Below are 274,839 nucleotides of genomic sequence, written 5' to 3'. Positions count from 1 at the left end.
CTTGGTGCATGACAAGCAGTGGTGGCAAATGTTTGTTGGTCATGCAGGTTATTTTAGAGCACACCTCAGCCGAACTGGGGAAAGGAGGCCTAATAATATGCAAGGTGTTAAACCATCTGAGGCTGTTTATGAATATTACCAAAAATACTCATGGATTACAATTCAATTTGATGCATGTTGCTAGAATACAGCTCGTAAAAAGGTACCAGTTCAGGACCTAATTATGAAAATCCTTGCAGCCTGCACATGTTTGCAGGATGGGAATTGGAAATCGGACCGGTTTTCAGCAAATCTTGTCTCCATGTCAAAACAACTCCCAGATGAGCAGCTCAACAAGTGTGCTAAATGAAAAGTCATGTATTACCCAGTGACGCCATACACTGAACCCTAAACGTGCTGATTCTTGGGACCCCCACCTGCATCTCTTTGTGTCCATGTGGCACGGAGTGGACATCTGTTCAGTCAGATATCTGGCTGAGACAGAAGCCACTTCACATCAACATGAAAACCATGCAGTTTCTTTTCCACTCTTTTATTTATGCATTTTATTAATGCACATTTTATTGTATTTTCCTGGAGAGTCTGTAACCTCACCTTTTGTTCTGAGAGTGGAAAAAAAAATCAAAGCTACATAATTTCCTGAAAAAGAGCCATTCCCATTCAGCTCTGTGTCTCACCCATCTTCTATCCTCCACCTTCCCACTGCGAGGCCCGGTAACACCTAGGCAGTATTCCTAGATTCCTCAGTGGCAATGATGCTCATACATGTAATGTGCTGATGTAGTTTTCATGTATGTACCTAACGCATACGGTCAGTGGTGCTATCTCGTTTGATATGAACCTTCTCGGCATGACAGGACTGTCCAGGCCATGATATTTATTGCGCTGCCTTTTACAGGGGAGGTGTTTAGGGACTTCATTTTACACGTGAGTAAAGTTTATAAACGAAATCCCTCGCTGTGTGGTTTTTTGTTTTTTTTTTCCACCAAAAGGCAGTTAGGGGGCAAACATTACTGCAGTAATATTGCTACTCATAATCATTGTTTCTCTTTCGAGCCTTGCCAAGGAGGGTGGTTGAGCTGTGCAGTGTGTCAGGCCATTTCCTAGGAACGAGCTCTCGAGAGTCAGAAGAGGCATGTCACCCGCCTCTCGATTAGCTGCTATTTTAGACGTTGCTGGTACAAAATTGCTTTGCTTGCTTTCCTCTTCAGAGCTCTCACTTCAGCCTGCCTCCAACCAAGCTGTATTTCTGAACTCCTGCAAACAGGTGGGTGGATGTGCCTGCCCCCAGGTGTGCGCTGCATGCCCCTAGTTTCTGCTTTTGGGCACTCACAGCTGGAGCAGGAGGCACTTCGCTTGCTTTAAGCAATCTCAGTACTTCGTGGGCATCTGCTTTAAAAAAAAAGAAAACACAAAACACACAAAATACGAGCAAATTCAAGGGGTTTGAGGAGAGCTCTTCCCTTGTTGAGGTTCCTGTTGCAAAGCACGAGGAGCAGCAGGGCTGCTGGTCCCAGGCAGAGCTGCTTCTCCCACCCACCCTCGCACGGACCCGCTGTCACAGCCTCTTCTCCCACGCTGACAAATGCCTCCCTCCCCTGCCAGCCTTCGCTGAGCTTCCAGAGATGCCCATGGGAACGCTTCCACTGCTCTGAGCCCACTTTCTTGCTCGAGGAGCACGGCGGCCTTTGCAGCGCTAGCAGCTCGGCTCAGCATGATTAATGCAGCCAGGCACCCTTGAGACTGGCATGTAAAGCATCACTCTGGGCTGTTATTGCCCTTAAATTGATTGCCGGATTTCTATAGGTTGTCAGCAGTCCTCAAGAGTCACACATCTTTCTTTCTGAGGGGAAGGATGGCTGCTAAGTGGGACATTATTAGCAAAAATAGCAATAATCAGCAAAAGAATAAGAAAATGGACGATGAACTTTAGGGACGAACAATTCCCTTGTGGGGTTAGCAGCAGGGGTATAAACAAATCCCCTGGTGCTTTTAGCACTGTTTCTGCAAGGCAAGATGGATGTGACAGCATGGGAGCGTGGCTTTGGAGAGGCAGAGGCTGGAAAGAAGGGCCAGAACTCCAGCAACACATCTCCCTTCCCTTCCCTTCCCTTCCCTTCCCTTCCCTTCCCTTCCCTTCCCTTCCCTTCCCTTCCCTTCCCTTCCCTTCCCTTCCCTTCCCTTCCCTTCCCTTCCCTTCCCTTCCCTTCCCTTCCCTTCCCTCAAGGAAGATCCATCCCTACACAGATTTTGTCTCTGCTTTCCACCTACCCACCCCTCTGAGCTGGTGTCAGAGGATTGCTCTGCTGGCTCATGCTGCTTCCCCATCAACAGGCTTGGGGTTGCTAGGGAAATAGTTCATTACAGGCACTTTGGGGTAAAAATCCAGGGAAACGTCAGGTCAGCAAGAGCCTCTCCCCCCTTCCAAGCGTTTCTGCGTGTAAAGCCTTAACACGACAGCTCCGGAGCAGGTCCCACGCACTGCTGCTCCCCTGCCACTGGTAACTGAGCTGGCTGGAGCCGTGCGGATTTTGCTTCTCACACCAAGAAATGCAGCCCTAAATTTGCACCCTTCCACCTGAGAAAGCAGGCGAGGCTGCGCGCACGTTGCCTCTTGCGATAGTCACACGCTGCCTTCTAATCCGTGGTCCCTTCATGGACAATTGGAAACCCATTCCCTTGGAAATGGCAAATTCTGCTCGAGAAAGAGCCGCTTTCATTCGCTGCCACGAGTTAAATATTGTGGAAACATGTCTGCTAACAATTTGCTTTGTGTAATTTGTACGAATGCTAATAAGCAACAGCTGCGACGCTTCCTGCTGTAAATTCTTTTGTGGCTGCAGTGGTATTATCACATATGTACTTCGCAAGTACGACGGGCTCTAGCGCAGCTCGCGCCTTCTGGCACCGGCTCCGGCAAATCCCCTCGCCTCGGGATTACAGCTCGGGGGACGGGAATTTACGGCCTCGCCTCCCGTTGTTCCCCGAGCCCCAGCTCCCTGCCAGGTGCCTGAATCCGAAGGGACAGGGTGAGCATGGGGCGGTCTGAGGGATTGATGTCCCCCCCAGCAGCCAGATTTAACAGGGTTTGGGCATAGAGGTGCTGGTCAGAGGCTAAGTGTGGAAGAAATAAAGATTTGCTTAAGGAAGAGAAAGAAGTGATGGTGTGCGATGCCCTGCCGCCACAAGGCTCCAGCTGAAACGTAAGAATCTTTCAACTTAAGCTCGAGAAAAAATGTTTCCCTCATTCACAATGCTAAATAAAGCACGTTAGGCCAAATCCAGGTCCCACCGAGGTCCACGCAAGTTTTCCTCTTGGATTCCTAAGGGCTTGGCTCACAAAGCAAGTCAAGCAATCCTTGTCCTGCTCCCGGGAGCTCTGCGAGCTTCCTGGTGGAGAGCTCTTCCAGCTGCACGCCGACCTGATCCCGACACTTTCTCCTGTTCGTTTTGGGTTGGAGCTGCAGGTTTCGCCGCGCGTGGTTTGGGTTTCCCGCCCAGCAGCAGAGCAAAGCGCCGAGGATCGCAGCCGTGCTGCTCGGCAGAAACTCGGCCCGGCCGGAGCATGACTTCACTGAGCGATTTCCACAAGTTCTCGAGGCGAAGCCCTCGGTGGGATTTAAAAACGAAACTTTTCGAAATCAACCCTGCTGACCTACGATTATTTGGCTCCTTTAGCATCTGCGGCACTTCATCATGCTTCAAACAGCTGAGTCTCCTGGTGGTGCCACAGCCCAGCGGGGCCGGCTGACGGGACTGCGGGAAGGTCTCCATCTCTGGCTGCACAGCCTTGCTCCTCCTGCCAAAAAGCAGCGTTTGAGGCTGGCCGGGGGGGTATCTGTGTGTCTGTGCGTGTGGCTGTGTGGCTGTGCACGTTGCCTGCCCGGCTGCATGGGCAGGCCGTGGAGAGAGTGAAGGAAAAGCAGAGTGGAGCAGCCAGGAAGGACGGGCTTCAGAAATGGGCAAGTCCCAGGCTTCAGCGGTGTTCCCCTGTGTTTTGTGCCCTTTTCCAGGGCACGTATAGAAAGAGGAAACCTTTTCCTGAGTAGAGAAGTATGTCTTTATTAGCCATGGTTCTCCCTCGGTGATATAAAGGACTGGGACCGTGCTGTCCTCTTCTTTCTGAGCACGCAATGCAGGCAACCAACGTCCTGTCTAGATCTCTAAAAGGATGGGGAATAGGAAAAAAAAATGCACCCCAATAAATACAGAGATGAGGACATTTCCAAATGGAGCCGTTTCACAGCTTTCAGTGTCTTTCAGGTGAAACATGGGAGAAGGGGTGGGGAAAGGGCTTTTGAGCTGCAGTGAATCCAAGCCAGTGAAAGGCTAGTGATTAATTTTATTCCTCACTTTGATGGTTTCCTGATCTGTAATGTGTTTTATGGCCCTGAGCATTTGCTGTAGTGGCAGTATTGTGAATTGATCCATGTGTCCAGGTTCCACTGAAACCAAATGACTGTTTCTAAAACCTATCCATCTTCCTCATGGCACTGCTAATATGTTCTAGCATCCAGAAGGCTTCTGACCAGCTTGGCATGAGACAGTATTAAAAGAAAAAGATCTTTTTTTGATTTCCTTTGTGGCACAAAGGCTTCAGAAAGCAGCTATAGTCATGGCTGTTTAGCAGGTTAATATTTACCAGCTTTTCCTTTTATGCCCCTTAGAAATCTTGTAGTAAAAGAAAGCCTCTTGTTTATACAGTCTGTGTGCCTACAGGAAGGCAATCTAAATTCCAGTCTTCCACTGACACTGTTGTAAATTCAGCAGACTTGTTCCACATCTTTACCAGTGTCAATGAGGTCTGTGTCCGACACTAAAACACCTCAACTATAGGCACGTTAGGCTGCTGTTCTCAGAAGTTACTACGGGTATTTGTGTTACAAAGGTGTGTAGAGATCGTGCCTCGTGCTGTGCAGATGGATTAGGAGGGACTCAGCCTGCCACTGAGGGACAAAAGGGACAACCTAAGGGGAAGGGTCTCCTAGAGGCAGTTTTCCTTCCCTTTTGCAGATAAAAGCAGATAGAAGTCAATGGCATGAATTACCTCTCAGACACACATGGTAAAAATAGAGGAAAAATGGTAAAAATAGAGGAAAATGAAGCAAAACTTCCCATGAAGGGGAACCTTATTGCCTCCTTCCCAACACTGTTAATCACCTTTGGTGAAGCCAGAAGTCTGATCCCAGACCTTCTGGTCTGAATCTAGTGCCTTAAACACAAGACCATCCACTCTCACCACATCCCAGCCTTCCTCTCTGTGCTGTCCACATCTGACTTGCTCCTCACATAGCCCTTGCCTACAGCTTCTTTATGTACCTACATGGGCTTTTAAAGGTCAGATAGTCCCTCATTCTTCTCCCTCTTAATCATCCTCTGCCCTCTAGTCCTTTCCCCTGAAACTTCTCAGCCCTTTCCCTTCCCATTCCACCACTGCAGTTACATTCAGGTTTTTTTTCTCCTCAGTTCCTCTCTGGCAAGATCTCTTCTTCTCTCCCTTCCTTTCCATCTTTCAGGGACCACAAATGTGTCTCCTTCACCCCTTTTGCACCACCTTATGGCTCTTCTCTGCTCTTCCATTCTCAGATTTGTTTCCCCTCTCTTTCTCCGTAGTTTTCTGCAACCCTTGCTTTCCTTTCAACCAAGTGCCCTTTACTAGTACCAGTTTTTTAATCTTTGAATTAGGTTGTCTGTATTTTTTTTTTAACCCCGTCTTTATTTTGCACAAAAAGCTTTCCACTGCTTTCCTTCACCAGCACGAAAGGCACTTTTCGGGGATGGTTTTTAACCAGTCGGCTGATTCCTATTTGCAATAAATACCTCATTAAAGGCTCAGCACTTTTACACAGGGTGGGTGCAGTTCTCCCCTCTTCCTTCCATCTTTCCCTTGATGTCCAAGCAGCTAAAATGCTCATAGGTTGGAAGGGACCTGGCTGCACTGTTCGGTGGGATGAATCCTCAGCTCCTGCCCCGTTGCTGATGCATGTGGAAGCCAAGCCTGGCCCCACGCATGGCACACCATTAGGCAGGTGCAGGCAACCAGCGTGCCAAGCTCAGAGCCACCAGCATCATTCCCGTGGTCTGGAGAGGGGCCAGCTTGCCATCCGCCTGGATTGGAGAGTTGCTTGGAAAGAAGAGGTGCCCACTGCCAACCATAAGGACAGCAGGAGGTGGGAAAGAGCCACCCAGCTGGAAGAAGAAGGGGAGCGGTGTTGGCCAGCTGGGAGGCGGAGGTGGGACAGATGAAATCAGCAGTGAGGGAAGGCCGTGCTCGTAAGCCGACATCAAGCAGGCACTGCAATGTGTGCAGCATCATCCTTCATCCCGAAATACGTGCAGTAACGCAGGGCCGATTCACACGTGGATGCACAAGTGCGAGTCTAGAGTAATGGCTGTAGCTTCTGTGGGGCTACCGCATACTTCTACCAGTGGGAATGAGATCAGGTTTTGGCTCTAGGGCTCTGTTTCCAAACAGTGTGAAGGATGAGAGCATAACAGCTCTCTTCCAGCTGGAAAGGGGCAGCCTTAAGTCAGGCCACAGAGCAGCGCAAGTCCCGCTCACACTTCTTTTTTAATGGTGCTCCGAGCTCCCTTCCAGTTCCTCAGCTTTAGCTTCCAAGGCTAGTGAAGCATGCAGAGGTTTTTTTTTAATGTATGCACAGCTATCAGTTTTTCTATTGCTAATTGGGCTCAAAGTGTGTTAGCTTTGATTTTTAATATGATCTGTAATTTGCTAGATAAGCCTCGGTTTCTGCAGCAGCTGGATAAGCAGGGCTGCTTTCATGGCATCTTGCAGGTATTTTTACAATCTTGGACTTTTTAACCTATCTGCTCTATACTAATCTTGTCCCCCTCGAATGGTGAATGACATCTCTTTCATGGGACTGTACAACCTTCAGAAAAGGGCATTGCACATCAAGCAAATACATAAAGCTGTTTTATTTTCTTCATGCCAGGGAGAAAAAAAAAATAATCTGAATATACAAACAATTTATTTATAATCAAGGGTTCAAACACACACTGCCTTGCACTCAGCCACCCCCAAACTTATTACAGTCCATACCGCTTAATACTGACACAGACAACGTCTCCACACCTCACATCATTCGAAAAATGCGTTTGTGACTGCTCTCATCCAAACCCCACAGGAGCTAGCAGGAGCCCGTCCAGCATGCGGCACAGGCTTCTCCTCCGTGACTGCTCTCCAAGCAGAGAAATCAGCTGGCATGCACTCGCTCACCAGGCTTCCTTCCTCTGCCAGTGTGTATATGAGAAGAGAATGTAAATAGCGAGATTTCCTCTTTAATAAAAATGTGCTGTAGTGATAAGATTACGGGCTTGAATGCTGTTGACTGCGGTCTTAGTCCCGTGGCTCAGTGTCAGGTCTGTATAAGGCAGATTTATTTTGGAAGTCCGTGGCTGGGATTCTTCCGCGTGGTTTCATCATGCTGCCTGGTTTTGCTCCACACCAGTGCCACCAGGCTCCAGCTCTTCCCGACGGCAAAAGGCAGCTGGGTTTATCCCACCAGCAGCGGCACTGTGCTAATGTATGACATGAGTGATGCTGTCTGGGACTCCAGTGGAAAGAAAAGTCTGTGTCCACAGCCCGCTGGTGGTGCCTCCTGCCCCATCTGCAAAGCACAGCACCATCCACCTTCTCAGGGCGTTTTGCTCCTGTCCTGCTGTGTAAACCTGCCCAGGCTGCTGCTTCTCTCACGCGAATATAAATCCAGCCAATCCCTACCAGAGTCAGTCAGGATTTCTCTATTTTACACACTTTTGCCTTAGTACTGATTTGGTTTGCTTTCTTTCAATCAGAGAGAAACAAAAAAAGCGTCTTATCAGATGAATGCTTTGGGGTCCCAGTCCAGCCGTGCAGCTCAGTGACATTTAATGCCAAGCACACACCTGCACATCACTGACCTCAGTGTGTCTTGAGCTTTGCTCCAAGTTGGCCACTTGACGTGCTTTTCTGAGCCTAAGTAATTTCTGATTCTGTGAAGCCTTTGTAATTCTTTCACTTAATGCTCGTTCTGCTACCCATTCATTTTACTTAGCACAATATTCTAGCATTCATTTATTTTGCCGTTATTGTCAGGAGGAGCTAAATAATTGGGGATTACAGAAACAGCTTATATGCCTGTGACTTTTCCTAATGCGAGTCTTCTCCATTTTCAATCAAGAACAGTTACTAAAGATGATACACAAGATATATGGTTGATTATGCCAGGGTTACCATATGATGCTAACAATAATCAGGGAAAAGACATCTGCCCCTTAGTTCTACTTACTTAAAAAACAAAGCAAGCCCTTTAATACTTTGCTATTTATCAGCTATTAAAACCTCCCCTAATAAATAATCTCCAACAGTGAACATTATATTATACTGAATAGCTCTCTATTCACTTTGCAAATATGCAAACAATGGAGAGCTGAGGTGAAATGAATGTGGAGTTTATGGATAAGAAAAACACAAGAATAAAATGTGTGGAGCCCTAGAGCAGCACGCTTTTGACAAGCAGCATATTAGTATTACTCTCAGCCCACTTTAAAGGGTTTTATTGAAGTGATTTGTCTTCAGCAGTGGAGGTGTGTGCCTTTCTATGTGTATGTACATGCAGGTCTGATGTACGTGCACAGATAATGCACCTGCCCACCGTGTGTACATGTCATACACATTCACACATCTAAACAAAATGGTAACTGTCGAGTTAGCATGTTCTGTATCGGTGGGTCCAATTTATCCATTCTTAACACACTCAGTGTCTAAGTACATACACAACCATTTTGCAAGCATAGTGTCAAACTGTGATTCTTCTATTATTTCTACAGGCATTTTTTTTTTTAATTATTTGTAACTTACTCCTTCCAGTGGATTCTCCATCACTATATAGAGGCATGTTTTAATGTATAGCTGTAAATTGACAGTTCTGTGTGCTGTATGCTACTGTTTGCATCGTAATTAAACTGAGTATTACTGGACTTAACATACTTAATTTTGTACAACAGACTTTTGCTTGGGTTTCACAATTTGATGCAGTATGTTTAAGAATGTAGAATAGAGGGGGACCGGCTATGATAAAGCAAGGATGTCCCATACTTTCAGACTTATGTTTCATAGAAAAAGCCAGTACTTTCTTTTAGTATTGCAAAATTATTTCTGTATTTTTAATAAAGATTTGGATTTACTTGGTTCTATGTATGCTTTATCTAATAAACTGTATTTTTTAAATAAGTGCCTGGTCTCAGTCTTTACACATGTATTATGCTTATGGACACACAAAGCATTTTTACCTACCAAATTCCCTGTGGCTGAGTCTGCAGCTCTGCTAATGCCAGAATTACCTCCTACCCTGGCCAGTGCAGAGCTAATCTCACATCTTTTATTCACATTTCTCTGCTATGCAAATAAGAGATGGCTACTGAGGTGTCAGCTTGTTGATAAATCTCCACTGTGATACATTAGCATCAGTGCTCATTTGCAGGGCAAGCAGTTCCTTTGGTTCTCTGCTGAATTAAGGGTAGGGTGTCAATTTGAAGCAAGGGTGCAGCACGCAGGCAGATGCCTAGTCCCACAGGCTGCATCTACATGGGCAGACCCTGCTCTCATTTATGCTGATATAAAACTGAAGTGGCTCAGCTGAAGTCATTACTGTTATTCTGGATTTGCACTGGGGAGAAAACAAGAACAAAATTTGTCCCAAGACCGTAATATTTCAAGGTTGATCTGCCCACTTTACACACTGGCAGCTAGTGGAATACTCTAGCAATGTCTCAATAAAAAGCCTGAAAAAGAGCCAAAAAAATCTCAGCTCAACTACTATTAAAAAACTTCCCCTAGAAAATAAGAAATGTTTTCCCTGTTATGTAGAGTCAGCTCTAGCTATCCAAGAAATACATTGCAGTGAATGATTCCCCTCTTTTTTGCCCTTTAATTACACTTTCCTCTATGATGCTATCAACACTACAGCATGATGAAGTTTCCCTTGAAGTCAATTTGCCATCCATGTCACTGAAAGCGAGAACAGGCCACTGGATAATAATCTTTGGGCCCTATCTTCTTATTACTCTCCGTAATCGGGTAGAAATCAGCTGCAAAAAGTGGCATTATTGAAAGGGTAGCTGCACGTATCCAAGAAATGATAGCAAAGAAAAGTGGGTTCAGGTCATCCCTTGATTTCTGGCCCCTCTTTATGAACCCTGAATATAAGGTAAACTCCAAAAAATGTTTTGAAGTTGTCTTTCCTTTCACCATTCCTTTCTGTGCTGAGACCAAAGATGAAGCCTTGTGAGGTAGGTGCTGCTGCTCATCCCCAGCTGGGGCTTCTCGCTTGTGCCTCCACTCAGGGCACAAGAGAAAGAGCAGGAAAGAACATGTCCCAGTGATGAGCAGCAAAAGGCCTCAAAGATGTCAGCACAAAGTCCTGGGCCAGCTCCTGCCCATGGCCACAGTGTCCCCTCCCCTGCCATGATGCCACATGGACGGGCAGCGGATTGCTGCGCTAGGCCCCAGCTGGTACATCAGGCCTGGCCTCAGTCACACACCTCCCTCGTGGCCCTAAACAACACTTGGGCTCTTCTGGCTATGAGAAATTTGCCTTTTTTTTCACCAGACTGCTCTTTTATCTCCAGACTTTAAAGCCAGAAGGAAGGTTTCCTTCAGACTGGATATAAGCAGGAGCTGTCTGAAGTCACTCAGAGCCTGGCTTCTAAGGTGAAGCGATTCAACTTCAGAGTTGGTTTATGTGCCTGCAAAGTGCTCGGTCCTCTTGGTTCGCAGCTCAGGCACCGTCTGTAATAAATATTGGAGGGAAAAAGCTTCTTCCTTTGATTGTAAGAAGCCTATGGAGTAGACTGGACTTCGGGAAGATCACTGAGGAAGATGGGCCGTGCAGCAGTTTCCTTTGCTCTTCTCTCTGAAGCTCCCAGCCAGGGCTCACATCCCAGCTCCATTAAAAATCACACAGGGAAATAAGACATCAGTATTCCTGCCCTGCCCAGCTCACAGGATAGGAGTTACCCTTCAGGCAATGGATGAAAAAATACATATCTACATGTATATATTAAAACATACACATACGTGCATATACATATACACATATATATAAACACCATGTGCCTGTGCTTGTAGTCCAAAGGAAACAAAAGATCTGTAAGCACTTTATTATTGCTATGTATAGCAGGCTCTTTTCTCTCTCAAATCACTCGGTGTGATGCCAGCAGTAGCCTGACTGTCCTTCCCCATATGAGAGGATGCTCCGCACAGGATCAGTCAGTCATTTGCTCATGTAGCTGCCCACCTCTCCCACCTCTGTCAGGAACCTACTCTCCAAAAAACCAGATATGGGAGGTGATCAGGTTTTATGTAGCCCCCATGGGACAAAATTGAGCTGCTCTGTACCAGGGGCATCTCAGCCTGTTCAGGTCTCTGCAAGGAAAGCCTGCCCACCTCTCCGGTCATCACGTACACTGAACGTGTCCAGGAAGGCTCTTCATTTGCCTGTGTGTTGAGGAAAACTTCTGGTCAGAAATATGTCCAGGCAAGGTGAGTGATTAAGCTGGAAAAAGCTGTTGAGAGACAGGAGTGGCTTCCCATGCCCTTGACTCACTCTGCACATCCATGAGAAGAATCAGAGAGATTTAGCGGGGATTTACTTTGGAGGCAGCGATACACACTTTCCCAACCCCATAAATGATTCCAAGATCCATCTGTGTGAGAGCTGTTGAGGGAAGAAAAAAGCACCCCCCATTCATGCCCTGGCAATGAGACTGGTCCTAATGAACACATCTATCTGACAATGCCATCTTGATGGCACACATGCCACCGACGGCTGAGCAGGACTTTCCTTACCAGCTGTTTATACACCACAGTGACATCTGGCACAGAAGCTCGGAGGAAGAACAGACATATCCCTCGTGCACTCGCTCAATGCCCTGTTAGTGCCGAAAGAGCGTGAAGGAGAAAGAGGCATCCTCAGCAGGGATGGAGAGCTGGGTCTGAGGGACGGGGTGGGTGGGAGGCAGGGACAAAACCCCAGAGATAAATCAGAAGCTGGGAAATGCTGCAGGGCACGAAGCCCTGCCAGGCTGCAGACAAACACGCGCCCCCATGCCGCCGTGCCGGCGACAGCCTCCCCAAGCGGGGCTGGGGGCCAGGAGTGCAGATAACCCCCGGCACCTTGGTGCCACTCCAGCACACCCTGCTCCTCAGCAGACCCTCTCCTGGCTTTCCATGGGCCCCACACCTTTCTTTCCCATTTCTCAACCTCTCTCCTGCGTTCATTTTTATCCCTGTCTCCTCCAACAGACTGGAGCTCTTTGTTCGAAAATAAACCACCTTTTGAAATACCGTTACTTCTCTCCTTGAACTTTTCCCTGTGAATGACTTGACATTAAGCTGATAGTTGCTCTTAACTAATTGTTAACCTATTAGTTGAGACCATAAAAATTATTGAAAGGCCAAGGCTAAAGCTGTTTAAATGAGAAATATTTCTACAGAACTCCCCCGAGATGAAATAAAAAAGCTCCTGCCGACAGAGCGGCTGCCAGTTTCAGACTAACGGGCTTGAAGATGATGTTTTGCTAACAGCAGTTAATCAGTAAATTCCCATTACTAATAAGGCCATCACTCTTGGCTGAAGCCACAAATTACATGTTATGTTTCTCAGTGCTGAAGATAAAGAGTTCTTTAAATTTTGCATCTGCAAATGTAATGTTTAGCACAAAACGCTATCAGGAAAAACAAGAGGAAAATTGAAAAAGTGTCATATACATTCAGCATCAATTTACTTCTCTGTCACTGAAATTACATATCTTTTTTATTCCAGTATTTATTGCCATCTTGCAATTTATATTTAGGAGGGGAATGGAAACCTAGAGGGCTGAGCTTGATCTCAGGCACACTGCTGCTGCATGACAGCCATCAGATAAAAAAGTGAGAGCAGAACATGGACCAGCCGCTTAGGACAAAATTAAAAAGGAAACAACCCCAAAGTTTCATTATAATGTTGCATCTTGATTGTCTGCCAGATCTTTCACTCGCTTACACTGCTGCAAGCCTGGCTTCCTTCCACTGATGCAATAGACATTCCAGATTTCAACTCTCTGACTAGAGAGCTGAATTTTTGCTGTAAGTGTCCAAAGAAGAGTAAAAGAATGTGCTTTATTATGGTTAGAAAGCTGCAGGGACTCCTTGATTACCAGTCCCTTTGGAATTGCTTTCCTCATCCCAGACACAGCTGAATTCAGAGTCCAGCCAGGTGCTCAGAAATGGAAGTTGAAAAGTGCCAATAGCAAACTAGACAGTTGTTGTTTTTTTCCCAGTATGAAGTGCTCTTTATCTGCATTCCTAGAGACATCTATACAAAAGTCAGCTGCTGCAGGCAAAGCTCCTCCCTCCCGTGCCACACGGTCTTTGTGGGGACCCAGCAGCCTCATCTCACCTCTCCATATGAAAGCCTGCTGCCTTTGCACCCTGGTACCCTGCTACTACCTTCAGCAGCATCCCCAGACTTATTTGTCTGTCAGAGAGAGCAGAATTTTGCCCTGCTGTCTTAGACCTGCATAGAAATGAGTGCACACATACAGGCAGACACACGCCAGCAGCAGCAACCACGGATGAACACAATGTCCGTGCATGTTGGCCTGGCTGTGGAGCAAATAGTTCAGCCTCCACGCTGAGCAGGGGTGGGCGCAATCCTGCAGCCCCTGGCATTGGTGCTGATGGTTGGTTCCCTTCTTGGTGCTACCAAGGTTGTGCTCAGGACCTGATAGCCCGTTTGCCTCCAAGGCTGGGGGGCAGACCCTTTCTGGAGCACAGACAGAGCCACGGTCCCCCAGGGAAGGAGAGATGGTGTAATGGCGTGCAGGCAGCAGACAGGAAACACCGTGCTTCAGTCCAAGGGAAGCTTATTCCCTCACTGGGAAAAAGCTGAAAGACAGCAGTTATTTTGATGGAGAAGCTTATGTGGCCCAGGAGAATACCGAACACGTTGCATGTGCCGCCATGCCCTTGCCAGCAAGCGGCGTCCGTCAGAAGTTGAGAAGGGCTCAGCACCAGGGGGCCAGAGCCTGCTACCACAGCGCCTTCTGAATTCCCGGTGCTGAGTTTTCTTGGCACTGAAGAGCTTGCCTGTGAATTTCTCAGTCAAGATGATGCCGGCTGGTGATGTCTGGTGTTTTCTTCTCCACTTTCTTTTCTGTTAACACATCTTCTGCTTTCTCTAGTACGTCTTAGAGCTATGTACAGTTTCCTTTTGGGTGGAACTGTGTGTTTTTTGGCCGTGCTCTACTTTCTACATTTTCTGCACATATTTTCCCTCTTTTGCTAGCACCTCTGTATCCTTCCTTCACTTAGCCATTAACATTGTTGAAATCACGACTTTCCTCTCCCTCACTCCCCCTAGCTAGATAAACAGCTTGGTTCTTCTCTTACACCTTTGTATTTTCCACCAGAAAATCCCTTCAAAGTGGATCTTTCTCTCACAATCCGTGTCTAGGAAACAGGATCTCAGCTGAGAGACTTCTCCCTCAAACCGGGACATGCTGACAGGCATGAAGGTCAAGTTCCAGGTCTAGAAAGCTGAGAACTCCTTTTCTGCTGCAGCTGTACAGCATGAAAGGGTACGTGTAGCCTCAGGGCAGGCCAGTGACCTCCACTGCAACTGGTCCCTGAGAAGTGGGGCTACCTGCTTATCCTAAGAGATGAACAGATGCTGAGATCCTTCCAGTTTTACCTACAGAGTCCTCATACTGACACAACCCCCCCTCTGTGAGGGATTCAGCCTTGCCCTTGTCATGACTGATGTCTCCATTGCCATGAACAGCTACTACTGCATTAGGGACACAGGTCCCGAACTGTGATCCTCAGAACTTTCTCCACAAAATAAGCATCCTTCTGGCCTCTCTTGTCTGCAGGGCCTGGTCTGGCAGGGATTTTTTAAACTTTCTCTTGGCAGACGTAGATTTGAATCACGGGGGCTAAGATTTATTCTGGTTCATTCCACACTTCAGCTAGTGATCTAGCCACCAACCTGCCAAATAAAAGACCCGCCACCATGGCACCAGGTTGTCTTTTGAAAGGACTGAGCTCCTCTGAGGTTTTGAACAGGCAGGCTTTAGCCCTTGGTTCGAGAGGCTTAGGGCTGTGAATCTTAATTCAAATAGAGCACCTCCTTCAGCTTATAGAGCTCATCCACCCTGGAGGGGCATAACATTTAAGACGAGCCCATAACATTTCCTATCAGCAAGCTCCAGGTGATCTCTTCCTTCGTAGACCCACAAATTAAGGGGCTCTGGGGCCTTGTGCAGTGACCAGGAACATAAAGTCGGATCTTAAAATTTTCAGTGCTGTTATGAAATGGGTCGTTTACAAATCTCCTCCTAAGTAGTTAACATAGTCAGCTAAGCCTGGTGTGAGCTGGGAGAAAGTCCTCATCTGAAAACAACAAAACCGCAGTGGATTGGGGGTGTGGGGGAGGCAGGAAGGGGATAGTTTTGCTGTAGTCTTTTTCTTTTCTAAATTTCCATATCCCAATTTTCCGTTTCCACATGTGAAGCCGTCTATCTCCTGTGTTTTAATTATCCAATTTGAAGCATTTTGACTCGGTCTTGATTTTATTGACTTAGGTGTTTTTGTTGGCTCCACCACCAATCATCAGCGGGGACTGGGAATGGATCCTTCACAGCCAAAACCATATCCCGTTACTGCCCGAGTGCAAGAAGCATCACCAATAGCTACGAGCAGCAGGGGTCTTCTATCTCCTCCAAAGAAAAACGACCCGAAACAGGACGCAAACATCCAAGCCAATGTGTTATATAAGAAAAAAAAAAATCCATTAGAGTGAATGGATTACTCCGGGTTTCCTTTAGCGGTTACTGGAAATGTTAATGAGATCACTGGCTGTTTCTTTTGCAGAGAACTGTGAAGTGTGGGATTTCAAATCTGAGCTGGTTTATGGTAAGCCAACTGTATCGCTCCATATAACTGCATGGACGTAGAACTGAGACCCTTGTTTAGCTCAGAGCAACCTCAGATGAACAATCCGGGGAACAGACTCCCCAGTTTAAGAAGTAAACTGAATTAAAAAGCGTGATGAATTGCTACAGATTATTTAGCGTCAGACTTCTCTGCTTTGCACACTTATCAGAATAATCAAAGCACCTACACTTGGTGCTAATAAAAACTCTATTAACGTTAATTGATTTTTAGATTGTAAATTTATTACCTAGAGTTTCGTGCTACATGGCCATGCAACATAATAAATAATATCCTACTGTCTGTGAACCATGTACAGTTCTGAATAGATGCTGGCACAAGGAGGATACTGCAATTTCTAACCCCATCCCCACAGGGCCCATAACAGTAGAGGTCCCTGAAACCTCATGGGATCGATGCTCAGGTGACAAAAATGGTCACTAGGCTGAACGCAGAGGTGCTGGTCACAGGAACCACTAAGCCTGCTGTGTGTCTGTGAGGAGTTTCAGGTCACAGAGCCAGTGCCAAGCCTGAAGCCATGGAGAAGGAGCTGAGGGAGTTGGCAGAGGAAGCCACAGGCAGGCAGCACTGGCCGAATATGCCTGGAGCTGAAGGAAAGGACACAGCAAAAAAGACCAAGTGAAAGTCAGCTGGACCTGTTCAAATAAAGAATAAAAAATAAAATACTGCATATTCATCCAAATTGTAAATTGTCACTCATTTCTGAGGTTGCAATAGTTCTGTTTGCTTTTATTAAATTTTGCTTTCTTAAATTATCACCTCTGCCTGTATGCTGCCATTTCAAAAAGAGCTGAATCCTTTTTTTTTTTCTTCTTCTCCCTCATTTTTTTTTGCTCCAACCTTCCAAAAACAACCCTTCACCTTTGGGTAGAGAGGCGGCCTGGAAAATTTCAGCCTGCTAGGTGAAACTTTTGGATGGCCAGGAGCGAGTGAAAACAGGGAGATATAACATAATGGAAACACTTTGGCAGCCTCAGCTGTGGCTGTCACTAACACTCCAGCCCTAATGAAAACTTTCCTGAAGCAAGGCTGGGGTGGACGCATTAACCCAATGAGGGCCTTTCTCATCCTCCCCACTATTTAATGGAGGACTGAGCCCCCCAGGACTGCACATGGGGCACACTGGTGACCCTCCTATACCTGTGTCAGCCTCCAGCTCCATCACTGGTGGCTCCAGGCTGGTGGGAGGCAGCGTCCACCTCCTTACAGCCACCCAGCTGCTTCGTGGACACAGCGTTAATCTGCCTGGGTTGAGCTTTCTCCTACATGCACCACGTTGGATGGGGCCTACACGTGTAAATCAGAAGGTTATTTCTCCCCAGAGCTTAGCCTAAGAGGTGAAGCGGCCTGGCTGTGAAGATTTGCCCAAGACAAGAGCTCTCCGCGTTCCTGGTTTGCAGAGGACCTGGCCTGGTGTTCCCTGAGCACCAGCAGCGCCGCTCTGGACAGCTTCCCTGGACCCGCTGCCCCGTCACCCGCCAAGTTTCCATGGAAAGGACACTCAGCCTCGCCTGGCAGGAGACACAGAAGCCGTGCGCTAAGCTGTTGGACTCCCGGCAGGGCCAGAAGCCCAGACAAATAACCCCGTCCCACTCTGTCACCCTGTCGGGTTGTCCTCCCTCACAGGGCAGCACCAGCAGGGTCAAGAGCATGAACCCAAACGCAGGTCCCCAGCCAAGCGGGGAAGGCCCCAGGAAGGCCTGTCATGGCTCTGCCACAGACACAGCCACCCCGGCCGAGGAGACAGAGCCTCTTGGTGCACCCTTGGCCCCCAAGAGCTCTGTGTTTGCTTGACATGACCAACAGCCCTTTCTGGAAAGGGTTCATCTGCAGGGTCGGCTGGTTTGCAACATGAAGAGCCAAAATCTGCTTTGATTTTGAAATCTTCTTTCTTATAATGTATCTAATTATCTCATAATGCGCATATTTCATGAGAGACCTCAGGGTTGTGGTTCTGAAGAGAATTATCAGGCTTCCCTGCTCATAAGGTGCTGGAGAGGTGAAAGACTGTTGCCAGCACTCAAGGGATGGGTTTAGGCAGCTGCCCCATGAACATGCTGACCATCCTTCCCTCTTGTGGGATCTCTCCTCTACCTACACATTGCACAGGGCCCCATTACCAATCTTCGGAGACCACTGCAGGAAAACCATGGTTTTCCTGTAGTGAGTAGGCATGTCAGTGCTGTCCCAGCTAAAGTGGATGCCCTGTGTCTACCCCAAGCCCTATTTTCCAAAAGTATCTGGCCATGCTCTGGGCCTGTACCACCACAAAACATGGAGCAGCAAAGGTGATTTTGCTCTGCCTGCATCCAGAGCCAGCCAAAAGCCAGGCAGCCATAGAGCAGGGCATATAATTTCAAGGCCAGTGCTGGACTACATGGCCTCGTGGGTTTGGGTTAGTTTAGTGACAGGATGATGCTCACATACTGCTGCCCATAGGGTGTCCCACACTGCACTGCCCTCCTGTAGAGCTCAGTCATGAGCTTGGACTTCCTAGCACTAAGAGTAATAAGCCTTAAGATGCCTGAGGGGTAAAACAAAGCTGGGGTAGGTATGCACGGCCCTGAGCTGAATGAGGGCTGAGCAGCTGTGACCCCATAGTTCTGGTCTCAGCACCTTCAGAACATCAAACTTTGTGCCAGCTTTGTGGGCCAAAAGGGCTGCAGGGCAGGCAAAGAAAAATCTGCACAAACACCACAGCCTTGGGGCAACCACCGAGGGCAAAGAAAAAGCAGGTCTGGTAGCTATCAAAATGCCCTCTTGTCACTGGCCTGGAAGCGATGCACGCAGTCCCAAACCCTGTCAATGAGAGGCAGAGCAGGAGGAAAAACTGTCCTTTTGCCCATGGGCAACAGTGAGGCCTGAGCTTGCTTGGCATCTCATATTTTCATGTCTGCATGTACAGTATGTACAGCTGTATAACTCTTGCATCTCCATAAACGGATGAGTATGGATCTATATCTACATACATAGATTTTTTTTGGTAACTATCCATCAGGATTGAGTCAGATTGAGTCAGATTTTCAGTTGTTAATTTTGCTCTGGAAATGCAATTGTTCATTGATTTGGGAAAGAACAATAAAAAATGATCATTTTTGAGTTTCTCCTCCTCTCCTCTCAAACGCAGGTTTCTGGCCCCACACCTGGAGTCAACACAAGCAGTTGACTTTGCATCCAGCGTGACTGAGGCATGGGAAAGAATCTGTAAAGGATCTTCTAACAGCAAATCTGCCACCAGTGGAGAAAGTTTCTATTGTGTCAGAAGCTGCCTGACACAAGGCTTCTGCCTTGTCCCCTTCCCTTAGCATTTCAGCCTCCCTCCTACAAATTCCTGACTCTCCCAGGATGAACCAAATAGCAAGAGCAACCTTTGCAGAGCTACTCCCGTTCATGGCTAGAAGCTTCCAGGAGGGGTTAGGAACAAGCAACTGCAGCTGCTGGCAGAGATTAGAGGGAAATTTAAAACGATAATAAAAGTTATCATTCATGAAATTATAACTGGTTAGTGTTTAGCAAACCTACCCATGATTTGGATGACACTAATATTGAAAACAGGTATATCAGTGGTGGCATGTCCCTGGGAAAACACTACATCTGAGCACAAAGGCCCTTAGAGGTTCAGTTCACAACATCTCCCTGACACACAGGTATCAGGCCACTCACAGGCCTAGATATATGAAGCAATTGAAAGGACACATACTGTAATTACTGCGATATACAGATATGCACATTTCAACCTTCGCTTCAGAGCAATAAATCTTTGTTAGGTAGATAAATCTCTGGCTGGTAAAAGAAGACTCTTGCAGCTGCTTTCTGTAAAGCAAATGTGCTCTCACATTAACGAGCCTTAACAGTGAATAGTTCCATTAATTTTGTTGGGGTCCCTTGCAAAAGAAAAGATGCTAAGGTTTCTCCTTTGGAAGAAATCTGACCAGGACACATTTTGCCAATGTATTTCGGGTATATTGTCAGTAAAATTACTAAATTCTCCAAACTGAGGGTCCATGACTCTCACAGAAATGCCAAAAAATGAGTGTAAGTACCTTCAGGGCTTAATACCACATAGGTACAGGATTGAATTGCTCTGGTTTTGTCTCATGCAAGTGGTTGTCCTACCCACAAAGAATTGCCTAGAACCTCCAAGCCCATTTCAAACCATAACACCTTTCTGACTGTCACTCACTGGGAGCATCAGAAGGCGCAAAGACCACGAATATATCCAGATGTTTTGCCAGTCACAACCAGCTAACAGCTGGCTAGTGCTCTGGAAAACATAACTCTGAATGTTCTTCCCGGTGGAGACACGTGTCACCCTTTTAAAAATTCCTCTGGCACCAAAGTCCTGTGGCAATAGATTTTTCAGGTTTAGATGCAAGGCTAAAAAACCCCTTGTACTGATTTTTAATTTCTTTCTGCCATTGTTTCATGCTTCTTTGTAGTTACACCCCTTCACGTCTCCCTTTGCATGGAAGCCTGCTCATGCTTCCAATCATTTTTGTTACTCATTTTGTTATCCACTTATTTCTCCCACGTTTATGGTCAGGTGAGCAGCTCTAGCTCAAAAACAGCACAGTCATACTTTTTTCTAGTATTCCTTTGCCAGTTCACATGTAGTGGATGACATTTATCTTACACTGTGCCAACGAGCTCTTTGGAGCTAGAATTGCCTTTCCTTACTGTTTGGACAGTCTGTGACCAACCCTGAGGGGCTTTGTCATCTGTAGAGGTTATTTAGGCAAAATAAGTAATTAACCATTAATAAGCCAAATAAGTCTTACCAAACTCAGCAGTGCTTAAGTTAAACTTAGCAAGGTTCAGGAAGATCAGTGGCTTGTAGGATTGACTTCTTTTGCTCTGAAGCACTTTCCCCAATTAAGCCACAGTTCAAAAGAGGCTGTGGGATTTGGATCATTATACGTGACACTTCTTGGGAGTTCTGAGGAAAGGGCCAGAGGGAATAGTCCCCTTCTCTCACTTGAGCAATGAGGTGACTCCCCTGGAAACCACTCCTTTTAGTGCCCTATTAGTATTCTGACATATCGTTCATCCTATTAAAAATTACCTTGTCACCCGTGCCTTTACTAACTGTCATCAGCACAGATGGGGCATTAGCAGGCAATTCGTTAGCTTGGCCCTGTCTGAAGCTATTTCACAGCTGCTGAGGAAGGGTGTGTTCGATATAGGACAGAGCCTGCCCTAGAAATATAAAGATGCACAGACCTTTGCCTGTGTGACCATGCAAATGGTCATGATGCTATTTTCCTTATGGTTGTGCCCAGAGCAAGATCAGATGGGTTTCTCCCCTTAGCCAGAAGAAAGTTTCCTACACTCAATTTAGGTTAATTCTGATCCTAAAATGAAGTTTATTCTATTTGTTTAAGTTAGTGGTGTTTTGTACATCCTGTCTGACACGGGACATGCTACAAGAAGGCATATTTATACATCTTTTTTTGTTATTAATTATTTGGTTTCTACGGTGTATATATTCTGCAGGAAATCTACATGTAGCTCTTTATTTGGGACAAGGAAACTTCATTAGTGAGGCCTTCTTTAAGCACAAATACCTCAGAGAACAGAGTAAAAAGCATGGACACAGAAGTCTGACCCAGAGTCAAATGAATGGGAATGAATGGAAAGTCCTGGAAACCTTACTGTTAACTGCAATGTGGCCTCCTCTGCCAAAAGCATCATCTCTGCTCTCTAGGTGTCACAGGCCATACACAGGGGAAGCAGCTATTATCCTCTTGTCTGCAAGCTTAAGACGAAAGGAGAACCATGGAGAAATCATCTCGAAATTATGTGGGACTAACAGATATAATAATAATAATAATAAAAAAAACCTTCATCATATGCAAAGGATTCTTTGGATTTGGTAATATTGCTCAGATTGGAACTGCTTCCTTGGAAATGTACTGTTTTCCAGGGCTGACGTTTCCCAATGCAGACAAAGCATTTTCTGAGGCACTGCTCAGCCGGTCGTAATCCTGCAAAGGGGCAGCCATGGGTTTACTCACAGCAGAGCTGCAAGTCAATCTGAAACGAACCCTAGAGTTCATAAAGAACAGCTAAGAAATCTGTTTCCTGCTCCTTACCTAGGGAACAAGGAACACTACTTTGGGACCTGGCTCCTCTCTAGACATCATAAATAACTACACATAGCAGGGGGAAAAAAATTTCCATGAGTTAGGCACATACTTTAGGAATAAGTAAATCATTCTGTTGTTTCCTGTCTTCTACCAATAAAAGGGGACTTATTTTAAGTATTATGCATGCTGTTCTACAACAGAGCCGCTACATTTTTACAAAATACCGGGGTAGTTTTAGCGAAGTCCACCAGCACGCTGGTTCCAGGCTTGCTGGAGCTGCCAGATCCTGTGTGCTGGCTTCCCAGCAGGGAGTCACAGCCTGGAGAACAGAAGACTAGAGGATTGCCCACGGGAATGAGAGGGATCAGATGGCTGGGCCCTCGGTGTGAGATCATTTATTTGGAGATCGTGTGTGCTGTTTGAGCAGCCCAGCAAGAAATTCACCTGCTCACCGCGGGTGGAAAGCTCTGCAGCCCCGCAGTGGTGGTGGGGCTTCACTGAAGGGGGCCACCTGACACAGTGCGATTTCAGAACAACGTGGCAGCACTGGTCTTAGCGGTTTGTAGTGGCATTTCTGCTCCTAAATTGTACAGATCCAGCGTCCCACCCGCTGGCCCCCCGGAGCCGGCCTGGCCGAGGCCTCGCACCCCGGGGAGGCGCCGCCCGGCTCGGCCCGCGGCTGACATCTTGTGGCTGCCGGGCTGCATGTGGCGGCGGCTGCCCCGGGAGTGGGATACGATTTTACCAAAAAATTTATAAAAAGAGATCTCGGTGGGGCCAGATCTACAGCTTCAGGCTTTCTCCCTTCTTTTTGTGCAGACCGCAGGAGCGAGCAGCAGAGCCTGGCGGAGCAGGCTGGCAGCGGAGGGGACGCGATGAAGCCGGGTGGCTGCCAGGCTGCGGGGTGAAGCTGTGGAGGGGCCTCATCAGATTTTGCTCATGCAGCGTTTCATTAAAGGACTTTGCACACATCAAAATGATGGAGCATAGGCCAGCGCGTTGGCTCCGCAGGCTAATTAGTCTCTCAGACCTTCTGCTCCTCTGGAAGTCCCAGCCCTGCTGGGCAGGATGGGGCTTTGTGCTGCTCGTGTCGAGTGGCCAGGTTCCACATCTGTGGTGCTGGTATTTCGCCGGTCTGCAGGGCTCTCGCTTGGCCTATAAACCGCAAACATCTGCTGGGGTTATGGTCGGCTTGTTGGCGGGTTTCAGCAGGGGTGGTGACCTGCTGTACGGAGTCGATCAGTTCTGGAAGAGCAAACTGGATGCGATGTGGAGGAGTTTGGGAGAGCAGGGAAAGCTCTCAGCCAGTCCAAAATAAAAACTAGGTGAAAAAAAAAAAAAAGAAGAAGAAAAAAGAGCCGTAGAAATAGTAAAATGCTGCGGCTTGATATTGCAATGTCCTTGGTGTTTCCCATGCACACTCTCCCTTGACAGCTAGATATTATTTTTAAATGTGTGTTGACAATTGAGCAGGGTACTTTATCAACCCAATAAGATAAACAAAAATCTAGAGTCACTTAAGAGGAAGTAAATTATGAGAAGAAAATGTGCCTCATGCCTGCACTGATAAAGTACCCTTAATTTGATTTAGTCAGGGAATAGTTTATTTTAAAGTGATATAATAGCAATTAATTCACCATAATAGCCTTGATCACAGTGACGTCTTCTGCTATTAATGCAGATGTCATGTGCATCTCGGAGAAATGTCACCCTAGTTCGGCAGGCTGAGGAAGGAAATGTGTAAAAGAAAAGACTGTTCTCCATCGCAGAACAATCCCACTAACCTTTCCCTCTCGTAGCTGTGGATTGACACAGAGGTAAATGAAGGCAGGACTGGGCTGTCAAACACTCAGTGTTCACCTTTGTTCCTTTAAGAGTAAAGTCCCTGACACCGCTCTGATTCACCTCCCTCCCATACCAGATCAGACTCTTTCCAAAAATGTCGACGGATTTGTGCTAGCTGAGAGGAGATCTGGCCTTTCTTCGGTGAAACATGCACAGTTCTTGCCATATAAATTCAGTTTAGATGCAGTCGTTTGGGTGAACTGTAGAAGATACTTATCCCTCCAGTTATTCTATAGTCTCACTGAGCATTTATTTCCAGGGCAAGTAGGGCAGTACATGCCGAGAAGGAGTGATGGAGCACAACTCAGTGAAAATAATACGCTGGGCCTGATCTGGACCCATTTCTGCTGGCAAAACAGACTCTTTGTTCAGGAACTTCGTCCAGTTGGGATTATTCGACAAATGGAAGTGTTTTGTAGTGCAACCTTGTAAACTACTCAGGGATTTCAAAAATAAACAAATACAAGAAAAGGGCCTGTGGCTGATCCTCAGCGCCTGGTATTTTCTCGAGTGAGTGGACGGCAGAAGACAGATCTCTTTTCTCGTGGTTATGAACCCTGCCATTTCAGGGATGTCACTCACTGGACCGCATTGTAAAAAAACATTTAGTGAAGTCTCCCCTTGGGCTTGCATTCCTGAAGAAAGCCGCAGCAGCCCGGAGCACAACTCACATCGACCAAACAGCTTTCTGAGCCCCTGCCCATCCTGCTGGGAGAGCTCCTCAAGGGCACCCATGCAGCCAGCCTTCCCCAGACCCCTGCTCTCCCTGGGACCCCCAAAGATCCCGGCCAGCATACCCGCTGGTGTGTGTCCCTCTCAGAAACACTCAGGGGGGGCTGGACAGCAGCAAGGTGAGGAGACTTCTGTAAAAAAACAGCCTGCCAGCCCATGAACTTGATGGAGGGTGGAAATCATGTGTTGTTATTATTTTTTTTAATCAACCGTTGTGAGTCTTAGAGTGAGAATAAAATTTTCTATTAAGTTGGGTATGATGGAAAGGTTATCACTTTCTATCAAATTCTCCTGGATTTTCCTGTGAGAGCAAATGTGCCTGACTGATAGTGCAGGCTATCAGACACGAGGAAAATTATCTAATTTATAGCCAGTATCGAGAAAGCCACCAACAGCAGAATAAAATAGTTCTCCATATGGTATCGTAAAGCTTCCAAAAACTATAGTTAAAGAAAACAACAATGCTGGTAGACAAATTCCTCTTTTGTGTATAAAGTAAAGGGTTACAGCAACAAAGCAGGTAAAGGCTGAGAAGAAGGAACAACATCTTTGTTGTCCTCTATGAATTTATGGCTTTTGCGCACAGGATTACAAGTATTAGATGCATCTTTGTGCTAACAGGGCTCATGTTTTGAAGTACAAGAAAACTCTACAGTTACATTCTGTGGAGGCTTCGGGACACAGTTTGCCAAATGGAAAAACATTTGGAGGTTTGGAAAAATCTTGCACATAAATTACTAAAGGCACGAAGCGCCTGAAAGATGGATGAAATCAGAAGCCAAGGAAAAGCAGCGTGTGTGCCAAGGAACAAAAAAAAACATGTAATGATTTCTTTTAATGACTCTCCTGCAAAATGGAGAGCAAGCTTCCAGGGCATGTCATATTCTCATAAAAGCAGCTTGCCTGGGTGATGAGAAATACCCTGTAAGTGGTCAGACCAAGACCCAATTTTTCATCCTTTCTGCACGTAGCTCTCCATTGATTATGTTAAGTGCTACCCACTGGTTAAAAACACAGAAAGCTCATTGTCTCTGCCTGTGGCAAAGGGCAGCTACACACTTGTTAATTTCCTGATTTATGACACCCTATAGAAGAAATTGAAAGTGGGCACATGGCAGGGGGAGGCAAGGGGGGAGCGCTATTAAAACAGAAGGAGATCAGGAAGTTTGTGATAAAGGAAAGGCAGGCTCTCGCCTGACATGTAATCTCTCTTTTGGCTTGGAGTAAACCTGCTCCTTCAAGGCTATGCCATCAGCAGGGTCCGGCTCAAGTTTCACCACTAAATCTGAGTCAACAATCTCTAATCTGGACACTGGGCTCGGGATCCAGGCTCAAGTTGCACTTGGAAGCAGACAACAGGGACATGGGAAGGTGGGGGCCGGGGGGAGTGGGCAGGGGAGGAAAAAGACAATCTTTGTTTCTCATTTGATTGTCCACACAAGGCTGAACTGAGGTCATGTGTCTTTTTTTTATTATTTTCCTTTTTTTTTCTTTTTCTTTTTGTGTCATCTACCAGATAAAACTTCGCACCTCTCTGGCCTGGAAATTGCCTTCCTGACACTTATATTAAGTACAGAAGATATATGCCCGAGAATGGGGGCCGTAAGTTTGTGGAGCAGCTCAGATTTGGAGTTCTTTTCATCTTCCTGACATGTGACACCGCCACACGAGCTGCCTGCAGTGGGGTTGCTATGCAGATATACAATTTCTGAAAAGTTACACCAGGAAAACTAAAACCTACCGATGGATTTAGCATTTCACAAAGAAGCAGGGTAAAATGTGTAGCAGTTAGACTAAAAAAAAAAAAAAAAAAAAAAAAAAAAAAAAAAAAAAAAAAGGTGAACTTTGAGGAAAACAATCTCTATGAAAGGATCAATAAGTGTAAAAGGATCGTGTTGCATTCCCAGCCTTTTGGGTTAATCCAGCTACTGTATATGATAAAGGAGACACTGTGCAACAATGGCAGGAACAGAAAGAAGGGGGAAATACTCGGGTACGATTCCCCTAATTCCATCCTCTTCCCTCCTCTTTGTCGCTGCCTTGCGATGGTTTTATTTTGAAAAATAAAGACTAGAATAAAAAATATGTTGTCTGAGGCTTCGAGCCAAAAATGTGCCAGCACTTTCCCTTCCCACCCCACTCCCCCCCCAAACTCCTTAGGCCAAAAGCCTTAACAAAAGCTGTTTTCTGTTTGGAAGATCTCTGGGTCCTTCACTCTCTTTCCTAACCCCTAACACAGGAAATGATTTTCTAATTCACGTTATTAAGGAATTCGACTCACGCTCCCCCTTCTCTCCCTGGATGCCGCCCGACGAGCAGCCTGCGGCCTGGCACCCGGCCTCGCCGACCCTTTTGTGTCAGCTCCTCTACCTGACCCTGCCGTAAATCATCCCCTCGGAGCTTTCCAGCAGGCACGCAGCCGCCAGCAATCCCCAGCATCCAGGGCTTATGCTCGTTCCTACAGAGATACCCATAAACTAGGCAGAAGGATGCTCCCGACTGCCCCCAAAACGCTACATCCCATGTCCCGGTGGGCAGGCTGGGAGAGATTATAGCTCATCAGTCCTGGCCTGGGACATGGGGATGGGTGAGGGACTCTCTCAACGCCTTTCTTGGAAAACTGTTTCAGGAGAGCAGCAGGTGAAGTGGCTGGGACACTCACCTGCTCCAGCTGGTAGGGAGAGACACCAGGGAACAGCTTCAGGAAAAGAGAAAGTCAGCGGCCTAAGGTACTTTTTTGCCTGGTGGCTCGGCCAGTTTCTCACAGGATCACTGAAGTTGAAGTCCTGACAGGCCTTGACTTGGCCAAAAAAAGGCTGAGGAGCAGCCCTGTGTTGGAGACCCCCATCTCAGAGGTGCAAACATCAAGCTCGAGACGTCTGAGCAGTCAGTATGGAGCAGATTCAGCTCCACTTCTGATTCCTTCATGACTCTCGGCATGTGGAGGCTGCCCCAGTTCCTCATTCCTGGCCTCCCAGATCCCAAACAGAGCCAGGTTGGGGTGGGAGGGGAAAGCAGAGCAGCCCAAGGGCTGCCTCTTTGCTGAATCCAACCTCTAAATCCAGAGCTGCTCCAGGGGAAGCAACCTGCGCCGACCGGCACGGGCGAATCTGCTCCGAGTTCGAGCACCGCGTGTTTGTCATAGTTGTTATTAAATGATGCCTTTACATATTCCAGGCCTATTTTTAAAACAAAGGCAATGAAGTTAGGGCATCCAGTTCTATATATGGACACTCCAAATGGCACTGAAATGCCTCGTGCATGTGTTTGGCTGAGTGTTGATTTGGGTGTCCAAATAAGGGCCTCAGAATGGGATATCGGACTTGGATAAGCATCCTCGTGAATTTGGCATGGGGTGCCTATTTGAACAAAGCAAATTTATTTCCATCATTTAGCACGGAAAAAGCATTAAATCCTTTCATTTTTATGGGACCTTCTTATTCACAGAATTGGGCTAACCACATACTGAAGTGTGTAGCAGCTCGGGAAAAAAAAAATAAAAAAAAAATGAAGCCCTCAAACCCATCTAAGACAACACCAGGGGTAATTAATGCAGTGTTTGCAGCATGCAGACCCCCTCTTATCGCAAGGGCAAGACTCCCACTGACAGCAAGAATTCAGTGCCAGCAGAAGGACCGGGGCGGCTTGCTTGCAGCACGCTCCCCCTCTGCCCAGCAGCAGGAGGGGAGGCACACAAGGCTGGCTGCTGGGGACCTGAGGCAAAGCTGCCTCCTCTGCTCACGAGCACGGCCTCTGCGCCTGCAAACTGCACGTGTGCAATAGCTGGAGCCGTTTCTGCTGCAGGCAGGAACCTTCCCGTGTATCTCCCCGTGCACTGGGATTTTCTTTGGCTCCTTGGTGGTGAGTTCTCCAGGAAAAGGCTTGGCTCGATCTTTACGTCTTAGTCCACAATAAATAATGTCAGCAGCGAGCGAGCAGCGTTCTGCATCCCTTTGCTGGGCTCCTGTTAATTGCAAGGGACCTTCTCACATCCTTTGTGTAATTCCACTCGTTTTGTTGGCATTATGCAAGGGACGGATTTGGCCTACAAAATAAAGCAGGTTTCTTTTGCATAATGTATCATACCATTTGGTCCGCATTTCGCTGAAGGTTTATGTGTACTTGGAGATTTCTCCACAGATACGCAGCTGTAGATATTTTTAAAATAGCAAACAATGAACTGATTCAACGGAGTCAGGCGTTCAGATTCTGGGTTCTGGGGAAAGTCGTTCGAAAAGCACAATGCAGGCAAATTTTCAGGGAAGCTCAGGTAAGTTTGCGATCAGATGAAACGCACGCAGCCAGCTTCAGCCTAGGTTGCTTTCTCTACCTCTTTATGGTTTTTGACAAGCTGATTCCATTTCTGGAAAAAGCGGCTCACGAGAGAGAAAGATTTCTCTAAAGAGTCTGTTGTTTTTCAGAGGAGTGAAAATGTGTGCTAACAATTCTGGACCACTGACAAAAGCAAAATCAATACACACGGCCTTCATTTTACAGCCAAGTTCAGATGAATAAATAGAGATGTAGCAAGCTGTTTACTAGGAAGACAAGCTCTGCTCTGCACGCCCTTCCAAGCAGGCGTGCTTATGCTGTTGTTGTTTTCCTTACATGAGTGGGTAATGAAATCAGTCAGAAAGTTACGCAGCTCACCGGACATCTCAACCTCCTCCATCAGCAGCGCCGGCCAAGAGCTGGGAAGCAAACAGCCTTCTGCAAGGCAGCTCGGGGCCTGCAAATACGTTGCTGTTGCAGAGTTTGGGGGCATTTGGGAGGAGTTCGGCGCTTGGAAGAGCCTAGGCTTGATTTCAGGGGGAGCTGATGCATTAAAAACCCCTCTCTCCTTACAAAAGGCACATGGAGCACACTCCATACACCGGCCCCATATGCATGGGTGTCAGCAAATTTGCACAAATCCCCTTGAAATGAGCAGAGATGCAGCCAGAGCACCCATATGGGGCTCTTCTGTAAGATCAGGGCCTACCCCTGCACTGCTAAGTGCATTGGTGTTTGTTTTTTTTTTGTTTGTTTGTTTGTTTTCCCTACACCTGGAACATTGCAGAAGCTGAGAGATGATGAGAGAGGAGCAAAAGTGGAAGGGACATAGACACAGACCCCAGGAACACTTCCACATATGTTTCTGAGACTTCAGAGTGAATTTTGCTTGATCTGGGACCGGGCAGGTAGAGGAGTGAATAACTGCATGCACCAAAAAAAAAGAAAAAAAAAAAAAAAAAAAGAAAATAATAATAATAAAACAACAGCACATTTAAGTGCATTTTTTTTTTCTTGGAGATTTATTTTGTTTTAATAAATCTGACACCAGTCAGGGAGAGAGAAAATTGTTGCAAGCCCAAAAGGAAAGCAGAGCACACTGAGGGTGCTTCAGTTTCTTGCTCTCTTGAAGATGTTTCATCAGTACCTCTTTGAACTCTCTCCCTAGACTCAGGAGCTGTTGGATTCCCCCCCTGCCCCCCTTTTTTTTTTTTTTTTTTTTTTTTTTTTTTTTTTTTTTTTTTAAAAAGCGAGCTTGCTCGCCCGGTGTGTTTTCCAAGCTTTCACAGCTCTAATAAATAAGGAGCACCTGTAAAACAGTAGCTTGACTTAAGTGAATCTGTACAAAGGAAAATATAGAAATACAGTATATACATAGTGCTCATAGTGCACCATCGCTACAAGGCTCTGGTTCGACTGACTCGGATCCCCTGCTCCCAGCACCGCTGAAACCATCAGAGACACTGCTCCTGCAAATTGCTCCTCACTTCCCCGCAGCAGCCTTATAGAAAAGGTGTGCTCTGAACACTCGAGAGTGAACAATTGCTTTATTCGAGTTAGTAAACAGTTACACTGAATCACAAGGTGATCTGATTTTTTTTTTTGATTTTTTTTTTAGTTTTTTATTTTTTTGTACTTTTTTGTGTGGATTTTTTTATTTTTTTTGTTGCTTTTTTGTTTTGTTTTGTTTCTTTTTTGTTTTGTTTTGTTTTTGTTTTTGTTTTTTTTGTATTTGTCAGAATGGGATACTCCACGACTCTCTTACCAATTCAGTGCCAGTATAACATGCTCTAGTGTACTTTTGGACTCTTGGCTACAACTGTACAAGTGCACACAAGTAAATTCTACCCTGTTATCCTCCACCCACTGATTGAGGATCGAATTGCACATTTCTCTTAACCATGACAGGAGAAAGCAAACAGTGAAACAGAATCATGGGGGATCTTTCTCACTTTACCCTTGTTTTCATTGGTTTGTCCATACCATTCTAATTATCATGAAAGGGCTATGCATATGGAGAGATTGTCTCACTGCCTTCCTGGATCACTGAAAACCATCAGGGTTGAAATTTCATCCAAGTCTTTCGTGACGCCCAGCAAATATTCCCCTCAGATTATTTTACACCTTGAGGGAATTTTGGTCTTTAGTTCAACACTCTTGCTCTGTTCCCAAATGGGGCGCTATTTAGGGGAATTTAAAGAGAAAGCTGAGAAGAATAAACATTTACTGAGTTCTCTTGGCATTCAGTCTCTGAAAAACCACAGTATAAACTATTCATGCTGCTTCTTACATCTGTCAAATCAAAAATTAAAAGCCATAAAAGTGTAACACTGAAAATATGGCATTAGAAAGGATAAAGGTGGCCTTTGTAAAAATAACAAGGAAAGTATATTAGCCAATAAAATATTCTAACTCTTCATTTAAAAGTGCATCATGGGTAGGACAGAGATGACTCTGAAGCGTTGCTACTCCAGTATTACCCCTTTCCCCCATCAAAACTTGAATAGGTCCAAAACCATACAATGCAAATCACGATTCTTAGTGTAGCAGCAAAACCACAGCAGTTTTTCAAAAAAAAAAAAAAAAAATCCATATCACTGTCCAGTCTCAAATATCTGAACTTTGAAGTCAGGGAGGGAAAAAGTACCTATGTTGGTCCATGTGGTTTTTGAAACCAGGGTGAAAAATCCCCGCAGCAAGAAACCAAGAGGAGAAAGCGTTCCTTGGAGGAGAAGAGGGGGTGGTCGCAGGAATGCTGAGCACACTGTGTGGGTCCATGATGTGCTGTCTTCTGGGTCAAAGGCACCCGTGGGACTGAGGCTTCCTCAGAGGGACTTCGTGATGGGAAGCTGCTTTATTTGCTTGACTTTTAGCCAGAGGGGATGGTGAGCGGACCAGCTGGTGTCATTCAGTGGAGTGACGTGGTTTGCTCTGCTCCCTTTCTCCATGCAAGGTACCCTGTCGGTGAGCATTCCTGCAAAGCAGAAAAGGAGAGAGGGTCAGTGCCAGTGGGATGGGATTCATCACAGGCAGGGGGGGCATTGCCTGAGCTCACACAGCCCCACCGCTTCCACCTTTGCTCTGCCTCTCGCTGCAAGGGCCATCGGTATGTGATGCCGCCCTCGCAGTGAGGTGGCTGGAAGGGAGGATGCAGAAATCCCTGCGATAAAAAGCTGTAAATTGATATAATAATAGTCCATTCTCTGGGTTTTGTAGAGCTCGTTTCATCCTACAAGACCACGGGTGAATAATAATACCTCACGGTTATGTAGTAGATCTCACTGTGCTTTACAGAACCTGGAGGTATCACTGTCTGCTCTGCACAGGTAGGGAAGTGGACTTGGAGGAGGAAAACACATTTGGACCAGGGATGGCGATGGGACGGGGAACAGAGCCTGCCTTGCAGCTCACTTGTTTTGCCATTAGACCTGAGTGGCTCCCAGAAATCCAGATTTCCCCCAATGCTTTCAAGGCAGATGAAAACAGCACTTCAAAAATTAAAACTGCAGCTTATTCCAATTCTTCCCGTGCTTTTAAAGCTGTCTGTAGTGCAGTCCAAGTGGCAGGGAGCTGGGCTGATATTTCACCTAGGGCCCCCCAAATAACAAGTGGGGTTTCCCTTCTGCCTTCTTGGTGTGCTCAGCCCTGCGCAGAGCAGGCCGAGGGGAGGCCTCATGGCGGCCTGCAGCTCCCTCACGAGGGGAGCGGAGGGGCAGGCGCTGAGCTCTGCTCCTTGGGGACAGCGACAGGACCTGAGGGAATGGCATGGAGCTGGGTCAGGGAAGGGTCAGGCTGGGGGTTAGGGAAAGGGTCTGCACCCAGAAGGTGCTCGGGCACTGGGACAGGCTCCCCAGGGCAGTGGTCATGACACTGAGGAGGATTCAGTGGTCCTTGTGGATCCCTTCCAACCCAGGATGTTCTGTGCTTCTCATGCAAATACCCATCTCCCAGTAAGAGAGCTAATTCCTCACAGGTACTGTCCATGCTACTCATTCTAAACAAAGATGTCCCTCTTGGCCTTTCCCCTACTCATACAGCTGAAAGCCGTATGCTCAAGACAGCAAAACCCAGCTGGGGTGAGGGAGGTCGGTCTGAAGCCCCCATGATCTCCTTGGTCCTCATTTATTTAGGACACGAAGGGGACACATCCCCCAGCAGTTATTCAGACAGCCCCTTGTGAAGCCAGCTGGCGCTTTGACTGGGTGAACAACAGTGGAGCCAACACTACTTCACGGACTTGAGCCCTTCAGAAAGCTGCCTGATAGCTCCCCTAAAATAATGTAAGCATTGCCAGTGGTGAAGGCCAAGACCATGAAAATCTTTGGAATAATGTTTTAAAAAAATCATCTTCTCATCAGTCTAACGGAGCTAAAACACCGTGGTTTTAAATTCCTCATGGCTTGGTTTATCTAGGGGCTACTGGGTAACATGCCATGGCCTCTTCTCCTGCTTCCCTCGTCACTTGGCCACGCAGACTGTTTGCAGCAACTGTCTTCTCTCTCTACAAAGGTTGCTTTGGTCTCTGTCACCTTGGATGGGATCCGCTGTTCCCTAAAGCCTCAGACTGAAACTCAAGTACTATCAGCCTTAATGTTGGTGCTGGGTCACATTTTCCTTCTCAGTCTGCTCCCTGATCTCCCTTGCACACTGACTCCTCTCATCACTGTGCCTGTATTCCCCTGCCAAATCTCCTCCCTTCTCAAAGCAGAGGCTGGAAGGCACTTTGACTGTGTTGACCAGCATAAACGCCCAGAGCATGGAGACCACTCTATCTAGGTTAAGGAATAACACTTGGGCTTTAGGGCACTGTGCCCAGAGGGATGTGCAGCTCTGTGCACAGAGAGTGCTAAGGGGAAGAACTAGACTGAGCATTGGGATGTATCCACTTCCTGAGTACTCCCCATAAAGCACATTACTGCTTTCTGTCACTTTTTGGCTTGAAATCGTGCTCGGAGATTAACTAAAAAGGGAAGCAGAGAACACAAAATTTGCAGCCTCTCTATGAACCCTCACTCTGCACTTCAGGTATTTTGCCTGTTCCTTTCTTAACATGCATCAGTGAAAACGGATTTCCATCCCGCACTAATCAGTCTCAAATGGCAAGGCATAGTGCAGGATGATAAGCGGTTTGGGAAGGAGGGCATGAAGATGTTCCCGAGTTCTCGATGCTTTCTGCTTGGAGCAGTCAGCTGGCTTTTTAAGGCCTGTCTGCCTTCCTCTCCTGCAGATAGAGTGCAGCTTGGAGCAGCATCTTCCCTATTGATTGGTTCACGTGACAGTCATTGTGTTCGATGAATGCATCTTCATAGCAATCAAGTGACAGAACAAAAATCCATATCAGGCATCGCATGCAGAGTTTTATAAAGAAACGAGAACATACTAGTCATCACCACTTCACAGTCAGATGCTTTACACCTCGTGCCAACACCAGAGTGCATGACCAGCACAATAAAATCAGCTATTTATATCTCTCCCCCCCCCCAAACAAATTACTTTTTAGGAGAAAAACATATGCTCTTCACCCCAGTTGAACTTGCACCCAACACACAGCAGAGAGTGCTGATCAGATAGAAAGATTGTGTCAGCTACAAAAGACAATTTTTTGGTAATTATAAAGGCATGAAGTCGATCTTATGTGAGTTGCCCTGAGGTGGACACACTGGGTTTTGCACACTAAGCAGGATGGTGTTGACCTGGGGATGGAAAACCACCCAGAAGTCAGAGGTGTAGTCCTAACCCCACAAGGCCTTATGGAAAAGAGGACAGAAGGAGAACAAGCAGGAAGGCCACGCCGGCAGCACGCTCCTTCAGGCAGCGACAGCAGCCAGAGAGCTGCTTCCATCATGTCCCACCTCCTCAGAGGGCCATGCCACTGACACGGCTTTGCACACACACACACGTACACTCACTGAGTCTTTTTCCATTTGTGCTCCCCCCCTCATTCTGCGCTCCATTGAACATTTCTGTCTCCGGACCCGCATCATATTGTTCAGGAAAGAAATAGACGCTGGGTGGGGAGGGGTGAGGCAGCCGTTGATGTGGGCTGGCGTGGCAGAGTTTCCGTCATTTAGCACAGCAGTTAATTCACCCGGACAATGAATGTTGATGTGCTAGAAGAGGCCTAGTTCATCTGGGACATGCATGGCCTTGGAGAAAAGGCACTGCAATTATTTTCTCAGGGAAACTGCTCTGGAAATAAACCACAAGAGTGCAGCTAAAGTCAGCATGGGAGCAAGCTCAGCCCTGGAAACACTCTGGAGTCATCTGTTACTTGTAATAGTTCTATAATTTATTCTTTTTCTTTTTTTATTCTTTTTTTTTTTTTTTTTTTTTTTTTAGCAATTCTTAAAGCAGTTCAAGCTTCTTCATTAAAGCCTTCCCCTTTGAATACTTGATGATTTATCTTTCCATGAACTAACTGAAGGGATGCCACATTGCAAAAGTCAGGGAAGTCCGGGGAGGCCTCTAGCACAAATGGAAGAACAGCTCGACTCCTTAGACACCATCCCTCAATTTTGGGGGTAGCAGAAGGCCTGCTATGTACCGGCTTCTGCTTTCCTGCACCTACTCCTTGAAAAGCCTCCAGGGAAATTTCACTGGCTCATGTCTACGTTTGGCCCTTGCTGGCACATCGAGTATCTTCTCTCACCGAACTCATTCGAAGAATGTTAAACTGAACCCTCAAACTAGCCTGTGACATTAGGAACAGGGATGGATGTCACCATGCCCTCGTGAAGTAGCAAGGAAATGTAGGAAATCCAGTTCCAGGGACTTTTTTATGCTACTGCACAGCCTAGATGAAACACACATCTTAAAAAGAGGAAGCAAAGGAATCATCACTGTGGAGAGACCCTGAGAGTGACCAAGCAGATGTCGGCTCCACTCTCCTGAATTCACGAGGCAGCTGGTGGCACTGAGGAGAGATGAGACAGAAATCCAGCCCTCTGCCACGTTGGTAACAATCATTCCAAACCTTCCCCAAAACGGGAGTACAATCTTGGTCTGGGCAAGCACACAGCTCTTTTTCATAGCCACTGGAATTAGGATTCCTTAAACTTAGCAGGTTAAAATGGCACATCCTCTCCCCATCAGGTCTGTGTATTCCTAGGTAAAACAGAGCTCACCAGGAGCTCCTCCTCCGGCATCTTCACCTTCTGTTTCCACATCACTGGTGTCCTTGTCCTCCTTCCCAAACCCAGAGGTGCTCCAGAGCAGGTGCTACCTTAGATGCTCCAAACCATACCTGGGGAGAGCCTCTCTATCCACCAGCCAAGGTGGGTAGAGGGAGATACCAGTCTTGGTGGGCTAAACTGAACATTTGGGTTCGATTCCCCATGTTTCAGCATCAGTGCTGCCGTCAGGTTTCCTTGCCATCGTCATCCTTCCATACCAGTCACCTACACCACTTTCTACTGCTCATAGCAGCAATTTCCCCAGAACCTCTGTAAATATTTTCTTCATATAAAGTTTAAAAAAAAAAAAACTATTAAAAAAAAAAAGAAGGAAAACCAAATCCAGACACTTTCTCCTCTCCTTTCCTGAAAACAAGCAACCACAGTGATGTGATAACCCTTCTTTAAGTCTCTGAGTTTGCCCAACTCAGAATAGAAACTTAAACTTGAATTTCAGCAGCCTCCCGTGCGTGGGTCCAAACCACCAGGCTTTTGGCTATTCTAAGGTGCTTCTCAATTTTCTTCAAGCATCATTTTAGTGAAATGTGTTGGCCTCCCCTACCGGGAAGCGAGCAGTGTTTCCCAGGAATGACCCCTCTGACCATCCCTACCCAAGACATGGATGTCTGTGGGGCCAGGGGCTGCAGCCCTCATGCTGCCACGCTGGAGCAGGACCAGGGAGGTGGTGATGGGAGAGAAAGCAAGAAGGGCTCAGCGCCAACCAGCAGCAGGACCTGGGTGCAGGAACATCAGCCTGTCCTGGGGGTGGCAGAGCTGCTGGGCATAGGAGAGGCCGGGTGGGGAGCTGTATCACGCAGCAAGGATGCTGCAGTTTCCCCCTGATATTCATGGCCCCATCCTGACTCTTTTCAGCCTAAGCAAGAGCAGGTGCAGACTCACCCAAGGGCAAGAGGGGAGTGCTGAGGTATCCAAAACACCAGGCAGATTATACTGTGGAGGAAGGAAGGGGAAAAACTCGCACAGAACACAGCAGGAGCAAGTGGGAGAGAGCTGGCATCCACCCCAGTGCAGTGCCAGGCACCCCAGGGCATCTCCTGTCCCCAGCACTGCTGGCCACCCAACAAACTGCATCAGACCCAACAGGTGTTTCAGATTTTTACCTGTTCCCCACCTCCTCCTCAACCCCAGGGAAACAGAAACATTTCCGCCACCGAGGTAACTCGTCCAGCAATAATTGGTAAGCTGCTTCAAATAAAACAGAAGTGACATTTTAATTGTACTTTGAAAGTTAGGGTCAGAATTCAAATCTGCAGTGACCTCATCTTTTCTTTTACACGAGCCTTCCAGCATCTCTCAATTGGAGAATTCCTGTGGAAAAGTGTATTTTTTAAATTTTTTTCTCCCCCTTTGAATAAGAAACTTAGAAGTGGCAGCGCAAGTGGTTCACGAAAGCTTATAAATATTTGGAGCATAAGCAGGCAGCGGATCATAATGACACCAAGTCCTGCATTTTACCACGTGGCCTCCAAATAAATCGCTAAAAATTGCTCTAACCATAGGTTTAAATATCAATCGGCCGATGATGGGATGCAGATCTTTCCAGAGAGGTCGCAACTTGATAGTTGTTTTATTCTGCACTACCCAATCCCTATTTTTTTAAATTTTTTATTTTTTGGGGGGGGCAGAGGGGAGGAGGTGGAGAGAAGTGGAGGGAAGACACTTTACATTACACAGCCTGAAGTCCAAACCCAGGGCTGGAAGAGGGAGTGCAGCAGAGGCTGGGGGTGTCCTCTCCGCGAGCGCAGCTCAGCCTCTTTGCCTCTAGATAATTTGTTGTTGGAGGCTGGCTCAAATTGAAGACAGTAATGCTTCAGAAACACTTGGAAAAGCAAGCCAGCTGCAGGGAGGATATCGTTACAAATTGAGACACATGTTGTACAGGAATCCCATTCTTTTCAAATACCAGAATCGTGTCTGGGGAAGTAAAGCCATGCAAATGAGTCAGAGACAGAACCTCATTCTGTAGCGTGCTGAGAGCCTTCAGCTTTCATTAGGGGCACCAAGAGCTGAGTGCACCAAATACTTCACAGGATCAAGCCCAGGCATTTAATTAGCTGTTAATTTCACGGCAGAAGCAAATGCTGAGTATGTGAGGGTTTTGTAAAATGCTGGAGTTTGCTTTGATTCACATCTCTCATGAGATGATCGCACACACTTCCAAACACAACCTCTGGTCCCCGGAGTGAAATGCAGCTCCTTATCAAGACAGTGTAAACATGTTAAGGTCACAGCTCAGGTAAGGCTCAGCTGTGAGGCCTCAATTGATGGAGACACCCAGCAATGTGCTGAACTCCCCTGTTTTGCCATAGGAGACCTAAAAAATAGACAAGGAGGGACTCAGCAAGTAATCTGAAAATAAATAATAATTAAGAAAATCTTGCTTGGCATGATCTTGATTTCCTCCTGATTTCTTGCTCAAGCAGCTGTGCTTCTGCTTTTCTTGATTCTCCCATAGCTTTTTGAACAGGAATTCATATTTTTTCTTAAACTCTACTGCTCACTGCTTGATTACGTCCAGCTCTTTCACAACCACCGTCCTCAAAAGTGTTTTGCTCCATTCTAATCCACTTTCAGGTATTGCTCATGATACTGAGAAACAGTTTGCAAGCTCTTCACGGTTCTTCAGCTCTGAAGCTGGCCATTGTTGTCTTAAGGTTGAGCTTCTCAAAGGCAGTGGGGTGCTTAGCTCCTCACCAGATTTCAATGGCAATCAGACACATGCTGTCCAGGATCTTGTTCTCTTAATGTAAAGGCAATCTTATTATATTTTTACAAGGGTGTCGTCTGTTTTACTGTGATCTTTGTTGTTATATACTCTATATTCAACCACGAATTGTACTTTTTTTCCTCATAAACTTTCCATACACCACTGACTTTGATAGCTAACGGCACAAGAACACACTGATGGCGAGCCTGAGCCTCCCCCTACACCCATTTTACACCTCACACTTTTGAATCCCGCCAAGTTTGCTTTGCGTTGACTTAAATGAGAGGAACATTAGCCCTTAGAAAAGATCTGATGGTTCTGGTCAGTGGGACTTGAACATGAGCCAGCAGAGTGCCCTAGAAGCCAGGAGGGCCACCCGTACCCTGGTACAGCACTGCTACCTGGTCGAGGGAGGGGATGGTCTTGCTCTGCTCTGTGCTGGTGCGGGCTCACCTCAAGTGTGTGTGCTGTTTTGGGCACTACAGTATAAGAAGGACATAAAACTCTCTGAGAGTGTCCAAAGGAGGGCTACAAAGTGGTGAAGAACCTGGAGGGGAAGACCTATGAAGAGTGGCTGAGGTGCCTTGGTGTGCGCAGCCCCATGCAGAGCAGGCTGAGGGGAGGCCTCATGGCGGCCTGCAGCTCCCTCACGAGGGGAGGGGAGCAGAGGGGCAGGCGCTGAGCTCTGCTCTCTGGGGACAGCGACAGGACCCAAGGGGACGGCATGGAGCTGGGACAGGGGAGGGTCAGGATGGGGGTTAGGGAAAGGGTCTGCGCCCAGAAGGTGCTCGGGCACTGGGACAGGCTCCCCAGGGCAGTTTGGACAGCGCTCTCCGACACATGGGCTGGTTTTTGGGTGGTCCTGTGTGGAGCCAGGAGTTGGACTCAGTGATCCTTGTGGGTCCCTTCCAACTGGGAATATTCTGTGATTCTGTTCTATGCTTATATGTATTAAAGAGCCTGGGCAGTCTTTAAAGCCTGACAGACAATTATGAGTGTCTCCTTGTTTCAATAGTAATGTTTACCAACTTAGAGAATGACATGGATGAGTTGCTTAATTCAGTTCAAACAGCTGTCATGTCACAAGACAATGCTAATAAGCAAGCACTGCAGTGACCTCTGAAGTCAATGGCCCCAGAGCCTGGCAGCTACCAGGTCGGCTGCAGCCTCCAGGAGCCCTCTACACTCCTGCGGGTCTGTTAATTGAGCTATGGCATTTCTCTGCTGGCTGAAGATCTGGCCCCGTGTTTTATTTGCCAAGAGCCCTGAACGTTCACCGCCTTGTGAATCAGACCAGGTGTGGCTATTTTCTAAACCGGGATCAAGAATCGGATTTCACATTTAAAATATTCACCCTGGGAGGTTTGATGGAAAAGCAGGAGAAACCCATCAGAAATCAGCACTTGTTCCTTTGATTTCAAGGCATGCACAGCGATCCACAGCACCGTACCACAAGCCTGCTATTTACTGCCACTGAGACGGAAGTCAGCGCTCCCACACCCCGTCAGCAAGATGGGGGAGCTGAGAGCTGCTCTGCAAGCATGTCATTTTATACTTCAACATTTTGAGAAGCCTTTTTTCCTTTTTTTTTTTTTTTCTTTTTCTTTTTTTTTTTTTTTCTGGGAAACCCTTTTCTGATTTAATATATCTGAGAAGCTACCCAGGCAATTTTGAAACCTAAGCTCACCCTGCTAGAGCCAGGCAGCTCTCAAGGGCAAAGCTGCAGTTCCAAGCAAATGTGTTTAAGGCTTTGTGGTATTAACAGTCTCTCCTTTCCCCTGTAGAATAAATGGAAAAATTCTGTAGGCTTCTAAGATGCCAGGTGAAGGAAAACTTCTGAACCAGAAGAGTAGGTGTTAAGCGTATGAGTCCGATTACTCTGTTGATTTTAATTAGTTTAGCATCAGCGGAACTACATCCAGTTAAAATTAGCTAAGGCTCTGGCCCATAGTGGTGTGTCAACAAAGATGACTGGCACAAAAATGTGTGTAAATATATAAAATCTGTTTTCAAGCATACCTTTAGGGTCAAATTCTGTTCTGGTCAGCAACGAGGGCAGGGTGTGATGCTGGTAGATAGATGCTACAGTGACTGGGGAGCTATAAAAACTCTTAAGGCAGAAAGGGAGGTTAATAGCTATGGCCCTTGCCTCAGGAATCCTGACCAGAGCAGGAAATCTTGTGCTGGACCATTATGGGCAGGGGAGTTCACAGTGGGATATATATTACTTCTGCCCTAAACTGGAGCATTCTGCTCGTTGTACATTTTTACGACTACAATGTATGGACTAGACAGCTGGAAGTTTGGGCCTATAACTCAGCAGATGCTGACCCCAGGACATATGGGTTGGCTCGGTAGGTGGCCATGCTCCTACTATTTCTATTACTTTTGGGAGAAATTGTGCTTACACAAGCAGGAAAATTCCTTCTTTTCCTTACCCCTCTGCCCCCAACACAGGACTAGTCAATACACACACACACACACAGAAGCTAGTTTTGAGTTTAGCCTGTGCCATTTAATTTTCCATTTTACCATAACTATTATGTTAAAGCCGAGCAGTCCTTAGCATTTTCAGCTATTTGCTTAAGAAACCTTGCCCTACCCCAAAACTATGGGGTTAAAACTGATCCAGCCTGGACACAGAGCACACGGGTAGGTGACACGAACACTAATTTGAGAAACCCTTGGTGCTCAAATTTGAAAAAACTGCACCCAACAGATCAGCCTTCCTTGCTTCATTGCTTTATCATAGTAGGACTTTGGCACCGGGACATCTTTTGCTGGTTCTTTGAATTGCATCAAACTACAACAGCTTGACAGTCCACATCCTGATGGAGAGACTAAACTTTAACATCGAGGATTATGTTGCTGATTAGCACTTCCAATAATCAAGTAATTGGTACATTAAATAATCTGGAGTTTGGCGACTCGCCCAAAAGGGTCATGCTTGCATTGATTCCTTTTTAGAGAGTCCATGTTGCCATTACACGAATTCAATCTGTCTGTCCAGAACTCTAGCGTAAAAATATTTGGCTAATTTCCTTCATTTCATACAATTTGACAGGAAATAAAATCCAGGAAAAGCTGCGCGTTATGGCAATGTGTTCAGACTTTCCAGCTGGGGGATGGGGAGCGGGAGAGAAGAAAACTCTCCGGACATTTTCTTCTCCCGGCTCAGCACGGCCAGTACAAAGCACAACTCCAGGGCCCCGAGTCAGCACAATGAGTAGCGCAGAGCCTACCCTCTGTGTGTTTTATTAGCATTTCTGTCAGGTTGGGGGCCTGGTGAGGGATGTTGCCCGCAGCTGTATCGCTGACAGACACCTAGGCTGGGCCTTGGCTCTCTCAGCTTCCAGCGTCTATGGGGGCATGGAGGTCTGTGCCAGCAGCCCTCGGTTTCCTTCACAGCAGAGAGGAACAGGCGCTCCTAGGGCACAATTCATCTCGGCTGTCTCCGTTGTCGACTCAGGATGAGCTCAGCTGTCTCTGAAGCGCCTGCTTCTCTAGGCTGGTTTTAAAGGGGGTTCAGACAATTAGCTCAGCTGTGCCTTCCTCACCGATGTCTGTATGGGGTCAGATGAGTCTTGCCTGGCAAACTGAGGAGTCTCCTGTAAGACGATCCTTACACCGAGACAAAGGAATATGTAAAAGTCAGTGAATGGGAAAATGGTTATTCCTGAGGATAACCAAAGTGGCAGTTATTGACATTTAGAGACTACAGCGAGCCGAGGACAATAACCTCGGTGATAAAGCATCCCTCTTGTCTTTTCATTGCAGTCTGCTCCGTTTACCCACTCTCTCTGTCAAACGCCATCCCCGATGTCATGTATAATTGTGTCAACAGGCAAAAAAACACAACTCGGTGAAGCCAGAGCTCGCTCTCGGTTTAAAGACTGGCTCTGGATGACGATAAAGCCCTCCCGGGACCAGGACCTCAGCGAGGTGGCATTACTGCAGCCTGGGTGGTCCAGGCAAGCGGCGGGCACATGGCAGGCAGTGCGCGCTAAGAAGCAGCCGGCCTCAACTACAGAGGCAGCACGCAAATGTGCAGGTCTGTTAGCACTGGCTTGAAACAAAACACAGCTACGGGGAGCCCGAGCAAGGGAAAGGACGTGTTAACCATGGCTGTCCTAAAATTAAATAAAAGGGATGCAGGCAAGCAGTGGGCTTCTCACCAGATCAAATCACTACCCCGAGGTAAAAGCGCACGTACGTTTACGCAGAGACAATTTTTGAAGCACCAAAGGTGGCACGCTGGGGTTTGCAAAAAAGGTCTTGCTGCTGAAATAGCCAAATACTAGAATAGACGGGCATATAGTCCGTCTGTACCTGGAGGGGCTTAGGAAAATCCCTACCATCAGCACCTAAGCGAGTGTAACGGCCTTAAATATTCATTCGACGTCTGAGTTATTGTATATGTTGGTTATTAGTCCAAGAAAGTTACAGACATCCTCTGTTCTTACAAATGTGTCTTTTAAATGTGTCAGCACATGCCTGCAGCAAAGAATAATGGTTCTGTTCCACCGAAGAAAGTAAATAAATGCTGCGCCTGATCAAAGGGGCAACGTTTCCGGCACTGCAGCCAGCACAGGGAACGCGACGGTAACAAATAAAAAGGGAGCCCCGGCCACACTGCAGTACCTTTGATGCTGCAATTAGTCTGCGCCGATGGAGCGGGGAGATACTGCAGCATCCCGGCTCCCACCGCACGCACAGCCCACGGCTGGAGACGCCACGCTGCTCACGGCAGCATTCACATTGCACTGCTGCAGCCGCTGTTTGTGCTACCAGGGACAGGGCTCGGCTGGAGGCTGCAGGATATTGCAGGGATTGTAATGAAACCTGGCGCCTCACCAAGCCACATCCGGCCCAACGTCAGTATTTTGCTGCCGAACAGATTTCTTGCAACACCCACCATTTTCCCTTTCCCTGGAAGAAGCTCTCCGTGCTCGTGAATCGAAACAAACGCAGCCACGTTTGTTTCTCGCTCACAGGTCTGAAGGAACAGACACGTGCTGAACTCACAGGTTTACAAAGGCGCTGGTGTAGCGGGGGGACTCAGCGGGCTGGAAATGAGGAATGAAGGAGGGGGGAGGAAGGGGTCTGCCTCTGGGGCATCGCCCTTGGCCAAGCCACACTTGTTGGTGGACTTGTCCCCCTCCAAGGGGCTGAGGGAAACCTCAACTGCTTTTCTAAAGGGGCAGGCTTGCCGAAGACAAGCACCTCGGGTAAGGGAGCAGAGCCACATAGGGCAGGTCGGGCAGCAGGCAGCCCTGAAGCTCTGACACCGAAAGCAGGGAAGCTCAGGGAAGGGAACTCACCCCGGAGAGAGAACAGCCCGGCTGGAAGCCAGGGCATGGTCTGGAGGCAGACCAAAGCGAGATGGTTGGCGATGACCATTTGGTAAGTCAACTGGATCCGAGCTAGCGCTAAGCAGCTGGGGTGTCCTGCTCTACGCTGCGCCGCAGGGCAATTTCAATCATCATCATGAAGGCTTGAGCTGCTGCGCAACTCAGCTGGAATAAGTCAGCAGATTAATGGCCCGGACCTAAGCCATAGCCTAGGCAGAAAACCACCGCCTTTGACGTACGCCACACACAGCCAGCAGCGCCACAAAACGTCCTGTGAGCAGCAACGCCAGGAGGCTGCTGATGGACGGAGCACTAAGGAGTACAAATGCACAAAGAACAGGATCAAAGCATAAATACCAAGGGTTTTCTGAGAGTGCTGATAAACCTGCATCTTTCACAAAGGCCACATCCGCACGGGCTCGGCCTCCAACCTGGAAACACCCATTGTACTCACACAGCAGGCGGCAGCGGGTCACACAAACCTTTACTTATTCTGATTTCGAATTCGGAGGCACCTCCTTTTCAGCGGTGGCTCCAGCTCCTCTGGCCCTGTGCTGAGAAGTGGCGCGGACATAATGCACGGCGCGATGGCAGTCTTTTCTGCTGGTTTTGGCACAGGCTGGATCACGCAGCCTGCCTTGGGCAGCATCCGCAAAGCGTACGCGTGGTCCTCGTCCGCCGGGTTGTTGAGGTTGGGGTCCTGCTTGTCTCCCCCGGCCAGGGGCTCCTCCCCGCTCTTCTTGCCGGCGTCCCCATCGAGGTGGCAGTTCGAGGCGCAGTTGTTCTCCTTCACCGACTCCAGCTCGCTCACCGCCAGCTCCTCCGGGGGCTGGGTTTTTTTGGGCTCCGGGGGCGGCTCCGTGTTCTTGGAGCCCTCGCTGCTCTTGGTGCCGTTGACGATGACGTTGCACACCGCCGCTCCGGCTTCCAGGCCCGGCGTGCCGGAGGCCAAGGGGCCGGGGCAGCAGTGAGCCGCCTCGCCGCACGGCAGCGGCTTGGAGTCCACCGGGCTGCAGTTGTCCCTGCAGTCGCTGCAGTTCCTTTTGTCCGAGCCCCCGAAAGCCAGGTTGACGACGCTGCTGGGCTCGCGCTCGGCTTTCACCTGGGCGTGCAAGGCCCGGTGGATCACGTTGTGCAGCCGCGAGCGGTGGCCGACCGTCAGGTCTATCACACCGTCCTGCGGGCCCTGCAGCACGCTGGGGAAACCGAATTTACTGTTCACGGGGCTGCTCGGTCTGACCGTCAAGTCAACGACTTCGTTTTTACCGTGCTCCTGCAGCACTTGGGCTTGGTTTAGGGACTGGCCCGAGCAGCTCGGCGAGGAGTCGGAGGATTTGGACGATCCTTGCTTCGACTCGCGGGGGGACGAGGAGCTGTTGGCCGGCTTCGCCCCCGGCGTCTCGCTGGAGGTGCTGGGGATGAAGCTCTCGCCGTTGCTGGAGAAGCCATTGGGGGGTTTGGAGTCGTTGATGTGAGGGATGGGGATGGGGATGGGGATGGGGACGGGCAACGGGACGATGACGGGGTATGGCACTAGTAGAGTCGGGGGTGGCACCAGCGGGGCGAGGGATGGCAGCCCGAAGTTCATCATCTGCGGCATGGGCATGGGACCATTTGGCATCATGCTGACGGGGGGAAAGGGGAGGCTGGGCAGGGGGGCTCCAGGAGGAGGGGGCGGCAGCAAGCCCGGCGGGTTCCCGGGCATGGTGGGGGTTGTAGGGGGGTGGATGTGAGGGGAGAGCATCGGCCTGTGCATGGGGCTGGAGGTGGGGCCCATATTTCGGGGCCCGCCCGGCGGCGGACCGATGCCCGGGATCATGGGATTCGACAGGGGGCTGTTGGGATTTGAGGCGTGGTGAGGCGGCCCGCGGATGAAGGGCGGCCGGATTTGCTGCATGATCTGCTGCTCCATGAATATGGGCAGAGGGACCGGCCCACGGTTTGTCATCACCATGGGAGGGCTGCGAGGCGGGACGCCGATGGGAGGCACAATGCTAGCAGGGGGCTGGACAGAGACCGGGGGAAGGTTTGGGTTCTCACTGATGGGAATAGGTTTGGGAACTGGCGTGGGGATTTTAGTGACAGAGCAGTTGGCAGTGTCAGACGGAGAGGCAGTGGTAGACGCTGATGGTCCAGGACCTTGAATTTGGCCAGCTGCAGACGCCGGGGATGGGGCTTTTCTCCGAGCATCTGCTAGCGGTATATTCCAAGAATCTGGAGTCAGCAGCTGTACCCCAGTGCCTTCTGCTTTATTTTCGACTGGAGGATGTAATGTACTGCACAGTCCAGCTGGAAGGTTGGCCTGTGTCTCTTTGTAGAAAATGTCCATTTTGTACTGATTGAGACATTTTGCACTGCAGAACTGAAGCCTTCTTTCCCCGTCCCCAAAATCCAGATACTCTTTTGTGTGTCTTATGTGCTTACACCAGTCACATACCTACAACACAGTAATAAAATCAGATCAGGCAAGAAAAGCAATCTTCTCTTCATAGTGTTATTTTTAAAGTCATTTTTTCAGTTGTTTTCTAACGACATTGTTTTTCTAGCAGAAAAATAATAGTTACATTTCCGAAAACTATTTTTTTTCCCAAAAAAAATATTGGGGAATTGAATGCTACCATGGTCTCAATCCTACCATATACAGTTCATTATATATATTATAGCTATACCACAGAGGAGACGCCTCAGCTGGCATAAACTGTTATAGCATACATATGTACGTACACAAAATCCATCTGAATATGTCTGTGATTGCTCCTCGGGGGTAATCTAAGCACACCTTTACCTGCTCTGATGCAATATTACACGGTGAGTGCGATAACTGGGAAAGGGCTCTGAAAGTTGCTGGAAATGAAAGCAAATCATCTCCGCACACTCTTATATTTTGTATTGTGTTGTACTGTATTAACAGAATTAAACAGCGACTTGGAAAAGGTGCAGAGTTTTAAAATGGCATCACTAAGCAGAAGTATCAGTCACCCGTTCATTTCTTGCCCATTATTCCAAGAGTAACTTGGAAACAGGCAGGAAATTTGTGTAAGGTTCAAATAACCCCAATTTGTGATGTTTCGGCAAGCTGGAATTATTTTCGGAGCTGTTTGCCCACTTTTGTATACCAGGCACTTTGAGTAAAACTTGCTGGCAAGCAAGGGCCTATTTAGCAACTTTTCAAATACTACAGCAAAAAGTTTGCATTGCAGGCTTTATTTTTTATTTTTTTTATGTTTCTCTCCTCTCCATTTAATCCTTTTCTGTATCACTATTGGTGTGGTAAAGGCACAGCCAATATTTTATTTTATTTTATTTTATTTTATTTTATTTTATTTTATTTTATTTTATTTTATTTTATTTTATTTTATTTTTTAAAGTAAGGCTGCAGAACTAATTAAGCCGTGAAAGGTTTTCCCAGTTGTAAACCACTAGACACCAAAGTTCAAAAAATAGTCATTCTAGGCTTCAGAATCCATTACTTCAGAGAAATTATTGTGATTTCATTAACACATTAATTTTGCAACACCAACAGCTCTCACAGATGGTGAAGACATGATCTACAATTCAAATATGACTCTTGTTTGCACAAATGCCTTTCCTTCATATGGCATTTTAAACAAGAATTAATATGAGTAATCTTGCCATAGCTATAAACAGATAAACAGATGTCAGATTTTTCAGTGCCTTACTTTTTTGACAGAATTTTACGCACACACACAGAAAACCATTTTTGTCATTTACATTAGCTCTCAAAATACTCCACTGACAGAGATTTGTGGTGCTCTCTATCAGCACACTGAGCCCATGACCATGTCAGAATACATCACGGTATTGTTTGCTCTGCCTTTTCCAAACAGCCAAGATTAGCTTGTGTTGAAATGACTATCTTTTGTAGGAAAAAAAAAAAAAAAAAAAAAAAAAAAAAAAAAAAAAAAAAAGGAATACGATTGTGAAAAGACTGCATTAAAAGGATAATTAATTTTAATAATGATCGGCCATATAAACAATTCAAAACAACATATGTCGGGCATCTGATTACCCATCTCATTTAACTCTCAGCTTTCCTTTAATATAAACAGTGGTGACATTTTTGAGTTTTCAGCAATATATCTTTAATATATATGTACGCACGCACGCACGCACACCCCCCGACAGGCTATTAGACCGCTGATTTTGACTGCGCAACCTTTGGGTTACCCGGTGTGGTGGCTGCTCCATACAACGTAGCCTGCTAAAAGTCTGCCCAGGTTTTATGGGGGTTTTGCGAGGCGCCAGCTCTCCCTCGGCTCCCGCAGCAGGGATCAGCGCTGGCGCAGCTAGCACGGGGGCTTTGCAACCCCTCACCGCAAAGACGTGGCCGTGGGCACTGAACCATCCCGGGTATTTGGCAGGGCGATGGATTTTGCCACCCGCCCGGCAAATCAACACCGCCCCATCCCTGGATGAGCTGATGGAAACACCTTATAATTGACCTCCTGAAATTTTCTGGCTTGCCACAGCCTTCCCAAGCAGACAAAAGGGGAATTTGTGAGTCTATGCCGTGAATTAATAAGGTGCCATTCATCTCAGTAACGCTGCTTCATTTACCTTAAAGAAATTTTTGCTCCAAAGCTCACTACTGCAGCAACAAAACGCTATCTACTTTGCACGTACAGTATTGGGATGTAAACCACTGCACTGCTTTTGCAGGGCAGGCTCTTACTGCACGGGATGAGTAAAAAAGCAGGGGGTCTCCATGGGCAGGCTGTGGCAGGATGGAGCCCAGCCCAGCCCAGCGCCCATCAGAGCAGTGCCTGTTTGCAGGGGAGACACCAAGAGAGCGGTCCCGGGATGGCGAGGCCAAGGCTTGCCCTTCCATACAGGCAAAGGAAGCAAACCAGCTCTGAACTTGTATGCCTGGTGCTAAAGAAGCACCAATAAATAGGAAAGAGTAGAAACAGCCCCCATATCTTTCTAGGAAGAGCCCCTTGGTGACTTTAATTAAGCAGCCTGAAAGAAAAAAATAAAACAAGAGGAAAAGCAAAAAAAAATATATCACTTGTGGATTCTTTTCTAATCATTTAATTTTATTAGTTATCAGCTGAAAAATTCACAGAAATACTTTCATGTTTTATTGCTGTATTGATTTGTTTATCTCAAGTGGGCTCCTATGTCACTGGAAGCTAAACAAATATTTTCTCTTCCTGGGTAAAATATTTCGAAATCCTGCTTAGAAATTCTCTACTGATTTCTCCTGTTTTCAATAATTCACTGCAGTACAAGAAGCCCTGAAGTCTGCCTGCCTCCCTCACGTATTGATCACAGACCTTTCTGTATATTTTATCACTAGATAAAATTAATTAAAGCCACAGAAATTAAAGGCAGTAATTCTGATCCTCTGCACATCCTGGCTGGGCCAAATATCTCATCATTATCTCATTGATTTTATGCAACATCCCAAAGTGTTGGGGTTAACATTGGTGAGAAATGTCTATCTGCTGCATCTATGTGTTTCGTTACTTTTGTGTCTAGTTATGTGAGCCATCAGTCTATGCAGATTACTTAAGATACGAGTATAAAATGTGCATGTCTCATGCAGGCATTAGGACACCTTAGGATACCACACTAAAACACAGAAAAACAGTCCCTGCCACGAGGAGGAAATTACTGGAGGAGAAAAAATATCACTTAAGAATTAATGAATCAAGTCTGTCTTACAGGATTGATCATTTAAGATGAGGTCAATGAATTTATGATACAAATGGCTATATCACTAGAGGTAATAAAATGGAGTAATATCATTCATTTTACATCTAACTAATGACGTGCTCAGAGTAATTACAGGCTGCTTCTAAAAGCCTACACTGATTAGTTCAGATGTGATAGGTGAAACATATATATCCTTCAGTTCAATACAATAACATTTTATCTATAAAATACGCGGCAAATGTCTTATTTTTTAAGTACTTGCATTCCGTACAGAGCATCATTACTCTTCATAAGCAGCTCAAAGCCCCTCTGTTCATCTATTCCTTTTGCTTCCTTTTTCCTGCCTTACCTTTCCCCTTCACTGTGCAATAAGAGGGGAGCTGAGCTGGTGCAGAGGGGCTGCAAATGCCACATAGGATTTGGCTCTGCTTCCACCCAGCTCCCCCGGATGCCATACGTTGGCCAGGAGAGTTGGTGCTGTGGGATCATGGCCATCAGGTCTGCCCCAGCACCCATGAAAGCGATGACCAGACCCCTCGTTATCGCAGTCACCCAGCTTCGAGCTTAACGCTGGATCCTGCTCACACTACGGCCAGCTAGAGCTTGGCCACCGGCCTCTGTGGGAGCAGGCACGAGGCTGGGGCATTTCCAAAGGGACTGAGAGAATACGTGCTGCAATGACAAGTTTCAGCCATTTCCTAACAAAGGCAACGATTTTGTACGTTTCTACCCCAAAGGAGGTGTGACCCTTAGCGCTGTGACTGACAAGGGACATAGGGCCATGAAGCTGTCAGAGACGAAGTCTCCGGCCTTGCAAGGCAGTGCCAGACCCCCACAGCACCTCCATCTCCCTTGGAAAATACTCACAGCACTGCTCTGGGGCAAGCCCACAGCTCACCACAAGCGCCAAAGCACAAAAACTGAGTGACAGGAAGATCGGTAACGAGATAAGTGCCTATCTCACTCAGCCGTAACACAACAACCCTCAGGAAGATTGAATTCACCACACTGGGGCATGTCCAGCGCTAAACAACAGAATGAACATTTCCTTCAGTACGTTTAATGTATTTATATTTTGGTGGCGGCTTGCCAGTGCGCTACTTATAAGCTCAATGACTTGATACCATTCATCCGCTTGCCTGCGAAACGCCCGGCAAACCTACACCGCGGGGCTGCTCGGAAGACACCGCATCAGCAGAAACCCGACTCGCGCCCGATACGGGAACACCGAGGGATCCTGTGACGCTCACACTGCTCCAGCACAAAGAGGGGATGAAAGCCGTTCCCGTTGGCATCCGTATCTTTATTTTGTCAGAGACTTGGCCGTGGGGCGACCCCGCGGGCACAACATGGACGCCCTGTGGCGCTGCACGGGGCTGGGCCTAGGCCTTCAGGCGCGGGGTAATTAATGCTGTAACCAGCTGTCAAATGCGGGTGCAAAGTTCATCCATTAGTGCCATCCACCAACAGCCTCTGAATGATAATCTCGTATCCAATGCTATTTCATTAAGAAATACGCGTGCTAAAAGATATTTGCAGCAAAGGCTGTCAGGTTTTTGACGCCTGCCAAAGGCTGGATGTGGCAGCAGTCTAGATAGTAGGAAATGGCTTGAAATGCTCAGAGAGGTTTCCAGCAAATATCCACTTGGGTCACACCAGCACTCTCACACACAACTCAGCCTCACTCCCCTGTGCCCGGATCACCCAGGCTGTGGCACAGACACCACAGTGCCTTGCCACCCAGTCTCAGCAGGGCAAGGCGGCAAAGCACCACCAGCAAGACACCAGGGAAAATCTCAGTGTGTTTAAAGGAAAGAAAGCAGACCTGCATGTCCTGAAGCACCAAGTGCCTAGCTGTCTTTAAAGGGTGAAGGAGTATAAAAGCTTGTTGGGCAGCATGGCTTCCTGCTGCCTTGCTCCCTTTCTCCACCATCAAAGCTTCTCTTCAGAGCAAGCCACCCAAAAGGCAATAGTCATCTCTAAGCAAATCCCCTCACAGATCCCACCCGGGGTGCTAAATCCTGTGCAGAGCTCCATCTCCTCAGCCTGTTGCATGACCAAGCACGGAGAAGAAGCTTTGGGCCAAGAGCCTTATCTTGAGCACTGATGCATTCAACACCTGTGAGCAAGGAGAAACTCTGGGTTGGACCAACTCCAGCAAGCAGCAGCAGCCACCCAGAGGTCTGTCCCAACACTTCATCCCCAGCCCATTCACCTCCTGGGGGCTGCCCCATGGAGATATTCCCTCAGAGGGAGGGCAGGAGGGCACCCTCAGCTGTGTTTGCCTCAGCTCCAAGGCGCCTGAGCTCCCTTTTAGCATTTTCTGACTCAGAAAGAAGATGAATATTAAGAAGCCGAAGCTAGGCACCCTGCTGTGCCGTCTGGGAAACCGAGCACGTGGAGACCTCCAGCAGGACACGGCCACGCTCTGCTCAGATGTGCAGGGTCAGAGTGAGGAGGAGGAGGTGGGTGTGCTCCACCCAGAGACAACAGCAAAAGACAAACTCCTTTGACAGGTTAGCAATACTCAGCACAGTGGAATTCATAACTGAAAGGCTTTTTTTATTTTCTTTACAAAATGCTGTTGTGCTTTTTTTTTTTTCTTCACAGGGCTTCCTCAGGAGGGCTTCCTCCTGAGAAAAACATAGTGTCTGGGGAGGGGACGCAGAGCTCAGCATGTCCAGCACCATGTGCTGGCCCACAGGGAGGGACGCAGACTGCACCAAGAGGCAGGAGCAGCTCACAGCATCTACTTTCAAGACAGCTGTAACCAAAATTCATGCCTCAGCCACCATTACTGAGAATTAATGCTCTTTCACCACCAGCTCTCAAATAATAGGTGGCATCCAGCACGGTGGCTCTAAGCAGTTATCCAGGCTGGATCACCATTTGCAGCGTGCTTATTGCACAGCATTCGGCGTGTTTATTGTGTCGGGGTTTTGCTGCCCAAGATGCCTCATGATAATTTTTCATTACGATTGTTCCACTTGAATGGAATGATTATTATAAAAAAATAAAGAAATAAATAAAAGTCATTCCAGCTGAAACCTGCTGCGAAGGAACCCTGAGGCAGGCTCTAACTGTGAATGTGGTTATAATACAGCTCGTAGCAATGCTAGGTGTGAATGGAAACAGATTTTTACAATGTTTGTAGCTTTGTGCAAACACAGTTTACAAAACAGAACACTGCAGTCGCCTGCAACTTAAAACCGTCCTGCAACAAATTTCAAGTTTTTTCAGCCTTTTCTGCTCGCTTGCTTTTCCTTTTGGTGATGTAACCCCCCTCAACTTTTCTACCTGAAATCCTTTACTGCAGCTTTTTGAAGAGCGAATACTGAATTTCTGTCATTTAAATGCAAGACCTACCCTGTCTCCATTTTTCACTCTAATTATGCAAAACTCTAAGCTACGTGAAGCATAAGGAGAAAATAGAGCTATTTGGCAATTAATGGCTAATGATAAACTGATTTCATCTTTGAATCATTGCGGTTGTCACCTGTGTTATTTAAAACACAGTCTTTTCACTTGTGCTCCTTTGTTTTGAAGGGCTTTTTAGTGCTTCGGGCCAAAAGCAATGAGTCTAAGTTATGCTAATGCCCGGTGGAAATCCAGGTTGGTTCTCGTTTCATCAGAGTGGCTACATATTTGATTTTGCATATAAACAGCTGAGCTCTGTGTTTCCAGCTTCAGTCTGAGGCTTTGAAACCGCAGGAAGAACTCTGGATCTGAAAGCAGTGGTGAAGCCCACAGCCTGGTGGGCAAAACTTCAGGGAAAATGGATGTAGTGTGAAGGGGGATTTGCCAAGAGGGAAGTTCTTCTCCCCAGAAGCCTTCCTGTCTGAAATAAGACAGAATGGGACAAGAATAGCGTTTAAAGCTTAAAATCTGTAATGTGGGGTTTTTACACACATGCTACAGAGGAGCTGATTGCAGGGCACATCCACACTGCTGTTTCACTACTGATGGCTATGGCCATCATGCCAGCAGTGCCATAAGCCCTGAATACAATTAACAGGCTGCAGAAGATGAAAGAAGGGAAAGAAGGTGATTTTCCTTTTCTGTGATCCTTGAGCTGCTCATGCCACGGCGAGAGCTTTGCTTCTTCCTAAAGGTGACAGGAAAGCGCCTCCTCAAACTGCTGCCGCTACAGCCCTGCAAAGCAGGAGCAGTGAGAAGTGCTGTGAACACCTTGAGAAGAGGACAAGGACTGTCGGCGCTGAATGCTCAGGAAACCAAAAGAAAGAAAACAAAGCCAGCGGCTGGAAAAAACACTTTAGGGGCCTGTAAGTGCTCCTTCACAGCGTCTCATGCCTGCCACCTCTTTGGGGCAGCAGGGGAAGGTTGCAGTAGGACATCCCCATCTCACTTTCTCTCAGAGAGTGGAAATGCCTTTCCTCTCCAGCCCTGGAGCCCCACGCTCCCAGCCAGGGGCTGCAGGACACAGCCGAACACCACTGCAGGTTTTTTCTGCAGGGCAGATGTCAGCCAGCAGAAGAGGAGGAAATAATGGAGCCTGCACGCTTTCCAGCACTCCCCGCAAGAAGCCCCAGCAACCACAGAAAGGAAGGGCAACTGCGAGCCATGAACACTGCAAATGCTTCCAGCAAATTGCTTTGAGAACCACAGGTGCTGTTAAGCACAGGAAACTTGAAGGCAAAAGAGGAGAGGAGCACTTTGCTAACCTTGACTAGTGTCTCCCTTAGAAAATGACCAAAATCTTCACTTTTAACAACCTCACGCTACTGCGTCTGCAGACATCTTCAGAAGCCAGATGAAGATTTATATTCTCTAATTAATTCACTTTCTTATTCAGTGCCCAAATAAACATGTTCACCCTATTTTTCTGAACAAAACTTTATTCTGGTCATATAGCAAAGTAACATTGTGAGACGGAAAATAACCCATGTGGCTCATCTGTCTAGAATTTATATCTAGTAATATCTTATATGTATTTTTTCTCCAATATATTTTCCTTTTAATATTCAAGAGAATATAAAAATAACAATAAAACCCCCTCCATTATGTTTCCAGTGGCTCATAAGATGGTTGACAGGACTATAAATGTAATAATGAGGAGGTTTGAGGGGCAGGTTAATGTTTTTTGCTAACACATGATGCTTTCGCCTAAGGCTTTGCTGGAGGCCAGTACCACTTCACCTGGACTGAAATCACCACTGAACGCCCATTAAATCACTCAGACTTAAATGTAACACCACTGGGTCCAGAAAATATTACTGTAATCCAGATTTGAAATATCATTAGTCTGAGGAATAGCAAGTAGGAATGCAATCTGAAACCTCGAGAAGTCTTTATTTACCTGCAATGAAGAGTTTTAGGTCTAATTCTTCCTCTCACCTCTGCCATTTCAGTGTGCTGTAACCCTCACAGTGTTGTTTCTTCTGATTTATGCCTGGACAAGCAAGAGGCTTACAGAATAGAAGTCTCTGGGTGCTTTGCACTACATATATACCTTCAAATATATGTATGTGGAGTATACATATATATATTTTCCACCTGTCTATCTAGGTCAGGGATCTTCAGACTTTATTATTACATGGTAATCTTTGTCATGCAATAACATCTAGAGGCCAGGACCACTTGCTATAAAATTTACATTACCACAGCGTGGGCTGCAGCAGAACTCTCGCCACCTACCTGGGGCAGGCCCCCTGCACACTTTTCCCCACCTTTCCCAACCATATAAAATCCTTGAGGGACTACATCAGCTGCCAACTTGGAAAAATAGCGTTAGGGAAATATTGACTTGATTAGGGAAAGATTGACTTGAGCGTTAGTAAAAATGGATGAGAAAAAAAAAAGATCAAAACTTTCCAAGAGGAGCTTTGCCGGGTTTCGGTCTACGAGTCTTTGAAGGGAGTCAAAACTGTTCCAGATTTGACTGCTTGTGATTCACACGTGGGGAATTACTGGTTGGTGATGGTACGCACCAGCCCGCACCCCAGCTTGAAGAGCAGCCTCCTCTCTGGAAACCACATCTGATTAGAGCAACCCTGGGCCAGATCCAAAACGCGCCTGGATCAAGGGAAAGTTTCTCACATCGGCTTCAGAGCGGGGCCGGGACGTGTCCCATCCGTGCAGATTGGGCATGGAGAGTGGAACTCATTTTCCTGCTTCCCCTGGGGTCAGGGTCTGGAGAAGATGAAGCCAAGCACATGCAATCACTCTGCCTCGCACACAGATTCTGCATCCCTCCAGCTCCTCCTGCTCCAAAGCTCGGATCCTGGCTGAAACCCAGAGCCCACTGGTGCGGTCCCGGCTCCCCTTCCCCTTCTCTGAGCACGAAGTCACAGGCTCAGAGAGGCTCCCACTGAGAGACTGCTAGACTTGCTCTACGCACTGCCACGTGGAGCAGGTATGGCTGAAATTAGGGGCAGGGAAAAGAAAAGGTGGGGAAAGCAACAGCATGCATGTCCTCCAGATTGGGAGAGAGAGGAGAGGAGAGGAGAGGAGAGGAGAGGAGAGGAGAGGAGAGGAGAGGAGAGGAGAGGAGAGGAGAGGAGAGGAGAGGAGAGGAGAGGAGAGGAGAGGAGAGGAGAGGAGAGGAGAGGAGAGGAGAGGAGAGGAGAAAAACAAGAAAAAAAAAAAAAACAGAAAAGAAGGGGAAAAAAAGCAAAAGAAAAGGGCAAAAAAGCAAAAGAAAAAGCAAAAGAGAAAGAAAAAAAAAGAAAGAAAAAAGAGAAAGAAGAAGCAGAAAAAGAAGAAAAAGAAGAAAAAGAAGAAGAAGAAAGATGAAAAGGGAAAGGGAAAGGGAAATAAAACAAAAAGAAAAAGAAAAAGAAAAAGAAAAAGAAAAAGAAAAAGAAAAAGGAAAAGGAAAAGGAAAAGAAAAAGAAAAAGAAAAAGAAAAAGAAAAAGAAAAAGAAAAAGAAAAAGAAAAAGAAAAAGAAAAAGAAAAAAAGAAAAAGGATAAAGAAATAAAATGTTTACTCTGTTGCTGGTAGGAGGGTTTTACCATGACTATTACGGCCACTAACTATCTTAAACCACTGTTTTCCAGGATTTTAGTCTTAAAACTAACAAACGAGGAGTTACACAGGCCTGAAACTGCAGCCTAGAGCCGAACACACGGTGAAGTACTGTGTGTGAAAGCTTCCCAGCCCTCTTCCACTGCTGCCCCTCGTGTTTCACCAAGGCCATTCCTGCCGTGCAGCCGGGCCTGCTGTCACAGCAAGTGCTGGCCGTGTCGAGGGGCAGCCCCTCCGACAGAAAACAGAAAATCCCTGAGTAACTTTGCACAGGGAGAAGGGTAGGGGGTGAAATCATCTGGATGGCCCAATTTTAGGCATTGCTTTTGGTCACCCAGCTCCGGGGCAGGCTGTAGGCATCTCTGGAGGGTGGATCAAGGCAGCCACGTAACGAGGAGCCTCTGAATTGGTGCCAGCAGGCTCTTTCTCTCCACTGATTACAGAAGGAGCAAGTTAACAGGCTCGTATGCTCTTTACCTTCACTCTGTATCTTTAATGCTCCTCTTAAAATGGGGAGAAGGCTTCCCCTTACCCGGCTCGCCTACTCGGAGCATGAGGTGTTTGAAACAGGGATCAGGTTTTCCTGCAAGTGTTTAGGGCATCGCAGGGTGGCCCTCAAACCACCACTATCACATGAACAAAGTGCAATCACGAGGGGCTTTGCCCAAGCCCAGACTTTAGGATTTGGTCCTCTGCAGTGCGTGTGCACACCCGCACCCTCGTATACCCCTTGCTATATGTGAAATGCTCGTTGCAGGACGCCAGAGAGTAATTGGGGAAAGGAAGACAGAGTTTAGTGCAGCGTATTTACCAGTCGACGTGACTGGTAATATCGGCTGCTGTTCACATTCACCCTGCACATTTATCACCCTGCCATATAGGAAGGGAGACGGCTGGGAGGTGGGGACATGCCAGTTAACCTCAGGCACTTGTCCAAGCACAATGAGAGAGCCGAGGTATGCACGAGGGCTGAAATTCCATTATAGGTTTTAAATAATTAAGCACGACATGTTTGGGAGCTCATTCCTTCCTATTCCTTGTTAAATAATTAATCTGTATTTACATCTATTGAACTTCATGAAGCTGTACACATAACAAATTTGCGTCAAGTTGCAGAAGGAAGATTTGCTTGTCTGACAGCACCACAAATGTTTCCTCTTCTATACAGTAGCTGCGGATACGTGGGATCAGTCATAATCCAATTCGGCTCGATGCTGCACATCGCAGACACGCGTGCAAGGGGCTTTCTAGCAGTTATTCACAAGTAATCACAACACCAAGAGAAGCTGCAAATCCCCAGAGGACAAAATGTGCTTCTAACAAACGCCTTAGAATAGCAAGAAGTGATTTGAGTTAGAAAAGAGTAAAAAAAATATATATAATGTGTTGTTCCTATTGAACATATGCATGACATTCAGCCTAATGGGACGTAATGTACAAACCTTTACCTAGAGTGCTTCTCTTCCTATGTTATTTCCCTCTGTTTACCTCAGGCTCGAGCTGAAGAAGGTGTCACACACCCTGCAGGTCCCACCTAGCTGGAGCTGCACGCGATGCACCCAGCCAGCTCTGCTCAGACCTTTGGCACAACGAGGTGCCGCAAACGGGCTCCCGAAACCCCAGCTCTGCCCTGGGAGATGGCTCTGCAGCAACGGCATCAGGCTTACACGCTTATCGCGCACGTGATTTCCAGCTCGTGTTGGCTCCTATTTATAAGTAAGCAGATAGATGTGCATTCACTTAGGCAATTCTAGCTGGCATTCCTGCAGACTCGGTCCAAAAGCACAACGGAGTTATTTCCGTCTCAAACAGAATTACGCCTAATAGAAATGCTGCTGGCCAAACAGTTCCTTCAATTATAATAAATGGAGCAAAGCTGCCTTCAAACTGAGATCTCAGTTACACCTGCACAGTTATTCTGGAAGTTAATTAGATTGCACAGGGGTAAATATGGACTTAATGTGCTCTTCAGAGGCCTCGTAATGGCAGAAGACGTATTAGGGATAGAGTAAAGAAACCGGCTTCGCTTTCAAATCCCTGGCGGTCTTTGCAACGAAGGGAGAAAAACCATCTGCACCTGGAGGTGAAGCAGCCCGGTGCTGGAAATCATCGAAGGAAAGCCAGTCGCCATTCTGCTCCATGGCAATCCCACACCGGCACCTCGCAGGGTGCACTAAAACACTTCTCCCAGTGCTCTTATTTTGTAATTGTCTAAAAAAACCACACACAATAATGCATAAATCAAGGACAGCCACCAGGTCCCAGAATGACAACTCTCCCATTTGCTCCCGAGCTCCATTGTGGACAATTATATGGGAGCCTCATTGCAGTAGGTAGACAGGGTTCTGGGACTTCTATCAGAGGTGTTGGTTTAGAGATCGGTGCTTCTTAAAAATGCCTCTCTCCCCGCCCCCAGAATTCATGTTTTCACATAAATCCTGATTTTGGCATCCTCCTTTATTGTGGAGACATCTTCTGTGTGCTTGCTGGCTTATGCAAATCAACCAAATGTCCTATAAATTAGCCTGGAAATGCCGGGGATAATGAGCAGCGCGGTGTTAGAGGAAGGGCCCTGCCCAGGCGGGGAGAGCAGGAGGGCGCCGAGCCGCACAGCAAGGCAGGACATGGTGCCTCCCATCCCAAAAAGCAAGGCTGACTGACCAGGATTGAGAAAAGGAGATACCTACAGATCAAAATCCGTGGTAATTACGTGGGGGGAAGACAACGTGCCCCTAGCTGCTGAAACGCAAGCCCGCAGATCTCGGCTGTCTGGGCCAACACGTGCCACACCTTGCCCGTCTCCCCTCCCTGGGATGGAGGCAATACCTGGAGCCTCCTCCCCGCTGGATTTTAAGAAGAAATGTTTCTGTGGGTTGCACACACACAAAGGGCTGGTTTCTCTGCCCCCGGCTCGGGCAGTGCGGGCGGAGGGGCGTGAGGCGACCCATAATAAATCAGCCGCCGGCTCACAAGCGCGCCGCTCGCTCTCGGTGCGCACCTCGTTGGCACCGCGCACAGAATAATTACAGCTAGATTGAATTGGTGTGTGGGCACCTCAATTTGCAACATTACAATAATTAAATGACGCCGGTGTTCGGAAGGAGGGTATCTGAGAAATAAAGTGCTATTAGCACGGCTCGGCAGGGACGGCGCTCTCACAGGTCCTGTACCCCGTGTCCTGCTCTGGCTGTGTCCTGCAGCCATCCGGCCCCGGCCGGCAGCAGCGTGGGCAAAAGGGGTGAGATGAGGGCAAACGAAGCAGGAGAAATTTATCATCATGATTCCATATCAGCCTCAGAAGGGCAAATATCTCCCTCGTACGAGCACGGGGCAGAGACAAAGAGAGCTGAGGGGACTTGGCTGGAGAAACGGGCCGAGATGCTGGCAGCGGGGCAGGTGAGAGGCAGCAGCCATGCTCAGCGGTGCTGGCAGCAGCTGCTTCAATAACGTTTGAAACCCTCCTGCCCTCCTTTCCAGAGCTTCCACATGTAGATTCAAATCCCTGGACGTTCACAGGCAATTATTTTCTAATGATGCTAGAAGCGAAGCTTCCAGGCCGACGGCTTCAAAAAGGCTGCTGCCCAGCCGCGTTCTGCCGCTGACCTTTTCAAGACCTCGATAGCTACGAGACACCTAGGTAAGATAATTGGCCAAATTCAATGCTGGTGTAAGGCAGAGGTGACACAAGGCCCCGGCAAGCAGGAGAGAAGCTGCAGGAGCTAAGGAGCAAAGCTGATGGCTTCCGCACAGGCAAGCGAGCAGAGAGACAGCGCTTGCTCGTTTCGATCTGCAAAGCCGACTTGTTTAAATACAAATTTTAGTGACAGCAGCCCCGTGGCATCTATCACTGCTTGCACTTTGGCTAAAAATAGTTGTGCTGGCTGGGGAGCTTTTTGGATGCCACATCTGCAGGAGGTGTTTGCTCCCCTCCCCTCCCTCCCCGTTGGGTTTTCCTCCCCCTCCTGGGGACGCTGCACTCGGAGAGACATCCAGCACCCACATGGCGTCACAGCAACCTGAAGTCACTTCCCTGTCCTCACCACAAGCCCATGCCCTTTTTTCCCCTCTTTCCCTGGGTTTCTCTTGTCTCTCTCTTCGTTTCGGCTAGGTCCCAGGGAAGGATTTTGGTAACAAAGGCAGAGAAATGTCTCCCTTTATGTGGGGGCCGTGCGGCCAGCCAGGCCCTCCGGTTATCTCCCTTCTCTGATGATCTGGGGCGACCTTTGGGCAGCGGGCACTCACCCAGGCCTCAGCTTTCAGCCCCGGTTTGTGGCTGGAGGAAAAAAATTTAAAAAAGAGACCAAAAGCTGGGCTGCTGGCCTGTGCAAACACATCAGCGACGTATCCCTCATTAAATGAGCTGGGCATGGTGGCTGAGGAGGATGACAGCGCAGCGCCCGGTGGCAATGCACCACGCAAACCCTCTGGGGAGAAAAAACATTTGCGCAGCTCAGCCTCCTGCAGTCGCTTGGAGAAGAACCGAAATGTGCACACGAGGACGCTGGGGACGTTTTCCAGAGCCTGCACAAAGCCTGTCCCTGCGACAGCGGGCGGGCAGAGCCATCCAGCTGTGCGTGCACATCTGGGGCGCTGCCTGCCTGCTGCCTCCCAAATACCTGCTGACTGAGCTGAGGTTTATTAACAGCAAGTGGAGAAGAGCCGACGAGAGAAGCGTTTACCTTTCCTCTGTCCTTAGCCCGTTAGCTCTCTAATATCTCAGCTTCAAGCAGCCCTCACCCTTTATGACTTGGTGGGATGGCAAGGCTTGGATGGAAAGGCATCCCAGGCTCAAACCAGAACCTGGCCCCCCTATTTAATGCATTTAACAAGGGAAGCTGCTGCTGGAACGGGCACAAAGAGGGGCAGTGAGTCCCCTGGGGGTTGGGAATCTACCCTGGTACAACGTAGACATGTGCGAGATCCATAGTGGAAAGAAAAAAACCAGAAACCTCTCAGGAAACGACAGTTTCCCCGTCTTGACATGAATTTCAGTGGCATGTGCAGCAACGCTCCTTCAGGACTGGGCACAGGTGGTCAATTATTTTTCTGCCTGTCTCGGAGAAGCGTGTTTATTCCTCATAATAAAAAGTATTAGTACAATGCAGAGTTTATTGCTCAATTAGGAACGTGACGTGCAGAGTTACAGCCTCTTGCAGGGAATACAAACAGCAAGGAATTTGTGCTGCTGAATGAAATACCACCCTCCTCCCCAGCAGACGCACAACCTCAACAACCTAAGAGCCAATTGACAGCTTTTTTAGGACCCACATTTAACTACCCCGTGCAACAGGATATTGTACTGTGTATTAAAGCTCTGTAACATCATTGGGTTCCCTTCCCTGTTTAAAACATTTTTAATTGATTGTTCATGCACAGATCAAAAAAAAAAAAAGAAAGAAAAATCAACCCAAGCACAGAATTTAATTTGGGTCCCGAGTATAAACAAAGCTGTGCATCGAGCAGAATTTGAGAACATTGTACGCACGCACGGTTTGATCACTTTGTGGGATCTACGCTGCCTGCTTCAGCTCCTGTGCGCTGCCTGCGCCGCCAAATCGTTTTCAGACACCTCGAGGTAAAGCGGGGAGCCTGCTTTGCACCGTGATGTCGGGTAACAGCCCGTAATAAATGATCCTGTCCGCAAACAGCGAGGGTGCTGCTGCTAGCTGCTCGGAGTACCACACAGCTTTAAATAATAGATAGCGCTTTGCACTTCTAACGTTTTAATCTCCAGCTCCAATTGCACGTACGAGTAATTAAATAACAGCAGCCTCGTTCCAGAGCTGGAGACACCTCAACCTAAAGTTAGCGGGCACCTAACCTGAGAGTCCTCTGCTTGAACTGCATGGCTCTGTGCGCGAGCTCGGAGTGGTACAGATGCAGAAATACCCAGCTCAACTGGTGATTACAGCTGCTGAAAATGTCGGCATCACGTGGAAAGTATTTATCTGGGTAATGGGCAGATGCAGGCACCTCCAGAGGTGCTGTAACCAATCCTAGATCCGTGACTGATTGCTCGGAGTAAATCACGCTCCGGAGGTGTTTGCCTTCTTCCATCTACTGACAGCGGGACCTGAGCAGAGAGCTCGGCCCCGCTGTCAAACCCTGAGATGCTGCTACAGGTAGGGACGTGAAGCACAGCGTGTCCTAAGCCAGAGGGTGCTGCGGGACTGGGAAGACACGGCTCACGGGTGGGAACCAGAGTGAAACACCCCCTGCCTCAGCTATCAGTGCACCTGGGAGCCACGTCTGACCACCTGAATACCAGTGACACCCTGTGGGACACCTACAGCAAGGCCACCATCCTAAAAAGGGATGCGGCCTCCAGCACGATGAAGGTTTCACCGCAGTCGCTGATACCAGTGTGGTGCCAGGCGTGCAGCAACGAAATGATCTGAATTCAGATCGCTACCAGCAAAACGGACCCCGTGTGCCAGGAACAGCTGTGCTCGAGGTACTGCCGTGTGTTAATCTGCATCTACACCCACCTGAAAGATCCCCAGCTCGCAATGAAAGCAGGAACAAGAACGCTTCGTGCAGGGAAGCAGACACCGCCTCTCGGAGCGAGCCACAGCAGCGCAGCGAAATCACGCTGTGCGAGACAACATGGATAAAAACACTGACAGATATCACCCCCCGGTTTGACTTATGGAGCCATCACAGGCTCGCTTCCACGGCGTGTTTTTGGGCCCTTCAGCTGACTCCACCGCCAATTGAGAATCTGTCAGGCTTCATTATGCAGATGCGGAGCCTCTCCTGCCTTTCATTTGTTATGCATTAATAAGGGAGCGGCGGCGAGCGCAGCCCCTCGCCCGGGCGCAGCCTTTGTGCCACTACATAGTCAATTTTGTTCTTTCGAGCGCTCGCAAAAAAACCCCGGGCACAACAGCAACACGGCTTAGTTGCTAGGCTCGGGCTTGGAGCCTCTGCATAGGGATCAGCTCCGGAGTCTGCCCCGAGCCCGAGCACGCCGGGTGAATTATTCCTGGATGTGAGCAGACGCATTTTGCCTCTTCCTCCCACCCACGGCACCCCCGCCCAGCACCAAGAGGCAGATTTATTACGAATGCTGGTAGGGCTCTTTTATTTTTTTTTTCTCTCTCTCATTGACTAGATGTGACTCAAAAAGTTAATGGTAATTGCTCTCATCTTCATTTAGCGATGAGAGAGAGAGAGAGAGAGAGAAATGGGAGCAATTTGCAGATCTGAGAACAGGTCATTACAGGTGTGTTATATTAGTGTATTCATGAGCCCCCTGGGACAGCCATGCTGAGATATCCAATAACTTTCTTAATGTGTAATTACACACCATTGGACTATAATTGATTAATTGAAAAGAGAATGTAGGCAGATGCTAGGCCAAGGCTTCTGCTGCTCATTAAATGAGTGTGTCCTTGCTTCTTTTTAATAAGTTAAGTGAACTACTCAAAAGCAATTAAGTGCGAACTGAAATTCATTAAATTTTAAGTAATTATTGGTATTAACTTCTGTAATAAAATGCAGGATTTATATTTGGGGATTTTTTTTTCCCCCATCCTGAAAGCGACACAGTGAAGACATGTCACTTGCGCACCACAACACGTCACAGATGTAAAAATGACAGGAGGGACACTCCTGGCGGACAGGCTCTCCTCGGAGTGCTCAGCCACGGGCTGGGCCTTAATTCTGAGAGCTAAAAAGTGTTGGCTCCTGATTGTCAAAACCCCGCTGTCTCACGTTTGCTCCCTTCACTTGAAGGCTGGCGAAGTGGTGACACTTCAAACTCTTGTCCTTTTTAACGTGGAGGGCAACGTAGCCAGCAACACGAGGCAGAAGCCAACTGCAGCCTGACAGGCGCTCCCCCAACCCATATGGTGTCTTCTCGGACCTTACAAACCCCATTCTCACTGAACCCCTGTGACTGAGGCAGCAAGGCCCAGGACCAGGAGCTGGTTTTGGGGTCTGACCCTGGTGCTCCAGGAGTGCAGGGCTCCCAGGCTGCCCCCTGGCATCTCCTCTGCGGAGCCGTCTGCCCCTTCCGCACACACCCCAAAAGGAAAATAATCCAGCTCCGGGGGGCGACTGTGGGAACTTTATGTCCAGTTTAGGTGGAAGGAAATGCGATGAATTTTATTTCACCGCACTTCCCTTCCTTTTGGAACAAGGCAAATCTTTATTCTTTAGCGTTCTATAAAAACTGTCTGAATTTTATTTAAATCGGCTCTGAATGCCAGTTTCATAAAGCAAGGCTCCGATTCACAGCTCGTTTTCTTTCCAAGAGATACAAACCCATGTTTTTTTTTTTTTTTCCAGTTTTATAGAGGTTTGGGTGGGGGGAGAGCTAACTTTTTTTTTTTCAAGCATTTTTACCTTAAAATTTATTGCAATCATTATTAAAAAAAATAGCCTACTAAAATGCATTTTCAGCTAACAGTTTCTTAACTTCTTAATTGTCCAAATTCCCAGCCAATAAGAAGATTGGTGTTCCTTTAAAATCATTTTTGAGAAAGCAGTTTTTCAATGAGAACATGCTTAATATGAAAATTATAATTTCAGTGAACACAGCAAATGAGGAAAGCAAGGAGTAAAGCGAAAAATAAAAACAGAGCAATAAAACACAGCGTTGCAGCGAGGAGAAATTAAGGGTGGAGAAATGATTCCGAGGTCACCAATAATTGCACATTTATTAGTAAAATATCTAGTGCTGGTTCTGGGAAGGAAGATGACAGAACTGGAGCAGTAATGGGGTTTTAATTATTTGCCTTTTTAACAAATGCGTGTTTCTTCTTTGTTTTTTGCAACAATAATAATGCTAATGTCAAAAACTAGCAGGCTGCCTCCTGCTGAGGACAGCCAAGCTCGTGCTCACCCAGCGCTAAGTGTCACATCCTCGTGTGACGACGCCACCTGGCTGGAAAATGTCCCAAGTGGGGACGTGCCTTGAAGGCTGGAGGTGTCCCCAGGGCCCTGTGAGCCGTGGGGCTGCGGGCAGAAAGCCCCGGTGTCCCAGCCTTGGATGAGGCTGAGGAGTTGAGGCCGAGGAGGTGCTCTCCCTCTCCCTCTGCTGGCTTGAACCTGAAAGCAGAAGGGAGAGCTACCCCAGGTGGGCTCTGCTTTTGCTCCTCTCTCCGCTAGGGCAACAGAAAGGGGGGAAGGGGAAGCGAGGGGATAAGCGTGTGTCATTTTGTGTCTTTTACAGAACAGCCTCCAAACACCAGGACTCTCTCCTAGCTCATCGCGCACTGGAGTCCCAAATTTATCCTCCCCGAGCAGAACTGCTAGGAGCACACTTTGATTTCAGAGAGAAAAAGGCCACGCTTTTACTGCAGCAAAACCACGGCTCGCGGCTGGGTGTGGGCCTGGAAATGATATTTTTTTCTTTTTTTTTTCAGGGTGTTTATATTTTGTTTTGTTGTTTGCTTGCTTTACATCTAATCCCAGAGTGGTGGGTGGTGCTCGGCTCATCTCCATAAACAAATGATCTGGAAAGCAACCTGGCGTTTCATTTCCTTAACCCATCAGGCCCTCCTGCGCTCACCCAGCAGCGCGCCGCTCCGAAACCTTGACTCCATATTCTGGGCAGCCAGGAGGGGGGAAGGACGAGCCGCTGGTTGTTTTTTTTTTTTTTCTTTCCCACTTTTGTTAAAAGGCACCCAAGCATGGCTCTTCCTGCCCTGACTAACCTGGGTAGGTGCCAGATGGATTTTCCCTTTCTCTAGGCAATGGCTGAGGAATTTCAGCTGGCTGGGGCTGGGGCTGCGGTCTTTTCAGCGGCCTTTTCATCCCAGCCTGCCCTTTCTCAGCAGCTAATCCCATCTCTCTGCCCACATCCACTGTGCGCTGGCCTGCACTGCTCTTTTACAATCAGCTTCCAGAGGACGATATTCTGCCTCTGCCGCGTGGAAGCGAAGAGATGGGCCTAAAAGGAAAGCTTCCAGCCTAACAGGAAAGCTTCCAGCCACTCGTGGAATAAGAAATTAAAATCCTGAAGGAGTGCCTACGGCAGTAGGGTGGCTAGCTGGCCAGAACAGCACGCTGGCCCGGCTCTTTAAAAAGAAATTTTGTATTATGCAGTTCCCAGTATTTATCACGGGTAGCTAACCTTAAGAAAACGGGATCCTCAAAGCCGCTGAAAAGCTCACAGGGGAAATTTTATGTCCTCAATGACTGGAGCATCTCATCCGCTTTTGCCTTCCGTGCTCTACAACACCCAGCGTGACACAGGACAAATCTGGATTTAACACGGGGCGTGAATACCCTCGCCTAATCCCATAACTGCACAATGGCTTTCTGTGCCAACCAAAACCTTGAATTGTCTCTGCTTCTCCTCACGCGCACAACCACCGTAAGCACTCAGGGGGTTATTTTGCCCAAACTGTAACTCGTTCTTCTTCCCATTTCATCTCTCTCTGTTTCAAAACAAAGCACATGGCTGAGCAGCACCTCTCTGCCCAAAGCACCTCCTCCTCCGAGGTACGAGCAAGGAAGAGAGCACACAGCCTGCAATACCGCGGGCTGCTGCGCTTTCAAATCCCTCCAAGTCGTGAGGAGTTAAAGCTCTCGCTGCTGCCCGTGACCCAGGCTATTAGCATGCAGCCCGTGTAGCTCGGCTCCTGGCGTGCAGAGCCAGCAGCGCCCGGCCCCTGCATCCCTCCTGGCAGCGCCCCCGGAGCACGAGCATCTCCCCAGCCCGCGCTCGCTGGAGCAAGCCCTGCTGGAAAATGGCAGCTCAACCCTAAAGCAAAGAAAGCACTTCTGAGCCTCGGCTTCCCAGCTCACCTGACAGGCTATCACTGCACTTGCTCTTGGCTGCGCTAAGAAAACTCCAAGGATTTCCCGGTTCTCCAAAGCACAAACGAGTTTCAGTTTCTCTTTCCTTCCAAAATCTCAGCTATCCGCTCCTCCAACAGCAAGAAGTCAGCATCTGCCTTGCACTGGTAGAGCCTGGGTAAGGTATTAGCACTGGAGAAATGTTTTCTAGAGGAAGCAGCTGTCCCCACTCCTTTCCCTCGTATTTTTTCCCTCTCCCCACCCGAGGAGATAGCTGCTAGTGAAAACACAGGAATACCAACTAGCCTTCAGGAGAAAGACACCGTCTTACTGACCAGTTCCCGTGCAATTCATTTGACTCTCAAGCACATGTTAACATAGCATTGTTTCCAAAAAAGTGCAAATACAGAAGACAAACCACTACCTCGCTGCGAAACATGGAGCATCTTCAACAAATAATAACACCAGACCCCCCCCACCAAAGCCACATCACAGCCCAGCATTGGATATTCACTGAAAACTCCTAAAATACACCTTTAAAGACAGCAGAGGTATATACTCATCATTTGTCTATTTTTTTTTCCCCCCCCGCATGCGAATTGAGCACAGGTTCCATCCCTGCCAATTTTGTTTCCAATCGCATAGGAAAAATAGAGCTATGACAAATTGCTTTTATTACTTCCTTAAACAAGAACTGAAACTTGTCCAAAAAAGCACATGAAAGACTAACTTGGATGATTTGAGCTTTTGCCAGGCACAGAAGCGCTATAACAATGCAGCAACTTACATGCATACTGATGGAGGAATAATTAACTGGGCACCGAAAGAATGCTTGATTTTAACAGTACAAGGGGGGTTAATTGGTTCTTTGATAGCTTGCACTAAAGATAAAGCAGATTTTCAGTCAAAATAACACATTTCTTATTTTGTATACATGCCGTTGTGTTGTCTCACGACCCTAGCCCTGAACTCCTGCAGCACTGAGAGCCCTGCTGTCCTCAGGGGCACGTGGTGGGCTGCGATGGTTCCTCAGACCTGGCCTGAGCTGGGGCACAGTAATTAAGCCTGGCCTTGAAGAAACCGCTCCACTTGCTTGGCACAGTAATTGTGACTACAGCGGGGAATCCCTTTTTGTGTTTGCCTCGTGTCCTCGCCTTAGGACGCAACCCTGTTGCCCCTGAAACCAACAGGAACTTCGCAAAGGATTCAAGAGGAAGCAAGATTGGGTCGTAAGGCTCAAATCCCTTTTGGTCTGGGGAACTACACGGGGAACCTCTTGACCCTTCCGAGTGACACATCTGGCTCTAAATACTCTGTCATAACCCAGTGGGGGATGGCTCAGCACTAGGGATGCTCTGGGGGGTACATCAGCCTATGGTCCCCCAGTACAAGTGCCAAGCCTGTCTCAAAGGGACAGCAGAGTCTGGACATCCCTCACAAAGTTCAGTAATCTCGGAGCTGCTTCCTATGCTGGGTCACGCCAGCTCAGGGGCTCAGCTCCTCTGGACATCCCCCCTGGGCCAAGGCTGTCGTTTAGTCCCATGTTTGCTGCAGGGGAGGCGGACGCGGGTTTCGGTGCGGTGGGAGTGCAGCTTGCTCTGCCACCACCACCCCCCTCCCGAGCATTAAAATTAGAAAAAAGGCGCTGTGGGTTGTTCCAAAATCTAACCCAGCGTTACAGTTCTCTGCAAATGTTTCCAGTTAGCCAAGTGACACATTTTACTTAGGTACGGCCAAGAAGAAAGGCGAGTGTGAGGGAGAGACCTACCGCTTCATCTAAGACTCCATTTTCAAGCGCAGTGCGTGAATCTCTTTTAAATATATTGCAATTCAGTCTCTGTTTACTTTAGGTAAACAGAAAAACTCATCGTGGAGCACTCATTTTCGCAAGCTAATCAAGAACATTAGGTCCCAACAGATTCATTTAATAGAAATATAATAGGCATTCCTGCTTGCTTTTAATCTTGCCTAGCTGCAAATGCTAAAATGAACAGCGAATTAACCCTGCCTTGGAACAGAGATCCTTTCGCAGCTGATATCGGCTCTCCTTCGGCTCGTAAACACTCCAGGCTCCCTGTCAGTGCTTTCCTGGCTTTCGCTCTTTCCCCGCAGCAGAGGAGAGGCGAGGAGAGGGCTGGGAGGTGGAGGAAGAGCTGAGCCCTACGGGAGCGCTGCCTGCCAGCCCTGCACAGCCACAGGCGCCCGAGGCGATGCAGAGCCGGGAGGTGGATGGGGGCGAGGGGGCTGGAGGGTCTGAGGGATCTCGGAGGGTTTCCAGGGGTCTGGGGGTCCTCGGAGGCTCTCCCAGCCACCCCCGACCCAGCTCACCCCCATGCACCGTGCCCAGCCAGGCAGGGCCACAAGGCCGCTCACGTTCTGTCATCAAACACACGAGATTTTCAAGCAATTTGAGATCTTAAAATTATTGTTCACGGATACCAGAACTAGCATGACAATGCTAAACAGGAAAAAAAAAAAAAAAAAGAAAAAAAAGAAAAAAAAAGAAAAAAAAACTGTAATATTTCATAATGTATGTCATAATGAACAAAAGCCTTTCAGAAAAAAATAAAACGGTTTTCACTGTGCTAAAGTAACAATCTAGACTTGTTGTAAGTATGTTATTCTTACAAGTAGTTCGCAGTTATTCTTGAAGGCAAGTCTTGGAGTTTCCTTAGCATAGTGCTGCTGGGGAAAATTTTCAGCATGTCCATCTTCATCTCTAGCCTGAAGGGAAATATAATGGCCTATTTAGGGACTTACAAATAATGGAAGGAAAAAAAAAAATAGCTAAAAGCATAACAGCTCAGATCATTAAAACAGACGGGAATCCCCAAATACAACATTATTAAAGAGTTTGCTTAAATACGCAGTACCCCTCTTAGATACGAGAACTTGGGGTGCTGCTTTCTTACCCAGCGTAGGTTGAACATGCAAATGCATTGCAGTGTAATAATTAGAACAACAAAAGACAACCCCCAAATGAAATATGTGAGCTGGAAACCGTGAGTAACTTCAGGGTTTCAATACACTCCATTGCATTTTTCAGGATTACATTACATACGTACTCGTTCAAACTTTTTGACATGCGTAAGCAATCCCTAGAGAATGTATTTTTCAGTTTAACATCAAGGCCAAAAAAAAAAAATAAGTAAGTTTTCATACTTCATGGTTTACATGTAACACTAGTGGAGATCAATGGACTCCCCCTCCGTGCTTAAGCGAAGTCCTGAAAGGAGCAATCATCTAGCAAGAGCAGCGATCCTTCAATCAGAGGCGGTAAAAATATTTAATTACGAAGATGCATGAAAAGTTCCTGCTTATTTGGAGCTGCACCGTTAATTAAGAAAGCCGAAGTTTAAATGGAGACATTAACAGAGCCCATTAGCACCACTGCCTGCAGACGGCATTTGCCTCCTCGTCTGCGGCGCTCTCTGGTTTCGGGCTGAAGCGAAAGGGAGCCGTGGGTGAGAGGAGGAGTGTCGGCAGCGCGCTCATTACACTGTTCATTTGGGTGACACTTGCACTCTGTTCCGCTCCATCTCATCTGATCCCTGCCTGCTCGCTCTCTCCCTCTCGCAGCCTCCCCGAAATTTCGCAGCTGAGCTGTCTCCCTCGCATATGGCTCGCATATAATTATGCGCGTTCCCTTTTTTACACTGCATTAAAATGATGAGATCCTGGCTCCCTGCCAGCCTGCTTATTTAAATAAGCCCCGACGAGCTGGGGGGGAGGAGGACGGAGGGCTGGGAGAGGGGGTGACAAGGAGGGGACATGGCGGGGGGCCCTGTGGTGAGGGTGACGTGTGGGGACCTAGGCCTCAGCGCTGCCGACCCGTCCCCGCCTCACGCGGCTGCCTCTCGCCGTGTGTCACACTCCCGGCGCGGGGACGTTTTTAGCGTTGGCATTTGTGGAAGATATTTTGCACCTCGCGCTTGTTTGCCCCCAGAGAGGCTCCTCTAGAGCAGGGCTGGGGAAGGGGAGCAGCGGGCTGGCGGCGCTGGGGGGTGTTGGGGAAGACGCGACGCCATTAGACCTCATCGACTAACACCAACTGTGCCTCGGGCCTCTGCTCGGCCGTCCTGCGGAGTTACCAAACTCTGCACGCCAGAGATAATGCGATTTTTAAAAGCACCAAGCTTCTCCGAAAGTGTATTTCAAGTGGCACCTACACCTGTGTGTTCGTACAAGAAGCAGGCAGCTTGTTATGTGCCTATCAGAGCAGCTTGTGGGTTTTGTCTTTCACTGCCTCAGTGGCTGCAGGGTGGGAAATGTTTAAATATTCTGCCTTCGAACCACAAAGAAGAGGCAGAGCGTTCCCGAGCACCTGAAATCCCTTTTCTATGGACAAAGGCAGAAATGTATTCTTCTAGTTGTTAGCCTGAAGCTGAGACCTCTCCCACGCGATAAGGTCACCTCCCATACTGCCTGGAACACCCAATCCAAAACTGTTTCATGAAAAATGATAATAAAAAATAATTAAAAAGCTCATTTTGCAAACAAATTTTGTCCTTTTTTTCTCCTGAGTGAAGGAACACGGCCAGCTCACTGAAGCCCTTCCAAGCACCCTACAACTCAACGGGGGGACGAGCGGCTCAGCAATGCCTTGCGCAGACAGAAAGGCAGCTGCCAGCCCCGCAAAAATGCTTGTGGAGGAAGAAAAACCTGCACGTGGCCAGGTGACAGGGGACAGGCAGGACCCTACGTGGGGCAGGGATGCTGTCAGTGCCCCCAGGCTCCCGAAATCCTACCTTGGCACTGCGGTAGATGTCGTGCACGCGCCGGGCTGCACGTCGCAGCCTGTCCCGGGGGCACGGTGTCGGCGCAGGCACCTCACAACGTGAAATGGATATTGGGGTGTTTGCGGTGCACGTGTCAAAATACAGAGACAAAGCCCCGCTGACCTTGACCCGCTTGCCAAAATTGCTGGTTAAACAAAGGCTAGCTGAGGTCTGCTGACAGCAACGTGCTCCCTGCTTACCCACCCTCGTGTCATTTAACTCTGGATGCCACCAAAATTTCTTCGTCTTAAAACCAGTTTAGCTGCATACTGCTATCATCATTTACTCAGGCAGCAAACGTATACTCAGCTAGCTCCTTTCCGTGGTAAAAAATACCTGTCCTGAGCCGTCAGAATTATTTCCCCTGTTGCCTTACAGGAATTCATCACCACCATCTTCCCGTTGTAAATAATTTGTAGGAGGAAAGACTCTTACAACGTTCAGCGCTGTTGGAAGCGTGTTATGAGTGGCTCGGAGTTTATCTTGTCATTGCAATATTGCGATATGCCTGTATCTGTACTGGCTCGCCCTCAATCACTGCTGCACGCCAGCAAGCACCTGCCTCAGCCCCCCTGCACACTGGCACCTACAGCTTCTCCAGCAGGCCCCACCGCCGTGGGATGTATTTGGTTTAAAAGGAAGCAACCGGGGGGAAAAAATGCAAGCCTAACCTGTCATCCCTGTGATGTTTTAAGTGCTTTTCAACTCCTCAATTGTTACAGAAATGCTCTCATCAAAAATTGCACGCCCAAAGCGCTCCCTGCAATTGATTGCATGTATGCAATGTATGGTACGACTGCTCTCACAGCACGTTTCGTTCCAGGAGAAAAAAGGTTTTAGGACTTATTCTGAGCCCTGGGAGCCCACAGTAAGCATTCGAAGTTTTATCACCAGACATCTGCTGCAACTTTTCTGTGGCAGCGCCTCTCCTGGGACTTCAGGTCTCCCCCTTTGATAGCCTAAGCTGGCCAGCTGGGTAGGATCCGAGAGGGAAACCTGGCCACCGCCACGCCAGAGACTTCTGGCAGAGGAGAGCACATTACCCAGGGAGTGCTGATGGCAGGGAAGATCTACAGCTGCCTTGGTGGAGCTGGCTTGACTGCAGGGTCAGCGTGATGACGGGTAGCACAGGAAATCACGGCCTTTAATTGCAGGTTAGATATCAGGAAACCCTTCTTAATGATAGGTACAGCAAAGCTCCGGAGTAGATTGCCTAAGGAGGCTGTCAAAGGCCCATCATGGGAGGTTTTTAAGAGCAGATTAGGCGAACATCTGTCAGGAATGACATGCACGGCGTAGCTCCTGACTTGGGGAAACAGGATGGAGGAGCACATCTCCTCTCCCAGGTCCCTTCCCTTGCTGTTTCCTGCCCCCGAGCTTTGAAGGAAGATGGCAGGAAGGGTAAGGAAAAATAATTTGAAAAAGAACAGAAAGAGCGATCTGAAAGGACCTCTCTGAAAATAGCACAGCATTTGATGTTCAGAGATATGTGTACTCATTAATAAGTGCATCATGACAACTATCTTTGGCTACACAAACTGTGCTATCTGTTCCTAAGCCAAGCAGCCTATATTTGTGAAAGATGCCTGTAGTTTGGAAACAGACTATATATTAAGTCGAGATTTCTTTTTTTAACAAGAAGGAGGAAGAATAATCTACAGCAGAATTTCCTCCTCTCCACAGTGCTTCAATTTCAGCACGGATATTTGTTTCTCCTTCTCAGAGAAAAATTATCTTGATCCAGACAGGGGATTTCTTAGCTTCAGTGGCTTTTCACGCAGCCTTAGTACTGGGAGAGGAAATCTGTGCTTGCATTTTAATATTAAGGGCAGGATCTTCAGAGAGCGTAAGTCACAAGGCAGGCTGAACAGAATAATTTATCAAGATGGAACTTGTTAATGCGAAGCTTTCATTAAAACGGGACAATGCTTTTGCCATGAAATCCTACTGCTCGGTCCACAAAAAGTTTGATGCCACTTAACCGAAACCACCTAACATCTAATTTCTTGGAGCGACGGCCAATTGAGTAATGCAGAGCGACAGAATATTAGGCTGCTTACTCAGTATAAAATTGCCACCTAATTTCCCGAAATGTCCTTTAAAACGGGTGAATCATGTGACGGTCACCCCCAGACATATTAGCTGAGCATCTCTGGGAGGACAAAAAAAGCTGGGAAAGTCAAAACACCGCTGCTACCGAAGTGCAGACAGCTCCTGCAAGGCTTGCAGCCCGTTGCGATGAGCGGAGGAAGTTCACATCGCCCCTAATACTTGTCCTGGGAGGCTGCCCCCTCAGATGGGGGCAGAAAGCCCGGTTTGTTCTCCCCACAGAGGTTATCCCTCTGGCCAGAGGGGCGAGGAATTCCTCCTCCTCCAAAGACATCTCGCTGCAAGCCGCAGCAATCCTCGGGGAGACCCTAATCCTTGAAATTCTAGTTCCCGTGGGCTGCTGCTGTCCCACATAATCAATTGACATGGTCCCTGCATTTGCTGCACCAGCAACGGTAAAAATAGTACTCAGCTTCCATCTGTTGAGCATTTTCTTTCCAGAAATGTTAACGTACTCGCTCTGGCCTGGCCTGGGGCTTGGTGGCAGCCCAGGGTCAGGAGCGGAGCCTGGCCAGGAGCACAGCCTGGAGAGGACACCGCAGGGAGCGAGCCCTTCCCTTGGGGAAGCCCCTGCTAATATTCTACGGGAGGTTTTCTCCTTGCAAGGACTTTGGGATTTTCCCGAATCGCATAGCTTTGGAGTGAGCAGAGACCATTAGCTTGCTCTCTGCCCACTAACCCCTACGGCTGTGATTTCTTTGCCCAGGCAAGGGGTGCCCACGCTACTCACTGCTCCCCAGCCCGGGGGCTCCCTGCTCTCTGAGCACTCGGGGGTGGCCTCTGGAGAGCCTGCAGGTCATGTGGTACTAGCTCCCCTTGTTTCCAGCTGCTAAAATGCATTTAAAGACAGCTAAAAATACATTAAATACTTTCCTAATGTTATTTTTCCATGTAAGCAACTGCTGTAGCCACCGCAGGAATGTCATCTGATCGCCAAGGGGAGGGGAAGTGGTCCACGAGACAATCTGTCTGCTGGAGGTGATCTACAAAGTTAAAAAGAAATTGGGAACGTGCCCTCTTGTAACTTCTTTATTAAGTGCACGGAAGGAAACCAGGAGGGCTTTGGCCAGCTTCTTTCGCTGCTCCTCTCCCACAGCCTCAGCGCCGCTATTTAAGCCGGGAGCCGAGGTCTCGCCTACCCTGGAGGGAGACACCAGCGAGCAGAGGCGAGGAGCAGCATCAGCATCAGGACTGGGAGCCCGCAGGCAGTCCCCTGCAGAGCAAGCAAAGCTGCATCACCGCAGAGGAGGAAGGGAGATGGCCCTGCAAAGAGGCCGTCCAAGAGCAGAGCCTGGGGTTCAACTCCCTGAAGGCATCCTCAACAAGAAATGAGACCCTTTGGTCTGCCTGTCTCTTGGAAACAGCTGCTGATGCTTTCCTGTGGTATGTCCATGATGGACGGTGCTGAACCTGGACCCAGACTCCAGCCTTTGCTCAAATTTTAGTTGCCACTGAACTTCTACGGCTACCAAAAGCAAATGCAAAGTCTGGACACAACAGCACTGACGGCAGACTGGGTTAGAAAGGCGTTTTACATCCACACAGCGAGGAAAAGGTTCGGTGTGGAAACGGCTGAGGGAGGCAGGGATCTGGCTCGTGTGATTAAAACGGGAGAAACTGCATCACTCCAAACACCCTGCAGCCTCCTCCACCGTGCTGACACAAGAAATGCTCTCTGACTTGAAAAATAAATGGTCGCCAGGTCGAAGCTGCTCTCCTACCTAAATCCATCCCACTCCTCCTCGTTGTCCCTTTCTGAACAGGTGTGAAAACTCCTGGGAAACAGGCAGTTTTGCTGAGGAAAGCTGCCCCAGAAAAATGCATTACGACAAAGAAGGAGAAGGTGCCAATTTGTGGAATGATAGGGCAGCGTTTCTGAAATTATCCTTGTCAAAGCAACCGAAGAATGTCACGTTCATTTTCTTGCATAACTGAAGCACACCAAAAACTCTGAACAAATGTGCCTGCAAATCTGATAAACAGTTATTTATGGATCTTTTCTTCCTTTAAATAATGCTTTTCCTCCAAGGGCTGTGCCTCAGAATGGTACAGCTTTACGTATTACATTTTTCACTCAATTTTGTGGTACAAAATTATCCACAGTTTGTATTTAAAATGCAAGCTGCAAATTCTATTATAATGTAGGTAATATTATAAGGGAATCAAAAGGAAATACTAATAACAGCGCTACCCTGGTGCCTGCTAAACTCATAACTTTCATCCTACTGTGTTTAAAAGACACTCAAAACTTGCACCAAAAAGAAAAAAAAAAAAAAAAAGAAAGATTCAGCTTTCTGGATTCAGTACACCTTTTTCTCTCCCAGTTTTGTTTTCGTATCCTGTGCAGCAGAACCCTGATTTCCTGCTGGACTCCTCACCCTGCTGGGAAAATATTGGGATTTTCTTCTCATGCAGCTTGCAGTGCTGTACGCTTACAGCCCCTTCTTCTATCATTTAGAAAACACTTGGCCAAAACTGATGATGGATTTTAGTTTCGGTGTATCCTGAAAGAGCAATGGAAGGAAAATCTGCTCCACGAGGGGTGGAAGGAGCGAGCAGCTCAGCGCCTGGGGCCCACCAGCAGGTGAAAGCGGCCCAGACTCCAGCCGGGAGCTGCCCCTCCGCTCTCAAACTCCCCATGAAGCCTCCTCTTCCCCTCACATTCCAGACTTAGGCACCTTTTTCCTTCCTCTCTCCTGGATAAGCACCAAGCAGGCAGCTTCTGCAGCTTTTCCTGGCTTCCCCGGGACCGCGCCGCCCTCCCGGTGATGGACGAGGTGTGTTCAGGTGGCGGCGGCCAGCGCTCGTTTTTCAAAGCCCACAAACCTCTGCCCGCCTCGTAAATTTTTAATAACCCGTTCCGAATTGTCAAAGAGTAAATATGACAGCGAACGCATCACACTGAGATAATTCGAAATAAACTTTGTTTATTGCCCCTCTGAACGCTTCTTCGACAAGTCACAGCTGCATGGGACCTTCATAAAAGTGAGCCTACCCTGCTAATCTCCCCTCTGATTCATGGCAGGCCCGATTCGGAGACACTAATGGACTCTGCCTGACAGTTATTGCAACTTATTCAATACACAGCCTAAAATATAGCCAGGAAAGAAATTAAAATATGCTACAGCCTTCCCAGCAGATTCCATTTTGGTAATGGGCAGCTCACGCCGGCGTAGCCGATCGCTCCCGACGAGCTTTCCCTCCCTCTTGGCGTGCCTCCCTTATTACAACTGATGGGGTAAAAGCGTTTTCCAGAGCCTTTTGTGAGGTTCCCTGTCAGGTAGCTCAAGTTTTGCTCTGCACCGCTGCCGTCCCTACCAGGATTCCCCAGCGCAGGGGAGAGGAGAGGCTCCCGCGCGGGGCAGGCACGCATTTCCAATCAGCCTGCCAGAGATGTGGGGAGGCAGAAAAACCAAACACAACACAGGGGGGGAAAAAAAAATAAAAATTAAAAATCCTTGACTGTTGGTGACGGTTAGCTAAGGCTCACAGACCAAACAAATCGCTGTCCCTAATGAATTTGTTTCATTGCATCTGCGTATTTCGAGCCCCGGCGTTGTAAATACCCGAGCAACAATGCGGATTTTCTCTGATCGTGGTATCACAGATATGATTAATCATCTTGACTCTGAGCATATTATTTTTTTTTTTTTTAAAGCAATTGCAGGCTGGTTTAATGAACTCCTCTCCCACTGGCTTTTATAGACTAGCAATGATCAACATACCATTAAGATAAACCCCGCGCCCCATCCCTCCCCTCTCCGACAGCTTGCCTTATTTGCCTCCCAACAGTCAATATCCAATTAAGAGACCAGGGGCTTGATCGATACAGAAGATAACAATAAGACTTCAGCAGCTGGCACATTCTGCACGAACCCTTTTTCCTAATCCCCATCTTTGTGGCGTATGAACAGCGCTGCGCTTTGAATAAAGGCGGGGAAGGCAAAACAACGACCGGATCTGGTGGGAAAGGCTTCCCCTTGAATCGGCGGCATCTGCAAGCTGCTCCACGACGAGAAACGCGACGCTGTGATCGATGCCAGGCAGGCAGGAACCTATTCCTGGATTTGTTGTGGCCTTTTGAAGTGTGAACACAGAAATCTCCCCCTGCCTCGGCTACGAGTGACGTGCCACTTGGGCCATTCCCATGTGAAAACGGAGGGGCTGTAATATTTATTAAGGCAATCAGCTGCGAGCTGGGTGAAGGGGTGAGCAGTCTGCTGAGGGGGGCAAAACCCAACAGGAACGGAGCACGTGCAGGAGAACGGGCAAGGAGAGGGTGAAAAGAAAGGAGGGGAAGCTGTGATACAAATGGCATCTCCTCCAACCTTAATATCATCTCCCAGCCTTTCTCCCGGTGATGAATGGCTGCAATAAAGGGCGGGATAGTGACAGTCAGGAGCAGGACAAAGGCAAAACCTGGCTGGTGGTGAGCAGCATTCATTATGCTCCCAGACACCCCCGCTGGCTCTGGCTCTAGCACCACGTCCAGCACATCTCCCCCCACCTCCCCGCCACCATTTCTGAGGCCTTTACTCAAAGCTTCACTTTCAAAGACAGGTGGATGTAGGACAAATCAGGAAGCCCCCTCCTTTTCCAGGATTTCCACTTTTCTTTAAAGTTAGGGGCACAGAGGATGCTACACTCCTACTGACAAACAGGACATAACTCAAACACCTCTCAGCTTGCTCCAAATACAGGCAAAAAAAAAGTTATTTCTAAATAACTTGCCTGTGTTTTCCATTTTCTATTGCAACCCCTCCATCACCCGGAGGGACTCCAGTAACATATATCATGCCTAAAACCAGGAAACTGTCTGCTCAAGCCCATAAGTTCAGAGCACACAGACCTTTTCAGGCAAGCAACTATAATTTATCTTCCCAGCTTGCCTTGGGATTTGCAAAGTCCCATTCCGAGCTTTCTCCTTTCTGTCACAGTAAGATGAAATCTGCTGAAAAATACCTTTTCCTTCCCCGTTCCCCTCGCTGCTTTCTTCCACGGGGAACAGCTGGGGGTAGATCCTTGGCCAGGTTTCTGCGCTGACAGGAATCCACTGCTCTCCACTCCCAAAAGTTTACTTCAAGCCCTAGTGCCTATCTGACTGCAGTTCTGTTTGCAACTCTGAGCACTGTTAATACACATATATGTACAAATACGCTATCCTACCTCTTAAAAGAAAAGAGATAGGGCTAGGGCATTCCTGTGTGCACCTGGGAGCTGCCAAAATCACAGCAGCCCCCAGATCTTCCATCCAAACGCTGTCTTTGAGGCAGCCAGGTGGGTTTGCAATGCTCAGAGTGAGGTGCTCCTCCTGGTGTTCCTCTGCTCCCAGGCTGTAAGGCCAAAAGCTCGACCCTTTGTCACCAGCGCAGAGAATTATGTATCTCATTTTAGGGCAGGGTTGAAATGACATGTATGTCTAAGCAAAGCCTGGAGAAACTTGTAGAAATACGGCCTTTGGCCTCTCATCCTCCATGTACAGCTCCACTAATTCCCTGTTGTTTAACCGAGATGTAGAGGCATTTATCTTGGACACAGTATATCTTACAGCAGGAGACAGCAAGGCTTGGGGGAAACCAATGCTCTTGTTCCTACCACTGCGCGGAGGTAGAGAAGCATCAAGCGAAGAAACAGCTCTAAATAAACACTTTAAGCACGTTGATACTCTACTGAATATTGCTGCTAGCTGAAAAAAAAAAAAGACATAACTTTCTATTTCATACCTGACCCCATCAAAATCCAAGACCCAATTCTCCTGCCTCCATCCAGCCATCGGGTATGTTAAAGCACAAAAAAGGGCTTGACCTTTGCTTCAGTCTGTGCCTCAAGTTTCTTTGAAGTGAAGCCAGCACCTGCGTGCCTGAGCACACCCACCGGCAAAGCCGAGCTTAGACAAAGGCCAGGGCTAGCAAGATATTCCCCGAAAGATGTTCAGCCCTGTTCGGACTCAGATGTTGAAGACGGAGCCTGCAGGCCACCAGGCAGCACCATGGGGCCGTGCTGCCCGGCACCACTGGCAGAGGAGCACCGCAGCAGTGGCCACTGTTGGCTTTTCTTCAGCTGGTCAGAAAGGAGAGAAGCCAAAGAGCTGCCTTTTGGTACTTAGGAACAGAATTACAATTTAAATTAATTACGTCTAACCATGTAATTAGCATGCATGTCAGTTTATTCCAGGCATCTTCACCATCTATTCTGTGAAATGCAACTTGGTGACTTTTTTTTTTTTTAATGTGGGGAATGAGATGGAACAACTATTTGCCTCACTTGCATTGTTTATATCTGAATCGTTGAATTGTTGCTATTATTAATATTAATCTGATTACCCTAATTGCATGTGTTGGGTCTTTTTACAGTTGCGTTCCTTCCCGAATTAGACTCGTTCGTGCTCCCCCATTGTTCCTCTTGTTTGTGAAAGCTGACGGGGAATGACTGGCCCCGAAGAAACGAGGAGCTGAAACATCAGCTGCTGAAACATCAGCTGCCTCGCGGGAAGGGGCCATCTACGACGTCCTCCACCAACCGGCACGCTTCACGGCGTACAGCGGCGGAAAACTTCACGCAGCAGAGGCGAGGCTGAAAAAAAACTGGCCTGTAACACATCCTTTCAAAGCAGCCGGGGTCTCTTTCTGAAAGCCTCGGTCATGTGCCTGGCACTGCGTCATATGGTGTCTCTCTTCCGCCATTTGTTTATTTGCTTCTGGCAGTTTTGGCAGTGAGGTATCGGAGTGAAATGCACACCACTCCATACATATGGTGGGAAGAATCTAGTGCATCAGCTGAATGCATGCCGTACTGTATACACATTCTGTTTTATCTCCGCGCACAGCTGTGCTGTAAAAGCTTACAAAATGTGGAGCCTTCTGTGCAGCAAAAACATCGACAGGAGAAGCTGGCCTCTAACTTATTAGGTTGCGACACGAGCCAAAAAAAAAGCCGGAGTTAAAGCTGACAACTCCTGGCAGTGTGGTGAAAAGCCGAGCGGCTCCAGTCGAGGAGGGGGTGTCAGCCCCAGCTTTGGGGCACGGCCTGGTGCTGCCCTGGGGTCTGTGATGCTCTAGGACAGCAGCTCCGATGTTAGGGAGGGATGAGGGGAGGCTGTGGGCACGAGCCCAAACGCAGAAGCAGCTCTCTTCCTTGCCCAGCGCGGTGGCCTTCAAGCTGTGCTCAGTCCTGTGCCTCCTACTCCCCCAGCTCTCGGGGCTGAAGGTGGTGGAGACATATGGTAGGAAACTCTGGTTGGGCCAGATGTCTGTGTAGGCTTTTTTTTTCCCTCTACAACCTTGAAATGGGGACTCTTTATTTCAATCTGAGGAAGAGCAGCCACGCTGGGTCAGATCTAAGGACCCCTGGGCCGGGTTTGTCTCCAGCAGTGGCCAGCATCAAGCTCTCGAGCACGCCCTGAGGAGCCACCAGGCCCCTACAGACCTGCCATGAGGGCAGCGGGACCAGCGTGCAAGAGGTTTGATACACGAGCTTGGCCTGCATGTCCACGGCTACTGGATTTTGCATTTTGTACGTCTTGCTGTACGGCACTGAGCTAGGAGAGACCACAGCAAACCTCCTTTCCTACCTCCTGATGGACTCCATATGTGCGCGTAGGTGTCAGGAGAGGAAACGTGGTGAGTAAGCAGAAGAGGGAAGGGAAACACAAGGTGGGACGGTGTTTTTAGGATGCAGAGGGGCTGCCTGGACACAAAAGCCATAAATGGAGACATCGCTTTCCCTCCCTGATCCCCTAGGAACGAACCCATGAGCTGCCAGGGCTGATCTGTGTGCTTCCCCTCCATGCCGGAGAGGACGAAATCCAAGCCCTGGCTAAGTTTAGCTTCTCTGCCTCACCCCACGGGAGCACACCGCGTGGCTCTGCCATCACCCCCATCCACGGCCCTCCTCCCTGCCTGCTGCATGGCCAAGGGGCAAGGAGATGTGGCTGTCGTGCATACGATCGTTTTTAAGCTGCTATATTTTATGTTACTGAAAAAGAAAAAAAAAAAAAAAAAAAAAAAACAGATATTTTTATGTTACCAAAAATGTGGCTGTTAACTCCCCATTAACTGTGCATTGTTTCTCACAATGCAGGACGCTAGACGCTCAATACATTTGTGAAACATAAACAAAAGAAAATGCTTCTTTGCAGAACAAGTCCCCACACTGTTCCCTGGCCAAAACTCCACACGAAACCACACGGAGGGCGAACCGTTCCCCGGGGACACGGTCGCCAGCTGTTAGCAGCAACGGCACGAAAGCTCCCACACTTGGATAGTTTCAGGAAACTGGTGCAGAGCTGGTGGCTTTGGCGGACAGAGCCACGAACCTTGCCTGCGGGATGCAGGGGCTGCCAGGCTGACTCCAGCTGGAGTTTGGGGCCATTCCTGCTTCCTTTGGGGCTATTGTTTCTGCTTTCAGAAACTAGTAGATAAATCGTTTCTGAAAGTGGTGACAGGCTTTTAGGGACAGGGGTTGAGTTTCACACTCACAGCCAGTGCACCTGGTTACACTACGTGTTGGCCAAGAGGTGGAAGGGCAACACACGCCTGCAAACCTCCTGATGGCACTGGACATGGGGCAGCTTCGCTTCTTAGACATGCTCTAGGAAAAGATTTTCATTAAACAGCTCTTGGATAGCTAAGAGATCACAGCTTCTCTGGCCTTCTGGGTGTCTGTTCACACCACAACAATTTTTCCAGGCATTGACTTGTGTTGTGAGAGAGTTTGGTGTTGTTGAAACTCAACAACTCAGAACATAAGCCTGCAAATATAATGAGGAGTACGATTTATGAGAGATCAATTTCATTCTGATTCCAGTTTTTCCTTTCTTCTACCTTTCCTGCATTTCTGGGTTCGACTGCATGGTTATCAAGGAATGCAACTTGGGCAATACTTATAGAGACACACGAATTAGCCAGAAATGTCACCACTCTCGTGGTGCCTTTCAGCAGAAGTTTAAAACTTTCCCTCCCCAGCTCAGGAATGCAGGGCTGCTCAGAGGAATTCAGACAATGACAAAAGAGCATCCTAGAAAACACCATGACTGGAGTGGGAGCTTGCTGAAGTATTACCAGTTACACAGGCACTTTCCCTGTAACACAGGAGCAGGAAGGGAAATTACAGACCTGAGGAAATGATTTTGTCTAGACACTCAGCGGGACCCTTAACATTTTCTTTATTAAAACTAGGGTACGTTTTAAAATGAAAATACCAGCTTTGGACACGTGGTTAACAAACTTGGATGCTACAGCTTGAATAGCTCTGCTACCCAGGTCCTTCAGAGCCACCAGCAGCCCCACTGGTTTCCAGGAGACCCCCCCCAGTCCCCAGTTTCTTGCTAGGGGCAGCCACACATTGTGATAGCAGGTGTAATGCAGCACAGAGCCACGGAAAGGAGAGCGTGGTGATGGAAAAGAAGCAAAACCTAGAGGCCGTGCCAAGGTATGGCATTTCCCTTCAGATGTTTTGGAGGAACACACACCGAAGCCTTGCCGTGAGCATCTACCTGTAGCTGGGTGTGAGCCTCTAGCTTCAGCTCCGCTGTCTGTGAGAAGCAACTGGAAACTCTCGAGGCAACTCTCCACGTCCTACAGCTACAACCGAGCTGCTTCGAGAGAGGGTGGAGCTGCCACATGTAGCTGGGGCCGGTCAAACGCCCTGGGAGCTCACAGAAGCCTACGCGGTTTTGTTTTCTTTTTGAATCCTTTCTCAGCCCTCTTGGGCATTAAGTGCTGGCTGCTGCAGAAGGGTCACTGCGGGAAGCAGAAGGATTTTAAGAACAAAGCCGAAAAGGGTTTTTTTTCAACAACCCTCGTTGGATCAGTGAGATCAGACCAGCTTCCATTTTTTTTCCACATCCTTGCTCATCTCCCCACACACCAGGGAAGACCTGTGTTATTCAGTGGATTGACTCGTATGGAAAACAGAAGAATAGGGGGCCCGAGGTCTCGGGCTCAGCAGGAAACAGAAGTGCAACACTCTCAATAAAATGGACGGGCTCGATGGCTGGGTGGGTTTAAGGAACAGCTGGAATCTGAGGAGTTAAAATCACTTCCCGCGAGAAAGCTGATCAGGAGGGTAAATCTTCCATGGATTACATTCAATTAAGAGCTTTCACATCACGGAGAGACAGCGAGAAATCCATGCACAACACACACTCAAAATAATTGTGTTTCGGGTTCACCCACCCAGGCTGAAAGCACAGACTTCGGATCAACATGCAAACACACCCACTGCTTCTGGCAGGAGGCTAAACCCTCAGCACTCCTCCGAGGGGATCCTCCGGTGATAACAAAGCACACGGCTCCTTTATACATGCCTGATATGCAGGAGATGGGCTGCCCCCGACATAAAGGCAGGGAATTTTTCTGCTCCTTTTAGCCGTGGAGCCGAGCAGAGCCTGCAACCCAGGGTTTTCTAAGCAAATCTGGGTGCTCTAAGCAAATCCGAGACAGCTCTCCTGGTTTGGGAGCGAGCCTCTGCCGTGAAACTTCGTGAAACAGCAAAGGCAGAGAGGCAGGTCCTGAACTCCCAGCGCAAAACAAGCCAACAGCTGATGGGAAGGACAGCACGTCCCTTAGGGAAAGTGTTTGGATGTGGCTGGTTCTATAATGATAGCATTTGAGATCAAGCAGAGACTAAATCCAGGGTTCTTAGGCTGAACTAGCAAACAGGCACTGTGTGTGTGTACTTTCATAAACGCACGCTTTTTCAGCACTGGATGCCTATAAAGGGGCAGACTGAAAAGTGGCAGTCTTGTTTTGGTTTGTTTTTTTAAGGAAAAAAAAAAAAAAAGGAAGCAAAAGGAAGATCACATAAACATGAGCATGAGGAGAAAATCACAGCAGCCAGAACTAAGTCTTTTACATCCATTTTTCACCAGCAGAAAGTTTTAAGAGGGGATGATTTCTTGCAGAAATCTCCCATTAACATCATGTCCCAGCAGTAATGAAGGCATTACAGCGAGCAGTTACGATGTGGGTTCTGGATTTATAACCAGTGCTGGAGCCCAGGGCGAGCACGACCCCGCTCCCCCAAGCTCACCCGGGCTCCCGGCGCAAGCGGCGTAGGTCAGGCAAACAAACCCCATTGTTTGCTTTCCTTCGGGGAAACTGGTTGCTTCATTTCGTCACGTGCTTTTGGAAATCCCAGCGAAAAGGAAACATTTTCACTCCTTCCAGAGCCACGCTGATGACCGTGGTGCCCTGCAGGGCCGTGGGGCATCCTCCTGCTCCCTCCAGGTGCTCCCCGCTGCTCGCAGACCTGCAGCGCCTGACCCCATCCGAGCCCCTTTTATCGCTGGTGATAAAAACCTGTGTGTCAGACTTTCCTGGCTGTTACCCTGCGGATGATAACCGAGGTGGGAAGTCATCGAGTCGCTCCCCAGTCGTCTGACAAGGCCAAGATGTCTTTGGGTCAACGCAGAGCCGCCGTGGAGGTGCCATCTCTGCGGCACCCTCATTTCAAGCAGAGGTCGCTCGCCTCTGTCCTCCAACGCACAGGGGCTCTGTGACAAAATCGGCCCCAGGAAGGGCACAGGGTTAGAAACAGGGAGCGGGGATTTAGGAAGCGGAGAGGGTCCCTTCATCTCAGAAAATGCTCCCTTTCCCAAAACAAAAAATCTGCCACTGGGGCCTTGAAATCTGAGCCCCACGGCATGAAGACAGGCTCTGTCAAACCAGCCGGGTTTCCTGCAAGCCTGGTGAGGAATTCAGTGCAACAGCTCGCCAAAACAGGTGGTGAGTGTCCAGTTCGGACTTGGATGCAGTGGGCTATTGTATGCGTCCCATCTTCCCACCCCTCGCCTTCCGAATTCCCGTGTCAAAACAAGAGGGTCAGCACAGCAAAAAGACTGAACCACGCCGGAAAAGCCGGGTCTTTTTAACGGCAGCAGTTGCAAAATGCAGGTTTTACAGTATGGGAAATGCAAAAGAATTGAGTTATTTTGCCATTATGCTACCACGGGATCGGGCACGCAGCTTGTAGCAATATTTGATGAATGGCAGAAGGGAAAGACTCGATTTTTCGTTCTTGGGTCGCATTCGCAGCAAGGCAACGGCAAAGAAAAAGCCCTTCTCTCTTTCAAAGAATTGATTTACTCCAATAAAACCTCAGCCCTCTCTCTCCTGCCAGCTGAAAGAGCTGCCTTTGTACCCGTCAGCGAAACCATTAAGGAACGTGTCAGACCGAGGGAGATGTGTTTTGCCCAGGTATTCCTGAGTGCTACAAGCCGGCAATACCGAATCCCTCGCAGCACTCGCTTCTCCTCGCAAACAGAGTATCATTGTTCTTATTTAAAGAAATAACCCTCACAAAGCTGAAATAATCATTCAGCCCAAACAGCCCATAGCAAACGAAACAGTCTTTAGACAGCTGTCATGGCTCAGTCTTCCGGAAGCTTTGATTTTAATGAAACTCATTAAGGAAAGAAATTAACAGAAATTAACAGGAAAATATCATCATTTGTCTTGTTTCAGAAAGCCTGAACGGAGACAAAAGGCTCTTTAATGTGACACATCATTTGACCAGTCAAAACTCCCCGTTTCGCTCGGTCTCCCGTGCCGAGTAAATTCCTCCTAAGCCGCCCGTGCTGCAGCCCCACAGCTCGCTGCAGTGAAACGAAAACAGGCGAAGAAAAGCCTGGCTCTGCGCCCCGAGGAGCCCGACTCAGCACCCACGCACGAGCAACGCGGGGACGGCCAAGGTAATGAACGTGCTACCTGCAAATAACCCGGGGTAATGAAAGATGAAGGGTAATGAGCTCTCCGGAGAAGGCAGCCAGCTCACAGGTAGCTCGTGACAACCCTTCCTTACTGTCCTCGGTATCTTCTCTGGCACTAGCTGCAGAGCTGCTCCTTCACCGGGCCTGCTGCATCGCCGCCTGGCCCTACAGAAGGCAAGGCAAAGCCACCTGCACCCGGGGCTCTGCATCTGCTCGACGAGGACGCCTGGGCTAAAATCCTGCTGCTGAAGAAACCAACCCAGGTTTGCTTTTGAAAGGGTCAGGATGTAGACCCCAAAGAGCTCTTAGGGATATGGAATTCATAAAGGTTTTTTTTCTGATTTCTTGCAGAGTTCCCAGTTGGCAGCGTGTTCTGTAGGACCCAAAGAGCAGGTAGCACACACGGGAAGAGCCCAGTGAGTACGCAGAAGCTGGTGGCAGGAGGCAGAGGACAGGCAGAGGAAATCGAGACTAATGGAAACATTGCTGAGAAAGGAGAAAGCGCTGAGCCTTCGGACAAAGGAATTTTGGAGAAACGAGCAACAGCCAAATGAGTCCCGTCCGGCTCGCATAAATCCTGAATGATGACCCAAGCCATATAGGATATGGTTTTGGAAACTGGGTCCTGTCCAAATGGCCTCGGTGTCAGGACAACCTGCATCTGCCTGATCTGGAATCAGCCCTACCTCTCTTCTTTTATCCCCACGCACTGGGAAATGCTCCCCTCGCTCTGAGTTGGGCATCTGGCAGAGAGACACGCACCCTTTCTCATCAGGAATACCAGCAACATCCTTCATACTAGCAGGTCCATGCCTACAGCAATGACCCACTTGTGAGTACAGCTGCTCCAAAATAAATAGTTAATCTGTTAACATCACTTGAGGTCAACTGATGGCTGCTGTGGGTCCCCCAGCTTTGTGAACTGGCAGGAGGGACTTCTTGAAGAACAGAACCCCACCAATTTGTCCTTCTCTCACCTGCGTTGCCTCCTCCCTGACGCCGTGAGGGCACTGCGCTCCTCCCCATGTGCTGCACGTCTTGCAGCAGATTATTTACCCAGGCCTGAAGACTCTCCTACGTGTCCTCCACCGCTCAAAAATGTTGCACATGAATGATTCAGAAGTACATGCTTTATCCATTCCTACTGCTTCAAATCACGTCAGCCAAACACCGCCTGCCTGCCTGCCACTCGGCTTGGGCTCCCTCTTGCCTTCAGCCTGGCCAGGAGCGAGCCAGAGGTGCCCTGCCCTTCCCAGGCATGGCCGTCAAGCTGAGACCCATCACAGATCCTGACTGAGGAGGTGCTCACAACACCTACAGAAATCAAATCCTTGCGAATCCTTGCTCCTTACGCGTCGCTTCTGCCGCTGCCGTTAGCACCAAGGATTCCACTGCATTTCTTCTGCTATCTTGATTTGCTTTCATTTGCTCTGGCACGTAATACGCTGTGCGTTTCTAACCTTCATTCACAATAGCTATTTTAGAATTGCTTGCACTTCGTCAAGCTTCCTTTTACACCCTCCCTTTTTTTATTCCAAGGAGGGCAGATCTAATTTATTCACCTTCTCAGGAAGGAAGCCTGGATCCCGCTGAAGTCCTTTGCGAACCTCCCACTGCCCGAGACCTCCCCAATTGAAACGTGATGTTCTTCACTCCCCGGCACTCCTCTCTCTCTGTAATCCCTACCTCCAATATGCACCTCAGTGACCGCACTGCACAAGTGCCACTGCGAACACCCCAAGCACCCCTACAGGAGAGCCCTGAGCATGGGACTGCTCCAGCTCCGTCCTTGGGAAAGGGTGGCACAGCTCCCCGCATGGCAAACAGGGCACAGGGGTAGGTACTGACCTCTTTTAGTCACTGTTCTCTCCTTTACGAAACTCAAGACAACTGGGTGAGGAACCCTTTATTTCCATCACCATTCTTCATACTGCTCAGCTGAAGGGACCTGTCCTGTGGAAAAACTAGACACCCGTACCCAAAAACCCATGCCGAGGACACACCAAAGCAGCCCCCTTCCCCTCCTATTTCCACTGGAAACTTCCAACATCTACCTAAAATTTTGCCATCACTTTGCCTGTTACCAAAGGGTCTGTCCTTTGCTCTCAGACACCTTTATTTTATGCACCATGAGGAGAAACAGCAGTCAAAACTTTTCATTTCTCTAGTCTGAAAAAAAAAAAAAGGAAGCTTTTCTTCTGAGTTATAAAGGAAGAAAAGCTTTCAGGACTTAGTAGGCAGGTTTGTTGATGAAGTACTTTAAATATGAAACAGAAAGCATCCTTCCCGTGCTCCTTTTTACGGGTGCATTTATGGGACATTTTTTAATTCTGGAAGCTGCTGCATCGAAAATCTTCAGAGCAGATTTCCCAATAGTTTACTTCAGCTCCATAAAAGCATCATTCAGCCAATTGCCATGGGACTACTGCTTTGTAAAACCGGGTGATCCCACGGAGAATTTATTTTTCGGTGCCCTTATTGTCACTTCCTGCAAAAATAGCGTTACCAAACCTTACGTGAGGGGCTATTTTCAGCAGGTACTGCACACGCTGCAGCAGCATATGACAATTTACACATCAAGCACGGGGAAAATGGAAGCACTCAGAGCACTACTTTCATGTACAGCTGGCAATTTATGTGTGGATGCGATGTTTGTTGGTCACCGTGACTCTGGTGGCCTCGTTTCACGACGAGCCCCTACCTCAGGTTGGTGCAGCCGTGCCTCAGCACTGCCAGGCACGCACATCCTTCCCGAAGGGCTGGTCAGAGCCAACTGAGCCTAGCAAATGTGTTTGTGCGTGGCTCTTTAGCAACACAGCACACACAAAGCCTGCTCGCTTTTTTCCCTAATACTCACGATTTTTGTAACTGCTGATTATTTATACACAAGACCCACAGACTTTCTTTCTTCCATCTTATCCTCAGCCGTTGTAAATGTGGCGTTGTTGCCACTTGCTCTGGTAGGCACGAATTAATGCATCAGAGGCATGTAATTTATGCATGCTATTTTGTCAAGTCTGTTTGTATGGAATCTGCTCCGGAGAGGCAAGCTGCTCTCTACTCTGTGGCCAGAAATAGTATTATTTTTTTTATTATTTTTTTTTTCCCCCCATCGGTGCCGTGGACCGAGGTAACTTCGGAGCAGTCAGCAGGAAACCCCTGACAAGATGGAAATTGCAACGTCCCGTGTTTTATGGGGCTTCAGGTAAAGATGATTTGCGTGCATGCAGAAGTATGACACGGCTGTCAGAGAAGGAAACCCTAGATGACACGGATGTCTGGGGGATGCCATTATCGGGCCAGCCAAAGGACCAAGGACAAAGGAGTGATTTACCCCGTCAGACCACGGCTCTGAGCTTCTAGGCTTTAGGAACAGCCGAGGAAACAAGCAGGCTGCCTGTCTTTCCCAGGAAGCAGCGTTACAACAGCGACAGCTTGTTCCACTTAAACGCGCCCCCCTGTAATAGCAGAATTACTTGGGGAATGAAGACACAACACACAGCCTCTCCGTAGCGCTTTACAATCCTCAGGTCAAGTGCTAATGCACACTACAGAGCTCTCTCTGGCAAGTATTGTCAGAGCTGTCATTAAAGACCTCCAAAAGTCTTAACTGCGCTATTGAAAATGTTTCCAAATCCTCCTAGCCCAAACATAACAAATCTCGCTGTTGTTAACTCTGATGTTTGGTAAATTCGACACTACTTGGCTTATCGAGGGGGCTGGAGAATGTTTTTGTGCAACGGCACAGATCCACACAAGAGGCATAATGCATCTTCGCGGATCTCTGGGAAGGGATTTAGGCAGGGCGAAGGAAAAGGAGAAATCAAAGACCACCTCCACCACGGTACGAGGATGGTTCCGGGATTAAAAGGCACAATAATGCCACCCAATTACAGCCCTGCCTGGGTCATGCGCTACGTGTAGCAGAAAGAAGCAAGATGGCAGATACCCTGGGTTATTTTAATTAATTTAATCATGTGACTAATTGGTCTCTGCTGGGTTTCTGTGGTAACTGCTTCCTAAGTGCTGATGGGCAATTGTGTTAAATGTAGCTTGGAAACTGCACGTAGGGTGCAGTGCCTTCTAGAGAGCACGGGGAATTGTGCAGCTGTGCTCGGAGGGTGCTCCTGCTGGGGCTCTGATTAGCTGCGAGCAGGCTGCTTACAGCTGTACCGTCCTCCCCACTCCTCCGCGGGCACACTTCCCCTGGGAACACGCTGATGTGCGGAGAACACGCGAGACCTTCTGCCCCTTGGTGCGTGAAGGCAGGTTTCCTGCGGGGCGACGTGGAGGCGCACGGCCACAGCAGGGCATACGCCGTGTGGGAACAAAGGGGGAGCAGCTCTGGAGCCCTGCGTGCAGGGCACGAGGCCCCAGGAAGCAAAACCATCAACCAGTGGCTGCGTTTGAGGGTAAATCCGGTGCTGAAGCCCAGCAGAAACGACACACAAACCTGCTTGCTCTGGCTGCTCCTGCCCCTCATGTTTTATTCACCAACTCCCTGCGTCCGCACGGGTCGCAGACAGTGCGGAGCCCTGCAGGGGCTCAAAACTGGCAAACATGGAAATGGCTCGTAAAAAGCCATTCCCTCAGCCCTTGTGTTGAGGTTCGTGCCACCACGAGTAAGAAGTTGTCATCCTGCTGGACCCAAACTCACACACTCTCATCTCCTTGCATGATTAATGGAAGAGCGCGCGTGGAAAGCTGATTAATAAGAGCAGCCTGCATTCCAGCAATCACAATCACACGTAAGAAATGACTGTTTAATGGGGTGGTAACTTAAACCCTGTTAAGCATACAGACACACACAAAAAAAAGAGAGAATCTCAATGGCACCTTTCAACAACAACAAAAAAAAATAACATCCATAAGACAATACAAGACATGCAGCAAATAGGGAACACAACGTGGAAGAGCCAATGCGTACCTTACCCTAACCTTGCTGGTGAAAATGCAGAAACAGGTAAGGAAATACAGCAAGACATAGCCAGGGGGAGGTAAAAAGTTTGGCAGCTGCACTCTAAAGGCTCAGAAGGTTCAGTTTAATAAAGCAAGGAAAGGAGAAGGCAGAATGGGGAAGGAGGAAAGACGCGCATTACCTCACTGCCTTGGGCGACTGGAGAATGAAGTATCCAGCCTGAGTAAGTGTGGCACACCTAGGCTTTATGTTATTTAATATGAATTAGGTTAAATTTAAAGTATCTTACCCAGCTTTATCAGCAAAAAGTGCTAGTTGTAGGCCACGAAGCACACAGACAAATACCTAATTCCTCATTTTTCCTGTTGAACCATCACTGCTGCCTCGTATCTTTGGATTCAGTCATCACCCCGCTGGCATCGGTGGAATCACTGCCCCTGACATCAGCACACCCAAAGCACCTCCTTTGTTGGGACTTTGGCGATCACTGCCTCACATTCAGTTCTGCAATCTGTACTGAGATAGCCAAACCTCAGTTCAAGGCTGAAGGCACAACAAGCTCAATATAACCCCATTGGATCCACCGTTGCCATCAGCTGCCTTTAGGAAATCACTTTTAGGAAGCACCTCACGGACCATGCAACGTGTTCTACTATCTGCTGGAAAAGCTTAGCATAACAAAGGTAGCTGCACATCACATTTTACACTGAAACGTACAGATGCAGTGAATTAAAGTCACTTCTACACGACCCCTCTAAAAATAGCCCTTCCTGTGACAGCCTGAACACAACCTCGCATGCTGCTTTCATCTGTTTATAAAAAGTCTCCCGTACTTTCTATATCTGCATCAGTAAATATCAGGAAACACGGGAATTTTCAGACTATCTCAGAAGAACAGCGTGGTGGCACAGATAACTGCATTACCAATATTATTGAGAGGTTTGAGGATGACTGCAAGTGAGACAAAATATTTTCATGTTAACGAGAATAACAAAATCTTTTTCCGGCGACACTACAGCAAATCCACGGATTCTCCAGATCAAGTAAAAGGTAAATGGAGCTATTACAGTTCCTGGGCCAAAATCCCGACTGGTATTTGTAGCTCCAGCGATATTAACAGAGTGATGCAGCTCACACCAGCTCCGTGTTTGGCCAACCAAATGGGACGCATCAATTTAGATCTGGACTGTGGCACCAAGTCCCTCGAGCTCGCTGTGCCAGTGCAAGGATGGGGTCTCACCTGAAGGAAGGAGTGAAAAATATCCTATAATTTTTGCAGTTATAGGATGCATCTGAGGCTTGGCCTGGCAGGCAATATCTCTGGTGGATGAGGTTTGGTTTTTGTTCCTGTCTTTCCTGGCCTAGCTATATATTTTGCTAATAATCATCAGTTTTATCAGAACTATGCAACTATTTAATGTCAGCCCTAGTTAAGCCTAAAAAACTGGCACTATGATTTGAGGAATTAATACTGCCCATGAAATGTGAGCGTCAGCCTTTAGTTTTTGCAGGAGCAGGAGATGGAAAGCACACCGAGGACAGAGCACCCCTTTTTTCTGCTGGCACCAGCCATGGTGCTTGCTGGGGTTTGCTCACGCCAACCCATCCCCAGCAAAGCTGCTGATTTCGGGCCACAGCTGCGTGTGCTGACATATCGAATTATTATACGATGAAACTGCAATGGATGAAGCTCTTCCCAGCCTTCTCTGCAGGCTGAGCACCTTCCCATTCCCCAAACCATCTTGGACAGCACGTTCCTTAACTCTGCCCTCCGAGCCCTGCTGCTCCTGGCTCCATCCACGTGTCCCAGCCCCGTGGCTAGCCCCACAGCCCTAACACTGCTGACCCCGGCCATGGCCCCTTAACTACCTCTAGATCTACACGGTCCAATTGATTACCTTTAATTAGCCTCAGCTCCAGCCTCTTGTCCAGCTTTACTCATTCCACCAAGATATTTGTTTCGGCGCTTTTCCCTAGATACATTAACTTGCTTTTGTCCAAGCAAAAGCAATTTAGTTGCTTTTTTTCATTCTTTCTAATTCCTCCAGAGAATTATTTTGGTATCCGCAGCTCCTCCGAGCTCTGTACCGACTGCAGAGCTAGCGAACACGCTGCTCCTTCTGTCCTGGAGATCATTAATGAAACATGAAACAAGACCAACCTAGCGCACGCCCCCGCGATACCTCTCCATCCACACAACCTGGTAGGCTGCTCTTCATCTCCACCCTTTTTACTCCTTGAGCCTGTTCTCAGGCCGCTTGACGGCATTCACATCCGAAGCAAGCTGAATTAATCTGAGGGTAAGATTTCATGAGATGCTCTTTCGAGGGCTTTACTAAATTCCAAATCCATTACACCTTCTGATTTCCCTCCCTCGGCTGATTAGCGTGCGTGTGTGTACACACTCGCTGTGTTTGTTTGGCAAAACCTCTGCACGCCCATGTCATTTGTTGCCCGTATGGTTTAACTGCAGGCAGTGGGGATTTGGTTAAGCGGGTTTTGCGTCTTGAAATATCTGCATTTTGTCGAAAAAGTCAACTTTTTTTCCTAGAAACGATTAATGTTTCCGCGGCAAAGTGAATTAAAAACTTTTGTCACGCATACAAAGGCATTCCTCGGCAGTATAAAGTAATTTTTGCATTGGCACGACTCGGTTTATGCAATCAGCCTCGTGTTGAAATGTCCAACCTCGTGTGGAGACGCGGACCGAGGTATGCTGCTGTGCCAAAACACATTCATTGCTCGCATCAAGCTACCCATCGACATCAAATCGTGCATCAGAAATAAACAACCTTATCCAGCAAACGTGATCCGGAGGCCAAATAGCTATGTTCACCTAAATATCTTTCTCTACTTCCAACAGACAATATTCTTTACAGGGTTACAACCTGCCAGGTCATGTCTAGCTGAAAGTTACCTTATTCTGCCTTTCCACCACTAAAATAAAAATTATTTAGGAACTCTCGGCTTCATTTCCAATGCTCAGGATAAAGCAACCTTCTTATCTCTTTCTTCTCTTTTTCTTTCTTTCTTTCTTTTTTTTTTTTTTTTTTTTTTTAAACACCAGACAAATGACTTCCAAATTTTCAGGAACAGTTGCTGCTTTTAATGATATATTGCAGATCCTTGTCAATATCTCTGCTGCTTCACACTTTTATTTCCTTAGGAACACTCGGATGAGTACCATCTGGTCCTGGTGATTTACTGCACTCGAGTTGCTGAAGTTGCTCCGTAACTTCCTCCTAAGAGACTTCAATTTCTCTTCTAAGGCCACACTCTGATTTCCTGCGAAAAGTGTCCTTGGAGCAGGAATTTCCCCATCATCCTCTGTGGGGAAGGCGGACACAGAAAATTAATTTCACTTTTCTGCTGTTCCTCCCTTTCAGAAGGGGCCGGAGTCACTGCTGGGTGGCCTACGGGACCTGGGGACTTAGAAGGGGCTGTTTGCTTTATTTTAATGGAGATATTTTTTCTACCCCATCTACAGAGATGTGTATATACATCTTCCCAATAATTTCCTTGTTAAAACTGACCTGCTCGTGTTTTTAGATTCTCTGAAGGAGGAGCTTTGCCTTAAAAAAGTCACACATTTGGTATTTCTGGTGCAAGCGTGCCTGGGACCCCACTGGCGTTTCCATAGTTTAACAGCCACGCTTCCAATGTGGAAAAAAATGTTTTTTCCTCTCTTGCTGTGTGAAAAACCACAGAAACAATGCGCAAGCAGACCGCATGCTAAATACCGAACGGGCCTGTACACAATGTACAGTCAAATATGAACAGGGCCTGATCCAAAGCTCAGGAAAATCGATGGGAAGTCACCCGCTGACGCCGATGGAATTTGGCCCAAGCCCAAAGTAAGCGCACGGAAAAGCAGAGCGGGTTTTTTTGTCTCATCTCTCAGCTACAGTAATCATAGGTGTTGTTTGCAACAGTAGTAGGTAACAAATTTTCCCGTCGAAGTGTGATTTTTGCAGTTGACAGTGTCCCTTTAAGCTTCTGCACTTCTTCCCAGAACTATGCCAGATTTACTCTCCCCTTTCTACTTTCTCCTTGCTCAGAGGTATACGTACCATCTGTGCATCTAATATGGTGTTCTTAAATAGCCTCCTGAGTGATTCAATGCTGCTTTTTCCTTTTTTAAAAACTTTCTCTCGGTTAACCCTTTTCCTCGTTATTTCAGGGCCTTCTCCAGAGTTCCTCTTCCTTCTCTTCCTCAGGATGAAGGCACCGTACAGTGGCACTGCAGGTAGGAGTGCAGTCACCTGCTGTTTTACTGCCTATCCATTAGACAAAACTCAGTAAGAGTTTGCCTTACCAAAACACTGGTATTTGCAAATTGTTCCTACAAATGCAGGCATAAAAATCAACCAGCTGATGACAGCCAGTTGAAGCTGACCACTCCCACCAAGCCACGAAATTATTCAAACCCATCTCCTCACAAAAATCTAAACGTCATTTTTCTTTTTAAATCCCTAGATTAATCTTTAAATACTTGTATTATCAGACTGGAAGCTTTCAAAGTCAGGCTGGACGAGGCTTTGAGCAACGTGATGTGGTGAGAGACGTCGCTGCCCATGGCACAGGGGAGGGGCTGTGAGGTCCCTTCCCACCCAAACCTTTGATGGTGCATAGTTCCAGCAGCTCTCATCAGAGACGGAGCCACGTCCCCACGTCCCCACCTGCCCAGGACACTCCAAAACCTGGCCACCACCTGAGCAGCACCACCGACCCAGGCACCCCTACGTACAACGAAGGCAGAGCCTGGCCGTCGGCTCCTTAGGCAGGAGATGAAATAAACCAAAACCATCTGAAGCCGCATAGAGGCACGAAACCCTCCCACCCCCAAACCCAGCAGATACTTTATGACTGCTTCTAAAAATTATTAAACAGATGAGTACATTTACTCGAGCTACAAAATTGCATCCAGGCTGGCAACTTGCAACATATGTTTACTTTCAGCCCAATTTAAATTCAAATGGGTGAGTTATAAATGCTTGGGTTTTTGACAGAGAGCAGCCTGTAACTGCACTTAGCTGGCCAGCAAACAGTCTCTTACTATTGCAGAAATGATTTTCTACAGGAAAGATATTTGACATTTTCAGACTTCTGCCCTGCAAAAACCACCTAGCTCCTCCAGCAAGTTTAACACTTGCACATCGAGCACCACTTGATATATGGCAAGAAGCTGACTTTAACTAACAATTCCCCGTAGTAGATTTCCCTGTTCCTCCGGCAGCTTCTAAATCATATCCAGTTGGCCTCTCCTAGCCTCGTGGAGATTCATGAGGCCAAATTCAAGGTTAACATGTGTACGGGCTCCTTCCATCTTCCCATAAACCAGCAAGTGTTTGCAAACCAAGCTAAAGGGATGAAGCTTTCCTACCTGGAAGGGGACAAAAGACGTGCGGTGTGATTTATTCCTTTGGTCTGACACAGTTTCATCCTTGAATGTGACCCTATGCGTGATGGAGAGGGAAGTCGCTGCTTCAGAAGAGCCCGAGAGTAACTAAACACAGACCAGCAGCTTACAACACATCACCATTCCCCTGGATTAGCCACTAGCTAATGCTGGAGAGAATTGCGACAGCGACACATGCCCCTGAGAAAGGACCAGGAACAACAGAACTGCACCTAGTTAAACCGTGTGGCTAATTGCAATACTCCGTGCATCCTTTTTGGGAGTGTGATCAGCGGGGTGTCATTCACAACAGCGTTCCTAATCCAAACATATTTTTGGAAAACCATATTTGCTTAATTTTGCTTTTTAAATAAAAATATAGAGAGAGTGAAAAATTACTCGAGCTACTTTTTCAATATTTCCCGACGTTAATGAGCTGACTGGGAAGTGAACAGATGCATTAAGCCAATAATTTATTCAAATGTCATGATATTTTTGAACAAACACATTATTTAACATGCATTTCATTATTTGCCCAGCTCTTATTACTATTAATGATTGATGTGTTCATCAGCAAAAGGGAAAAGTGGCACCAAATATAATCTGTGCAAACTAGATTCACTTTGGAGACCTACCCTAAGTTTTCTCCAGAACGAGAACCGTTTTTGATGCTCATTCTGTACGGATTGTGTAAAAACAAAGCTGGAAGGTGCAGAAATTTATACGGGGTCAAAGCAGCTTGGGCTAATCTAACACAGCGTGGACTAAGTGCAGGGGAGAGTGGTGTTTTATTGCATGACTGTCTCGCTCACGTACTTTGGAGCCAAAGGGATTCAGAGGTAAAGTAAGAGCCCAAGTGTATCGGATCTGCTCATTTTCTGAATGCATCATTGTTGTGCATCTGAACTCTTTAATCAAAAATCCCCTGGTGATATAAAAATGTTCTGGACACAAATCACGAAGCCTACCTTGCCAAACTTTTTAACAAAGCAAAACGTCTGTTTTTCCCTTAGCATCTCTCTTTCCCTTCCAAAAATTCAACCAAGTGATTTAAGACTCCAGTAAAACACGTTGGTAATCTCCAGAAAAATAGCTACCAGCAATCTTTCTTCCTCAGCCACTCTGAGGACATATCCCGTAGAGAGAAACTTCCTTCACGTCTCCAGCGTCCCTGTGCCACAACATCTCCCTGTGTAAACCCACGCCATTAGTCTGAACTGCGTACGGAAACCTTAAAAGCATTTCCAGTCGAGCCCTAACGCAATGAGTGGCGTTTTGTTGTAACATCTGCACGTAACCAGGGCCTGCTTCTGGCACCGAGGAGAGAGGCAATCGCCGGAGCTGTCCAGAATCGATGCGAGGAGCCCTCGCGTCAGCCGGGCGATTCGTCCGAGCCAAGCGCCGGCTGCCCACGAGGCAGCAGGTTCTCGGGTCCTAATGAGCACATTCATCTCGTTACAGCCCGAGTAGCCAGCCTGCGACACGAGCGATGTAATGGGACGTGGTGGTTGACATTAAAAGGGAACACGCCTTTTAATTGTGTTGGATACCTGCTAGCCATTCGGACAATGGGAATTTGATTCAGATTTATGGTATTAAACGGCAGCAGATGGACAGTAAAACGTCCATCGAGTTTGCAAACTGACAAGCACGCTGGTTTGCCAGATCCCTTCATTAAGGCACTGGTGGCATCAGGCAGGTGCTGATGCATTTCGTCATTAGCAGCGCTCGTGCATTTTGCCTTGGTGTGGGGGAGCAGTGAGATACGCTGACTGATGTTCTCGGCAGGTTAATTTGGGACTTCCTCTCCTCTCCAAACCACGGAAAAACCTTCCTCTGGTTCAGGGAAGGAATTTTACGAGCTTTCTGGTTTCGGTGTCCACTAAGCAAAAAGGCCAGCTGATAACAGCTGGAGCACGCTGCACACTCCTCCTTCTGCCTAACACCACCCATCTCTTTCAGGGCTCAGGATTTGCTGTTTATCTCAGGGCCTGCTCCAGATTTTTGGGCCACCGTCTGCGGCCTTCTCCCCTTCGCATACTTTAACAACATCCTCCAAGGGAGGATGTTTTCCTTTCCCCCCCCTTCCCCGAACAGTTCCTCAAAGAAGTTTGCAACCATGCCCCACGCTTACACTATTTCCTTATTTCCTCTGCAGACTCAGCGTCTCATCTGCATTCATTCATCAGCACTCATTTATATCCCACCACAGCAATCACAGCCGTGGAGATGCTTGTCATCCTTTTCCCCTTCCACCTTCAAGCCTTAGCAAGAAACCTTATTAACTGGCTTCTGTGGCAGCTCTGCATATTGGCACCTGCAGGCGTGCACACCCAGACACGAGCAAAAGAAAGCCACGCGCACGCATCCTACGGAAACCCACATCAGAGCGAGCAACTTTGTCAACTCTTTATTACGTTTCCTTCCTCTGCTGCTCTGTCAAACCAAAAGAGACCTGCATGCAAACCAGGTAGGACACCTGCTCTGCGCTGACCTTTCTCAACACCTAATTAATGCAGGGTAAATCTCCAGGAGCAATGGGTTTTCCGTTCAGAGCCCCATGTGTTTCAGAGCTTATTATGGAAAAGGAGTCTAAAGGAAGATGTAACAGCTAAGCTTTTCTTTTTTTTTTTTTTCTTTTTTTTTTCGTCAGGGGCATTACTCGAATGAAATTGCTTTAAGCAATTTTCAAAATTTTCGTGAATGATCATCATTTAACAAATTAAATCTTGCAGGTGCCTAAGAAAGAGACGAGAGCAACACTTTTGGCCATTACTCACTGACAGAGCAGGGAGATTGTTAAATATTTCTTCTTCGCTGTTAGGCTGCGTAATTACGCTTGAAATCAGGAGAACTTTCTCTGACGATCCTCAGCAATAATTTGGGGGAATGAGAGCTTCTGTTTACTCCCAGTTTTCAGCATGTGTTTGGATATTCATATCCATACTAATCACATGTTGTTACATATTAATTAACCAAAAAATTATTCAGGCAAGAGTACTAAGCCTTTACGACGCTGCGTGCAGTTTATTGTCTTGAAATATAATTTGAAAACGTAAGGAGCAGAGGACTAAAGAAATGCCTGTGACTCCCTACAGCCCCATTTGATTGCTCACCTGCACCCCTGCCACACCGATGGGACAGAAGAGGGGAAAGCACACCCTGCCTGGGTCTTCATCCCTGCAATGGGAACACCTCTTGCTGCGTTGGGAAGCAGGGAGGGCAAAGCCAGATGCTGCCTGGGCGGATGGTCTGCACTAAGGGCTCCTTTCCCAAGCCTGCTCGGCAGGCATCACGCTGGGTGCCACAAATCCCCATCCCCTACAGGGGAACGGACCCCTCACCATTTATGTTTTCGTGCTGCTAAACAGTAATTTGCTTTCCCTCGTTGATTTACGCCTTTCTGTTTGTAGGAATGAAACTTGATTGCGCTGTAAGCACAAACATTTATCACCTTTTTGTCCTGGTGGTAAGGCAGTGCACAGCAGGGCCAAGGTCAAAGATAAAATACTGGCTGACAACCTCGCAGCCACTTCTTCTCCGAGATCTTAGTCAAATCAAGTAAATTATTCTTTATTGTATCTGTGAACAGAGCCTATAACCTCTACGAATTCAGTCCTTGTGCTAGGTTTGGCCATTTGGTCACAATAAATTTGTTTTCTGACCCATTGATTCAATAAACTTAATTTCAAAATTAATCTTTTCAGGCTTCAAACTCACTGGATCCAATTACGTATCCAATAGTTCCCTTTAAATTTAATACTCTGAAACTTGGTGGTCTGATGCTTTTTGCCCTGGTGTGCCTCTTTGGTGCTTAACTTTCTATTAGTTGGCCTACAAACCTAAATCTCTTAGGGAGAGAGTGTCAGAACGGCTCCCAGTCTTAAATCTGTTCACTTACAAACATTGGTAGGAAATGTTCCCTCTCCTGCAGCTCTTCCTTTTAATTGGTATTATTATCCACAACAGGTTATCATTGTGCACTGGTTCAGGATCTGTATTTGACTACACAAACCACACCAAGCAGAAACAAGAAGTTAGGTTTGGATTACTTTTGTTGAGGGGGGGAGGGAGGTGGTACTCAGAAGTTTCTTCTAAATCAGATACAGTCTAAACAATTCACTCTCTGCCTAAAGGGGTAAGAAAAATCAATTTTTTCTTCATTTATTTCTAGTAATTTAGATAAAATTACGGTCTGTGGGGAGAGTCATTATAATTGCAAAATATATATATTTCCGTTCTTGGGAGGCTCGGTTGCTAATTTTAAATGGTCATGACTGCAGGATACTCGGGGCAAAATTTGCATTTCTTACGAGAAAAGCAGCTTCCAATCGCCCAAATCTTTCTCCTTAGAAGCTCCCAGCCTGGGCCACGAAGCCCCCCATCCGCCCTGACCACGCACCCACACGGTGCCTGGAGCTTGAGTGGCACGGAGGGAGGGATGCACAGCTCCCAGCTGGGAATCTCTGGGGGTGCACACTTGCCCTGCCTATGGGAGAGGATTTCGTTATTAAGGTGGCGACAAAAATCCCGATTCTGAGCCCAGCGACTGGCATTCAGGGCTGTGGAATTTGCAGTGTTACTTAGTGGCGTTGCAAGACATCAGAAACGACTTAATTTTTACTGTTTAAACAGCCCCATTGTTTTAAGCAAGTGCTTATTGCAGCACTTCTCATCTGAGGGAGAAAGGGAAGACCGCTCAGCCTGATCCATTAGGAAATTCAAGCCTTAAACCCAGTGACCACAAAGTCCTATCAGCTCCCTGAAACGCAGCAGCTGTCCATATTTAATGTAACACAAGCCCGTATTGTTGCAGAGGTCCGCTGTTTAAAACACACATAAGGCAGGTGAAACGTGACTGTTGTACTCCTCTGTTTGAAAAACGAGAAAGTGTGGAGCAGGGGAACTCCTCAAACACATAAATAAGCATTAGGCTCGTGGAGAAGACAGGTAGGCTGCCGCACCAGTACTCACAGATTAAAGGTCAGGGGGTAAACCCGAAACTATCCCAGCCTTGCTCCTGCGATCCTGTTCCTCAGCACGCTGCTCTGTTACCAACAGGTGAAGCGCAAAATCAGAAGCACGAGGGGCTGCTGAGCTCTCCCATACCTGTCCTAATTTAAGGACAGCACTTCCTAAATATTCTGCCCACTGATCATTTCATGCCACGAATACACGTGCAACGGGCAGCTCCAGGTTTCCCCGGCTGGGCTGGATTCTGTGCAATTACCGATCCCACAGGTGCAAAGAGGGAGAAAATCTGACTCACTGCCTTATTTTGAAGCAGAGCCAATGAAGCAACCAACATGATACTGACTGTACGTTATCTTGTCGTGTTTTGTCAAGCCCTCTCTTATGACATTTTCTTAATTTGCAACCTCTTTAGTGAAGGATAGGGCATTTCACTGGGATAAAATTCTATATGAAAAGATTAGGAACATCTATTTTTATTTAGCTACATACTAAATAATAAATGGTACAGAGTTTTCTGGATGAAAAGATGAGCAAAATATCCAGAACTGTTTAGCTTCCAGAAGTTAATAGAGGTATAGAAAAGGGAACCGGGGGAAATAAGATGATCTGAGTCATCCTTTCTCATAACACAAGGGCAAGGAGACATCCAACAAAGCACAGGGGTAATAAATCCTAAGTTAGGTAAAAGGGAACTTTTTCAAATTACCTGACTGATTAAATTCATGGCCATAAACTGTTACTGAATCATACTACTTCAACATCGAAGTATGCCTATGCACTATGTTAACCATTTATTTATTTGTAATTAGCAGGGGATCTAAACCTTCCATACCAGGATCTAAACTATAGATTAAGGAGCATCCACCAGCAGCTGGATGTACTTTCTCAAGGTTTACTAAGTGTGCAAGCGTGCACATACACACACAGTACATGGGAACTCGTTCTGCAGTGAGGAGCATCCTAGGAGCCTGTACTTCCCTCCTCTACACTTCCAGGCAGAAGATGTAAACACCACTCCTGGCAGAGGCCTCCACGTGACTCTGACTTGCCTGTCTGCTCCAGTAGACATTATGAGCTTGATTCTCCAAGACTGCCACCGAAATTCCACTCTACTGATCTTTGCAACCTAATTCTTCAGGCACTTTTTTTTTTTTTTTTTGGCAGGAGGATGTGACCCAAATTTATGAAGGAGGGTAATTTGCTCTAACAGTGCATCTTGAGTCTAGGATCTCCGTGTGTTTATTTGTTATCAGCACATATTTAAAATACCAGACTTGGAGACCTGAATTTTGTTGCAACTTGAAAGGCCTTGAATGTTTTGTAGCGTGAGGGAAAACAGTACCAATCAGAAAACCAAGATGTAAAAGGTTTTATGAAGAAAAAATATTTCTAAGACAACAAAAGCTATCCAAAGACTCTTCTTGCACTAGTAAATACCAGAAGGACACAGCTACTTTTTCAACAACTAAAAAAAAAATGCTGGAGTGCTCCTTCATTATTTTTCTTTACATGACATATCGCACATACTGCTGCAGAAAAACAGCTGCTGAAGTGGCCTAGAGGGCATTTTCAGGCACTGTACTTCAGCGATTACAGCAATTTTGTAGGCATTCGATATTAGGATTACATTCTAATTTTAGACAAAGTTAAATTTAAATTGAGTAGGAGGGGTCTTCGTGCTACTTTGGATGTTCTAACATCACTTACCCCAAACCAAAAACTGTGAAAGGTCTGAATTTTGCAGCTATGATCACGTATTAGCTGCAGTACACTTCAAAAGAACGCAACTACAGCTCGCTAGTCTCGGTGGGAAGATGTCCACTGTCACGATGGGATCCAGACTTAGGCCTTAAAAGCATTTACCTGCTGGCCATGATCCCACTGCCATGGAAATTTGTGACACAACTTCCACTACTTGGTAAAGCTGACACAGTCACACGCAGCCACCCTCTGCTCTACTGCACGGTGCCTCCTCTTAGTGGGGTGTGTGCAGCAAGCATCCTGAGGCCAAATCGGGACTCTTAGGTTTTTATTATTATCTAAACTCAACTGCCTCTCAGAAAACCCAAGCATCAAGCTGAAGGAAACTGAAAGAAACAAGGTTAGTAAAGGGCTGACAGTGCAAGAGACAATACGGATGGAAAGTGGAGGGACTGGGTGAAACAGAGAAAACAAAAGAAAAGAGCTTCTATTAGATGCTAAATGAGACCCGGGCTGGGCTCAATTAAAGCTATGTCTATGCAGGTTACATCTTTCCTTATTTCTCTTACCTTGTTTCTCTTGAAATATGCTCTTCGGCAAGCTGCAAAGCACTTCTCGCTGCAGAAGCATTTCACTTCACTTCCCATACTCAGGGAATAGCGCTTGATTCCAACTTTCTGGCACCAGGCACACATTATTTGTACATTTGACACATCATCTTCTACAACAAAAATATAAGAACAATGTTTACATGAGATGCAAACACCTTCCTCAGACATCTGCACACTTACTCTTAGATACAACCGGCGCCGGCTCATCTTATTTCTAACCTCTCAGTGTTTGGGAGTGCAAATGTGCCTGCCTGCGACTTCCAGCTCCTTCCACAGGTGACCTGTGCCAGGCAGGCTTAGCAGCCTGGCAGAGCTTCTAGGAGGGCTGGAAAAGATTATTAGCTTCAAAACGGTGCATTGCTGAAAAGCTCGGGAAGTCTCGAGAGCTTTTCAGCATGTGTACGAGTGCACAAGTCTTTATTGAACAAGCAACCGGGAACAGAGGCTTAGTAAATCCTGCTGCTCTGCTCTTGTTGCTTACAGCCCTCTGGATATTCTGCTCAGCAAGCTGGTGACCAAACGCGCCTGGACAGCACTGCACCAAAGCAGGTCTCTAACAAGAGCCCTCTGTTAAATGAGAAGGCAAATGAAGCGCCCCACTCCAGCGCTGTTTCGCAACAATGACAAGTGTGTAAAACGGGAGCTTGCACTGGAACACAGCAGCCACCAAAACCCAGACTTGAGCAAGAAGGGAGACGCAGCACTGCCGGGCTACTTCCCAGCCTTCATGCTCATCACCCCAATTTTAATTCAGCCCCCCCCGAGCAAGCTCTTCTCAAATGTGCGTTATGAATGGGACGTGTACGCCTCCCGAGATGCACAGCTGGACTTGTTACTGAAGTCCCAGCGACATCCTTGGGCACTCAGCATTCTCAGCCAGCTTTGCAGGCAGGGGCAGGGAATAGTTAAGCCTCCTGGGCAGACGACTGCAGTGAGTTAGCAGGAGTCATTTTGACTCAAAACCCCAAACTCTTCGGTCCCGATGTCCACTCTATTGTACAGCCCGACCTTTTGGTTACAGGCAGCAGCCATTGTCTAACTGCTGGGAAAAAAAAAGTCCCCGAAGACTAATTGTTAAAGCAGTTCCTAGTCCATGAGCTGTGGAGAATTCATGGCTCAGAGAGTCTGTCATGCAGCCATCCCATTTCCCTATAAAGGATTTGTTTTCGAAGCTACACTGTCATCGTTCTGTAAAATTATTGGCAAACTAATTTTTAGCAGAGTGATTTGGCTCCTTTCCCCAGCTGTCATAACTCAGGACTACGTGCCGCGTTTTATTCACCTTAACGGAATAAATATTGCCCGTTTAATAACTTTTTTCCTTCCACAAATTGTGTTATGATTTACAGCCATAAATAAAACTGTACAATGTTAAAAAAAAAAATAATGACCTTTTAGTTTTAATCAGACCGTCTACCCTTAGAGCCGTATTTAAGACTAAGTTGTAGCACAGATTTGTGCTTAACGCATTTCATCATTTACTCTTTAGTGGGATTTGTCAATAATATAAACGCTTTAATACACCGAATATCGAGGGAAATCAAACCAATTTGGCCAGGACTCGGGGGGGGGGGCCCAGCCCAGCAGCTCTTACCATTTTCATCCCGAGCCGTTTGTAGTACCAAGCTTTTACAAAGTTGTCCCAGTTTGGCTGGTTTTGCACCATAACCATGCAATTCTTTACACACCAAGCTTGCCCCTTTGAATGCATCAGGACAAGAGGAGAGCCTGCGAGCCGAAGGGGAAGAGCTGGTTGCCTCCTGGTTCAGGGAACACCAACCTGTTTTTCCTACTGACGGGAAGGATTTTGTCTCGGGAAAATAGATCTAGCAGTGATACCTTTCTAACAGCCTTCATTACCGGTGAGAATAGCTGTCATTAATGAAAAAGGAAAATTACAGAGCTGAAAGAGAGTTCACCGGCAAAGCAGGTGCCGGAGCACCTCTTTTCGAAGCAGGTTGGCTTGGCTTGGGCGGAGTTTTAAGGAGAAGCAGAGCTCTGCCACTGGGATTTCTCAGGAGTTTTCATGCGGGACTGAAGAGGGGAAAACCCTCAGCCACCACTCAGCTCCTGCCCGTGGTCACAGACTAACTCTGCCTCCCATGGACCATCAGCAAGACCACACAACCATCCCGTTCCTGTCACACAGCATCCCAGCAGCGACTGCACGCACGGAAAAGCCACGTCACACGCTTCTCTGCATGCTGTTTTGCAGGATGGTAGGGCTCATCCACCTCCTTCTGCCCAAGGCTTCCTTTCAGACAGACCCCAGCGCAGAGAGGAGAGGGGAGGGATGATGCCTTGCTCAGCATCGCTTAACTTGTGGTCCGTGGATGGACACGCAAGTCAATACACCAGCAGAAAATGGTCCACAAATTACCACCAGCCACTGTCTGCACCTCCAGGAAGAGAGAGCTGGTATCCAGAAGGCATCATCTATATTAATCCTTTGAAAGGAGGAAGGGCAGAAGGGAGGGAGTCTGCCTAAATACGAAGAACTTCAGTTATTTCTCTCTTCCACTCCTTTCTCCCCAAGTCATTAAAAAATTGTCACACGCAATATCGTCCCTTTAACAGTAACAGTAATAATAAAAGTAGATGCCTCTTCCATTTATAAGGCTCAGGAACGCTGCTACAAGAGATTTACCTGCACGCTGAGGGGTCCCGGCACGCCTTCCCTGGAAGAGCACGCTGATATATCACACCTAAGTCACATCTGCCCTCTCAGGTGTGGGTTTGGCCAACTAAATTTTTGATGCAACCGCATCTCCTCGTAATGCAATTCAGAATTCAGCAGGTGAAAAAGGAGAATATCCAATATCTAGTTCCCTATGGATCGTCAGCAAGAGCTGCGTGCAGCCCTGGGAGAAGGGGACTTTGCTCTAAAACCAACTCCTCTCTTTTAGCTTTAAGAGAAGCTACCTAGGGATAGGGGCAGAGCCAGGAACCACGGCTTGAGCAGCAGGGTATGTGGACAACAGCTGGGGACAATAAAGGTCCAGACCCGATAGTGCACTTTCCTTCTTGACAGTATTTACATATATCTGAGCAGAAGCTGTGCAAATACTTTCAAAACAATGTACTAAGCCCAGTGACTGAAAAAGAGGACTGCGATATTAACAGAAAATTAATAGCCCATGTATTTCTACCACTACAAACCACAGCAGTGGGAAGCAATAACTTTCAAAAAAATCCATTAAGATTGTGTGAAATAAGGAAAGCCAAAGGGTGGTGCTTTAATTGCAGTCTTCCTAAACACAAGCTGGAATAATCCGAAAGCAGTAATGCAAAATTTCCATTCAAGATAAGATTCCTCTCACTTTTTCACAGACCTTGGTTTCCTCAGTCCAAATCTTTAAAAATCACTTTCAAGACCGCATCCTGAATCTTTCTCCTGAAGCCTTATGGTTGGACAAGGCCCTGGGCAACCTGGGCTGGTGTCCCAGCCCATGGCAGGGGGTTGGAACTGGGTGGCCTTTAAGGTCCCTTCCCACCAAACCGTTCTGTATGGTTCTGATACTCATTTATTCTTGCGTATCTCCAATATATCCTCTTGAGTAACATGAGTTCACCCTGACTGCATGCCCATGTCCATCACGTGAGCTCTCGCTGGATCCCCTCTGCTGACGAAGCTGAGCACGTTCTCAGCTTTGTCCCACCTGTGAGAGGCAGCACGGGTACTCCTACAGGCAAGACCAAGGGGAGCTGTCACAGCAACACTGAATAATGATGTTGAGTTTTCAGCAGAACATCCCCATGGCTGCTTCCTGCAGCTGCATCAGGCAATAGGAAGGCGTATTCCTTCCACACGTAGCACAAGACCTGAATTTGCAGCCACTCCTCATAGGAAGAGCTATTGTGGGAGCTCCAGTACCGTGTTTTCTCTGCCCCCGGGTTGTGTCACTACAGGTGGAAGGAGTACTCCCTGCACCCCCTGCACAGATACTGTTCAGATACATCTCCTTGTGGCTTTTTGCTCCTGCATTTTTCATAATGAACAATGCAATAAACACGGTGCGTTTGCAGTGTTAAATCATGTTCCCAAAGGGAGCACTTTGTATAACAAGATAAAATTATCACATTATAATAACTAAATATGCATCACTCTAAAGCATGCTCCAATTAATCATCAAAAGTTTGCACCGCCTCTTTAGGTCTTAATTAAGCAGAATGTTTGGTTTGTTGGTTGTTTTTTTTTTTTTTTTCCTTTCAAACCAGTGTGAGGGAGCTGCAGAAAACTGTTCCTCTAAGACCAACGAGCAGCAGTTTAGACTAATCGATCTTATACGGAACCGTAATTCGGAGAGGTGGGGAGAAGGGAAGGAAGGCAGCGAGCACAATAGAGCAAATCCATCACGTATAGCTCTGCCCCTTTATCTAGGCAAACCAGCGTGGCCTAGAGTGCTTAGCAGGATGATCCTAAAATCCCTACAGTTCTGGAGTTAAACCCCGATCAGTTTACTAACTTTGAGGCTGCAACATTCTGCTAATGCTGTTTTGAACTCGCTGATAGGCATTTGCAACTTTGGCTTCATGAATCCAGACAAAACTAAATGCAGTCACAGCTCTAATCCTGAAGATTACGGTGATCCCTGGACAGGTGCTCCAGAATCTTACTTTCCACATTTCCTTGCAAGAAATTCAGCAAGGAGATGCTCGATTGTTCTGGCAAGGAGAAAAAATTACTCCTGGAGGTGCTCACCTGCAGTACTGCGACGGTGATGTTGAGCAGGAGGAGGATGATGAGGACGCAGGGTCAGGGACAGAGATCTCAAAGGGTACATCCTCCAGACCAGGCGAGCCCATGCCTTGGAAAGGAACCTGTGCCTTGGCTGGGGCTGGGGCTGTGACCTGATCCAGAAGATATTCTGGCAGCCCATCCTCCTGCATGTCTCCCCACGGCCCGACTCTTCCTGGCATGCGAGTTTCCTGCCACCACGGCTATCAGCAGCCAGGCCTCACCACTACTGCTTGCTTATTTTGTTTATCTATTTATTTTTAACCCCGTGTTTCCTCTTTCATGCATCCCACCCCCTCACGCTGGCAGTTTGGATCCCAGTTTTTTAGGGGGGGAGGAAGCTGAAGGAATCCACCAGAACAGCCCCTCAGCCCCGTGCTGGGAACTACGCCCAATCCCCCAGCACACATCTTTACATTTTATAGCTCTTTTCATTCATGCTTTCTAATGAAAAAAGACCTAAAGACATGAGATCTTAACTTGACATTTGCAGCATCAACGGCAAGCCTTTCTGGTTCCCACTGGGACCAGTCAGGATTTCATACTGGTTAATCCTGAGTTACCTGGTTGGCACTCTGGCTTTCCACTGAAGACAACCAAGCAGCACGTGTTCAGATTTTGTCACCTCCAAGCACTTCCTGAGGCAGATGTGCCCAAGCAAAGTAGAAGCACCACTTCCATACTTTTTCCTATATCCAAAACTTTATCTGATTAAACTTAAAAAGCGAACAAACAAAATGTGTGCAACGTTTCTGCAGAAACCTTTGTTAAGCACTGCTCCTCGATATAGACGGGGCGTGTGACACACTCAAGGTACAAAAAGTACCTTGGAAAACGTAATTCTGAGAGGAAGATTAAAAAACAGGGCTTACAACAGAAAGCCTCTTGCTGCCACAGCCATGGCAATACCTCATGGGGTCCATAGTGCGTTTCCTTTTAAAGACCAGGCTCCTCAAGTTCAGTGCTCTGCCAAGAAAGTCAAGCGTCCCAGCTCTTTTCAAAAACTCATTTGGGGGAGCTGTGCCTTGCCTATGTTTACCATGCCCGTGTTGAGGCGTATTCTCAAGCGTAGCTCAGCAAGAGCTGAATGCCCACCACAAATAAAAGCTGGCGTTTAGGCAGGTTTTAAGCATGCAAAGAAAAAAGCACCTATTTCAGCTAATGGAGGGGGAACTCCCTGTGCGTTTCTAATATATGCTATTAAAGGGCATATGTGGACTTTGTGATTTTCTCTTTAGCACAAGGGAAACACTCAGCCCTCCACAGAGAGCAAAAGACATCAACAACGGGCTAGAAGAAGCAGGCTGATGGGCAACCATTGGCATTTTAAAACACAAGCACTAATAACCCTACGAGCGGCGTAAATTAGATGATTTTTCAAACCAAAACCAAAGCAAGTATTTGAAGGGCAGTGACTCAGGTTTGTTGTGGCAGCCTTTATCAGAGCACTAAAGCCACAGTTAAAGGAATTGTAAAACTGTTCAGCAACTGCAATAAGATTTGGAAAATACTGAAGCGGGACCCAGAGTGCAGTAAAATGAAAGTCACCTCAATATATAGGCTTAATTAGGCCTGATAATGTGGTCTTTATTTAAGGGAAACTGCCACTGGGTTCTGCCTGGAATCAGCCTTCTTGGTAATGCAGTCGTGGAACCAATTCCATGGTGAATTCAGACAGATAATTGTGGGATCCAGCTTTACTGCCCTGCTAACTGCCATTTAAAAATCTTTTATGCTTTTAGAGCCCTCCAACACGATTTAAATATTGATGCAATTTACAGCATGCTGCTCCAGAGCAGTTCCAGAGGATCAGGGAAGCGGAGACACTGCAGCCTGCAGCAGGTGTCGGGGGAAGGAGGGAGGGAGCATGCTCTCGCCTGCCTTTAAAGAACTTTTTGCATTCTTCTTCTGCATTCTTCTAAAACCGAGAAGCCCAGATCTCAGCCATCCTGCATCCCATGCAGCAACAGATGCCCACGCTCGGCTGAGTGGAAGGGCAGAGTCACCGGCGCCCTCCCAAATTTCCTCTCTGCTGCTAATGGCTGCAGAACAAACGCTGGGACGGTTGGTACTGAACACTGCAATCACACAGCCTGCCCAGCTGTACTCCAGACGAAGCCTGAAGATCCCTCAGGCCTGTAGATGGCCCGTGCACCACACAGGGCCCAGGTGTTTACCTCAGCCTTTTTTGGGTGTCATCGTAGGGTACGGCAAGGAGAGAGCCCCTCTGTCGGAGCCATTTGTATTTGGTCAGGTGGGAGCCTAATGCTTTCCGGGACTGTATATGATCTGGTTTTCAAAACAACAACAAAAAAAATCATAAAATAAGAATGAGAGGGAAAAGGGTTATTTTGTTAACTATTCACAGTTTTAGCCTCTTCTTTTAAAATGCAAGTGTAGATAGGAGACTGGTTGAAGTTTTTTAGCACACTCAGGTAAGACCTAATCTACTGAAATCTTCAGTGACTGCTTCCTAGACGTAGTTCATGACCAGGACTCCTTCCTCCTCCTCCTTGAGCTGGTAGCTCTCTGATATTAGGAATTATACCTGCCTCCTTGGAAAGATATGTCTTTACCCTGTGCTTTTTCTACCTCTGCAATTGCTCCATGTGTGCACCTTACAGAGTATCTGTCTCATTGCTCCCTTTAGGCTCCTGTGAGCATCCCCGGTGCTCTGTTCTTTCTTTTCTCCCTCTCACCTCTACAGAATCTTACCTGCAAGAATTATTCAACTAATAACTCCTTGTGGCTGTTTCTTGGATCTGCATATCCTCTCCAGACCATTGCTCTGCTGTCCAAGTGAGTGCCTCAGCCTGCCTCTCTGACACTTCGTTATGGGTTCTGACCCTTCAGTTCCAGATCAATATAGCAAGAATTAAAGTCTTAATATTTTTTTCCCTGAGCGTTCACTCCATATTCTCTGCTTGGTAACAGCAGACCACAGCATCATGTCCTTCAGGTTCATGATTTAGATATCATTTCCATTTGTGGGCAGACTCTTTTGAGCTAGAATTAAACTTTGTTGACTTTTTCCCTATTCAACATCCAAAAGTTCTGCCTGTCTATCAAGTAAGTACCTTTGTGCTGCTCCCCAGGTTGCCCCCACGCTTGCGAGGGGCTCCGAGAAAACATCCCCCCAGTTACCCTTGCCTGGCTTTGCATCACTCTGAAGTTCTCTGCTTTGATGCAGTGCCCACGAAATGGTGTCAAAGTGCGGCGCCAAGACCACTGCCTCGCACGCTGGCTCTCGTGGCTCCTTTGTACTCCCTTTTCTACTTGTGTTGACCCGTTGCTTCTTGCCTTGCGCTTCACTGCGGGCTCTTTGGGGTGATCATGACTAGGGCTCCTACGCCCGAAGATAAAACACAGCAATTACTACGTGTGCCTATTGCAAATCCCACGGAGGTTGTGGTTCTCCTCCCTCTCCAGCCCTCCCAAACTTTGCTCTCTGAGCCAAAGGTGAGATAAATATGTTCATCTGCTCAGAAGTCGTGGTAATCTAGTGCTCGTTACTGATCACGCGATAAAAGTCAGAGGAGGCAGAGATCGTGCATTTCATATCCTTTAAGAGAGTACAACATTGATTTTCATTATGAACTAATGAAGTAAAAACCTAAAGATGGCAAATACTTCATGAAAAGCCCTGTCTGTGTACTACCTTTACGGGGACATCTGAACGCAGGACCACACGCAGTAGGTGGAGAGGCAAAGAACAGAAGGCAGTGGAGTTGGCCAAGGTTCCCCTGTGCCCACTTAACTACTGTTGCAGTAATTTGTTTTTCTACTTCATCGTTCCATCTCCTCCTGCTTGTTTGATGTCATAAAAATCCAGTCGCTGTGGCAGTTTGCACAATGCATGTTATAGCCTTGTGTTCATGTCCCACAAATTCAGCATTCTGGATTCATTCATGACTCAGATTGGAGGAGAAAATAGCTTGGGACGACACAAGCCCTTGATTAAAGCTTTAGGGCCAAATCAACAACAGCTGAGGATCCAGCCCATATGGCCCGAGATCTTTAGCTGCGTAAGGGCTGCAGGAATGGGCCCAAATAGCTTTGGTAATTAGCAAATACCGTATAAAATAGATGAAAAGTCTTTGGCACGGAGCGCATATTGGGTAACATCTGAAAATTACTCATGGCATATTAGGATACTTCTTTGGAGAAAAAACTCAATGGCATACAAATAATTTGGGAGGGGCCACTCTATCTGTCACACCGCTATCGACGGGCAAACCGTCTGTTGGACCGACCAGGATTTTATGGTTACCTTCAGGAAGTGCAGTGAAGGGCAGAGGCGACCACCAACCCGTGGGACCTGCCCCTACGAGCTGCTCTACCTCTGCAGGAGCATCCTCGAGGCTGGTGGGGACTCTGTAACCAGGCTGCTGCCCTGCGTGCAGCAGGCTCGCATCTTCAGGAGGCACCACGGGTCACCTTGGTCACCCACAAGCACCCAGGTGACACCCAGGGACTTCTGCAGAAGCGGGCCCGAGCCTGCTGCTACCTACACTCACCCGTTAGCGCACCGTGTAGGACAGCAAACAATAACACCGCAATTCATCGCCCTAGCGGAGCTCTACGAGTTACTCGCACGGATTATGGTAAGCAGCACGCGGAGTGGAATAAATCATTTTTCACATAAACTCCGAGGAATGGCATGTTATGAAATCACTCCTGATACAAATCTAATGAAAATGTAAAACGTTTCGCTGTGGTCTCCTGGGTAGAGTCAAGATCGCATTAAACCCTCGGGAGACGATGGTCAGGGATTTCAATGAGAATCAGGAGACAGTTTTCCCAGGATGAGCTTGTTAACCTGATATAAAGACACGATATTGATTTGATGGCTTTGTCTCTTTCACTGTTTCCCTCCTGGAGCCTATTTTTAATTTAATCACCTTTCATTAATTTACTTAAAAGGCTTTATTCATCAAAACAATATCATTTTTTTAAAAAGCAAATGTTGCTCAAGTGCTGCGGGAGTATAATCCAGCTTGTGGGGTGTCCCAAGCAGCAGAAGAGCCTGTTGACATTGAATTTGCAGAAGTTTTTAAGGAATATTCACAAAGAAAGTCACTCCCCCACCCTGTCTTAAAGTTCCCTGTGAGCGGTTATTAAAGCACTCTTACAGATAAGTCACATCCTAGCAATCTCAGGACACGTGTCAATGACAGGCATCATTTTTAAACGTTCGTGAGGATTTACCTGCTGGTGGCTTTATGAAAGGTGGCGGAATTAATGGGACAATAATAGGTACATTCCCGTGATCCTTTGACCCTGCTGGTGAGTCTGAAAGTCCATTTCCTGTGGCAAGCCCTGGGTAGCTTGTGTTTATATTGTATGGTGAAATAACACTGTCCTCGGGTAATTTTGGTTTTGGCAAAGAATTTTCTGTAAAACACAAAGAACACATTGTACAGTATGACAAATATATTTCTTAGATGCTTTGATACTTTCACCAACCTGCTCATTACATTACTTACCCTAATACAAGAAGGGTGCACAAAAAATACAGTTACTTTCCCCTTTAACAAATGAATAATTTCAACTATTCCTCAAAAATGTTCCCCTTCTTTAAATCGAAGTCAAACTAAAAACAACTATATTAAAAAAAAGTGGGATTATTTTGTTGTATATCTCTCTAGCCTGCCTTATTTAATCAATGATTCCATATTCCTGCCCTTTACATGCACTGTTTTCACCTTGATCACACTCAGCATGCTGGGGCTTCACCAGTGCAAGAAGCATAAACTGAAAAATAAAAGAATTCCTACTTCTTGTCTCAATAATACTATGAGTAGTAAGTAGCGGAAAGGATTTAAATAGAGGAACAAAATATTGAAATCAGAGCAAAGTGTGCATGCAATGATGACAGTCACGATTCTAATTCTTTAATCCCAAAGCACTTCTGGATTTGCATTTGTAGGAATTTCTCTAAGGCACCTCAGGTAGCTATGGGGCAGGACTTAACTGTTATCGTTCTCTCTCCTCCCATCACTCAGAAAAAGAAACACACTTTTTTCTCTCCCACAGACTGCATACATCAAAAATCTCTACCTGGCACAGGTATTCGACATCTTTGTTTGGTACATAAAACATATGATTTGTATCATGTGCCTATAGAAAAAAAAGGACGTTACAGATTTCATTAGGCATAGACTGGAGCCACAAAGCATTCAATAGAAGATCTGTTTAGGAAAACATAAATAAATGAATCCCATTACTACACAGAAATAAGTTTCTTCAAAGGTGGCTTAACGATACTGCATTCTCAGTGAAATATAAATATTGATCACTAACGTCACTGCTACACAACTAACAAGCTGCAAGCGTTCATTTTTAACACAGTTATTGGTTCACCTTACCTCTAGTTTTTCCACTTTTTTTCTAGCCATTTCTTCTTCAGAGCTGGTCTCTCTGGTATCAGTCCTCACTGCAACACTCAGTGAGTACAATGCTGCTGCTTGCCACCAGAGCCTCAATGCTTCTGCAGTTTTCTCTCTCTACCCCACCTCTGCGAAACCCTTGCTGGGAAAGCCAAGATCCAGCAATGTCCTATACCCCTTTTCCTGCTGACCCTACCTACCTGCTGGGGCTGAGCAGTCAGAAGGCTGCAAGTGAACTGCTCAGAAACCAGGCTGAATCCCATCATTTGCACGGCGAGTAATTTCCTATCACATCGTGTGAAGATCCAGCAGTATCCCAAAAAAAATCCTCCACCCCTTGAGAACTTGTAAAGTACTTGCAGAACACGGCATATTACAGACATCGCCGAGGAGCCTTTTATGAATGTTCAGGATGTTTCTTGCATGAGTTGTGAATATCCCAGCTCGAAACCTTTTGGGATTTTAGAAAGCCTTGAGCCAAAAGCCTTTGTTTTGAAAGCAAAAGGGTTTCCTTAAATCCACACCGCTATGAAAACGCTCTCTCTTTTTCCAGTGGCGAGCAGTTTATTGGTACCGTAGGAACTTGACTTTCAGCTGACTCACAAAAGGCATTATTTGTGAAGATGTGTTACTAAGTGCCTACCAACAGCAATTTTGTTAAGTGATTTTCCCTGTACCCTATTGGCTTCCTCTTACTAGGAGGCACTCTCAGGTATTTTTATTTAAATCAACCACAAAGCAAGCAGCGGAGCATGCTTCCTAGTCCCCGCCAACTCAGACAGGTTGAGGTATTAATCCTTCTTTGCGTGGACACAGAAACATTAAATCTCATTACCTTTGAGAACAGAAATGTGCTGGCGGCTTTCCCCATCTGCAGAGTAGTTCCTGAATTCAATATCTTCTCCATCTTTCAGTTCAACCTTATCATAACCATACCAGCCAAGGAGCTCATTCATAGTGTTTTCTGCGAAGTTCTGAAAGAGAAAAATCACCTACTTATTTATGTAATCAATAACCATCTGGAATGAAGGGAGGACTACATAAATCGAACGGTATCTTTGCTACACGAGGAAGTGTCAGGTTTGTCCCACCTCCTCAAAGACTAATGTGCATTTCACAAGTCAAGTGTATAAAGTGTAATGCGTTTAAATCTCAGACTGGCACATGTAATTATGACAAAGACTCATACATCTGTAATTTAAAGAAAATGAAAAGGAGAGTTATTTATGCTTTCCTGCTCTGGCATTCAATGTCAGAAATGCTTCACCATACATTCGTCACAAAAATGTGTCTGTGTTACCATAAAATATTTAAGACTGCAGCAGAAATGTAAGATATGAGTAACAGAAAACGACGATTTTTTCAGGCAGCAGTTAATCAATCTCACTGCGCTACAGCCTTTTCAGCTGGAGTAGGTCACCGACACAATTACAGTTCCTGGAGAGATGCACGTGAAGCAAGTGAAATAAAATCGCAGCGAAGACATTTTTCCTCAGAGTTATAAACCCCTGTATATTGAAGGCACTTAAAAACTCTTTACCATGAAGGCATTTTACCACAGCATCTCACATAAAAATCTCTTACGTTTGTTTAAGAAAACCCTTTTTCTGCTTTGCCATCTTTATTTTCAAAACAATTTCCAAGCAGCAGCGTGCTTGCGTTTTATGTTTGTGTGGAAATGCAAAATACAGAACGCGACTGTCATAACTCTCAAACTTCACTAAAAAACATGTCCTCCAGGTCATGTGTCAAAAATATTTCTGTGGAAAATGCTCATTACCGGACCAGGAGATTTAGTGGAGTAAGTCAAGAGCCCTGCAGCCAGGCAATGAAGCTTTGTGAAACTGGATGGTACCACGGAGGCACGGCTTATGGGTTTAGGAAACTCCTGGGGGAAACTGGCTAATGAATTATCGTCACTGCAAAGGTCAGTTTGAAGGAACATGACAAATGAAAAATGAAACGAAAGAGCCACAAACAAAGTCTTTCAGTTCGGTCTCTCTGTGTTTTTATTATTATTATTACTTTAAAACAAATTCCAAACTTGATTTTACCGTAAAATCCTGACATCCGAATAACGATCCTGACTAGCAATCTTCCTGTGAGCCCAGCTATCGGCAGAGAAAAAAGCAGAACACGACACCCATCCAAAACACATGCCGTGTGCCAAACCCACAGGTTGCTACATCTTCTCTACCAACAGCACCAGCTTAGGTTTTGAGTGGGAGCGAGCCTAACGATAGAAACACAGCGATCCTCAAGTCCTTTAAATAAAGAAATAAAATTAATCAGATCCGAATTGCTTCCGAATCCCAAGCTGCAGCAGGCACCCTGCCCTGGACCATCCGAGCCACGCTGCTGCCGGCTCGTTGATCACACGGGATTGCAGAGGGGTTGCTGTCACCCTGGTACAGCAGCTACAAGCAATACACACGGGCAATTTATACTCTACCAGGAGTATCACCTGTGCCACTGTGCTACAAATACACCTTCCAAGAAAAGGAAATCCAAAACAATAACCCCAAAGAGCATCGAGTTTCCCAGTTTTTCCCCTTTCACTTGACCTCCTGCTGGAAGGCTCCATTCTGTGGCTCCTTTGTGCAGCCCCAAATTGCCAGCAGACATCGCACCGCTCCACACCTGCACCCAGTTTCAGCATTACAGCTATGCCAGCCTGTTGCGTCTGAACTATAAGACCACAGCAGTTTGCAACAAAGAGCACACTGCAGTGTAGCGTGGCTAATACCTATCCCCATTTCTAAAATACACATTTAAATTCTCACGTCAATGCTGCTGGTCTGTGAGCGTTTTAAATAACACCAGAAATATTCATGATTTTTTTTTCTAAAGGGTTTCTTGTTTCTTTATTTTTGTTTTTGAGATGACTTCTCCTCTCTCAGTGCTGAAAATCCTGATGCAATAACCCCATGGGAATCCAGCACTGAAACAACCCGGAGACAGCAAGTGAAAGCTGGCCAGCGCAGCCCACCCAAAATGAGCAGAGGGGATCCGCGAAGTCCCAAAGGAAAGCTCCGCCACCTTCCCTTGCTCTGCCACGTTTCAGCTGTGGAGATGTGGCCCTGGAGATTAATCCAGCAAGGTGTAGGCCAATTGACAAAAGGCAGCCTGACTTAGACTCCATGCAGCCCAATTAACTGAGTAGCTCTAAATTTGCCTCCTGCGGATGCTTTGTGTTTTATTTGCACTGTTGATCAACTCCGGCAATGAGTAATTTTTAATTACTTGTCAAGGAATATGTAAGCGAGGCTGTGTATGTTTATTCTTTCCTGCAACAAGCTGCTGTCCCTCTTCAGAGCCTCGTCACAGGGATTGTTGGGCTTGCGGTGGCACAAAGCTTTAGAACCTTTCAAGGCTCATTTTACTGTTCATGTTGAGTGATGCACAGAAATGAACAGTCATAATGAGAAGAAATACATTTGATTTTGAAATTAGTCATAATAGAGACTTGACTCGTACAAAATAAAGAAATTAGCAGGGTCTTTGCTATTAACTTCAATGAGAGTATAATGAGGTCACGTATCAGCAGTAACAGTAGTAAGTATCTTTCTCACACAGTGATTTCTCCACAAGGATGCTTGAATTAAAAAAAAAAAAAAAAAGTTAAGCCACTCTCCTTCATAGTTTGTCTTACCTATTACAATGATGGTTATCACTCTTAATACTGTTCTCTCAGGGGCTAACACCGGGGCTCCATTACAGAGCACTCTGTACATACAGAACCAGGAAGATGATCGCATCCTTAACAAGCCGATGGTCAAAGCTGAGAAATGTGGGATTTTTTTTTTTCCACACTGACTCCCATGCATAAACGAGCATCCACAGAGCTACAGTATCACCTTCCTTCAGACTCCGGATTAAAATACCCATCCACAGTGATGTCTGACATCTAGATGATGGTCGCACAGGTCAAGTGCTCATTGAGGCTCCTGCCCTGAAGCTGACCACCATCATTTCACTGTTTCCGTACTTTCTCTCTTCTTTCCTTATCACTGGTAGGCCCAGCCTAAGCAGATTCAAGATACAATAACGAGGGGGATGTGTAAAGACCATTGTGGTGCGATGGCAATAATCAAAATACAAACAATGAGGCGAGACAATTTTTCTCTGTATGAATGCGGGGGGGGGGAGGCTCAGTTGTTGGTAAAGTGAAGGAAAGGGAGCAAGACGATCAACACACAACCTGCACCTGCAGAGCTGAAGCTCACTGAAAGATGTACAAGCTTCAAAGGCTTGGTGAAAGGAAGGGTGATGATTGTAACCACGGCGCTTGAGGAAAGCAAGAATGTGGGACCTGACATTGGAGCAGGAGAGCTGAAAGAAGCAGTGATGAAGCATGCTAGAGAGGAACCAGCTCAAGTGAGAGGCGATGGAGATGGACTTGCCAAACCCAGGCCGAACGAGATGTGAAGACAAGCATGGGTGACAGGATGCAGGATGTGCCTGGAGCTGCGATTCCAAGCTTCTGCAGCACCAGGACAGCAAAGGCACCAAGCTAGCCCAAACACAGACCCACTCCCCGAAAGGACGTGGAGGGTTTGCAGGACAGAGACTGCCAACACAGCTCTACATCCCTGCCAGAGGGCTGAAATGCCACAAACAACCAGCATCCCAGGAAAAACCTCACCTATCATCCCCAAATGCCCGCTCAGCCACCACACTGCTCGGCTGGAACCCGGCAGCCCAGATTCACAGGTTTCCCAGGAAAACGACAGCACTGAGCCTCACAATACCCTGCCAGGAGGTCACACGCCAAGCCCCTTTCCTCACCAACAGCGCTTTCTGCCCCCTACCAGGTCCCAAACCACTTATCCCTCCCGCGGGACAATGTGTAATTTGCATGTTTTAGCTGTATGAGCTCTCCATTCTTGTATGTGCAGAAATGCCCTCCCCTTTGGAAGAGCCAGGCTAGCTAACCGACCATTATACTCCTTATTTTGACTTGAATTTGCTTCCTATTCACGGGAAAGGCGAAGAAGAGTGCACTGACTTGCCAGGCTGTGGTTTCTCTCCTTCGCGAGGCTGACTTATATGTGAGGCAGTAAAAATATAATCACACTCGTTTCCGCTTTACCATTCGTTTCGTCGTAACAGTACACCTACGGCTCGATTTTTTTTTACGTCGCAATGCATCATTTTCCCAAATTTTCACTAATTAATAGGCTGTGAAGCTAACCCTTGCTTCTCTTTCCACCCCGCAGCCCTTGCCTTTCCTTCTCCACGAACCCTATCCACAGGGGGCAAGGCCTGGCCTCGCAGCCCCAGGCCTGGCAAAGGCAGAGGCAGGAAGCACGCAGAGGAGTGAGTCTGTCAGACTCATTTTCTTCTAGGTTTTACTGCCGAATGTTTATTTCAGATTTCGGAGGAAGCGCGGTGGCTCCCTTCCATTTCCCTGCACGCACAGCCCCGCCAGGTGCGGAGCCCCACAGATCCGCTCCCCGCCCTCACCGCGCTGAGGGAATAAAAATGTGCCCGCGCTCACGGGGCAACCTCCACTCTGTGGTATTTTTTTTGCGTGCTTATGCTGTCGCCATGTTGAACAATATGGTTAGACCCCTGTGCTAACAACAAGACTATTTTGGGGGTGTTTTAATTCCCTGTGCCCTACTAGGCGGGCGGGGAAGCCCTCACAGGTAGGCCGGCAGCGCATCTCCCCTCCACAGCCGGCCCACAGAGGGCACTGCAGAAAAACCCGCCCCGGGATCCCAAAACACCACAGCTGATACACCCTGTCTGCTTTTCCACTTTTCACGAGAGCGTTTTTTCGCTTTTCAGGAGAGAAGGGAGGAGTTTCCTTGAAATCTCTTTAGCGTCCGCAGCTCTCTGGCTCGCGGCGAGCGCGGCGCGGCCGTGCCTGTCCCACCGCTTTCCTAATCCTGACGGTAGTGCTTCTCAACGCCAAACGGGGAATATTAGACCGCTAAACTGAAATATCTTCCGATGAGTTTACTATTAAACTGTAACAGATGGGGCTGCCTTAAGCTTCTAGGCATCAGGAATGGAGCCCAATTTTAGATCCGGATTCGTTATTGAGAATATTTATAGATGGTAAACTCCTTGGGCGCACGGAGCAGCCCTGGGAAATGACGGCTTTTCAGCTGACAAGAGACTCTGAACATGTGGAGGCACTGTCTTGTTTGTTCAGGGGAACTTCCCGTACAACCCACTTGCTGCGACATCTCCAAGCGACCCCAGCGCTTTTCATGGGATTTCGGCACACCCGGCCGCTGCCCTCGAGCAGCACTGCTGCCTGGCAGCGGGGTGAAGCACAGGAATAGGTTCAGGGAGGGATGTGAAAGCCTCCACGAGCACTTTCATCAATAAAACCGTAAAAAAAATACCTTAGTTTTGAAATAGGGCCAGCTTCCCCGATTCTGCTGGCTTTGGGTCTATTGGGCGTCCTGGTATTCACCAGCACGTGAGGAATGACACAACCGAATTTCAGAGCTACTCTGCTCTCCTTCCAAAGTGTGCAATGAGCAAGGCTGCCTCTGGGCAGGGGGAGTGGAAAGCATAATCCCAAGAAGGAATGGGGACTAAATAAAAAAAATACATGAGAAAAAAAAAGAAAGGCTGTCACTGAAGGTCACAAAGAAACAAAACCAGTTGCCCCAAATATATTTTTCATTGAAACGTAATATCAGAAAACTGTGCAGAGTCATGTACTTTTCGCACACAACAATGTATCAAATTAAAATTTCTTATAACCATCGTGTACATTCGGGTAGTGATAACAAAAACGTAACTCAATCTCTGGCACAAGGCAGCAGCGAGCACCGCGAACGCCCGGCCGCGTCCCAAGCGAGCGGTGGCACCACTGCTGGCATAGACCAGGCGCGAGCAGTTGGGCTGTGCGATACTTCTTGAGTAAATACCCGACTATATCGAACAGCAAATCTTGAGGGAAGTCTCCGTGATGAGGTAATTTTATTGCTCATTCATAGCGCCTCGCATTTGCTGTACTTAAAATAGACACTTGTACCAATGGCCTTTTTATTACCCGAAGGGAAAAAAAAAAAAAATCACATCTACACCAGCCCTTTTTCTTTCTGCTAGCAAAGGGAGGCAATTCGATCCAACGTGGGCTGAAACCTGAGTAGGTCACTGTACACCATGATAAAATTCCCTAATCCCTGAGCCAAATTTCCCTGAGGGGGCCCTCCTACTTCTCCTTCACTTTCCAGGCTGACTTTTCCATTCCCTCTCTCGTCTTTTCCTCCCCTTCATCTCTTTCATTTCCCCTACCTTAAAGCCTTGATATCTGATCTGCTGCTGATACTCAGGTTACAGTTTTTACAGCTTAGGCTGTCTATTGCTGTATACATTCCTTTCTTTCTGCTCTGCCGTGATTACTTACCAGAGCTTATTTTACACTGGTCCAGATGAAAGCAGTTCAGATGAAGGGAAACAGCCAGGCTGTTTGAACGTTACAGATACGAACCTACACAAGGGCACATTGTGTTCCCTGTGTCATTTTGCTGCACACATTTTGCACAATGCCACCAATTTGTTACATTATTGTACTCCTCGGGTTTACCAACAGCAACCAGACATCTTAACTCATCAGGAAATAGAAAGTGCAGGATTTTAACTTTCTCGACGAGCCAGAAATCTGTACGGCTGTCCCCCTCACCCCCCTTTCCTTCTAGGATTAGAGCAGCCAAGTGTCCTACTAAAAATGCCGTCTCCCAGCATAATAGCAGCGTTTACACTGTAAGGTGGCCTGCGTTTTGCAGGGGGGTCTGCCATCGGCTGTCTCACCCTCCACCAGAGACCCGACTGGTTCAAAAGGCTGTTTCTATCTGCCTTTAATTACTAACTCGGTTGAAATCTTGAGGTCTGTAGCCTTAAGCAGCTACCAATGATTAAAAAAGAGAAATTCTCTACACGAAGGCTAACGCCAGTGCTTAATACCAAAGCATTAGTTTAAAATTGTGTAATTTTTCTCCTTCACACAATGTTGTTTTTGTTTCTTCCTCACCCTTTCAGACAAACATCTGTTATACTGTAGAAGAACAACTATCTCCCAAACCGCTGAGTGTGCCTGCAGCCAAAGTAAACAAAACAAACCCAGAGGATCCAGCACAGTCAGCCTTTATATCCAGCCAGGATAACATTTCACATGTTTTGATTAAAATTAGCTAATTTGTAATCCTAGAACCTATGAAACTTAAAAGCTGCAATCCGTATAGATCGCATTAAGCCATGTTCCGAGGGGCCAGTGCCCCGTGCTGCAGCCCTCCGCAGCCCTCACCACCACGCAGGACCACGACAGCACCGACTCTCGCTCCCCGGCGCCCATACCCAGCCCCAAAAACAGGCTGTGCCATACACCTCGCAAAGCACAACAAGGCTCCTCAGGGCTTGAAACTCGCCCGGTTTGTTTCCAAAGAGCTGCCACGGCCACGCAGGGCAGCGGCGCCTTGTTTTGTTCGCAGCACCGCTCCTGCTCCCGTCCACATCTCCAGCCTGGGCGCACGGGCAGCACGAGCAAGGCTGCCTGCCTCCAGCAGCAAAGGACACCGCTCCGACACCAGTGGTGTGCAGAGGAGGGGAAGGGGAGGGGATGGTGCATTCCTGCTTCATTTTACAGGGGGAGATGGGCGCTCCGGAAAGCAACGATATTTTCACTAGCCATCATGCATGTCGATACACTCGCCCATATAGTATACACACTACGCGACCGTGTGGTGTTTTCCAGGCAGACCTCCGCTTACTACCAGTCTTTTAATAAATGACATATTCGGATTAAATGACAGCAGCCTCATCCCGGAGCCAGGCTTAAGGCTGCTTTAATCACTTCACACGCGCATTGAACAACAAGTTCGCCTCAAGTCTCGCAATGCACCTTTCCCAACTTTGGGGAATCAGCGACGCAAAACAAACACGGAGGTGGCACAGGCATGGAAAAACAGGCGCAGAATAACATAAAATAAAATAATAATAGGACAGGTTAAGCCTGGAGCAGCGACCTCCTGATAAAAGAAACCCCGAAACGTGGTTTAGTGCAATCGCAGCCATCCTAACATCTGGAGCGGCCGCCTCAAGCGCTGCCGCTGAGCACAGCTGGGCTGGCAGCGCTTCCTCGTGAACAGGACAGCCCTGGGACCCCCAAACGGGCTGCCAAAAACCAGACCCTAGGGCTGCCACCCTCCAGCTGCCCTCCGCCGGGTGGGGAGGAGGCAGGAGGGGAGGAAGGGGGTCTCCGTGCCCAAGTGCACGGGAGATGCGCGGCTCAGCCCGCAGCGTTTCACTTTGACAATTTAATTACACAGTTGCAGCTGGCTACTGAAAAAGGGGGAGAAAAGCGGGGTTTCAAGGAGGGCCCCTTCTTTCCTAACTTTAGGGGCTTCCCCCGCTACCTGAGGGGATGGTTATGAGGTGTGGGGGGGGAGGGAAAAAAAAAAAAAAAAAGGGGGGTGATGACTGGCACCCAAGGAGCTTAAAAGCCCAATGAGGGAGAGTTGTTGTCTTTTTTTGGTTTTGTTTTTGTTTTTTTTTTTTTTAAATAAATAAATCAAAGCTGGTCAATGAACAGGATTTGCAGCCTGTGAATTCGTCTCTGTTTTCAGCCCAGGAGGCGGAGTTGAGACACATTCAGTGCATCCTACGGAAAAAAAAAATAAATAAAAAAATAAAAAAATAAAAAAATAAAATGACAAGAGATCCTTTCTTATTCCATTTCCATGCACGGCGGAGAGCAGAGAGAGAGGTGTGTGGGGGGGGGGGTGCAGGGGGCCGGGCACCCCCCTTTTCCTTTTCCTTTTCCCCCTTCCCCATCCCGGTCACCTTTACCTTCATCTCCTCGTTGATCTCCCGCTTGACCGGGTGCGCCGGCTTCCTGCTCCTTTTATTTTCGGGCGGTCTCCCTTCTTTCTCCATTTCTGCCATTTTTTGCGCCTACTTGGTGCCGGAGATGAAATGGCTGCTGGTGCTCTGGGGGGGCCGGGAGGGGCTTTGGGGGGGGGGGGGGGGGTGTAAAAGGGAAAAGAAGGGGGGGGGGGGGGGGCGGCTCTCAGTGGCGGCGGCAGCAAGAGGAGGAGGAGGAGGAGGAGGAGGAGGAGGAGGAGGAGGAGGAGGAAGAAGAGGAGGAGGAGGAGGAGGAGGAGGAAGCCCGGGGGGAGCGCGGCGGGCGGGCGGGGGTCGCGGGCGGGTGGCCCGGCGAGTCAGCCATCTTCTGCCTCGCCGCCGGCCTGCATCGGGAGCGCCCAGCCAGGCTGTGGCGGCCGCGGGGAGGGGAGGGGAAGGAGGGGAAGGGAAGGGAAGGAGGGAGGGAGGGAGAGAGGGGAGGAAGGAGGGGAGAGGAGGAGGGGAGGGGAGAGGAGGGGAGGGAGGGAGGCTGGGCTCGGCACGGCGGAGGCAGGCGGGGCTTGCGTGCACCGAATGGGAGAGGGGAGAGCCGGGGGGCTGGGGAGGGGAAGGGGAGAGGGGGAGGACCCCCGAGGGGAAGGGGCGAGAGGGCAGGGGGCGAGGGAGAGGCGCTGAGGCAGCGCCGTGGTGCTGAAGGGGGGAGTGTGTGTGTGAGTGTGTGTGTGTGAGTGTGTCTGTGTGTGTTTGGGGGTGCTCAGGGGGAGCTGAGGGGGGAAATGAGGTCTGTCAGGGCACGAGCAGGCTCGCCCCGAAATCCCCGCTTTGCTTTGCCTGTGGAAGCTGAATTCACCCCGCACGCAGCGCTGTCTCCTCTGCCCTGTGCCGAAACCGCCGGAGGGTTTTTGGGGGGCAGAAGTTGGGCAGGACGCTTTGGTGCCTGTGGCGACCGGGATGCGCCTGGCTCGCTCCGCTTGCCTCTCAGAGGGGTGAGAGGCAGGGAGCGCGTTTCCCCCAGAGGCACTGGGAACTGGAGGGAACTGGGATTTTGCACAGCATCAAGCAGACCTGGGCCGTCCTGGTGTGCATCCATAGCAGTAAGGCCCCAGCTGCTGCAAAGCAGAGGTGCTGCTGCTCCCCTCACAGCCCAAAAAGCATCAGGCAGGAGCTGGGGAAAACAGGTCCAAGAGTTTGTTTTTGCAGAAGAGCCAGGCCCCCAGTGAGCCCTCAGAGGGCTCTGCCACGCTGCAGGGAGTGCTGCACACCCCAGGAGCCTGAGGTCCGGCCTCAGACCCACCAGCAGCAGCCACGAGAAGAGACCGAGGTCTGTCTTCTCTTGCCTGCCACATTTTTCAATACAAGGAGTCCTGAAACTTTTGGAAACTCTCTTGTGACTGGCCCCATAGGTAACTTCCAGTGTATGGTGATTAGTCACGCTGCGCCCCATCACCACCACCACTGCCAGAACCTTGTCTTTATTCTTCTGTTTTTCTTTTTTCTATATTTATTTCTGCATTATTCTATTGCAATTGAATCGGTACAGCTGAGCTCTCGTTGAGCACAACAGATATGCCCAGGATCCCCGTGTGTTCTCTCACATGGCAGGGATGAGACATGCAGCGTGAGGGGAAGTTGCTTATAAACATAACCCCATGCAGCATCGGAGCTTTGTGAAACCTCCAGCTTCAGCAAGAAAGCCAGCCTCAGAAAACTCCTCTGCTTTGAATCACCACCGCCTTGCTGATACACAAAGCCGCTCTAATGAAGAAGGCAAAACAATTTCTTGTTCTAGGGACACATCACTGGTCTCTCTGTAGAGAACTGATAACACGGTTTTAATGAAAATCTTGGACCTCTTGCTAAACAGAATAACCATATTGCCTTAAATGGTTATTGTTTAGCGAAACATCTGAAAACACATAAATGAAACATCTGAAAATGCATAAATGAAACATCTGAAAACACATAATAGACTACTTCTTCGCAACACTTGCTATAGATATTGCAATAAAGCGCTGTTTCGCTGCATAAATTTAACAGACTGGGTTGATAATCTGACAAAAAGATTAACCCTGAACTCCCAGCGCAAACAGATCTTCCTGTAGTGGTGGAAGGGACTTGGTCACTGCAAGCCCAAATGTGCCAATGGTCTTCAGCAGGTTACAGTGAGAAGACCAAAATGAATGTCCTTAGGATCAAATCCATCATTCATTTTCCTAAACACTGACAGTTGCAAACTGATCACCTCTCACACCCCTTGCTGCCGATTCTGAACTCTGATCCTCGCTTCTGAATCACCAAAACCAGGGGCTTCCAGATTTTTCTTCCGATCACACACTCCAAAGGCTTTTGAGTGGAGATGTGAATTTATGCCTCCTGACAATAGGCTCACTTTTCTCAGCTACTTTTGGCAGGCTCCTCAAGAACAGCCCACAGTCCCCCAGTACCTCATCAACCCCTGGCCGAGAGCCACGGTCTCTGAGCACATCCTGTTTTTCTTGGTGTCTACTATAGGCTTTGGATGGATACAAAAGTTCTGCCTCTCTGGGTCCAAACAATAATATCTCTTCATCCGACAGCAGATTACATCTGCAACTGCCACGACTCCTAATTTTCTAGAGCTGTTATTACCTTTGCATGTTGCGTATTGGTTGTATTGCAAGTTCTGGGGAAGTTGTTCCTCCAGTGACAGCATATGGAGGGCCATCAGCTGTCAAGACAGACGTTCGTGCATTTCAAACACTCAGACATTATCTGACACACACCGTAGGTACTGAAATAAGTTCTGGAAACTGTCTAATTATTCCACTTGCTAATGAGGAGAGAAAGACAAACAAAAAGGAATGCTTTCAGGTTTTAATGGTAGCTCGTGAACTTCTAGGAGGAAGCAGAATATCAGTCTAGGGAAGCCATAAATTTGTCAGTCATACAATGGCATTGATCTGAACATCTCTGAAAAGTTATGAGAAAATAAATCTGGTATTTACATTACAGAGACCCTAGCATTAAATACATTTGCTGAACTGTGACAGCACATATTTCTCCTGTGAAAACCTGTATTTTTGATAAAGAAACCTGGTTCGGCACCGCTCAATATGGATTCTGGAAAACAGCTCTTAAAGAGGTGAATAAGGGTGGCTGGTTGGATCAGTTCCACAGCTCACATTTGATCTGCCAGGCAGAGATACAGGGCTACATGGTATCAGTAAGCAGTTATCAGCCAAAGAAGAAATCCCAGCCTTGTGGAAATCAGTACAAGTTTTGCCCCTGAACTTGATGAGACCAGGCTCCTGGTGACATTTTCAAGGGGATTTTAAATCAAGTCTGTTGCGTCGTGTGGATTGTAAAGCAAGAATTCAATTTTCTTAAAAAAATATGCAAGGTTTCCAAATACATTTTCGTTCTAATTCAAAGCATAACTGAGATTGTTCAATCTGAGGGGAAAAAAAAAAAAAAAAAAAAAGGTGACTAAGTAAATAATCCTCTTTGTAACTCCTCTTGGAGGGGACTGGGAACTTCACATCAGGCTTCCCACGCTGAGTGCTAATCCCAGTGCAATAATTTCTCACTGTCCTGCTGAAGGCTTTGGGGACTATTTTGCTTGGATCGTCAGATACCTTCGAAGTTGGGTAACAATAAAAAAGCCTTGGGATCTGCCTTTTGGTGGTCAGTAAGTCACCTGCAAGGCTGAGGTTCAGGCCTCTGCTGCATCTGAGTCCCAGCAAGAACCCCAGGTTTTTCTTCTGTCACTGGAGTGAGTGTTTTACACACACGGTGGTTTGCCAGGCTTGGTGGTTTTGTCCTATTGAGGCTTTGCCTTTCCAGCTCTAAATTTGCACTTAAAATTTTGCAGGCACAGTAATTTGGACTCCTGGAAAACGAACGCTGTTCATAAAACGACAGGTGCAAACGAGTTGCCTAAAATAACTCGCCCCAGGTTCAACTTATATCGCATTATTTATGTTCCTATGTATTAGTACTTACACACTTTCAAGGGCACCCTTTGAAAAGGGCTTTTTGGAGAAGACATTTGGCCTACCGAGATGTTTCGTCCCACTACTACCTACCAGGGAAGACGACTCAAACCAGCAGGCCTGACTTTCTGGCCAGTGCCCAGCAAGCGGGGCGGTGGCTGGAGGTGGAAAGCCTGTGGGAGCCCATGGCATCACCCAGGGCCAGCCCCACAGCCGTACTGCCACTTGGGGTGTTGTTGTCACCTCATCTGGGTGCTGTCCTCTGGCCAGGCACAGCCCAAACTGTGCTCATCTCACCTGTGCCTGAGGTGAAGCCCTAAGGAAGAGCAATTGAAATCGATGGGCTCGGTTTGCTGAAGTGTTCATTAAACAAAGGCATTTGCCCTGCCTGGCCAGAGAAAAGTATTACTGGGCTGACTTTTTTCATGTGATCTGGAGTGGAAACTTTCTTCTGACTTTTTGTATGGCACACAAAGGTGGTAGATTGCTTATGCCACCAGAAATTGCATATAAATATACTAAATAATTAAAATATCTGCTCTGTTCTGTCTCTTCTCTTCTCTTCTCTTCTCTTCTCTTCTCTTCTCTTCTCTTCTCTTCTCTTCTCTTCTCTTCTCTTCTCTTCTCTTCTCTTCTCTTCTCTTCTCTTCTCTTCTCTTCTCTTCTCTTCTCTTCTCTTCTCTTCTCTTCTCTTCTCTTCTCTTCTCTTCTCTTCTCTTCTCTTCTCTTCTCTTCTCTTCTCTTCTCTTCTCTTCTCTTCTCTTCTCTTCTCTTTTTCAGTACAGCCAGCCATTTTCATGCAGATGGAAAACACCCTTTAGAACTTCTCCCTGGCTCCAGCACCATCAGAGCCCGCTCCCACCTCAGTGATGTTATTTCACCCATACCTTTCAGAAGGGCGCATTCCATTCATTCCTGAGCTGGGACGAGTGCCCACAGCATTACTCACACACAGTAGTGTCTGTAGATCCCTGTCTGCTAGGGATACTCATCTCAATCCAGAGTTTCCTTAGATGATTAAAGGCTGTTCTGCAAAATGTCGATCCGTAGCCTCTCCGAAGCCGACATGGTACAGCGGTTGAAATGGGAGTAGTGGCGGCTTTCCAAATGTGAGGGTCTGGAAATGTTTGGAGGTATTTTAATATTGATGAATATTTCAGAATTTTTCTCTTGCTCCAGGGTATCAGTGTCAAATCTGTGCAGATTAATGGCAAGATAGAGCCCTAATCCTGCTAATGTCTTTTAAAGTTCTGGCAAATGCAGAAAAACTATATTTAACTTACTGCTATTAATGATCCCTCTTCTTGCCTGAAACTTTGTGTAATTCAATGAATGGAAAGAAATTATTGATAAACAGAAGGAAATTAAATACTTCTGAGTCTTCTGTTAAAATGCCTTTCTTTCATCTTTGTTTAATTTCTAGTGTCTCCTACAGCAAAAGTAAGCAAGGGGACATCTTTTCCTTCCTCAGCATCAGAGAACACCCACATCATTAAAAATCAGTTGAGATTAAACCTTTAAAAAGCTTTAAAATGTAAAATCAAATTAGAAAAACATGCCCTGGACACCAGTATTGAGTTTGGGGAAAACTTGTTATCATGTCTGCTGCTACGCCCTATCTATCCTCTATGGTTATTCAGTAATTTCTGCTGTGATGGTTCCGTATTTAATATAATGCCAAGGATAGGGTACAGGCACACATCATACCAGACTTAAGCTTGGTGATGACAAACTAGGCATTTGCGACCTCTGGACTTCATTGCTCTTAAGGACTGTCCCTCTAAATGAAACTTGTGAGTCTTTGGAGAAGTTTGAATTGGTTCAATACCAAATCTGGTCTGCTTGCCCTGGAACACAGGTTGATAAGAGCCTATACCAAGCTCTGCTTTCCCTAGGGCTTGTCATTTCCTTGTGGCTGAAACACAGGAAGGTTACCTCCATTGCATCCAGGTCTGGGGTACCTGAGAGACTTCCCTGCTCTCTGTGCCTCCCTTCCATGTTCCTCACACACCTTGAAACCAGGGAACTGTCAAACTCGGAAGCAAAACTGCTGAGAGGTGGAGACGTGGGCTCCCTGCAGCTGGTCCATAGCTGTAAGAGCTCCCCCTGAGGTGAACAGAATACTTAAAGGCAAGGCAAACTCCTTTCTTCACCTGTCATTTCTTGACAACAGCCAATTCCGCCCCTTCTCATTCTTTTACTTCTCCACGCAGAAGAAGGCAGGAGAGAGTTTTCTTGATTTCACTTTAATAAACGGGTAAGTCTCCCAGACACTACAGTGATAGGAGGAGGTGGGGAGAGGTTGTGTGGGATTGGGATACAGCGGAAAGTTCTCCCCTTTTTTAACTTCATTTTGTTTTAATAGAACAATTGTGCTCGTACGCTCCTGAAAATGTTATTACAGTAATCTACATCAAATTCTTCCTAAAAGGAATTCCTCCTCTCTTTGTCTTTCTGTGAAGAATAAAAGAATTTTTTACAATAAAAAATAGTGGTTTATACATTTTCTCATAATCCTGTATTTCCCCTGTGAGCTTTGTTGCATGATATAGTATGTCAGTTTAAGTAACATCTGTCAAGGGATGGAAAACAATTACAGGTTCTTTTCATTCATAAAAGTCATTCTGGAGTTTCTTCATCCTTAATTTTCTTGTCATGCTTTCAAAAACATTACCTCATTTTGTCCAAATTACCCCCTGCATTGCATATACACGATATATAACAGGAGGTTATTCATTTCTTTCCTGGACCCAAAGGAACACGTCAAGGTATCTATAGTGACATGTACTAAATGATTTAGACCTGGGTAAAGTTGGGCTTTGACATGTCATTATTTGACAATTACTCTTCTACTGCAATGCTTGCTTTCCTGCCAGCAGCTCACCAGAATCCTACATGACAAGTGATTCGATCTCTTGATCTTCTCAGTTATATTTACATGAATTTTACACGTCCTAATATATAACGGCAATGCACTCACGTCGCTGTGGCGAAAAGTCTGTCAAAAACCCAAACACATCTTGAGAGTACATAACAAATATATTCAGGACCGGGATGTGCTGCATCTCTTCAGCGTAGGAAGATGTTTGTATCAGAGAAGAGCTGAGATGGGAAGGCACCTCTGGAGACCATGTAGCCCAACCTCCCTGCTCGAAGGAGAGCGGCTTGCTCACGGCTGTGTCCAGTCCCATTTTGATTAACTCCACGGATGGACACCACACTGTGGAATTACTGCATTTCAATTTCAATGCTGCTTGTCCTTTCACTGAGAAGTGTGGCTCTGTCTTCTTTTCTCCCTCTTTTACGTACACTGATGAGATCCGCCTTGAGCCTCCTCTTCTCCAGCCTGAGCAGCCCCATCTCTCCCAGCCTTTCCTCCTCCATCAGGTGCTCCAGCCTGCTATCATCTCCACGGGGCTTTGCTGGGCTTGTTCCAGTGTGTCCACATCCCTCTCATCCTGGGGAGCTCAGGCCCGGGACACAGCACGATGGACACGTCCCACCAGAGCTGAGCAGAGAGGATCACCTCCCGCGACCTGCTGGCGGTGCTCTTCCCAAGGCAGCCCAGACCTTTGCTGCGAGGGCGCGCTGCTGGCTCGCGTTCAGCTGGTCGGATGCCAGGATCCCCGGGGCCTTCTCTGCAAAGCTGCTTTCTGCTCGGTCCCCCGCCCGTATCGCTGTAAGGTTATTCCTCTCCAGGTGCATGACTTTGCATTGCTTTGCTGAACTTGGTTGGATCCTTGTCAGCCCGATTCTCCTGCAATTTATTCAATTTGCTTTGATTTATCATCTTTTAAGCAATTAGTATAACTATTATCTGGAAAGATTTTGTTTTCCCGAACTGTGTTGCTTTTTCTAATTAAATCATGCATATAACATTAATGATAATAATCTATGCCTACGACTGCCATAACCAAAAATGGATTTTGCACACAGTCCTGAGAATCCTTCTCAGCACAGGTAGGATTTTTCCCTTAGAACAGGCCAATATATGTATCCATCTCCAACCGAGACTCTTGAAGTCACACGTGGTCATCAATTTCTTTTCACGATGCTACTACTTAAAGCAGAATTGATGCTATGCTTTTTCAGATCATTGGAGGATGCCAATGGGAGGTGGTTAGAAGCAAATCCAATCCTACCCAGCTCACAGGGGAAAGGCTTGGTATAGGATTTCAGCTTTGGGTATCTCCTAGGAATTGAGGGTTAGGAATCCCATGCAAATCTTAATCGGCACAGCCAGTTGGCTTCCAGAGCCAAGGCTCTGGCTCGCTTCCTCTCACCTCTCAGGACACCGTGAGGAATTGCCTCTTGTGTACCACACGTGTGCCACAGCTAGCGCTTCTTAAGCCCCAGTGTGAGGAGCCATACGTGCAGGTTTATTGGCTTTACCTGAACTGACACCAACTGACACCAAGCTGTCCAAGGTCAGCTTCAAAACGCAGTCACATGTAAGATTATTTGGGGCCTTCTTGCCTCTTAACTAGTATTACAGCTACAGCTTAGTATTAGGGCTGTTTCACAGGTGAGAAATCATAGGGAGAGCGGCAAAGTGGCAAAGCACATGTTGGTGAAGTCTCATGGTCTGAACTGGAACCCAGTTCTTATGTCTTGCAGGACAGTCCTGTCGCCATTAGAACACGCAATCTAACCTTTTTGGGGGAAAAAATAAAAACATAACAAAACAAAATAAAAAAAGTGAGCCTCCCTTTGCACCACCTTGATTTTGAGCTCACTCATGAAACACCAATGACTTCTGAAGGAACACGGGGATGACGCCATTGACAGATTTTGCATCAGTTAGTGGCAAATAAAGTTATTTGAAATAAGTGCCAAAGCCTAATTTATCAGACTTTTTCACAGATTCCACAAAAGCAAGGAAATTTGAAGTTGAAAGGCTTTCTCCAGGCAGCGCATGCCAGGCATTTGTGCATGAATTGCAGGAGGGGAAATGATATGTTTCTTTTAGAGCTGTTGTTGCCATCATGGAAAGCGAACAAGCATCTGTGCCTCGGAAATCAGTGGAAGGAAGGTGTTCCGTGAAAGAGAGCATGTGGGAAAGCGGCTTGAAATGGTGAGAGTGTATGAAAGTAGCAGGAGTTCTGAATGCCACTGGGGAGAGGAACTGGAAGAAGGCTGACACATAGAAAGGTGGCAAGAAAGCAAAAAGAAATGCAAAGAGGAGCACACTGAAGGGGGGAGAGAGAGAGAAATTTGGCTAGAGAATTGGTCTGAGCAAATTCCAAAAGGGAGAGAGGAACAGAGAAAGAAGGAAAAATTATAGGGCAGATGGAAAGTTTCCCTATTGGATGCCTGGGCAGGTGAATGTGTAAGTTAACGTTTTGGTGTGCTTTACTATGGAAACAGATATAAATCTGAAAATCAGATGTCCAGGAAGGATCCCTGATGCAGCTATGTTCTGTACATTTATCCTACACAAAGTCTGTAAGATGATTGTCCTCTGTAGCATTTGCCACTGATCCCGAAAAAAAATAAATGAGAAAGTTCACATTTGGCAATATTTCATTCAAGAGGGCTGCTTACCTTAAATCTCTGTGAATAGGGGCTGCACCATCAGCCCCAAGGTTCTTAATTTCGCTCCGAGGCTGACTATTTCCTGCGTGACAACGCTGTGGAGCTGAATCCGGAATACCAATTTAATACTTGAGTGCCCAGAGTCAGGCAGACACTCTGCATAAAAGTCTTCTCTTGTGAGCTCTGAGTGCCTGCAGCTCTCCGCGGGAGGTGCTGGGTGCTAAGCACCTCCGAAATCCAGGTCACTGTCACTCGGGAGCTCAGGAAGGAACCGAGATGCCAAAGTTGGAGACTAAACTTACAAGTGAGTGATGTCGTTGCAGAAGGGCTGCCACACTTTGGGTCAGTTGAATTTTGGGAGTAAATGGGTAAATGTTTTTAATATGTATGGCTGCGTAGCTTGCAAACCCTTTAGAGGTCGTAAGAGAATAAAAGAAAGAGGGAACAAGAGAAGAAAAGCAAGAATTAATAAACAGAAAGGGATGGGGATGTTGTTCAAGCCTTATTTTAGACTAGCTTGGGCACGCCTCATTGGCTCTGAATGCAAACAGTTAGTTAGGAGCTTAAAATAAACATAATGAGGTGGGGGGGTCCACAAAATGCATAATGTAACTGTGGGACACATGTCCACAGGCTGGTCTGGGGAACAAAAGTCCAAACAGCTTCAAAGAAGAGCTTAGACGAACCAGACTTGGAAGCTTTGGGAAATGCATCCATTTTGGTTTATTAAACATGAGGGTCTTGACGGAGCATCTGGCTATCAAGTCTCTAAAACACAGATAGGTGGGATCTGGGTGGACGTGCCACAGGAAACACTTCTCTGTACTTGCCTGATTTCTCATTCTCCTCCACTAAGCATCTCACACCGGCTCTTACCAGAGGCACGACACTCTCGTATTGCATTTTGCATTAACAGCTTATGGTTTCCCTTCTATAGCTTTCATTTGCGTTGGCCTAGATGAATTGTTCTTCCTGCTGTACAGCAGCAATAACTATGATTGCCATGTTGTTAACATTTAAATCATGTTAGAGCATGCATTGAAGTGGCAGGCAGGCATTTTAATTACGCGGGTTAAAGGAGAGCAGATGCAGTGAATCAAGTGCTAGGTAAAAATAAATGCACGTCCCCTTGTACCGTGATGGTCACTACTCCTTGTCAAATTCAAAAGCAGAGGAAAGCATATTGAAAAACACCTATATTGATCAGTAGACCCAAGGGAAACATATAGGTAGTATGATATAGTCTGGATGAATACCTTTGTTTATCTTGTTTTAATTTCCCCAAAGTCATCTAGTTAGTGCTATTTAAAATCCATTGCTTCGTTCAGACACAGAATTGCACGGACAGATTTCAATGGCTTTGTTTAACTTGGCTTACCTAAATAAAAATTTTTAAACCATTTTATTTATCCTCTAGGTTGGCTTTCAGCTATCTGGACCTGGCTTCCAGAACAAAAATTACAACCTATATGTTAGTAAGGCAGTGGATAGGCACAGGGTGAGAGGAGCCCCTTAGTAAATGCCCACTTCCTCGAGTGTTCTGGGCTTTAAAATTCATCAGCAAGCAGAAAGCTAGAGCCAAACCTCTGGTGCTGAGCCCTCACGCTGTGCCGCACTGCTCAGCAAGTAGGTAGTGGGTTTTTCAGGAGCTGGATCTTTCAGGCACACTTCAAAGGGGCGTCATAAATAGAAAGGTACAGAAACCGAAGGCACCGGTGACTTCTGCAAAGTTTACTTCAGAGGAAATGTCCAGCCAGCTGTGGTGGATAATATATAGCTCCCTGCGCAAGCAAAAAATAGACAAAGACAGAAAAAGGTGTACTGATCTTCTCCCCTCAAACTGAGCATTACCAGCAGGAAGAAAGAACATCTAATATTCCATCTATGCTTTGATTATGCATGTGAATAGCAAGCTGCAAAATATACATAACACTTCATAAATTACACATATTTAGTCCCTGTGAAATAAGCATTTTAACAGAGAAATGCTTCAATTTATTTATTTAAATCCATAGAAAATTTGCATATCGTATATGTTTGCCAGTTTCCTGCTCTACTCTGGCTTTAATCATCGGGTTGTATCACACTACCCACTAATTGTGGAATGGTTTAGGGAGTTTTCCAACCTATTTTTCATCTCAAAGACAAACTCCTGCTTTTTCTGCTGGACCCTCCCAAATCGCACCATCTCCTGTGATTTTAAAGGATGCTGGGATGGAAATCACTGAAAAAAAAAAAAATCCACCTGAAATGTACAGATTTGCGGGGATTGGAGTTGAAAAGTGGGTGTGTGAGTAGGTCTTTGTTCAGTATGGCTGTCATCTACTCTCTGCTGCATTTCACTTTCACCCAGACCATGAACTCCTCAGGCAAGGGACCATCTCCTTTGTTGTAGTTTTAAAATGAGTCTGATTGGAGTTTTCCACCGCTACCAGTGTGCAACTAAATATAAATCCTAAACAGTTAATAGGTTGTCGAGTTGCAGAGGCGGGGCTAATCAGCTGAGGCTTCATGGGGTGGTTAATGATGGATTAGGAATGGGGGAACTGATAAAGCTGAATACTTAAAGACTAATATTGTGCAGGGTGATGGATGCTTTGTCAGCTTCGACTGCATACAACCAGAATTAACATTGTGCTTATCTCACTCCTGCTTCTTCAGTAGATTACTCAGCTCCAAAACACTGCTGTTTTAAGAGTCTCTGTCCAAATTCCTCTGAGCAGAGAGCACTGCCAGGCAGAGGAGACGACCTAAGAGGCTGTCTGACGATTGAGGTTGGGTTGGGAGGTAGAAAACCGGTGACTCTCTGAAGGAGGGGTGTTATCAGCCACACACCTCCCTGCTCCCGTTCCCACTCAGCTTGCTGAAACGGAGGGGATTTCAATTGATTTTGTTTTCTTCGCAGCATGAGCTGGCGAGCCGGTGAGAATGGATCTGCGTGCGGTGAGTGTGCAGCACCGGAGGGGCACGTCCCATCCTCTGTGCAGTGCTGCCCAGAGCCACCGGCAGCTTCGGCTCCTGATGCGTGGTGTGTGCTGACTGCCTCCCCAGCCACTGTGGTTTGTGTGCAGGGTGAAAATGGTAACGTGCACCTACCCACACAAGGCGTCCCCATCTCTCACAGCTGTATTTGTTTACTTGCTAAGCGAAATCAAAATAATTATGCATTAATTATCATTTATTAACCAGCAACAAATCTTTTCCTGATATTAGTGTCTCAGTAGGTATATTTAGGCTTAAAAATTAGTACCTCTTAGTGCCAAATTCTATCTGAGGCATCTGACTCCTACTGACACTGAATTATTCTGTGTTTTTTTCTTTTTTTTTTTTTTTAGTGTCTAACTACAGGATCAATAAGCATTCATCCTTCTCTGTAGTCTCTAGGCTGGTAGGAAGATAGGCAGCCTTGTAGACAAGGCACAGACAACGAGGTCAAGAGAAGGGAATTCGTTTCTCAGCTTGCCTTAGGGGTTTTGTGAAGCCTTGGACAAATCACACAACCTCTAAGTTTAAACCTCCTGACTTCCAAAATGGAAATGATCATAACTGTCTACCTCCCCAGGGCATTAGGAAGTAAATCAATTCTCTGTGTGTGAGGTGTTGGTTGTTGGCGGGGGGACTACTTGGGTGATTTGGAAGGAACAGACATATTTCTGTTAGCTTTCATTTTTGGAAATAGTCCTGGAGTGCATCCTGAGCTTCAATGTATTAAAAAATTAAACAACATCTAGGACAAGATCTGGTTACATAGTGTGTAGTTAGTATAATGTATTAACATGTCTAGTCTCATTCTCCTATGGACATTGTTTATTTTGCATAAGGCCGGCGTAACTATGAAAGACTGAAAGGTCAACTCTTCCTCAAGCAAATGAAAGTGCTTTGCAAAAGTTTTGCTTTAGATGGCAGTCAGGAAAGTGTTTTCACATTTCATTTGTTAGAACAGATATCAAGAGCTGGCATTAGCGCTGGCTTTGATGTGTTCTCTGGTATGTTAGTCCAGAGAATGCTGCTGTAAACAGAAGTGTCTCTTCACCTTCCATCTTTGTTCTTCAACTTTGATACTGGCCCCCTGCAGTGGCTTCTTTCTCCTCCTGGGGAGGCTTAACAAAGTCAATTGAGAGAGAAAAAAGAACCCTCAGTTTTCTTCTCTACTTAAGACTCAAAAAGAAATAGATACATCTATTGTACAGTCACTATTGAAACAGTGTGGGTTTTTCTCTTGAATCCTCGGGGGAAATGAACCAAGGAGATGGGAAAAAATAAAAATAAAATAAAATAAAATAAAATAAAATAAAATAAAATAAAATAAAATAAAATAAAATAAAATAAAATAAAATAAAATGCATGCTGTTTTGTCCACAACTTAAAATACAGTAGGTACATCGTACTTTTGCTTCTGACTTTTTTTTCTTTGAGGGGGAGAGAGAGAAAAACCAAGGAACTCTAAATTATAGTCAGTACAAGCAGCAATGCCTCTGGGTAAGACTGTCCATCATTACCCATCATAAGACCCTGGCTTTAGATGCTTGTAACTGTTAAATTTTAACTAATTTGTAATGAGTTTTTTTCCATGATTGGTGTGTCAGCCTAAAGTTGATTTTTAAAATAGTTCAGTCAGTTTGCAAAAGGTGGTTAGTGAAAAATACGCTATTTTGCTCATGTTAAAAATACTGTTGGGCTGCATAACAGAAACTTTTGTTTTCTTGTTTCCCATCTAATCTTGCATTCTGAAACTGAAATTTGGCACAGGATTTGCCAAGGGTTTAAAGACTAGGGAATTTCTCAGACTTTACATTAAAAAAATGTAGATACCCACCAGAACGGTCTTTCCACATTCTGTTGTCTGTAAAGTCCAACAGTAATGGATATCTGTGGTAGGCTTACCTAGGCTTTCCTGCCATGGCTTTCCTTAGCAATAGGGGCTTTTGGAGGTCACCACAAGAACTGAGAGGGTTCTGCTGGTGCTCCCACCTGTAAATGAAGAGTCTATGATTAGGATGCAGATCATGCAGGCAAGAGGATGATTGGAACTTAATGAGAAAAAGATGAGGAGGCTGTGACAAGAATGAGAAAACACCAGCTAGCAGGGATGGTGTGTGGGACTGGAGCAAAGAAGTTAGGAGGCAGAAACTATGAACCTTGACCGGGAGTCAAAAATGGACTGTCCAAGCATGACTGTTACTTTGTTAACAGGAGGGAAAGGGATCAAAGCATTGGGCTGACAGTGAGAGGTCCTTGAATATTACAGAATAATCCTTTCAAAGAGTTTCAGTAAATAAATAAATAAAGCTGTGCAACTCTCTGACAAAATGCATGCTTTATTTCTCTAGCTGTTGCTGAGCTTAAAGAATGCCAACCTACTGCTGCTGTTTGTGAGTCCTGAGTAAGCTGTAGTGGCAGTGACTACATTACGGGTACCAAGCTTCTTGCCCTACTTCTAAACCATTTGGACTTGGGGGAATTCTGCATTAAGGGGGCAGAGATGTTCAATTTCTTAGAATAACATAATGAGCAGCGATTTTGAAAAGCTGAAGTCTCACACATTAGGAGACGGTAGGTTTACTGCCCATGGAACCATAATTCTCCTTACTCTGCCTATATGTATTATTTTAAGTAGACTTTAATTGCATAATCATGTTAGTTTTTCACAGAACACTTCCCACATTAAGTGCAAGAATGGCTGTGGCTCAGGAAATGAATCAAGGAACATGTCACCATTACAGGTTGAGGTGCCTCGGTAGCTCCTCTTAAGTGCGTCCCTCTGGCAATTTTCATTAGTTTAGTCTTTCTGCGCAGAAACATGCCATTGCATCCTGTCATTTTTAGACTGTTTATATGCTGACACTCACTATTTAGCAACAGCTTGTTCTGTGACAGGAGCTAACTAAGCTGACTCAATGGCATCTCCTTCAAAGCTAAGCCTTGTTCTCTCAGGGAAGGGTAGCACGGAGAGCAAAGTTCGCACCATAACCGTAATTTGTAAGATTTTGAAAGATTTTGAAAGAATTTGAAAGATTCGTATAATCTTTCCTGTCATTGCAGGTTCTCTTTATTCTATTTTTTTCCCTCTAATTTGGGAGAGGCTGCTTGATACAGATGTGCCCAGCTGTTGTCCACTCCACAGCCAAATCCGCTTCCTAGGAGAGTAATTTTTAAAGTTTTGGAATCCATTTTGAGTCTTGTCTGTAACCTAACCTGTGTTTATAAAGGTAAGAAATGTAACAGCTCCACTTCTCACATGAATGTGGTCAATGGGACTTTTCTTATCAGAACTCATCTCATTTTTTGCCACAAAGCTCAGACATCACAGTTTAGCGGTTGGTTGATGCAAAGGTTAAGACAGGATTGTGCGAGACACCCAACTCAAGTTTCTGAAGGTGGCCAATGAATTTTCCTTCTGTACCGGGTACAGAAAATACATTTTCTGCGTTCAAACAGAGTTTGGACATTTTCTGCCTTCACATAAGGTTTGGGCACATGTGGCTGCAGAGAGGGGTCAGTGATGGCTGTGGGAATAACAGGATATGAAATGACACACAGCAGACCACGCTGTGGAACTACAGGACCCAGATATCTTTGACTGGGCCGTTAGTTGTTGCTTTCAGCATCAAAATTCGGCTGAAGGTGCCTCTTCACGAAACCCTCGGCGGCGTGACGGAGCAACAAGGGGAAAAGCCCCCGAACCCATCTCCCACACGGAGCGGGCTTCTGGTGGGGACCGGCGCTCGCTTCCCCCGTGCGCACCGCACACACAAGGGGAAGAGGAAGAGAAAAGGGAAAGAAAAGGAGAAAGGGAAGGAAGGGGAAAGAAGGGGAAGGAAGGGAAGAAGGGGAAGGCGGGCTGAGGCAGCGCCGCCCTCGCTTTCCGGCGCTGTGCGACGCTCAAAATGGCCGCCCCCAGGGCGCCCCCAGCCCGCCGCCATCGGGCGCCGCGGGGCTGAGGCGGGATGTGGGGGGCCCTGCTGCGCCTGGGGGGGCGGCGGGGGCTGGCGGGGACCGCCCCGCCGCCGGCCGCCCCCTGGAGCCAGGTGGTGTCGGAGGCCGAGAAGATCGTGGGCTACCCGACGTCCTTCATGAGCCTGCGCTGCCTGCTGAGCGACGAGCTCAGCAACATCGCCATGCAGGTCCGCAAGCTGGTGGGCACCAAGCACCCGCTGCTCGACACCGCCCGGTGAGCCACCGGGGAGAGGGGAGGGGAGGGGGGGGGATAAAAGGGGCTGTGCTGCCTCGGCGGGCTCCAACAAGGGGTCTGGGGTCAGGGAGTGGGGATGAAAAGGGTCTGGGGGCGACACAGGGAGCCCTGGCACCGCCGGTTCCCTGCTGCAACAGGTCTGTGGTTGGCCCCCCTGCCCCCGGGGTGTGAGGGCGGCTGCAGGCTGAGCCCCCTGAGGAGCAGAGAAACCCCTCGGGGGTGCAAAAAGCAGCGCTGCCCCTTCACCCTCTACTCCCCCGTACCCCCATCTCTCTCTATATATACTAGTTTTCCCATTTATATCGTGAGGAAGCCAGTGAAAAGCCGGAGAACCTCGTCAACTTCAAAGCTCGGAGTGACGCCACGCTGCACCGTGGGGTTTGTCCCTAAAAGCATTCGCCTGTTTTGGGCCATCCCCTGGGAGCTGTGAGGTTTTTGTTCGTGCCTGAGGTGGTTCAGGGTGCCGAGCTGCTTGTCTACCCTTCAGTTTTTAAGGCAAGCTGGTGGCGGATTTATGTGCTTGCCCGTAAGCAGAAGTTGGATGGTTAAGCAGTGTTGTCCTTGTGCAAAGCACTAACCAACTGGCAGCACTTTTTAACAATAAAGCACCAGAAACTTAATGATTTTTTTCAAAAGTCTGATTTTGCCAAATGCACTAGGTTGTGTTTTCTTGTCTTTTTTTATTGTGTGCCTAGAACCGTGCTTGTTATAGCTGAAAACAGTAAGTAGGACCCAGGCTTCACAAGCAAAGTGTTTTTGAACAGGTGTAAAACAAAGCTTAGCATTTGTTCAGAACAAATGTTGTGCTTTTTATTTTTTATTTTTATTTTTTTTTTCCTTAAAGAATAAGAAAATATAGCTGTGTAGTGGTCCTTGGCAATGCTACAGTTACGGCGTAACGATACTAAAAATCAGATTTGTTTTTCAAGCTCTGCCTCTGTGAATCTGCTTTTCTTGAGTTGAATTAAGTACAGGGGACAAATACAGTTTTTTAAACAAAAATTCTTTTATTTGGGGGGTTTGGTGTAGATATTGCTCGAAGCAGACTTCTCTAGGAGAAACAAATCAACTCGTTAATGGAAGTGTAAAACACCTGACTTCAGAAAATGCTGCTGGAGGGGGTGTTCTCTGGATTTTTTGGAATCGCTTCTAGCTACAGATTGCAGCGTTATGATAAGCGTGGAAAAGTTTTCTTCTCTTTTGTAAGAGGGAGGAACAACAAGTGCTTTTTTTCTGCCTTCTCACAGCTCTTTTTCTGCCTTTGGTGGTGTTTTTTAGGGTGGGTTGATGGAATGCAGTTAGCAGGAGGACCCAAACGCAATATATTTAGGTTCTTAAGTTCCCATTACAATCACAGGAGTATCAGAGAGTCCCCGAGTGTTAAAGCTGGACTTCGGCGCTAGCCTGAAAGTCTGCTCAAGGCACAGTAGTTACTAGTTTATTTGTGAATTAAACTAAAAAACGTTATTTTAGGGTATGGATGGATATTTCAGGGAAGAGCTGTGATGCTTCGTTGTGCTTTTTTGGAGTGATGCTCACAGGCTGCACTGGGCTTAACACTTACTAAGCCTGTGGCTTGTGGAACACCATCAGGATTATAATTATGCACAGGGCCAGCTGGATCAACTCCATTCATTTATTATTTTTTTTTGTGTATGAGGGGAAATTCATATATATTTCAGTGCACGCTAGTAACCTGATGCATTACGCTGGAAACAGTATTCAGTATTTACTTAAAAACAGCTGAATGTTGTGTATTGTTATATTTACTTCACTGATACTTCCAAAGGCTCTGCTGTACATGCATTTCCAGCGGTCTTGACCTCTATATCACAAGAAGAGCCAATTTCCTGCAGTAAAATTTTACTGCGCTTGTAGCGACGTTCAAGTTGTACGTTACCTCGTTTTATGGCCTGGTTTCGCAATAATGTGAATTTTGACTGTGTGCTTTCTTAATACATCCCTGAAATGTGGCTGTTGTTTGCTCGACTATAAGTATAATCCATGTCAGTTATGGGTCTGAGATCTATTTTCTGCCTTAGCACAGTTACTTAAGAAACAGGCTTTTATTTTTTTACCCGTGTTTATAAACCAATATAGGTTTCTTATTATGTGTTCTAGGCAGACGTTTAAAAGTATGGGTATCTAAAACGTGTTTTTGGTGACTTTTGAAAAGCTTTTGAGTGATGGATACGTTGCTCAACTCTAATCTTTCAGACTGTGAGTGTTGTATACATCTATTAAGTACTCCAACGCTTGAAGAGATTTTTCTCTGTGTGTGAAAACTGCTGTAAAACTGATTGATTGCACGTGTTGTTTCTCAAGTTGCTACTCATTTATTTTGGAAGCTATATTATATAAGTAGTGACAATCAAATTAGGGTTACTTGCTGTCATTTCTGAGCCATGTTCATTTTCTTTGACCATGAGCATTTTGTCCTCGGTGCTCCTTCCTTTGTTTCTGTCCTCCCTTCCTGTCCAGATGCTTCGTTACTCCTTGAAGTCTTCCTTACCCCGTTATGGGTTTCTTATGCATTAGTAGAAAAACCTTGGATTTGCGGGGCATAGGTCCAGAAGTGAGACAGCACAGGACATCTCTGCTACCACACTGAGAGCCTGTAGTGTTTGAGGAGTGCTAATGAGCATTTTTTTTAACCTTTTTGCTCTGTTTTGGGCCAGCAGGCTGTTGCAGCGCGTAGCCAGTGCCGAGAGCCTTAAAGAAGTCAGCTTAAAGATAAGTCGGCGAGAGGCACGGCGTGTGGAGGAGCAGCTGTTGGGGCAGGATACATTTCTCGGGTGATCCCATCCCTTTCTTCCCCTGGTTTGGATGCGGCAGCTCGTGGGTTGAAGCGCCTGCCATGAATCAGGAGGGCAGCAGGTGTTCCTCGGGGATGGTGCGCGACCCCGAGAGCTCCGACCCAGCCTGCGCCTGGCCAGCAGCTCTAAATCTGCGAGCTATTGCTGAGTCTGCAGTTGCTGGGGGTAGAGGAGGGTAACTGACCCCAGCAGCGAGGGATTTGGGAATTCGGAAAACCACGTGGTAAGGTCAGCCGGGGGTTGTCTTCCCCTTCGGCTTTTGGTTTCTTAAGTCAGCCCCATGAAGAGAACGTCCCCGGTGCTGGCTTTGCCAGACTTCTTAGAGAGAGGGTGAAATGTGAAGGGGGAAAAATTCATTTCAGAAAGGCTAACGTTTAGTGGTTAACAGGTCATTGGGAGTTGGGGTGTCTGGATTATATTCACAGCTGTGCGCCTGGCACTCTGACCAGGGCAAGTCACTTAATTTTTCATGCTTGCGTGTACTTATCTGTGAAACGCATAACACAGCATCTGCTTTCGGGGGGTGCTACGCTTAATTTATTACAGCCCTCATCGATCACCGTGATCTTTCAGTGGAAAACGGTGTATAAACAATATTAACAAAGAATGCTTTAAACAAATGCTACCATTAAAATATTCTCCTCTAATGGACGCTGCGGAAGCAGAATTGCTTTCTGACTACCGCTGGATGGATCTTTCTTTGTAGTCCTGTGAATCACCAAACTGTTTGTCAGAGCTTTCATTTTTCTTTCCCTATAATGAAGTGTTTTCAGCAGCTACTCAGAACTAATGTATAATTTTTTTTTTTTTTTTTTTCACTCTTTAGGTTTTGTTGTACTAAAGGAGGTTTTTTTTTTTTTTTTTTCAATGAATAAACGTGTGACCTTCTTTTCAGATGGGAAGGAAATAAATCTCCACTCCTCTCTCTTCTCTCTGGCTGACGTACATCGTTTTTAATATAGGAAAGAATCTGTAATTGGCACAGCAATCTACTTTTCCCAAATACATAGTGCAAATAACATTTTCTTGATTATTTAATATCCCTTGAGAAGTGTATAGCTTGCTGCAGATTGTAAACAGTAAACGTTATGGCCAGTGCATCGCTTTTACAATACCAGTAAATGAAATGGAGCACTTCATGCACGTAAAATTGTTACGGGGTGCCGTTTAGCACTAGCCGTTGTGTCATTAGCATGTGGGAGGAATGGTTGTATTTCAGCTCTGTCAGAACAGTTTGTTGGTGAGGAACCCGTATGTAAATGTGGTTACAGTTTTCCTGGCTTATTACAGAAATAATAATAAAAATCGATGGAGTGGGTTTTGTTCTGTCGCAGCCTGCCCCGTGTAGGTTTTTGGTCATTGTAAGCACTGAGCCTAATGTGCAATCCAGAGCAGTTTGCAGGGTAGGTGATTTGGGGTTAAATTGTCTGATAATGTTGGATTCCTGGTAGTCGAAATGGCTTAGTTTGGTAACACCTAAGTTACAAGATGTGGTGTGTGTTCTTTTCCTCCTGCGGGGATGACCGAGTGACAGCAGTGCTGGGGCTTTGTCCCAACCATGTATGGGTGGAATTGTGGCTAGTTTGTATTTTACCGTGATCTTAAAAGTATCATTTTTTACTGTTGTATGTGCTGTGATTGACTATGAGGAGCTTTTTAGCAACTTCTCTCAAATGTTAGTTTATTTTCATTTTCTGGGCTAGAGAAATGAATCTTCTGGAGCTTAGGGCTTCTGCCTGTAGCCTTCAAAGGCCAAAACTTGCTACAATCTTCTAGGTTTTACTGAAGTACTGAATCTCTAAAGGTCCCTGGGGAGTGACATCCCTCTCCTTCTGTTGCAGGGTAAGAGGTTAAAATGAGTTCTCTAAACAAGTGCTCTATAAGTTTGGTACTAATTGTCGGATTAGTGTAATACTGGTGGTGGTAACAAGGTTAACCTGACCCTGGGAAGACTTTTTTGAAGGGTACTACGTAGCTGATGGAAGCAGGGATGCTGGCAGGAGAGCTCCAGCTGATGCACTGAAGTGAAATTCTTGCTTTGGCTTGCCCCATCAAGAAGCTTCTCTCCTTCAGGAAAGGCCAGCCTGGCTAAGTTGATGCTCGTGAATATCTTTCAGTCTGTTTTGGTGGACTTTAACTTCAAAGAAACTTGGTCGTGTCACATGTGTTAGAAATGTTGGTACTCCCTAGTCCTTTCTGTTACCGTACTCGCACTCAAAGAAAATTCTTAAACAACGAAAATCATTTTATTTTGTGTTTTGGCTGAATTAACTCTCTAAGAGCTATCGTGGCAAACTTAACTTTGGCAGGTGAGAAGACATGGAGAAAATTGAACCAGTTATGGGTTCCTATATATACGGAAGCTACCTTCTATGATTCCTTCTGATTTTTGTTGTAGCTGTGGATTTCAGTATGGGGTTTTAGTTACTCATTTAATATTATCTTGTACAATTAAAGGGAAAAGGGAATGCATTTTTATCTGTCGTGCTCATCCCTTATACTGTAATAAGGTCAAGTGGGATGGATAGACATGTGTTGTTTGCTCTTTCTTCTGAGTCCTGTTGTTTCTCTTCAGCATATTTCACCAGTGTATATTTCATACTAGTTTGTTCCACCAGCAGCATTGCGTTCATATACAAATGGTCGTGCCCAGGAGTTATTTCTGTTCTTTCGAAGAGCTGTCGGTAGACTCGGGAAGGTAAGAGTTGCATCCAAATTTGTACACTCGTGCTTGAGGTTCACAGTTAAGGGGCCTTAACTTCTGTGGGGTTCTGTTTTAATATTTTTGATGGGTTTGGCAGTGAGAGGCTCGTTCTTGAGGGTAAGGCACTTTATCCAATCGTGTATGTGTGTATATACACACTTGATAAACATCTGATACCCAAGACTTACAAAATTTAACATACATACAACAGTATTCTGAACAAGATCAAGTCTTAAGTTGTAGAGGCCTTCCTGGCTTCCACCTCTGTAGTGGGCAAGCTGTAGTATATATTACCAGAAATGTTAGAAAAAGCTGAACTGATGCTAGGTTTCATTACAGCTACTTTTCAGCTGAAATGGTGCTGAATTGAGTTCTTGTCACTTCCTGGTAGGAGTTGTGTGGAAGAGCATGTTTAAGGATGCAGAGGATGTTTAACTGCACCATACAATACCCAGTTTTGCTGAATATTTTGCTACCACAAGCAAAACATGATTGAGAGCAAGCCTACAGCATGGGTGTGTAAAAACTGGGCTGCAAATTAAAATTCTTTTACGTTCTGAATAATATTTTTTTTTTTTTACAGAGGTCTTCATTTAAATATTGAATCCAGGTTTCTGTGCTTATGAGGCACGTGTTATTTCACCGTGCAGGTTGGTTTTGGTAAACAAAACATAATCAGTAGGTGATGTTGCTGCTTGGGATGCTCTGATAGAGTTATTTACAAGGAAAGCTAATAACCTGTCCTGATATTGGTAACTTCTAATTTTTTATAGGGAATATGTGTTTCTAGGGGAGTGCTATCAGCCTCGTGCTGATTTATTAGGTAGTAATAAATCAGCATTCACACGTGTGAATGCTGAATAACAAGCGTAATGTGCTAGTGAATGGATGTGATGTTGGTGTTTGTTCTGTGCAGGGAAAGAGTAGGGAGTAGTGGGAATAGTTTCAAGGTAATTCTCTCTGTAAGCCAGAAGACCATTACCAAATATTCCTCTGTGTAAAGCACAAATGAGAAGTGATGTCAGAGAGTAAGCAAAATTCATATTTAAGTCACTGGAAGCAATTTTCTCTTAATGATTTTTTTTTTTGAAGGCTTACCTTGACTTTCTTGTCTTTAAGGGTAAAGCTACTTGTCTTGATTCTTCTACTCTTTCTGAAATCCATGTGTGCATTTATTTTTTGATGCTGCCTCCCAATTTGACTTTTCTCCTTGTTTTCGAGGTCTTTACAGTATTGGAAGCCCTGTTCACAAATTGTGGTGATTGTTTTCAGACGTCTGCTGAGAACCATGTATGACACTGTCTCCTCTACGGTGCTTTGTGTTTTCTTGAATAGATTTATAAAGTTCACAAAGCACAAATATAAGCTAGGGAGCTAGATGTTTCCGTGCTTAGGCTATTGCTTTCTCCTGGGGGTGGAAGACCATTGTCTTAAATTATTAATATCTTTGCTTTACCCCACTTCTGACTCTCTTAGTTTCCCTCAGGGTAGGCAGACTGTCTACAGCACTTGCCCTAAAGGAAATACTGCTGGAGACAAACCTGACAGGCTCTAAAGGAACACCATGAATTTAAAAATTGGATCTGCTTAAGAAATTGTTTAAAATCCGTAGCATATGTTTTACTGTCCTTGAATTGTCCCTGCTAATTCTTTGGCATTGACAATCACTTCAGCTTAATTTTTTTTTTTTTTCCTCCCCTCTTGCTGTGTGAAAGATTCATCTAGGGAAAGGAAAACTGATCATATATGGAAACTGGTGTGTGGCTCATAATACAGGAACTTCTGTTAAAAACACACTGCGACCTGGCTAGATTTTACTTACAATGATGCATAGGACTTAGAAATGTGACTCAAAACCTGACTGAACTGAGGAGCTCTAGGACCTGTTCAGGTGGATTTTCTTGTGGAAAAATAAAAAAGGTCCAGAGGTAATCTTATGTTTCTTAAAAGAATTAGTGTGTAGTAAGCATTGAGTTCTTTTTCTTCCCTTTTTGTCTGTCCCGGCCAAGGAAGGAAATAGTACCTGGGATCTAGGTACCTGCTAATAGTAGTACCTGCTATTAAGCATACTGAAAATTCACTCATTATATAGAATTTGCAAACTTATAAAAGAAAAACAAATCTCCCCAACAACTTTTGTTATGTTTTCCAAGGTCTCTGCACTCATGCTGCAAACTTGATGGAAGGACAGCTATTTTTTTCAGTAACCCTCTGTTGAGGACACACCACAAAATTTTGATCAAGGCATTAATACATCTATATTCTGTCATGGTTTTTTTTGAGTTGTCTTATGTTACATTTTTTAAAAAAAAAAAGTCTGTTTCCATCATAAAGCAGGTCTGTGTCTCTAGCAGCATGTGCTTGTGTAGAGCCATCCTACAAATGCCTAGTCCTGATTAAGGCAATCTGAGGCTAATGGTTGATGCCTACACGCTTTGCGTCTGGCTGTCATCGGAATGATTAGGCAGCAGAAGCACCCTAATAAGTTAATTTGGTAAGACTGCTTTTAATCAAACTTAGCAGAAAGTTCGCGTTCCTAAAAGCTAAATCAAATCTAATACTTCTTAGGTCAAATACACAAGGCAAAGCTTTGTGGTCACGGGTGAAAAGTCATCTGCGTTTCACACACTTGAAAAAATGATTGTGCTAGAGGATGTTTGTCAGTGATTTTTTTTTGTCCAAAGATGCATTGTGTTCCTTTTTTTATTAGTGTTGAGCTCTGAGGCTGAATGTGACATAGCTATCATGTTTTCATATTATGAAAATTCATAGATTTTTGTAGACTAGGAAGTAAAAGTACCTATGATATATCAGTGTAGCTTGCATGCGTATTATACAAGGGGAAGATTTTGTCCCAGTTACCTTCCTGTCTCTGATTCCCAGCTGCTTTTGATTTAATGTGGCTTGTGAAGATGAAGACACACTGTGTGCATATTTTAAGAGAACTTCAGTAATGTTAATGCTCCATTATGAAGTTCATATTTGGATCGTGCTTTTAGGAGTAGACTTCTGATTGTGAATCTCTCTGGTATTACGTACTCCAGTAATTAAAAATGAATTTACAGGAGAAAGCACATCTTCCTCGAGCCTCTGCCTTGTGGAGGTGAAGCTGAAATGTAAAAGAAGAGATCATCATCTCTTGAGGATAACAAACTCATCATCTGTTCTTGACTCCTGGATGCTGGAGCCAGAAATACCATGGAGAGTGTGTACTCCATGTTCCATCGTCCACAGAAAGATTTTGCCACTTTCTGAGTATTTTTGTAAGTTTGGATAGTATGGGGCATTGTTGACAGGCTCTGCAAGAAATCACATTTCATCTATCAGCTGGAGTAATGATGTGCAAAGCCTGTTTTCAGAAATAAGGCTCAGAGGACCCAAGGAAGCTGGAAATGCAGACTCAGAAGGTAGTTGTGGGGGAAGCCCTTCTTCCAGTGTGTTTATTCAAGGAATGGAACACATTAAAGAAGTTTCTACAATTAGAATTTACAGTATATTTTATGTGTCTTTTGTCCATAATATAACTTCATAAACCAGAAACAAATCATCTTGCCAGTAGGAAAGTAGGAAATGAATCCATGTAATGAGTATAATGTGTCATAGCAACCAAGTTTTAAAATAGTCAAATTCCAAAATAATGTTATAAAAATGACATCAGAGGAAAAAAGAGCATTCTGCGTTATGTTATAGCAACAGAAACATAGGCTTAGTTTTTGTTTGTGGATCCCTTGGGATCATATTGCTGCCCGTGGACTTTTAGAGGAAGCTTATGTCCTAACCAAACTTGCATCCCAAACAGAAGTTGGGGGTTCCTCACAACTAGAATTGGTTCCTTCTCCATCCCTCTGCTGCTGCTATTGCCAGGTGACTGACTTGCCAGAAATACCAGGTTTGGGTTCATACATTGTCTCTGGGTGGTACCACTGGTTCGTACTGCCTTGGCATGCTTGGAGGTATTAAATATTGAAGGTTTTTTCATATTCTCATATGGTGAAGCTCTGTAAACAGGTCTCATTTACCAAACAGTTTGGGAAGCATGTGCTCCCTGGTATGCCTTAAGAAATTTGCCGTTTAAGCCTTCATGGTACTGATTTTTCTCTGGCCATGATAAAAGGAGTGCTAGATAAGGAACCACATTACTGTGTTATTGAGAGGAAGAAGTATTTTGCCGAGATTGTGAAGAAAAGAAATTGTGTGAACTAACAAAACTTAAATGTCTACCAACTGCTGTCACTAGGCTTCACGAAACATTCCTAAATCTGTTTTTCAAAGGAACTTGAAAACAAAGATCTCTGTTATATAAAACTTCATGCTTTAAAGATTTGTTCTTTGTGTGTTGAATCTGGAAACAAACACGTGTTGTTCTTATGAATGTAATTATTAGGAAAGCAAGAAAATGCATTGAAAAAGGTGAGGACGCTAATACTTGAAACCTACATGGAATGAATGCTGACGTGCTGTAGGCTGTAATGCAAATGTGTGAAACTTGTGAATAGTGTTGCTAATTACTGGAAGGGTGTAGTTGTATTCTTCCCTCCCCTGTGAATGTCGAATGGCTCTTTCATGAGAGATCTTGGTTATTTTAATTAATTACTTGGGGGTTTAAATCTTTAAGTTACAGGTGAGCTCAGCTCTTCCCTGTGGAGCTTTTACTATGTTAGCAGTGGAGAAGGGTAATATTTGCTGTGTGATTCTCTAATGGGCTGTTGTATCCTGCTCCGTTGAACAAGACTGCTGCTTTCCTTTGGATTTCTGGTCTGTGTCCAGCATTTCGGGGAACAGCTTGGATGGTCAGAAGGTATCACCAGAAACACATCTTCCTTTTAGCTGTAGAAGAGAAGATCAAGACCTACTGATATCTGTTGCTTCGGGAAGTTGTTGAGGATTGCAGAAAGTTGATGTAAAACTAAATGAGGTACTGATAACCAAACATGTGAAATCTTAGTAGAAGATAGACAAAATAGAGAAACAGATTTATTTGGTGTTAATTTCATATCCTTATTTCAGAAAGTATTCCCCTGGCTTTTAAAAACATTTCTCTTCTATGTGTATAACTATATGCAATCATAAAATGGTAACCTTATCAGTTACTTATGGGCTGTGGGGACTGAACCACTGCTTATTTTCCTAGCCTGGAGTATGATTACTTGTTGAAGATGTGACAAATTTAGGTCATATTTGGCATGCATTTAAATTTAGCCTGGGACTGATACATAAAGAGGTAACAAACCTAAATTGTTTTCCCTTGTGTGGCTATTGCAGCCAGGCTGCAATTTATTTCGTACTGTGTTAAGTTACAATAAAAGAGACGTTCGTAAAATAAAGTAGGGTAAAGAGTTCAGTCATGGAACATTTTTTTGGTTAGCTTTCATCATTGCACCTTTAATTGTGTTAATTACTTCAAGGAACCGTCTGAGAGGCTACTTGAAGAGCAGAATCAAAGAGGAGGGGAAATAGCCTTCAGCAAACCTTTTTATGAGAACATTCTTACAATAACTTGCAGGACAGGCATCGCTACAGCAGCCGCTTTTAAAATCCTTCTGCTTCACACCTCTTTTTAAAGATCATAATATTTTTGGTTTCTTAATAATTGGAGAATAAGCATACTCCAATGCCTGCAGCTAGTGGTAGAGAGCAAAGTGCCTGCCCTGTAATTGCAACTTTCTCATGTATTTTCATTTTTGGTGTGTGCTGAGGAGAAGATTCTGAGCTGGATGAAGGTAGGTGTGCCAGTCACTGCTGTGAGGTGGAGGTCTTCCTGAGGAGACGAAACAAAAAGCGCTCTGTGCTGGGCCTGTGGCTTCCCAGCACGCAAGAGCTGGACTATAAACAGAAAAGCTTGTGGAAAATACAAGTGTGGGGAGAATGGTAGCATCACGGAATGGTTTGGGTTGGAAGGGGCCTTAAAGATCACCTGGCTTCAACCCCCTGCCATGGCAGGGACACCTCCCCCCAGCCCAGGCTGCCCAAAGCCCCATCCAGCCTGGCCTTGAGCACCTCCAGGATGGGGCACCCACAGCTCCTCTGGGCAGCCTGTGCCAGGGCCTCACCACCCTCTGAGTGAAGGATTTCTTCCAAATATCCAATCTAAATCTACCCTCTGTTAGTTTAAAACCATTCCCCCTGTCCTATCCTACACTCCCTGACACAGAGTCCCTCCCCAGCTGTCCTGTAGGCCCCCTTTAGGCACTGGAAGGCCGCTATAAGGCTGCTGTAAGGCCTTCCAGTTTTTTCCTTTTTTTTTTCCCTGTAAGTTATGAAGTCTTCTATTCAAACAATGCTTGCAGCTAATTTGGAAAATGCTTATTTTTTTACTGCAAATGATGTAAGACTGATTTGGTCGTTACAAATGTATTGTAACTAAGTTATTACAACTGAGATGCAGCACTAATTTGATGTGTCAAATAGCTAAAACAGTACTTACAGAAAACGTTGAAATTCATGATGCCAAGTAAATGGAAACTGCTTATTGGTATCATATATTAAAAAAAAAAAAAAAATCTTTGGTTATTTCATGTGTAAAGAAGGCTACCCAAAACCTGATTTATTTTTTTCTTTGTGCACAAATAGTTTTAACACATTTTTTTAGACTGTGGTGGAAAGTAATCTCCAGATAACAATATTCTATGCTATTTTAAGTGTGTGTGCCCCACTGATGGTTTTTAAAGCACAAAATAATGATGACATACCGTGCAGAGGTCTCGCTTGCCTGAGGCTAGTGGTCTGCATGCAGTAGGTGCAGACGGCTGTTTGCTGATGAAAGTGTTGAAAAGGAGCTGGGTTTCATTGCTTCTTTTTTTTTTTTTTTTTTTGGTGACAGTTGTCTTTTTTTTTTATTTGCTTTTAATTATACTGCATTCAATTAACAGCTGAAATCTTTTAAACGATAAGAAAAGGATAAGGACTTCCAGGAAAGAAGTTTGAAGGTTAATTTTGGCAAAAATAAGCTTCAACTGGTTGCCTCATAATGACAAGAAGAAGGCCAGGCAGTTGGGATGAAATGCAGCAAGCCAGAGGCAAGGTAGCTTTTCAGGTAAAGGATGAGGGCCCTGACAGACTTGCTAGCAAGTGAGGAAGAGGAGAGTGACCAGTAAATTACTAGAGAAATACCTAATGAGAGAGGGAGAAGGCGAAGAAATCCGGTCTCAAGAAGCAAAAGTAATAGGGGCACATCACAGAAGTGAGATTAAAGAGGAGGCAGGTGGGGGGGGGTGTGCTGAGGGCTGATCACGGGGAGGCTGTCAGACACGGATGAAACAATTCCAGTCTGCATCCAGAGCATGCCAGTGGTTTCAGGATGTTTTCGGCTTCTAAAAGCGAGCTACCGTGTATGCCCTTTTCATCACTTTGAACCAAAAACAATGGGAAGATGTATTTCAGCAGGCTAACAGCTCCCCGTACAGACACCAGTTCGTGAACTTTATTTGTCTTGCGTGTTTATATTGTTCATATGCGGTCTGACAGCCTTTTTTTTGCCTGGCTGTACGCTTGCCAAGTAGAATAGGAAATATTTAGCATTTTTCATAACAATCTTTGGTATGATAAGCAGGGGATTGTAAAGGGACTTTACTTAATTGAAGAGGTATGTGAGTAATATACTAGAAGAGCTATAGGGAAGGAGAACTTTTATTAATTAAATTTTTGACATAATGCAGAAGTGATGGTGATGTTTGAGTGTGCAAGTGGCAAAGCATTGGTTTGTTCAAATGTATTTGGACACTGAAGAATAGGAAGTGCTTTCCTGTTCTGGTGGGACTTACAAATATTAGGTATAGGGCTTTGAGTTATGTAGTGAAGCAACTTCAGCTTTAGTTTCATAATTTGCTGAAGGATTTAGTAGTGCGTCTGAAATCCTGTATTGGCTGTTGTAGCAGCCTTGTAATTTGAATCTGTGCACCAGTCCTGGGTAAAGGTATTACAGCTCTGTGAAGCTTTTCCTTTGTTCACGTACATCGGACCCCGGAGTGTTTATTCCTATTGCCTTGGTCATTGCCTTCTTGCTTCTCAATCTTTTGGTTTGAAAGACCTCTATAGGAAAAAATAATAATAAAAAAATCTGTAGGAAAACTGAAGAGGGGGAAAAAATCCCTAAGAAATGGGAATTCCTTTTTCCTAGAGGACAAGTAAAAGCTGTAATTGATGACTATTGTGGAAAATGAGGTTTGCTTATATCCGAGTAGTAAACAGTCACCGAGTTCAGAAGTAAACCAAATCTTTTTTCCCTTTTCCCAATTTGGCGTCATGAACATTTGTTCTATATAGGATTAGTACCTATTATATATTTAGTTTCGCTATATTATTGCTATTTGAATTTTTATTGCATGTTTTGGGAAGAAAGTTTGTTGGAGTGGAGGAAAAAAAAAAAGCAAACCCCAAACCCTTATACTTGCAAGAAAACAAGTAATATTTTGTGAGTTTCTTTAAATACTTGAATTTTTAACCGTTCAGAGAAAACTGCTTGCAGATAAACAGGTTTTATTAGTGTAACTGAAAACCATCTTTCTGGATTTACTAAACAGTTTAGTTCTTAAAGCATGCAAGAAATCTTTTTGTTTTGGTTGGCCGCTAAGCGATGCAGTCAGGAGAACTTGAAGTGGCTTAAGGCAATCGCGTTGAATGGGAGAAGTGCTTGAAAGGAATCAAAATTGGCTGGAGAGGTCTTGGACTGTGGTTTCACAAGCAGCTGGGCTGGTCTGAGGGCTCTCGCTGCTGGAAGGAGCTAGCACGCTCTTCTCTGGCCTGCGCTGGCCTACCTCCCCCATGCATTGGCTTGGGTGCTTGTCTGGCCTTTCTGTAAACTGCTTTAATTTGTTAATTCAGGGAAAAAGAAAACAGTAGGATTTTTTTTGTAATTTTGGGTTTGTTTTCTGTTGGGCTGATCTGGTTCAGTGATGGAAGCAGCATAACTGTCTTGCAGTGCGTGATGTTTAGGTTCCTTAGGGAGGCTTTGCTGTTGTGGAAGAGTTAAGCTTCCCTTTCTGTGTCTTGAATCTTTACGGGTGCTCTTGTCAGGGGTGTTGGAAGTAGCAGACGAGCTTCTAAACTCAGTGGCACCTCATATTCCTCTGGTTTTATACCAGCCTCTCCTTTAGTTGAGATGAAAACAAGCTATAACGGTTCTTTTCTCTCCTAGATTCCAAAATTTGGATGAATGGCCTTGAATATTGTAGGTGTCCTTTGCTGCTGCTACAGCTTGGTTTCGTTAACTAGTTCAGTTCTACGGACTGGCAACGAAGAGTAGCGTCACGCCAAGAACGCAGGCAGGTGCCTAGCTTTTCTCCATTCACCCCTTCGCTTCAGGATGAACTTAACAGGGGAGCACAGCTGCTGGCATCCCTCGTGCACATCTGGCAGGAGCAATCCTTCATGATAATCCTTTCATGATAATTTCATTTTAATACAGAGCTCAGCGTAGGAAAGGATGTTTATCTTTCACAGGCTTCTGAGGTGAATAGGTGTCAAATGTGCCTTGAATACTTTAACAACTGGTTTTGCCTGGGCCACAGAAAGAGATCTGTTTCCCAGTTAATGATAGCCAACGTCATGCCCAGTCACTCACCCGTGTTTTCTGAAATTTATTTTGCAGTAACTTACTGCATTTCAGTGCTATTTTTTTTTTAAATACCTTGTCTGAAGAAATCTCAGATAAGCTGTGCTGAGAATGGCTACCCTCCCAGACAGGGGAAGTGGGATGCTTAAAATCTTCCAGCTGTTTGTCAGCTCCTTAGCTCTGCTCTGAAACTGCTGTACCATCTGTCTAGCTAAAAAAGGTGCAACGAGCAAGGAGAAAAGCACGTTTCCAATTCAGATGAGTCTACTGCATCCTGTGAGATAATCAAGTCACAGATGATTATGGGAACAGCGAATTTTAAATTTTACAGCAATAGCTTCATAAAAGACATAGAAAGATGAAGTTTAGATGAATTCAGCTTCTGGGAATCTCAAAGGAGCAATTTCGTAACATCCTAAGTTTAAAGTAATATTTTTGTCCACTGTGTGAATTTATTGTTCCTCAACTTTGCTGGTAGGTAAAAGATATTTTTCATGTGTAAAATATCATTCTATCAAAGTTAACAATACTACCTACCCTTTATTTCGTATTAGGTAGTACTAATGCCTTGAATTTGGTGAATAAAGATTTGTGAAACCTCTGAAGAGATATGAAATGTGTGGCAGGAAGATGGAGTAAATTTTATAGATTTGAAATAATAAATTATCTCATGTTCACTGAATTGCCTTTTAATCTTCTTGGAATTTAAAAGGCCTCCGACAAGAAAAGTGTGAAAGAAATATCTTATCTGCTGTTGCCATCTGCAGGACATCGTGGGAACAGACAGGGAGTAAAGGGGAACGGAAATTTGGACGGCAGTTTGCAGTATCTGATAAGAAAACAGTGTTACCTCCAACAAAAAACAGAAGAAACAGGACTTCTGTCACGCTGAGCTTCATAACAAGATGTATATTAATTTTCAGCTTCTGTGCAGCATCAGATTTGTTAGGTAGGGAACATAACACCTCATGAGGTTTCTGCAGACATCTTTCTTCAGACTTCTTGAAAGAAATACCAATTACTTAAAATCAGACTTCCACCATGAGCTGTATTTGGGATGACTGGCCCTTTGGCTCTGCTTCCTTCTTGAAAGCTGTCTTCTCTGTCAGAAGTAATGAATCCTAAATATTTTCTTTATATTCCTCCTATCATCGTTCCTGTAATGGCAAATCTTGGAAATAATGATGGAAATCTGCAGCTGCCCTGCTAGGTCTGTTTATTGTTCTACTAGAGAAGAATAAGCCAAGGATAGAGAAGAATAAGCCAAGCCTGCACGTCTTCAGGAGCTCCAGCTGGTTTAGGGTGTCGTTGTGTGCCATCTCAGCAGCACTGGCTACAAGTGGGATTCTGACTTCTCGCAGACCAGCAAGACAAGGTATGGGGCCTTAACCTACAGAGGTGGGGCTCAGGATGCATGAAAAGCTGTGTGAAGTTCACGGGGGAAGCTGTGGCTGCTTGCTCTTCTTTCTGGCTTGCTGAAGCCCTTTGGGGTGAAAGTTGGATGTGGCAGAATGTTCTCTGGAACTGGCCTGTTGCTGGAGAAGTAGCAGCCTTTGGGACTAAGGGCATCTTCAGCCCGTGTTGGGCAGTTTTCTGCCAGGTGTCTGCATACGGTGAGTTAATGATGAGGGTCACTGCAGCATCTTGACTTGGGATCTGTATTTCAGCCCGTCTGTTGACATCTTTAGCAGGAGCTGATTTTTTTATGTCAATGTCTATCCGAGATCGTTGCTGTGGACAGTTTTTATAATGTGCATCAGAAAACAAATGTTTGAAAAAGCACAATCTGTGGCATCCTGCACTGTGTTACTGAAGTTTGATGGATGTCTTTTTTGAGGAGCTATGCAGAAGGGAGGTGAACGATGCATGCTAACAGTGTGTCAGGTTTATAGACGTCCCTGTTTCAGCTAAAACTGTGTGAATATCTAAAATTCCCTAGTCATTTTATTTAAAGGAGTCCTTGGACCAATGTAGGAAAGTGGATGTGTGAAGAAAAGATTTGAGTGAGATCAGAGATCCATCGAGGACTTTGCTGCTGCAGAAGTGGAGATTAGATGTATAATGATGGCAAGTCAGGGTTGATCCTGTACTTTCATCTTGTTAAATCCTGAATCAAAAGATTCTTTTAATCCCAGAAGAGTGGATTTTTCCCAGATGCATACACTTCCGCAGAAGGGGCATCAACACTTGCATCAGAAGGTGGATTCGTGAAGCAGCGTCAGTACTGAAGAGTATCTTTACTCATGCTGCTGTTCTGGTGATCTTCTGAAAGCAAGAAGGAAACAGTAATTCCTCCATGTCATAGGACCAGGAATAGGAAGAGGCAAAGCCCCTACTTGTAACAACTTGATTCCTAAGTAAGAACTTGCTTGTTTAAAAAAAAAAAAAAAATCACCACCAAAATAAATAAAAAAAAGTAATAAAACTATTTGTACATGTGACTGAAAGACTGTGCCTCTCTGGCCAGGTTAACCTAGCATTATGTTCCAGAACATAAGAATTTTGCAATTTCTGAATCAGTTCTTCTCTCAGACTTGACAAAAAAACAGTTTTGAAGCAAATTGTTGCTCCTACAAGCCCTCAGAGGAAAGAAAATAAATAGCAAACCTTAGTTCCAATGTTAAGTGTGCAGTGTTTGTCAAGGTGCACATTAAACAAGTAGGTAGGCTCCAGGCCTCGACTTCTGGGAATTGTCTTTACTGTGTCCTTTTGTTGATTAAAAAATAAAATAAAATATGAAAGTGAACCTCAGATGTAGATCAGACATCAAAAAGCAAGGGTGTATGGAAATGATGCTGATGGTAAATGAACAAATTAGGGGAAGTTGTTATTGGGCATCGGTCTGCAGATATGAAAGGCAAGTATCTGCACATAAGAGAGCATCTGGAAGGAGGTGCTTCAATACAGAAGCATCAAGTTGATTTCTTTTGACAGTATTTTAATCTGTAGGGTGCTGTTTTCCATTGTTATTTGATTGCATCTTGGGTTAGAATATTATAGGTGTCTAGAAAGCCTTCAGGGATAAAGAAAAAAAAATTGCAGTATGTAACGTCAGCCCTTCATTTAAAGAAAGTCTGTTAGTATCTTTTTAAAGTCTTAAATCAGTACTTACTTGCTGTCGCTTATAAGTAGGAATCGTAAGCAGTTTGAGATCAGCGGAGCTGTTTGGGCAGAACAGAAGACGTTTCATTATTTAAGAGTGGATGTTAACAGAAGTGCTGTGTGCTCTTGTTTAACTGAACTTCCATGGATATAAGCTTCCTCTCAATAATTGATTTCCAAGGAGCTGTGGCTAAGAGTAATTCCACTAGGTAAGTTCTTGTAGTGAAAATGTGTGTATTTCTGGCCCGAGATCTTCCAAATTTAGGATTTGAATGATTTTCTTCAAAAAGAATTTGCCTATGAATGCACGTGCGGAAAAGCAAAGGTTGCCATTGGCTTGAAAGAGTAAAAGCAGACGCCAGAGTTGATCCTCGATTAGAAGAGATTTCCCCTTGGTTTTAAGTGCCATGATCAGTCTTTCCCAGTGTGCAGGAGGGTAACGATGGGGTCCCATTAACAGTGGGAATTGTGTGGTTAAATCCTCACGCATCCTGCCGAATGGCTGTCGCATCATGGCAGTTGGTAAGGTAGGAACCTACTGGGCAAACCAAAGAGCAAAACCGAAACCACTTCTGGGGATAATATTTTTCCAGCTGTTAGGAACTTCTCTATTAATTAGCAGGGCTCCACATTTATGTTGAACTATTTGTGTGAATGTTTTTCTGTGCCCCTTTATAGAGGAGAACTTCAGAAGGTCGCTGTCCAGGTCATTTGGACCAATAATTAGTTTTGCCATTTGGCTGTACGTTTGTAATAATTCGTTCTGCACTGTGCTTGGGTTGCAGTGAATAAAGAAACAATTAAAAAGCCATGCAGTAGGGTGCTTGTGTCCTTGCAGCTTGAGTAGTCAACATTTTGATATTTCTGTTCAAGAGGAAGAGCACAGAGGGAGATGGATAATTCTCTTTAACCCTTGTAAGATAACAAACAATTATTTTTCCTTTCATGGTAGTGAAGGAGCCTGCCTGGACCATGGAAACTCTGGGTTCAGAGTTTTGGCTTCACCTCCTAGCTTCTTGGAGGCTTTTCTTTCCTCTTTGTCTTTTCTTCTTAAAGAACTAGCCAGCCGAGGCTTTTATTTTTGTTATGTTAACTTGATTGATGGCTGCAGGAATCCTGCTGGTAGTGAATGTCCTGGAAGTGAACGTGTTTCCCTAACATAGGGCCGCTCTCCTGCCTCCTGAGCTCACACGAAGCTGAGGGAAGCCCCAGCAGACCCGAAGTGGAAGATTGCTGGGTCACCAAGTCAAGAAGAGCCCTGGAGCCAGAGGGAACGGGGAGTTTTCATTGTGTGGATTTCCAATTAAAATGTAAATTAAGGCACTCCCACTGCCTGTACCTTAGAGCTGTGACCTGATGGCAGGATGACTTCCGCAGTGTTGGGAAAAGAGGGCTTCCATCTGAAGTCAAGTGCCTTCTGGAGAGGAGGAATTGACTCCCTTGGGAGACCTTTTACTCTCCCCTTAACACTTTTATTTTTGTTTTTATTGAATTTGTCCACCACTCAGCAATTACATATTGTTCTAAAGGTTTGTGAACAGCCTTCCAACAGGCAAAAGGAAAAAGGGAAGAGCTTCAACCAAGAACAGAGGAGATTTTCCTGATTGTGGACTACTGTGCTCATCTTGGGAACTCTGAAGACATGTGTGGATCCATAGAGATTAAAACGTTTATAAAATAAATATTTGGATCTTGTAAAGTTGAAGGATGCTTTTTTGGGGAAAAAGTAATTGTAAGTAACTGGAACTTTCCAAGCTTTCATGAAATTAATTTTGGTGTTCATTTGAATGTGAGTTGGAAGAATATCTCACTTGAAGTGATAATCTACACTAACAAAAGTGGTGTCATGTTTGTATCCCACTTATAAAAAAAAATAATAATAATAATAAAAAAGAGTTGAAAGTCTTACACGAGAGGAGGTGGGTAGATATTAAACACAGACTTGTGGTGGCCCTTAGAGGAAAAATTCTGTCAATTCCTTTCAAGGTTTTATGGAGCATTTTTTTTTTTTTTTTTTTTTTTTTTTTTTTTTTTTTTTTTTTTTGTCCAAAACAACGTGCTAAATTTTCAGGATCTGTCTTTTGTGTTTCTAGCAGCTGCATGCTGTAACGGTACAGCTGTATCTCAACACATGATCTTTAAAAGATGCTTGCTTACAATGGGTATGCAGTCAGATTGCTGCTTGTAAAATAACCTGTGAACACTGAATAATGCGCATTCACCTAGCCCAGAGCAAATGCAAAATAATGCAATGTGTCTTGACCTTTTCTTGTGGCAGGTTAACCCGAGTCTAATTATCTGGGATTTGCCTCAGGCTAGGAGTGGACAGGAATCACAGCTTGGCTGATTTAGTAACTTTTGACTCTTCATCGCTTGCTTTTGTGTTTACATCCTGGGCCAGGAGTGAGAGGGTAAGGAATTGGGGGTAGGACAAAGAGGGACAAACCAAAAATGCTTGTAGCAGCAGTTTTAGGAGCCTGCTGGAAGCCAGCTGAAGTTCAGGTCCCTGCCTGGTGAGTGTGTTGCGATGGATGTTTCGGTGGCTTACACTCCAAATAGTGTTAGGACCAACCCTCAAATTAAAAATGGATTGGTGGAGCTGTTACTCTTATAGTTTTTTTTCCCTTTTTGATATTGTACATAAAATGAAGCTGAGTTTTAAATGTGCATTGTTGAAACTGATACAAATGTCTGCAGAAAAATTCTTAATTTTTAATTTTTGGGGTCTTGCAGTAATAGGGGAGCTGCATTGTAAGTAGCACGTTTATATCGTTAAACTTGTCGTTTCTAGTAACAATTATGGAGGTGATTTAATATCATAATTGTATTTTCATCTGTCTCTCCAAATGTAGCCTTCGAATTGGAACCACAGAATGGCTTGGGTTGGAAGGGACCTTAAAGATCATCTAGTTCCAACCCCCTGCCACGGGCAGGGAATTAGGGACAGCCACTCATCTCCTGTGTGCTGGTAAATCCATCGGTTTTCTGCCTTGCTGTGAACGTACCCTGATATTAATGGGGTAAGCTATTGGCCACGTATGTGCTGAGCTGTTGCATTGCCAGCACAGCTCTCGGAACTTCCCCTTTCAAAATGCCAGTAGGAGAATTTATTTTTATTTTATTCTCTTGAATGGCAAGTGCTTCCATTGCTGCGTGCTCTACAGAAAGACCTTGGTCGTTGCAGCTTGAAATAACAGTTGAAAAATTTATAGCTTTTACCATCAAGTCACTCCTGAAGTTTGTACAAATTTGTGAAGTTCAGGTTTGTGCCAGTATAACAAAAAAAGAAAAAGCAAATAAAACCACAGAAATGTCACTACCTCATTGCAATTAATGTGTAAGTTCATGAAGCTGAGAAGTGTACAGCTACATTCTAAATTTGTGAGGTGCCATCATAGAGCTCAGCCTGAAATTGTATTTCACAAGATTAAAAAAAAAATAATAAATCACTGTGTTAAGCTTTAAAAACCCACGCTTAGAAATAAGCGGAGTGTGTGATGGTGTGTGCCAGGTATTCTCAGTGTGTTTATGCCTTTATTTTGAGTGTAGCTGAGAATCTCAAACACTTCAGTCTAGTTTTTGTAGCTAGGCATAAACACACCAAAGAAGCAGCTTCCAAATGGGGATGGATTTATGCCATAGCTCTTACCGTAGCCATAGCAAAACAGAAAGCAAGGTAGGGAAGTCTTGACTGATGAACTGGGCTTCAGAACTACATTATCAGGCTTCCCATGAACTATTTGAAAGTCTCGTGTTTTCCTGGTCATAGGAGACATTTCATGGCATGATGTGGACAATTTCATGCAACGCTTGCCATCCATGCAGCAGCTACGCCGTCCCCTGGTGAATCGTTGCGAAAATTCAGAAAAACATTCTAGCTTTATTTTGAAGAAACAGTGGTCTTTTTTTTTTTTTTTTCCTGGTTAAGATCATGGCTTTCATCCATGTTATCCTGTTTCTTGACTTTGCTTTGAAAAAATAGTTTTGGTCTGGAAAATGACCAGTTTTACCCTGTAGAAAAATATTTCTGTAAAACTAGTAAGAAGGATGAAGTCTGAATTACGGTATGCTTGCAGTTTTGTTGCATTTTTTTCCTTTTAACTCAAAAACCAGTTTTGGTTTTCATCTGAAGCAGTTTACTTGAAACTGTTTTCAGAGTTTCTTTGGCCTTGTATAGGGTCAATATTTGAAGAAAAAACTATCATTTTTGAGCCGAATTCTTCTGCTTTTGATATTGGGAGAAATGTGTATTGTACTTTGCAACTGGTGTACCAATGAACTGTAGGTCTACAAATACACAATAGTTTGCTGTTGATCCAGGGAAAAGAAGTATCAGCCTGTTGGTCTCTTAAATGAAAAAGTAACCTATCCACAACCCCCACCCCAACACTTCTGTGAAAAACTTGTATCTTTAGGTTGAATAACAGAGTAAATATTCTTCTTAGGCCAAAAAGTTAATGCTAGACAATGTGCAGGTTTTGATGATGGTGGATTTTGGTTTTGTTTTTGATAGGAACCTACGTTGGCTGGCACAGCTATAGAGCAAGAAGCTCTTCTGGAACAGCTCCCCACGTAAAGCCTCAGAGAGTAGAAGTGACTTGACTGCAGAACAATGCTGGCCTTTTCTGAACGGTGTAATTACTTAAAATTGCTTTACGAAATGATGTTTGCCCATAGTTACACTGACAGGAACAACTTAAAGACCCATAACAGTGGTCCCCAAGCAGTATCTCGTGAACATCTTGTGTGTGTGACTCTGTGTGGCTCTAGGAAAGAGAAAGTCAGAACTGGTGCTGGCACTGCTGTGTCGACATGGAGAGCAAGTCCCTGTGATAACACTGCAGGCCAGCTTGCTGAGCATTTTCCCTGCGTTAGCAAATGGTTTGTATCACTGTGCCCTAGCTATTGCTGATACGCTTCACTCTTAAATGTGCTTTGTTTTCTGGTACGGGAGAAAACAGTTATCATCTTTTCAGCTGATGCCTGATGATGCTCTGACGGTGAACAGATCTCTACCCTTAACTGAGTTTATCCTCACTGCATATGCTCACGTATAGGAAGATGAATGGTGGAGTCTGTGAAATGTGTTCTGGCTTCTTCTCGAGGAAGGAAGCACCGCAAGCTATTGAGCATCGGCTGCACCCTCTGGTAATGGATGTTTCAGTCTCCCCCAGAAAGAAATCCATTTACCCGACTCGAGCAATTCAATAGATCACCTCATTCCACGTGTCACTCCTGGAGCTTAAGGACATGTTTAACTGCAGCCCAGTCCCTAAAATTTTAATTATTTTGCACAAAAATGGGATTGCTGATTACTGACCTGCAGTACCAGGCAACATCAGCCAACCTTGTTGGATACTTCAACACCCTCAGTTTAGATGAGGACGCACGTCTAGAGGCATTCAGAAGGATTAAATGGCTATGAAATCGTGCAAGAGCTCAGTGCTGATAGTGCTTATATCTCTCTATAACTTTATAAGTGATTATTCAGCTTGTCTGCGGGGTATGACAGGAGTGAGTGAACCCAGGACTGTCATGGCTCCAATTCTCCTCCTTTAGCACAACAAAATAATCGCTGTTACTCCCCTGCGTTGGGCACTCCAGTGGAGTGATGATGTGGGTCTTGGAGAGAAGTGTGAAAATAGAAACCAAGGATTGTTAGCCCAAGTGCTCTTGCTGAGACTCTTCTGGGACTTCAAGTCCAGAAGAGATTTAGGCAAATTTTTGTTGGTCCTAGACAACACTGAAAATCTTCTAAGATAGATGCTTCAACTAAAAGAATATTAGTAAACATCTTCCACTAACCTTAACAGCCCGTGAGGAAATTTTGCCTCTAAATCAGCTGAAGTTACAATAACTGAAAAAGGAAAAGTTTTTCTCTAGCTGGGTTTTACCCTGAAGTGTAACACATGACAGACTGAATGCTCCCATATGAAATTTTGTTGGTTTCGTGTGACAGAAAAGAAGTAGTGACGGACCTCAGTCATTTACGCCCAGTGTTATTAAAAGAGAAGGATGTGATTTTAAGAGTTAATTAACATTTTTCCTTCACTTTTTGCCACATGCAATGCTTTTCCCTTCCATATATGCTTGAAAGAAGCACACGGACCATAAAATTTCACTGGATTAATGCAGATTGGTGCAACCTGGTGCCACCTTCTCCTACATGAGGGAAGAGATGGCTTCTTCAGTGCTGCTCCAGCAGCCAACCTCATGGGCTTTTGGAGGACAGTGGTGATGGAAAACAGTTATAACTTCTAGAAGAGTGTGTGGGGAAAAGCCACACCTCGGTTAAACGCTGATTTGCATTCCTGAGAACAGGATCTCCTTGGTGTTGATGGCAATACTACTCTGGATTACACAGCAGCCATACACATCTCATAACCTCTTTTCAGTCATGCCGTATTATGTATGTGCTGTTGCATTGGATATGCTTCTTTTTTTTTTTAAAAAAAAAAAAAAAAAAAAAAAAAGATTTTTATTAGATGTAGATTGTAGATTGCTTTGAGAAGCCATGGCATGCTATTAGGTAAAAGAATAAAAAGCAAAAGACGTTTGTTCCTTTCCTTTTAGCTTGCAACCTACTAGTAGGATGATAGTACATCAGAAGCACCATGTCCACACTATTCGAGATGAGAGCTTATTTTTGGTAAATGATACTTTTTGTTTAGTTGAATCAGTCCTGCAAAGAAGTACAGGATGCAGATATTCCTTCTGCAAAAATGGAAGAAAATACAAGGTTAACAAGGGAATATTTGTTTCTGTTTGTTCATCTTATCAGTTACATTGAAAGCTTCCCTAAAAAGAGAAGATAATTCTGGGAGATTGACAGAAGAACTTCAGTTACACAAACCTTTTTTTTTTTTTCTTTACATGAAATGGATGGAAGATCATGATTAAAAGGGAGAATTGTCTCAAGACAAGTTCTTCTTGCATTAGTACATTGTATGTTTACTACAGTGGTTTTAATAACACAATATAGTGCAGGGGTCAAACTCTTCTGTATATGTTCATAGCTGGTATTATATTGGAATATAATGAACATAATCCTGTAGGCATAGAAGTACTCCAGTTACTATATGATGAAAAAATGAAAGGCTCTGTGCTGGGTTATGGATTGTTGGCTTGAAGTAATTTAAGTCATCAGAATCTGACATTTTAATAACTTTGGATATACTTGGAATTATAAGTTATGTATCTTAGTTGTCATTTATACAGCTAACTTGAATTCCTCTGCTTGACTCACTGTCTAAAATGCTCTTCACCACATTTCAATTTAGCTCTGAAGGAGAATTCCTAAGTCCTAGTGTGTTTTTTTTTTTTTTTTTTTTTTTTTTTGTAGATTTTGAAGATGTTTGGTGAATTTGAAGTGGCACTGTTGACTAACAAAAAAATAATTCAGTGTTGTGTGGTTAGGTGTTACCTTATGTAAATGCTGCTATACCATTTTGGTATTTTATAGGAAGTATTCATTGACGTTTTGTATCTTACTCCTCCTGTAAGCATAATAGGTTGGATGAGATGAGAACACCAGTGCTACAAAATCACTGTCACATCTTATTAAGAAATGGCGAATTTAAGTTAAAAACACTAGGATATTAGGATTATCTTCATACATGGCATTTAAAAGAAAGAGAGTTTATCCTAATACATGACTGCACACTGGAACCCTTATCAAGGACAGTATATTCTACTACATTTTAGTAGTAAAGTCAGTAGATGAAACAAGCCAAGAATTAAAACGTCTGTCCTCACTTTTATAGCCTGGAAGGCGCATTTCCATTAAATCATGACATTGTCAGTCAAGTCTCTAGATGGCATTAACAGTGCTCTCGGATAAACAGTCACCAGTCAGAAGACTGAGTACACTGTTTTTGTTCTTTTATCGGAATAGGCTCTGCGGAGTCAATTCTAAAAAGGTCAATAAGGGGAGCTAATTAAACTTCACTTGTGGAGAATTTGCACCAGGATTGACATTTTCTATATACAGTCTATTAACATTTACAAGTTCTTATTTTTAGATTTCTGACTTATCTATAACTTTCAGGTGCACCCTTGACAGTTGAATTATCATTTTCAATCATTAAATCTAGAGGATGAGGATCTGATTACTTGACTACAGACTTCGGTTTGATCTCAAGTTCTGCTTCGTGAACAGAACTAGTAGTTACTGGTGTCTTTCAACTCAGCATTGCGTCCTTCCAGACCTTGCCATAGGGAAGGAGTAAGATTGCCTGCAGGATTTGCTTTTCCAAGCAGTCGTTTCAGTACGTGAAGATGGAGGAGTTCTCATGAATGGATCCTACTGTACATATTTACAGTGGTTGAGGATGTGGAATACTTCTTATTACGGATACGGACATCACGCGTTGTCTTTTTGCTCTGTGTAACTTGTTGAAACCTTATGGTCTTGCCTATACAGGCTGTCCGAAATTTGGAGTTTCTCCTGAGGGTGCGCGGCAGGACAGTGCCTGGCCTGCTGACACAGCGAAGCTCCTCTACGTTTGCTTTTGAAGTGAGCACGTGTGTGAAGAACATATTTTGCTAAAATTTTGAGAAGTTATGATAGTAAGCATAAAAGCTGGAAGGAAGTTTCACAGCATCACAGTGTGGCTGAGGTGGGCAGGGATCTCTGGAGGCCTTTGCCTAACACAGCCGAGAGTCCTGTTAGCAGGTTGCTGGTTTTATAGTGTTAGCGGCCTGTAATTAAAGTTGTACTTCAATACTTTTTAATATTGTGCTGGCTGAACTGAAAGCTTACCTCTCAGATTGGACAGAAGAGTTGGTCTAAGCCTCACTAAATATTAATGGCCTTTTTTCATCCCTGGCTATTGCAGGTTTATCTGAAAGGCTATCCACATTAAAGATTATCCAGGTTATAAACTACAGTATGTGTGCACTTGGTGTTTTGTTTGTTTGTTCATTTTGTTTTATTTTTCTTTGGAGAGATTGAGTAATATTTGTAGTGGATCCATACTTTCATCTCTACATAGAGACCTCTTCTGAGGTTTGGCTATTAAGGAGAAGCTTAGATGGGCAGGAATGCATATACAGACCATTTTTCAGCATTATGTCTTGCCTCTGGGTTAGACTGTGTTACGTCTGGAGATTTTTGTATGATTTCTACTTTATTTTTTCCAATAGAGCAAGTGTTTTCAGTTTCCTGATTGCAAGCAGGGTTGCATGCCTCTGCTCAAAGTTGTGATGAGAAGGAAGACTTTTGTGATTATTTATTATTATTATTGGGGAGTGAGTAGCCAGAATAGAGGGGGATGGAAAAAAAAAAGAAACAGATACTGCTTTTTTTTTTTTTTCTTTTTCAGGGAGAACCCAATTTCTTTATTTTCTGCCTTTTCTTTATTTCAGATCGCTGACATTTCACCACAAAACACTAATCGTGTTTCGTTTTAGAAACCTCAAGATCCGCTGTGGCTGACCTCGTGGGCAGAATGGAGACATTTGAGCACAAACACAGAGGCACCAAAAAGTTCTAGCATTCTACCCGACTGCTTCGTAGTCTGGTGAAGAGAGAAAACGAAATCTCTGAAATTTGTTTGGAATGGCATCTAACAATGCTAAAACAGTATTTGCCAACTGGCAAGAGCAAAGTTGATAGGTAAAGAAAAATTGTTGAAAACACTGCATTATAATCGTAGTGGTACCGTTTTTTTTTTTTAAAAGCAGCTCTAATATATAATTCCAATGACATGCTTTTAAGATATCTGTACATTTTTCATTTACATTTTGACATTTAAATTTACATCATTTCATGATCCTGTAATTTTACAGCTCATCTTACAGAGGCTTTTTTTCAATGGCAAATGGAAATCACAGATGAAGTGCACTTAACTCGAGTAAGGAAGGAAAAATGTTTAGTGGGATAGGGAAAAAAATGTAGCATACAAACATATTCCTTGGCTGCAAACTTGTATGTGCAAATTAGGCTCACTTATGAGAACGACCTTTTCCTTTTTTTCTTGTGCTAACAAATCCCAAGGAAAGTGCATATGGTTCCTCCAAGTATTAAAATGTATCCCGCTTTTGGCATGGTAGAGAACGCGTTTTGTTATACTCGAGAACTTGCCAGCACGCTACTGTAAAAATATAACTGGACTATTGGTTTTTTGGTGAAAGTTTAGCAAGTTTGCCAAAGTCCTTTGGCTGTGATCCAAAGTTATGATCCAAACTTAAGCTCCATCCTTCAAATGTAGGATAATATAGGAGGAGGAAAAGTAGTTCCTTATGCTGTGTCTCTGTCATGCTCTCTCTGTTAATTTTTATTAAATATCTAGTTTTATTTTCGTGAGGTATCTTGAAGGCATTTTCTGCTGAAACGTTTGTCTTAAAGTTTTATTTTAGAAGACCAATGCTTACATAGCTATACGTTAGAAGTAATAAAAGCACTGCTACATGCAGTGTAGTGGTAAGGAAACATAATTTGAATGCGTGGTTTTGTTTGAACCAAAGGCAGCAGAATAGAAGAATTCTGCTGAAACACAGCAGGCTAGTGCTGATTTTGAATTTAAAACCTTGAGCATGCAATCGTAAGTTTTTTTTTTTTGTTTGTTTTGTTTTTTTCTCCCTGGACTGAAATTGTTCAGAGAGCTTTTCATTCATGATACCAAACTCAAGCTGGCTGTTTAACTATACTGAGGATCTGCTTTCTTCTGATACTCACTCATATTTACTTACAGAAAAATTTGTAGTTGCAGGTCATAAGCAGAATGTAGTTTAGCATAATTGTGGTGGTTAATCAATGTTATGTTATGCCACATCAAGAAATGTATATATACATGGTTTTTGTTTTTTTTGTTTGTTTGTCACCTCCCCCACCCCCCCACTGTCTCATGTCAACTAAGTGAGGTCAGGCTTAGTTGGTGTTGAGCTAAAGTAACAGCTGGAAAACAACTAGTGTGGTGAAAACCAGTGTTAACAGGTAGGTAGGGCCTTATTTTCTGCAAGTCAGCACTCTAATAATGTTAACAAAGCATAATTTGTGAAAAACTGTTCCATAGAAACTGCTATACATGGGCTGAAAGTTTAAGAAAGATCCTGAAATCTGGGATTTGATCTTCATGTAACTCTTTCTACAGATGAGATGTAGCGCTGCCAGTTCCGTGCAAGAGTTGTGGCAGGTTTTCTGGAGCATTTGTAACCCCTATAAGATAAAATAATGGAATACTGGAAATAAATGTAGCCTTGTCATAATTGTATTTGATTTTTATTTTTCTGCAATGTCAGTACGCTTGTGTGGACAAGAAGTCTGGGAATAGTCAACTTTTTTCAGTGAGTTATATCTTTACATGGATCTCTTTAACCATTGTAGTAGTAGCTTACTTTTGATATAACTAAAGAATATTGGAAGTAAATTTAGAATAACTTTCAGAAGCATTTAGTATCCTTTGTTGGTAAGGTATTGTTGGTTTGGGTAATGTCACATGGCGTGTATGAAAGATACATCTTGTGGCTCTTCCTTCCGAGCCAATTAGATTTTTTTTTCCTAAGATAAGAATTCAGATATTTTTATCACAGTTGGATTGGAGTATTAAGCAGAAACATTCTTTCAGATGTTTAAAGAAGAGGGTATTCTTCAAAATAAGCTGGTCTTCCTTATAGCAATTTGAGTCCACGCTTTTTATGCAAGACAAATTCTATCACTTGCTGAAGATAAGCTCCTGCTGAAAATCCCAATTCTGTTCTGCATTGATGTCAATGGGAACTTTGTGTTGTTTAGAGCTACATAGCAAAATGTGTGTCAGGTTTTAAGAAAATTCCAGGTATGATTAGGTAAACTACATATTATTTTTATAAATCATGTAAAAATGTCAGTTATCTTCCTGCAAATCACAGCCAGAAATTTGTCTTCATTCTCACTCCACCTTTTGCCTCAGCAAAGGTTTAAGATCAGGGCCGTGTCCCATTGTCAGAGCCGAGCCTTTCTTTTTTATTTGCTTCTGTATCTCTTGGAGGCAGGATCAAATCAGCGACTTCAAATTTCGTTCTCTGTGACTTGTAATTATAGGGTAATTTTGCTTCTGGCAGCTTCACCTTTAGCTCTGTAGAGCTAAAGTTTTCCCTAGGTGATGGACCTTGGAAAAATCTTGATTTTCAGGTTGCCTGAAGAAGATTCTTCTATTTCACCTTTCCTCTTAGGATATTTGTCTTAAAAATTTTTCCAAGGCTGCCTGACTCTGTGGTGAATAGGTTTTCCTTGTACTGCAGGCACCTGAAGTGGTAAATAGGCTTCTTTAAAGCGAAGTGACAAGTCTGGCATGTCATTCATTTTTTCATTTTTCTTTTCATTCTTGATTCTACTCCAAGAATAATTATTTAGTGAGGTGCCCTCCTTTCTGGCAGTTGTGGAGTGGTTCTTTTTCCACTCTGTTAGCAGTGCTGCTTTCTGCATGTTTGCCATGCAGTCGAGGTCACTCCAGCAGAGAGAAATGAGGTTCCTGCTTCGCATTCCTGTCTTGTTCCTTCTTGCCAGCTTTTCTCTCATGGACTCCACTAATTCCTCCAGACTCTGGCACCAGGCAGTCCAGGAAAAATTGAGGTGCTCAGTCCCACTGATGCCTTTCCTGAATAACTACAGAACTTCAGTGCAGAAGCTCCGTCTCTTCTTTATTTGTGTTGGTATACTGCTTTGAAATTGTGGTCCATCTTCTCGTGTCATGTCTTACGTAAATAAAACAACCAGTGTGAAGGCCAGGTTGTCTTGTCTCTTCCACGAGAAGCCTAGAATCCTTTTGAGTGACACAAAACACATTTTTGCCCTTCACTCCCTTTGCTGCTCCCAATTTGATGTTTTTGTACACTCAGCAAACTGAAGGTTTAAGCCCTTCACAAAATGATTGTTCTGGTTTGCTATCCCATTTAAAAGGGCTTTGTGAAATTGTTTGTGAAATTGAAATCTTATTAATTTGGAGTGCTCTGTAGCTTTAGTTGCATTTTCATATTCTACTTAAATGTATTTTTTCCTCTGCAAGAAGAGATGGCACTTAGAACCATAGACTTAGACTTAAAACCACCTCCCCCCAGCCCAGGTTGCCCACAGCCCCATCCAGCCTGGCCTTGAGCACCTCCAGGGACGGGGCATCCACAGCTTCTCTGGGCAGCCTGTGCCAGTCCCTCACCACTCTGAGTGAAGAATTTCTTCCAAATATCTAATCTAAATCTTAGCTCTTTTAGTTTAAAGCCATTCCCCTTGTCCTATCACTGCACTCCTTGACACAGAGTCCCTCCCCAGCTTTCCTGTAGGCCTCTACAATTAACAAATAAATTCTTTTAACTAAATGCCATGGTCCTCTTTTTTAATCTGTGCCCATTGCTTCGTGTCCTTTCACTTCTCAAAGCTACGAGCTTGTCTTTTTTTATTCCTTCCCACCACTTAGGCACATTGATTTTCCCCTAAGCCTTCTTGAAGCTAAGCAACCCCAGCTCTCTGTGCCAAATGTATTCACACCTTCAGTAGTTCTATACTTTTTAAAATTGTGTTATTGGTTGTTCTATGAATTCAAGGGGTTGGAGTTCTATAGGGATTTTTGTTGACTCTCAAGCTTATTAGTGATAACTGCTGGTAGCAGATTAGACGAGAGTGGATCTGGAAATTTTAAATCAGAGTAAAGACGAGACAACTCTTCAGGTACTGCATTGAGGTCCTTGAGATGCTACTGCTTAATAAAACAAAACAAAAACCATTAGACTTCACAAATTCTATTTATTTACTTAACTGTTTTACGGGAATTTCCCATGCAAATGCTGATTGAAATTTCTGATTAATTTCAGTGGGAGTTGGATCAAAGTTATTTTTTTTTTTTTTTAGTAATGTGTTGATAAAGTAATTTGTAATCTGGTTACAATACAGGTAATATCCATTCTTATCCATTTCAGATCAAAATAAGTTGGGCTCCTGAAATGGTCAGTAAACCTAATGGGGTTCTGCATCTGCCTTTCTTCCTTTTTTCCTTTTATTTATTTATATATATTTTTTGAGTTATGGCATGAGCCATACTACCCAGCTAAAACACAGGAGGAATGCAATGGCAAGGATCTGTGAGCATGCAGTGCTGGTAGCTCCTGCTTCAGGCTTCTCCAGAGAGGTACCAAATCAAATGCAATGCCAAATCGAATTCTCTCGATAGTTGCAGCCATCTATAAAACAAGAACACTTGTATATTGCATACCAGAGCTACAACTGAAAGATTAAAATGTAAAGTTGTTTTTTTTTTTATTTCACAAATACAAAATCATCTGCAAGAGCAACCTCCTATTGTGACATAATGAAGGTGAGTTTACAGTTTGCTGTGTTTTCTCTGAACAATTCCAAGTGTAATAAAAACAAGAACATAATTCTAAAGCACACTTTAATACCAGTGGGTGTAAATACCGTCACGCTGTTATTTCCTGTTCAAATTCATTATTTTAATCCCTGTCAGATTCATATTTGTGGTAGTAATGTACCCTGCATGGCAAGTGCTGAGAAAACATTTATAAAAAGCATTGCCAAAGAAGTCTGACTGTATAGACTACAGTGACTTTACTGTTGTGGATCTTCCTGTGTTTATGGAAAAAAGAGCACTAGTTAAGCATGTCTGACTTGTAGATTTTGTTGCTCAAATACCCAAGCTACTTAATAACTCTAATGCATTAGATAGAGCAGTACAGCACTTCTATTGATATGCTGGCAAAGAAGCAAACATGACCGGTCTTTACCATCTGTTTATAATGCTATATAAAGAAGACCTTACTGGTTGCCACGGAAACCAGCATTTCCAAAACCACAAGTGTTTGCTTAAATTCTCAAGCCTTCTAAAGTCTTGTCTTTTTCTGAAGGAGAAAGAATAGAAAATCTCTCTAAAGTTTTCCAGTGTGTTTTTTTTTCCTAACATTTCCTTCACTGTAAAATGCTTTCAGCATTTTTGCACTGTATCTTGTTTCATTACTTCATAAATGTAAAGCATGCGTTTGTAACTTAATGAGCTTATTTGATGCTTTGCTATGATCCAGGAAAAGGAGGCAGATATTTGTTGTGCTTATCTTTGTAAAGGGAGGTTTTCCTATTCAGGCAAACTAGCCTGATGGTGATGTTGACATACTGGAGTGAAACCTATGGCATTTGGGTTGAGTCAAATTGAAAAAAAATCTTGACTAGGTTAAAGACAACAGCAACAACAAAAACATATTAATCAGTTATCGCAATCATCCACCTGGGTCTCACTGACAAGTGACCCTCTGGTATCAGGAACCTAGAGAAAAACATAAAATTAAGATAATACTGGTAAGAGGTATGGTCTAGACTTGTCTGTATTCTTCACTGTTGGCTTAAAATTGATTTTTAGTTAAAATAAGCCATTGAGAAGCCCTTGATGTGTGTTATTTGGAAATAATACACATTTGTTATATTATCTGTGTTTATGGACAAAAGTATTTATATTTACAAAAATAGTGTTTATATTTACTCTTACTTGTAACTGTGTGTGCATATTGCTGCCTTGCATTCTGTCATAATTATCCACAGTGTTTTAAGTCATTTGTGCTGCTGTTTTTGTCATACACCCACCCACCCAGTTCATGAAGGGCTTCTGCTGTGTGTGACCATTTAACTTCAGTAGGTTGTGACAAATGTGAACTCCTTAGAATTTGTACTGCAGTTGGGTTATTGGTGCTGGTTGGTTTTCAACCACTTAAAACAACTTCTTTTTTTCTCTTTTTATTTAAAAGGAAGATCTGAATTTACAGGATTCTTGCTGTGTTTGGATTAAGCTACTTGGATTAGGTGAAAAAAACGCATTGAAGCAGAGAACTTGAGCCTCACGTAAAGAGCTGTCAGTGTTTGTAGGGAATACCTATTTGCAACCACCTGAATATGCTGAAGATGAGTTAAGCTGTTATTTAGAAATACTGTTGAGCGCAAAAGGTTAATAGAGCTTTTTGAATCATTCTATAATGACAAGGCATATCCTAACATTTTTGCCTTTTTATATTTCAATACATTTGTAAAACATACTGTAAGCATTTTCATCATGAGGTAATGGCCAGGAGTTGACCTATTTCGTTGTCGCGTTTCCCTAGTAGAGTTTATTTAATGCAAAATACACTTTTCTGACAGGCTTTACAATTACAATATTGCTGAAATGACACTGGACCTGTAGAGGTGTCTGAATTCATTAGCCTTGTGAAGCTAATCACATCTCTGTCACTCACAGCACTCTTCTAAAATATTTGTCATTCCTTTCACTGAGCAGAATATTCTTGCATCTGCGAGCCTCTTTTCAAAGAGGTAACCTTGTGCTTGTGTAGACCTGTTGATATTGGTTGACGGCGGCGTGCTAGACCTCCCACAAAGTTTAAATAAAGTAAATATTGATGGAGAAATCAGACACACAAAAATTAGGCTTCTGTCTAAGTATTTGTGGTTAGAAAAATAAGGGCGCCAGATCTGCAAGCTACTGCTGGTCAGAGTAATTGCACTCAGACACTGACTGCATTTGTAGGTATTAGCTTGCCTGTTATCCACGTCACATTCCAAGATCAAGTCAAACACCGACTAGGAAAAGCAGCAGAGATTGGCAGTAGGTTTAAAAATATGCATTCTTCTGTGGCGTCTTCAGTGTCATCCTTAAGGTAGTCCTTCTGCCCTGCCTCTAACTAATATCTGATGGGGTAAGGATAGTATTATCAAAGAGCTGAATAAAACTCTTCTCTGAATAAACCATGTCTTTGAGATAAAGTATGATTATAGCTGCCTATTCATTTTATAGTGGTTATTTTTTTTTCCCCAGTGTCTTTCATGGAACTGTTCCAGTTAGAAAAGACCTCTAAGGTCCTTCTAAGATCATCCAGTCCAACCTTTAACCCAGTATTAAAGTCCACCTCTAAGATGATTGTAAAGTACAGTAAGGTCTCCCCTGAACCTCCTCTTCCCCAAGCTAAACAACCCCAGCTCCCTCAGCTGTTCCTCATAAGACTTGTTCTATAGGAGGCTGTTTACAGACCTTAAATGACCATGCAACCTAAAGCCAGCTCTGTTGAAACTTCAGTTAATTTGTTGTCGAGTGTTTTCACTCATGTAAAATAAATAAATAACAAGCTGGTTGTCCTCTTCTTACCCAGTGAACCTCTTTCCTTCTGCTTCTCAGCTGCTCATAAATTTTGCAGAAAACTGGGAGTCCAGAGCAGCTTTTTTGTTTTTGCCCCTTTTTAAAAAGTTAATTAACAACTCCTCCCATTGATCTTAGGGGATAATCTATTGTAAAAATACCTTGAAAATTAAAAAAAGTATGCAAGTATATATGATTCGTATAACCACCACCTGGTTATACGAATGACCACCTGGTTATATGAAGCCTGGTTAGTGTAGTTGCAGGGGATGGTAGGCTGATCCTGATGTCTAAGTGAGGTTCTTCAGGCTCCAGGGAGAAAATTTCTTTTAAGATTTCAAAGGCTGTGTTAGGTTCTAGGAGCCATAAATGGTGATGTGCAGTACGCTGCCAAGTGGCCAGGGCCAAGTGTTTGCTTTGCACTTGCCCCCAAACTTGTAGTTTTTAAAACTTGATCTTTATGATGGTAGTTGATTTTTGTGAGGTTTTACCCGATCTGAATCTCCACAAATTTATTTAGTCTTTCTGATTCTCTTAGTTTTTTTTTAGAAGGATCTATCTTCTGTGATCATTGCTACGTTTAAAAGGTTGTTGGAATTTCCTTTTTGAGAGAACTGTGGTATTTGGGATATGTATCGAAGCTAGGAGAAAGAGCTATATGAAGCAAATCCGGAAAGGGATTGGTCTCCTGATCTTGAAGGGTACTCTGATTTTTTTCTAGAAGTCCTTCATAATTAATGTCTCCAGATTTTCTCTCGAGATGAATTAGTTCAGGACAGATGTGGTTCACCCCAAGTTCTGTGCTTTTTCCTACTAGCTGTTTCCTACTCTCAGGGAGTCTCTCAGGTCAGGAGGGACTTTGGGAGCTTTTCTCCAGGCCGCGCAGGCCCAGGGCTACGCCGTTCCTCACAGGGCCCCAGCCCCTGCCTGGCTTGCCCTGTGCTGAATTCGTTCCAGCTTGTCACTGTTTCTCCTGTACTGGCTGCAGAATTACAGGCACGGCCTAATGAGGGCTGAACAAAGGCGAATAATCGCCTCCCTTCACCTGGTGGCTACGTTTCTGTTGGTGCAGCCCTGGGCACGCTGCTGGCTCGTGACGGTCTGCTGGGACCTTCTCAGCAGAGCTGCCTCACGTTCAGTCAGCAATGCACGGGGCTGGAGTCCGTCCCAGCTGCAGGACTGCATTCATCCTTGTTAAATTTAAGAAGGGTAATTAGGTCTGTAAGGTTCTTAACATCTAGATTTTGAATTCACGTTCATGTATACTTCTGCAACCTTCTCCCTTCTGTTTTTGCTTTGTGAAGAACGTCATTAATATTTTTAAAACACAACGTGTCTGGATTTTGGGGTAGATCCTAACATCTGAGACACTTAAATACCTAAATTTCCTAAAAGTCATACCTTAAATATAAATATTGAGTGATCTTTAGTCTCTTTCCATGGCTGATACCTGAAGAGATGTTCAGTTGTCCAAGCCCAGGAGCAAGCTTCTGAAGCTCGTGTGTCTTCATCTGCAGCCTCCAGTGGGTCAGCTGTGCTCAAAGCAAGTAGCATGACAAGGCTGATCCCCTTCTAGCCTTAGATGTTGCAATAAATGAGTATTTTTAATGTCTGAAGATCGTTGTGCAGAGGGGTGTTTAATCCATACGTGAAACTTCAGTAGCTGGTGACAATAAGTCACGATAGACTGCTGTTAACATACACGGAGTATATAATGTTCTGAATAATGTATGCGTGTTTGTGTGTGATCTTATGGTCATAGTGAATCATATGACTCAGATAAGTGCATCTATAACACAGGGGTTTAACATCTGTTTAAAAAATGAGTATGTCAAGAGAGTTTTCTCTTATTTACTTCTGACAAGTCATTAATAAAGCAAATCAGATAAAAGCCCCGAGGCCAGTAGAACTTGTGCATTCTAATAAGGCAGCCAGCAGTCTCACCAAACAGCTCTGTGGCTTACCTCTAGCACTAGATACAGCATCAGCAGTTATAATTAATTTTGAAAAAATGTTTTTTTCAAATCTACTTGCACCTGTAACCATGAGTACATCCCCATAACCTCTCCACGTTGAACAAAATAGGTGTTACTTTCCTTAGATGCTACAGATTTAAAACTGTGTTTATAGTGTCACACCTGGGATTGTCAGGTAGGATTGAGATGTTTCTTTTTCAGAGCAGTATTTATTTCAGCCTAAAACTACCCTGTGTTTTCAAAAGCATTATCCTAGGCTTATGAATCAGCAGCATCGTTTATTTTGGTTGCGTTACAGACTTTTCCCAGGTGCTTTTTATTAGGACCGCGTGAACAGGTGATGCTTTCTTCAACAGAAGAATTTTGCTTTTGTTCAACGTTGGAAGTGGGGGAGGCTCAGCACCTGGTATCTTTCCCTGTTTTTCACTACGCAGAGCTCGCGTGTGACCCAAACCAAACTGATTGATTCTGTCCGTGGGGCACTACCAAGAAAATGTCTGGAGAGGAAGGGCAAGGTGAGAGCACAGCACTTTGCTCACTTCAGCCTCAAGCCAAGCCAGTCAGTAGTTGGAGTACCTAGGCAATGGGAGAGGGACATCCTGGTGGCCTGCTGGGACAGCTGACAGTAGGGCTACAAACCGAGCATCCCGTGCCTTTGTTGGTAACGGGCAGAAATTTGGGAAACAGCAAAAACACATGACTAAGCATTTAACAACCTTCCTTTTGACCCCCCATAAAATTCCTTATGTCTGTTTTGATTGATTTTTTTTTTTTTAATAGCCCTAGTGGTTAAATTGGAGCTAGCTCTACTCCACATAGATATGCTTTCTTCTGCTACACCCACCTTCACAGTCAGTTGACTTTCTAGTTGCTGTGTTGTTGGGTTTTTCGCTTCCCATATTTCACCTATGTCCATCTCTTCTTTACAGTAATTGTTGTATTTGCCATGTTTCTTCTCTATTGCTTGAATCCTGAGTTTAATGAAAAAATAAGAACATTAGCTGTTCTTACTAGAACTGCTATTAGTGCAAAAAATTTTAAATCCTCACAGTATTTGATTGCTCAAAAATAGGAACGGTGCATGCAATAAACACTCTATTTGTTTATTTATTGATAGAAGTGTGAATTACTACTGGAGTTAAACTTGACAATTATTTGAGGCTGATATTTTAATGGCAAAGTCTACTGAAATGGCTGCACATGTGGAAAAATACACAAAGCATTAAGTGAAATGCTCATGTTTGCTTGATTTATTCTCTGCGGCAGACGGACCCTGGTAGTAGGAGGTGTAATTTGCAGCACATTAGCTATTAGCCAGTGTCATTGCTTGAGTGGGTGGTGTGAGCCTCTTGTGTCTGCACAGTGGCACACTGCGCATGTTTTGGGGCTAGGCTCTTCTCCCCTGTGCTGTGAGATTAATTTTTTGGGAGCGGTGTTCTGTATTTAAAGCTGTGAATCTGTCAGTTTTCAGATGGGTTATTCTGTCACACGGGTACCATCTAGAGTAAATGCTTTCCCCTCTCCTCCCCCTGAAATGCTTCATGTTTAGCAAAACCAGGTAGTCACAGTGTTGGACTTACCTGCCTTTTTTTGGCATCTGGTCCCCTGAGGATGAAGTATGGTATTTTCAAGGTACCCAGCCTGTAAGAAAATTACCCTCATGTTTCTTTGAGGGTACCCTGTGCGTGTACTTGCGGTGTTCAGCAGAGGTTTTCCAGGAGAGTCTCAGCTTGATGCATCTTTTTTTTTGTGTGCACAATTTCACTCGGGTTGCTTTTAGTTCACTTTTTTTCCCTAGAGGCACCTGTCTCCTGCCACATACCCATCAAGACTAATTGCACCATCTGGAAGACTTTTGCATAGCTGCTACTTGTGCAGAACATCTCTTGGGAGCTTAATTCTGAATGTGACCCCTGGAGCCATGTCAAGTAGCTGCAGTAGTTTCCAGCCTCTAAAGGATGATCACCGTAGGCTTTATTTGTTTCAAGTCTAACGCGGTTTGCTTTAGTATGGGTATGTTACATGGCAGGAACACAACTTCAGTCCCGTTTTGAAGGGAATTAGACTTTGAATATGGGTTTGGATATATATCCAAACCATATAGGTTTGGATATAGGCTATATGACTAGGTGTATAAATGACAGACGCATTGCACCTTATTATTATACCATTTACTTTTTCTGTTCTGTTCTTCCCCACCACATCTGCACTTCTCGTTAGTGATGTCCTGCTAATAACGCAAGGTGTCCTGACAAACGGGGCTGCAGCTCTGAAACAACCGGGTTCCTTATTGCTATGAATCTCTTCACATGTTTTCAGCACAGGTAACTTTCTGCTCTTCCTTACCGAGGCTTGGTTCAGGTGAAAGCACTGCAGTGCTTCGTTTCCACCAGTGGCTATTTGGGCAGCGGCTTATTTAAAGGTCAGCACTTAAAAATCTTGCGGGGGACAGCTTTCTTCCCTACTTTCTGTAATAACATGTCTGTTGGAAAGCTGTAGAGCACTGAGCATGAATAAATGAAGCATTCCGGCTTTATAAAAGTATCAGCATAATTTGTTTTATATATATACACGTATATATTTTAAAAGTGCCACTCACTTCTCATGCAATCCTGCACTTAGTAAGTAAGGCACTCCAGTTTTACCAGGGGATGTATGTAGACTTTTTCTTTTTCCTAAAGCCATTTTTCTTTGAAAAATGATAGAATTGTAAAATAAATAAATAAATAAAAAATAAAAAATGTTGAGGAAATATGAGGACTCTATTTGTATTCAGTTGCATCATCCGTGTAACTTGTTTGCCTGTGAGTAATGTGGTCAGCTGGAGTTCAGACTGGAGAAGTACTTACACCACCACAAACTATCCCGAATTCTGACTACAGGATATACATGTGTATACATTACATTATGTGTATTTTCTGTTTTTTTCTTTTCTTGCATAGTTTAATGTTTGTTGTGGCTCCAGTTTTGGAAATGTGCAGAATTTTAGATGCTTGACTGTCTTGGGTGTGTTCTGTTAACTATCTATTGGAATATGGTAAGAAAAGCAATTCATCCGTGTGCTTGGCAAGAGTTAAGGTACGTAAGGTGTGAATTCCCAGGATGCTAAAGGCATCCAGGATGCTAAACCCCTCGCTGCACGGACCCGGTGAGCAGGGCAGAGCTGCACACTGCAGCACCGTGCTGCCTGTTCTCGGGAGCTGCGCTGAGCTGCGTGAGCTCTCCTGGCTTTGAATGGTTGGGAAGCTCTGCGTGAGCGGTGTACAAAACCGAAATCATTGTCTGCTCCGGGAAGTTGTACAGCATCTGCCTTTCACCAGCTGTTCTGCTGCTGCATTCATGTTTTTTTTTTTTTTTTTTTTTTAAATGATCTTTGGGGAGGGAAGGACCGGAGCCGATGACTTTGCGACGTGGCTGCTCCTCGGGAGGTGTTGTGGAGTCTCTCATGCTAAACGCTAAAGCCCCTGCTGAATTTTGTCTGGCACTGAACTGTTGATTACCCATGTTCTCCCAGTTTTCTGAAACATTATGATTAGTTTATTTCATGATAGCAAGCAAGGCAGTGGGTTAATTGCTATTTTCATTTCACTGCTCTGTTAAGAGACTAATATGTAATTTATTGCAGATTAAGACCGGTGGCTAGCGCGTGCTTCTGGCAAAGTTTCAGCTTTGCCCATAAATGTTTGCTGTCCGGTTGGTTCCTAAGACTTAGCTGAACCAAACTCTGGCCACCTTAAGCCATAAACACCTGCTTTCTCTGTTGGAAATGTGGCCAAAGTCGACACCTTCCCTCACACCATCCTGGTGCGTGTTGCAGTGAGCATGGTGGCACGGAGCTGGCCGGGCTCCTTCAGCCAGCTGTAAGGTGTGGGCAGGTTAGAAGGACACAGAACGAAAAGCCATGCCCTGGCTTGGCTAGCTAGACCCAACCAGGGCTAGAAATGTTGTGGGTTGTGGTAGGAAGGCATACTGTCCTCCTCTTTCATCGATCATTTCATTGATCATCCTTTGTAGGATGTGGCTGCATGGAGAATGCCTTCGTGAGCCCGACGCTTCTCCAAGGGAGCGGTGCTGGTCTGGAGCTAAGACAACACCAAGCTGTGCAGCACTGCCCAGCACGGGTGGACCCTCTTGTTCTCCTCTGAGAGCTTCTGCAGGCACCTGGGTTGCTTTGGTCCTTTCCCCAGGGCTGTGGGAGTAGTTGTGAAGGCTCAACAGAAGAACTCGACCGGTTATTTGTAGTAGTATTTAAATAGTATTTAAATTATGACTTTAAAAAATGTTTTTATGTCTGCATAAATGACATAGAAGACATTCTTGCATTGCGAAGTGGTATAAATGTAATGGAAAAAAGATCCAACTGAAACTGTAGGTTGTATCCACTGTTTTTCCATGTTACTCAAATGTACTTCCAAGGTAGACCACCGATCCTTTCAGGTAGTTGACTTAAAGACAGGTTTGTTTTGATCTCCTTCGGTGATTAGGGTTAAAATAATATTCTGGAACAAAATGGGTTGAAGTGCTTCGTAATCTGCGATGTAGTTCTCATTTGCTTAGCAAACGTTTAAATATTGGAGGTAAGAGCTCTTATTAGAAATGAGTTTGCAGATTTAATAGCATCTGGAATATATTATCCTCTCTTGTAGCTATTTAGCCTTATTGATGATCGTAGGAAGTAGAAAGCAACTTCGACAAGGACAGGAAGAATACAATTTGAGACGCTGCTGTCAAAAGGAAAGCAAAGCTTACTTTAAAATAAACTAACTTCTGAGCTGGTGCATCTAAGTGGTCACTTAGAATCGCTTTCAGCAGATGTTTTTGCGGGCAGAGAGAACAGGCTTCCTTCTGACCCCAAATCTGAAGGTGCATCATTTGAAACAGCTCCTTTGTTTAAAACAGCCTCTCTCTGGTTCATTTATCTTTTGCAATTTTAGCTTTTATTTCACTGTTTTCATCAATTTCTGCAAAGTCTATTCCTGAAGTACTTAGACATGTTGTATGTATTGTGTCGTCTGGTCATAACCACTCTGATCTAAACACTTTTATTTCAACAGGTTATAGACTTTGGTTGTACTTTTCCAATTTTCCCTTTCTTCTCTTGAAGTGTGAGACTTCTTCTGGTTTTCCTGTACTTCAAAAAACAAACTGAAGGCTCTTATGTTTCTGATACAATATATCATTGAATTATTTTGAAATGCTCCTTTCATGACAGGACATGAAATGCAGGACATACGCTGCTGCTTGGAAATAAACAAGATTTAATCCTGATTGCTTACATTGCTCTTCAATATTAGTATTCCATTGTAAGTTATAGGTGAAGGATGACAAAAGATCATGATTAATAATTGCAGCGTATTTTCATGCAAATGTGAATCTTATAGACTTGATGAAATTGATAGCAGCCGGAGGTCTGACTCTTTCTTTTCCACTTCGGTATAACCAGTAAAAATAGGTTGTAAAAAATGTGCTTTTTTTCTTTCCCTTTTTTGCAGGGGTTTTGTGTACGACAGCCGAAACAACTTACAGATGCGAGGTTTGGTCGTATTGCTCATTTCCAAAGCTGCTGGACCCAGCACAGCAGAACTCTCTTTCCAGCACAACATGGTCAGTGGGATTTATTCCAGGTAAGCAGTAAATTTCCTTAGCAAGATACACAAAGATGCATTCGATAGGCAACATCATGGTGACACCAGAGCATCTCAGTGGCCTGCTCAGTTCTTAAGGAAAATCAGTACTTAGCTGATTACAAATCTTTGTTCCTATGGGTTATTATAAACTTGATTGTTTTTGTTTTGAGTTACTCAGGAGTTATTTATGTATACCTACATACTGGAATTTTCAGAGTCAGATTGCCAGTTTTGTGGACTAACAGTTTGTTTCCCTGAGAAAATAATTTTCACTGTCACCACTTTGAAGGATATTTTCCCCCAAAAGGGCAGTGTAGAATAAAATTTTTTACTTACCACATGTCACAGCTGAATTACTGAGCCTGCCATTAAGGTTCCTCAGGCTCTTGCTGAGATAATCTAGTTTCATCAAGTTCCTAAATATTTTTTATGTATTTGAAGTCAATTACTTAATCCTAGTAACAGCAGTAATCAGAAATAGTGGTTGCTCTCATTTGTGTGTTTGACAGTTGTCTCCTCCACTGAAAAATAAGTGAATTTAATGAGTTCTGGTTGAAAAATTGCGTAATTTCAATTTGTGAAGGCCTTGTGACAAATTGTGCATGCTGCTAGGTTGAGGGAACAGGCTGTCACACTTGCAGTTAACCGTGTTTCTGACCACTGTAGTGTGTTAAATGAGGATGCACAAACTTAGTGACACGTTTGTAGCCTGATTTGTTTTAGAAATGCAGGGATAGCGTCTTAAAATTGACAAGACCAAAACAAATAAAGGCCTTAAAAATGTGTGTGTAATATTGTAAAACAACAGAATAGAGAAGGAAAATATATATATGAATATAAAGGACAGAAATGACAATAAGCAAGAAAAAAAAGACAAAGATATAAGAGGCTCGTTAAGGAGGGGCTGTGTTGTCCCCTTAGCCATTTAATTCCATTCTTGTTTGGTTTTGTCCTTAATGTCCCCTCAGGGTTGTAACACTTTCATATTTATATGCAAATGATGCTGTAAGAGAGCGTAATTCTAGTTAGTTAATTATGGTACAGGAGGTATTGTAGTTGATTTTGTAAATGATTAAAAAAGTTTACCTTAAGTATGTCTCATAAAAGGAGAGAAAAAGCATTATGTTTTGATAACCAAGTTTCTGAGTATGATGATTTTCACCGTGGAGGTAACTTGTGAGCGGTTAAAGCTGCCACTGGGAAGGTGACTGGTGGAAGTGTTCATTAAGGAGCAAATAAGACCTTGAATTAATAATGAGCCAGTTGGTGTAAATGGACATCACTGGAGCTGTGCCAGTCCAACCAGCTGAAAATCTAGCCTAATAATCTAAGTTTGAGCAAGTCAATAGCCATTATAATATCTAGTTTAGAGTTACCAAGGTACTCCAGAAACGAAGCGGTTCTGAATATGCCCACACAGGTTCACTTAAGGTTCATTACTGTCTGTGAAAGTGATGACTGTGGAGTCATTAATTTAAATGAATTTTCAATGGCACTTTAGATCTGTAGTGTGATGTAAATACGGGCAAACTGATGCATGCTAGCAAAGTGCCAGCGCTTTGTTTCATTTCGTGCCGTGGTGAGCCAGGTCTTGCCTTCTGCTGAAGTCACTGTGGGCCTTGCTTTTGACTTGGATCTCTTCTCTTTTTATAATGAGCTTGTGACTGGGTACTTCTCCAAATGCACTCTTAAATATCTGTCTTGTTTCTGATTATGATTTCTCTCTGGTTTTAGCTTTTATTTTCTTTTTTTTTTTTTTCTAGCTTTAGCTAAGAGAACCGACAGCTTGTAAAACAATGATCTTAAAGGGCCTTTGCAGTTGTTTTATGTATTACAAATAATGTTTTACAAACTGCTTGCTCCTGAATAAGAACCAAAGGACTTTCTTTTCCCTTAGTATGTTCTTATTTCCTATTGTGGTTCCAGTCTAATTACACATGATGCATGTATTAAACCTGTATAGCAAAGTCTACCCCTCAGTGATACCCAGTGAAGAAATGTGCTTAATCCTTTATTGTTTATGCACTTCTCCAGCATCGGGAGTAGTTTTTGGAAATATACTCTTACAGATTTTCAGCAGCTGTAAACTATACTGCTCTTTTTTTTTTTTTTTTTTTTTTTTTTTTTTTTTTGTTGCCGTGCCATATAATTACTTCATCTTTAAATATAATATTTTGCTGGAAATATTATTTCTGGCGCTGTAACGAGCATCTTCATTGCCTGATACTTATGTGCTGTGAACGTTATATTGTGGACTATTAGCTGGGATATGGCTCACTTGATTTTAAAGTACTTAGTAGTGATTAATTAATTGCATTCCTGAAACCTGAGCATGAACTAAGTTGTTCCAGTGATTGCACCAGCCCAGTCTTTCTTTTCCCTCTGTTTGTGTTGGAATGGGCTCTTGTGCTCTCCTGAAATCTTCCATCCCATGGTGGACAGCCAGGTTACATCAGTCCATTATATGTGGTACTACACTAAATGTACAGCCTGTGAACAGCAAGATGCAGTAGTACCACAGTTACTTAACACAGAAAACCACACACACAAAAGGACTTTTTATCTTGGGATGAGACATTCTGCATAACCTTTTTTCCCTATTTGATATCTTGAATCACAATATAAATGAGCAATACCGTAACCATAATTAAAACATAAGGAATTGACTTGGGAATAACCAAAATTTTCTTTATCCTATTTTCCAAAACTCTAAATATGTCAATTTACAGGACAATTGACCTAAATCTATAAAAATAGATTAGCTGGCTGCATAGCTGGCACCTGTTTTTTCTTACTGGTACACAATGGAACAAAACTGATGCCTGCGACCAGAGCGCGAGCTTTTTCTAGAACAACGAGGATTGCAATTTGGGTAGTCACAGGAGCAGAGCTACTATAGTGATGCGATGCTGCCCGTGGCCAGCACTGCCTCCAGGTTTGCTTGGCACTTCCCAGCTTGCAGATGTGGTCTGCCCACATTAAGCTGGGGGGGAATTGCGGTTCATTTTGCAGAAGGATATCATAGTAACTGCTGGTTACCTTATGAATCACGCTGAAGATAAGGAGGGAAGCATTATAGATGTCTGCTTGGCTTGCTTTCCTCGGTACTGCCACCTCGCTGTCAGGATGCCAGCAGCCTGATTTTATTCCTATTGGCGGGGAAAGGAACACGACATTACTTCCAGCTCTGCACCAGTGCTCCCAAAAGAGGATGCGAAAGGGAAGTAGCATCATGATAAACAGCCCTATTTCAGCTGCTGGACAGATTTCCTGAAATCCAAACTTTCTGCTGGTCTCTTACCGTTTAGGTGAGTATTTCCTTGGCTACAGAGCCATGGCAAATGCAGTGAAGCTGTGCTCGCTGCAGGGCATGCAAGCAGTGTCATGTAAGGGTCGGGGTCATTGCCTGGACTCAACGTGTAGTTTATCATGCTAATAGTATCAGAGAACACCTCAGACATAATGCTGGAGCCTAGAGCTGAAAAAGAGCTTTGAGACCCATTTCCGAACTTGTGATTGCGCTAGAGCTGAACTCTCAGAGAGCTAGAGCTCTCTGTTGCCTTCTTTCAGAGCAAATCTTACTTGGATGGTCAAAGATGCAGCTTGCTGGGCTTCTGCTGTGCTGCTGGAGGTTTTTAATTAACCAGGATCATACGGTTTCTGAACACTTAACAGCTTTACGCTTCATAGCTGAGCTAGATTCTTACAACTGAAGATACCAAGATGGGCTTGTTCTCTCTCACTAAATACCCAAAGGGGTATCTTATGCTGTTCACGTCTGGCACTGCCAGACACGATTGGCTGGGGACTGAGGAATCTCCTTGGCTTTATATTGAGTAGCAGATTCCTCACGTAGCCTCTGTATTGCAGCTAGAAGTGCAAGTGATGCCAAGGAACGAACTTATGCCATTTCTTCAGGCCTCAATTTCCTTGGCTCTAATACAGCAAGTTATTTTCTTCTCTCTTTTCTTCTCTGTTTTGCAGCTTTTTCTTTTCTTCTTCCATGAGTGCCAGTTTCAGAAGCACCCTCCAGCACTGACACCCATTGCCTCATGGCTTCAGCTCTGCTGATTCCTTGGGACACAACAATGATTTTGGAACCAGCACTGATGCTTCCAACAAAAGAGCCCATTTGAAGTGGGAGTCAGCAGCAGATATTAATCCTTTTTATGGTGATTGGGTCCTTTGCTCATCAGGTTCCAGTAATAATCCTTACTAAGTGCCCTAGGTACCTTTTTATGGACACGTGTGTTCATGCACATACACCTTTGTCGTTGTGGATATATCCAAGTCTTGTTGTCACCTCCTCTAAAGGAACATTGATTTGAAACTTACAGGTCTCTGAGAATGACCAGGTCTTGTCCAGAGTGTTCATTCATCCAGTGGTTGCTTTTCCCCTGGAAGTTTCTCTGGTTGCAGGAAGGTCAGGAGACCTACTGCTTTGTCCCTTTGCAGTTCCATGTAGCTTACTCCCAGCTTTTATTTGCTAGATATGGAAACAAAAACTTAGTAACTTCGGGTGGGCTATCCCTGTGTATTCACAGGGACACTGGGAATCTCTTCTGTTTCTCATAGATGACAGCTCACCATCTGCAGCTCTGTCCTTTCTCCAAAACCTGTGCCAGGGCACGCATAAGAGGTGATGCTGTGCTTGTTAGAGCGGTCTTTAATTGCTGCCTGCATGAAAGGCAATCAGGCTGCCTCCGGGGAACTGAAGCTGTGCGAATGGTGCTGCTTGGGCTCTTGCAGACTATAAAGGTAAATAAGGACTAGTGCAGCCCAAGGTGTAGAGGTTATGTGCTTATTACAGTATGTGTTTGAGATCTGTGTGCTGCACAGATTTACTCAGATGGACATTGGGTTCTTGACTTCTCAATCTGTCCTGGGCTGCTGAACTGGGATTTTTATGGCTGAGGGGAAACCAAAATGACAATAACCTGGTTTGAATAATGAGTGTAACAGCACATGAGGTATGAGCACACCTTCTATGAAGATTGAGGAGAATATAAAGAGTGTTCCACTTAGAGTGATAAACAGAACAAATGCTTCACATGGATGTGTTCCCTGGGCCCTGCCTTCCCTGAGAGCCCCAGTTATTGGCAGGCAGCCTCTGTCCTGCCCTTGTGAGTGCAGATGAGCAGCTGAGGGCTGCTGCTGCTGCTCTTGACTCGGGCTGTTAGGCTCCAGTTGAAGTAGATGACTATGAGAGTGAAGGATACCTGCTGCTTTAGGAAGAGGTAACAGTTACTCTGGCAAAAGGAGGATAACATAAATCAATATCCTATTAAGCAATAGCCCTATACAAAGAAACCAGATGGCCTTCCTTTCAAAGGAGGGAAGGGGAATGCAAGTCCATTACAAAGCCTCTTGGTTAATAAGCTGTGGCCAGCATTAGCAAATTTGGTGAAGGTGAGATGAGTTGTATTGTTACAATATAAGTGATGCTGAGAGGTTTCCTTGACCTGTTCACTAATAAATTGTAAAGAAGCCTTCTTTTGACCTTGCACAGATGAGCTTTTAGTTTCCTATTAGAACCAATTTATCTGTGAACAAATTCTGTTTAAGTTTTATTGTCAAAGACAAAACTTGGATGAAATAAAATCAAAGAACCTCCATACAAATGATGAGTTTGGTACCTACAAAAATACAAAGCGCGTAAGAGTGTGACTTCTCACCTCATCTTCATCCCTTGCCCTTCTCTCAGTTTTTCTGTACTCTGAACTCAGGTATATTAACTTGGAAGATTGGATTTGAGTGTTTCTTACCTCCGTCTTTGGAAGTAATAAATGATGCCTAACTGTGGATTTCTGTCACAAGAAGAGTGCATCCAGAATTTCAAGTTTGTTTGCTTTTTTTTTTTTTTTTCATTGCTATTTGTCTGAGTCTATCAGTAATGGAAAACAAGATTAGATTTACCCTGGTGCAGTCCAGAGGGAGTGGCTGGGAACCAGAGTTTGGGAGACGTCAGGCTGCGTTACACCTGTCCCGATCAGCGGTGTAAATCACGATAGAACGAGATCAAACAAAACAAAAAGCGAGAAATGAGAAAGATGCAGTAAGAGCAATAGCCCAAGTAGGAACTCAAAATCCTAAAAGAGCAGGGCTTTTTGTCTTTTGTATGGTGTACGTGTGCAACCTGGGAGTTTTAGTGCAGAAGAGCTGTTGCACTTTAAATTCACACTGCCTTATTGCACGCAAGCCCTGGGTCTCAGCTGCAGATATTGCAGAGATTAATCTTATTAATGGAATTGCTAATTGGTGTTTGACTTCTAATTATAGTAACAATAGGCCATAACAATCAATCCTCACCTTTACTGGGGCACATTAGGTCTCTTCATCATAAAAATGATTTCCTTGGGGACTTCCTGGTCTTATTCCTATCTTCTGGAGGGCTGGCTTTCAGTGGAGATGCACTATCTGAGCTACCATGTGCTTTTGGAGCTTAGCTAATTAAATGGTAGAGAAAATGCAGGGTCCTAAAATATTCAATATCTAAGTATAATAAGCAGTATGATGCTTTTGACAAAATGGCTTGTTTGGAAGATAAAGGGGAAAAGTATCTGAAAATATAAGCACTGATTCATCCCTACCCGTGGCAGGGCGGTTAGAAGTAGATGATCTGTGAGGTCCCTTCCAACCCAAGCTGTTTTATGATTCCGTTCTGTGCTGTCTTTTATAATCTAGGAAATGTACAATTTTGTTCCCGAGCCTTGGTGGCTTTCCCTTAGCTTTTAGTAAGAGGAAATCTAAGCGATTATTTTAAATTATTCTGCTTAGTTTTAAGCTTTGCAGGATAAACCCTGTGAGATTCTTCATCTCGTTTACAAGACGAGTCTCAGGAGATGAAAAGCACATACAACTTGATTACATATTCCTATTGATCATCTTCCACCCACAACAATAAGAATCAACTCCAGATACAAATTTAACAATATTACTAATTCATTACAATCAGTTCTTTTCTTCATTAACTTTTTATTGTTGTCAGCGTACACAGCATGTGCAAATACAGCAATTAAGTGTTGAATAAGAAAGGGTCCTCTGCACAGTGTAGAATAAATCAGAAGGCACTGGAGTAAAGCTATTCATCAAAGATTTTGGAAGATGTGGACTCCAATCTTCTTCAAAATAAGTCACCGGGTAAGGGAGCAAGATAAACTCAGTGTGTATATTACAAATGTTTTTTGCTTTTTAATGAAGGAAGTAGTTTTCAGTATCTTAATTCACAGTAGAGAAAGCTTGCTTTGGAGAAACCATCCTGCTACCTGCTATCTGTCCAGCCCATCCTTTATCTGGAGGACTCCTCCTACTGCTTGTGAAGCGAGTACTGGACTGCAAGGGTTCGCAGCACAGCACACAGCACTAGAGCAGCACTGGTGAAATTTTGCAACAGGTCAGTAGCACCTAAGGGAGCAACGAGTCCTGCCCCTCACCCTAAATGAAACTTTTCAAAGAAAGCCCTGGTGGTCTGTTGGAAAGAAGAGCTAACACAGCCTTCCCTTGCAACACAACTCTGTTCTGGAGTTTAAATATGGAGTTCTCGGTTTAAATATGAGTGAGCCTGACTACTACTGACTGATACTCTTCCCACCCCTGAAGGTATCTTTTGCTACCTCATAAGATTGTGTAAAGACAGTACAGTATCTGTTCCCTTCCACTTGAAATAAAGGGATGTGCTAGAGCCTGATCATGTTATGTGTTAAGTGGATGAATCTTTTCGATCCCTTCACTGGCATCTGGTCTTCAGCTTGTAGTAGATTTTCATGTAGGATTTGTCAGCTCTGAGATGCTTCTAAATAAAAGCATATTAATGTGGATTTTTTTTCTTTTGTAGGGGAAAATATGTCTGAATGTTCTACCTTTTGACTAGAAATTCACAAACCCTTTAAAATATTTTTTCATTTTCTGAGGACTTTTAAAATAGAGGGTTATGTGCACTGTATGTTACTTTATCGAACAACTGCTAAGACTGGTGTTGACAGGATATTGCGTTGCTCGACAGAGAAGCTTGGCTGTTTGTACTGTGTTCCAACATAAAAGCAGGTGTGTGAGTATATACAGGTAGTAGGAGCATAAGGAAAAACATAAGGAAAGAAAGAGAAGTTCCCAGTCATTGTAGGGCTATAGCCCAGGTTGTTTAGGGTTGTGAGAGATTTTCTTTGGTATGACAAAAAGGGGGCAAGAGCAAAGTGCCTAACTACGTTTTGGTGGAGTTTTTTTTTTTTTTTTTTTTTTTTTTTTTTTTTTTACTTTTTGAAGATGGAGAGGAAGAATTTTCAGCTGAATCCTGGTAGAATGTCAGATCAGATGTTCCTTAATTCAGAAACTGAATTATCCTCAAGGGGTGACAATGAGTAGGGAGATAAAACTCATCAGATTGACTCTCTTTTAAGTAGATGTTGACTGTGAAATAAGTCATGCTTATTTCAGTGCGTTATTTCAAGCATCCTGATATCTTCATTTGGTAGATCTTCATCTTCACAAGCCAAGTGGTTTATATTTGATGCAGTAGTATAAGAGAAATTACCAAGGAACAATAGCAAGGATTAACTTGATGAAAATGACTAATTAATAAAAATGAGTCATCGTTGCAGAAACATTTCAAACGGATACGAGGTGATATTTCAGTAGATTGGAATGGAAAAAAGCCCTTGTTACATTGCACCTTCTTTATTAGAATAAGAGGAAAGTTAAATTGTTACTTAATAAAGGGTTCTGGGAATGGGTGGATTGCAAGGCTAGCAAATCCAGATTTGAAGATAATGGTTGCATTCTGAGTTTAAGTTACTAGAAATATAAGGGATGACAGTGATTAGTGATTTGAGAACAGAAATAAGGAGTTAGAAAATCAGGGATAAAGATTTCAAGACTGCATTTTAACCGTGTTGTATTTGAGAAGGCGGTTAGGCAGTCAAAAGAGAAATCAGAAAGATGGATGATGTTTTTTCCTAAGGCTTGCAGCACTTGAGAAGTTCTGATCAGCACTGACAGCATGATTACGGAGCGGATTCGGTGCACATGAGATTCTGGGGGAGTGTGATTGCCAAACTCTTGAAGTCTTATTAAAGTATCTGCAATTGGAGTTTTTTGATTTAATTTTTTCCGAAGACTTGGCCAAACTTTGGTAAATTTTTGTGGAAATAGAAGATGTAGCCAAAGAAATTATGCTTCTAGTATTTCCAGAAAGGGAGGAAACATAGTAAAGTTTCAGATATTGTACAGTATTTCTGATTTCTTTCTCATAATTACTGTGTTTCACCAAAACAGTGTTCCGTGGAAAGCTTACTTCAGACTTTTATAGCTGAAATTTCATTCTGGCTTTTGATATCCGTGCACCAAAACCAATTCAAAAAGTTCAACTAAATTCATGTGCAGTTCCAGTCAGCAAATTGAATTTTATCAGAAACGTAGTAGTGGTTGCAACCAATAACTGGCCCTGTTTAGTGGACACAGGTAGGAAATCAGGTTTGGTTTTGTCTCTTCTGTGTCTCCCCACCATGACTTAGGGCTTAATGTTTCTTGAATTGGCTGTTGTCATTTTACCCTTTATTAAAATGTATAGATTGAATCATTTGGGGATGAAAGGACCAAAGGATGAATGCACGAGATTTTCAAATATAATACAGAAGTGATGTAAATAAGGTAAAAAAGAGATGGAAGACATACCAATGGTATCATACTAAGTAGTTTTGTTTGTTGAAAAGACACAAATTCATAATTTTACATGCTGCTTCATTTGCATAAAACACATACTACTAATGACAAAACTTCGCAGACATCAGTAGCCCCAAATGCTTGTTACCGTGCTGATACGGTCCCAGCAGCAGCAGCAGTCGTTGCTTTGCTCCAAAAGGTTTGTCATCGTTTCCCTGCTGGTGATTCTGTCAGCGCACCTGGTGCAAGAGGCAAAGCCTCCGAGAAGTCTGCTGCCTCCCTTCAGCTCTCCGTCTCATTCCTTGCACGTCGCAGGCAATACCCATCTGCTGCGTACTTCTGTCCTGTGAAAAGCAAAAACATTCCTCTAGTAAACCACTTAAATCTATGGGATTGCTGTCCCTATGCAATTCTGCATATTGAAAGTTCAGGGAGGGAGAGGAGAGCAGGTGCGGGAAGCACAGCTTTTAATTGCTGAGAAATACAAATGCTCGGAATAGGACAGGTTTCCTTGATTGTTCCAGGTATCCGTGTGTATGTTTTCATTTTTTCTCCCCCGTGGGAGTTGGGTATTTTTTGGTATTTCAGAATATACATTATGTTTTTATATAAGCATCATAAAAATTGTAACTACCTGGTATACTCCATTCCGGTAAGCCACATATATACATTTTTTTTTTCCTGAATGCCTTTTTCTTGTGCAGTTAGACATACGAACCACCTATTCTCTTAACAGGACCGCTCATTTATCAGGTATTCTTCACTGCATAAAAAAGGTTCGCTTCTTTTCCCTTGCATAAAAAGGTTCAGTGTACTTCAAGTGTCATTAGTAGCAGAGCTTTCATGTCAAGGTTAGTGCACCTTAACTTTCAGCTACATTGAATGCAATTACAGACAAACTCTTCAGCGAGATTTCAGAGGAACACTCGAAGTGATAAGTCACGGTGGCTTCTGCTGGGGGTACCTGCACAGCTGACAGTACGTGGTAATTCGGGGTGTTTCTGTTAGGTTGCTTCAAACTGCCTGCCGTACTCATTGAGAATAAAATCATAGCTATGCTTCGAAGTCTTGGGGGCTGAGAAACAACTAATATATGGTAAGAGAAAATATGGTCATAAAATTATAATACATCAGGGTGTGTCAGGGCACACTGCTGGCTCCTGTTGTTACTAACCTAGTTCTTCCACTTACCTGCCACTAAGAGCTATTTCCCTTTGTTTGTATCCTTGCGATTGATTTAGTGTATTTATATGCTTCAGTTAAATAGAATACAGAACAGACAAAAATGACTTTTAAACAAGGACGTGAAATTTGTTACGGAGTAGATGTTGTGTGAGGCGTACCTGGAGGATCCTCGTGGAGGGACTGTAGAGCAAATCTGAGTTATTCCTGGCTGGGTGGTGCGCAGTCGTTCCACAGGCAGTCTGGCCGACACACACTGCTGTTTTAAGGGAAGAAGTCTTTATAATAAAATTTCCAAAACAAAATTCCCAATTTTCTTCATCGCCATGTTCCTTTTGACTTCTGCTTTGGTGTTAGCACCATCATACAACCCACGAATGAATTCTTTACTTTGTGCCTCACTTTTTGAGTTTTTTTCATCAACAAATTTGTTTCAGGTCGACGTCTTACTGTCTTTCTTGCATCACATATCCTAACATCTGATTTTTTCCAAGGTCACCCTACTGCAACTGTTCCTGAAGCTTTTGCTCACCTCCTGTCTTACATTTTTTTGGCCTCCTGTTTACAATACCTGCGACTCACATCAGTATGTCAGAAGGAAAACCTTTAGCTCCCCTTTAAATTCTTTTGGCTTGATCTTCTTCCACCCTATCAAGTTCAGACGTCGTATTTTTACCTGCAGAGTTTTTCAGCATTTTGTATGCCTGTTTTAAGGGCACAGTGGGAGCTGCTTCAAGACTAGCTGGAGCTGTGCGGAGGTTTCGTGATGTGCTACCTTCTGCTTCAGAAACATCATCACCTCTTCTGTGCCTGGTGGGTTTTGTAAAATAACTGCTTCGTATTAGAGGTGTGTTTCTGTCAAATGAGTGAAAAATAATAATAAAATATAAAAAAATAAAAGATCGCTGGGAGCACTGGGGAATGTGCAGTGATATCCAGTGCATTTGCACAGCGTGCATAGGCTGGGATTTGTGAACAGACAGGGACGTTCCCTCTGCAGTCAGTGGGCAAGTTGTCCTTCTGGTGGTGAAATTTAGTTGTAGGCTTCACTAAAGTCATGGTCTAGAGCGATCTCGGCAGCAGAAGCTAGCTTCCCCTTGGCAATGAAGAATTGGATTAATTGGCAGCAGAGGAGAAGTCCTCGCTGTAAAAGTTGAGGGTTGGAATACGAAATAGGGCATTGGTTCCCTGAGCCCAGAGAATGTCAGAGCTGGCTGGCTTTTGTGCTCGGGTGCCCTGGCTGTCTGAAGAGGTAATCTGCCTGCTGGCACGGGGGATGGCTGGCAGGCAGGCGCAGGATTGGAAGGCAGACGTGGGCAAGAAGGAGAGGAAAGTTTTAAAACAGTTTTAGATGGATTTTTCTCTTTTTAAAAAAATATTTATTTATTTATTTGTTTGTTTGGAAAACCCTATTAGATATTTAAAATCTTTCCAAAAATTGCAAAACACAGATGGTATTTGTTGGGTAAAATTACTAAGAAATACTTAGGTGGGATTCCCAAACTGGAAATAATTCTGTTACTGGTTCTCTGGGTTCTCTCGCCAGGGACCAGAGCATTCACTCAAGATGCAGCAAGTCCAGGTGTGGCTTCCTTGAATTTGAAAGGATCCAAATCCTCAGTCCTCCTCTGAGTTTTTGGTAGCATCCTCTACGCAGAGGGACAGACAGTGCCGTGGTGGGGAATGGCCAAGGAAGCAATGCTTCACTCCCAGTAACCTCCCAGAACAGGAACTGGTGTCCCACCTTGCTCTCCTGGCATCTCCTGGAGATGGTGATGCTCTGTGTGCTTCAGAAGAGGAGCCTGGACAGAAAATCCCATTCTCTTCAGGGTCTCTTTGTCATTTGGTATGTGTGCAGTGCATCCTCCATGTCTCATGGCTGCTTTCTTTTTATTATTATTATCTTTTTTATTTCTGGATGTTGGACGTCACTCAGAGATTGGGAAACATCCGCGTGTTTTTTATCAATAAGACTCCTCCTTTTTTGTGCTGGCAGATACTCACGCTTGCCCCAATACATCTTTTCACCCACATACTTCCTCTAAACACAGAAAGGTAGGAACATTTCTCCAGCAGTCATTCTTAGCTGCAAATCAACATGTGCAGCTGGGTGGAAAGATGCTTTAAATCGTGCCTTGGAAGTTTAATCCCAGAAAAGGCACTGAAGTTATTTCAGGCAACTGTGCTTTTAACATACTGTGAGAGATGGGTTGCCTTTTGGGCACTTAAATATTTCCATGCTGTTAAAGCAGCAAATTGAAACACAGGTGAGAAAGTTCAAAGCCAAGGCCGAAAGTTCAGTTTCAGCTTTTAGCTTTATGGCTTTTGTCACTTTGTGTCACGACGTAACCGTTATTTTTGCTTAGTTTTATTAAGTAATACAGAGTTTGCTCATTTAAAAATAGTCCGTCTTCGTGTCAAATCTCCATTTACAGTGAATTTCACTCTTTTTTAGGATCCTGTTAGAGAATAGCCAAGAGAATAATAGATTCCAGGGACCTTTGATCCACCATTACTGTAAAATAAAAATAAAACTTTTTTTTTTTCTTCCCTCTGACCATAATGATTTTAACCTTGTGTATTAATTTGAATGGGCTTGTGGGGGTAGAGTCTTAAATGAGACACAAATGAAGGAAAAATTGCTAATGTTGCCACTGTATATCTAATGAGCACTGTGTAATAAACCATAACCTCTTCAACATTTCTGAGGAAAATGGTGTGATTATTTTGGATGGCTGGCCCTTTGTGTATGGTTCATTACCATCTGGCATAATGTGTATTGATATAGCCTGTAATTGTCAACTCTTATTTGACATGCTGCCTTTAATAAATGTGACTTGCATGGCTAGAACCCCCTAATGGTTATATGGAAAACTGTAATTAAAGAAAACATGTATACTTAGGTAAAACACACACCCTGATATACATAAAATGATGTCGTGGATGGGCTTTGTTTTTCTTTATCTCTCGTCTTTGTGGGAATACTTGCGTGTATTCCTAGGTTAGTACGATACCAACCACATCTCGTTACCAGTGTGGATGTCTCAACGTGTAAGATGGACATGAATTCTGGATGAAGGTGGTTTCCTTTCGCAGAGCATGCTTTAAAAGGACTTTTGAAATGCTTATGCTCTGCGTGTGGTAGGATAGAATTAAACTGTGGTAGCAGCACAGGCTCCCAGCCCGCGGGTGGCTTCGGATGCCCTCACGCTGTGAATGCGAGGAAGCTCCAACAGGCAAAGTAGTGCTGGTTTTGCTGTCTGGACTGAATAAGGGGGCTGAAATAAATGCATTCAGAAATCCCAATGCTGAAAATATCTACACCTTCTTAAGAGAAAGCAGGCTGCTCGCCAATAGTGTGTTTTCAGATACCAGGACCAACACTAAGCGGTGCCAAACCAAAGTTGTCTTTTATTTTCGGAAGTTTCCTTCCCTTGGCTTTACAGTTCATAAACACATGAATAACTGAGACATCATTTTGATAGTTTATCTTGCGATACAAAAAAAGACCATAGGATTTCCCCAACTTTAATCAGCTCCAATACTTGCCGTTAAGTGACATTGCATGAGGTGTTGTCTTCAATTTTGCCAACATTGGAGAGCCCATCGTTACTCCTTTCAACAGATCTTTGGAAAGTGCCTTCACCTTATTCTTCCCTGACTTTACTTAGGTTTAAGCTACTGGATCATGTTTTATTTTTGCCTGGTAATCTGGCTATTTTCTTCTCTTTGTTTCTGTAGTCTGGGTACTTGAACCTTCTTTAAATAGCTGCGACCAGGCCAATCTACAGATTCAATATCAGCCTTCTCTTTATGTCAAATGATCAAGTTTCTTACTCTGAATGTGAGTCTTCTTACAAGAACTCTGATTGTTAGTGTGCCTAACACCTTTCTTGGCTTTCCCAAATTCCACCTGAATGAAGTGCAGTTTCCCAGTAGTGATTTGACTGGCACTGGAAACCAAGGGTTGAAAGAAACACTACTTTTGCTAGTATTTTTCTATTAATTTATTAATATTAGCCTTTTCTGACTAGAGTGGTGTCCTGGGATCTGGTTAGATCCAGCTGACTATCTAGGATGATTTTATTTTCCAGCCCCTTCCCACACTTTCCAAACCTTGAGCATGTTATTCCAAAACAATCCCTGAGTCCTACAAGTGTATAGTCTGCTTTCTGTCATTCTTTTTATTTTTCCAATGCATATTTTCACTTGAGAAAAGCATATTGAACCAGCTCAGCTGTCTCTGTGTTGAGGGTGATTCATTCTCCTTGCTGTTTATCAGCGATGTCATTCGTTTCCTTTTTGCCTTCCCTCCGGAGTGCAATTTCTCTGGACCTACTGACTATAAAATCGTAACCACTGCTGTTTATGAGCGTTATTATTCACTGCTGCTCTAGGAGATATTTATATCTGGCTGTGTAAATATATTGACTAGGAATATAGTAGACTTCCTAAACTCCCGTGCCTTTGTGTTATGTTTCTGCCCAACCCTACTTAATGGAGCAATGCAGTTCTTAAAATTACTTTTATCTTTGAGGGGGGTTTTAGTATATCCTTTTTAAATTGCCTTTGCTTAGCTTCCTGTACATCTTTACATCTTCTCATTCCTCTATCAATTTCCTTCCTTGCCTCGTTTCCCTGATTTGCATTTGTTGCATCCATTTTTCAGTTTGTTTGAGCTAGAGAGGGAAGGGAATTATGGCTGGTTTGGCTGTGTCTAAGCCATGATTTTTTGGCTTTTTATTTTGTTTTTAATCAGCTTAGCTTTTCATAGACTGGGGAATTGTGGTCTTTTCGTTATATAGCAAAATATTCTTGAATTGTTTCCAAAAGCTCTTTGTGTTTTTCTGTTTAATTTGTCTAACAGATTCAGCTTGTTTTTATCTTTGAAAATATCACTTACTTATATTAGATGTCTGAATGATCCTATTTATAAAGAATGTTTTTATACTGCTAAGGCTTTGATTTTATTATTTTCATATAAGAAATGAACTGAGATCGTGTTCACTCGTATCTAAATTTTTAGTTCTGATACGAACTCTTTGTAGCAAATTAAAGTTTTAATAAAGAATTCAAGTTGAATGCAATGTTTCTTGTGCTAGGAAATTTGCATTTAAAAAAATTCAAGATATTAACATTACACTATATTGCTGGTATAAACGAATGATTATCAGTAAATTCTCATGCAATATCTGCATCATTATTTACCATGGGAGAGAAGTAGCTGTTCAAGGAAGTAAACATCTTAGCTCTTGATACAACTTAATAATTGCACTTGTTATGATCTCCATAACTCTTGGATGTACAGTAGACACCAATGAGAATTTGAACTTGTCTTTTATTTATTAGAAGTTTAAGTCCTGATAATTGCCTTGTAAAAAGACAATAGTGCATTTGACAGCTTTAATTCATTTTGGAAGCATGAATCTTCCCACATTGATTTTAAACTGGGAATTATAGGATGTGATTTTAACACTGCCAAATTGTAATAAATTTGACAATTTGCTTATAAATGAGTAGTTCTGATTTTTATTACCCGACTTCTTAGCGTCGTTGCTTGAGTAATCCAAGAAATTCTTTTCTCCAGATCTAGAGTCTACTTTTTCTTGACTAGCTGTGCAGAAAGGGTTGCTAAGAAAATTAATTGATATCTCCCTTCTTACTGTTTTCTAGTATGTGTCAAATCTCTAATAACTGGAATAGGATGAGAAGTTATTTAGATTTCTCATATCTTTGGCTACGGGGCTTTGAAAACATAGCTAGACTCACCACCACACCTCACATCTGGTTTGAGCAGTGCTCATGTTCTTTTAATACCTGTCCCTTGCAGAGCGTCCTTTGCATCCTTCTCATTCTAAAAGTCCGTGCGTGACAAAAATTGTCGTCGTGGTGGGTGTTGGGACTCTCACCTTGTCAGCCCCGCCTGCCTGCTCCTGATCTGTTCAGCCAGTTGCACTGTCATTGATTTTCTCTAGTTTCTAGATCTCATGGTGCTTAGGTGTTTCCTCCTGTGCTGGCTTCCTCCTGATGTTCTCTTCCTTGCTGGTCCTTGCTGGATGCCCTCGTGCATCCCAGTCTCGAAGTCCTAGAAGGCGTCAGGTTGTCATATTGATTCTGGTGCTATTCTTCTCTGGCTTTTAATTATTTTATTTTAATTTTTGAAACTGAATGTGCTTTGCTGGACACTGACACCAAGTATAGAAGTAAGACAGAAGGAGCCTTCAGACTCTCAAATCAACCAGTTTTGGGCTTCATTTTGCTGGCAGGTGATAATGCCAATGCAGGCTGCTTGTAATTCATCACAGGCAGCTAGCTCCAAGGCTGGGTGGCTCCGAGCTATGTTTCTGTGAAAGCAGTGGTGGCCAGGGCCCATTGCTGGCAGTAGGTTGGAAACTGATGCAAAATGGTCAAGTTTCCCATTGCTTTTCATAGTACAAAAGAAGATTTGGTTGTCCTATGGTGGACCCAAGTTAATCATCAGCAAATTAACAGACTGTCACATATCTTCCTAATTCTTGCACCAAAAAAAGGAACAGGAGCCTGACTCAGGTGTCCCTCTCCTCCCCTGCTCCCCACACACAATGCCGAGGGAAACTGGCGTGCTGAATTCAAGAAGGAGATGGAAGAGGTAAAATAGGCAGCAAGCTGGAAAACGAATCAATCACAGGAGTGCGATTGAACAGCACACTCAATAAACTTCATAGAACTGATGGCTTTCGCCTTCATTTATCCCTCAGGTGGAAGTTGACTCTTCCAGTAGCTTAGTGACCGAGATAGGAGGAATCACAGAAGTCTTAGTATCTGACCTTGTTGAAGGATAAAAGTAGGTAGATATTTTCTGCTGGATGATAGGTACGTGAGTCATGGTCGCGCAAAGAATATTTGGTGCTGTGCTTGAGTCTTGTATTTCATCCTGAACTTTTTTCCTGCTAGGGAAACCACAGCACCTGCCGTACATGTCGACTAATTCAAACACCTTTCCCCATGCCTTTTAAACTGCTTTTAAGGAGACTGCACACAGAAGATGAGAATGAGACTTTACATCACCGTGACGCTGCTCATTACTCATTATACATTGCTCATTTAATCATGGATTTTAACCGTGGTGTTGACTTTGACAGGTGAATGGACAAAAAGAACTGTAAAAATTCCTACCCTTTGTTTTCCTATGTAAATAGGTGTGTTATGTTGGTGCAGGCTAAAGACCAAGGCATACAGAATCAATTTAAATTTTGTGTGCACATTTTCTTGCCCGTACAAACCTTGTTCTTTCTGTTCATTGGCCACAAAAATTTAAGTCAACTACCATTTCGAAAGTACATTGTCAATGTTAAGATCATAATTTTAATTCTTCCTTTAATGCTTTTTAGTATGTAATTTTCCCCAAAAGAACTATTTTAGTTTCCAGATTCGTAGGTTTATATATAGACCATTATAGTTGTCATTAAAATGTACTAGTATCTATCCCAGTTTATTATATTTATTTTAAAAAATCATAATTAAAGGCTGTTCATCCACATGCATCTTACATGTATTGAAGGGAAGCTGTTGGGTAGACCATTGCAGGCAAAATATTCAAATCTTGGGTGTATAGTGTTAGTCACTTTCATTGAAAGTTTCAGTTGTAAGAGTTCTTAAAGAATTTTTAATCTATCCATTGAATTGACTTCATTCAAAGCAGTTGTTTTCATTGCTGAGAACTTCAGCACAAATATTGCAGAGTATTTAAGCTGAAATACTCTTCTGCTCCCAGCAGTACAACTGAGCTGCCTGATGGTTCTGTTTTATCACAGGTTTTGCAAAACACTATTTTCTTTTTAGAGTAGGAGATGAAATTTAGGTACCTTAAAGGAGGCTGTAGCGAGGTGGGGGTTGGTCTGTTCTCCCACGTGCCTGGTGACAGGACGAGGGGGAATGGGCTAAAGTTGCACCAGGGGAGTTTTAGGTTGGATATTAGGAAGAACTTCTTTACCGAAAGGGTTGTTAGACATTGGAACAGGCTGCCCAGGGAAGTGGTGGAGTCACCATCCCTGGAAGTCTTCAAAAGACGTTTAGATGTAGAGCTTAGGGATATGGTTTAGTGGGGACTGCTAGCGTTAGGTCAGAGGTTGGACTCGATGATCTTGAGGTCTCTTCCAACCTAGAAATTCTGTGATTCTGTGAAATGATGGATGGAAGTCACTCATGAGAACTGCTAAAGAGACTGTACTGGCTAATGTTTCCTAGCTGCAAGTGTTTAAAGATAACGCAGACAACAAAAATGATATTCAGGATGGGAGGAAGGAACTTTGCAGAATGAATTATTACAAGTTGCATAGGAAATTTGCTGTAAAAATCTATTTTGTTTCTACAAAATTTTCTTTCAATATTTTGCCAGTCCCCCTTGCCACTTCATTTAGTTTTGTGTAGGCTCCAAATTTTGTGTTGAAGTTTGCAAGAGATACTCATCTTTGTAATAATAGCGACTACAGCAATAATCCTGAGATGAGGCAGACTCTCAGGAGTACAGATAGGAAATTTTAATGCAAACCAAAATCATTAAATGCAGTTTTTGAAATAGAAGCGTATTTATGAAATTTCTGCATTTTTTTCTGGTGAGAGGCAATAATCTATGGAATTAAAATTTGTATTTTCCTCATATTTTCCTGCAAACTGGTGTTTCACAGTCCCGGAGTCAGCCTAGTTCCAAATGACCTCACTAAAGGGGTGTTTGTTTAACATAAACAAAAAAAATAATTTACTCTTAACATCAGTGTTTCCTTTGTATTTTCCAGGCTTACATTTCCAATTTGGAGGTGCTTATAAGCTAATGGGTACTTTCTAGCGAGTGTTTTACAGAAATTTTTGTTAGTTAGGTGTGTACTAAGCTTGCATGAACAAGGAGTCAAGCTGAAAAATGAGGCAATGTTGGTGCTGCTCCCTTTTACACACCATAGGCGAAAAAAAGTCTGTGATTAGAGATTTTCATGAAATAAAGAGTGAAAAAAGAGCCAAGAACAGATCTGAGTGTCTATCCAGGCCTCTATACCAACCCTTTTGGGATGACACTGCTGCACGTGGGTTGATTTTTGGAAGGGGAGAAAGAGGAGACTGAGGAAATACCCTGCCTGGGATCTCTGCGGTGGCTTCGGTTCCTCTGTTTCCAGTTAGCTCTAGAGAGAGGGTGGAAGAGCAGTGTGTAGGATCGGAATTAGACACAGGTTATTTGCTCTCGTTAGCAGAAATAATGTGAGTATCGTTTGGAGAACAAATGGATTATAAAAAATGAAACGAAAACATGCAGATCCCGAGCATTCGCAACGCATGGCACCGCTGCATTCGTGTAACCTTTTCACTAGAAGCAGTGCTGAAGTCAAAGAGAGGATTTAGATTTCCTTCATTAAAAGCTTATTACATGAAGAAAGGGGACAGTGGCTGTTCTGCTCCCGTCCTCGGGGGTCACAGAGGCGGGCCCGATCTCCTGGGGATGGATATTAATGTCTGCTTTCGGCTGGGGGAAATGAGCCGTCGCCGGAGCTGGCTGCAGCTTTACGTGCTCGTCACCAGGGATCCCCAGATGTCCTGGGAGCCGCGGCAGCGGGGCGCTCATTGCTATTCAGAGCAGGTAGCTGGGCTCAGCCCGCCCGGAGCAAGCCTGTTTCATGTTGATCAGCCATCCATCTGATAAACCCAATTGATAGGGACATTTCCTCCCAGGGCTGCCCTGACGGCGACAGCAGGAGCATGGGGATGTCTTGTTAGTGTTTTCCTCCCCAGCTCGAGATTGTGTTAACCCTTTGGTAGATCTGTGCCAGGGATGGCTATGGTGAACCAAAACTGGTGAGCTGTAAGGGCAGCTTCTAAAGCAACGTTGGGTTTTCAGTCATTACTCGGTACATCGGTACTAGGCCATTTTGGAATAAGCACAGTGAGCACAGCATGCCCGTGCACTACTGGATTGCCACTCAACTCGAACTTTAAGGCCTTGCTCGTACGTGAGGCCTCCGGGACATGAAGGGATCTGCTGGGATCAGGGGAAACGTGAGTGTGCTGAAGGCTTCGTGAGAGCAGGGCCTGCAGGCATCGAGCAGGGCGCTGTGGTGCTCTGCTCCCTCGCTGTCCGCTCGGGTGCTCCATCAGGCCCTCACCCCTCCGGCCTGTGGGAGCAGAGCAGCGATGGCTGGGCCGCCCAGGGCGGTCCCTCTCTGGGGTACAGGGCTGAACTCACCCTTTTCCAAATGATTTGCAAAGCTACCCACATCAAATCAAATCTACCCTTGTGCTGGACAATCACCATTGTGTCTTCTGGCTGAAACAACTAGTGAAATGCCACTACCACACTGTTTTAAAATGCTCAGCTGTTTCTCCTCTGTCCCTGCACCCTCCCCCCTTGATATTATTGAACTGCAAGGTATCCTGTTATTAGTTTAGCTCTAATTTGAGCAGTCATTTACTGCAGCATTCTTATGGTGTTTGCATCAGCTTGCTGGTGAATCCCCTGCTGATAAATCCTTTGTTCGTTCCCATCGGTGCTTTCTGCCTGGCATTTTCTTCGTGTCAGTGTCCCTCAAGCTTCTAAAAGACAAAACAAAAAGGAAAACACTGTGAGGACCATATTGATTGCTTAGCTTTATTTTGCCAAAGAATTCAAACAAAAGGCAGCTTTCTTCCAAAGGGAACCAGGGGTGCCAGCAGCTTACCTGGAAATGCTTAGTGGCATGACAATCTTCTTCCCAGTGCTTAACGCATCCAAATTGCAGCTTCTGGAAGTAAATAGAAGAGCTACACAATAATTCATAAATTATCCGCTTAGCATATAGCATGTCCTGTGCCTTTGTTTATTATTATTGTTATTATTATTATTTTTAACCTAAGAGTCTGTATTCTATTCGTAACTTCAAAAATAATTGTACGTTTTCTTTGCTTTCAGTCAAAGAAGTCTGGCAGAGATTACGGAGCTGATCCACACTGCCTTCCTGGTGCATCGTGGCATAGTAAATATCGGCGAGCTCAAGTCCTGCGATGGCCCGCTGAAGGATATGCAGTTTGGGAATAAAATGGCTGTTTTGAGTGGAGATTTTCTTCTAGCAAATGCTTGCACAAGCCTTGCTCAGTTGCAGAATACCAAGGTAAAAAAATAAAATAACATCTTTTACTGCCAAAGCAAGTAACTATTAGTAAATCTTCCAAAACAGAGGTCCTTTAAACATCAGCTTAGTTATGGTGTGTATGTGTATATGGAGCATCCTTCAAAAATCAGTGTGCCTGTGTTACAGCTGTAGATGGATTGATGGGATGCTGCTGTTGTGAACGTTGACCGCTGTCCTGGAGGATTACTGTGCCGGGGACTTCAGTGCATGTCCTGAAGCAGTGTAGCCATAGATAGTGCTGGCTGAGCGCTTAGCTGGGTGAATTTAAGCTACGTGCTGTGGCATCCTTACGACAGGTTGGAGTACAACCCCTCTGGCAGACTGCCAGCTGAAAACACATTTGGTTTATTTTGTTCTACCTTGTGTTTTGTGAAAGGCTTGGCTATATCGTAGAGAATTTCTGAGGGAAAAGGTTTCTTTTCTTTGTCTGTACATCACTCTGGTGACTTTTTACCTGTAATAAAATAATTTTGCTAGGCGTTTGGGCATCTGTGAGTGTGGGATTGCCCAATTAACACGGATGTACCAGCTTCCAAAGGGCAACTATAACCCAGCTGCTCTGCAAAACTTAACAGGCAACGTTTTCCATGATGAACAAAACGTGTTTGTGTATGATCTTAGAAAGTGAGACATCAAATTCTTGATGTGTGTTTGCCTGATTTGTTCTTAAAACCTGCCGTAGTGGGGAGAGATTCCTGGGCATCCCAGTGCAGGCTAGTGTAGCACCAGCATACCTGTGTAGGGCTGGAGAGCTTTGTGCACCAAGAACAGTTCTTTGCAGGGGTGCCTTCACACATTTGGAAATTGATGGCCATATCTTAATGTAAAATAAACATTTATCATGTGCATTATTGTCAATAATCAACATAGTTTTTTAATCCTGAGCTTAATGAGTTTTTAGATTCTCCTGCTAAAGCCCCTCATGATGGTAGCTGAGTATTTCTATGCCGCTTTCTGTCATCAGTGTGACAGTTGCTCTCAAAAGTGGTATCATTTTTTGTAGCACAGAGCTGAGATTCAGAAGAAATGGAAAATTAGGTGTCAATCTGCTGGAATATTTGGTTAAGACAGGAGAACTGGTAGTAGGTATTAAAAAAGAAAAAAGAAAAGTTTTAAGGAGTGCAAAATTTGAGTTGTGCCATAGTCAAAATGGGTTGTAATTGATTTTAATAATTATTGATCTGTATCCTTTTTTTTTGGTACATAATAAAGACTCTCAAGACAAGGCAAAGGATTTAACCCTACATATGTTTTGTTTTGTCTTGTCTCCACTGAAGAGAAAAGTTTGTATAAAATGTAGCACTTATTACTTTGCATTTAGTACATCATTAAGTATTGCAGCAGCAATGTATAATCCCTTTGCCAGGAAACAAGCCCACAGTGAAATGAAACACAAGTGCAAAGAAACATTTTTTTTTTTTTTAAGCAATCGTTATACTGCATGTTGGGAAATTCTGCCAAAACATTTTAGCACTTTTTTTTCATTTTTCTGACATCTAAATACTTTCATAGCTTCTACATACGATAAGTGGGATGCCATTATGGGAACTGATTGACTTGGTGAATTATTCTTTTTCAGATGTCTAACCCTACTAGCAAAGTTAGAAAAATTGAAGTACAAGCTATAGAAATCTCTTGACAGGTGCAATGATTTAAACATACTGTATTTATTCTTTTGTAAATGATGAATTTTCAAATCTGGCATCTGTTTTTCAGCAGTGTGAAATAACTGTGACTTTTTTCCTTCATAATGTTTTGTTTTCTTTGATGTAAAAAAGTAAAAATCACAGTACTGCTTTTTTGCTGGCACTTATTTGGTAGCTCAACAAATCAGCTAATGAAATGAGCAGTGTTGCACTGTGCATGGTACTGACCACAGCAGACGATAACCTCTAGATAGGCATGCGTTGTATAGATTAGAATTTAAAGTTGCTTTTTTTTTTTTTTTAACATTAACTGAAACCATTGCTAGCAAGATAATTTTATTGTGCTGCTAAACTCTTGTCTAAGCTTGTGTATGATGCATTTATCTCTGTGCTTCTCTCGGGGCTGACAATTAGATGTGAAATTCTGTAGTCGTAATGAAATGCAGAGCTATTTTATAATTGCCAAGGGTAAAATTAGCAAAGTCAATTATTTTCCCTTAGGCTTTTCCCTGTAGATATTAAAAGGCTGCAAGGTAATTGCCTTAGGTAACACTTTGATTTTTAAATAACATTAAATATAGGAATTGTTGTTGTTAATTCGTAGTAATTTTCCTCTTCTTGCTAGTGCTGTGGAGTATAACTGTAATGATGTTAGCAACATCCAAGGCTCAGGGTTTGTGTTGGTTTTTGTTGTTGTTGTTTAAATGATGCTCTTAGTTCTCATTCATACGAAGCAAAAGAAAATTTTTGGGGGGGGAGGGTTGATTTTTTGGGAGGTTGTTTTTTTTTTTGGTTAGTTTGTTTTGAATGTGTGTGGCGTAAGGACTCAGGATTTCTTGAAATGTCAATGAGGAAGCCAGAAACAGGACAGCCTCCTGTGAGATGAATGCTGTTGTTGTGCTCTTGTTAAGTCACATGAAATTTGTTGTTTGAACACACATGATAATTTGGAAGAAAGCCTTCTCATTTTCTACTTTGTGAAATTATGAGACTTTAATTATGATTACAAAGTTGGTATTGACTGAGGCTTAAAACGAACTACTGAAGGGCAGATGCAGCTGTATACTGTATTTTTGTGAGTATGGCTAAGTTCTCCCGTTTAATTCAGATGATAAAATCTGTTTTAAATTAACAGTAATTCCTTCAGAAACTTTTACAACTGGAAAGTCTTACATTAATCAGTTCACATGTATCTCCAATTCTTTTGTACGTTTGTGTTAACTTCTCAATCACCTCAATCACCTTATTTAAACTTTCTCTTTTCTTCTCTACTTTGTATTTTTGATGTTGGCTTTTCTTGGCCTGCTAATTACGATGGTAAATTACATTATTACTTGAAGATAAGACGGATATAACCTGATTTCAAAGCTTCATCCTGTAGTAGATAGGATGTTGCTAATACATGGATTTTAGGACAGAACTGAGCCCAACGAGGACCTGAGTTGGAGCCAAGGATGTGGGGTTGAAACTGCTAGCAAGATTTTGTTGCACGAAGGTGCTTCTTGGACTCTGATAGCAAGAAGTATTAGTTCTGTCTCTGATTTCTGCTTATGTTACCTTCACTTCTTGTAACAATTTTATGGCGTTCAAATGTGAATGCAGCAAAAGTAGCAAGCATTAATTTGTCATTTTCGTCATCTGTCAACCAGATATGTGATATGGACATTTTAACACAAGTGATGTGTGATTACTGACCAGGATATTATCAAATAATGTGCTTTTTCAGTGTATATTACAGATGAGTTGGAAGAAACTTGTTGCAGTGTTAAAGCTGGAGCTTCCTAGACCATCTGTATCATTGGTTTCATCTGTATCATATGAAACTAAAGAGTATTAACGGTGTAATTGTGACCAGTTTTGGTGCTCCTACTGTCTGAAGGCAATGGTACATAAAACTTGAGAAGGATAAAATGATGCATTTTAGTGCAATGTGTTGACCACAGACCCTGTTAAATGCATTGCTTGCTTTCAACTCCATAAACCGATAGCGAGGTGTGTCTCTTAGTAGTAAAAATAAAATACAATGAAATTAAAAACAATTTATCCAAAAGAGAAAGTAAACCCCAAAGAGGAGTTGGGTAAAAACAAGCCTATCTCAAAACACATCGGAATACTGCCAGTAGTGTTCTCCGTAGTTCCTCCTGAAATTTTTGGAATGCTGCTCTTCTTCCTGCCATAATTCAATGAGCTCTTGTTGGAATGATTGAACTGCACTGAGGCACTTCGAGTCTGCAGCCTGAAAGCTTGGAATTGAATTCAAGAATCTTGTCTGTCAGTGCAGAGCTCCACCAGAAGACCGCATTATAAAGCATTGTTTTATTAAGCATTATTTGTTTATAAATAAACAGTAGCACAGATGTAGTACTTATAGAGTGGATGCATTTCCTTATGTTAAGTTTTTGTGTTCCTAAAGGCATAAATGTGTTGTTTACAAAATAGGCCTCGTGTTAGCATAAATGTTAGCAAGTTATTCATGGAAATCTTCCTATTGCAGCAGTCTGAACGTACTCTTTGCCTCAGAAGAGATCTGCTTGTCTTGAACTGTGGCTTCTGCTTATGTAGCATCAGTTGTGGTCCTGTGGAGTTATTCCCAGAGCAATGAAAGCTTCAACGTTTCATTCTTCATGAATTTCTCTACTGGAAAGTGTTGTCCGTAAATTTTTGCTGAGTATGTTTATGTGATATTTTAAAATAATAAAGCCCACAAGCATCCATAATCTGAATTTCCCTTCTGAAATTCAGCAGCTGTATTGATCAGAGCAGAATGGAGAAAATCGAGGAGAAGGGGTGAGAACCAAAAGTAGTGCATTTGCCCCCAGTTAGCGTTAATACAGAAGACTGAAGTTTGTAATAAAACGTCACATATATATATATATATATATATATATATATATATATATATATATATATATTTTTTTAAACTCTCCTTGTCTGCTCACTTTATCTACTCCTTTTTCTTCCCAATACAACATGCCACTGGAGATGGGTACCTTCAGAATTACCAGCTCACAAAGCAGCTAGGTGACACCAAAGCATGGATTTGGTAAGAAATGTAGATCAGATTGCATTAAGAGACCCAGGTTGTAAAGTCTGATAAAAAAGATGAGTTCTTGAGAGGAAGAAAAAGGAAAACAAGCTTCAAAATTTGAGAATAGGGTGAAGAGCTTTCCTGAAGTAAGGTATTGTGTCTGTCTTACTGTACCTTCTTCTGAGGCACTGTTTGATGGCAACATGCTTGGTTGGATAGGGAGTAAGCCAGCTTCTGTATTGCTGAGTGTTTTTATTCAATGTAGTATTTTGGAGATCCAAAGAGGCTTGTCTCAAAGGCAGACACTACAGAAAATTACAAAATTACAGATTTACAACCCTAAGAAAGCAGTTCCGTGTCTTAAAACATCTCAATATTAGCATCCAGCTTAGCATGTGTTTCATTGGAGAATGCAAAGACGTTTTCAGTACCAAGAAATGCATTGTTATTGTAAGTCAACTACGAAACTGTTAGTTGTTTTAACATTCTTAGAGTGCACCAAAATCTACCAATTCTCCTCCATTTCTGAGAGGCAAATTTGGAGTTTAAGTTGAAGTAAAACAAAAATAGATTGTCATACAAACTTTGTGTCCATTCACTGGGCATATATTCTTTCTTTCTGCCCAATATACCCAAAGACTAGTTTTTTAATAATATTTCCATAGGAAAGTTTTGTTGACAGTGGTGTGAAGTTCTTTTGGTAGTGAAAAGGCACTCTTTATAGTAGCTGATGAAAGTATTTCAGCACTTATGGAAAAAAAAAAAAAAGTATGTTAAGAGACAAAAGATCAATATGGATTAGAATTGGTACTCGGTAGTCTACTTTATCCCATGCTACTGCCTCAAAACTTTTGTCTAGGATTTCTACTATCATTAGATGTAACAGCTCTCATGATGATGATGATAAAATTGTAGAGTGATGCTAGTGAATCTCCTAATTAGTTCTTTGTGCAGTCCCCGTGGCCCCGTTGTGTGCCCGTTTCAGTGGAACAGTTCCTTAGCAAGTGCATCATTTGCCTTTGTTTTCAAGAAGTAAATTTATAGCTCCTAAAATAACCTGTGAGCAAATGAAGCATACCATTTTCTGAATCTTTTACATTCCTTTTTGTTTCATTTTTGCTATCTGGAGCTGGTAATATAACTAAATACTTGTAGAATTTCATTACCTTAATGGCTGTATTTATATGTTTGAAAAGTAATCTTTTGGAGAAGTTAGAGGATTACGTGACACAGCTTATTAATTTATTAATTTTTAGAATTTCATTTAAATGAGAATTAATCTGTAATTGCAGTAATAGGTTAGAAACCGTCTCCTTTTTAATGATCTGTAAAAGAGTTCTGTTGTGTTGCAGCGAATGCTGGCTTGGGGATTACAACTGCATGGCTTGGTTTTGGTTCCTAATCAGTGCATTCCACACACCGGTCTGTTTTTTTTTTTAATTTTTATTTTTTTTTTAACCTTAGTAATGTTTTGCACCTGAACTGATTTTTAAAGCTAATATATATGTTAAACTTTCCCGGAGCTAGACTCTGTTGGAGTTAGTATTGGTCCAATAAAATACACCTGAATTGAAAGTTTATTTTTCTGTAGTTTTTGGCCACAGCACTGCTGGAAAACGTTATGTTTGGACTTCAGTCTGTTTTCTGTCCTCCCACTTCTGCGTGAAAATGTATATTTAAAAAAAAAAAAAAGAGAGAGAGAGAGATTTCTACTGCTTTCCTTATTGTCAGGTATGACTTATAACCAGTGTCTTACAGCAGAATGACCGCCGTATGGCTGAGATTGAGACCAGTATCAAAGTACGTAGTCAGTAGATACCACTGTGAATCATCAAGTCTAAGATTGAAGCTCTTTCCTAAAAATACACTGCAAGGGTTCCCTCCTCCCAGGTGCAGAATCTGGCACTTGCTCTTGTTAAACTTCATGTGGTTGGTGATTGCCCAGCCTTCTAGTTTGTCAAAATCTCTCTGCAAGGCCTCTCTGCCCTCAAGGGATTCAACAGCTCCCCCTAATTTAGTATCATCTGCAAACTTACTTAGTATGCATTCAAGTCTTGTATCCAAATCGTTTATAAAAATGTTGCAGAGAACTGGCACCAAAATAGTATTATCACTGTTCAGGTTTCTCAAAGCATGGGTGTTCACTACAGCTCTTTTTTTTCCTCAGCAATGAATGATCATCGTGGGGGAGTTCATTGCTAAAAAGCTTCAGCTCTTGTACAAATAAAGAAATGAAAGTAGATTTTCATAACATTGCAGAAGGTGGTATCCTCAGTGAGTGATATTTGCATACCAACTTCATTCGTTTTGTACCTCCAGCAGAGGAAGATCACAACTTCTGTTTTCTTGGCTTTATTTAAAGACTGTTTCTTAAACATAATAGGAGAGTACGTGGTAGGATACAAAGCAATCAAATCTGTTTGTAGTGAAAACTGTCTTGCCAATCTTACCTCAAATGGCCTTTTTTGAGTGAGGACTTAATACTTACTGACACTCGTCCTTGATTGGATGGGATCTTAGGGCATCTTTGGTTCTAGCGGTGAACTTTCATGTTTTTTTTTTTGACAATATAGTTAGTAAATGCTTATGCAGAACTGAAACTGACAGTATGGAGTAGTCTTTCCACCTGAAGTGCAACTTCTGTAAATAATACGCTCTTAGGAAGTGAAAATATTTTTTTGTGATGATTCAGTTGCAGTTAAAAACTGTTTGCCATGCAGATAATAATCTAAAATTTGGATGCCCTTTCTTAGTCTCCCAAGAACTTAGCTACCCATAGAAGAAAAATATCTTCCTGTGGCATACACTAAAATTAACCCTTCCCTAAGAGAGTATTTGGCATCTGCTTTGTAGAGTTGATTTTCTGTTTTTAAAGAGAAAAGTCTTACTGTTACCATTGTTGTATGTATGCAAGTGCCACTGTGGTCCTCCTCAGACAGCTGCTGCCACCACAGGGTGGTTGAGGTTGGAAGGGACCCTCTGGAGGTCATCCAGAACAAACCCCCTGTTCAGGCAGAGTTACCTAGAGCATGCTGCCCAGAACCACGTCCAGGTGGGTTTTGGATGTCTCCAGATGGAGACTTCACAGCCCCTTTGGGCAACCTCTTCCAGCGTTTGACTGCCCTCACAGTAAAATGTTTCCACGTGTCCAGATGGAATTTCACGTGTTTTAGGTTGTGCCCATTGCCTCATCCTGTCAGTGGGCACTGCTGAGAAGAATTTGGCTCCCTCTTCGTGGTTCCCTTCCAGCAGGTGTTTTTATACAGCGTACTACTAGGAAAGATTAAAATGTGTGTCCTTTAAGTAGTGTGATAGCTTATGTATCCTCCCCTCTTTTTGCACTGCAATAAAATTAGTCTAAAACAAATTTTCCTAGGGTCAAATTTTCAGTTATAGTGTCTTTACATCTGTAGTGGCTTCATTGCAATAACGTAGTAATGTACATAATATGATTGCAATTTTGTAGATGAATTGTATTTTTACATGAAATGCCCCTGTTGGCTAGCAATATGGATTGACTGGGACTGCTGGTTAATAATAGCATTTTGAAATTCAGCACCATTTCATTTTGGGTCTAGATTGCTGCTCCTGCTACATCAGAACAGGCTGTTGATTTGCTAGTTTAACAAACATCTGCAGCTTGCTTTAGTTGATCCCATCTGTCAGATGCTAAACGATATTACTTCTGATTCACGTTTATTCAGACGCAGTCTATGCAAAATAGTTGATGCCACTTGCAGCTAATCATTTCTGTCAACTCAAAGCCGATCGGATTTTTTTTTTTTCTTTACTCAGTTTAATCCACAATTCATTTGTGAACACAGCCCAGTTTAATGGTTGTCTGCACCAGCATGACTGGAAAGCATTTTACAGCCATGCTCTCTTGCATCATTTATTGATGAGGAGGGTTTTATAGCTACAGCGCCCTGTAGTCACAGTACCTTCTTTGTTCACTGTTTCATACGTAAGACATGCAATGAAATAGTTACCCCCTCCAAAAAGGTCAAGTTGAAGAAATCACACGCTCTCTAACATGCATCACTCATCAATAGCTGGCTGAGTGTTTCAGTGCAAAGACCTGCTGCGTTGGATTTGCAAAGATATTAATATACTGTCTAAGAAACCATGTGGAGGTAGGGAAGGGATAACAATATTTCTTCTGTTGGATTTGTTATCATTAAGGAAAATGACTGAATTACGCACTAAAAGTCTTTGTAGTAGTGTGAACCTCTTCCAAGGACTCTAAATCCTTGAGAAAGGCTAGCCTTAAGCCAGTGCATATAAAAATACTAACACTGTTCAAATTGATACTCAAAATCATCAAATTAATGATTTTTTTTTGGTTGGTTGGTTGGTTTGCTGTTTTTTTGTTATGGCCAGGGAAGTACCTTTTTATCAAGTTGTGGGCTCGGGGAATGTTTACGTTGTTTACATTACTTGTGTTTGGCTGCCTTCATCATTTCATAGAGTGAAAAAAAACTACAAATTTGTTTTCCAAGAGCATTTAAAGCTTGCTAGAAAGTAAATCACCATGAGGAGTTCTGTTCTTTGCATTAACTAAGAGAGGGACAGATTTAGAAAACAAAAATCGCTCCCCCCCCCCCAAAAAAAAAAAAAAAGCAAATAACAAAAAACAAAATCAAACAAAAACCACACAAAAACACCTCAGGATTGTTTTAAATATTAAATCCAATAGACTACAGTAACATAAAATAAAGATTCTGCTAGCTGGCACACTTATTTATGTGTATGACTAACAATATTTCAGGAGATTACCAGGAAAGAAAATTAAATTCCAGTATTCTTGGCATTCCTTAGTTTTTGTTCTCTTTTATAGATACTATTAAACAATCAAAATCCAATTTCAGCTGTTTACTGAGTTTCATTTGTAGCTTCTTAGAGTTACAATGTGTCTATGACAAGTTCAGGATTTGATTTTAAGAACTTTTAATTGAATTTTTCTGTGTGGAATATTTCTAAAAACTAACAGTTTGGAGAGGAAAAAACACTGTCAAATGTAAGGTGAAGGAACTTTTATGTTTATATTTAAAGTTTCTTAACTATCTAATTTTCTTATTTACTAGTATGGTGAAATCTTGCTACGTTTTCAGGTCTGTGCACCAGCAGCAAGAGATAGGGTCTGTCACAGCAGATGTCTGAGGCAAGAAATCATTTCAAGATCAGCAGTGCAGAGACAGACTAAGAAAGAAGAGAATTACTTGTGGCTCATCTTGAAAGGAATTTAGCAAAGCCAAGGAAGTTTGTTAAATAGAAAGCAGGAATAATGAGGAGCAAAGACACATCTATTGTTGTGCTCTTCCTATTGCGTTTCCTGTCTCCCCACAAAAGCTTAATCCTTTCCCTGACATTCCCCTTGAAAATATCCACTTGAGTCTCAAGAGACACCATACTACTTCTCCTAAGTAGAGTGGTCTGTGTAATCGATTCCAGTTCAGCTGCTGAATTTTAAAAAGAATAAAAACAAAAACAAAGCACACATTGAATGGAACTCTAATTCATTTTCTAAACTAGAATGAAAAATATATTTTCAGTGTTATGTTGCAGTGAACTTAAAAATAATTGTAATTAAAAAATTTTGAAGAGAACTGCCTGAATTTCTCAGTGATGCCTTTCCTACATCCAGTGTGTTCAGAACTCCAGTGAAGGATGATTGTGGCCCAGGATGCCATTTTTTTTTTTTTTTTTTATTATGCTTGAAGGATTTTGAGTCTCATCTTCTAACTTCTGAAGAAAGTGTTCTTGTCCTACCAAAATGTCTTATATTCTTTGATTTCCCTGCAGTCATACTAGTTTTTTTTAATTTCACTTGAATTACAATACATGGCTGTTTTTTATAGACGGAGCTGGATTTCCCTGGTTGGTAAACTGCAAGCAAGAGCCAGGCTGCTTCACATGTGGCAATGAATGCTTTGCGTTTTTCTAGGCTATTTTGTATACAGAATAATTTGAGAATTGTGAATCCTGAACTACTTTATAGGTTTGAACTTGAGTGACCAATCTAAAAGGTTTGTTCTTAGTTCAGGAAAGGGAGGGAGAAAATTCAATGTGTAGCTGTTCGACTGTCCCAAGTATTTTTCTGAACCACTAAGAAAATAACAACCACTTTATATTTTTTCAATTAACATTTCAAAATTCCGAGATTGAGAAACTGGACTCAAGGTAGGTTTAAAGAACTTTGAAAGGCTACAGCTGCCCATTTTTGATAAGTAAATCACCATGCCAGAAAAGGGCAAAATAAGTTTTACTGAACCTATGCTCATCAAACCTGCAGAGCTCTTCTGTCATGGAAACATAGTGCAGATTTTGAGCCTATTTCGTATTTGCATCAGCCAAAGAGGTTAAAACATGAGCTCTACCTTGCTGTGTAATCAGGCATCACTTGCTTGTGTCCAGAATTTACCTAATGTCATATACTTCATCTGTCTAGATAGTAGGGTATATATCAACTTTAGCAGTACGTCTCTTTTCCCTGGGAATTGGTGGCCTTCCCCCCTTTTGAAAACAAGGGAGATCACATCTCTGCAAAATGGGTTGAAGTAATACCCCCTTAGAAGAAAAAAGCCCTGACAGAAGATGTGTTTAAAGGGTGTGGAATGATCTGCATGGGCTTCGCCTTGCCGCCAGCAAGGCCCAGGCCAACCCCTGGGCTGCTCCTAGGCCTCCTGGCACTTCTGGTGCCAGGGGAAGATGCTGATGCAGAGTGGAAAACAAAAAAATAGAGTGGAAATCTGTTTTCTGTCAATACAAAGCTACTCCTGGTCGTCCCTAGTACCTAAAAGGGACCAAAATCAAAAATATGTAGAGGAGTGAAAAATTGTGGGGTGAGAGATTGAGTAGGCTGCCTCTGGTCTCCTGAGATCCTGCTGCTTTGAAGCACTAGCTTTGGCAGTTCCTTCTTCTCTTTCCCAGTCTTTGAACTTGTTCAGAATGGAGCTCAACCTTCAAATGAGATCAGAGGGAAAGCAGTTTGGAGCATGTAATTTTCATCTGTCTTTACTGATCTTCAAACTTGCTTCTCAGAAATGTCAGTGAGTGGAGCAGAGCACTGGTCAGACAAAGGCATGATGAGAAGAGAAATGTCCTGGACATGTCTGTTTTCTTCTCTTCCGTTGTCATGCTGCTTGGCTTTGGGAAAAATCAATTCCCCGTTGCTTGTTTTCCCTTACAGAAAACAGGAGGAAATAAATTTTACAGTGGATGTTGATTGCTTTCAAATTTTGTGATGAAAAGTGTTGCAGAAGAGCTAGTCAGTGTATCATTGACTGCATGGTTACTGCTGAAATGGTAATAATCTTTCTTCCTCTGTGTCAGTTTGGGGCACAGAGGAAAAATACCTGGTTTCCTCATTTTTCATAGCTGTCCTCAGCACCCAGGACCCCAGGCCACTGATGTCATGTAGCGGATGCTAGATCAGATAATACATCAAAATAAGGGGTGATGAAGTACCAGAGCCTCATGCAAGCATCCCACAGTGCTCGTGAAACTGGAATTTCAGTCCTGTTAATGATCTGTATGGCCTTGCATTTACCTTAGAAAAATAATTTTGGAGAGAGAGAGAGAAAGAAAGATTTGGAAAGAAGAGAGGTAATGCTAATATTAAATTTACGCTAACATTTAGTGCTCAATACGTTGCTGAAGGCCTAATGGTGTTTATTATATGGATTCTTCAAAGTAGTGGATGTGTAATTCTCTGAAGATGTTTTATAAACTATGAGAGGAAAAGGTACAATTGTTCACAAATGTTTTCACTGAGATTGTTTTAAAGTCAGTTAAGATTGCCATTGAGAGTAGGGTTGCACTAAAAAGAGAGAGGAGAGATGGAAAAAAGAAACCCCAAAACAGGGTCCTGCTCAGTCTAGAGTTTCAGGAGAGAGAGGAAAAGGTCTAGTTATCCAGAGCCAGATGCATTGTTAAAAGTTCATACTATCACTTTGACATTTAGAGTAGGACTCAGTGTCTTTGTAAATTCCTCTTCGTATTACCAGTGTAGGTCTCTGAGCTCAGACTGTTTCACAAACCATAACATTTTTTAGTGAGTGATTGATCTGTATTATGTGTCCTAGCCATCAGAAGAATCTTGGGATGTTGCTTGTATAAACTGTAATACAATCTGATCCTGGGCATTTAGTTACAGACTTTCATAGACCTATTGGCGATACTCAATCCTCCTGGATTTGGGAATAGGGCTTATCTGATACCTTTAAAAAAAAAAAAGAAAGAAAGAAAGGAAAAGAAAAAAACAACCCTAATTTTCTCTGTTACCCACTTAAATAACTCAACACATCTGGTAACACTGTAGGATCATTGTCCTTTCAGTTCCTCTGCAGATCATATTGCTACAATATTTCTTAGGTATCTAGTTTCCTAAAGGGCAATGTGATTTTTTTTAGGCTGTTTTTATAGGTCTTGCAAATTAACCCATATGCATTGCAAGAAAAAACATGACTTTTAATCAGCAGAATTTCTAAAGTTAGTGCTTGCTCTGTGTGTATGAATATGTATATGAACTAGTGTTCGAAAAAAAACACAACACAACACAGTCTTTCTGGTAGTACTCAAAACTAGCATACAAATGTGCTTTTATTATCAAATAAAGTCTGCCTAAATGTTAAAACATCTTTCTGTTAGGGGTTTTATCATTTGGCTTCTTGTCTTCAGTTACAAGAATGATAAAAATTGAAATTAAATCTTTTAATTCAATAAGAACTGGGCTGAATTTAGGAAACAAAAAGGGGAATCAGATATAGAATCATATGCATGGGAAATCAAGCATTCAAGAAATTAAAACTTTGCGAGCAACTACAGGGGTAGCCTTAAGGTGTGCTTATTTGAAATGCCTGCATTTAATTTTACAGTAAATCTGTGTATTTTGTTCCAATTAAGACAGTTCATGTGCATGACTCTAAATTGTACAGTAGTTCCAGGGAGACCAGGGAATGCTTGTTTTACATTCTGGATCAAGTTCAGATTTTTAGGCTTCACTTGAATAAAATAAAAAGTCTGAACCCTGAAGATAATACAGATTGATAAATCTGATTTAAACATTCCCGTGTTGCAGGCTTCCAGTGTATGTGGTACAGCTGAGCCTCGGGCCATGTACTAAATACATCCACAGAGCATTCCCAGGACACCCGAATACCAAATGATCACATTTGAAAGGTTACCTTTCTATGGATTCTGACTTTTCTGTATTAGCCATGAAGATTAGAATTTTAACAGCTCCCAATGAGAGGTATTGTGAAGTATTTGCTTGGCAGGGGAAAAAAACAAAACAAAAGAAAGCCCAGATGAGGTACTGTCTCTTATTCATGAGCTGGGATTTATTAGTTCTGTGAATGTCCTTGTGAGAATACACTCCATAGTTCACACGTAATATAAATTAAAATTTTGTTTTTAACCTTAAAAATTTGATAGAAGAATTACTGTAGCAGAGGTTTTAGTAGGGGGACAGGATCACACTTGTGCAGAATATATCCTCATAAATCCTACAGTCCTTCATATCTAGCTTTCTGCAAGGCAAGTTGTGAACTATTTATCTCTCTGGAAATCTGGCAGTAGCTTTGTTTAATAATCATCAAATTTACTAATAAAGATGTAAGTTGTCTTTTCTTCTTCATTTCCTTTTACAGGTTGTGGAACTCATATCAAGTGCTATTGGTGACTTAGTTCAAGGTATATACTATGAAAACTCAAAATCATCTGAGGTAAGAATTTCAGTAGTTTTACATACCCAGCAAGTTTGGTTATATTAATGTGTGATTGTAGAAAATGTGGTGATTTTCTCATCCCTTTTAAGAGGAAGAGAATTAACTGTAGTCCTCGTGAGTTGTAGCAGTAATGCTATTATGACACCTGTGAACTCTGGACATTTCTAGAAATGCTCAAAGAGAGACTAGTTTGTTTCCATGACAGCTTAATAAAATAGTGTCAGGTGTCGTTACCAGAAGCTGTAAATATGTCTTACTGTGGGTTTTCTAAACACTTGCAGAGACTTCTAGTCAGGGTTCGGTTAGAGGAATGTATTATGATGTCAACATCATTAATATGTGAACATTAAATCTCTCATTTCCAAGCTATAATTGCCCAAAGATTTGTACAAAATGCTTCATCCCATGTTTACATGAGGTCTGTTCTTCTTTAGTCTTTACCTTTTGATAGCTTAAACATCAATTTTGCTCTGAGGATGTAGGAACATACTGCACTCTTCTCCACTGAAAATCATGTGCGTGTACTACAGAGTCCGGGTGGGCAAAGACAGTGGCTGTCAATGTTTCACAACGAAGAATTATGTATTTCTTCAAGAGCAATTAATGGATGTACTGTGTTATTGATTTAATTTTTGGTGTGGCAAAAGCTGTAATAGATATTGATCAAATTGTATGCAGGTATTTTTTAGTAGAATGTTTAAGGAAATCTTTAGAGTTACTTTTTGAAGTAATATTGCTTGGGCAGGATGTTGAAGCAAAACTGAGTTTCATTTTTTATGACTGTATCTTAATGTGTCCAAAAAATTGACAATTTAGAGTTCTCATAACCTCTGCAGGTCTTAAAATAGCAAGTTTTCACAGTGTAGCAATGATCAGCAGTGTATGTGAATATGTATCTTAAAATACACTGAGGTGGGTTTTATTTCTAGTGATGCTTCCTCATGTGCCTAGTTTGCCTCAGAGACCTGTATCTTAATGTTCAGTATGTGAGATGGCTTGGAGAGTGCAAAAGTTATGAATACACTTGTATTTGCTGTGTATGTAGCTTGCAGCTCTGTTTTACTATTGCCGTGTTGCAGTATGAATCATAGAATCATAGAATATCCTGAGTTGGAAGGGACTCACAAGGATCATCAAGTCCAACTCCTGGCTAGACCAACAGGTCAAAAAATTCAAAAACACGTCCAAAAATTCAGGCCATGTGACTAAGAGCACAGTCCAAACGCTTCTTAAACTACAGCAGGCTTGGTGCCATGTCTACGTCCCTGGGGACTGCTCCAGTGTGCAACAACCTTCTCAGCGAAGAACCTCTTCCTGATGTCCAGCCTGAACCTCCCCTGCCACAGTTTGACACCATTCCCTCAGGTCCTGTCACCGGTCACTAAAGAGAAGAGATCAGTGCCTGCCCCTCCACTCCCCCTCGTGAGGGAGCTGTAGACCATGATGAGGTCTCCCCTCAGCCTCCTCTTCTCCAGGCTGGACAGGCCAAGTGATCTCAGCCGCTCCTCATACGTCTTACATGCATATGTCTTACACATATGCAGCAAGATAAATTAAGAACTCAGTCGAAGCTCTCATCACATGCGTTAGAGCCACAGTAGATATCTGCATTGATGGCTGTACACCTGCCAGAGCCACAGTGGGCAAGAAGAGCATCAGGCCGTGGATCTACCACCAGCTTAGCCACGTCTGGGCCATGAAGAGTGTTACTGAAAACAAAGGCATATTACTTCAGCCAACCTTGCTTCAGCGTATCCATCTTCTTTTGGTTGGAATCGGTTAGGCAGGGAGCAGTCACGTTGGTCAGCTGAGCTCTTTCCTCTGATGAGGTGAAGACTTGTAGCAGGAGAGCAGCGATGGCACTTTTGGGAGATAGATGGGGCCGTGGGCTGGCCAGGCAAGCGGGCTACAGGCAGGGGATGCTCTTGAGCACTTTGCAGTGCTCCTGCACCTCCCGTGTTTAATCCAAGAATATAAGCGGAATGTCAGTCTTTGGTGGTGCTCACAGGACTGTGCTTGTGGCTAAATGGTAAAATATCTTTGAAATTTTTGCAAAGGATGTTTAAAATTGTATTTTCTGTATTCAAACAGGCTTCTAAATGCAGCTGAACTCCAGATACATCTGATTTAGGAAATAGCAACTGCTTGTCTCTGGGTAGAAGTAAAACTCTAGTAGTTCACCTGAGCACTGAGACCGTATTTTATTTTAACAACGGGCCCTGTATAAATGAGAAATGGTGGAGACTCTTTTGGGCTCTTGCCATTGCTGAAGGTTTTAGTCTTCTTTTTCTTCATTTGGCAAAGTGCTGAGCTGACGGTCCTGACAGGGAATAATTATATCATCTTAGAGTAGCTAGAAAATAATTATTTTCTATTGCATTACTGAACCACTCTGTGTGTAGATTGTAGGGAAAGTGTGAGATACGTTAAGCACAGCTGCGTGATGTTTGCCCTACCCTGGCCCACTTACAAATACAAAAGGCTTATTTTGTTTCAGTGACTTTTTCCGTCTAACAAAAGATGAAAGTACAGTACACCCTTCCTAAGAGGAGCCCAGTTAATTCAAAACACAATTAGTGTGATGGCATAGTAGGTACTGAAAATTACATTGACAGTGTCTGAGGTTTAGTCTTTATAATAGGTTATGTGTGGCCTGATGAGACCCAGAACAAACAACTGTGGTGTCTATTTCATTTTATTTTGATCTTGTCCTTTGAGAAATGTAGTTCCATGTTGCATATTAGGCGTATCCCTGCTGCTTTCCCCACACTGTTTTGCTGAGGCAGCGTCCCTTTCATGTGCTGAATATCTTTAGCAAAGATTGCAAAATGGACTAAGTCAGCTATTAGTCTTATTTGTATCTTCTGTGCCTCTTCCTTCCATCACTAACTGCAATTTGACCAAAACCAAAATCTGAACTACGTTTCCTGGAGGTAAGACAAATGCTTTAATTTACTCTGCAACTAAGTCTCAAATGTCAAGCTTGCTTTCCTTTTAGCAGCAGGGCATAGGGATGTTATAATGGCATTTTCTTTGCTGGGAATTCTTAAATTTAGAAAAGCAGAAGGATATCTTCTCACCTTTTTTTTTTTTCCCCTTTTTTTTAGGCAGGAAAGTTGTGCTTCATATGTTAAATATGCCTTTAATACAGTTGTTATCAAGGTTCTGAGTAGCATAAAATAGTATAATTTCTTAATTTCTTGTTTAGCACTGGGTTGTTTGAGGTTTGCTGGATGTGTACCTAGATGATTTTATCTTTTACATTAGACAAAAATAACTCAGCAAAATTCACCTTTCTTTTCTTTTATTCTTTCTTCTATTTTCTTTTATTATTTTATTTCTTTTATTTCACATTTCTTTTACGAGACCCTAAGTTCATGTTTACCCGATAGCTTATTTTCAGTTTGATTCATTTCGATGACTCTGTAAGAAAACTGAAAGGATCCTTTGACCTGACAGGCCTGACCTTATTTACTCCTGAAGATGTGTGACGGGTATAATCATTTGACAGCTCTCATTACCACTTCTCTCCCCGTAAAACTACACGCAGTCCTACAGCCATCTCCTTGTAGTGTGTTCAGTTCGGTCATTCTTCATCGTGTCTGCATAATGAGTCATTAGATCTGTGGAAAGTGGGGGAGAATAAAGATGAAATATTTAGCTTTTCGTCTGTATTTGCTGTGAGAATCCAAGCTATAAAGTGTCGGCTTGGGTTGCGAAGAGAGCCTGAAGGTTAGGGCCACCACTCGTGTTCAAAGTAGCAAAGAGCTGTTGTGGTTTAAGACACTGCATTAGTGGCTTAAGCTAATATTCTGGCATGTAACCTGGAGCAGAAAGGGGCGACGTGATAAATCTTTGCAGCTTTGTGAGCCAAGTTCCACCTCAGAACCCAAAATTCTGTGAGTAAAGGACAATTCTGGTTCCCATCTGCCTCTCCTACGTCTAGGTCTGATTTGGAAATAAAAATATATGCCTTTAGTGAGTGCAAAGCTGTCTTATCTGGCCCTCAGTTGTGATCACAATATCTATTTTAACAGAAAAAAAACATTGCCACTGTGTCTCTGTTTCCTACTTTTAGAAGACTGAAGGCTTCTAAAATGTTTGCTAGCTCACCTTCTCTCTTAATATCCCAGATCACTTAACAAATACCAATGAAGAGCACTTTGAAGTCTCTATCCCTTCACATAAAGGGGAAGAGCAGTATGTGGAAGCTCAAAGCAGCAGGATGGAGAGCAGAACTTGTGTGTTGGCTCTTGGTTGTCACCTGGCAGACCATTCTCGCCGTCTCGAAGCATTACGGGTTTTCACGGCAATCGGCAGCGTTCCTTTTTTTCTCACCTCCAGAGCATTCTGGCTGATGCTAGATGTGCGTTACCAAAACTCATTTTTAGTATCAGAATGAGACTGTTATGTAATGCTATTTCTAACGTGTTGTTCAGATGGCTGGAGGAGCTGCTAGGTATTTTGGAAATTTTCAGTGTAATTGTTTGAAAATTGGGTATAATTCATATGTAGATCAAGTAGTCATTGTACCAAATAGAGAATTAACAGGTATTTGTTTTCAACTAATAGAATTTTAAATTGAAAATAAATTTACTTTCCTGCAAAGCCATTCTTCGATGTTTGGTCACCAGTCCTGCTCTGAGGAATAATGTTTTGGGATGCTGCATATGTTCATCAGCTGGGCTGCTAGGAGTCTGGCTTAACAAATCCATTACTTGTTATAAATTTTACCATAGAAGGTTAATCAATTTAATTTTGAGTAATGTAAATGACCTGGTAGCAGGGCAGCAGTCAGAGCTCTTCTTTAAAAAAGATCTCTTTTGCAAGACAAAAGGGAATGATAAAATACAGAATCTGAGTAAAGAGTACCTGCAAAGAGTAGGTAAATGTGTTGGGGAAGAGGGTGGGTAGAAATCATAGCTAGAAACAAGGCCAATGCTATTTGTTTGCTGCTTTTGTTCTTTAAGTGCTAAGCTTTTCCAGAGTGATTTAAAACTAACAGATGTGGATATTTTAATTTATTATGATTTTTCATTTTTTTCTTTTTACTTGACAGTAAAAGGATTAGGTAGTCAGTGGCGTGCTTTATTGACCAATTTGCAGTCTCCCTTCTTCCTCCAAAACCACTGAAAAGATGTATTAACAGACCAATAAAACACGTCCTGTGATGTTCAGCAAGCAGGAATACATCTGTTTAAAGTTTACAAGAAACACATGCAAGATGTTTTGCAGAGTCTTGCTATAGAGAGACTCGTATCTGTATTGGGTTTATTTATGTAAAATGGCAATTCTTGAACTATCTAATTTAAAACCTTTAAATGCTAGAACTATTTCAGAGTATTTCTCTGTATTTATGTAGATTCTTTGCCCACGGAAAATTGAACTGAAGTTTGATATGTAAGTGGTTCAGACATTTTCATCATTTCGTGCAACAGCAGATGGCTAAGACAGAGCTGCCATCGTATTAAAATAAAGCTTCCCTTCATACAAACTATATCTGAAGTGAAAAGTCCTTTGACTTCTACTCCTTCCTGTTTTTGCAAATGATTTTGTGTGCTTCTTAGATAGAGTTTTCATTCATGTTTTCCTGAATTAAGTTTTCAGCTGAACTGTGTGTAAGCATCTTCTCTGGTGTAACAAATCAAACTGAGTTATTGTAAATGCCACTCCTGCACTGGGGATGCTTTAACTACTGCTGTAACTACTAAAAGCTGCCCTTCCTGATGGCTATGATAACGTATTTTGCCCCGTGATTTCATTTTCTGAGAGTTCTTGCTGTTTCCTGTTGCTTGGGATGATTGTTTCAGACCGGATTTAAATTATAGTAATAGCTTAACAGAAAAACCTCAACTAGCCAATTTCTTTCTCACAAAGCAGTAACTGACCTTGACATTAATAAAAGTGGGAGCACCCTCAGCTGTTCCTAATTTCCCATTCGCAGTTACTGCTTTGGAAAATTCATTTTTAAAACACTGATTCTTGAAGTTTTCAAATTGTGAGTGATTTGTCAAAACGTGTACGCAAGAAAAGCAAAGCTGCTATTAGACCCTTGAGGACCATTTCAGCTGAGCATAACTCACACGGAAGCAGTGATTGACCAAGGTGGGTTCAAGTATTTTCACCATGCTCCCATGCCAGCATTCCCCAAACTGTATCTGGACCTGGAATTGGTTGCTCTCTTTGGGAGATGCTGAGGAATTTGTCTCTTCACCCAGCTTCTGCTACCCCAGCAGGAGAGTAGGTTGGGATCTAGACCCATTTCTTGGGGGCAGAACTTTTTAATGGGGTCAGTCTGTAGGCATTAGTTAATCAAATATCTGAGCACTGTCAGCTACAGCCAGAATTGATTTTGGTGAGTTTAAATGTTTAAAAGGTTTTTACTTGGAGTGAAAGACTCACTAGGAATCTTTTGGGCTAGCTGATATCTAATGTCATCTTTATCCTTGGAAATATCCCCTGCTGACTATAATAATAATAATAATAATAATAATAATAATAATAATAATAATAATAATAATAATAATAATAATAATAATAATGAGTAAAAAATTGTGTAAAAATAATAAGCATCACCAGTACGTCAGTTTTCTCAGAATCTAGAACTAGTTTCTTTTTTCCCTTAAAGTTTTAAAATAATGTTTAGCTATTTCTTTACCTAACTTGTAAGAATACAGTGTCCTTTTTTGAACAGTGGTATAACAGGAGAGTTATCTTTGGGAAAAAATGGCATTTGGTTTGTTGGAAATTTTTGCTAAAGACAGGTTGTGTCTGCTCCTGCCCTCTCAACAAGCAGAAGCTTTAGAGTTATGTGGTCATAAGACTTTCTGTGATTAAAATCAGCTATATTTTGGTGTGCAAGCTCATATGCTAAAGCAGGTCCATATGGACACAATTCATTTTTAGACCTCGTTTCTTTCTGTACCCACAGATTCACAATACCTATGTTTTTAAGACTAATACTGTATCTTTCAACTTAATACATTATGTCAGGATACCTTTCTAGAGCATTTTTGTCTTGGTTGGATTTAAAACAAGTAATTATAAAAATCACTGCCAATTTCTAGTATCATCCAGCAAATTTTAGTAAATTCTGTTTTTTTTTTAAGAGCAGATTGGTTGTTAAGGAAAAGATTATGTTGCGTCTTCCAAGAGCTCCTGATTTTAAATTTAAAATAAATTGATCTATATCTGAGTGGAAAAAAAAAAAAAAAAGAAAGAAAAAGCAGCTCAATACATAGGAAACTACTTGAATTAAATGCTCATTTTGACATTTTGCCAGTCATGGGAATTTGCACATGCTCTGGGCTGAGTTAAGATATTAAAACAAAAATACTACAGTAAAACGAAACACGAGGAAAGTTCGGGCTCGACTTTGTAAGTTATCACATGCATAATAGCAAACATGTGGTTTCTCTGCTCTTCCCGTTCCTTGTAGAAGTGAATAGTGTGTCTGAAAGCAACGGGGTTTTGATACAGCCCTGTGTTACTTGGCACTGCAGAATCCTCCTACTTTTTTCCATTAGTCTCAGATTATCCTCTCCCGCGTAACGCAGCACTTCTGGGTGATAGCCATAAGGGAGGAAAATTAGACCTGTGCGGATGGATTCTCTTTCATTGGTTACCAATTTCACGACAGATAATACCTTGTGAGAAAATTATAGGGTCACACAGAATTACTACTTACTCATTTCGAAGTAATTTAATTGACATCACGTTGAAGGAACAGACTTGTTATATTGGAAGATTTTAAATCACTCTTTAAGAAAATGTTTTGGCTAAGGGTATGCTATAAATCTGACTGAACTGAGAAATTACAATTTTTTTAAGATATATATGCTTGAAATTTTTTCTGTAGTTTCTCATTACGGATTTTAGTTTTTTCTAAACAAATCAGTCTGGAATTTTTTTCTCTCTTTTTTTTCCACCTCCTTTCTTTAGAGAATACCTACAGGTGTGACAGAAACGTGGGTATGTGGGAAAGATTTCAAGTCATGTCTAGCTTTAAAGACCCTTTAGTAAAATAGTAAAATGTTGGTACAATTGGATTAGGGTTTGGGGGAAGAAACCTGGGTTCATGTTAACTAACACATGCTTCCATTTTGTGGAAAGTAATTCAAATTATTTTTTTTGGATACAGAGGGTTTTAAGAAGTGTTAAACATCTTTGACATGACAGTCAAGGTGATAAAGTTCACTGGAGGCATCACTGAGATCTCTGTCAGTCCCTTGGGAAAATTAATACCTGACATTGCTAAAGCAGGGCTATATTTATTTATTTTTAATACTTTCAGTCTTTCCTCATCCTTAATATGGGAGGGAAGAGATATGAATCCTCCGTCACTGCCATTCATCTTTCCAATTAAATTATTTAAGCATTTTTTATTCCTTTTGCGATTCATCTTTTTTCTTAACTGCAAGGAAGAAATTACAGTGACTTCTGAAATGGCATCCCCTGTTTGTTTGGGGTTGCTGGTTCTTGTTTACTGGCAAGGGGCTGAAATGCAGATCTACTTTGCTTTTTTCTTTTCTTTTTTTTTCTTTCTTCTTTTTTTTTTTTTCCACCCATTACCTCCAGAGCAATCTAATCGACTGTTAACGTTCGAGGTATTGATACAGTCATTAAGAAAAGGATTTATGTGGAATATATTGACAGCCCCACATATTCTGTGGGTTGTTCTTTTTGAGCTGAAAAATAAGAATTTGTTTGCTGGCACGTTTATTCTTTCATTTTATTTTTTTTTCTCTCCCCATCCCCCAAACGAGTGCCCTTCTCGTTGGCACCTTGACACCCAGAGTTTTGTTACTCCCCATGCGTGGTGTTACCCTGTGCCACGCTGTTGACTTCCACAAGCTGACACAGTTGCAGTTTTGGTGTTTTCATTTTCACCTTCTTTTCATTTGCAGGAGAACTGTCTTACAGATGACATCGGGATATCTACGTGGAAGGAGCAGGTTTTCCTGTCACATAGTGCCTTGCTGGCAAAGAGCTGCCAGGCTGCAATGGAGCTAGCAAAGCACAGCGCTGAGATTCAGGACATGGCGTTTCAGTATGGAAAGCACATGTCTATGAGTCATAAGGTACACCTTTCTCTTTCATTCTGGGATCTTAAAAATGGAAAGACTGGGAAGATGTGTTGCTCCTGAGCTCTGTTCTGTAATAGCACTATGCTGGAGACCTTTGCCAGTAGGTCAGTGGTGTGGAAAGTTGTGGCTGCTGCCTGGTATGAAAATGATTGCAGAAACTGCTGGTAGGAACAGTGCTTATGAACTGGCACAGTCACACTTCTAGCCATGTGGCTTGTTTCATTCAAGACTCTGTGAAAATCCCCCTGTTAAAGTCTGGGGGAAAGTCCCAGCAGGAGCCGCAGAAGGATGCAGGTGTTGGGTTTCAGCTGCCACCATGCAGGGGTTTGTACCTGTGGCTGAAGTATCTGCATGTGTTCCCTTCTGACTCAACTGCTGTGGAGGTAACTTTGAGAGGGGGTAGGAGGTGGACAAGGAGGGAGGCAACCAGATGAGGACAGGAACAGCCTAAACCTAGGGAGGAGGAGGCTGAGGGGAGGCCTCATGGCGGCCTGCAGCTCCCTCACGAGGGGAGCAGAGGGGCAGGCGCTGAGCTCTGCTCTCTGGGTACAGCGACAGGACCCGAGGGGACGGCATGGAGCTGGGACAGGGGAGGGTCAGGATGCGGGTTAGGGAAAGGGTCTGCACCCAGAGGGGGGTCGGGCACTGGGACAGGCTGCCCAGGGCAGTGGCCATGCACAGGCCTTGCACAGAGGTGTATCTGTGTTGGCATTTCAGCTCAGGTCGGGAGTGCCCCACTTAGTGCACTTTTGTTAGAATATCTCAGTGTCCGTAAGCTGGGTTTTCTTCACTGGAGACTGGACTGAAAGTTGTTCTCCAGCAGTTGGAAGTCTTTCAGTCCACAGCTGGAGCTAGTCTAAAGCAAAATGCAGTGTGGAAGCTCAGGTCCTCAGCACTCGTGTTTTGCCCTACAGATCCACTCCTCCTGTATTGCACTACTTGCAAATACAGATGTAGGCTGAGCTGGGCAAGCAGACCTCCCATCCACTTCTGCTCAGTTGATTTAGACAGTTTCTAGTTCCTCCAGGAAAAGGAAGTGGTTTTCTAAAGCATAACTTTGCTGCCGCAGAAATACCACTATGTGCTATTATGAGGTACAACTCTATGAATAAACTGCTTGTAGTGCAGACTGTAGCTGTAACATTTTGCGTACGCTTTAATATTAATACTTTCACTATTGACTAATATAGTTGTATATAAAGGATTATATGATTTTCATAGAAAGCTACTAGCTATGCAACGTTTCCTTTGTCAGAAAGGAGATCATACTGCATAAATTTCCTCAGGTACTGAAAAGTAGAGTGTGTTACCTTCACAGATGAAAAATCGATCTTCCTTCCAGCAAAGACTAGATCATTCTTCCCTTTATGTTTTTTCCATTTCCTCCCACTCAACAGTTCCCTACCTGGCTGTCCCACCGCTTGCTCAGCTCTGCAAGCTCTCCTTCACATATTTCTTTGGAGCTACTCTACATACTTATCTTCCCCACAGCTTTCTGCCACTGCAGTGCTTCTCTCTCTTCCTCTCCCTCCCCCAAACTTGAAGTGCAACTAAAATACAAGTGTCAAAGCAGAAAATGGCAAGGAGGTATAGAATCAGGATACGGACTTTGAATCGGTGCTGGCGGGAGGTAAATGTGCAGGCTGTTTCTGGAAACACAAGAAAGATGTTCTTCTCTTTCAGCTACACTCGGACCTTCAGCCATTTGTTAAAGAAAGTTCTAGTGACATCATGGCCTTCAGTTTGAATTGTGCTCCTGCAGTCTTTCATCAGGAATTCCTTGGAAGGGATGCGTGGATTAAACAAATCAGAGAGGTAAATTAAAGCATTGTTTAGCATTTCATAGTTCTGCCATTTGTATCTCTCTTCCTTGCCTCAATCTGCAGAGAAACCTAGAAACTGATAACAGACAAGACACAAAGGTTAATTCTGCTCTCTAACACCACTCTCTCATGCTTTTGTGAGGGTAAAATCAAAGGAGCTGATAAATGAGCTCCGTTAAACTTCTGTGTGTCAGCGTAACAAGCACGTTCATTTGCATAGAGCATATGTCTGTTGCTCACTACTTCTGCAAAGTCCCATGTCTTAGCTTAAAGCTACTTTCACTGTCAGTGTGATGCAAAGAACTTTGTCCTACGGTGGCCATAAGGTAGGTACATGTTTCCTTCTGCCATATTTTTTTTCTCTAATACTTAAAAGAGGAAGGGCATAGGCGTGTATCTGTTTTACATAACCATGTAGCACTGTGGGTTCAGATCTATGAATAGCTTCCTGGGTGTTGAAATACAACTTGATAACTCTACAAGACGGCAGGGAGAGAAGGGGGCGGGGGAATGCCAAAAAATGGCCAAAATTAAGCATGCTGTCGTGTTCCTGCATCAATGAGACATGTTTTGCCTGTCTAAACATCTGTGGTGCATACTGTGGAAATTCCTGCTGTTGTTATACAGATTCTTCAGTAGAAAGTTTGCTGTCTTTGCACAGAACTAGCTTATTATCAAACATATTCTTTCAAGATGTGCTTGCTGATGATGGCTCCTTCCCTTCCTGGTTTGAAAGCAGAGCTCTGCATCACAGGGTGTGAAGTTTGAGCTTCTGCTAGTTCTGCCTTTATGATGGCCAGGTTGCAGCCTGCCTTCACATACCACAAGCAAGAGGTGCAGTGAAATTTTGGGACTTACGTGCAGCATCCACAGCCTTGCAGGGGTGCAGTGTGTGTGTGTATGAGTCATGAACCAAAATGAACTTTTTGTCATTTTGAAATTAGGGGAATTAAGGGTTGATAGTTTATAGCGTATGAAGAGAAATTTTGGAATTCTACCGTCTCAACACAAGGCTCATGTGTGAGTTGAATGTAAATGGATTTGGATGATTGCAGTTGGAGAATAATGGTATTACCACAGCACACTTCATAAAAGCTTTGAAACCATTTCCCATCTGCAGGATCTAGAGGAGGTTGCAGGATTCCAGGAGTGCCGTCTGTCTGCTCGCTAATTCTCATACCAAAAATGGGCATTGTAGAAACAATGAAGCAGTTCTTGCTGAAGGAAAAAAAAAAATAAAAGAAATGACATGCTCTACACAGAAGTATCTGCTAACTGCTACTTTAGCTAAATACAAAGTGGAACGTCTAGTCCAGGAGCCTTTCTTGGCTTTTAATGATTTAGAAGGGAAAATTACTTTTCATTAACTACAAGCTCTTTGAGATATCATCCGCAGTCATATTCACTATGTGACATTCAAGACAGGCCAAGCACTCAAACCAGAGGCTTTGTCGTGTTGGCAGATAACGCCGTGCTCATAAGCCACCCTCTTCTGCAGTGTCATTTGTGTGGTATAAATAGGCGAAGCGTGCACAATATACTCTGTCCTTGTCAGTTTTTTCTAGTAGCTGAGTTGTGACTAGGCATATGGAAATCACGTTATGAACCTGTTAAGTAATCTGGCTTTCTCCTTTGAACTGCTTGTCCGTATGAGCATTCATGTGATGGGTTCGAGGTAGCACCTTGTCATGGCAGCTTCCTCCTCCAGCAGGAAGGTCGTAGAGTTCAGGAAAGAGGACAGAGAGCTGTATTGTACCTGGTAGCCTCTGCAGTCTATACTGCTCAGAAAGCTTGTCTCCAGGACTCAGTGCCTTCATAAACGTCTTCATCAAGGATGCCTGAACTGCTGTGGAGTGCCCAGGACTTGTGTGGTTGTTTCACCACAGTTCCCTTACCCGAGGTCCAGACACAGGCGCTGCTGCCACGGTAGCTTTTGAACACAGGCAGCTGTATGCACCTTCCTGCTGCTGAGCTGGAGACCTTTTAGAAGCCCCCTTGTCACTTGATTTGGAAAGAGCAGAACACGCCAGATATCCAGGTGTGGAAGGCTGCATCAACACCGAATATTTGCGTTTTGAGAAGATTAGCTTCTGATTTGGGTGGAATTCAGAGACTGCCTTAAAAGGGATCTAGGATGTATGCAGAGGGAAGCCTTGTCATAGGAGGGGAAAGAAAAGTGTGGGCATGCATATATGTGTGCACATACACAAAGATACCTGCATGAATGAATGATCATCCATAAAGACCAGAATCTCTCCTGTTCTCACTGAGCTCACCACCAAAATCCTTCCCCTTTTTGCATTTAAACTCGAAAGCCTAATGAACTGTTTGGTCAGGTATCTATTTTAAAAGGAATGTAGGTTGGAGTAATGTCCTGAAATGAATATTAAAAAAAAAAAAAAAAAGTAATGATCCAATCTTAAATGGTTCCTAGGAAATACTGCTGTAGACAAAGAAATGCTCATCTTCAGATAAACTAATAAAATAGTCACCGAATGCACTCCCACTGAACTTTTGGATAGCCTCGTAATCTTAAAATTTAGTAGATAACCCAGGGCTACGTGAAGGAAGATATCCTAGAGGTCAGAAGACAGAAGAGTTGGCAACTTATAGCCACATAGGGATATCTCTCACTAGACAAGTACAAAAATTCTCCACCTTCAATAGGCATCCAACATCTAAGCAATGAGGTATAAAAGATCAAAGTTTGAGTGAAGAAATTCAGCAGAATCCCTCAGATATAGGGATTGTCTTAGCCCACAGCATTTGAATATGAAAAAGGGAATAAGTCAGAAGCTAGAACTGTCTCATCCAGGCCTCTATAATCCTTGAACCTTTCCACATATTTTTCTGAGCCTTTTCAGAAGAAGCAGGACTGGAAGAAAAAACATTTACGAAGTGGTTTGTCAAGCATTCCTGAAGGACAGGTTGTAAGAACATGTGTTACAGGGGCCATCTCATCTGAGAAAGAAAAAATCCTGGAAAGCATTAGTCCTAAAAACCTGCTCCAAAAGCATTGTCTTAAACCATCTGCTTATTTGATGCATTTTGAGTCATGGGGGGATGGGAATACACAAACAAGGAAGTGGTTATTGGCAGTGGTTTTACTAGTCCTGAATGGTATCAGGCTGTTCTCTTAATGCACACTCCAGAAAAGCTGAATTCTTAATAAGGAGAATCATAAGAAGAGCAGTAAAGAGTTTTTGTGGGCCAGTCGCCTTTCTCCTCCAGTGAAATCCCTTCTGTTTCCCACTGTTTTCCTTCCTGTTCTGGTTGCTTGGTTTCTTATCAGTTCTTCTTCTCTATTTTGTTTTTCCTCCCTACAAAAATTAATTCGTTTTCCAAATCTGTGCCATCTTGGCAACATCTCCTCAAAGCTGTGCTTGCCACACAGTGTTCCTCTCCAGCGCAGGCCTCAGCTCTTCTCCTTCGGCCAGTTGGCCAGCTCTTCTTGGCTGTTCTCCTAGGTCCTCAGAAAGGACCGCTACCTCTCCAGGTCCTCATCTGCATCCTTCCAAGAGAAGTGAGGTTTGTGGGCTTCTTTCATGGGGGCTAGAGGGAAAGAAAGTCATGATTTATTTCTCAATGCACCTGAGAAGAGAAAAACTGAAGTTGAACAAGGTGATAATGATACAGCTGGATTTGACCAAAGGGAAGGGCTTCAGTTTGGCCAAGCAGGAACACTCTGGCTCCAACATTAAGAATCACTAAGTGAGAAAGGCAGAGACATCCTCTTTTCCATATCACTCAGTGACAAAACTAAGGAATTTGGACTAGGTGCCTTTCTGCATCTGGGCAAGAAGGACTTGAAATGTATTCGTGCTCCTTTCTGACTGTATTAGGAGATAAATACAATTGTAAACCAAAAGCAGAATTAGTATATCTAACATCAGTCTAATAGTGCTGACACGGTCCTGACATACTCTGAGAGGATCAACTTTAGACTTGTTATTAACTGTGTGCAAATTGCTATGAATATAGAAGTGTTCTCTTTTAAGAAGTTCAATCTTGTTATTGATGATACAAATTATAGTTTATTTCAGAAATTCATGGGAGAGATTAATTAGTGCAAGCAGCAAGATTTCTTAAGACCATAACATTTTGGATTCAAAAAATGTTTAACAACAACATGTCATAAAAAATTACAGTGAGCGTTTGCAGCTCTCATCTGAAACAGAACTATGTTGGACAAGCTGATAACACCTTTGCTTGAATTTTGTTTTTTTTTATTTCTGCATCAGATTCCTAGAGAAAGTCAGTTATGTTTTAAGTAGTAGGTCTTTGATAGCATCCTTTATTCTCATAGCTCTAGTTTGCAATAGGTAATAACATATATATGTATTCTCTTTCTCTTTAAGGCACAAGGAAAAGGAAATATAATGGACTACAAAAAGGTCAGTGAATTGCATTTAATTCTACTTTTTTATTTTTAATGTTTCCTGTAAAATTTTCAAGATTATTTTTGACAGTCAAGAGAAACTTCCTTATTTAAGTCAAGTTACAATTTGTGTATGTGGAGGGAGTGAGAATGGCTTCTGCTATTTCTTGATTTAAGAAGCAAGTAATAGTCATCTACCCTTTAAGTATCAAACACAGTCATTTAATAATATTTATTCCATTCCCCAAATTTAGTTTTGAAATGAGGTTTGTCGTGGCTTTTGCTGTCTTTTTCTGCAGTCATTTGCAAGTTAGTTTCCATCAGTGATTTCTACTTATTGATAGTGTGTGTTACTTTATCTCACCCTAAAATTATGCTATATATTAAAAATACACACACCTACACACATTTTATAATAATTTGTGTTTCTGTCAGTGCCCATTGCAGCTTTTAGCTCAGTCACCACTGTATTTGCTCCTGGGACAGCCCTATAGTAAAGGCAGGCCTGAAGTAACTAGCTTGTCAGCTGAAAAAAGTACCAGGGGCACCATAAAGCTCTTAGAGAAGTGCAGGAGGTGGCTGAGAAGGTTCCCCTGGTTCAGTGCTAGAGAACAACTTACCCATGGTGGAAGCAGAAGATGAGGTTGTGTCCCCAAGTCCCTCGCTGAGCATGAGGCTGAGTTGTTTGAAGTCTTAAGTAGATCGTGAGGGTCCAGTTATTTATCTCCAGCATCAGTGAGAAATAATAGACAAACTATTGTGCACAGAGGATTGAGAATTGCTTCTTGAAGTGGAGCCGAAAGAACATTACAAACTGTGCTGCTGAAGTAGAAAGCTAACACACACACAAGTCAGAATTCTATTGTAATTATTCTGTATTTTGAAAATTTGGATTATCATCTTTCGTTCCTGTTTGAACATGAAAAGGATCTGAGCATTAGTTTGCTATTTAAAAACATTGTCCTTTTGGTTTGGTATTTTTTTTTTTCTTTTTTGACAACAGAAAAACTTATAAAACTGTCACTTTCTAAATGACCATTGAGAGCCCCAAATTTCTTTTTCCTCAAATTTGTCTGAGTATATGAGATACTTCTGTGAATGTTCAGGCTAGGCTCCTTGCTTTTGTAAATCTAGAATGGATTTGTGCCTTTTAATTGTTACAGTTGTGACATGCTCAATGTCATTTCCGTAGCTTAAAAAAAGGGGAGGGAGGGGGGTGGAACTGCTTCTAAAATTGCTGTACTGAATTATTTATGTCATTGTATTCTGCATTTTGACTTGAACGATTTCGTATTTTGGATTGTTCAGATGAAATTAAAAAACCTACAGTGTGACTAGGCTACTTGGACACTTCAATAAAAGGAAAGGGAGGGAAAAAAAAAAACCTTCCTCAAGTTTTTTATTTCATGTAAATGACTTCAGCCAGGAAGCACATGATTTCAGTACTCAGGGTGATGATCTTTTACATAAGCCACAGATATTAGGAGTTTAGTAATGATAGTGAAAAATTCTCCATCCTTTTTTGAGCTCAATCAGTAATCAACTTTGTTTTTTTGGTAGAAGTCTGTTTCAAAACTGCGGTGTCACATCCCTCTCTTCTAGGTTTCTTCATTTAAAGTCAAAGTGGTCATTAGTTGCATCCATGCTCAATGAGCCCAGTAACCTGTGGCTCACCCCAGCATAGCAGCTCGGCCAGTGCATGCACACGGCCAATTAGAAGGCGTACTGTGCAGGACAAATGAGTATTTCTTTTCTGCCCTTTGCTGTGATGTCTTTATACCACCAGTGTCAGTGTTTTGCACATTTGCTCTGTCTTTTCAAGCATCGAGGACCGCTCTCATCTTCCTATTTAGTTGCTAGAACTACTTGAACATACCTAATCAAATTTGGGGGCTTGCTTCTCTTTGAGTCTTTGAAACATCTCTTTAATTGTGTGAAACCAAAGGCCAAAAAAAATAGTTGCAAAGCTTCTGAAAAACTATATTATTTCTGTTCTCTTTATTTTTATTATGAACTTATTATTCAGCATGCCGCTTGCATAAGAGCAAAATGCTGTTCCTTTATTAGAATTCATAAATATATGTATATAAAAACTGCCAGTGGTTTGTCTGCTTAAGAATATTTCACCTTATTCACCGCAGCTTTCAATTAAAATAATGAATGAAGGTAAAAATTAGAAATGGAGATTTACCCAAAGTGACTGCTTGAAAGGCAAAGGTCTTATTTTATTTCCATTTTGAGACTGCTCAGGAACTTTGGAAATGTGTGCTTGATGCACGTTATATTAAAATGGCATCCCTGAGTTTTTCCAGAGGCAAAAATAAAATCTAGATGGTGCTAGTAAATTTAGTGAGGGCACTGAGATAAATATAGATGTGAAATACTTTTCATTAATTTAATTGGACCCGAGACTGTCATGTCAATAAGGTCAGTATATTCTGCAAAATTGCTAGTACTTTTTTTTCCCCAGCATATCAATCTTTTTATCAGAAGGACTTTGATATCACAAAGGCACTTATTTTCTCACGTCAGTATCTGAATGTTGCACTCTGATTTTTTTGCTACCCCATCACAGCACATCCAGACAAATTATTGATCCATCATTGTGTTGTTTGAAAGTCTCTTACAGAGATGAAGAAGTAGGTGCAGATCTGTTTTAGTGGTGTTTCTCAGATAACAAAAGGGAAAGTACCAACATATGGCAGAGACAGAGCTCATGAATGTCACTGAAAGCAGCAGCGACTTGCCTGTCATCCAAATTTGTATGTCATATTTTAGCAAAAATCTCAGACTTAAAAACAAAAAGCTTTTATACATTTTACAATTTCTTTGCCATGCCAGATAAGCTGTGTAACCCTGCAACAACAAATGGAGATCCTGAATGAATTACTTACTATTTTATAATATTGATTAAAAGCCCTCCACTGAAATCAAGGCCTTAATGGTGGCCTGAAGGCATTGTACAGACTTGTTAAGTGACAGTAACACAGGCACAACCAGTGCCAGGAATGAATAATTCTTATTTTCTGGCCAAGGCTCTAGAATAATTACAAGGTAAGGATGAGGTATGCAAAGTCCTCTGTTTTGCAGCCAGTTAGATTCACTGCAGGAAGAATTTCTTGTTTTTCTTAATGCAGAAGTCATAAAAGATAAATGAAGTCAAGTGAAAGGGGACATAGCAAAACTATTTTTTAATGTATCCCTGCTCACTTGCTTTGCTGTGAAGTCCTTTCACCCAGACTGGCATGGGAAGTAGGGTACATCAGCAGTGCTGTAGCATGCTTTGTTGGTTTGTCCATGGAGCACCAGGCACGATGCTAACACGGAGCAGGTTTTGTGCTGTACTGGCAGCAGGTGAGTCAAGGAGCAGTAGATCCAGCCATCCGTACGCTGCATGGCACGAAGGCTTTGGCTCCACATACGGCAGGAAAGAGCTAGAGAAGAAAAATGGGAAAAAAATTAGGCCTTGGCTAAACTGTAGAGAAAGGTAAGTGTTAGCCAAATCCCTGAGGTGTACAGCCACTACCAAAAATCATTTGCATTGTTTTTTATTAGTGGGAATTTTCTAGGGCTTCTTTGGGGTAAGAACACAACCCAACTTTTGTTTCATTAAAGCAAACAACTATTATGTTTTTTAGCATAAATAACAAATCAATTGCTTGTGTGTGCTAAGATGACAATTAATAGTGGCTACTTGTGTTACTGAGATGGGAGAAAGTCATGCTTTTTGGTTCATCATATACCTAGCGTTTAGATTTGAAAGCTAATAGGCCTTGTCAAGTTCATTGTGAAAGGCCTGGAAAGGCATAAGGAGGAGGAGTCCTTTCTAAAAAGTTGAAAGGTCTGTGCAGCTCAGGATGCCTTGTAATTTTTTGGCAAAATGCATTACCAGGACTGCGTAACAGCTGGGGTGGCAGCGCTCCCTGTAAGTAGGCCATCTCTCCTGTACTGTTGGGGGTGGCTCGTTCCAGATTTGCTCTCTTTTTCTAGAAGGGGATTTTTTTAGTTTGAAGTAAAAAGGTAATTCAGCTGTTTGTCAGTTGAGTGAGGAAAATAAATCATATTCTATTAATAGAAGTTTCTGTAGGCTGGTGTGCCCATAAAAGATGCATTTCTTTACCTTTTATGTTCAAAAAAAAAAAAAATCTAAGAAAATATTGGATAAATGCATTTACTGCCCCAATTTCAAGTGGCATATTATTCTGCATATAACCAACAAAGATTAAAAAAAGAAAGTATTATATGACACTCTGAAGTGATGCACTTAAATGATTGCCAAGCCCACACTGAGAAGGAAGAGCATAAACCCGTGTCCAGCCACAAGAACTGCAAGTGAATGCCGAGACATTCCAAGGTACCGCAGAAACAAAGGAAAAATCTGAAAAGGTTCATCTGCCAACTATAAAATGCGCCGGTGCTGTTTCAAGGTAACATTTCAGCAGTCTATTCCAGGGGTTTTTTTTGAGCACGGTGTTCCCACAAAGGAGAAAAATTTAGAAAAACAAGTGCAGAGCACTGTAAACACTTAACACAAGTCAATCACTCAGAGACAGACCGGTTTAAATTCTGTATTATAGGGGTTTTCTTTATTTTGGTGGGTACTGTACATTTCAGAAATTTAGAATAGTTTAGCTCACTTCAAGATCAGAGGGAACACGTGATGTTTTTCAGTATACAGGAAATTAAGCTGTTTAGGGTCATTCTTGTGAGGCAAAAAATACATTTTTCTGAAGTTGCCTGCTGATACCTTGTCACTGAAATAATTAATGCAAAGTTTGATCATTAAAAAAAGAGAATGTTCTTATTCTCCCTTTGCACAGAAAATCTAGTACAGCCAAAATATTTACCATGTATTCACAGAGTCTTCCTTCAACTCCCCACCTACCCTCGAATTTGATGTTCTCTGTACGTAGAACTGTCTAAAAGGAATCTTATTTTTACTTTTGCTGGGAAATAAGGTAAAAATATATCAACAGAGGAGATTTAAAGTTGTTCCTTTGTGCTTGAATACCTGCTGGTTTTTTTGTCTTCATTGATTCTTCAGTCTCCAAAATCCAGAAGTCCCTAGGCTGCCCCTTAGTCCTCTTGCCATCTTCTCCAACAGGAGAGCCCAGAAGAGTTGGTCTGGCAGGCAAATGCTCAATTTCTGTGCTAAATTTCTCTTTCTCTTCTTGAAACAAGAGGACTGCAAGACATAGTACGTTGAACTCTGCTTTATTCACAGAATGATGCAGTAACTGAGGTTGGCAGGGGCCTCTGGGGGATGTCTGCTCCCACCTCCTGCTCAAATCACAGCCAGTGTGGATGGATCAGCTCAGGGCCTTCTCCGCTTGAGTTTTGGGTACCTGCAAGGACAGACCTGTTGTGGTGATTTCCTTCCTGGTGGAAAAGAATTTCTTTGGGTCTAATCAGCATTTCCCACGCTGCTGCCTGTGCCCGTTGCCTCCCATCCCTTCTGTGTGCCCTGTTCTGAGTCCTCTGCACGTGCCCGTGAGGTGGTTGGGGCAGCAGGACCACCCAACTGCTGGTCTGCTTCTCCGGGTCAGTCCTGGCCCAGCAAACCTCGCAGGGCTGAGTGGAAATTCCCCTACTCCAGCTGGTCGGTGCTCATGGTTGTCGCTGGCAGGATAGGAAATGGGGGCTGAGACCAAAGTGCTGGTGTTAAACTCCCCTTTCCAGTGGGTCAGGGGATGGCAAGAGGCAATCTTCAAGGAACAGTCGGTGTCATCGTACCTTTTATTTGCAGGACGTGCCTAGAGATGTGTGCAGAGGGAGATAATGGGAAGCAACCTTAAAGGTGGAAGGGGTCAGAAATCATCCTTTTCCCCTCCTCTTAACCTGCTGATAGACAATGGCTGAAGCAGGAGCTGATACAGAAGGGAAGGGAAGGGAAGGAGGAAGCTGGAGACGTGGAGCCCAGCCTCTCAGCATTTTGTCTTCCTGTGCATGCTCAGAGCATTCAGAACGAGGGACCCTCGGTGCTCCCCTCCTGTTCTCCTTTGCTCTTTCTCTAACTCGCGATTAGAGCCATCCCTCCTTCCAGCCACAGACTCGGGAACGGAAGAAATGAAAATAAATTCACGGCAGGTCAAGTGGATGAGGCTGGGCGAGTGCAGACAGCAGAGCAGACTGTGTGGCTCTTAACCTGCTGCTTCCAGTGCCCAGCCGGGTATCTTTTTTCCCAGCCTGTGGCGATTTTGTTGTCGTGTTGCTTTTCCTTAGATTCGTAGAACAACCTTCAGACATAAAACTTTAGGGTTTTCAGCTTCAGTGTGTTAAGCCTGGTCAACATCTGAATAGATGAGGAAAAAAGGTGCCTTGGGAGGGAGCATTGCTTCCCTCTTGAGTCTTAACTTGGCTGCACTACTATAAGGCCACTCTTAAAGCTGAATTTAAGCAACAAGATCCCTTCTATGAGCTTTCATGTTCTGGGCACCTTCAGAAGGAAGTCAGGCTTCATTGCCATGGTCTGAATAAAAGCTAAAAAGCTAAGATGCGCTGTTCTAGCATATCTAGCAGTTCAACTGGAGAAAAATGTCTAAGCGACCTGTATTTCGACTTGCATTCTGTTTTAATTATTGCTTGCTGCTCTGAAGGAGGTTGTGTTTTGGTGATGGATGAAGTTGTTCCTACAAGTGGAAATCTGCTTGCACAAAATGATGCCGTGTAGGTGGAGACCAGAAGAGCAGATTCCTCTATTTAGAAGAAAACAGTGAGGGAGCGTAATTGAAGTTTATAAAGTAACAAATTGAAGGAGTTTGTTTCCTTTTCTGTCTGTTTCCCTCAAAAATCAGCTGCTTCTATCTGAGTGAAATTAAGAAATAATACATCTAAACTGGGTACATGGATTTATTTATTTATTTTTTTTTTTGGAAATACTTAATTTGTGAAGTTCATTACATGAAATCACTGAAGCCCAAAGCCAGAGAGAGTGGAAGCGTAGCTGCAGCACAACTGGTGGTGCAGCTGAAGGCTTAAATTGGTTGTTTTGCATACAGAAGGGCCACTGAAACCTGGCTTCCCGTGGAGTTACATCCTGAATTTCCTTAATGACCGCCTCGCTACAAGGAGCCGAGTTTGTACTCCTCTAATTTTTTTGTCTTCCTTTTTACAACCCCGGCTGAGATAGAGGTAACGTGCAGTCAGCTCAATCCGCACGGGTTTGCCTCAGCGCGTGCTTGCTTGGGTTGAGCGGCTGATTCTGCAAGCAGAGTGTGAAATGGGAAGTTTTTGGGGACTATGAGGTAAACAGGGAAGGGACCAGCTTCCAGAAGATGATCGTAGGTCATCATCAACAATATGTCTTTATATGAGTGTTAGCAGCCACACCAAACATTTTTAATGAGTTTACAGCAGAGTTTACATCACGATGTGTGGCTTCTCCCATCTCAAAAACTGTGACTGAAGGAAGGGGGAGAAACACCTTTTCTTGCCATTCACATACCTCCTCTTCCCCACCCCCTGTTGCTGCAGAGCCGCGGTGTGTGGCAGATTCCCATTCTCTGGGATCGTGTTGAATTAACAGAGTTGTGCCTCTGGGTTTGTTCTTCTCCGAAGCACGGCACGGGAAGATCCTGACTGAAAGGGGGAACAAACATTTGATGGTCTGGGACCTGAACACTTAAGTGCTGTAATATGCTTTCAACTCATTTCATCCCTAAATACAGATAATGAGTCCACCTCTGTGCTGAGATAGGAAACATCATTCATTGTATAGAAGAGCAAGTATCTATACACTGAATGGCTTTTACAGTTTGGGTGAGTCTTAGGTATTTTTGACATGACTTAAACTAGAGTGTTAAGGTTATCCTGATGTATTTGCAAGTGAATTGGGGCACTGTGCTAGACATTGGAGGAAAACATAATTTATAAAACCCCGTATAATTAGTTACTGTAGGTACCTGTGTTCAAGAACCCCCCTTTTTTTTTTTTTAAATTTTTATAAAAAAGCTGATGCCATGATGAAACTGAACTACAAAAGCCACCTGGGACGCAGCTTGTGAAACGGTCTCGTGCTTTAGGGAGAAGCATTCGTAGTATTTTGTAGCAAATTTAACCTGTCATTTACCCCAGCATTTTAGGTGCCAAACCCTTCCAGCAGCTTGCGGTGAACGCGTTCCTCCAGGGAAGCGTTTACTTTCTCAGCTGGCGTTATCACCGCACCTTTCTCCAATCCCCTGCCCTTAGTGGGAAGATTGGGTTCGCGTGGCTGTAGCCGCGTACAATGAACTTTAACAGATCCCATTTTACCGACAGAATTCGCTTTTGTCCACTGTCACCAGTGCAGCCGCGTGGTGTATAAATAGAAATCCGTAGCACAAAAGGCAGGAGCTCAGTGCATGTTTCCAAAAGCAGGGAATGCAGCGGGTGTTGGGAAAAAAAATCCAGCTTTTGACTGCAGAAAACAAGAGAGTGAGTGGCTGGGGTGCCGGTTCTGCACGGGAGCTCTCGAAATGCCCAGATAGCCACATTTATTTTTATTTTTTGGCTTTGTTGTGCTGTGTGTCGGTTGGAGAGCTAGCGCCGTGCAGGTGTGATGTGTTTTAAATCACCTGCGGCTCTGCCGGAGCTGGGAGCCAAAGCAGAGCAGCCGCACACCCCAGAGGGGTTTGGGAGCCCTCCCAACAGCCCCAACCCCTTGGAAGGGTGGCAGGAGCAGCGCCGGTGCTGCCAAATCCCATCCCGCCCCGCCTGTGTCTCCCCACAGCTGCAAGAAGCCATCAAGGCTGGCAAAGGTGTGACTTCTGCCATCGACCTGTGCCGTCGCCACGGAAACCGAGCGCTGGCGGCCCTCGAGAGCTTCCCTCCCTCGGAGGCCCGGGCGGCCTTGGCCAACATCGTCTACGCCGTCACCAGGTTCTCCTGATGCCGCCGCCGCCGCTGCTGGGGGCACCCAGCCCCGGCCTCCGCACCGAACGACATTTGGGGGGTGCAGGAGGGGAGAGAGAAAGAAAAAAGAAAAAAAAAAAAAGGGATGGAAGTGAAAGAAAAAAAAAAAAAAGGTCAACTTTTTTTTTTTTTTTTTTTTTTGCTCGTTGTGCCAGAAGCGCACTGGAGGCAGCAATAATTAATGAGGCCCGTTCGCGTGACCTCGGCAAATGGACAGGAAATCAGTGCCTATTGATTGGGCACCGGCGGGGACGGCGCCAGGGCGGAGGCCGGCGGTTTTCCTGCCCGGGGAGGCCGGGGTGGAGGCGGGGAGGGAGGAGGCAGGTGCCGCCGGGAGCCGGCGTGCCCCCGGTTTGTCACCACGAAGGGGAATTATTGGGGGGAAGATCCTTTATCTGCCTGCGTGCGGCCGGCCGTGTCTCCCCACGCTGTTTTTTATGTATTCGTGTGTAAAATGACCCCGTGCTTAACGCTGTCCCCGTTGGAGAAACTGGCTGAGAAAATGTGTCCAGCATGGTAAGTAGGAGCTTTAAAATATTTAATCAAATATTAATTTGGCTCTGTCAAGGGAAGCGACCGCCTGGTTTTTAGACCGTGCATACAAAATGTGCTGCGCTGGGTCAAAGAGCTGAGGTCTTCCCACCCTTCTAGGGGAAGGGATATCCTTCCCTGGCATCAAGGAGTTTGTTGCAGCACAATCTTACACAAAGCAGTTTCCTGGATTTGCCACACTTTTGTTGATTTAAGCCAAATAAATGCTAATTCCTAGGGCTAAGTGTCAGCTTTTGGCAGAAAGGGGCGAGGGATGTTCAGTCTTTCACCACTCTGAATAAAATGGAGAAAACGCTGGAGAAGCTCTGAACCTCGGTGTGTTCGATTCTCGAGTCCAGCTGCAGAAAGCTTATAAGGTGTATCAGGAGCCCGCAACGCGAGACTGTCTCTGTTTTGTTCATCGGAGATGATTTTTGTGGTTTGCATGCATGCAATCCGAGAACGGCGTTGACAAGAAGGCTGAGTTTACATAAATGATCTAGATTGAGACTCAGCTACCTTTCTTCCTTCTGTGGTGTAATTACAGCCCGATCTGGAGACAGCTAGCACAGCAAACAGATTTCATTACATCGCTCACTCAAACACTAAGTGGAGTTATTTCTGTTGAATTCTCTCCTCCCTCCTTCTCCCCCTGCACTCCTCCCCCCTCTGTCACACAGCTTATTTATCACAGGCCGGCGCGTTGCATTCCACCGAATGCACAATAGAAATACAAACTGTAGCCTCTAAAGATGTTCTGAGCACCCCTCCTGCATGATGTACATAATGTTCTGTGTAAATGATGTCTATATTATACTGTAGCATTACATGTATAATAAGGACACTCGAGGCAGTCATTGTATGGCAGCAGTGTCCAAAACTCAGGACTTGCTTTATTTTGGAGAATGTCTTCAGCACCAGACCCCTTCTTGCTTGCATTTTCTTCTTCTTGCCTCTCTTCTCACCTCTGCCTGGTGCCGCAGCAGGAAGGTGGAGGCGGCAGAGAAGCACCCAGGCGATGGTAGTCGCGGGCATCTGCCTGAGCAAAACTTCAGGGAACTTCGCAGGTGAAAATGTAAGTGGTTAGCTTACATCGTCCGTGGGCTTGCAAGGAAATATTTAAATCCAACCCCAGTCATATTTCAGGCAGCTTTTTTGGATCTGATTTTCACTCATTAAGGATAGAATGAGCCATACGTTATCTTTATCTCATACCTACACTAAATGCTTCATCATGATTTACGGCTGCAAGGGGCTCGGGTCTGGCTGGAGATATTCTGAGCCATCTCTCCTCAGTTATGTGACAGGAATATCAAACATATGCAAAAAACTCTGTACACCTGGTTTATTTTTTTCATGAAAGTACACTTTTTTTTATTTGTACTTTTTACTAATAAAGACAAATGAGCAGAAATAATGACAGCTTGTTTTGTATTTATATCATCAGAAAGTTCTGATTGCACTTAAACTATTCCTTAACATTAACTTAAAAAGAAACCAAACTGAGTTGTACCATACCAATACTATTAAGCGATTGTATAGTCAAGAAATTTATCTCTAATCACTGAGAAATTTTAGTTGCGTTGTTACCTCCAGGTAAAATACAAGCGTGGTATTGTCAAACCGGGGTCTGGGGTCTGACTGAAGAAAGAATTTGCTTGTTTCAGTCATCTCAGCGGCAGAAGCTGTGTTCTCGTCAGCTGTCCTGGGAAAGTAGAAGAGGATGGAGAGCAGGAGCCTGTCTCAGGTGCTCTGTACCAGCACATGGAGGTGCCCTTTCTTAGGAAACCCAGGCTCCTTGTTTAAGACCTGGCTTTTCTGTTCCAAATGCTGACATGCCAGAGCACCTCATCTGAAGCACACCCATTTTAATACAGACACTGTGTAATATATGATAAAATTATCATCCACATGCTTGGATTGCCAAAAACCAACAACCAATAACCTATTTGATTGTCTTACGCCTTTTTTGTTCTCTAATCACCAGGAGCTGTCAGAGTGTACGTTGATTAAAGGCTTTGGGGAGCGGGGTGGTTGTTTTTTAGCAGAATTATGGACGAAAGCCATTTCTTTTCCATGCCCCTGCATTTCAGAAGGCCTTTGGCACAGGAAATTGCACCGAATTTTCATGTCTGCTTTTCCTCACTGCCACCAGTAGGCCAAGCCAAAACGCAGGCAGCTCACCCAGAAGTACCCGTCAGCTGCTCCTCTGAACTTCATCCGAGGTATTGTGTTGCTGGACCGTCACGGGCATGCGAGGTCCCAGGCCATGAAACCAAGCTGAATTCATCTGCGCAGAGCAGAGCACAGCTGCAGGCTGGGAAGGCTGGCTCATAGGTGTCTCGGGGAAAGCTGCTCAGCTGCCAGCCTAGTTTTTCCAGCTCCACGGGAGCATAGAAATTTTGGCTGCAAGGGGCTGCAAAAGGTCAGCTAGTCAAATCTATTCAGAGCGAGTTTGCTGCCAACACCAAGTCCAGCCTTGGAAACTTTCAGGGATTTTGCTCCCACAGGTCCCCCACGCAGCCTGTCCTAGCTTTTTTTTTATTCTTCATAGTCTTCAAAGTCCTTTTACCTGGATATTGTCTTAATGATGAAGTACTAAAGTTTTTCAGTCTCAAAGCAGCTCAAAGGAAAGAATATTTCCACTTCCCAAAGCCACGCATTTTGGTGGCCGCTGCATTAAATCCTCGTTTTCCTTCCTTTCAAAAACCAATCTCTAGAAACGCATTAATTAAGTACGCAATTAGCATTCGCACGCTTCTCTTTTAGGGTAAGCCCGCTTTCCTACAGCCCGCGCCCCCTGCCCACCCCTCCGTGCACAGCGCATGGCCAGCCAGAGGCGTGCTCTGGCTCCCCCGTGTGTGGGAGCCGGCTCCTCTGCAGCGTTTTTGTAAAACCCACTCGGGAGCTATGTTGTCCTATCTGTGATTATACAGGACAAGCACAATGCTGCAGCAAAAAATAAAAATAAAAATCTTGCTTCAAAACGTTTTCCTGTAGCCTGTCTTGCTTCGTCTCCCTCCCTTCACCCTTCCCCCAAACAGCAAGGGCTGGAAATTCTCTGCTTTATATTGAAACATTGGGCAAATTGGTTAGCTTTAAAATTGTACACAAAAATGAGTATTTTACTTGCACCAAAACCGGTATTTTTTTTTTTTTTAATGCTTTTGACCTTTACGCCAAATGACTCGCATCAACTGCAGTGGTCATATTTTAGCAGTTATTAAAGGTCAGATTATAAAAAGGAAGTGTTATCTGGAAGCAACCAGTAAAATCTGAAGCAACTGCCAACAGATTATTTTTTTTTTTCCCCTCCCCGAGAACGTAAACCCTCGTTTTAAAAAGCTTCACTCTCTGCAGATGAGTGCGATGTGACCGGCTTCTCCGAAGCAGGGCATGATGAGGAAATAAAGCATTTTTCCCTCTTGGCTACTTTGGATGAAAGCTCTCCAACTCGCACATTGTGTCTGAACACTTCTTCATTCATAGCATGCGCCCACTGAAAACTGTTTTCTGTTCGCAGCATTGGAGCTGTACTATTTATAACCTCGTTGAACAATGCTAACTAGAGGCAGTAAAAGGTGTGTGTTTCATATGCAAATCACTGGCAATAATTTTGTACAATTACACTTAGTTGCTTGCATCATTATTTTCGGCACCAACATAATAATAAAATAAAAATAAAAAAGCAAAAAACCCACGGGTTTAGCAGGAGAACAGTAAAGGAAAAATGTCTGCGTTAGTAAGACTTATTCTTAATAAAACAATTTTCTTGCTTTTGTCAACCCATGGAAGTTAATTTGTTAAAATTTCATCTCAATTTGCAGTAACTATGAATATCCCTATCTCTGCTCAGGTGCTGGAAATGGCTTTTAGATGTACTTATGCTAAGATAAGCTATCTTTGCAGGAAAATAAATGAGGTTTAAATGTCTAGTGTTTCTTAAAGGCTGGTGCTGCTAAAAGTCACGTTAGCAATGACTGGAAATATTTCTTACATAATTTTTTAATGAAAAGCAATCGCTTTTGATCTCGTTTCATTGTAGTAATAGCCATTAAGCACGTGGCATGTTTTTCAGTTCTTGTAAATGCAGGTCCCCACACCTACAATTTTTAGAAAAAAAAAAAAAAAAAGCAGTTCAGATTAAATTTTCCGATTTAAAAGGCAAATGTCTTTATTGTTGTATAAAATGCACTCACTTCGTAAATACACGACTGTTCTCCAAGGCAGTGCGGTAATTTGGGTTAACACATCTAGTAGCCAGGAACCAGAAATGCACATTAATGCAAATTCAGAAGAAAACGTTCCTGTCCACCTGAAGAGCGAGGTTCAGGAGTAGCTCTCCGGTAGTAGTGAGGGTAAAGAAGGAAAAGAGAAGAGAGACAAAGAGGATTCCTTCCACAGAGATTTCTACAACCTGACCACTGCTACTTCCATTTAAAAAGAGAAGTCTTTAATAATGGGGGGGAAAAATAGCAAATCAGCCAGCTGATTCCTAAAGAAACCCAGTTTTCTGCACTGCTTAGCAAGTTATAATTATTTTTTTAAATATTGTCGCAAATATTTGAATTTAGCTATCTCAGTGAAGCAGGAGACTATGCAACAGGGCTAACACGTTTCTCTAAGCAATGGGCAGGATGTGGATCTGAGGGCTAAGTTCACAAGAACGTATGGTTCACACTTGCTTGGGAGATGTGGCCATCTCTGAGAGAATTTATTTGATGTGAACATCTTTGAGAGAAAGGTTTTCTCAGGCTGCACTGAGCTGTTTTGCAATTAACACAGAGTTTAGAAGAGCAGACCTTCGTGGGATACATGTTTGATCCTTCGGGGTTGGTCATGGCGTAGATAACACAATGACTGTGCATTCAGTCAGCGTTACTTCTTTTTAAACGCAGAGCTGTGAGATAGCATGCAATGGCACACAGCTCTTGGCTGAACTAACCTAAAGAGAACTCTGATTTCATTGCCAAGAGATTAAAAGAGGCTTATGTTTCCAAGAGTGAAATTGCTCAGACTTGTCAGTTTTTTAACAGCTATGGATGCAGCCGATGTATAAGTAAACTGCTGCAGCGCAGGAGGAGATTTTAGATTGCTCACTGGGTCAGCTACTCCATTCTTGTAGCTCCGTTACATTCCTGTCCTACTCCATCTTCCATTGCAGCTTTGATATGATTTTTATTTTAAGCTTTTATCTCAAATTCTCTTTCCTCTGGTGCTCAACTGTTACATGTTTGCCATCTTGCCAGTGTGCTCTTCAGGCTAGAAAGCCTTTTTTTTTTTTTTTTTTCCCTTATAATGAGTGTTCATTCCATCAAAACTTTTTTTTTTTTTTTCTGTCAGCTAATCTCCATGCGTGAGGTTTCCAGCCCACATGTGCTTTGAAACGAACTGGCTTATTTTTCAAATCCAGAGATGCTGCGTGGATCCTCTATTTTTGATACCCTTGGTTCAGCAAGCGATGCAATTACGATGTTCCTTGCCTGTCTTTGTAAAGTCTTTACTAAACAGCAGTTTTGAAAAGTTTCCCACAGCAGTTACCATTGTGCCTAAGAACAAGGTGCAGTGTCGTTATTAAATAAATAAATAAATAGATAAAAAATCTCATGTCACAACTTTGTTTCTGAGAAGAAATCCCCCGCAATGTGATTACCTGGCACTCCAAACCAGCGTTTCCCAAGCAGTGCAGCGTGTTGCTGGCACGGCCCTCCAGCGCTGCTTCGGGAAGGTTGAAACCACAAAACGAAGCTCAGGTGCCCGGTGCTGCTCTCCTCTGCCCGGGTTCCAGCAGCGTGTGGGTGCTGCCCGCAGCGCGTTACCTGCTCGCTGTTGCTGCCCGTGGGCCAGCGAAGGCTCTGAATTTGACTGCGCAATGCGCCCAGACACGTCCTTTCGGCCTGACAGGTAGTGAAAAGGACTGAGGTATGTGACATTGATCCAGTGATACGCACTGTTGGCACATTTGCCATTAAATATTTAATGTTTTTATAACTTCGAGTTGCAAACCTTGCGGGAGGGGGCTCCCCCTGCACCTGCTGCACGCAGCGGGGGGGCTGGCAATGCAGGGAGCACCACGAGTCAGGCAGAGAGACGCCTGGTTGCCGGTGGGGGCTCGTCCCGCTGCGCAAGGGACTTGTTTTCCCATGAGGGGCTTGGTGTGAGGTGCGTATGATGGCTTGTGGAGCGCTGGCTCTGCACACAGGAGGGCTGCTTCTCTTCCTCTCTCCTCGCCGACTCCATGGCTCTGGGGTCTGGCTGCAGGCTGGCTTGGTTTCAAGGTGTGTGGCAGAGAAAAGTGACAGACGGCATCCTGGTGCCGTAGCATTACGTACAGACTGCCAAAACTGGGGTTGGAAGTGCTTTCAACATCGCATGCTGCATCCCTGCCTACTCAGTGCTGCAGGCACTGCTTTCACATTGGTGGTGGTGTTGATGGCTGAAGTCTCGCTGCAGTTTGGTGGGCCGAGAACTGTCCCATTGCTTGCACTCAGAGCAGTGGTGATTTCCTCCCAGCAAGTCCTCCTGTTGGAGCTGCTCGCCTCGGTGACCTGGAAGTTTCCAGAGATTGCCGCAATGTCACGGAGTGGCTTTTGAGCCAAAGGCACGAAGGGAGGAAAATGAACATTTGAGTGAACGAGCTGTGCAGCACGAGTTCAAATGGCGAAGAAAATGGGAGTTGTCTGGCTGGGAAGACAATCTAAGCTCACTACCTGCATTGCCTGGAGACAACTTGGCTCGCTCCCTTTTCAGTGAATGCTGTTATCGCAACAATATGCTCGTGTTTCTTTATGCTTAGCTGAGGCCCTTCAGGTCTCCTCCTGGGCTTGGGTCCCTAGTAGCTGCAATGCCTGGGGCCAGCACTATAGAGCAGAAATGAGGCGGAGTTCAAACTGGCACGTATTTTCTCAAGGGCTCTGAAATTGAGTTTGGGATTCGGTCGGCATGCTCTGGCCTTATGGTTGCCTTTGCTTAATCCCACTAAGTAAAGGATTTGAGTAAAATCCAACTGGGATGCAGCACTACTTAGCAGCTGGGCCAGGTGTTAGAACATTATACCCTTTAAGTAAACCTTCGGTTAGCTTTACGATAAAGGCAGAGGGCAAATCGTACCGTAAACTTCGTAGTGCTAACAGACTCGGAAAAGTTCCTGGGAAGTGCTCTGTATCTCTAAAGAATTGCTCATCTTGGTACCAAAATGTATCCTTCGTCCAAGCGATCCATCAGAGTAGTTTTAAAGCTGGTAGTTCCCGCTTGTAAGGGCTCCTTCAAAGCAGTTGTCTATTAATAACAATAATAAAAAGAGCAGCCAAAGTTAAGATCAACGAACTATTGTCTGGTGGGATTATTCACGGAGAATGACACTGCGAATATGCCAAGAGCCCGAAATTCCAAATTTAGAAGAAGAACTGCATAAATGGGAGAATGAGGTTTGAGAGAGCCGTTTCTGACGGAAACACCTAAAACCTGAAACGTTTTTTAAAGAGCCACTCCTTGTATTGCTCAGTCTGAAGGAAATTGGAAATACCTAGTGCTGAACAGTGGCAGCAGATTTATCTTTTTTTTTTTTTTTTTTTTTTTTCCTGGGAAGTTATTTCTCAGTTGCTTGACTTGCGTGTTTTATATGTGCCCTTACTAGAAGAATAAAAAAAATAAAAAGTTCGTTTGTTAGAGTGAAATGTGGTGTCACAGGTAACAAAAGCTTTATCTGTGAAGTTCATAGCAAAGGTGTTTTGCCTACGCGTTTGCTTGCCTTGTGAACCCATTGAGTGGTTTTTACACTGGAATCCTTCGCCCTTCACGGCAGGACCCACCCTCGGCTATTTATTGTTAGTAAAGTAACACCTTTAGCCTGGGCTGTGGAGAAGGTGAGGCGATTACAAGGCAAGCTGCGTGATTTTACCAAAAAACACAAAAAAATGAGGTATTTTAATGGTTGTGCGGGGAGCTCTGTCACGAGGAGCTGTCAGCGCCGACACGTCGCGGACCCATGTCCTTACACGCGAAGTGCACAACAGGGCTTCACAGAAACGCGCGGGTTTTCATTTATTTACTTATTCTGAACCGTGCATTTTTATTATTTTATCTTTTTAAACCGGGAGCGCGTGGAAAACACACGGTTGGGGCGGTCCCGTCACGCCGTGAGGCGGCGGCGGCGGCGGCAGCGCGGGCTAACGGCCGCCCAACGGCCGCCCAACGGCCGCGCGGGGGCCACGTGCTCGCGCGTGGGCGAGCCCCCCCCCCTCCACGGCGGCGGGGGCGCGCACGCGGGGTCTCCCTGCGCGTCCCCGCCTGAGGGGAGCCGTGGGGGGGGTGTGGGGGGGGTGCTGGGGAAGGTGTGCGGGGAGGGGGGGGGGGGGTGATATCGTCGCGCCCCTCCCCCTCGGCCCCTGCCCCGGGGCGGCGGGTGGCGCTGGCCGCGGCGGCTCGGGGCCCGGTGTCCTTGTGCGGAAATGACACACGGTCCCGTCACGTCACGCGAGAGCGCAGCGCGCGGACCCTCGCACACACAAAGGGGGAGCCGGGCGGGGGGCTGGGGTGCGCGTGTGGGGGTGGGCGTGGGGGCGTGCGTGGGGGTGAGTGAGGGTGAGCGGGTGAGGGGGGGGGCGAGTGTGTGAGGGGGGCGTGGGGGGGGGGGGGGAGCCGGGGAGCGAGGCGGGCGCTCCAGCAGCGGGACCTGCTCCAGCCGCCCCCACGCCACGCCGCGCCGCGCTGAGGTAAGTCCCGCACGGCCCCGGGGGGAGGATGAGCGGGAGGCAGCGGGAGCGCGCACAGCCCCCCCACACCCCGCACCGCACCGCACGGCCGCGCGCGCGCACCCCCTCCCCTTCCACCCCCTTCCACCCCCCCCCCCCCTCGCGGTGCGGGCCCTTTGTTCGCCGCCCGCACCGTTGCCATAGCGCCGCGAGGCCGCGGGGCGCCTCCATCTGCGGGGGGGGGGTGGGGGGGAGATACAAAGAGACAGCGCGGGGCGGCCGCGGCGGCGCCCCCCCCCGCCCCCCCCCCACCGCACCGGCCGCATGGACGCGCCCGCCCCGCGCGGGGCGCTCGGACCGGAAGCGCCGCCACCCGCGGAGCGCGGCTCCGACCGCGGAAGCGGCCCCGGCCGCCGCGTGCGGGGCGGCCCCGGCCGCAGCCCCCGCCTCGGGGCGGGGCCGCGCCTCACCGCGCCTCGCGCGCGACCACGTGGCAGCCGCGGCTCGGCCGTTAAACGGCCCCCGGCAAACGGCCCCCCTCAGGGACACCCCCCTCACAAAGCAACGCCCCGCCGTTAAGCACCCCCTCCTCAAATATCCCCTCATTAGAGATCCCTCATTAAATATCCCCTCGTTAAACGCCTCCCCCCTCAAATACCCCGTCATTAAGCACCCCCTCACCAAACGTCCCCTCACCAATCACCCCCTCATAAATCACCCCCTCACAAATCGCCCCCTCACAAAACAACCCCCTTATAAATCAATCACCCCCTCACAAAACAACGCTCTCCCCTCATTAAACATCCCCTCATTAACCCCCCCCCCTCCTCCTTTAAACACCTCTCTGGCATCAGACAGCCACGCAGTGTGATTATTTATTTTATCTATCTATCTATCTATCTATCTATCTATCTATCTATCTATCTATCTATCTATCTATCTATTTTACCAGGTGTTTTCATGGCTTGGGTCAAGCCAGTGCATAAAAACGGCTTACTAACTTTATTACCATTTTAAGAAGGGGGGTTGAAGCGTTTGGGGGTTGGATGGAGCGGTATGCTGAAGTAAAACACGAGGATAAGAGGTGCTGAGGAAAACGGGCTGCTGCACGCAGATCTAAAAGAGAATCTTTAACCAAACCGTGTGTTAATGCTGGAAATAACCTGGGTTAGCGCCACGCCGACCACTGAGGTTGGCATTACAGAAAGTATAGGGGAGACGAGGGGAACATACCATCTGCAGGCACCGCGTGGGAAAACTGTGCGCTGCTTCTGTTATTATCATTTTAAACTGCATCTGAACACACGGTTTAAAATGAAACACAAAAAATGCCCTAGTCTGCGAGCATGCCCTGTAACAGCACAACGTTGCCCTGTTGGCAAAGTGCTGTCGTTGCAGATTGGCTTCAGTGGAGACCCGAGGCTTCCCGTCCTCCTCCACTGGGCAGCAAAGGAGGTTCTCAAACTATGTTAAGTATAGGGATTTTATTGTCTGTAAGGGTAAAGCTTCCAGCAGCAGCTGCTGCTTCTTGTATAGATATTTTTAAATGGCTTTAAAACTTGTTGTGGGTGCATTTTTAGTTGGAATATGATTGTAATGCTGGAATATTGTTTTCTAAGGTACTTAGTGTTTCTCCTGTAAGCATAGGATATCAAGAACAAATTTTATTGAAAATACTCATTTTGGGATCACTGTCAGCACCCTTACTATCGCAAAATTGACAGAACAGAAACCATCTGCTCTAAGTATTCTTTATATTCTCTGTGTGCATTTTGCCCTTTGATCAGGTAACTGAAGCAGCATTCTTATTTCATACTTTCTTTAAGATGAGTGGACTACTTGAAATCAAATGGTATATGTTTTTTAGTTGACTCAGTTTCAGGTGTCAGAGTTGCATCTTCAACCTGTTCAAGTGACTTCCCATGCTTTTTCAAAATTCCTTTTCAGAAAAAAGTCATAATTCATAAGGAGACCTGACTGAATGCATCCAAAGCACAGTCAGACGTTCAGAGTGAACAATACAGATTTCTTTCTTCTTTTTTTTTTTTTTTTTTTCTAATCTGTTTGTTGCAGTAGCTTTAGGTGTAACCTAACATCAGTAAGTGAACATCAGCAAGTGTTTCAGGTAGTAGTGTGCTGACAGGGACCTTTTTGTAGTTACTTATTCCGAACTTCTTCAGGAAAATGAGGGTGCTGGTGAGGTTTTCAGCAACAGGAGGATATTCAGAAAGAAAATAAAAACATGAATGAAAATACCAGAAAGCCCAGAAAAAAAAAATAAAAAGAAAAGTTTTGTTGTGTTTGAGAAGGCCTTGTCAATATTCTGCAAGATTTCCAGTCAAGTCACTGACCCTCTGAGCAGGAAGCAGACATTGCCTCTAATAAGTACACTTGAGGGCTCAGTTTTTGGAGTTGCATTCATGTGTGATTCTGTTAAATTGAATTTGGGTGGCATTGTTTTTTTAGAAATTGAAGGAATCAAACGTACCTAAAGAATAATTGTAATGCTGACATTACCGAACCCAGTGCTGTGGGTAGGAAGTAGGAGCTCTGACTGACTGGGCTCCCAGGCCAGCCCCAGAATTTTTGGTTGTTCAGGTTTGGTCCCACGATGCAGCAGAAGGGAGAAAGGCAGTTTGGACGGCTGGGACTGGAAGGGCTGGAGGTGCTTGGTCTTGTTATTTCAGAGAGGTGGGCTGGGGTCGTTCTTCTGAGACGTTGTGAGGGACAGTGCTCCAGCCTCTTTGTAGCCACCCGTTACTAGAAAGCTGTGATGAGTCCCCCTCGAGCCTCCTGCAGGGTGGATAAAACTAAAACTCCCTCAGCCTCTCCTCGTGGGGCAGGGTGTTCAGCCCTTTGATCAGCTTTGTGGCCTGCCTTTGGCTGCTCTCCAGTCTGTCTGCGTCTTTGTTTTGGGGTTGTGAGGTTTTGAACTGTTTTCCCCAACACGTGCTTCACGTGAAGTGCGGGCAGAAACCCAGAGACAGGGAGCGGGACCTCAGGCTCTTTGCTGTCTCATGAGTAATCGCTGTCCCTTGCAGAAGATGAGCATGCACACAGCAGTGCTGGGTGGCTTTAGGTAAACCACAACGTAATTACGGAGCGTTGTTATCTGGTGATAAAGTTGTGTTAGAGGGAGGCATGTGTACGAGAAGGAGCTACTTTTATTTTCTTTCTTTTCTGTTAAATAACAAAGCAAATTACCAGCATTTCGGCGTACTGATCTTGTAAATGTAGCCTGTGTTATCTCCTTAGACTATCAGCCTTTTTGGCATTCACATCCTTTATTTAACTTTACCAGGCTACCTGCCTGTTACGAGGAGTGCTCTGCCTTTCACTGCATGCCGAAAGCAAAGAAATTGAGCAGTGTATTCCACATGGGCTTTAAACACATTCCTAATGTTGCCAGCAAACACTGTGTCAGATCTTTTGGCCAAAGTGTAAACAACAATTCACATCTTCAGATGCAAACAAAACTCAAGTAGAACACTTCTCACGAATGCCTGTGAGTTTTATGTGTGAAGCAATGTACCACCGTGAGGCAATAAAAGGAATGAACGTCCCACAATACACAATGTCTAAAAAAAACTGTTATGTTGTTAATTGTCGTTAATAATAACATATAATGAAGAAAGAGAGACGTTCCTTCCAACCCACACGGGATACTAAAATAGTCAGTGGGATCAAGAAGCAGCATCTACATATTTACCATGCACTTATGAACCAAACAGTGTTTTGCAAGCATTTAAAATTAGAAATAGAAAACTTCTATAAAACCGATAACAGAAATTCTTACTACATTAGAGTACATATTAGCTAAGATAATTAAGATTCATTTTAATTTTGTTATGAAATCAAAATTGCATACTGCATCTGTGCACTTTTATCCTTTCCTACGTGTTTTTTACACTACGTTTTTTTCCCCAGTTGTCAAAAATTACTACATTAGATGTGGGTGTTTGTAAAGTAACGAGTTGCCTTTTAGTTGCAAACAGTAGAACAATATTTTTTCTGTACTTGTTTCATTCTGGTTTTGTTTTTTAAGTCAGAGCTTAAAAGTGATCAATCAGGCTTTCTCCAGGAATGACTGCAAGGGCAGAGAACTGCCTTGATCTTGTATTATCAGTGAGATCTTGGAGAACTGCCTTGATCTTGTACTATCAGCGAGATCTTTTCCCTTTGCATTTTGTTCACAAGGCAAGTAGGAAAAACATATTCCATGGCCAACTAATTAGTAATTGTTAAGTATAAATAAGAGGAGGAGAATGTCCGTCATGGGATTATAGGCTTAGGATTCAATTTGCTTTTATATCAATTATCAATATCTAAGTGAACTAAGTTACTATCAGTAACTAAGTAAGCTTTTTTGCTACTTTTTAAGTAGTGTTATACATTGTGCATTGTAGCATGCTAGGTGACCAGAGTCTGAAATGCATTTGGAGCCTGAGTTGCAGTTTGCTCCCTTATTCATAAATCTTTTCTACCTAAGTGTTTTAAATCCTTAAGGCTTCTATGCATATTTCAGGAGGCACATTTTTGACACATGGGTCGCATTTTTTGCTCTACTTGCAACAGCAGCAGCAAGGTAGTAGTTAGCACTAAATGCATGGGGGAGCCTAAACATTCCCAAACCTCTTTTTTATAAGGCATTATGCCAAGCTCTGGAACATGCAGCATGGAGCTGTGTGTTGTATGACCGCCCTCTGCGAGAGTCCTGAAGTACCAAGCGCATTCTGAAGGTGGCTGCTGGGTCTCAGGCAGTAGGCCCGGCGCAGAGTAGCTCCTCGGGCAGCAGCCTCGGCAGAAACTTGGTATCTAGAAGCTGTAAACACCTTCAGGTTCAGCTGGTGGATCAGTGGGATTTCTGGATCTTGCTGCAAGTCTCAAGATCACAAATCAAATGCCTGGACTGGGGTCTAGAGTTAGACTAATGCGTGTTTAACTTACCTGAAGTAGCTTGAACACGGAACAGGAGGGCACAGTGCTATCTATCAGATCAGTCCCCTGCAAATAAGCTCATCATACGTTAGGTTAAGAAGAATGGCACTGTTTATACAGTATTCACTTCTGTTAGGCCCCTGTTTCACAGGACTTGAAACTGTGCTGCCACGCCGGCGGTGTCCCAGCAAGAGCGTGCTGCTTGGAGCCAGCCCTGACTGCTCGCCTGCCCCGTTTCTTCTCTGAATTAGGAGACAAGTGACCAGGCAGAAAAAGAAGTGAATTATTTGCTGTCAGTTTATCGAGCTGAAACAGCTCGGTGGAGGTGGGGTGAGCAGCCATGCCTGGCAGGGGGAGCAGATGGGACCGCGTGGCAGGAAACTACGGGGGCAGCTGACTCCTGACTCTCAACACAAGTTGCTGCATGTGTGCTTCATTTTCTCATAACACCTAAGTTCTTACAAATACCCCAGAAGACAGGAAAACAGACAGGAGAGAAGTTACTAGGGATCCCAAAAAGGAAAAGGTTGGAGTTCATGCTTTGTTTGACGCCCAAGAGCTGAAATATGAAGTCCAAAATTACCAGGATTCATCCAATCTGACACTTTTTTTACTATCTGCTTTTAATTTAATTCTGGCAGTTTTCAATTTAAAAAAAAAAATAGCGTCAAGTGATAGCACCACGTTTCCAGTACATGGAACAAAACGTTCTGACTTCATATTATTTGACCTGAGTTGGGGATAGCCCAGCCTGCCCGGCGTTGTGTCCTTTAGAAAGTTAACAGTTAACCAGGGTACGCGCTTTGCTTCAGTTTTCACTTTTTTTTGCAGTTTTAAACAGTGATTGTCCAGAGCCTCATTTATCTTCTTGCTCCAGTTTGCTTCTGTTTTCTTAGAAGTGTTCTCCTAAAGCATCCTTCCTTTTTGGATAGCAGCAGTAGTAATAGTTACAAGAAAAAGGTAATTCCATCTATCCTCTCCTAAATATCTGGTGTTGTTCCCCCCACCCCCACTTTTATGTTCTGTTCCTCTGGCTCTGTGTTTACCAGTACACCGGTGATCTGCTCTGATAGAGCTGTCCAGGACTTGCCTGGAAAACCTGAGCGTTTGGATTTCTCTCGCAGAGCACTCGGCAGTAGCAGCAGCCGCTTTGCTTGCTTTCACCTTAGGCCCTCGTCAAAAGATTGCGTGTCACAGTTCTGGAGCGCTCCCGCATTGCGGGTCTGTACCGCGGCGCTGGGAGCTAAGCCTGGTGCCGTGGAAGGAAGGTCTGGAAATTGGATGTCAGTGTGTCTCGGAGATCAGGGCAAAATATTAGTACTGTTAGTGTAATGTGCTTTTCTTGAAGTCCAACATAGCTTTTTGATGGTGCTGTACAAAATACAATGGATTTTTCACACAGGACTGCAGTGGCTGCATCTAGTTCCATAAATACTACTGAGCTAGTAAGACTGGGTAGTAGTCCTCACCCGTTCTTAGCAGGTGGTTCAGCAGTTGGTGTGGGCCATTTCTGCGTCACGCTGTTACGCCTCTACAGAGCTTGTAGAAATGTAAGCAAGGCGATTTTGGTACTGTTAAGCTGGCGTAATTCAGGTGTGGCTCAGTCCGTGAATGCAAGTCCCAAAAGAGGGGATTGTGGTGGGGAGGAGGAGGTATCTGAGGGGTTTGTGGTAGCTCCATGTACAGCTGAGGGATACTTTTTCTGGTGGTGAGATGAAAACAATCTCAGGTTATCCTCTTAAGGATGCTCTTTACAAGGCTGTATGTAAGGGCCATGTTGAAGATGAGTGTGTCAGAGGATACTTGGGCTTCTGGAGTGGCCCAAGATGAGCAGGCTGTAACTCCATGCATCTTTTGTTTGGATGTGTGCTACTTGTTGTGGTGCAATCGTACAAAACTTTACCCTGAATGTGACCTCATGCTTATCATAACAGCCATCAGTGGGTGACAAAGTAAAAATAAATTCACAACTACTCGATATTCAAATGTTTGCATTTTTTAACAATATTGTAAGGTTATTAAAAAAAAAGAAAAAAAAAAGTATTTGACCCTATTTGAAAATAAGGTAAAGATTTTTTTTCCTAAAACACACCCTCTTCCCCCTCCTCTCTCCAATCTCTGTTTTAGATTTCATTGTAATTCCCACTCATAGGCTCTTTGTACACTTTTGATGGGTTGTTTGCTTTTATTCAGTGGCTTCAAGTAGAAACAAGCCTCTCTTCCTAGCAATATTGACAAATTTCAGGCCTTGGTTAAAGGACAGACACAACCAGTTGAAATAAAACTGTACGAAGAAGGAATCTGACTGTGGAAATTGTAAAGTAATAATAATCCGGCCAAGTAAACATAAGGCTGGGCGCAGAAAAGCGTGAGTGGTGTGTGACAGTTTTCCAGTCACCAGTGTCCCAGTTGGGAGTGTCGGGTTGCAGCGGCGTGCGTACCTCCCGAGGGCCAGGGAGCTCTCATGAGGTTGTTTGCTTTGCAGATCTCCAGAAGACTTAGAATATCGTTTGGGAACATGTCCACAGACTGATGTTTATCCCGAGTAATTATCCAAATTAGTTTTCAAGGAAACAGAAATACAACTGAGTCTTGCATAGGAGAAGTAATGCTAAAATCGTGCTAGGATAATGCAGATGATTTGCTTTTCCTTACAAAAAAAAGACATTCTTATGTTATTTAGAGGCTGTTGGCTTGCAGTAAGAAAAAAGGTAGTTACTGCAGATCTACAGATTGCTCAGTTCCAATTAATGCAATCTGTATCAAAAGATCAAAGACTTTAAAGTGAAAATTTATTCCGGAATATGTATATTCCACTTTATGATGAGTTTTACTTTTGCAATGACATTGGGTCACCCACAATGGCCGTGTGAAAACATGTGACTGTAATAAGAAGTGGTAGCTTAGTACAGGATGGAGAATTAAAAAACAGATAACTTTCATTTCTATACTGCCAAGATACTTTGTAAAGACGGTTAAAACAACTTTCTCAATACCAGAAAATCACACATTGTTTTAAATAACTTCCTGGCTGTCGTATATTGTGTGCAGCAGAGTGCACACGTTGACAGGTCTATGGCTGGCCATGAAATTTATTGAACATCGCTAGTGACTGCAAAAGGCCGTGTCCATGGGCTGGTAACACCCAGTGGCTGTGGAATAAAAGTAATTACCGAAATAGCTGTAGGTGTGTCCCGATTCCAAGGATGCTGATATCTCGTTTTGTATTTTTGTTTTGTTTTTTAGTGAGATAGAAGATGAATTCAGCTGAAATCACTGATGATGACGAAGGTAAAATACTATACCACCGTGTAACTTATGATCAGGCAAAAATAATTGTTGAATGGAAACCTTGTAACCTGATAACGAATGCACTTGGATCAGGACGAGTTAATTTAATGGTTTTTGAAAAGCTATCTAAAATACACCATTATCTTTTTTACTCATTATATTTTCCGCTCTACATCCTTCCTCCCCCTCCAAAATATCTTCCTACTGTAACTTTATTTGTTTATACTTTAGACTCTTCTTCGGGGAAGAAACTGTCATTTACTGGATGACTGTTTGGTTCCTAGCATAATGAAAGCTTGACTTTGGGGTGGCCTCAGCATACACTTATTGTGCAAGTCATAAAAAAAATAATGATGTTCTTCAAAACACATTTTCATAAAAAGAAACAAAACACAAAAGATTGTATTAAGGCTGTCATGGTTTTCTGGAGAGAGTGCTTTATCTTTCTAAACCTTCTCTTTTTCCAGTAAAAATTCCTAAAAAAAATATTGTGAAAGTAGAAACAGAAAATGAAGATGAAGCTCTAGACTGCTCGGTAACATCCAGATCTTCTGAGAAACACTCACTGGATGGCGCAGTTACTTGCCTACAGGATTCCAACAAACGGAAACAGACCTCACTTGGTTGTGATGGTTCAGGGAGCCAGCAAGATGTCTTACCCAGTGTGAAGAAAAGACGCTTTACACAAGAGGTGACTTCTCTATACATGACTGTGTGATTTTTCTGTTCATATTTTGTAGGCTAAATTCATTGCTGTTATTAGCAAAATGCAAGTCGTTTAACTAGATTTGCATTAACAATGAGTTTGAGTCAAACATGGCTGATCTTGACCCAGTTCACAAACAATACTTGTCTGGGCATTTCTTTAACGTGGGAGCAATCGTATCTATGAAACACATTTACAGGTTAATTCATTCATTTGAAGTATATTTTTGTTGTTTTTCAGAGAACGTAGGAGCAGCTAGGGATTTGGATTAACTGAGTATGACTGAGTACAGTCCCTCTCATGTCACACAGTCCTTCAGCTGGATCCTCAGTGGTAGCATCAGGGCTGTAACTCTCTTCCTTCCGTGACACAGATGTCAGTGAGACAAGCATAAATTTACATATTACTTGAACAATAAAGTGCAGGGATGCAGAAGACTTCAGCACACCGAGAATGGAATGTATTACAACTTCTTCAGCATCCCAGTTGTGACAATCCAGACGTTTGTCCAGCCGGTGAAGGAGATTCCAAATCTCTTCAGTTATCCCCTTCTAGTGTTTCACCTCCCTAGCGATTGGGGATGTTTTCATTAATCTTTGTTGAAACTGAGCAGGTTTCTCTTTGTCCTTGTTCTTTCCGGTAGGGAGAGCAGTGACCATCTGTTCCTAAAAAAAAAGTCTTCTGCACGTGGGAAAACTGGTGTGATGCCGTCCACCCTTGGCCCTTCCTTTTCTAGACTAAATTCCTGTCTCTTCAGCTCTTCTTCAGGAGTCACCTTATATTGTTGTTGTTCTCTTTGAGATTCCCAGAAGGGTAGTGGTCAGTGTTGGATAGTCAAATCTCTCCTAACACCCTCTGGAACAGTATAATGACCTCCTGTTTTTCACACTCAGCACTTTATTAAAATAACCTAGATTCAAATTCATCCTCTTTTGAATAACTTCAAGCCCCGGGTTATATTTAGTTTATGACCTACTCTAATGCACATATCCTTTTCTGCTGTTCTGCCACTTAGCCAGTTACTCTGTGTTGTGTTTGTGCATTTCATTTCTCCTTTCTAGCCATAGCTCTTCATATTTGTTTTTCTTGACTGTCATCTCTGTAACTTCTTGGGGCTCTGTTTTTATTCCTGAGTGCCTGTGGTAGGTAGGTTTTAATCTTATAACATTGTTTCTTTCTTTTTTCCTTTCTCTTTTACTTTTTGCAATTATTTTACTTACGATAGAAATCTTTAAAGAGCTGCATAATGGTCTCTGAACTCTGCTTTCTTTGTATTTCATTGTTTGCCTTTCATACATTTAAAAAAAATTGTTTGAAATGAATTATAACCTTGGATTTATTATATCACAAAGTGACCCAGTAACAATGATGAAAAATCATTCTTGAGTGACCTCAGTGAATCAGCATGTTTATTTAGTTAAAATACCAACCAGAAATAGTCCTAACAACGTTTTTAAAGTGCACTGCTTTTCTAGTACCAATATTTTGTTTCAGTTGATGACTTCATTAACTATTTCTGTTTAAACAGATAACAAGATATTCTGGAGAATATTGTGCTTGTAGTGTATTCTTACTACATATCACATAGGCATCTGTGTAGGATATAATTAGAGCTGTACTTTTTATATTACATAATTATTCTTTTGGGTTGGTGATTATAATACCAAATGACTTCCTATGAGAAGACATTAAACTTTTTTTTTTTTAATTATTCTGATTGTCATTTCAAAATCAGAAAATATTTTTCCCCAAATACATTAAAAATAATTTTTAAAAATCCCATGTGGGAGAATATAAATAAAAAAAAAAAAATTGCAGAATACATTTCCAAGTTCTTATGTATTTGATAGATTTTAAAAATATTTTTCTTGCTCAGATATATTTATTCTTCTTCATTTGTATGCTAGAGTATTATGTTCTCTGTTTTTACAGATACTGGGACTTTGTGTATAAAGTGTGATAAAGCTCATAAATTACCTGGACTTTAACAGTGAGGAGAGCAATAGCTAAACAACTTTTAAAACTTGGCTTAGGACTCCAAGAGATAATGTGAGAGATTATTTCATAATGAATTATATTGGTCAGTGTTTACCAAAATGCTGCATTTTGGACATTTTCAAAGAATGTATTTAAAACAAAAATTTGCTATGCAAATGTAATATATAAAACAGCACTATATTATCTATATTGAATCTTATAAAAAAATCTCAGTGTTTTTTGACAGTACATTAAAACTGATCGTCTTAAATGGAAGTAGTATTATCTGAAATGCAGTAATGACACTGCAGGCACTAAAGATTGGTGTCTTCAAAAATACAGGCAGTAAATTTAAAATATTAAATACTAGGGTAGTTGGAGAGCTGAAGAAAAGCCCCATATATATGCTGCAAATAGTGCTGTTCCCAGATAGAAACTGTATAAAGGCACAGTAATTGAAAGCAAAAGGGAAAGATGATGAGACTGCTTCTGAAATAGAGAATGCTTACACGTAGGCCCAAATGTGTTGTCATCTGTTAGCCGAACGTTGGCTGCGTGCTTCTGAAATGCAGATACCCAAATCCTTCCCTCGGCCAGATCCAAACATTGTGAGCTGCCGTAGTGCAAGGGCAGGAGTTCTGCAGCCGTCGCAGCAGAGGTTGGCCGTGGTTCTTGGCACGAATGCTGCTTTTGCCCCAGAGCACCACATCCAGATCCGAGAACGCAGCCTTTTTCAGAATATTCACTGTCAAAGTGCCATAAGATACTGCAGTCAACAAATGTGTGCTGGCTAATACACATTCTAATAGCGCTATATCCTGGCTCTGTGTGTGGGGTGTGCAGTAATCGAAGGTACCCTCACATTGCCTAGATTTATTGTATAATTAAATAAGAAAAAAAAAAAAAAAAGGTAGCAGGAGTTCTGAAGAGAGCTAACAGGCCGTTGGTGACCTTGGCGAGCTATTTAGTAAAGAAGGATCTGAATGAATCATGCTCTGTCTGTGAGTGAATATTTGGAATATTCTCTGTAAACAGGAATGCTAGCAGAAAAAGCTAGCTGCTTGGGTAACAGAGTTCACTTGGTATCAAAGAACTATATTCTCCAGAATTGGAATTCTGTTTTGTTCTTTTCATCCAAAATGGTGAAAGAAGTTTGTTAGCTCAGCCCAGGTGTCTGACTAGGCAGCAGAACAGCCCACGGGTCCCTGTTGTCCGAGGAGATTGTCATGACCTGCTTTCAGGTGATGCCTGCTTGGGAGAGCTGACTTACCATCTGGAAATGCCTCTGTTTCTCCACTGACGAGCACAGGGCATCTGTGCCGACTGCATGGCCAGAGCAGGAGCCGACAATTAGCTGGGAGCAATTAGGATCGCAGTCAGCCTCTTGTGTTTTGGTATAAGCCGCAGCGAGCTGATTTCAGCGAGGTTTATCATACCTCTTGCTGGGGTAAAAGCCACACTTCAGGTGCTGGCGGTGGTGTACCCCAGCTTTGGCTTCTTGCTGTCCCCATAACAAATGTGATCTACAGCCTTCTAAACGGGACCTGAAAGTCAGGTGTCCTAAGCACCATCGCTGCTAAGGACTGTGTGCACCGAGAAGTACATTGCCTTTATGTTACGCTTTCATTCGCCATCTGGCCATCCACACAGCTCTGAGTGCACACACAAATTTTCATGTGCAGGGCTGTACGACGTGAACGAGAGCAGAATTTGGGAAACGCAACTCCAGTTTCATTGGGTTTGCTGGTTCCTAATCTTGGAGTGAAAAACAGCTTGTTCTGTTTGAGCATGCACTGCTTTAGGAATTGAAAAGTAATTAGATTCAGTTTGTCACTGGAGTAAGCAGATGCCAAGTATGAGGACACATAGGGACCGGGCTAATTTTGTGGGTGTCACGGCTCTGTTTTTCAGAAGGGAACATTAATTCGAGTTCCTCATTGTAGGATGTAGGGGGTCTTTGCTAGCATTTCAAATTGTTCATGGCTCTCAGCTTAGACCTCGAGTCTGCGTTCCATTTGTTTTAATACTTGAATGCAAATTCTGTATTTTTAAAATCTAATTAGTGCTCTGTGGAACAAGCCAAGCCAAAATGTTTTAGTACAGTCTTTTCTAAAATCTGTGAATGTTTTCTCATGTTTGGATTCTGTATGGTGAATTTTGATTATGTTGTATCTACTTAACTTCGTAAGAATTATTTGCAATATCCATGTGTTTGAAAAAAAATAATAATCCCTGAGCCCTGCATATTTACTGCGAGTTGATGAAAATGCTTGCTTCAGATTTCAAACAATGAGGTAGAGTTAGAAATGATCGAGAACATGAACTTCTTAAGAGCTGACTCCTGTTTTTATATAAACTATTTTGAAAATTGTGAAGCCATGAATCTAAACTTCTCTGCCTTTCAGAAGTAATGAAGTCTTAATTAAGCTTCCCTTTTTAAAAAGTCAGTATCAAGATAATCCTTTTTTTAAAAATATATTATTTCAATAAAATATTTTTTAAAATTACATTCTTAGAGTTGTACACCATTATAAATATAAAGACAAACAACAACAACAAAAAAAACACAGTATAAACTTTTCACATCAGAAAGAAGAGAATAATAATAATTTTGGTGTCTTTGTGGTGTAGCTTTTATGTTGTTTTCAAAAGCTAACCTAAAGAGAGTGCTAGAAACATTAAATGTAGGTGGTGGAGGCAGTGGCAAGGTCACAGGACGAGGAGTCAGAAAATCTAGATTCTATTCTTGGCTCTCCTGCTGACTTGTTGCCGCCCAAGTCCTCTACAGCTCAAGGTGGAGCATAATGATACTTAATTTGGGAGAGTATTTAGAGCTCTGTGGGTACAGAGCTAAGGATTATAATTTAATTTATATCTTATGGTGAAAACCATGAGACAAGAGAAGATGAGAAAGACAAACAAATAAGACTTCACCTTATTATTGTTGATGTATTTTTCTAGTGAGTTTATTAATTTGATGTGTGTAACACACAAATAATTTTAATGTAACAATGCCTGCTTAAGGGGTACATGTCTATAGGTAATATTTTTAAGGCAGTCTTACTAATACAATATTTATCTGTTCAAAGGGCTGCAATTCAAACATGAAGAACAGAGACACTGGCTCGCCCACTCAGGTAAATACAGAGCAGCCAAGCAAGAACAAGAATCCTAACATAACGTGGCTCTGTGAAGAAGAACCCTTCAGCGACATAACCACTTCGTCTTACAAGAAACCTCTCTATGGCATCTCACACAAAATTACAGAGAAGAAGAACCCAGCAGGAGCGGAGCAGTTTGCCTCCTACGACCTGTATGAGAAACTCAATCCCAGCAGTCCCTCGCATCTTCGGACTCTGAATGACCAGCGCAAGAGGGACTCTGCTGCAGCCATCGCCGCTGTGGAGTCTGACCCAAATATATATTCTTTGATCCAGAAAATGTTCTACACACTGAACACCCTCAATTCCAACATGACTCAGCTTCACAGTAAAGTTGACCTGCTGTCTCTGGAGGTGAGCAGAATTAAAAAGCAAGTCAGTCCGGTGGAGTCCGTTGCAGATTTCAAGCCTCCCCCCGAGTACACGCTGACTTCTGCAGAGCTCAAACAGATCATGGATCAAAGCACGTCAGGGGGAGACCTGGCTTGCCGGTTACTAGTGCAGCTCTTCCCAGAGCTCTTCAGCGACGACGAGTTCAACAGAAACTGCAGCGCGTGTGGCTTTCTTAACAAAAGGAAACTTGAATCTCTTCATCTGCAGCTTATCCGTAACTATGTGGAAGTTTGTTATCCTTCTGTGAAGAATACAGCTGTGTGGCAGGTGGAGTGTTTGCCTCAAGTCAATGACTTTTTCAATAGGTTTTGGGCTCAAAGGGAAATGGAAAACAGTCAGCAGAGTGTGCAATCGTCTAGTTTTTATGATACTGAGCAGGTAGAATCCTCCCATTTTATTGACGATAAAGAGCAGGAAGAAGCTTTGTCCTTGGACAGGAGTAGCATCATTGCCTCCGATTACATTCTGGATGCTCAGGATCTCAATGAATTTTTAGATGAAGCTTCCTCTCCGGGGGAATTTTCTGTTTTTTTGTTACATAGGTTGTTCCCAGAACTCTTTGACCACAGAAAATTAGCCGAAAGGTACAGCTGCTATGGAGACTCTGGGAAGCAACTGCTGGATCCTCATCGGCTTCAAATAATCCGTAGGTACACTGAAATTTACTTTCCAGACGTGCAAGAAGAAGAAGCCTGGTTGCAGCAGTGCGTTCAGCGAATAAACGAGGAGCTGGAAAATACGTATATGGATGGAAGCGAATGTGATCAGTTGAGAGATGACTGTTACGATTCTTCTAGTTTACCAGACGATGTTTCAATCATAAAAGTGGAAGATAGTTTTGAATACGAAAAGCCTGGTAGACGCTCAAAAAAAATTTGGCTTGTGCCCATTGACTTTGAGAAACTTGACTTTCCCCCTCCTGATTTCGATGTCCCTGTCCCAGATTATCTGTTGAACAAAGAACAGATTAAAAACATATATGAAAGTAGTCTTTCCATAGGCAATTTTGCCTCTCGATTGCTTGTTCTCTTATTTCCCGAACTGTTTACTCACGAAAACTTACGGAAGCAATACAACTGTAGTGGGTCTTTAGGCAAGAAACAGCTCGATCCCACTCGAATTAAATTAATTCGACATTACGTGCAGATACTGTACCCGAGGGCGAAGAATGACAGAGTGTGGACGTTGGAATTTGTTGGGAAGCTTGACGAGAGGTGTCGGCGACGAGACACGGAGCAAAGGCGCTCGTACCAGCAGCAGCGGAAGGTCCACGTGCCGGGGCCCGAGAGGAGGGAATTTCTCAGCTATGCAATAAACCCCGAAAGGTTTCGAGAAGAGTTCGAAGGGCCGCCGCTGCCACCCGAGAGAAGCAGCAAGGATTTTTGCAAGATACCACTCGATGAACTTGTTATTCCTAACCCAGACTTCCCTGTGCCTTCTCTGTATTTGCTGTCTGATAAGGAGGTGAGAGAGATAGTGCAGCAGAGCCTTTCCGTTGGAAACTTCGCTGCCAGGCTCCTTGTAAGACTCTTTCCCGAACTCTTTACTCCCGAGAATCTCAGACTGCAATACAACCATTCAGGTGCTTGTAACAAAAAACAGCTGGATCCTATCAGACTGAGACTGATCCGTCATTACGTGGAAGCGGTTTACCCCGTGGAGAAAATGGAGGAAGTGTGGCATTATGAATGTATACCGAGCATTGATGAGCGATGCCGGCGTCCTAACAGAAAAAAGTGTGATATACTGAAAAAAGCAAAGAAAGCAAAGAAGTGACAGGCTCTTGAAATTCCTAAGACTGTGACCACTAAATTATTGTCAGGAGGATGCTTTGTTTTAGCCTGAGGGGGCCTGTCAGGGGCTGGGGTTGCTCAGCGTCTAGGACAGTTAGGCACTAAGTCTGTTGCATTTTGACATGCGTGTTGCATCCGTGTGGGCACTGCAGCAGTGGGAAGTGGCTTACTACACTTGTACATGGGCAAATATCACCAGTCATCGGTGACACAGCTCTTAATGACTCGTTAAGAGCTTTCACTGGTGCCAGTACATGTATTGAAACTGTATTATTCCACTCCCCATTTCTGCATCTTCCTTTTTTATCACTTTCTAATAATAAAGATTTTTTTTTTTAAAAAATCACTGTGCTCTTCAGGGGCAGTTTTTCATTTTACCCTTATAAAGAGTCATGCTAGTTCTTTTGGAGTTTGAACTTTAATTTAAATTGACAAGTCTAATTGTTTCTGAAAGTGCCATATTCATTGAAAATCATTGGAATGTCTGACTTGGCTTCTGCAGCAATTGCAGCTTTACGTTTGTTTTGTTCTTGACAATACTGAGATGCTGAAAGTAGTAACACTGTGTCAAGGAATGGATCGGAGTGATGTGATTCCCATTTTTGCCTGTTACCCATGTTTTGTTTCTAAACATTCTGAGAGTTGAACTAGTGAAGAATTAAGATGTGAGCATGGACACAATGTGAATGTTTCTTTACGTTTCTTTATGTTGACACCACAAGCTTGACCCTGCCCCTGTGAGTTTGATTTTTTGCTCAGTGTCAGTGCTGGCATGCCTAAGGATGGCTTGTGTGAGCAGAGCCAGCAGCACAGACCCAGCCTGTCCCCATGGAATGTATTGCCATTGCCTGCTTGCCACTCTTTGCAAAATGCCAATGACAACAACAACATAATAAGCAACAAGAACTTAGAAAAAGTTTAGACCTTACTCTCTGTCACAATCATGATTCCAAAGGCTTCCAGTGTTAATAATGAATCAAATATATAAAAATTGCTAAGATCACGTGCAAAGATTGGTTCTGTGATGGAATTGAATGCTACAGGGTCCCCACGTGTGAGCTGTGGTAACGTAACTCATTGTTTGCATCAGTGCAGCACCATCTGGATTTTTCAGGTGTGGGGATACTGAGCTCCCTCACTTCACCAAATTGATTTGGTGTAATTAGTAGCTATTTGGAGACATAATTGTGTATGTATAACTTAGGTTCATACAGTCAAGTTTGCATCATTAATAAGCTCAAGTGTAACAGAGACCACCCAGAACCCAGTGTGACTCTGCTGTATGATTTGTCACTGGAGAGCACTGCTTCAAAACCAGTTTTCCTTTTTTTTTTTTTTTTTTTTTTTCTTTTTTCTTTTTCCCTAAAAACTGAAATAAATGAAATAGATGTGCATTTTTAAGTCAGTAGGGACGGTGATTGCTTACTGACCATCACTGGAACACCTTGGAGCAATTGTTGGCGTTCTCTGTGGTTCTTTTTTGTTGTTTACTTAGGTGGGTCATAGTATCAAATTTTAAGTCTGTTCCAGTGTAATTTTCTATTTTAGCATTTGTAAGAAAGTACAAAATAATTGATATTTTTACTTCGGATTTTTAGAATTTATCGTTCTTAGAGTCATATTGATCCCTCCCTTTAAAAAGCAAGACAAAACATTTTTTCCTAATGGCAAATATTAGCAAAAATATATCATGTTAAACCAGGAATAAATCATGATAGATAGTAGCATTTGCTCGTTTTCCCCATGTGCTAGCAACATTCTCAAAGAATGTATGAAGAAAGTCATGAATGTACTAAATAATACACTGATAATGTTTATATCCATTTAAATGTTTCCTGTTGGTTTAAATAATAGCAGACCATGCACAAAATGGATATCAGAGCAAATATGGCTATAATAAAATGAAAACATTTTACCAAAGATAAAGAACTGATACCACAACGTCTGCATCTTTCATTTTAGTGCATAAATTTAGCAAATTGAATGTATCAGAAACCAAGACTTTCTCCTGTACTTGTATGCTACCTAGCACCTCTGTGAATTTTTTTTACATGCACTTTTATGGGAGACATAAACTGACAGAAAATAATCAACAGCCTCTTAATTTTGCGTTGTTAATGCCTGACCAGAAGGTAAGAAATATGAAGTGCAGGTTTCCTTTGTAACTTTCTTATCTTAACGTCATGCATGTTTTACCACTAAGTGATGCTGAAGCTCCCAAAAGAAGTCGGTAGATGTTAAACTTTTGTACAACTGACAGATGTCACTAGCTAGCATGCAAATTTGAGACATACTGGCTTTTACTCTAGGTGTGGCTATTTTAGAATAATTTGAATCACCCTCTCCTGATAAGGCACAATCACTCCATTTATCTCATAGACTAATTAGTGAAAAAAAAGCGATTTTCACCTTTTGAAATGGCATTTTCAAAAGTGGGTACGGAAAGATCCTCACTGTTTATTCTCTTAACTTCTGTCTCATTGCTGTGTACATTCCTCCCGTCTCGCTGTTCACCACCTTCCATGGTTTGTTTGATTGTATGCTTTATGACTGATATCAAGAAAATACAGACATATGGGTTGTGACGCAGCTCACTAAAGCTCACCCTTGCAGTGCATCTGAAGTACAGCCACTTCATCCAGTTGGTCTGTCCTGTAAATAAATTAAAGTTATATTATTTTCATACAAGAGGAATGTTGTCTGGTGATTGACACGAGCAGGATTTTTTCTCTGTAAAGTCTGTTATGAAGATCTGAGATAAACTTGGCTAGTCAGACTGACTACGTACATGAAAACACCCTGCTTTGCTGCAGCCATTTTTTTCTGTCTTTTGGAGTTGTTTTGTTTAAAAGAGCAAAGTTGTCATTTGGGAATAGTAGGAATATTGCTAGATATTTAAATGTCTGGAAGAACACGCATTAAACTCCCTATAGATGGACGTTACTTTTTGCCTCTTGGGTCAGAAGATCCTGCTAAGGTGAATATTGCCTCCGTCTACCTCTAGTTTAAAGGTATCACCTTTGGATGAGCCTCTAACAGCTCGCCTCTAACAACTCTCTGAAAGAAAAAGTGAAATACCTCCCAGCTGTCTATTTTTGTCTTTCCCATCCCACACAAATTTAAACCTTGTTTGGAAGCTCTGTAGAAGATGTAAAACAAAATGTCGAAAGGGAGATCAGGTACACGGTAATTTATTGCCCATTAATTGTGTTCAGCTGTTAATGAGCTTTCAAATGAGGAAGAGCTCTACTTGAAGTCAGCCACTTCATTACGCTTAATGCATCAATTGCTGTCATTGCCAGAATTTCTTCATTTCTTCTGTTTAACTTTGTTTTGGGGGTGGTGGTGGTGGATGTTTTTAGCCATTGGCACTAACGCAGGAATGCAGGTATGTTTTCTACCTCATTAACATTCTGAAAAAAAATAATAAATTAAATGTGCTTGAAGTTGTTTAAATGAATAGCTTTAGTGCCCTCTCTTAATTCTGTCTC

The 274,839-nt window shown here is 44.1% G+C and overlaps 3 protein-coding genes across 8 annotated transcripts; 2 read left to right on the top strand and 1 right to left on the bottom strand.

Moving 5' to 3' along the window:
• Window positions 1–30,177: 30,177 nt before the first annotated feature.
• On the bottom strand, window positions 30,178–125,942 carry SOBP (sine oculis binding protein homolog). Of its 2 annotated transcripts, XM_082757881.1 has the most exons (7): window positions 125,736–125,942; window positions 116,758–116,896; window positions 114,742–114,927; window positions 104,754–104,905; window positions 70,226–70,321; window positions 44,666–46,620; window positions 30,178–31,906 (listed from the first exon to the last, which is right to left on the bottom strand). In XM_082757881.1, the coding sequence occupies exons 1-6, from the start codon at window positions 125,829–125,831 to the stop codon at window positions 44,668–44,670; spliced, it is 2,622 nt and encodes an 873-aa protein (XP_082614007.1). In that variant the 5' UTR covers window positions 125,832–125,942; the 3' UTR covers window positions 30,178–31,906; window positions 44,666–44,667. The 2 variants fall into 2 exon arrangements, with proteins under 2 accessions (XP_082614007.1, XP_082614008.1); XM_082757882.1 differs by lacking the exon at window positions 70,226–70,321.
• Window positions 125,943–142,134: 16,192 nt separating this feature from the next.
• PDSS2 (decaprenyl diphosphate synthase subunit 2) lies at window positions 142,135–252,255 on the top strand. 2 transcript variants are annotated; one of them, XM_082756642.1, is made up of 8 exons: window positions 142,135–142,427; window positions 185,188–185,319; window positions 207,068–207,266; window positions 221,612–221,686; window positions 230,596–230,769; window positions 232,459–232,590; window positions 236,957–236,992; window positions 251,740–252,255. In XM_082756642.1, the coding sequence occupies exons 1-8, from the start codon at window positions 142,204–142,206 to the stop codon at window positions 251,779–251,781; spliced, it is 1,014 nt and encodes a 337-aa protein (XP_082612768.1). In that variant the 5' UTR covers window positions 142,135–142,203; the 3' UTR covers window positions 251,782–252,255. The 2 variants fall into 2 exon arrangements, with proteins under 2 accessions (XP_082612768.1, XP_082612767.1); XM_082756641.1 differs by lacking the exon at window positions 251,740–252,255 and adding an exon at window positions 245,684–247,911.
• Window positions 252,256–255,050: 2,795 nt separating this feature from the next.
• Window positions 255,051–274,624, top strand: BEND3 (BEN domain containing 3). Of its 4 annotated transcripts, none has more exons than XM_082756637.1 (4): window positions 255,051–255,110; window positions 263,274–263,318; window positions 263,786–264,009; window positions 269,091–274,624. In XM_082756637.1, the coding sequence occupies exons 2-4, from the start codon at window positions 263,285–263,287 to the stop codon at window positions 271,329–271,331; spliced, it is 2,499 nt and encodes an 832-aa protein (XP_082612763.1). In that variant the 5' UTR covers window positions 255,051–255,110; window positions 263,274–263,284; the 3' UTR covers window positions 271,332–274,624. The 4 variants fall into 4 exon arrangements, with proteins under 4 accessions (XP_082612763.1, XP_082612765.1, XP_082612764.1 ...); XM_082756638.1 differs by lacking the exon at window positions 255,051–255,110 and adding an exon at window positions 260,238–260,987; XM_082756639.1 differs by lacking the exon at window positions 263,786–264,009.
• Window positions 274,625–274,839: the final 215 nt, after the last annotated feature.

Source organism: Aythya marila (genome assembly GCF_965140915.1).
Source record: "Aythya marila genome assembly, chromosome: 3".
Lineage (NCBI taxonomy): Eukaryota > Metazoa > Chordata > Aves > Anseriformes > Anatidae > Aythya > Aythya marila.
Note: the sequence above shows the minus strand (reverse complement) of the source record. Positions and strands in the feature narration are given on the sequence as shown.

What these genes read in the sequence shown, in the direction of transcription:
- SOBP (XM_082757881.1), bottom strand. Translation starts at nt 125,831, where the DNA reads ATGGCAGAAATGGAGAAAGAAGGGAGACCGCCCGAAAATAAAAGGAGC. An exon ending in TTTCATAAAGCCACCAGCAG is followed by an intron (nt 104,906 to 114,741) that starts GTAAATCCTCAC and finishes TTTTTGTTGTAG; the next exon opens with AAGATGATGTGTCAAATGTA. An exon ending in CATATTTCAAGAGAAACAAG is followed by an intron (nt 70,322 to 104,753) that starts GTAAGAGAAATA and finishes ATTTCCCTTCAG; the next exon opens with GCTAGAGATGAAGATGGACA.
- PDSS2 (XM_082756641.1), top strand. Translation starts at nt 142,204, where the DNA reads ATGTGGGGGGCCCTGCTGCGCCTGGGGGGGCGGCGGGGGCTGGCGGGG. An exon ending in CCGCTGCTCGACACCGCCCG is followed by an intron (nt 142,428 to 185,187) that starts GTGAGCCACCGG and finishes CCTTTTTTGCAG; the next exon opens with GGGTTTTGTGTACGACAGCC. An exon ending in GGATTAAACAAATCAGAGAG is followed by an intron (nt 232,591 to 236,956) that starts GTAAATTAAAGC and finishes TTTCTCTTTAAG; the next exon opens with GCACAAGGAAAAGGAAATAT.
- BEND3 (XM_082756637.1), top strand. Translation starts at nt 263,285, where the DNA reads ATGAATTCAGCTGAAATCACTGATGATGACGAAG. An exon ending in AATCACTGATGATGACGAAG is followed by an intron (nt 263,319 to 263,785) that starts GTAAAATACTAT and finishes CTCTTTTTCCAG; the next exon opens with TAAAAATTCCTAAAAAAAAT. An exon ending in AAAGACGCTTTACACAAGAG is followed by an intron (nt 264,010 to 269,090) that starts GTGACTTCTCTA and finishes ATCTGTTCAAAG; the next exon opens with GGCTGCAATTCAAACATGAA.